Source organism: Doryrhamphus excisus, chromosome 17 (genome assembly GCF_030265055.1).
Source record: "Doryrhamphus excisus isolate RoL2022-K1 chromosome 17, RoL_Dexc_1.0, whole genome shotgun sequence".
Classification (NCBI taxonomy): Eukaryota; Metazoa; Chordata; class Actinopteri; order Syngnathiformes; family Syngnathidae; genus Doryrhamphus; species Doryrhamphus excisus.
The window spans coordinates 18,365,729-18,654,086 of NC_080482.1; the positions used below are offsets into that span (position 1 = coordinate 18,365,729).

The 288,358-nt window shown below is 43.2% G+C and overlaps 1 protein-coding gene, 1 long non-coding RNA gene, 9 other non-coding genes and 1 pseudogene across 15 annotated transcripts; 5 read left to right on the forward strand and 7 right to left on the reverse strand.

Annotated features, from left to right (window-relative positions):
- Window positions 1-10,888: 10,888 nt before the first annotated feature.
- Window positions 10,889-14,439, reverse strand: LOC131105371 (uncharacterized). Its single transcript, XR_009119926.1, has 5 exons — window positions 14,346-14,439; window positions 13,398-13,504; window positions 13,149-13,309; window positions 12,896-13,010; window positions 10,889-11,379 (listed from the first exon to the last, which is right to left on the reverse strand). It is a non-coding gene; the product is annotated as an uncharacterized LOC131105371 (long non-coding RNA).
- Window positions 14,440-39,670: 25,231 nt separating this feature from the next.
- On the forward strand, window positions 39,671-233,588 carry LOC131105363 (uncharacterized). 5 transcript variants are annotated; one of them, XM_058053400.1, is made up of 10 exons: window positions 46,031-46,125; window positions 46,659-47,364; window positions 47,459-47,518; window positions 47,625-47,666; window positions 47,776-47,815; window positions 48,104-48,139; window positions 48,228-48,335; window positions 48,424-48,501; window positions 48,577-49,692; window positions 232,996-233,588. In XM_058053400.1, exons 3-9 carry the CDS (start codon window positions 47,491-47,493, stop codon window positions 48,641-48,643), a joined length of 399 nt encoding a protein of 132 aa, XP_057909383.1. In that variant the 5' UTR covers window positions 46,031-46,125; window positions 46,659-47,364; window positions 47,459-47,490; the 3' UTR covers window positions 48,644-49,692; window positions 232,996-233,588. The 5 variants fall into 5 exon arrangements, with proteins under 5 accessions (XP_057909382.1, XP_057909383.1, XP_057909379.1 ...); XM_058053399.1 differs by lacking the exon at window positions 46,031-46,125 and adding an exon at window positions 39,671-39,754 and having other exon boundaries at window positions 47,625-47,815; XM_058053396.1 differs by having other exon boundaries at window positions 47,625-47,815.
- On the forward strand, window positions 40,143-40,213 carry trnag-gcc (transfer RNA glycine (anticodon GCC)). Its single transcript has one exon. It is a non-coding gene; the product is annotated as a tRNA-Gly (tRNA).
- On the forward strand, window positions 41,513-41,585 carry trnak-cuu (transfer RNA lysine (anticodon CUU)). The gene has a single exon. It is a non-coding gene; the product is annotated as a tRNA-Lys (tRNA).
- trnas-gcu (transfer RNA serine (anticodon GCU)) lies at window positions 41,873-41,954 on the reverse strand. Its single transcript has one exon. It is a non-coding gene; the product is annotated as a tRNA-Ser (tRNA).
- trnak-uuu (transfer RNA lysine (anticodon UUU)) lies at window positions 43,826-43,898 on the reverse strand. Its single transcript has one exon. It is a non-coding gene; the product is annotated as a tRNA-Lys (tRNA).
- trnan-guu (transfer RNA asparagine (anticodon GUU)) lies at window positions 44,392-44,465 on the forward strand. Its single transcript has one exon. It is a non-coding gene; the product is annotated as a tRNA-Asn (tRNA).
- Window positions 45,529-45,647, reverse strand: LOC131105754 (5S ribosomal RNA). Its single transcript, XR_009119987.1, has one exon. It is a non-coding gene; the product is annotated as a 5S ribosomal RNA (ribosomal RNA).
- A 10,182-nt stretch (window positions 233,589-243,770) lies between the features above and the next one.
- Window positions 243,771-243,852, reverse strand: trnas-cga (transfer RNA serine (anticodon CGA)). Its single transcript has one exon. It is a non-coding gene; the product is annotated as a tRNA-Ser (tRNA).
- A 941-nt stretch (window positions 243,853-244,793) lies between these two features.
- On the reverse strand, window positions 244,794-244,867 carry trnan-guu (transfer RNA asparagine (anticodon GUU)). The gene has a single exon. It is a non-coding gene; the product is annotated as a tRNA-Asn (tRNA).
- Window positions 244,868-246,422: 1,555 nt separating this feature from the next.
- On the reverse strand, window positions 246,423-246,496 carry trnat-agu (transfer RNA threonine (anticodon AGU)). The gene has a single exon. It is a non-coding gene; the product is annotated as a tRNA-Thr (tRNA).
- A 13,683-nt stretch (window positions 246,497-260,179) lies between these two features.
- LOC131105758 (5S ribosomal RNA) lies at window positions 260,180-260,287 on the forward strand (annotated as a pseudogene).
- Window positions 260,288-288,358: the final 28,071 nt, after the last annotated feature.

Genomic DNA, 288,358 nt, shown 5'->3' on the forward strand with positions numbered 1-288,358 from the left:
CACTGTCTACCTACCATCTCTCCCTGTCATCCCTCTCAACCCAACCGGTCGAGACAGAAGGCCGCCCCATAGAGCCTGGGTTCTGTCCAAGGTTTCTCAAAGAGTTTTTCCTTGCCTCCGTTGCCAAGTGCTTGCTCGTGTGGGGTTCAGTTGGTTCTCTTTCTAGATAACTTCCATATGATTTGAATTGTCACTATATAAAATAAATTGGCTGGACATAAACCTCTCCTTAAGGGCATTGGTTTTGACTGTATATGTGAGGTACATACTTCTCTTGTGCACACACCAACAATTATGACAATATATATAGATAAAAAAATTTAATGTCCAATTTAATATCTACATATTGTATCCAGACCTTTGAGGCAAATGTGTGCTGTTATTAAAGTAATTATCCAAAAACAAAATTTGTGTGTATTTATACTTGCAAAGTAAAATTGATGTTGATGAAAAATTGACTGTAAATGGTTGTCTATATGTGCCCTGCCATGGGCTGGGATCAGTCCAGGATGTACCCCACCTCTCCGCGAAATATAGCTGGGATTGGTTCCAGCACACCTATGACCCATGTGGAGGATGAACAGCATAGAAGGATGGTATAATGATGAATGTCAGCATAATTGTGTCCATACTTGCCTGTGTGGAAGGGTGTTATGACAGATATTGACTACTCTTTCAAAGGTGGGTATGTGGTCATGTCCTGTTTGATGTCACAGCTCCCTAAAAGTCTCGGGCCAGACAGACCATGTAAAATGTAGTTATACTTTTCCAGAGGTTGGTAGCGCTATACAGTCTAAGGTGGGTACATGGTCATGTCCTGTCGGTAACACCATGGAAAAAATCAGACCATATAGAATGGAGTTATACAATTTAAACAGTTGGTGGCGCTATATGTACATAGTCAGACTGATTTGGAAACGATCTGACCATGTGGAGGTTATGGCAGATATACATTTCAAGCAGTTGGTGGCGCTATAGAGTCTATGTACACACAGTATAACAAACTAGAGATTGACCCCCCAAAAAATTTCAAGACAATCTGACCATGAATCAGGAAGTTACAGCAGATGTACATCTCTGCCTGTTGGTGGCGCTATACAGTCTATGTACACACACAGTCATAGACCAGAGGGTACCCCAAACCACCAGAAAAAATGTGGGGCCGATCCGACCATGTGGAAGGAAGTTACAGCTGATATACATTTCCACCAGTTGGTGGCGCTATAGGTGTATGTACACACAGTATAACAGACCAGAGAATGACCCAACACATCAAAAAAAATGTCAAGACAATCTGACCATGAATCAGGAAGTTACGGCAGATATACATTTCCACCAGTTGGTGGCGCTGTGTTTTGAACATGGGTTCTGGAGCGTTAGGTGCGTCCTGTCATGATAGACGTCTCCACCGAAAATCATAGTGATACGTGCCACGGGTGGCGAGGGATAATGAATTGAAACTTCTAGGTGGCGCTAGTGTGTCAATTTAGATTGGTGTCACATGGGAGCACCACCAGGGCGCTCAGGCCTGGATTCTGACCTTACGTGTAAGATTTTAGCAGCCTGTGACCTTCTGCGGGCAAAATATGAGCCTTCGATGGTCAATGGCGAAGGCTGACCATTTGCCGTGGCCACGCCCACCACATGTGCTTTACACACATCATAGTCCATCAACTGACATCATCAGTCTGTCAGTCAAACTGTGTATTGACTTTGATGTACATTGCTTCAAGGCAAGGCCAGACACCAGGCAGGGCCAGATAAGGTAAAAGTTAAGGTTAAAGTAAAAGTTTGGTGGCGTGCCACGCCCACATCCTAAGTAGCAGCCCAAAATCCTTCGCAATTTAACGTGGGCCATCCGTCTAGTGTCCGTTGATGCTACAACGGACTCATTCGGTCAAACCCCCTAGGAGGAGTTCGTCGAAATACGACCCCTACATCCTCCCCCAAATGGCCGCCGCCACTTAAAATGGCGGACTTCCTGTTGGTTTTTGAACATGGGTTCTTGTGACTTTTTTGTGCGTCCTGTCACGAGTGATGTCTCCTCCGAAAATCATGCCCATACGTGCAACGGGAGGCGAGGGATAATTATTTTAAAACTTGTAGGTGGCGCTAGTGAGTCAATTTGGCTTGGTTTCAAATGGGGGCCCCACCAGGGCCCTCAGGCCTGGAATCCGACCCCCCTTATGAGTTTTCAAGCAGATGCGACCTTTTGCGGGCGAATGATGACCCTTTCTTTGTAAACGGCGAGGCCTGAGCATTCGCCGCCAGGCCACGCCCACCACGTGCGCTTTTCCTGCATCATGGTCCATCAACAGGCTTCACCAGGCTGTCAGGCAGTGACCTTGTGACCTCGGTGTTCATCTGATGAATCTCCTGCCAGAAAAGGCCTCATGTAGATGACACGCCTTTAGCCTGTCGCCAATAGGTGGCGCTGCGACGAAATCAGGAAGTGACCTACGGGGACCTTCGGGGCGGGAACATGATCACATGTACCAAGTATGATGAAGATCTGACCACGTGGAGCCAAGTTATTCACGTCTACAGTTACGCTCAGCGTGCAAGGCCCGGACAGATGAAAAAGGGCAAAATTTGGGGGCGTGCCACGCCCACATCGTATGGAATATCCCAAAATCCTTCGCAATTTAACGTCGGCCATCCGTCTAGTGTCCGTTGATGCAACAACGGACTCATTCGGTCAAACCCCCTAGGAGGAGTTCGTCGAGATACGACCCCAACTTCTGGCCCGAAAAAGGTCGGCGCCATCCAAAATGGCCGACTTCCTGTTCGTTTTCCAATATGGGTTCTTGAGACTTTTTGGTCCGTCCTGTCACGATAGACGTCTCCACCAAGTTTCGTGACGATCGGTGAAACTGGTGGCGGGGGCTAATTTTTTTTTAAATTCAAGGTGGCGCTAGAGAGCCAATTTTGGAACATTATATTTGAAACCCATAAAATATCAAATTTTTCGCCAGACCTGATGCGCTCGCCAAATTTGGTGAGTTTTCGGGCATGTTAAGGCCCTCAAAATGGCCCTCAAAGAGGGAGAAGAATAATAATAAAAAGAAACGGAACGATTACAATAGGGCTTTCGCACTGGTCAGTGCTCGAGCCCTAATAATAAACATTACGATTACAATAGGGCTTTCGCACTGGTCAGTGCTCGAGCCCTAATTAAAACTGCAAGCAGTGATGAGCGGGCTCGAGCACCCCGACGCGGTCGGGGGTACGCGCGGGTCGGGGGTACGCGCGGGTTGGGGGCGGGCGCGTGTCCGGACCGGCGCGCAGATGCGCCGTACGAAAAACCGCGGCGATGGGATAAGCGGTAAGGGAGTTACGGCACTTGCAATTTTCCACCAGGAGGGGGCGACGCCGGCGGCGAGGCGGGTGCGCGGTCACGTCCCGTCCGACGCCCCGAACAGCCATAAGAAAATTAGCGACGATCGGACCGTGCGGTAGGTACTTGCGTCGGATATACGTTTCCGTCTGTGGGTGGCGCTATACAGTCTATGCGCCCACACGGTAACGGACTGGAGGGTACCCCGAACCACCAGAAAAAATTAGGTGCCGATCCGACCGTGCGGAAGGAAGTTACGGCAGATATACATTTCCACCAGTTGGTGGCGCTATAGAGTCTATGGACACGCAGATTCAAAGAGTGGAGGGTGACCCAACCCAGCAAAAAAAATTGGGACCGATCCGACCATGTGGAAGGAAGTTACAGCTGATATACATTTCCACCAGTTGGTGGCGCTATAGCGTATGTACACACACTGTCATAGACCAGAGGATACCTTGAACCACCAGAAAAAAATTCGGGCAGATCCGACCATGTGGGAGAAAGTTACGGCAGATATACATTTTCACCAGTTGGTGGCGCTGTGTTTTGAACATGGGTTCTGGAGCGTTAGGTGCGTCCTGTCATGATAGACGTCTCCACCGAAAATCATAGTGATACGTGCAAAAGGTGGCGAGGGATAATGAATTGAAACTTCTAGGTGGCGCTAGTGTGTCAATTTAGATTTGTGTCACATGGGAGCACCACCAGGGCGCTCAGGCCTGGATTATGACCTTACGGGTAAGATTTCAGCAGCCTGTGACCTTCTGCGGGCAAAATATGAGCCTTCGATGGTCAATGGCGAAGGCTGACCATTCGCCGTGGCCACGCCCACCACATGTGCTTTACACACATCATAGTCCATCGACTGACATCATCAGTCTGTCAGTCAAACTGTGTATTGACTTTGATGTACATTGCTTCAAGGCAAGGCCAGACACCAGGCAGGGCCAGATAAGGTAAAAGTTAAGGTTAAAGTAAAAGTTTGGTGGCGTGCCACGCCCACATCCTAAGTAGCAGCCCAAAATCCTTCACAATTTAACGTGGGCCATCCGTCTAGTGTCCGTTGATGCTACAACGGACTCATTCGGTCAAACCCCCTAGGAGGAGTTCGTCAAGATACGACCCCTACATCCTCCCCCAAATGGCCGCCGCCACCAAAAATGGCCGACTTCCTGTTGGTTTTTGAACATGGGTTCTTGAGACGTTTTTGTGCGTCCTGTCACGAGTGATGTCTCCTCCGAAAATCATGCCCATACGTGCAACGGGAGGCGAGGGATAATTATTTTAAAACTTGTAGGTGGCGCTAGTGAGTCAATTTGGCTTGGTTTCAAATGGGGGCCCCACCAGGGCCCTCAGGCCTGGAATCTGCCCCCCCCTTATGAGTTTTCAAGCACATGCGACCTTCTGCGGGCGAATGATGACCCTTTCTTTGTAAACGGCGAGGCCTGAGAATTCGCCGCCAGGCCACGCCCACCACGTGCGCTTTTCCTGCATCATGGTCCATCAACAGGCTTCACCAGGCTGTCAGGCAGTGACTTTGTGACCTCGGTGTTCATCTGATGAATCTCCTGGCAGAAAAGGCCTCATGTAGATCACACGCCTTTAGCCTGTCGCCAATAGGTGGCGCTGCGACGAAATCAGGAAGTGACCTACGGGGACCTTCGGGGCGGGGCCATGATCACATGTACCAAGTATGATGAAGATATGACCACGTGGAGCCAAGTTATTCACGTCTACAGTTACGCTCAGCGTGCAAGGCCCGGGCAGATGAAAACGGGCAAATTTTGGGGGCGTGCCACGCCCACATCGTACGGAATATCCCAAAATCCTTCGCAATTTAACGTCGGCCATCCGTCTAGTGTCCGTTGATCCAACAACGGACTCATTCGGTCAAACCCCCTAGGAGGAGTTCGTCGAGATACGACCCCTACTCCTGGCCCGAAAAAGGCCGCCGCCATCCAAAATGGCCGACTTCCTGTTCATTTTGCAATATGGGTTCTTGAGACTTTTTGGTCCGTCCTGTCATGATAGACGTCTCCACCAAGTTTCGTGACGATCGATGAAACTGGTGGCGGGGGCCAATTTTTTTTAAATTTCAAGGTGGCACTAGAGAGCCAATTTTGGAACATTATATTTGTAACCCATAAAATATCAAATTTTTCGCCAGACCTGATGTGCTCGGCAAATTTGGTGAGTTTTCGGGCATGTTAAGGCCCTCAAAATGGCGCTCAAAGGCGCGGAAGAATAATAATAATAAGAAAAAGAAACGGAACGATTACAATAGGGCTTTCGCACTGGTCAGTGCTCGAGCCCTAATAATAATAATAATAATAATAATAATAAACATTACGATTACAATAGGGCTTTCGCACTGGTCAGTGCTCGAGCCCTAATAATAATAATTAAAACTGCGAGCAGTGATGAGCGGGCTCGAGCACCCCGACGCGGTCGGGGGTACGCGCGGGTCGGGGGTACGTGCAGGTCGGGGGCGCGCGCGTGTCTGGACGGTCGCGCGGACGCGGCGTACGAAAAACCGCGGTTTTGGGATAAGCGGTAAGGGAGTTACGGCACTTGCAATTTTCCGCCAGGAGGGGGCGACGCCGGCGGCGAGGCGGGTGCGCGGTCACGTCCCGTCCGACGCCACGAACAGCCATAGAAAAATTCGCGACGATCGGACCGTGCGGTAGGTACTTGCGGCGGATATACGTTTCTGCCTGTGGGTGGCGCTATACAGTCTATGCGCCCACACGGTAACGGACCGGAGGGTACCCCGAACCACCAGAAAAAATTAGGTGCTGATACGACCGTGCAGAAGGAAGTTACGGCAGATATACATTTCCACCAGTTGGTGGCGCTGTGTTTTGAACATGGGTTCTGGAGCGTTAGGTGCGTCCTGTCATGATAGACGTCTCCACCGAAAATCATAGTGATACGTGCAACGGGTGGCGAGGGATAATGAATTGAAACTTCTAGGTGGCGCTAGTGTGTCAATTTAGATTGGTGTCACATGGGAGCACCACCAGGGCGCTCAGGCCTGGATTCTGACCTTACGTGTAAGATTTCAGCAGCCTGTGACCTTCTGCGGGCAAAATATGAGCCTTTGATGGTCAATGGCGAAGGCTGACCATTTGCCGTGGCCACGCCCACCACATGTGCTTTACACACATCATATTCCATCGACTGACATCATCAGTCTGTCAGTCAAACTGTGTATTGACTTTGATGTACATTGCTTCAAGGCAAGGACAGAATCCAAGTATCGTAGTTTGAAGGCGTGCCACGCCCACATCCTAAAGAGCAGCCCAAAATCCATCGGATTTTAACATTGGCCATTTGTGTAGTGTGCATTGATGGAACCCCTTTGGAAGAGTTTGGTGAGATATGACCCCTCGCCCCCAAATGGACGCCGCCAAGCAAAATGGCCGACTTCCTGTCGGTTTTTGAACATGGGTTCTTGAGAGTTTTTTGTGCGTACTAGCATGAGTGATGTCTCCTCCGAAAATCATGCCCATACGTGCAACGGGAGGTGAGGGATAATTATTTTAAAACTTGTAGGTGGCGCTAGTGAGTCAATTTGGCTTGGTTTTATATGGGGGCCACACCAGGGCGCCTAGGCTTGGATTGTGACCCCCCTATAAGTTTTCAACCACATGCTACATTCTGCAGGCTAATTATGACCCTTTGAGGGTCAATGGCGAGGTTTGAGCATTCACTGCCAGGCCACGCCCACCACGTGTGCTTTATTCAGATCACGGTCCATCAACAGTCTTCACCAGACTGCCAGTCAGGGACCTTGTGACCTTTATGTCCATCTGATCAATCTCCTGCCAGAAGAAGACTAATCGTTAGGCTAGTTGTTGCCAATAGGGGGGGCTGCGCCGAAATCAGGAAGTGACCTATGTGGATCGTTGAGGTGTGGTCATGATCACATGTACCAAGTACGATGAAGATAAGACCACGTGAAGCCAACTCATTAACGTTTACAGTCTGCTCAGCATGCAAGGCGACCCGCCACGCCCACATTTCATGGCGCAACCAAAAATTCCTATCATTTGAACATATCGCACCCCATGCCACTGGGGGTGCGCGAGAGTTGACGGGCACGCGAATCGACGGGCGCTAGGACCCAGCACCAGGCATCGGCGTGTCCGGTAGAAAAAAACAGAGGCGCTCGGAGCGGAATTCACCATGCACCATATTTATCCGGAAGGGGGCGATGTGGAGCGCTCCAGCCGCTTCCTGAGACTTTGTTGTGGGTCCTATAATAATAATGTCTTTACTGGAAACATCCCTTTCCAGCAAATGGGCATATTCAGGTTCTCCCCGTGTTTTCTAACACCCACGAGTACTTCATGGGTGAAGTTCATATGCAAAGTGAAATGATTGAGCAATGTATTTGTTGCTGTGTTTTGTAAAGTCTACTTAAACCTTATTACATGTGTCAAAATGAATAAAGACTGGCTTTGTAAAAATAACTAACATGTTGTGGAATACCAGATGATGGATGAAAGCTAAAGAGATTTAAACAAAGTCGCGTACGAACAAAACAAAACACGTTTAATTATGTAACATACAAAAATTCAACAATCCAAAGCACAACATAACAACAACAATTTATTAATAATACAGATAAAAAACGTTCACACTCATATTCATACCTATGGACAATTTGGAGTCGCCAATTAACCTAACATGTTTGTGGAAGGGGGGATGTTTATTTGTTTTTTTTTGTCTCTTTTCCGGACGTGTTTTTTCTGGATGTTTATCCTGTCTTTCTGTGTTTTTTTCGTCGTCTGTTTGTGTCGCACAGTCACGGGTGTCTGTTTAGAAGAAATAACACGTGAGTGACATCTAGCGGTGAAACACTATAACATTTACCGCATTAACAACTACAATATATCATCAGAATCATACATAATGTTACGCATAAACATGGCAATATTGCAACATCAACACAATATATAACTTGTCATCAATGAAATATGAAGTATCTCACCATTTGGGTTCAAACGCTGTTGCCCCTCTGCTGCGTCAATTCGCTGTTTCGCCTCTGCCAAGGCTTCCTCAAGCTGGCTGATGGTGGCTTGATTTTTTTCCACCTGTTCCGCCATTAGTTGTTTGCCCCTGACACGTCTGGCAGCGAAGCCTATGAAGGTCTCGGCCAGCACGTAACTTTGTGAATATAAGTCTTCCTGGGACACGCAAGGGTCCTGGCACGAGTACTGTCAAAACAGACAGATAACAACACATTATTCACAGTAATTGATGGTAACCCATGGCATCATGTTTTTTACGACAAAATGAAGTGTACACGGACATCGAATTGACAATAACAAATATTATTCTGTTGAAATGTAGAACTATAGAAAGAATGCAATATTTTCTAGAATCAGAATAATAATGATATGAACGAATAAAATCATCCAAATACTTACACACAACAATTGGCATTTGGTGCGCAAAGCTTGCACCTCCGGGTTGGTGGATGTGGGCGATTTCGCCGGAGAAGAAGAGCTGGCCATTCTAGACACAAAAAGAGATGATAAAATGTGCAGATGTTCACATTGACTTAAACATGAATTGCATTCAATGGTCAAAATAAGGGCAAATAATAAGAAAGCACTTACCTTTCAGCTGTGTTAATTGGGAGGCGACTGAGGTGGAAATAAGAAATGACCAAATGGCTTCTTATTTATAATACTGTGTCATGTGACCATGTCATGGGCGTGACATTGTTGGACACCAGACAGTTAGGCGACATTCTTCGACGCTCCAGATGTGTTGACGTTATTTTAATAAATTGTATATTACACCATTTCTGTTGTTTTTATAATTAATGTGATATTTTTTGCTCATGAACTGCACATCAATTCCACCTTGAAAGAGCGACAGTTCCGTAGAAAAAAACAAATATATATATATATATATATATATATATATATATATATATATATATATATATATATATATATATATATATATATATCGCACAGTAACCATGTGTAATGATGTTCTTGTCACGCCCTGTGTGGGGTCCTAAGTGACAGTTTGGGTTTGAGTTTACGGTCTGGGCTTTGGTTTCCTTTTGGCACGCTCTTATTTTGGTTTGACTTCCTGTTTTTCCCTGTCTGCCTCCGTTGTCTTAGTTACGCACACCTGTCCCTAATTTGAGTGTCTATTTAGTTCTGGTGTGTGCGTCTCCCTTGGTGGGATTATTGTCGTTTGTCCGTTTGCTACCTGAGTTGCTTTTCCTGCTGCTGCAATTATTGCAAGCAATAAATATTATTTACCTGCTATTGGTCCTGCTCTCTGCATCCTGGGGTCGAACTTTAAAGCTCTCGAGCCGAACCGTGACAGTTCTAACATCACAATCTCAGCAAGTTGTAAATGAAAATGAGATGATTTTTTATTATAGAAGAAAACAAATCTGCTCCATTTACTCTGTCTTTAACAGAATGTAATAATGGACTATCAAATAGAGAAAAAATATGAACTTGATGATGTATAATGCATATTTCTTTAATCTTTTTCAGTACTTCAAGTCAATATTTGAAACAAACAAAAACCATGAAAAAATACGCTAAACATGTATTAGTCTCCTTTGACAAAGATAAAATATCTATTTCATCTTTGAACAGTAGTGACTTTACAAGAGGTGCCGGGGCCTCAAAGCGTGTGTCGAGTTATTGAGTGGGCACTTCCCGGAAGCGTGGACCGAGGGGTGATTCATTGAGGGGAGGGGCCTGAATCGATGACGTCCGAAGCCTCGCTGCCCGGCTGTACCACGTGACGGATTCCGGAAAACGTTTAGAATTTGCCGCGATGTTTTCCTATCAGTCGGCGATATAAACCCCTCAGGCTTAAACATTAAAATGTGGGGTTTTGTGGTGAGAGTCAGTCTGTTGAGCGTGTGGATAGTTTGTCGATTCATTGTCGACATGTATCAAAAAAGAGGAATCGCCTGAAACCAAAAATTGTTAATAAAAAAATATTATTGAATAAAAAAATAATTATATCTTTCATATTCTATCCAGGTTACACAAGCATACATCTTTTAGTTACACAAGCACTTTCCCTGAAACCATGGCAGCCAGGTGACATAAAACCATGATGAAGATAGCCATATCACGATACATGGCATTGATGGACAATAAAACATTCAGTATGTTATATATACTGTATATTTAATCTTACGCTTTTTAGGTTAATTAAGTGGTTCTACAATGTTTTGTAGTACATAATCATATCCTAGAGCCAAAACAGATCAGCATTTAATGCATCACACATGAAGATACAGCCGCATGTAATTCTATCCAAGGCCAGCAGGTGGTTTCGTGTGCACATGAAGCTTGAAGAAATGAATCATTTGTCAAACCAGTTGATTGAAATGGTTCAAAGCCTCACGGGGTGACATCTTGCCATCACTATTGGACATAGTCTGAGAAATCTCCATTTGAATTATATAACCTCAGGGTACATCAACATCAAAATGAGCATATGAGCATCTGGTAGAAATTGTTGCAACACATGGCTGAAATGCATGAATGACATTTTCATGACCTTAAGACACTTGAATAAACATTAACACATGAAACTTCTATACTTAGGACAGGTAAACTTCACCAACCAAAAATCACTCAGAAAGCCGCCAACAACATCCATTCATTTTCTCCTGCTTTGTCCTTACGGGTGCTGGAGCCTATCCCAGCTGTCTACGGGCGAGCGGCGGGGTACACCCTGGAATGGTGGCCAGCCAATCACAGGGCACATATAGACAACCATTCACTTTACGGGAGCCAGGCAACAACATTTCGTTGGCAAAGTCTTTGAAAGGTTTCCATAAATCCAGATCCAGCAGTACTAACTGGAACACCATAAAACTGGATGACAGGGTCTCGGGGAATCGCAGGTCTTGGCATACGTCAGTCCCATCAGATAGTAGCGGGCTTGGCTAAGATCCCCAAGATTGCTGTGGACGGTGCTGCCCTCAATCACTATGCCATCTTTTCTTGAATGCTGGTTGATCCATCCCCGGCATCCTGCAGACATTGTAAAGACAGCTGTTAGGAGTTCACGTTCAACTTGCACCTCACAAGAGAAATAGCACGTACTCTGTTCTGTTGTCCACAGCTGCTTTATGGCAGGGGTGTCAAAGTCAAGTGGACGGAGGGCTAAATAAAACATTTGGCCATAAGCCGAGGGCCGGACTGTCCAATCTTCATTAAAACCAAGATTTAACTTACTGAAAACATAACAAATATATTACCATATGATTGGATAAATAAAGCAATATTTTCTTATGACTCTGTCAGTCATTTTTAATTTCAGCCATGTCATATTATATTCTTTCATCACCGCCACACTTTGTCCACATAGAAGACACACAGGTTTTCCAGCTACCTCTGTGACATGTACTCTAACTCCCACCTTGTTTGAAAGCCCTTGTTTTCACTGTCCACCTTCCATTTAGCCATTGTTGATGGGTATCTGTAAATTAACTTTTGCTGTTGTGCTAATGACTGATGCTGAATGACTGCTGAATAAATTAAGATGCCTCCCGCTATGCTCTTGCACACGCGTCCCTGTTGCATTGTGGGAAATGTAGTACAGTTTATCTGCGGGCTGAATTTAATATTAGATTAATATCATCAAGCGGGCCAGGTAAAACCCTCTCGCGGGCCTGATGTGGCCTGTGGGACTTAACTTTGACATATGTGCTTTATGGCATACAAAAAGCAGCTCCATCTTTGTGTGCAATTGTTGTGGAAAAATTTCTATCATCCTAAGTAGGATAGAGAATGCCTGAAATAAATACATAGCTCTGGTGGTTTTATTACCTTTGCAAAACAAAGGGGTCAGACAACACACAGTATGCATGGCGGTCTGTAGGTGTCTGGCCAAGAGTGGCCTCTTGGCGGGAACTTTGCTACTCCATAGCATGCAAATGAATTACATTACAATAGAAAAGAGACATTCAAAAACTGTTCAAGGGGCTGTATGTAAGATTGTGGCTATTGTGGCTGTTGCTGGAGTGAAATAAAAAAATCTGTATTGCAACTAGCAGCAGGAATGAAGCGGCAGTATCTGTTGTCACAGTGATATCTATTCAGGCTTCGGTGGCTTAAGCGGGTAGGATGGACGAGTATTTAGCTTCTTACTCTCAGTCACAGTAACTAAAAGCAGAGGTCATGTCAGTCAGGTGCTGTGCGGGTTATTGTTTCACTTTCACCGCCCTGACATTGTGTCTGTGCGCTGTGCACCTGCAGAAGGCTTGTTGTCACATCTTTATTTCAAATTAACATGTTTTCTTAGTCTCTGATGACAGACATATTGTGCGATATTTTGTTTACTTGATGTGAATTTCGTACATACGTACAGCTCCTTTGAGAAAGACGGGAGGAAAGGATGAGTAATAAATAGGAGGGAGAGTCAGACAAGATAAATGTCAGCTGTATGATGTGAACAGAGAATGGAGAGAAATGTGAATGAGACAGGTGGAATGATGACTATTGCAAGTAAAGTACAAATTGAATAGGTGGAGGATGGTTTTAATACCTGAAATAGATTGTTCGTCTGTGCTTGAATTCTTGCTCTGACAACATTTTTCTTCGCTGCAAACAAGGATAACAGTTTTGGTGTCCTTTCGCCTCCATTCTGGCACCTTCCTCTCCTGAAAGAGAGATATGAAAGAAGATACAAAAAATCAGTGACAACAAAAAGTGAAGTGCATACTTAAGTATAACTGTGAAACATACAGTAGTTGTTTACAGTCCATAATGTGTTTAACACAAAAGATCCAAATACTCACCTGTGAGACATTAAACAAGGTAGGCCACCTGTGCTTCATGTCACTGATGCTCATGTGTATGTTGTATGTTCCTCTATGTGCAAAAGTTCTCCACATCAAGTCCTTAATGACTGGGCTGTCGCTCTTCTTTAATTGGTGATTAGTTGGTTTTGGTTCAGCTCCTGGAGGATAGCGAGGAAGAATACCACTTCACCACTGTTCCATGTTTTAAGGGAGCAAGGACATCTTAAATGAAGACAGGGTACTTACAGCCACATCCATAAATACTGTGCTTGACTTGGTAATGCTTGAGAAGCTCCCCTTTTGAAGTATCCTCCAATGTGCAGCGCCTACATTGCCAGGCCACGGGCCGCCACCTTAAAAAGGAGCATAAACAGTGTTAGGATGGTTTGTTTTTAAAAGTGCTGTCTAATTTCATGTACATCGTTTTTGGATTGCGTTTTAAATCCACAGTTGTAAAGAATGAATTAAAATGCACATTCATTCATGCATTCATTTTCGATTGCTCATCGATTGCTGTGAGGTCTGCACGCTAATCACTTGCCTGCCAAAAATGCACATTGACATGAATTATATCTGCAAATATAATTACAAAATACATGCATTAATTCATAATTTGAATTAATATTTTGTATATGAAACCATGAATAAATAATTTTAATGAATACTGTTGCCCATCTCTGTGTGGAGTTTGCATGTTCTCCCCGTGCATGCGTGGGTTTTCTCCGGGTACTCCGGTTTCCTCCCACATTCCAAAAACATGCAAATTTAATTCTAAGTAGACTCCAGCACCCCCCCGCAACCTTCGTGTGGGTGAGGGGTAGAAAACGAATGCTGAAAACTCTTGTATTACATTTGTAATGAGCTCCAGAAGTACCTCGGCTGTTCCTACAAGAGATTCCGGAGCATATCGACATGTTATAAAAACACAAAGTAAAACTAAGCAAAACACGGCGTACACACATAGAGAAAGAGAGCGCCGTTAAAAGCTAAACTTTTCCGGTTCGATGGTCCGTTACCTGTTAAAGTATGTTCGCCCAACGAACCATGTTAGCTGAGCTCTTTGGTGGCTAGCAAACATAGCTAAAGTTAGCTTACGCACAACAGAATAGCGGTGACATTAAAAAAACAACACCCAGCGTATTTGAAGGAAGACGGGGTCGCTATTAGTTTAAAAATTGCAAGTGCTGTACTTACCGATGTATTGTCGTCCATATAACTTGCCGTGTTTCCATACCTTCGTTGGAGTTGTGTTGCCGGAAACTGCCAAGAGACCTATCATAACTCCACCCCTTTGGCCGCGAAGGGGGCACGTCATGACGGTCTACGTCACCAAGCTTAAGCTCTGGACTTAAGCATTTATTTATGTAAGCGATTAAATGATTTTCAGAGGTTTTACTAAGTTAGTAAACTTTATTATTGTTATATTTAATAAGGCTCTGGGTCATTTTCTGAGTGTAGTATTTTGTACATCATTCTAATCGGTCAGATCCTTTCGACAACCATTTGTTTACGTTTTATTCTGAAGCAGTGCGTTGCGGTGTGTGGAATGCATTGGAACATTTTGCTCTTTATGGAAAAGTGGATGGCTCTTAAATGAGCCGTTGTGGTGAATCTACCCACTTTTTGTGTGCCACAGAATTGCCCAAACAGGAGGTGATTGCTGGACACAAATTTGAGTTTTGTGTTAAGGATGATTATGCTTTAGGTGATGTCAATGTAGTTTCTGGCTATTATATTGAAAACGGGATTCATGTCACTCTGCATGATGCTTTACAAACAATGTTTGGCAAGTACAGCACATGCATTTTTACGGTCTGTCAAAGTAGTTGTGCCATCATTTGTGATGCTGGTCAGTATTGTCTGGTGGATTCGCACTCGCGCAGCTGTAATGGCATGGTGTGCAGTGATGGAACCAGTGTTGTTCTGTGTTTTGGTAGTCTCGATGATCTTGCTAATCACATTAGCAATTTGGCTGCAGGGTTTGGTGGAACAGAAAAACTTTTTGAGATAGCTGGTGTTGTTGTGACTGTTGTGGCTGATAGAAAACGTCACTTGGAGGTGACTGATGTTTCCAAAAAGTTAAAAATGGCTGACATTTCTAGTACATGTGCATCTGATGTCGAAGTAGTCAGTGTTGTTACCACACAGCATGCCTTTTGTCCAATGCTTCAAAATGACTCCAAAGATGTGTGCCAACTTTTGAATATAGATTGTGAAGTCAAAACTGTGCCTGTCAATTTGCGTGTTGGACCCTTGGGAGCTCCCTGTAAAAAGGAGAGCATTGTTGCTGACGGCAACTGTTTTTTCCGTGCCATATCACAAGCGGTGAGTGGCACACAGAAAAATCACAGGAAAATTAGACTCCATGTGGTTAAACATATGGAAAAGCACTGTGAAGATTATGAGAAGCTTCTCAGGAGTGAGTACAATTGTTTGACAGAGTATATTAGTGTTTCCAAAATGAAATATGTCAATAGCTGGGCAACAGAGGTGGAAATTCAGGCTGCAGCGGATAGTTTAGGAATAAATATCTTTACTTTTTACGGTGGTCATTGGTTGAGATATATACTTCTCTCATGCACACACCAACAATTATGAAAAATGTCATGTCCAATTTATTAACTACATATAGTATCCAGACCTCTTTGATGCAAATGTGCGCTGTTAAAGTAAATATTAAAAAAAATTACATTTGTGTGTATTTATATTTGCAATGTAAAATTGATGTTGATGAAAAATTGACTGTAAATGGTTGTCTATATGTGCCCTGCCATGGGCTGGGACCAGTCCAGGATGTACCCCACCTCTCATCGAAATATAGCTGGGATATAGATGTGTCCATAATTGACTGTGTCGCAGGGTGTTATGACATATATTGACAACTCTGCTTCACCGTCGCCGCGTCAGGGCCGGACGCCGCCTGCTTCTAGACTTTCTGCCGGAGCCCAGGTTCCACACCCAGGGCGCCCCTCTGAGGATGCCTACCTCGCGCTTGGTCAAGGGGGCCCCCCGGAGGGTGTTTACCACCACTGCCGACCCAACCATTCCCTCCATTACTTGGAGGGGGCCTGCCACCCCGGCCGACTCCCTGAGGGGTCCGTCGGCGACCCACCTCCGGTCCCCCACCACCCATCGCTCTGACTTTGAACTGTTTCGGACGTCTGAGATCCGTCTTTGAGGGGGTGTACTGTCACGCTCTGTGTGGGTTTGCACGTGACATGTTGAGTTTGGGTTACCTTCTTGGGCTTTGGTTTCCGTTTTGGACACTTATTTTGTATTGGACTTCCTGTTTTGCCTCGTCTGCCTTCGTTGCCATGGCCACCCACACCTGTCCCTAATTTGTCCTCTATTTAGTTCAGGTGTGCGCTTCTGCCTTTGTGGGATCATTGTTAGTTTGTCCGTCAGCTAGTTGAGTTGTGTTTTCTTCTGCTGCTATTATAGCTAAAAGATATTGAGATAAGAGACTGCTTTGAATGCTTTCTTGATGTTTGTGTAAACCAAGTCCAAAGTATTCTCCCCTCTGGTAGCAAAATCCACATGCTGGTAAAGCACAAAGCATTTGGAAGCACGGTCATCATGTTGGCCTGGTTGAAATCTCCAGCAACAATAAACATGCTGTCCGGGTGTGTGGCTTGCATGTCACTGATGGCAGGGTAGAGTACATTCAGGGCTTGCTTACAGTTAGCATCAGGTGGAATGTAGATAGCAACAATGGTGACGATGGTGAATTCTCGAGGTAGGTAGAAAGGTCTGCATCTCACAATCATACACTCAATGTCCACACAGCAGTGACTGGAGACCTGGGTAGTGTTGGTACACCAGCTGTTATTAGTGTAGATGCAAACACCGTCCCCGCGGGTTTTACCAGTGAGCGCATGGCTCCTGTCTGATCTGAATGTTGCGAGGCCGTCCAGGCTAATGGCAGAATCAGGGACTGATTGCTTACAAAGTTTTAGTTTGTAACCGGTGGTGTTTGACGCATGCGTTGTGATGAAAGAGCACCGGGTTGCTGCAGTTGCTGCACTTTATTCTCGGCTGAAGGAAGAGAATAAACACGTTGTAGTCACAATGTGGTTGAGTAACGCACCTCTCTCACATGGAGATCATGAATAAAAAGGAAGTAGGAAGGAGTGGCCAAAACTTATATACACCGGAGGTGTTACACTAATTAGGAGCAGTAAGGGGTACACGGTGACGTTCTCAGCGTTCCACATAAACATGACACCACAAACACATCAGGTATCACTTAAATTTAACAGACATTTGTGTCATTATAACATGAACATATATACAATATTTTATGAATGTGCTTGATTTCAAAGGCATACGTAGCCAGTTTGGAGACTCAACGTTGTTCACAGGCATCCAGTTTTGGCTTAGTCAAGATGTGAGTGAGGGGATTGTTGTCCGACCAGACAGTAAATTTGTGACCTTTGAGCCAATGGCTAAATTTATCGCAAACCGCCCATTTAAGAGCCAAAAACTCCAGTCTGTGGGCAGGATAGTTCGCTTGACTGCTACTGAGAGTTTTGCTTGCGTACTTGGAACAGGACAGCACCCAGACCATCAAGGGAAGCATCGGTACAGAGGATGTCAAAGTCCGGGTGTGCCAGCACCACACTTTTGAGGAGGGCACTCTTGAGGTCTTGGAACGCCTTGTCACAAGCAGGAGTCCAATCCTGAGGAGATAATTTTCTAAAAGTGCCTGCTCGTCTCCGCCCAAAGCAACCCTTGGCACTCCTCTTCTGTCCCACTGTCAAAGTGTAGAGCGGTTTTGCTATGGACGAACAGCCAGGAATGAAATGCTGATAGTATAAAGCACCATGCCAAGGAAGGAATGACTTGACCTTCTGCTGCGATGGGGTGCAGCCATCGTCTTCCATAAGGTCTGTCTTCTCGAAAGCTGAGATGACTTTCACTTTCTCCTGGTCAACTGAGACACCACTACTGTCCACCACATGACCAAGAAACCTCACAGACCTGCGCAAAAAGTAGCACTTCTTCTGTGCCAGCTTCAGGTTGTTCGTTAAACACATGGCATGATGTTGGGAGATTATAGGACAACCTTGGCACTTTCTAAACTTGAGGCTCTCTGTTAGGTGCTAGCATGATGACTATTAGCATGTTAGCATTTTAGCTAATTTGTAACTATGCACATGCAACTATGCATATGCATATTTAACTATGTCACAGTGTGTCTCTGTGTGGAGTTTGCATGTTCTTCCCATGCACGTGTGGGGTTTTTTTTCCTCCCACATACCAAAAACATGCTAGGTCAATTGGCGACTCTAAATCCATAGGTATGAATGTGAGTGTGAATGGTTGTTTGTCTATATGCCCTGTGACTGGCTGGCCACCAGTCCAGGGTGTACCCCGCCTCTCGCCCCAAGACAGCTGGGATAGGCTCCAGCACCTCCACGATCCTCATGAGGATAAGCGGTAGAACAGTGTTTTTCAACCTTTTTTGAGTCACGGCACGTTTTTTACATTGGAAAAATCTTGTGGCACACCCCTAACCAAAAATGTTCCAAAATGTCACCATGACCTCACACGTGCATCAAAAAGTCTATGGGAGGAACAAGGTAGGTGTTGCCACACGGACCAAGATTACATTGCTCTGCCAGTCTTTACACCACAGACACTCCACAGTAGCCACGTTTTTACATGACGAGTTTTCTCTTTCCAAATGACCTTTCGGGAAACAATGGTATCCATGGAAAGGAATATTCCAATCTCTTGTCTACATGCACCATTAAATTCAACCAGAATAGTCAATGGGTCATGTGCAGTAAAACGTAAACATCAACATCACGTGATACCGGCTTCCCAGAATTTTTCTTTCACTTGTTGGAATAACTCTGTATTGTCAGTTTTTCATCTGTCCAGTCTTGAAATTTAGTTTGAATCAAAAACAAACTTTGCTTAGTCCAATGCCGATTGCTGGCCTCCATTTTTAAAAGTGAAGAACGTCTGGATCTGCGTGTTACGTCATATCTGAGCATGCGCTGAAAGAACGCACCCGGGATAAATTTTAACAGGAAAAGATCACATTCAATCTTGCTAATATTTTATTATTAAACTCGGGACATGTTTTCTAATGATATATATTCTTTTTTAATAAAACTGGACTTGTGAATAAAGTATAGAAGTGTTTAGATTCTGTTCCACAGATGGCGCTAATGCACACGAAAGCTGCTTGCCAACCGCCAATAAACAACAGAAGAAGAAAAAAACCACGGAGAAGAACGTACCCTGACAAATTTCCGTTTGAGCGGGTACAAGACACCTGAATTGGATTGGTTAAAGGAATATTCCATCCCTGTTCAATTCTTTCCGTTTGAGCAAATACACCAAATGCAATTGGAATATTTGGGTCCATATATTCATGGCTATTGACATAATATTTGCAAATGATGATTAATCAATGTTAACTATAAAAAGTGATATTGGATAATTCCTCACGGCACACCTGGCAGTTTCTCAAGGTACACTAGTGTGCCGCGGCACAGTGGTTGAAAATCACTGCGGTAGAAAACGAATGAATGAACAAAATGTCATAGGAGAAAAACAAAATGTTGTTCTGGTTGTAAAAGCGTGTGTGTGCATTGGTAGTAAAGTGGTGTGTGTACATTTTTAGATGCCGTCAACACCATCACCGCCTTGCAGTCCAGAGACAGTGCTTTAGAGAGACATCTGCACAAGTCCTCAATGCCACTACTGCACATTGTCCTGGATGAAACCAGCCCGGTAATTTTAACACAGGAAATGTATACACCTACTAGATCTACTGTAAAGTTGCATTGATAAAACAAGGCTAATGTAAGCTTTTCTATGGTAAAAACTAACATGATTACACAAATGTATGTTAACACAACAAATACATTTCAGGATTGTGGCACAGAAGCTGGTCGACACATTTGTACTGTCCTGGCCACTCACTCCCAGATGGATTTGACGATTGCACTCGCAATATTCAGTGCACGTTTATGGCACTGACGTTCTTGGCCTACCATGCTGAGGGGTTTCATTTTGATGCAGACGTTCTTGACAGAGTTCTTGAAAATGGAGACGCACTCTACGGGTGGACAGTATGTGGGCTAGAACTACGTTTAATCAGCAATCATTTAACCAAAGAGGAAATGCCAAAGATAGTTCACACCGACAACAATGCATACACAGTTACACAGTTGGAGCCGAAATTTGGTTTGGTGAGGGATCGCAGCAATTCCCTAATAGATCCTTATTTGTTGCCACTTGCCAGACAACTTGAGTGCCTCTCACAAGATGTCACTCATGCTTTTCTGATTGTGGCTCCAGAGTGCTTTGCGGTTTTTCGTGATAGGTCAGGATGCTACGTTTTTTTTGATTCGCACAGTCGATCTTCAGTAGGTTTGCCAGACCCAAACAGAACTGTGATTATGATGATATGATGATGATAGTCGACCATGTGCATGAGCTCCTTTCAGATCGCAGACCCGATGCAAACTACGAGTTGGTACCGGTTTCCTTTGGATTAGAACAGATAGCAAGTGACAGACAGGTACAGTTGGATGTCGTAATAATTTCAGAGCCCACCAAAGTAACAGACACAGCAATAAGAGAATGTGTTGAGACAGATCACGAGGAGCTGATAGTACCACCATGCGTCCATGTACAAACAGATTTTCCCAAAGTGAGTAAAACGAGGTGACGGACCGCTATGAAAGAGGCACTCAAGTGCCAACAATGTAGACCGTATGAAGCTTCAAAAGAACCCGATCCCCGTGAAAAAAAACATCTACAAATGAAGGTCAAGTATGTAACAGACACTAATTACCATCAACAAAAATTAAACAGCTTTACATAAAATAGAAACTTTAGCTTTAATTAAACAGCTAAACATAATATGCACGTAGCTGAAAAATATCACAGAAGTCTGACAACCAAAAATACTTTAATGTCAGCATATGTTGGGAAAAAGTATCAATCTGATCTGGCTTTTGTTGAACGACAGAAGCTGACCTCAGGGAAGGGTATCACCTGGATCCAGATATTCAGGTGAGATGAACGTTATATCAGAGGGAGCGGTACCACCGGGATCCAGCTTTCCAGGCAAGATATAGGGTGTATCTAAGAGATAAATATCGCAACCATCCAGGTTTTAAGCAAAGGTGGGCGGTTTTCATGAAAACGTGGATGCAGAAGCATAGAAATGATCCTTATTTTCAAAATAAGAAATATGAAATAAGAAACGGACATTCTAATGTAAGGCTACATCATGTTCAGCGTTGCGAAAAGAACAGTCTTACCGGGCAGCGTATTCGGCACAAATTACAATGCGCGCTTCAAGTAAAGACTAAATACATGACTATAACTCGGCATTCAGCCAACAATGTGCAGGATCCAGCAAGCGCTGTAATGAAAGCAGCAATATCGTCTTTCCGCGAAAGAGTCGCACATGTGTTTGTACTGTATGCCACCGTGCTGAAATGGAAGCAGCAGTGAACTCACTACCTAGGCCACGTAGCGAAGCTCAACTGCTGCAGGTAAAGCTAAAGAGACACATTCGGTATAAAGGACATCAGCATTTTTATACGGTAAATATGGCGAATGTTATACTAGTAGGGCTCAGGACGCTGATACACACTCATCCACAGTACAGGGATGTGTGCATCAATGAGAGTGCAGCAGCTGAAAGTGTCCTTGAAGGGGAAGAGGAGCCATCCGCCCCGCCATCATGCAGCAAGAGGCCAGCAATGCCCAAGTTATGCAGGCACAGCATGTTGAATGTGATCAGGAGGAACTTCGGCCGGGCCTCATGCTCGATACATGCATGCAGCCGCTTGACATTTCACAGGAAAGTCTTTCATTTGGGGATGGGATATTCAGCATTGCTCCTGCCCAACAAAACAAGCCTGTTGGATTTTTTGCTGTGCCGCAGCTGGAGGCCATGGCCTTTCCTGTTCTGTTCCCAACGGGAAAGAACACGATGGATGAGGAGAGGATCATTAAAGTATCACCAAGTTCTTACTTCAACACCAGATTGTTTTCCGTGGATCCACACTTTGCTGAAGATCAGGGCTACCTTTTCTTTGCCCAATTTGTCATTGAAACATACATGGCCAATAACAGCATGTCTATTCAGACGCGGAAGGGAAAACCTCATACTGCGGATGGGAGGAAAATTCTGAACCGGATGATCCAGGACAAGGAGGCGTTGGAGCGGCTCATACAGAGCAGGGAAGCGACCAGATTTATGCAGCCACTCCGAGGAACACCAGCATACTGGGAGAAAGCTCACCGGGAGCTCCATGCGATGGCCAGGCAGTTGAGGGAGTCCAAGGAAAAGCTGAAACAGGTAAGAGAGAGGCTTATGGACACACGGGTTCCGGAGGATTTGACGGACCTGCTCAACGTGTGCCAGCTGACCCTGGGTCAGTATAAGCACTACGTTGAGAACCTCAGTACTGGGATGGCTGTGCACTTTAAGCGTACACTGCAAGAAAGTTGGACTAATGCCTACAACCCCCATCTGCTGCGGGCGTGGAACGCCAACATGGACATCCAGTATATTTTGGATGATATCAGCTGCATCATGTACATGATGTCGTACATTTCCAAGCCGGAGCATGAGATGACGAGTTCCTCAAATCTGTCATCAAGGACGTGCAAAAGTCTGACGTCAACCAGAAGGAGGAGATGCCAAAGATCATGCAGGTGTATTCAAAGCACAGAGAGGTAAGTGCTCAGGAAGCAGTGGCACGAACTTGCAGTTTGTCCCTGAAGAAGTCCTCACGCAATGTGGTGTTCCTCCAAACCGACGAGGACGGTTTGCGAATGAGATTCAGCTGAAGTCTGGATGTCAAGTTTGCCAGAAAAGTACGCCAACAGACCACCTATGCAGGGGTTTGAGTATATGTGTCTGGCAAAGTTTGCGTCTGATTACAGGGTGGTCTACGGTTACGAGAGAGAAGGGCCAAATGTCATTTCCCTTTTGAACGACATGGGTTGCATTCAGAAGAGGACCAGGGGAAAACCTGCCATCATAAGATACACACGGTTTTCCATCACAAAGTTTCCTGAAAAATATTACAGGGCCCTTCTCAAACTCGCCCCACAGGATGGACCACGAGTTGACCAGCGACTCCCACCCAACGTATGAGTCTTTCTCCCTGGACGGACGGTCAAGACTAGGTCCGGCGAAGGCCATCATTTATGACAAAATGAAGCGGTTTGAGGGCCAAGCGAAGAAACTGGACAAGGCTTTGGAGCGACTCCAACAGGAGGGTCCAGCTGTTAATGCGTGGAACTCTTTTGCGCCAGAGGTGGAAGCAGAGGGCCGAATGTCTTGCTCCGCTGAAGGCCATGATGCCAAACGCAGCGGACGAGCAGGATGAGCAGGATGACGTTCCTGCCTATCAGGCTGACCTTTCCGGCGCCCCAATGCTGACGGTCTTTGAATCACCCTAGTTGAGTCCGGACTTTGTGAGGAGGATGTACCGCAGTCTTAACATCATCAATCTATGCCGTACGCGACTGGTATTTGCAGCGTGTTTCTGATCGCGACCTTGAGCCCTTTCATTATTTCATCTCAGGGAGAGATGTCATCAAGCGCATTTACCAGGAGGCCACCAAGATTTTTTCGGCAGCTTCCCGGCATTCGTGCCGATGCGGATTTGTCTCAGCCTACGGTTCTGCTGACGTCATTTAGCGGCACAGCTGCATTCAACATTTCTGGGAAAACCCTTCACTCTGTCTTGAAGCTCCCAAGAAGTTTGAGGCCTCCATATCAAGGACTCGACAACGCGCTGGACACCTTGCAGGTGAGTCTTTCCAACGTGGATATTTTAATCATTGATGAAATGTCAAGGATCTTTTTGCATATGTCCACTGACGGTTCCAGCAAATCAAGGGCAACCGGAAGCCCTTTGGAGGGATATCTGTGCTTGCAGTTGGGGACTTTTACCAGCTGCCACCTACTGGAAGGGCCAAACTCCTCTGTGTGTATGAGGATAATGTCCTTGACCTCTGGACCAACTTTCAGTTGGTTCGACTTACAGAGATCATGCGGCAGAAGGAGGACCTGACCTTTGCCCAGCTTTTGAATAGGGTAAGGGAAAAGCGGAAGGAGGAGCCCTTGTATGAAAGTGACCGGGCTTTACTGCAGCAGGCTACCGTTGAAACACCGCAGTGTCACACCAGTACGCTCCACATTATTGCAACCAATAAGGAGGTTGACAAACACAACAGTGCAAATGTGGCAGCTTTGAAATTGAATGTGGTCGGCATTCCGGCAGAAAACTACAGAAAAGACCCCCCAACCGGACAATTGGTCATCGTGTCCAACATGATAACCGGGAGGAAAAGAGATCTGCCCGACAAACTGCAAGCCGCTGTAGGAGCGCGAGTCATGATCATCCGGAACTTGGACATTGAGGATGGTCTCGTGAACGGCACCTTCGGGACCATCATGAACATTGTCCGTGGACCACAGGCCGCTGTTACTTTTCTTGGCATTTCTTTGGACAATCCTGGAGCAGGCCTGAAATTTCGGAAGAAACTTCAGGGATCCGGGGATGATTTGGCCTACATAGAAAAGTCAGAGGAAAGTTTAAGCATCAAAGGACTGGTGAGGCGGAAATTCCCGGCAAAACTGGCCTTTGGATGCACGGCGCACAAAGTGCAAGGCATGACGCTATCTTCTGCGGTCGTATCTCTGAAGCGCGTGTTTGAACCTGGAATGGCCTACGTCGCTCTAAGTTGCACGACCTCGCTCCAGGGACTGAAGATCATGGACTTGGATGAGAAGAAAATATATGCTGATCCCAACATTGCTTTGGCAATGGACAGCATGTTGCTTCTTTCTTGTCTGTCAGACCGCTGTTGCACTTTGCACAAGGGCCTTCTCCGACTTTGAAGATTGTCCACCATAACACAGAGGGCCTCGCGTGTCACATAGAGGACATCAAATCTCATCATGAGCTGAGACTGGCTGATGTGCTTTGTTTGACGGAAACGCATTTGTCTGGTTCCATCTCGCGGCACTTGCAGCTGGAGGGCTACGCTGTTTTTGTACGGAACAGACGTGTTTCCTGTTTAAACAGGCCAGACACGGCTGCGAAAGAGGGAGGCGGAGTTGCAGCCGTCGGAGGGAACTCCAAGGCCAGCCCCTCCGGTTTGTTCAGAATGTGCCAGACCTTGAATTTTTGGTTGTTAAAGTCATGGTGCCGATCACGGCTGTGGTGGCTACTGTTTATCGACCACCGAACTTGAGTCTGGGCACATTTCTACCTAATTTGACAAGCCTCTTGGACACCTTGGCAGTGATGGAAAGCCACCCCATTGTTGTTTGTGGCGACTTCAACGAGGACCTGCTTTCAAAAGGTAAGAAGTCTATACTGGAGTTGTTTGAGTCCAGAGGCTATACACAGCTCATCGGCAAGGCAACAACTGGCAAAAGCAGACACTGATTGATCACATTTACATTTCTCAACCGCAGTCTTGCATTCAGTCAGGTGTTCTGCATTCTTACTACAGTTACCACAGTCCGGTGTACTGTATCTTAACATCATTTTTTAGGTCCTGGTCTGGTCTTCACATGCTGTCTTGTCCCCAATGAACATTTGCTTGCAATGACCATGTGGCCATTTCCTCTCCTCCATCCATCCACGCCGTCTCACATACGTAAGTACTCAATAAAATCCATCTGGTCTACCACTCGTCGTCCTCTCAGAAACTCCGACAGGGTAGCGGATAGCAGTGCATTAGCTCGCCTGGTTAGGACGGCTAATGCTAACGCTACCGCTAAGCATGACAACGCCACTGTTCGCTTCAGTCTGCTCAACATCCGCTCTCTCACGAGCAAGGGTCATCTCCTCCAGGATCTCCTCACTGACCGTAAGCTTGATTTTCTGTGTTTAACGGAAACATGGCAACAGCCAAATGACATTTCCACCCTCAACGAATCCACACCGGCTGGCTTTGTTTACATCTGTCATCCCCGTGGCAACGGTCGCGGCGGAGGTCTCGCGTTAATTCACCGCGAGAAGTGGAAAGTCCTGCCGGTGACGGCCTCTGCATTCAGTTCATTTGAATGCACTGTTTTTATGCTCCCTGGACCCTCCCCCACTGTCGTCGCCACCATTTAGCGTCCCCCTAAGCCCCACACTGACTTTTTAACTGACTTTGCCACCCTCCTTACACAACTCTCCACTCTGTCACATAACTTAATACTGCTGGGAGATTTCAACATACACAAAGACAATAAAACTCTTCCCCTCACCAGAGACTTTCTATTATGCCTTAACAGTTTTGGACTCCATCAATACATTGACTTCCCGACACATACCAAAGGACATACATTGGATCTACTCTGCTGCTCTGGCCTCACCCCCTCCAACTGCACCGCCGACGAACTTCCAATAACGGACCACTTCCTCCTCTCATTCAGCATTACACTCTCCCTCTCTTCAATCAAACCTCCATGTCTCATCTCCTTCAGGAACCTAAAGGACATTAATGTTGACACTCTCTGCTCCGAAATTTCCTGTATCCCAATCCCGGATTTTCCTTCCAACCCTGATGTTCTCACAGCTCTTTACAACACTGGTCTAAACAATATCCTCAACTCTATTGCCCCACTGAAAACTCTGACTGTTTCTGCACCTTGGTACACCCCTGAACTCCGGACAATGAAAAAAAAAAAAAAAAAAAAACGACACCTGGAACGGCTCGACAAAAAAACTGGACTCACAATACACAAAAACAGTTACAATACCCACATTCTCCAGTACAAAGACGCCATTGCACACCGTATATCCGCTTATTACTCTGGACTCATCACATCCAACAAAGGAAATAACAAATCACTTTTCTCATTACTCAACACGATCCTCCAGCCTCCCCACTCCTTACCCCCCCCCACTTTTACTCAATTGACACCTGTAACTCACTGATGGCATTCTTCAATGACAAAATTAACTCCATTCACCAGCACCTCTGTTCACAACCGCCTCCTCTCCCCACACCCGGACCCTTTTTCTACAGTCAGCCTTTTCCCTCCTTTCAACTCCCCAATGCGTCTGAAATATCTGACCTCATCCACAAATCCAAGCCCTCCACTTGCCAGCTGGACCCCATCCCAACAATCCTGGTCAAATCCTGCCTCTCCTCTCTGCTTCCTCTCATCTCTGCCATTATCCACTCTTCACTGTCTACCGGTACTGTCCCCCCAGCCTTCAAAACTGCTGCTGTCACTCCAATCCTGAAAAAACCTGGTTCAGATCCCAACAACTTCAATAACCTCCGCCCTATCTCCAACTTACCTTTCATTTCCAAAATTCTTGAATAAATAGTCTCCTCTCAACTTCACGCACATCTCACTCTTAACAGTCTGTATGAACCCTTCCAGTCCGGCTCCCGTCCCCGTCACAGCACCGAAACAGCACCCATCAAAATCACCAACGATCTCCTCACTGCAGCTGACACTGGTTCACTTTCAATTCTCATCCTCCTCGACACCATCTCACACCCCATCCTCCTCAGTAGACTCTCCTCAATTGGCATCACCCACACCCCCCTCCATGGTTCCATTCCTATCTCACAGACCGCACTCAGTTCATACAGCTTAAGTCTTTCTCCTCCGACCCCTCCCCAGTCACCACAGGTGTGCCCCAGGGCTCTGTCCTGGGGCCCCTTCTTTTCATAACCTACCTTCTCCCCCTCGGCCATATCTTCCGTAAATTTAACATTCACTTCCGCTGCTTCACGGATGACACCCAGCTCTACCTTTCTTCCAAACCTAACTCCACACTCCCACCCCCCTCCCTCACCTCCTGTCTCTCTGAAATAAAATCATGGTTCACCTCCAACTTTCTGAAACTTAATAGCAATAAAACTGAATTCTTACTCATTGGCACCAAATCCACCTGATCTAAAGTTGACTCCTTCTCTCTCTCCATCAACAGCTCCTTAGTCTCCCCCTCCCCTCAGGTCAAGAGTCTGGGTGTCATCCTCGACAGCACACTATCTTTTCAATCCCACATCAATAACGTCACCAGGTCAGCTTACTTCCATCTGCGCTCCATTAATCGTCTTCGATTTTATATTGGTGTTTTTTATCTTCTGTACAAGCGACCTTGGGTGTCCCGAAAGGCACTTTTAAATAAAATGTATTATTATTATTATAATGCATAATCATGCTGTACCAAACATTTTTCTGTAGTAACCCAAACGGTCGAGACAGACAGCTGCCCCACTGAGCCTGGGTTCTGTCCAAGGTTTCTTCCCAAGAGGGAGTTTTTCCTTGCCTCCGTTGCCAGGTGCAGGTGTGGGTTTCTGTTGTTCATTTATGATGAACTTGATGATAGACCAAACTAATGATAATAATAATGTGAACCAAAGTGCTTCGAGATCACTTGTTTTGTTGTGAGTTGGTGCGATATAATGTCATTGAACGCTTGTAAAATTACTGCTGTTTTTTTTTTCTGAAATAATGATGTGCCTTGGGCCGCTGACCTAAACTGTTACATACGGGACATGTTGCCTTGCTACATGAAGTGTTTGTCATTGGTTTTATCTTTCTATATTGCAGAATATTATACATCACAATACTGTTCATAACTGGTGTAATTGTTGACATTTTGACTTCAAGAATTTAAGGCTTTGTTGCATCTTGTTGTGGTTCCTTTTTAAATAAACTGTCAAACGATTTATTCAGAAATTGTCTGGTTTTATATATGAACTTAAGTACAGGTTTTGCTTCCACTGTCTTTTTAAACCGAAATATTCCGCTGCATTCCACCCATCTTCTACTGCTTTTCCGAGGTTGGGTCAAGGGCGGCAACCTCAGCAGGAAATCCCCGACTTCAGTCTCCTGGCTCCTTCATCCAGCTGCACATGCCTTGAAATCTACTGTTTGGTTCTATTTTGGCTTATGAGGTGACAGTAAGTTGAGAAACCCCAACTTTGGAAATAACTGCTGATGTTAGGTCACATGAATGAACACATTTAAGCTTTCGCTTTCAATGTGATGCCACTAGATGCCTTTTACAAAGAGTTTGTAAAAAATTATTCCTGCAATATGCAATGCTTAATGCTCGGCAGCGTGGCACGGCAGACACCGGGCCCGAGGTTCACAGCATCAAAATTTCCGCTGGAATTTTCTAGTTATGGGCTTGCCCAGCCATACAAGCTTTGCAGCTGTCTATGGAGCTTGCATGCTGACTTGAGGCTCTCTTGCTAGGTGCTAGCATGATGACTGTTATCATGTTAGCATTTAAGCTAATTTCCTCATATCTAAAGGCAACTACACACATGGCATGATGTGGGGACACTGTGGGACTGCTTTAATACTTTTGGGACTTGAAGCTATCTTGCTAGGTGCTAGCATGGTAGCCGTTAACATGTTATCATTTAAGCTAATTTACTCATGTCTAAAGGCAAATACATACATGGCATGATGCAGGGAGGTTATAGGACAACCTTGGCAGTTTCTAAACTTGAGGCTCTCTTGCTAGGTGATAGCATGATGACTGTTCGCATATTAGCATTTTAGCTAATTTGCTGATGTCTCAAGGCAAATACACACATTGTATGATGTGGGGACACTATGGGACTGCATCAAACTGTTCGGGACCTGAGGCCCTCTTGCTAGGTGCTAGCGTGGTATCCGTTAGCATGTTAGCATTGTCAGGTTCAAACTCCTGTGACTTTACTTAAATACAGTAAAGTCTCGTTATATCGATATTGTCGGGAGTTGGAAAAAATATCGATATAACCGGTATTCTGCGCCGAACTGCATTAAAAGTGGGCAATAATACACTCAACATTGTTCTATAGTATAGAACAATGTCGAGCAGCTTAAATCAATCTTTGCTTAAGGATTTCAATACCAAAAAAGAACACGGCGAACGGCTGCTTCCAGTCAACTTTATTGTTCACACTTCCACCACCAGAGCACAGCACACACACCGATTCCCGCACTTCCTGGTTCATAGGTCATGCTCAACCCGCCCCACATAGCTGGCCAAACACATGCCTGCAACAGAAGAACCAACTGCGTTCGTGGTTTCTCTCGTGTGTATAGAATAAAAAGATATCTGAATACAACACAATTAAATACATGTATTTGTACGCTTGTGTCTTCGTTGGAATAGGTGTGTATGCTATGTCAGTTGGTTCTTCTGTTGCAGGCATGTGTTTGGCCAGCTATGTGGGGCGGGTTGAGCATGACCTGTGAACCAGGAAGTGCGGGAATCGGTGTGTGTGCTGCGCTGTGGTGGTGGAAGTGTGAAAAATAAAGTTGACTGGAAGCAGCCGTTTGCCGTGTTTTTTTTTGGTATTGAAATCCTTAAGCAAAGATTGATGTAAGCTGCTTTTGTATCGATATAAGCAGACCAAATTGGCTGGCGGGAGATGAAAAGGGCATCGTAGTAACCGGATTATCATAATAACCGGGTATCGTACTAACGGAACTAATTATATCATAAAAGACTAGAAATTTGCCGGGAAATGAAAATAGTATCGTAATAAGCAGTAATTCGTTATAACCGATATCGATATAACGAGAATTTACTGTATAGGAATACAGAAGAGACAGACAACAATATTCAAAGTTGCTCGCAGCGAGGAGAGTGAAACCACATACCCAGTGACATGCCGCTCCACTCTGAATATGCAGTTCACACTCCTCTCCTTTTACTCTCTTTCGGGGGTCCCTACTACATGGTCGTGCAACTCTAAGGGGGGTGGAGAAGGCAGTTGCACGAGCTGTATTTGTTTGTCTATGTGAGTGTGTGTATGTGAGAGCAACTACTTTTAATGTTTTATGAGTTCTTATCTTGACACATTCTTGCAGGGTTAACATGAGCATCTGCAGAGTTGCTGTTGGCGCATCCAGGCACCTCCAGGACCTGGGGGTCACTGGGGGGTCTCTGATCAGGGTCACGGGAAAATTCCTTCTTCAGCACATTCAAACAATTTTTATTGTCTAAGCAAATGGATATAAGGGTGATAACTAACAAAATAATACTTGTATCTACATTTTATTCTAACATTTCCCTCCTGTTTATCACACTTTTATCTGTTTGCTGTCGCTCCTTGGGTCTCCTCTCGGTTTTTTCCTCGCAGGTCATCTTTGTCAGAAAATGTGCTTACATTTAAACGGAAGTGTTCTCGTCATCTGAGTCAAAGTACAAGTCAGAAACAAGTCAGGAGCATATCTATCATGGTTGTCCTAGTCATCATCACTGTCATCGCTGCCACCTGCCACCAGTAGGGGGTACATTTCATTTACCTTGTTGTCATTGGTGCCATGGCTAAATTCACAGTCCATGTGATTCTAACCTTCAAGATAGGGATACAACATCCACATAAGGCACACAAAAGAAGGGCAACAGCGAGTGCAATAAGCACAGACATCACATAAGGAGACCATTGTCCCCAAAATGCTCTCCACCAGTCACCGAACATCTCAGTGTCAACACCAGTGTTCCTTCATCTTGGTGTTTAGCGCCTTTAAACCAGAAATCGCACGCATCAGCATTCCTGTGGAATCTGTATTGTTGGGGATGGACATGCCACATTGGTCGCCAAGCATGGCGCACACTCCTTGCTGATGTGCCAGCAGTCCATCCAAGGCGATGCGATTCTGGAAGGCCATGAGTGACGTGGCATGGAGTTGTTCTCCAATTGCTGTGAGTCCGGCCTCGGTGTAGTTCCCAAGCTTCTGTATGTCATAGTGGAGGTAGTTAATCCTATCCACATTTTTGTTAACTGTTATCCATGGGATAATACTTTCCCTCCAAACCCGCTGCAATCTGATTTACTAGTTTGTATTCTGGTGGTACCCCTCGTGGCACGCTGATGGCATCGATGTAAGTGGGATTGTCTTTTGTTATCCAGTCGGTGTCTGGAACCTCCCTTTTTGTTTGGAAGTAGTTTGGGAGGTGATGTTCATCTGCTTCAAAGATTTAGCATTTAGTAACATGTCAACATTCATAGGGTAAATGGATACTGAAATCTGTAATGTCACTACTGCACGTTCCGCTCATGTTATATACAATTTCATAGTGGTATTTGTCTCTACATCAACACCACACGTCTGTTCTCGAGTACTGTTTGTGTGTGTGCGTGTTCGTGTGTGTGTGTGTGCGTGTTCGTGTGTGTGTGTGTGTGCGTTACTGTCTACTTCAGTGTCAACCTTGGCATCAGATGAGTCAGAGTAGGCATGATCCCATCACACCCCACCTCCTTGCTTCCTTCCACCTTGCTTGTTAAGAAAGTCCTCCATCAAGTCTTTGGTCCAAAGTCTCCTTTTCTGCACATGCCAGGGTCATATTGCTGTTCTAGTCTCTCCTCTGGATGTCCTCCTTGCTGGTGGCCATTTGTTGCCACTTCTAGATTCTGGTGCTTGGCTTGTCCTTGCATCAAAGGTGTGATCCTGTCCAGTTCTGAGTCGGCCACATTCCACTTTAGTGGCTGGTGATGTGATTGTCGTTGTCACCATAAACACCATGTCAGCAAACATCTTCTGAACTTTCAGTCTGGAAGGGATCGTTTGCTGTCAGAGCACAGTTCATGTGATGGATCTTCTTCAGGTCTTGGTGAAGATAAAACTGGACACAATGCATGTCTGGAGGTGATGAGAGGACTCATTATGCATATTGTTGTATCAGTATGTTGTTTTCAGGTTGTTGGCAGAGCAAAGGTGGAGGTGTGAGATCAAGATCATGGACCACTCTGAGACACTGAGGTACTGTATGGGAACGAGGACACTGCAACATCAGGAACACCAATCCTCCTGTTACAATAGTGATCTTAGAACTAGGATGCATTGTTCGGTTTTCTGGACCAGGGTATGTGCTATAATCTTCACTGCTCAACACAATGCCTCAGAGTCTAGGACTCTGAAGTCCCCTGCATCACAGACTGGTCTTTACCTTCCTCGTCAGACTCCCGAACAATGACTACTTTACAATGCGTTTGACGTATCCAAGTGTTTCTTTCTACAATTCTTAATGCTGTTGGTGTCGTTAACAGTACTTGATAAGGCCCTTCCCACTTGGGAGAGTGCCAGTGTTTTCTTGTTCCACTTTTACTCAACACTCAGTCTCCTGGTGTCAGTCTCATGTCTTCTATCAAAGTAGAATCGTCATCAGTTTCCTACACATTTTCGAATTGTGTCAACCTATAAGGTTTGACAAACAACGTTTCATATGGACTCAAACCATTTGTGCCGTTATGTTTATGTGTAATTTAACTGGATCTAAACATTATGTCCTTGGACACTTTGTTTCTTCCATGCATTTTCTGTTCTACCAGTCCTCCACTTTGGGGATGGTACGCGCTATGGTTCTTTAAGTCCATGCGGAACATTGTTCCTGTTTTCTTTCCTTTTTTTCTTTTCTTTTACAAGTTAATTTACAAAGTGACTGCTGTAGTCTAATTCTGTTTCATTCTCAATATATTCCATGCAGATCAGATGAGTACCATGTTAAACTGCGATCAGTACTTGTCAACCACTAGTAAAGTTAGTAGAAGGTCAGGACACAGCATCCTGTGCTGCGTCTCGTGTTATCTTTGCAGAGATCATTGTGGGAGAACCAAAAAGCCAGGATGGTCTCAGGCATTTATGGTCATTCACTCATTGGAAAACTAAACTCAGGAGGCAATAAAGATAATGGGGTGAAGGAGCAAGTGTCTGGTCCAGGAACAGGATCCTGGTCCATCTCATACACATACCCCTACTCCATCCCATATGAGGCCAATCTACAACAGCTCTGGGATGCAAGAATCAGGGCTGACCTTCCTTCACTTTTAATTAGCTCAATAAGTCCATATGTATTACTTGAAATTAATATTGTCGTTTTGGAAATTGGCCACGCCTCGGTCACAAGTTGTCCTGGACGTTGTGTTTTGCACACGTTAAAAACGCTCAACAAAAATTTTTTGAATAAGAATTTTTAAACACGAATTAAAGTGGGTGTTAATAGTGTGACACATCCCTCCTGTTGAGACATGTGTAACACCATGGCTCAAAATGTCAGCCCACTTTTACAATTTTTTGGCAAGATTGGTTTCTTTTCTGTCGACATATAAACATTTTTGTCCAGGGTTGCTTTATTCCTAAGCCAGTGGTCAATTTCCTATTTTGGACTTTGTTGTTGCATATCAGCCAATATCTCAAAGTCTACTTGTAATCTTTCAGTTTCAAGATGGTCCAGTTCCTTTAGTGCCGCTTGTTTTGCCATTTTATCAGCGAACGCATTTCCTAAGGATATCGGATCAGTATTATTTGTAAGTCCCATTTACATGCAATGCAATTTGTTTTGGTAATTGCACTGCTTCTAGTAATGCTGTTAACAATCCTGCATGAGTTACTGGTTTTCCTGTTGATGTTATCATACCTCTGTTCTGCAAAGGTATGTACTGTTCAATGTACATATTGGCTATCGGTATAATTTGTCACCTTTTGACCTTTCATTAATTTGCATGCTTCTGTAAGCGCTATGACTGCATAGCCAGTTATGATTCTTTCCACAAATCATTTTTCTTTGAGGAAACATCTACAAAAATCTCCTCTTTTTGTTAGTGCCTGAGCTAATAAGTCTGGTCTACACTTTGTAGTTTGTGTTGTTAGTTCATCACAATCATGTGTTTCGCTTTCCTCAGGGAGTGGTAGAAGGGTAGCTGGGTTGAGCGTGGTGCATCGCTCAAGTGTTACATGTGGTTGAGACAAAAGACAGATGTCTAGCAGGAGACAAAAATGTCATGCTCGTCTGCAATAGCAGGGTGGAAACCGCATGAGGTACTTTCAGTTACTAGTAAATGGAACAATATAATGGTTGCACTTGTTTCCACGGCCATAGATGCTGCTATTAGCCCGCACACAATGTAAGATGGCGCATGCTACTGCATCTAGCTTACAAGAGTAGTACGCTATTGGTTGTTTCTTTGCACCATACTCTTGGTAAGACTGAGTTGAGTACATGACCTCGGCCTCACTTCACATCTTTATAATCTACTGTTTGTTTAAATGTTTTGCTGTAATCATGCAGTGCTACAATCAAACTTCCTACCAGTACTCTTTTTCACAGAATGCTTTTTCTGCCTCCTCATTCCACTGTAAGAGTGACATCATTTTTATACATTAAGTTTGTTAATGGTGACACTATTTGTGCATAGTTTGGAATCCAACATCTACATCTAATTAGTGAGTCCTAAGAAGGACATAATTTGCTTTTTTGTTTGTGGTTTAGGTGCATTTAAAATTGCTTGTTTCCTGTCAGCTAGAATAGTTTGTCCTTGTCCTGTCAACTGATGCCCTAAATACTTCACTGATTGCTTACAAAATTGTACTTTGTCTTTATTGACTTTAAGGCCTTCTTTCGCTAAATGGTGCAATAAGGCTATTGTGTCTTCCTCACATGACTTCCTATCTGGTGACGCTAGTAGGATGTCATCTACATATAGTAATATATGGCTTTCATTTGGGGATTAAACATAGACATAATGGCTATCATTGCTTGTGAATACATTTTCGGGCTTTCACAATATCCTTGCGGTAGGCGTGTGTATGTATATTTTTCCTGCAAACGTAAATGCGAACCTAAACCTTCTTTCTCTATGTATTGGAATGGAGAAGAATGCATTACTGATGTCTACTATGGTGAACTATGTGACATCTGTTGGTAAAGAATTTAACAATGTGTGTGGGTCAGGCACACAAGGTGCTCTTGCCACCACAGCTTGATTTACAGCTTGTCCTGTATCATTCTCCATCCCACAGAGAGTGGCACTTTTTCCCACTGGAAAATTAAGGATGTTCCATTTTGAGCTGTTACATTCTACTAAGGCTTTAGCTTTTAACAATTCTTCTATCACTGGTTTTATTCCTTCATATGCATCTGGTTTTATTGGGTATTGCCTAACACATGTCCTGTAATCATTTTTAGCTTTAATTTGTACAGGTTGGGCACTTTTAATTAGTCCTACATCTGATGGACCACAACGTTATTGGTAGGGACTTGACCATTATTGTCAAATTTTCCTCCTGCTGTCCTGAGCCATGTATTGCCTGCAGATCTTGAATGTGGAAATTCATATCTGCAAGTTGTTCTACATGCTCCCGAGTCACAAAGAAATCTGATTGGATTACCATTCACTTCCAATGTGACTTCTGCGATGTTCAAAGGCAAATACCTCTTGTAAATTTAATTCTACTACTGGTTCATCATTTGGTTCTGGTTCTATTTGTTTAGACAAGCCTAGTCATGCCTAATATGGCTTTTGGTTCCTTTTGAACTGGCCTTTGTCACAATCACGGGAGAAGTGACCTTCTTCACCGCAATTCCAACATCCAGTATTGTTGGGATAGCTTCGTACATTCTGTCTACCTGTTCCGCTACCTTTTCCTCTGAATCGTCCTTGACTTTGAAAGAGGATTTCTCCGTTATCTGTAACAAAGGTGTGTATTTTTTGCATCTTATTTTTGTTACTTAACACCTGCATTTTGCATGCTGCATGCTGCACGTGTGTGATATAGTCTGCCATAGTTGCTGTGGGCATTCCGATGAAATGTTTATCAACCCACCCTTTTATGCCAGGATTTGAATTAGCATGTATCGCATTCTTTAACTGTTGTTGGTATGGGCCTGTGGGTTCATCATCTTCAGCAAGGCCGCTATTTAGTTTGAATACCGTAATCATACGCACTCTATACTCATCAAATGATTCGTCATTCTTTTGTTTGCATTGTCCTATTGTTGAGTAATTAGCTCTTTTCCTGAACTTTGCTAGGACTCTCTCTTCCAACTGATTGATTCTTTGCTCCAATGTGGGGTCATCATGGGCCACAGGTTGGCCATTGCCATATGTGGGGCTCCAATTTCCTTTACACAGACACCACTCTGGCCCTAAGGCTCTCATCCACACTTGTTGTACTTCTATTCCGTTCAGGTGGTATGACATTCTCAAGTTGTTCATGTCTGTAATAAATCTTACGGCGTCCTCTTTTACAGGTGTGACACCATCTAAGGCCTTCTTTACATCTTCCTGTGTCCATGTACGATACACTAGGATTGTGGGACGTTCATCATTGGCTACATTAGGGTTCGGTACTTCTATCATTGGAAACGCATCGGTTTCCCGTGAAACCCTAGATGGTGATTTAGGAGAAAATACTTCTCCCATCTGTTTTGACCACTCAACAGAAAAAGGTTTAGCTCTTGTTTGTGGTGGGTATGGCACTGATGGTCTGACACCGTGGTTGTCATATTGTGGGGGTTCAGCGAACTGTGGATACAATTGTGATTGTCCACCTACTACACCATCATTTTGACTACTATTGCTCACTCCTTTAGTTGGCATAACCCTACTTTCATTACCTTCCTTTCGTGTAAAAAATGTGTCTGCGTCTTTCTCCTCATTTACTTTTCCTTCATCTTTCTGATACTCCTGAAGTAAAACTTCCCTTACTATCTTATATAACTCTTCCTTTTTACAACCTTTTTTTTCTGCTCTATCTCTCGCCTTCCTTTCTTCCATCTTCGCCTCGCCTTTTTGCCTTCTCTCTGCCAACTCCTTCCAATATGACAGGTCATCATACCCTTGCTTTTGCATTTTTTTGGTTTGATTCTTGTTCCTTTTTGCTATATCCTGTTGCAATTTTATTAATTTAGGGATCGATAATTGTCCGTCAAAACCATACTTGTTAATCCATATTTCTAGATGTTTTATTTTGGTTGGTTGGTGCTGAAACACGTAACACCAATCCTTGCAATTTAGTTCCTCCCTTTTGACTTGTGTTTTTCCACTTTTATTTCCCATCTTGGGAATAATTTGGTCCCTGTTGTGATGAGCTTCCTAGGGAAAACTAACAACAGGGTTGTTTGTCAGTGAGAGAGTAATGAACTTTTCTTTGAGGTACTTCTCAAGCTTCTACCCCGGTGAGGGTGGAGAATTCTTGCCTCTGCTTCCTCAAAGACTTACTCTATTTCTCACCCTTTAATATGAAGACCTGTCTAGTGACAAAATCTCCCATTCACACACTCATTTGTACGTTTTCACATTCAAACCCCGAAAAGGCCTTTCACCGTGGAGGCACTCCTTTTCTAGCCTAACATGACCGACAACTCTGTCTTTGTTCAAAAAACTGCCAACTCTGTCTTATTGTGAAAGACCGCCAACTCCGTAACACTGTGGGTCCATCTTATTACACAAGACTGCCAGCTCGTCTTCCTACAGAAGACTGTCGAGTCCGTCTCTTTGCTTGCCAGCGACTAGTATACACAAGGCTTTTAGCACCGGGTGACAAACCTTATTGACTCGCGGGCCGCACTCAGCTCTAGGGGTCAAAAACCCTTAGCGGGCTGCATGTGGACCCCAGGTCTCAGTTTGCCCACCCCTGCTTTAACACAAAGGGATGCCACCCTTTCACTCACAACACAAAGGGACGGCGCCCTTTCACTCACACTCTGATCAAAAGTGTCTTACTGATTGTTGTCGTCTCTTCCGTAGGTATCCCGTCAACCTTCAGCTTCCAGTTGTTGAGCTGAGAAGACAGCCCGTCAAAGGGTTTTGTCTGCCGTGGCCACGGTCTTTCTGTCTTGTCCGCTCCACAACTGGACTCCTCAGGTATCTTGGGATCTGGCTCGAAGAACCAAGTAAATGTCAGGTTCAAACTCCTGTGACACTTGTAAAATCACTTCAATACAGAAATACAGAAGAGACAGACAACAATATTCCAAGTTGATCGCAGCGAGGAGAGTGAAACCACATACCCAGTGACATGCCGCTCCACTCTGAATATGCAGTTCACACTCCTCTCCTTTTATTCTCTTTCGGGGGTCCCTACTACATGGTCGTGCAACTCTAAGGGGGGGTGGAGAAGGCAGTTGCACGAGCTGTATTTGTTTGTCTATGTGTGTGTGTGTATGTGAGAGCTATTACTTTTAATGTTTTACGAGTTCTTATCTTGACACATTCTTGCAGGATTAACATGAGCATCTGCAGAGTCGCTGTTGGTGCATCCAAGCACCTCCAGGACCTGGGGGTCGCTGAGGGTCTCTGATTAGGGTCACGGGAACATTCCTTCTTCAGCACATTCAAACACTTTCTATTGTCTAAGCAAGTGGATATAAGGGTGATAACTAACAAAATAATCTACATTTTATTCTAACACTCGCCCGATATGCGCTCCACAGCGCCTTGTCATTCCAGCCGCTCTCTGTCGCTATCCATTTGACTCGACAACCGGCTGCGGGAGCGCAGCGCACAGCGGAGCCTCTCCGACCCACATGTCGGCTCCAAATCCCACCTCCTGGGGCTCTTCCGGCACCACTCCTCCCTCCCTGCTCCAGCAGCGGAGCGCCGTCTGATGACGTCGGGAGTGTCGTCCCCATGCAACTGGGAGCCAGTCGCCTTTCGTCAGCGGAGAGGAGTCACCGTCCACGCCTGTGGCTGTGCCTGTACTGTGGGAGTCCTACACACAATTTCCCGCTGTCCAGTTCGCCCAGCACGCCAACACTCTTCCTCCACCAGGGATATTCCCCAGCTGCTGGCACTGCCCGCTCCAACCACACCGGCTGCATCATCCGCTTTGGTGGGCCGACTTCAGGTGGAAGGTACGATATCCTGGGCGGGGGAAGCTTCTCCTACCACAGCATTAATTGACTCTGGGGCAGACGAGAACTTCATTGATAGCGGACTGGTCAGTTCTCTCAACATTCCTACTGTTGAGCTTGTCCCCCACAAGAATGTCCGCTCGCTAGATGAACATCACCTGGCATGCATTACGCATCAGACGTGCACCATATCCTTGGTGCTGTCGGGTAACCACCACAAGGTCACTATTTTTTTTTTATGCCCTCTCGCTCAGCTCTGTTAGTACTCGGCCTCCCCTGGCATCATGTGCGTGTGTTGTGATTGTGATGTTTTGTCATTCAGCGCCACTTTGCAGAGGCACATCCACTCGACAATTTAATTTGTTCTCCGATGGTGTTTCCCAATGTGGCATTGGTGGTTCAGTGGTAGAATTCTCGCTTGCCAAGCGGGGGGCCCGGGTCCGATTCCCGGCCAATGCAGTATATCTCAGCTTGTACCTTTCTTTAGAGCTCATGTTGAAAAAGTACAAAGGCTCTTTTCCTGCGAAAGGGCAGTATTCAGAATGACACCTGAAACGTAACAGACCGGACCACCCGAGAGTTAAGGTGGACAGCACTTAGTGAAACCTGACTGCAGTCATGCTGTTGTAGTCTCTGTCGCGCAATTGGTCAGCACATTTGGCTGTAAACTGAGAGGTTGGTGGTTCGAGCCCACCCAGGGACTCTCAATTCACACATTTGTTGGACTTTGGACTCCCTCCCTTGTATGAACATTTTTCCCCATTGGCGAACTGTTTTTGTGTTGGTGCCAGATGCACTGCTGGCACTGTGGCTAAGCTGGTCAAAGTGCCTGTCTAGTAAACAGGAGATCCTGGGTTCAAATGCCAGCAGTGCCTGGGTGCTTGGTCAGTGAAACTTTGGCAGCTGATTTGTGAACCATGTACTTCTTTTTGTCACTTGCCCTTCAAGAACGAATTGACGTTGCATCCACAGCTGACGTGATTCTTGTGGATCCCATTACGCCAGAAGGTGCTTGAATCCAAAGAGTATGACATTGTGATGTGTTGTCATTCAGCGCCACTTTGCAGAGGCTCATCCACTTGACAGTTGAATTTTTTTTCTCTTACAGTGTGTCCCCACGTGGCATTGGTGGTTCAGTGGTAGAATTCTCACTTGCCAAGCGGGGGCCGCGCGGGGCCGCGCGCGTGTTGTTGACATTTGCTGCCAGCCAATCAGGATGCGACACAGACGTCAGACAAGCAAAGAGACTCGCCTGCCACGCGGGCATGATTACCATTACCATCTATCAGGGATGGCAACTGAATTAAGAATCAATGCCAGAAACCTGCCACAGGATTTCAGATAATGTTTTGATGCAGACTGGTCATGATGCATCTGATTAATTCAATTCATTAATTAATTAAAATTAATTAAACCACTACCTGTGAGAGGTAAGGTACACCATTGCACTAAAGATTGATAGAATAGTTAGTAATGGAGTTAGTAGTGAATAACTAACAATGCTTGTGGGGATTTGTTTGGTTTTGGACATCTTTCAGATAAATAAACATGCAAACTGACCCGGGAACATCATGGCTGTTCCTGACAAATGAACATAACAGGAGGGTTAAGATGACTACACTTCCAAAGTTCTCAGCTATGACTGAACCTCTCGCTCCTTTGTTCCCCGAGAAACTAGGTTGGGTGTGGAATTGATCAAACATCAAGAAGACCACATCAATTTAAAAAAAATAAAAAGTGATATCTTGGCAGAAAAAGGCCCGGTTAGCTCAGTTGGGAGAGCATGAGACTCTTAATCTCAGGGTAGTGGGTTCGAGCCCCACATTGGGCGGTTCAGCTCTTTTGGTGATACATCTTAAAGATTTCTTTCCTGTGGAAAATTCTGCAACATGCGGAAAACATTTCATTCTTGTAGGACCACAAATGGTAGAGCGCTCACTTCGCATGTGAGATGAAGTGGAATCGATGCCTGCATTCTCCAAATGGTATATTATGCCTTTTTCTTGCCAAAAAAGCATTCTCAATCTCCCACATCGTACCGGATGCTTGGATTAATTGCATTCTAATGATGTTTCCTAAAAAGACAGGTGGTGTCAAAACTGGCGCATTAGTATAGTCCGATGAGGATGGGATTCGAACCCATGCGTGCAGAACACAATGGCTTAGCAGTCCATCACCTTAACCTCTCGGTCACCTCATCTCCTTTGTGGACATGGTCTTGTTGACTCAAAATGACACATCTTAATTAGTGTTTTGGTGTTGCAGAAATTGTGGCAGCCTTCCTGTGCAGCGGGGGGATTTAACTCAAAGGCTAGAGTTCTTGCTCTACATGCAAGAAATAGCGGGTTTGATACCCTTATTGTCGAAATGATATATTATGGCTGTTTTGCCAACAAAAGCGTTCTCGATCTCCGACATCGTACCTTATACTTTGATTCATTGCATGCTAATAATGTTTACTAAAAATACAGGTGTGGTCAAAACTAGTGTATTTTTACATCACCACACTTCAAGTGGACAGACAATCTTGTCTTTTCAGACAATACAATTACAAAAGCAACACACACCTGCCATGACCCTGAATCGGCCGGGGTTGTTGCGGCCACAACACAGAGTAGGAACCACTATACAATTACGGCTGTGAGCTATGCTTTTCTGGGCAAGAACCATAAACTCAGACTTGGAGGTGCAGATTGCTCATTCCAGCTGGTTCTTTTTCGTCTGCGAGCAAAGCTTGAATTTCATGTGGGTGTTGTCCTGGCGGGAGAAACATTTTAGCTCGTGTCGGCATGGCTACCGTGACAAAAGCCCATTTTCCTTTCCAGTAAATGTGTATCAGCTGAACACTTTGCAGACCTAATGCTGTGAACATTTGCGCGAACTCAAGGTCGGGTTTGTGTCTGATTGTAACATGATATGCATCAGGATTCTGTATGTCACCTCCCAACTGCACTTGTCTGGTCTTAATATGTCATTGGCTGTGTTGTCGTGATCGATTTTGATGAAATCAAGAGAACAAAGTCACCCCTTTACAAACTATTTGCCAACTCACGATGTAAACAGCAATTGTGCTGAAAACTGGGATTGAACCAGGGACCTTTAGAGATTCAATCCAACGCTCTCCCAACTGCGCAATTTCAGCTGCAAAGGGGTTTCTCTGCTTTTTCAGTCTGGGCTAAAAGTGGGGGTAGGGTGAAGCTGTGTCTGTGCCACGTACTATGTTGCTGTGTACCTGGTCCAGTGTGTTCTCATCTTGGGTTGGAATGTCCCCATGCTGGTAAAGGGTGGGGAATACAGTCCGTCGATGAGGATAAGCGGTACAGTGGAGTTCACTGGTTGAAGTCGCCAGGTACCATAAAAATGGCAATGGGCCACGAGGGTGTTCTGAATTCCCCTTTGGCCAAATTGGCTAAATGGCCGTACAAAAAGCACCATACTTGGAGCCTGTGGTCAATGTCAACAGTTGGGCTAATTCAGTTCTGTTGAGACGGTGATTATGTACCAAGTCAGTTATGTCAGTCAGGATTTGGTCAAGGTTGTTGTGTGGTTTTGGCATGGATAAGGCTATGTATCTAAATTTAGGAGGAGTCCATGGTCTGTAAACATACTGAGGTACTCCCACAGCTGTTGCGGAACTTGTGGGACCTTGCAAATTTCCCCACTGAGGGACGAATAAAGGCATATCTTATCTTCTACCATAGGGTAGGCTTTTGGCAAGAAGTAGGATTCTTAATCCTACTTCTTGCCATTCTTACTGCTTTCCCAAGTTCCAAAATTTCCTTGGGAGCGAGTTTGATAACCGAGCCCACCCAGGGACTCTCAATTCACACGTGTTGGACTTTGGACTCCCTCCCTTGTATGAACATTTTTCCCCATTGGCGAACTGTTTTTGTGTTGGTGCCAGATGCACAGCTGGCGCTGTGGCTTAGCTGGTCAAAGTGCCTGTCTCGCACTGTATCTTCAATTTAATTATTGAGAATGGCGTTTACCCACAGTCCTGGAAGATCGCAAAGGTGCTTGGTCGAAAAGGTTTACTTAAACAAGTTATTCAGGGAAGGGGCCTACCTTCACCGCCTGAACAGGGACTTGAACCCTGGACCCTCAGATTAAAAGTCTGATGCTCTACCAACTGAGCTATTCAGGCCTTTATGGAATGAGGACAACTCACAAGGTAAAATCTTGGCATACTGTACTTGACCTTGCAGAGATGAGAGCTTCTTCTCTGGCTCTCAACAAAGGCGGTCGCATCTTTCCCCTCTCCTCCCTATCCCTTATCTTCCCTGCTTTGTTGTTCCCTGTCCATCCTGTCGATGGAGTTTGACTTGATTCTTTGTCACGCAGTCTGAAATTGGCAAACTGAGAAATTCTGATTGAGTGATCAATGCAGTCTGTCTATTTTAATACATTTCGTCTCAACTCATGTTGAAAAAGGACAGAGCCATTTCCGTGAGAGCACAAGACCCCTGGATTGTACCCAAAAATACTTTGCGTTCATCAAAGAGTAAAGCTGGTGTCCTGGTTTGCAATGCCTCGATTGTTACACCAGAAGGTGCGAGTCACATCCAAAACAAAGGGCATGCTGGACGCATAGCATGCGTTAGTATGGCTTCAACTGAACAGAAGTTGGCAGTGTGTGCGTCTCTGTGGCGCAATCGGTCAGCGCGTTCGGCTGTTAACCAGGAGGCTGGTGGTTCGAGCCCACCCAGGGACGTTCTCTGGATGTCACTAGTGTCACTGTTCATTCATGTTTGCGCTCCACTCTTGCACAGCACTTGTGTGGTTCCCAATTGGCAAACTGCGTGTCAATGACTTTTCAAAAGCACATTCCAGCTTCCATGGTCTAACACATTTGATCAGAAGTTAGGTTGATCAAGTCACAGATTTCAGTTTGTTTCTGCACAGGTCTGGTGAAACACAGAAGCTCTGCTTGAAAATATTATCTTTTGCAAAAGCGCCATCCAGGATTATAGATTAAGAGACGACGGAATGCTTTTATGTTAAAAGGAATCAAGTCAAACCCCATCAACTGGTAAGCAGGGGCCCTTAAGAGAAGACACTGTATACTGTTGTGATTTTTTGACAGACATGTCTAGTAAACAGGAGATCCTGGGTTCAAATCCCAGCAGTGCCTTCTCTGTGTTTCAGCAGCTCCTATGCTGTTATTTAAAAGAAATGTTGTTCTTGTTCTGTTGAATAAAGACCCATCATTTCTGATGTCATATGTAGTATACATGTCACATGTACTACAATGCTCCCTACAAAGACAATACCCTTGTGTATTTGGACATTTGCAGGTTTAAGAAAACAGACCACATTAGCCAAATATCTTCTGGACAAAAGAGTGGTCAGACAAGACAACGTTTGAGCCAGTCACCTGAACATTAGACTTTTGATCTGAGTGTCCGGGATTCAAGTCCCTGTTCAGGTGACCAGTGATAGGGTCTGAGGTCCACTTGCAAACGCCTCCTTTTTGCCCACAAAATACAAGGGCAACAGGACAATCCCTTGGTACTTTATGGAAACATTGTGAGGTGCCTGGCTTTTAACTAGAAGTGGAAAGACTTGTGTAGCCCCTCACACAAACCATGTGACTTCCTCCCATGCATATGTTGCCAGCTGATCCTTGACATCAGCAAAATTTTGGTTCTAGGACAATGGGGTCACCTGCCCCCATTGGTCTTTTCCAAGGAGTCACGGTGGCCGAGAGGTTAAGGCGTTGGACTCGAAATCCAATGGGGTTTCCCCGCACAGGTTGGAATCCTGAAACCATAAAAGGCTTACAGCACCTGGTATTCCCAGTCGGTCTCCAATCCAAGTACTAACCAGGCCCGCCCCTGCTTAGCTTCCGAGATCGGACGAGATCGGGCGTTTTCAGGGTAGTATGGCCGTAAGCTGCCAGGTCAACTGAAAAGATCCTATTTGAAGGCGACGCAGGCCAAACTAGACTCCAGCAAAAAGTGTCAAACAGCGCCCTCTGCTGTCAGGCAAGAGCAGAAACCATAAAAGCTTACAGCACCTGGTATTCCAAGGCGGTCTCCCATCCAAGTACTAACCAGGCCCGCCCCTTCTTAGCTTCCGAGATCGGACGAGATCAGGCGTTTTCCGCGCGGCCGGCGGGGATAGTTCAGCTGAAACGAGCTAAACTTTCCCCATTCATTTCCAATGAGAGCGAAAGACCACTATGAATGTAATATACGTTTGTCCAGGGGTGGCGCTGTGGCGTTCATCCCCACGATGGATGTAATATACATTTGTCCATGAGTGGCGCTGTGGCCGCTTCTGCTCCACCCACCACATCCATCCTGAACTTCAGGTAACACAGCACAATTGCTTTTTCCGAGCGAGCGACGAGACGACGCGACAAAAACACGGTAAAACTACAGTAAAAAATATATTGTCTTTTGCATTTCAGGCTACAGAAAAATATTTTGTCTTTGAACTGTTCTGTATAGTGTTTAAATTGCTTTCATGTTTCTCCACGTGGGTTTGTGGCGCTATTGTTCGCTATTTTCCGACCCCGTATACCTATTATATGCATTAGCGACAATTATTTGGACAAATATAACGATAGCTCATAAGACTTGTGTTTTTTTTTTGTAAGTACAATGTTATAGTTGTTCATGGATAAGTACAAATCATCTGTTAAATTAAACTCTTATGAGCTATTGTAAAGTGAACAAAGAAATTCAACAAACAAACATGACTGTAGTTGTTGCGATACCATTTAAGTATGGATGATAGTTTATAGACATTGCTTTAGTCTGTAAATGTTCTTGGAAAAGCTCATATATGACAACAATACATATATTTCATACATGTTGCTATCACATACTGTAACCTGTACTTGTATTCATGGTTTTGGATAATAATACATTATATTATTTCATTATTTCTGTCACTGTAGAGAAAAAATGAAGAGATTGTTTTTCCCCGGGCGAATCAGTGTGGTCTTCCGCAAGGGCCCACTGGGATTCCTGCTGCAGGATCCCACCGAGGAGGCCAGGCAAATTAAGGACAACCCGTCGAGGAGGGACAAGTCTCCTGTTGCACAGCAGGAGGTTGTAAGGCAATACGCCCTTGCAGTGGTCCGTCAGAGAGGGGGAGATGCTTCAGACCAAACTGAAGTACTGGGCGAGTACATCCTGCAGTTTGGGAAGTACAAAGATATGTCCTTCCGCTGGCTCCTGGAGAATGACATGGGATACACTGTGTATCTTATCCAAAGCCACCAGAGAGAGGAGGCTGCAGGAGTGCTGGTGGTTGAGGGGCATAGCAAGGACAGCCTTCTGTCATTCCTTCGCTATGCCCTCAGCTTCAAGGAAATTAATACTCTTCTTGAGTATGAGTCCCTAAAAACATCTGTGCCCGCCCCAGCAGCAGAGGATGACCAGCTGGTTGGATTTGATGCACGCGCCAGTAACACCTGGAGGGAGATTTGGGAGAGCAGGGATGATGGCTATGCAGCCTTCATCTTAAGAAGAAAGTGCGCGACGGGTACAAAAATGCACAAACTGCAACAGTACCTGCAGAAGCAGCAGCAGCAGCAACAGCAGCAACAGCAGCCCTCCACCTCTTTTACCATCGCCTCCACAACCTTTGATGAGAGCACGGTTGAGTCTTTTTAAAGTTATACTGCATTGCATATGTATGCATTGGACCATTTTAGTACTGTTGAATAACTATATTACCGCTCTTTCTTAATAGCTAAGGACGAAGACGAAGAGCTGGAGAAAGCCATGCTCAGCATCTCTCCAGATATACTCAGTATGTGCAGTTTATGGATATGTCCATGTTAGGCTCTTTTACTTTCCTAGCCTTGTCTATGTGTTTTGTATAAAGTAAATCACTCAAGTTTCTATGTGTTTTGTAGGTGGATCTGCTCCACCAACATTAGAGCTGCTACGGTTTTCAGGTCCAGGGCGAAGTTCTTAAATAACGACCGACCTCAAAGGGCATTTTGTGATTGCATGTGTTCTCGTCACGTTCTACTTTTGTTCCTTTCATGTGTGTTCTACCTACAGTCCAAGTGACTGACTATGAATTGATACAGCCTACGAGAGGGTAAGTATAATTTGAATACATTCTTTTGAATGGATGAAATGGTGAATGATGTTTGCTCACTAACGCCGGAAGCATGTGTTTGCAGTGAGCCATTCTACTTCTCCTGCTCTAGTTAAAGTTAGACTAGACCATCACAAAAAAGGTCTATTTAATTCTTTAAAAAGCCAAACCAAGTAGTTGAAGTAGCAAATGGCAGTTTGTTGTGAGTGACTCTACTAATACCCCTGAAACGCCAATATTTCATTCAATCAATCTTTCATCACGTTTTCTCCTTTTTTTTATACACAGAACATGCACCGACTGGCCCAGATGCACCAGACGATGGTAAAGGCTTTAAGTGATGTTTGACCATTTCAATCCAAACTGATTTACACTCACGGTAAAATGCACCACCGCCTCTTTCCTTGTGTAGCACCAGCTGTGCTGCCTCCAAAGATTCCAGTGCCTTTCCCACGGGAGTTGATGTTTCTGCTACCAGAGAAAACAAAGACCAAAGAAGAGACCGCACAGCCTGCCCCAGGTGGGTGATTCATCTTTCTATGTGACTGACTGCACCTGATATTAATATAATATTAACACAGTGTACATGTAATTTGGTTTCATTTTAGAAACTGCATGTGCTCCTGGGAGCCCTGTAGCCTCCACTCTATCTGCAGCAGAGCCACAGTCTGCACAGCGACCCCACAGTAAGTAACACAGCAGTATAGTGTCACATTAAAAAGGGTGTCAAAATTGACATGTGCATGTCTGTTTCCAACTAGACCAACCACCAGTCCCACCTACGGCAGTCCCACCTACGCCTCCACCTCAACAATTTCTGTCATTTGACCAGGAGGTCAATAAGTGGAACTGCACACACCAGCAGAAAATATGGATGAAGTTGGAACTGGAGTCCATGGGTCTGTGGCCAGGCTCCCGCCCTGTCAACAACCCTATGAAAACCTTCTCCCTGTGGCGCTTACCTCCCCAGCCTGAGCTGATTGACAGTATTTATGATCTGCCGTCCCCAAAGTATTTTCATCTTCATCCCTTTTTCGTCTGGAAGCCGGAAAATGACTACTTGATGGGGCGGCTAAAAAACAACTACACCCTGCCGTGCTCTGGTGACTGTTCTCAGCCACGTGTTGTCTCTGCTGGAGTCGGGAGACCGCGAGTGATTGTGGGCCTCACTGGACAATACTACCTGCTCTCCTCCAGGCTGTGCTGTAAGAGCTGCAATAACAGGTGGTATTCCGACAACCCGCTCTGGCTGGAAAAGCTTCCCAAGAGGTTTACCAATCTGTTGCCAGCGTTACTGACTTACAAGAAGGCCATCTGTAAGTCAGTACTGGATGAGTTGAGACGGACTGGAAAATCACCCACAGACATGGCAAATCAGGTCAACAAGATGTTGCATCTCAAGTATGAGCGTGCCAACTCCGTGCCAAGCCATCTCCTGTGCTGCCAGAATGTCATGGATGGAGAGGCAGGAACTTATGGCGGCCAAAAGACCATCACTCAGTTCCTTCGGCAGGAGCGAAAACCGTAGCCTTTTGGGGGCTACAGTGATGGCTGGAACGGGGTCTCTGTGTCTGCCCACTACCTCACCGACTGCTTGCTGCATGAGTTCCGGAACCAGAAGGACACCATTCAGCGGATGCTGCAGGGTACCTTTGGACAGGCTTTCCGCTCAGACCACACCCGGAAAGTGGCCAAGAAAGTCACCTTTTCATCTGGTGTCATGTCGTCATACGCTGTGATGAATGAGAACTGGATGATCCTGTCCTGGGTCATGGTGCAGTCTGAGATGGACAAAACCCTGCGGCCGATGTATGAGGGTCTCTCAAACCCTCAAACAGGGCTGGCATTGAGAAAGCCCAGTTTCAGTGGGTTGACAGGTGAGACTTCATCACTATAACCAGAAATGTTTAATCAGAAATTAACTCTATTAAGTGTCATTATTATGGACTGGCTCAGTAGCCAGCCCATAGACTGCTACTGCAAGTAGCAGTCTATGGGCTGGCTACTGAGCCAGCCCATATTGTTATTCCTTGTGCGTTTAGTTATGGACTGGCCCAGTAGCCAGCCCATAGACTGCTACTTGCAGTAGCAGTCTATGGGCTGGCTACTGAGCCAGCCCATATTGTTATTCCTTGTGCGTTTAGTTATGGACTGGCCCAGTAGCCAGCCCATAGACTGCTACTTGCAGTAGCAGTCTATGGGCTGGCTACTGAGCCAGCCCATATTGTTATTGCTGTTTAGTTATTATTATGGACTGGGCTCAGTAGCCAGCCCATAGACTGCTACTTGCAGTAGCAGTCTATGGGCTGGCTACTGAGCCAGCCCATATTGTTATTGCTGTTTAGTTATTATTCCGTATATCTTAATCTTCCACTTTTTGCGCGCGTAATGCGGCCAAAACCGCAAGAAGGACCCCCACACATGTTACACCGCCGGAAACGTGGCGCTCGGGACTACAGCGGTATTTAGTTTTTGGAAAGTTTTGTGTAACCATGGCGACGCTATTAACGAAAACGTTAAAAAATGGGCCACTTGATTAGGGAATCGCTGTTCTATTTTTAGAACAGCACATAGAAAACGAGAATTTACAGACTTTTCACAGCCTTTTAGCTCAGCCATACGGCCACGTAGAAACGTGATTGATGGCTCATTTTTGAGATAAACGTCTGAACTCTCTCTGTGGCTAAATGCTAATTGCTAGCATGTTAGCATGTTAGCATTTAAGCTAATTTACTCATGTCTAAAGGCAAATACACACATGGCATGATGTAGGGAGGTCATAGGACAACCTTGGCAGTTTCTAAACTTGAGGCTCTCTTGCTAGGTGCTAGCATGTTAGCCGTTAGCATGTTAGCATTTAAGCTAATTTACTCATGTCTAAAGGAAAATACACACATGGCATGATGTAGGGAGGTTATAGGACAACCTTGGCACTTTCTAAACTTGAGGCTCTCTTGCTAGGTGCTAGCATGATAACTGTTAGCATGTTAGCCTTTAAGCTAATTTACTCACGTTTAAAGGCAAATACACACATGGCATGATATAGGGAGGTTATAGGACAACCTTGGCACTTTCTAAACTTGAAACCCTCTTGCTAGGTGCTAACATGGTAGCCGTTAGCATGTTAGCATTTAAGCTAATTTACTCATGTCTTCAGGCAAATACACATATGGCATGGTGTAGGGAGGTTATAGGACAACCTTGGCACTTTCTAAACTTGAGGCTGTCTTGCTAGGTGCTAGCATAATGATTGTTAGCATGTTAGCATTTAAGCTCATTTACTCACGTTTAAAGGTAAATATACACATGACATGATGTGGGGAGGTTATAGTACAACCTTGGTAGTTTCTAAACTTGAGGCTGTCTTGCTAGGTGCTAGCATGTTAGCCGTTAGCATGTTAGCATTTAAGCTAATTTACTCATGTCTAAAGGCAAATACACACATGGCATGATGTAGGGAGGTTATAGGACAACCTTGGCACTTTCTAAACTTGGGACTCTCTTGCTAGGTGCTAGCATGATGACTGTTAGCATGTTAGCATTTAAGCTAATTTGCTCATGTTTAAAGGCAAATACACATATGCATGATGCAGGGACATTATAGGACATCCTTGGCAGTTTCTAAACTTGAGGCTGTCTTGCTAGGTGCTAGCATGTTAGCCGTTAGCATGTTAGCATTTAAGCTAATTTACTCATGTCTAAAGGCAAATACACACATGGCATGATGTAGGGAGGTTATAGGACAACCTTGGCACTTTCTAAACTTGAGGCCCTCTTGCTAGGTGCTAGCATGATAACTGTTAGCATGTTAGCATTTAAGCTAATTTACTCACGTTTAAAGGCATATACACACATGGCATGATGTAGGGAGGTTATAGGACAACCTTGGCACTTTCTAAACTTGAGGCTCTCTTGCTAGGTGCTAGCATAATGATTGTTAGCATGTTAGCATTTAAGCTAATTTATTCACGTTTAAAGGCAAATACACACATGCATGATGCAGGGACGTCATAGGACATCCTTGGCAGTTTCTAAACTTGAGGCTCTCTTGCTAGGTGCTAGCATGATAACTGTTAGCATGTTAGCATTTAAGCTAATTTACTCATGTTTAAAGGCAAATACACACATGGCATGATGTAGGGAGGTTATAGGACAACCTTGGCACTTTCTCAACTTGATGCTGTCTTGCTAGGTGCTAGCATGGTAGCCGTTAGCATGTTAGCATTTTAGCTAATTTACTTATATCTTCAGGCAAAAACACATATGGCATGGTGTAGGGAGGTTATAGGACAACCTTGGCACTTTCTAAACTTGAGGCTCTCTTGCTAGGTGCTAGCATAATGATTGTTAGCATGTTAGCATTTAAGCTAATTTACTCACGTTTAAAGGTAAATACACACATGGCAAGATATAGGGAGGTTATAGGACAACCTTGACACTTTCTAAACTTGAAACCCTCTTGCTAGGTGCTAGCATATTAGCCGTTAGCATGTTAGCATTTAACCTAATTTACTCATGTCTAAAGGCAAATACACACATGGCATGATGTAGGGAGGTTATAGGACAACCTTGGCACTTTCTAAACTTGGGACTCTCTTGCTAGGTGCTAGCATGATGACTGTTAGCATGTTAGCATTTAAGCTAATTTGCTCATGTTTAAAGGCAAATTAACACATGCATGATGCAGGGACGTTATAGGACATCCTTGGCAGTTTCTAAACTTGAGGCTGTCTTGCTAGGTGCTAGTATGTTAGCCGTTAGCATGTTAGCATTTAAGCTAATTTACTCATGTCTAAAGGCAAATACACACATGGCATGATGTAGGGAGGTTATAGGACAACCTTGGCACTTTCTAAACTTGAGGGTCTCTTGCTAGGTGCTAGCATGATAACTTTTAGCATGTTAGCATTTAAGCTAATTTACTCACGTTTAAAGGCAAATACACACATGGCATGATGTAGGGAGGTTATAGGACAACCTTGGCACTTTCTAAATTTGAAACCCTCTTGCTAGGTGCTAACATGGTAGCCGTTAGCGTGTTAGCATTTAAGCTAATTTACTCATGTCTAAAGGCAAATACACACATGGCATGATGTAGGGAGGTTATAGGACAACCTTGGCACTTTCTCAACTTGATGCTCTCTTGCTAGGTGCTAAAATGTTAGCCGTTAGCATGTTAGCATTTAAGCTAATTTACTCATGTCTTCAGGCAAATACACATATGGCATGGTGTAGGGAAGTTATAGGACAACCTTGGTACTTTCTAAACTTGAGGCTGTCTTGCTAGGTGCTAGCATAATGATTGTTAGCATGTTAGCATTTAAGCTAATTTACTCACGTTTAAAGGCAAATATACACATGACATGATGTGGGGAGGTTATAGGACAACCTTGGTAGTTTCTAAACTTGAGGCTGTCTTGCTAGGTGCTAGCATTTTAGCCGTTAGCATGTTAGTATTTAAGCTAATTTACTCATGTCTAAAGGCAAATACACACATGGCATGATGTAGGGATGTTATAGGACAACCTTGGCACTTTCTAAACTTGGGACTCTCTTGCTAGGTGCTAGCATGATGACTGTTAGCATGTTAGCATTTAAGCTAATTTGCTCATGTTTAAAGGCAAATACACATATGCATGATGCAGGGACGTTATAGGACATCCTTGGCAGTTTCTAAACTTGAGGCTGTCTTGCTAGGTGCTAGCATGTTAGCCGTTAGCATGTTAGCATTTAAGCTAATTTACTCATGTCTAAAGGCAAATACACACATGGCATGATGTAGGGAGGTTATAGGACAACCTTGGCACTTTCTAAACTTGAGGGTCTCTTGCTAGGTGCTAGCATGATAACTGTTAGCATGTTAGCATTTAAGCTAATTTACTCACGTTTAAAGGCATATACACACATGGCATGATATAGGGAGGTTGAAGGACAACCTTGGCACTTTGTAAACTTGAAACTCTCTTGCTAGGTGATAGCATGTTAGCCGTTAGCATGTTAGCATTTAAGCTAATTTACTCATGTCTTCAGACAAATACACACATGGCATGGTGTAGGGAGGTTATAGGACAACCTTGGCGCTTTCTAAACTTGAGGCTCTCTTGCTAGGTGCTAGCATGATAACTGTTAGCATGTTAGCATCTAAGCTAATTTACTCACGTTTAAAGGCAAATACACACATGGCATGATATAGGGAGGTTATAGGACAACCTTGGCACTTTGTAAACTTGAAACCCTCTTGCTAGGTGCTAGCATGGTAGCCGTTAGCATGTTAGCATTTAAGCTAATTTACTCATGTCTAAAGGCAAATACACACATGGCATGATGTAGGGAGGCTATAGGACAACCTTGGCACTTTCTCAACTTGATGCTCTCTTGCTAGGTGCTAGCGTGGTAGCCGTTAGCATGTTAACATTTAAGCTAATTTACTCATGTCTAAAGGCAAATACACACATGGCATGATGTAGGTAGGTTATAGGACAACCTTGGCACTTTCTAAACTTGAGGCCCTCTTGCTAGGTGCTAGCATGGTAGCCGTTAGCACGTTAGCATTTAAGCTAATTTACTCATGTCTAAAGGCAAATACACACATGGCATGATATAGGGAGGTTATAGGACAACCTTGGCACTTTGTAAACTTGAAACCCTCTTGCTAGGTGCTAGCATGGTAGCCGTTAGCATGTTAGCATTTAAGCTAATTTACTCATGTATACAGGCAAATACACACATGGCATGGTGTAGGGATGTTACAGGACAACCTTGGCACTTTCTAAAGTTGAGGTTCTCTTGCTAGGTGCTAGCATGATAACTGTTAGCATGTTAGCATTTAAGCTAATTTACTCATGATTAAAGTCTACTAAGCACATGTCATGATGTGGGGAGGTTATAGGACAACCTTGGTACTTTCTAAACTTGAGGCCCTCTTGCTAGGTGCTAGCATGATGACTGTTAGCATGTTAGCATTTTAGCTAATTTACTCATATCTAAAGGAAAATACACACATGGCATGGTGTAGGGATGTTACAGGACAACCTTGGCACTTTCTAAAGTTGAGGTTCTCTTGCTAGGTGCTAGCATGATAACTGTTAGCATGTTAGCATTCAAGCTAATTTACTCACGTTTAAAGGCAAATACACACATGGCATGATATAGGGAGGTTATAGGACAACCTTGGCACTTTCTAAACTTGGGACTCTCTTGCTAGGTGCTAGCATGTTAGCCGTTCGCATGTTAGCATTTAAGGTAATTTGCTCACGTTTAAAGGCAAATACACACATGGCATGATGTGGGGAGGTTATAGGACAACCTTGGTAGTTTCTAAACTTAAGGCTGTCTTGCTAGGTGCCAGCATGTTAGCCGTTAGCATGTTAGCATTTAAGGTAATTTACTCATGTCTAAAGGCAAATACACACATGGCATGATGTAGGGATGTTATAGGACAACCTTGGCACTTTCTAAACTTGGGACTCTCTTGCTAGGTGCTAGCATGATAACTGTTAGCATGTTAGCATTTAAGCTAATTTACCCAAGTTTAAAGGCAAATACACACATGGCATGATATAGGGAGGTTGAAGGACAACCTTGGCACTTTGTAAACTTGAAACTCTCTTGCTAGGTGCTAGCATGTTAGCCGTTAGCATGTTAGCATTTAAGCTAATTTACTCATGTCTAAAGGCAAATACACACATGACATGATGTAGGGAGGTTATAGGACAACCTTGGCACTTTCTAAACTTGAGGGTCTCTTGCTAGGTGCTAGCATGATGACTGTTAGCATGTTAGCATTTAAGCTAATTTGCTCATGTTTAAAGGCAAATACACACATGCATGATGCAGGGACGTTATAGGACATCCTTGGCACTTTCTAAACTTGAGGCTCTCTTGCTAGGTGCTAGCATAATGACTGTTAGCGTGTTAGCATATAAGCTAATTTACTCACGTTAAAAGGCAAATACATACATGGCATGATGTGGGGAGGTTATAGGACAACCTTGGCAGTTTCTAAACTTCAGGCCCTCTTGCTAGGTGCTAGCATGGTAGCCGTTAGCATGTTAGCATTTAAGCTAATTTACTCACGTTTAAAGGCAAATACACACATGGCATGATATAGGGAAGTTATAGGACGACCTTGGCACTTTCTAAACTTGATGCTCTCTTGCTAGATTCTAGCATGGTAGCCGTTAGCATGTTAGCATTTAAGCTAATTTACTCATGTCTTCAGGCAAATACACATATGGCATGGTGTAGGGAGGTTATAGGACAACCTTGGCACTTTCTAAACTTGAGGCTCTCTTGCTAGGTGCTAGCATAATGATTGTTAGCATGTTAGCATTTAAGCTAATTTACTCACGTTTAAAGGCAAATACACACATGACATGATGTGGGGAGGCTATAGGACAACCTTGGTAGTTTCTAAACTTGAGGCTGTCTTGCTAGGTGCTAGCATGTTAGCCGTTAGCATGTTAGCATTTAAGCTAATTTACTCATGTCTAAAGGCAAATACACACATGGCATGATGTAGGGAGGTTACAGGACAACCTTGTCACTTTCTAAACTTGGGACTCTCTAGCTAGGTGCTAGCATGATGACTGTTAGCATGTTAGCATTTAAGCTAATTTGCTCATGTTTAAAGGCAAATTTACACATGCATGATGCAGGGACGTTATAGGACATCCTTGGCAGTTTCTAAACTTGAGGCTGTCTTGCTAGGTGCTAGTATGTTAGCCGTTAGCATGTTAGCATTTAAGCTAATTTACTCATGTCTAAAGGCAAATACACACATGGCATGATGTAGGGAGGTTATAGGACAACCTTGGCACTTTCTAAACTTGAGGGTCTCTTGCTAGGTGCTAGCATGATAACTGTTAGCATGTTAGCATTGAAGCTAATTTACTCACGTTTAAAGGCAAATACACACATGGCATGATAAAGGGAGGTTGAAGGACAACCTTGGCACTTTGTAAACTTGAAACTCTCTTGCTAGGTGCTAGCATGGTAGCCGTTAGCATGTTAGCATTTAAGCTAATTTACTCATGTCTTCAGGCAAATACACATATGGCATGGTGTAGGGAGGTTATAGGACAACCTTGGCACTTTCTAAACTTGGGACTCTCTTGCTAGGTGCTAAAATGATGACTGTTAGCATGTTAGCATTTAAGCTAATTTGCTCATGTTTAAAGGCAAATACACATATGCATGATGCAGGGACGTTATAGGACATCCTTGGCAGTTTCTAAACTTGAGGCTGTCTTGCTAGGTGCTAGCATGTTAGCCGTTAGCATGTTAGCATTTAAGCTAATTTACTCATGTCTAAAGGCAAATACACACATGGCATGATGTAGGGAGGTTATAGGACAACCTTGGCACTTTCTAAACTTGAGGGTCTCTTGCTAGGTGCTAGCATGATAACTGTTAGCATGTTAGCATTTAAGCTAATTTACTCACGTTTAAAGGCATATACACACATGCATGATGCAGGGACGTTATAGGACATCCTTGGCACTTTCTAAACTTGAGGCTCTCTTGCTAGGTGCTAGCATGATAACTGTTAGCATGTTAGCATTTAAGCTAATTTACTCATGTTTAAAGGCAAATACACACATGGCATGATGTAGGGAGGTTATAGGACAACCTTGGCACTTTCTAAACTTGAGGCTCTCTTGCTAGGTGCTAGCATAATGATTGTTAGCATGTTAGCATTTAAGCTAATTTACTCAAGTTTAAAGGCAATTACACACTTGGCATGATGTGGGGACACTATGGGACTGCATCAACTTTTTCCGTACTTGAGGCTTTCTTGCTAGGTGCTACCGCGGTAGCCGTTGGCGCACCGGGCCCGAGGTTCACAGCACAGGTGGCCAGTCCATCAAAATTTCCGCGGGAATTTTCTAGTTATTATTATATCTTAATCTTCCCTTTTTTGCGCGCGTAATGCGGCCAAAACCGCAAGAAGGACCCCCACACATGTTACACCGTCGGAATCGTGACGCTCGGGACTACAGCGGTATTTATTTTTTGGAACGTTTTGTGTAACCATGGCGACGCTATTAACCGAAACGTTCAAAAATGGGCCAGTTGATTAGGTACAGAATTCTATTTTTAGAACAGCCGCATTCCAGAGAAAACGAGAATTTACAGACATTTCACAGCCTTGTAGCTCAGCCATACGGCCACGTAGAAACGTGGTTGATGGCTCATTTTTTAGATAAACTTCTGAACTCTCTCTGTGGCTAAATGCTAATTGTTAGCATGTTAGCATGTTAGCATTTAAGCTAATTTACTCATGTTTAAAGGCAAATACACCCATGGCATGATGCAGGGAGGTTCTAGGACAACCTTGGCAGTTTCTAAACTTGAGGCTCTCTTGCTAGGTGCTAGCATGGACCCGTTAGCATGTTAGCATTTAAGCTAATTTTCTCACGTTTAAAGGCAATTGCACACATGGCATGATGTAGGGAGGTTATAGGACAACCTTAGCAGTTTCTAAACTTGAGGCTCTCTTGGTAGGTGCTGGCATGGTAGCCGTTAGCATGTTACCATTTAAGCTAATTTACTCATGTCTAAAGGCAAATACACATATGAAATGGTGTAGGGAGGTTATAGGACAACCTTGGCACTTTCTAAACTTGAGGCTCTCTTGCTAGGTGCTAGCATAATGATTGTTAGCATGTTAGCATTTAAGCTAATTTACTCACGTTTAAAGGCAAATACACACATGACATGATGTGGGGAGGTTATAGGACAACCTTGGTAGTTTCTAAACTTGAGGCTGTCTTGCTAGGTGCTAGCATGTTAGCCGTTAGCATGTTAGCATTTAAGCTAATTTACTCATGTCTAAAGGCAAATACACACATGGCATGATGTAGGGAGGTTATAGGACAACCTTGGCACTTTCTAAACTTGAGGGTCTCTTGCTAGGTGCTAGCATGATAACTGTTAGCATGTTAGCATTTAAGCTAATTTACTCACGTTTAAAGGCAAATACACACATGGCATGATATAGGGAGGTTGAAGGACAACCTTGGCACTTTGTAAACTTGAAACTCTCTTGCTAGGTGCTAGCATGTTAGCCGTTAGCGTGTTAGCATTTAAGCTAATTTACTCATGTCTAAATGCAAATACACACATGACATGATGTAGGGAGGTTATAGGACAACCTTGGCACTTTCTAAACTTGAGGGTCTCTTGCTAGGTGCTAGCATGATGACTTTTAGCATGTTAGCATTTAAGCTAATTTGCTCATGTTTAAAGGCAAATACACACATGCATGATGCAGGGACGTTATAGGACATCCTTGGCACTTTCTAAACTTGAGGCTCTCTTGCTAGGTGCTAGCATAATGACTGTTAGCATGTTAGCATATAAGCTAATTTACTCACGTTTAAAGGCAAATACACAAATGGCATGATGTGGGGAGGTTATAGGACAACCTTGGCAGTTTCTAAACTTAAGGCCCTCTTGCTAGGTGCTAGCATGGTAGCCGTTAGCATGTTAGCATTTAAGCTAATTTACTCATGTCTACAGGCAAATGCACACATGACATGATGTAGGGAGGTTATAGGACAACCTTGGCACTTTCTAAACTTGAGGCTCTCTTGCTAGGTGCTAGCATAATGACTGTTAGCGTGTTAGCATTTAAGCTAATTTACTCATGTCTAAAGGCAAATACACACATGGCATGATGTAGGGAGGTTATAGGACAAACTTGGCACTTTCTAAACTTGAGGCTCTCTTGCTAGGTGCTAGCATGACGACTGTTAGCATGTTAGCATTTAAGCTAATTTACTCACATTTGAAGGCAAATACACACATGGCATGATATAGGGAGGTTATAGGACAACCTTGGCACTTTCTAAACTTGAGGCTCTCTTGCTAGGTGCTAGCATGATGACTGTTAGCATGTTAGCATTTAAGCTAATTTACTCACATTTAAAGGCAAATACACACATGGCATGATGTCGGGAGGTTATAGGACAACCTTGGCACTTTCTAAACTTGAGGCTCTCTTGCTAGGTGCTAGCATGATAACTGTTAGCATGTTAACATTTAAGCTAATTTACTCACGTTTAAAGGCAAATACACACATGGCATGATATAGAGAGGTTATAGGACAACCTTTGTAGTTTCTAAACTTGAGGCCATCTTGCTAGGTGCTAGCAGGGTAGCCGTTAGCATGTTAGCATTTAAGCTAATTTACTCAAGTTTAAAGGCAAATACACATATGGCATGATGTAGGGAGGTTATAGGACAACCTTGGCACTTTCTAAATTTGAGGCCCTCTTGCTAGGTGCTAGCATGACGACTGTTAGCATGTTAGCATTTAAGCTAATTTACTCACATTTAAAGGCAAATACACACATGGCATGATGTAGGGAGGTTATAGGACAACCTTGGCACTTTCTAAACTTGAGGCTCTCTTGCTAGGTGCTAGCATGATAACTGTTAGCATGTTAGCATTTAAGCTAAATTACTCAAGTTTAAAGGCAAATACACATATGGCATGATATAGGGAGGTTATAGGACAACCTTGGCACTTCTCGAAATTGAAACCCTCTTGCTAGGTGCTAGCATGGTAGCCGTTAGCATGTTAGCATTTAAGCTAATTTACTCATGTGTAAAGGCAAATACACACATGGCATGATATAGGGAGGTTATAGGACAACCTTGGCGCTTTCTAAACTTGAGGCTCTGTTGCTAGGTGCTAGCATGATAACTGTTAGCATGTTAGCATCCAAGCTAATTTTCTCACATTTAAAGGCAAATACACACATGGCATGATATAGGGAGGTTGTAGGACAACCTTGGCACTTTGTAAACTTGAAACCCTATTGCTAGGTGCTAGCATGGTAGCCGTTAGCATGTTAGCATTTAAGCTAATTTACTCATGTCTTCAGGCAAATACACACATGGCATGATGTGGGGAGGTTATAGGACAACCTTGGCAGTATCTAAACTTGTGGCTCTCTTGCTAGGTGCTAGCATGATGACTGTTAGCATGTTAGCATTTAAGCTAATTTGCTCATGTTTAAAGGCAAATACACACATGGCATGATATAGGGAGGTTGAAGGACAACCTTGGCACTTTGTAAACTTGAAACTCTCTTGCTAGGTGCTAGCATTTTAGCCGTTCGCATGTTAGCATTTAAGCTAATTTGCTCACGTTTAAAGGCAAATACAAACATGGCATGATGTGGGGAGGTTATAGGACAACCCTGGCAGTTTCTAAACTTGATGCTCTCTTGCTAGGTGCTAGCATGGTAGCCGTTAGCATGTTAGCATTTAGGCTAATTTACTCATGTCTACAGGCAAATACACACATGGCATGGTGTAGTGATGTTACAGGACAACCTTGGCACTTCCTAAAGTTGAGGTTCTCTTGCTAGGTGCTAGCATGATAACTGTTAGCATGTTAGCATTTAAGCTAATTTACTCATGCCTAAAGGCTACTAAGCACATGTCATGATGTGGGGAGGGTTTAGGACAACCTTGGTACTTTCTAAACTTGAGGCCCTCTTGCTAGGTGCTAGCATGATGACTGTTAGCATGTTAGCATTTTAGCTAATTTACTCATGTCTAGAGGAAAATACACACATGGCATGATGTGGGGACACGATGGGACTGCATCAACCTTTTCCGCACTTGAGGCTTTCTTGCTAGGTGCTACCGCGGTAGCCGTTGGCGCACCGGGCCCGAGGTTCACAGCACAGGTGGCCAGTCCATCAAAATTTCCGCGGGAATTTTCTAGTTATGGACTGGCTCAGTAGCCAGCCCATAGACTGCTACTTGCAGTAGCAGTCTATGGGCTGGCTACTGAGCCAGCCCATATTGTTATTGCTGTTTAGTTATTATTATTCCGTATATCTTAATCTTCCACTTTTTGCGCGCGTAATGCGGCCAAAACCGCAAGAAGGACCCCCACACATGTTACACCGCCGGAAACGTGGCGCTCGGGACTACAGCGGTATTTAATTTTTGGAAAGTTTTGTGTAACCATGAGGACGCTATTAACGAAAACGTTAAAAAATGGGCCACTTGATTAGGGAATCGCTGTTCTATTTTTAGAACAGCACATAGAAAACGAGAATTTACAGACTTTTCACAGCCTTTTAGCTCAGCCATACGGCCACGTAGAAACGTGATTGATGGCTCATTTTTGAGATAAACGTCTGAACTCTCTCTGTGGCTAAATGCTAATTGCTAGCATGTTAGCATGTTAGCATTTAAGCTAATTTACTCATGTCTAAAGGCAAATACACACATGGCATGATGTAGGGAGGTCATAGGACAACCTTGGCAGTTTCTAAACTTGAGGCTCTCTTGCTAGGTGCTAGCATGTTAGCCGTTAGCATGTTAGCATTTAAGCTAATTTACTCATGTCTAAAGGCAAATACACACATGGCATGATGTAGGGAGGTTATAGGACAACCTTGGCACCTTGTAAACTTGAAACCCTCTTGCTAGGTGCTAACATGGTAGCCGTTAGCATGTTAGCATTTAAGCTAATTTACTCATGTCTAAAGGTATATACACACATGGCATGATGTAGGGATGTTATAGAACAACCTTGGCACTTTCTCAACTTGATGCTCTCTTGCTAGGTGCTAGCGTGGTAGCTGTTAGCATGTTAGCATTTAAGCTAATTTACTCATGTCTAAAGGCAAATACACACAACGCATGATGTAGGGAGGTGATAGGACAACCTTGGCACTTTCGAAACTTGGGACTCTCTTGCTAGGTGCTAGCATGATGACTGTTGGCATGTTAGCATTTAAGCTAATTTGCTCACGTTTAAAGGCAAATACACACATGCATGATGCAGGGACGTCATAGGACAACCTTGGCACTTTCTAAATTTGAGGCCCTCTTGCTAGGTGCTAGCATGACGACTGTTAGCATGTTAGCATTTAAGCTAATTTACTCACATTTAAAGGCAAATACACACATGGCATGATGTAGGGAGGTTATAGGACAACCTTGGCACTTTCTAAACTTGAGGCTCTCTTGCTAGGTGCTAGCATGATAACTGTTAGCATGTTAGCATGTTAGCATTTAAGCTAAATTACTCAAGTTTAAAGGCAAATACACATATGGCATGATATAGGGAGGTTATAGGACAACCTTGGCACTTCTCGAAATTGAAACCCTCTTGCTAGGTGCTAGCATGGTAGCCGTTAGCATGTTAGCATTTAAGCTAATTTACTCATGTGTAAAGGCAAATACACACATGGCATGATATAGGGAGGTTATAGGACAACCTTGGCGCTTTCTAAACTTGAGGCTCTCTTGCTAGGTGCTAGCATGATAACTGTTAGCATGTTAGCATCCAAGCTAATTTACTCACATTTAAAGGCAAATACACACATGGCATGATATAGGGAGGTTATAGGACAACCTTGGCACTTTGTAAACTTGAAACCCTCTTGCTAGGTGCTAGCATGGTAGCCGTTAGCATGTTAGCATTTAAGCTAATTTACTCATGTCTAAAGGCAAATACACACATGGCATGATGTAGGGAGGTTATAGGACAACCTTGGCACTTTCTAAACTTGATGCTCTCTTGCTAGGTGCTAGCATGGTAGCCGTTAGCATTTTAGCATTTAAGCTAATTTACTCATGTCTTCAGGCAATTACACACATGGCATGATGTGGGGAGGTTATAGGACAACCTTGGCAGTATCTAAACTTGAGGCTCTCTTGCTAGGTGCTAGCATGATGACTGTTAGCATGTTAGCATTTAAGCTAATTTGCTCATGTTTAAAGGCAAATACACACATGGCATGATATAGGGAGGTTGAAGGACAACCTTGGCACTTTGTAAACTTGAAACTCTCTTGCTAGGTGCTAGCATGTTAGCCGTTCGCATGTTAGCATTTAAGCTAATTTGCTCACGTTTAAAGGCAAATACAAACATGGCATGATGTGGGGAGGTTATAGGACAACCCTGGCAGTTTCTAAACTTGATGCCCTCTTGCTAGGTGCTAGCATGGTAGCCGTTAGCATGTTAGCATTTAGGCTAATTTACTCATGTCTACAGGCAAATACACACATGGCATGGTGTAGTGATGTTACAGGACAACCTTGGCACTTCCTAAAGTTGAGGTTCTCTTGCTAGGTGCTAGCATGATAACTGTTAGCATGTTAGCATTTAAGCTAATTTACTCATGCCTAAAGGCCACTAAGCACATGTCATGATGTGGGGAGGGTTTAGGACAACCTTGGTACTTTCTAAACTTGAGGCCCTCTTGCTAGGTGCTAGCATGATGACTGTTAGCATGTTAGCATTTTAGCTAATTTGCTCATGTCTAGAGGAAAATACACACATGGCATGATGTGGGGACACGATGGGACTGCATCAACCTTTTCCGCACTTGAGGCTTTCTTGCTAGGTGCTACCGCGGTAGCCGTTGGCGCACCGGGCCCGAGGTTCACAGCACAGGTGGCCAGTCCATCAAAATTTCCGCGGGAATTTTCTAGTTATTCTTATATCTTAATCTTCCCACTTTTGTGCGCGTAATGCGGCCAAAACCGCAGGAAGGATCCCCACACATGTTACACCGCCGGAAATGTGGCACTCGGGACTACAGCGGTATTTATTTTTTGGAACGTTTTGTGTAACCATGGCGACGCTATTCGCGTTTGAAAAACGCAAAAATCAATGGTTCAAAAAATTAGGGACATTTGGGCTATTTTTAGAACAGCTCATGCCAGTGAAAAGAATGAGAATTAACAGACTTTTCACAGCCTTGTAGCTCAGCCATACGGCCACGTAGAAACGTGATTGATGGCTAATTTTTGAGATAAACTTCTGAAGTCTCTCTGTGGCTAAATGCTAATTGCTAGCATGTTAGCATGTTAGCATTTAAGCTAATTTGCTCATGTTTAAAGGCAAATACACAGATGCATGATGCAGGGACGTTATAGGACATCCTTGGCAGTTTCTAAACTTGAGGCTCTCTTGCTAGGTGCTAGCATGTTAGCCGTTAGCATGTTAACATTTAAGCTAATTTACTCATGTCTATAGGCAAATACACACATGGCATGATGTAGTGAGGTTATAGGACAACCTTGGCACTTTCTAAACTTCAGCCTCTCTTGCTAGGTGCTAGCATGATAACTGTTAGCATGTTAGCATTTAAGCTAAATTACTCACATTTAAAGGCAAATACACACATGGCATGATATAGGGAGGTTATAGGACAACCTTGGCACTTTCTGAACTTGAAACCCTCTTGCTAGGTGCTAGCATGGTAGCCGTTAGCATGTTAGCATTTAAGCTAATTTACTCATGTCTCAAGGCAAATACACACATGGCATGATGTCTGGAGGTTATAGGACAACCTTGGCGCTTTCTAAACTTGAGGCTCTCTTGCTAGGTGCTAGCATGATAACTGTTAGCATGTTAGCATCTAAGCTAATTTACTCACGTTTAAAGGCAAATACACACATGGCATGATATATGGAGGTTATAGGACAACCTTGGCACATTGTAAACTTGAAACCCTCTTGCTATGTGCTAGCATGGTAGCCGTTAGCATGTTAGCGTTTAAGCTAATTTACTCATGTCTAAAGGCAAATACACACATGGCATGATTAGGGAGGTTATAGGACAACCTTGGCACTTTCTCAACTTGATGCTCTCTTGCTAGGTGCTAGCATGGTAGCCGTTAGCATGTTAGCATTTAAGCTAATTTACTCATGTCTTCAGGCAAATACAAATGTGGCATGGTGTAGGGAGGTTATAGGACAACCTTGGCACTTTCTAAACTTGAGTCTCTCTTGCTAGGTGCTAGCATAATGATTGTTAGCATGTTAGCATTTAAGCTAATTTACTCACGTTTAAAGGCAAATACACACATGACATGATGTGGGGAGGTTATAGGACAACCTTGGCACTTTCTCAACTTGATGCTCTCTTGCTAGGTGCTAGCATGGTAGCCGTTAGCATGTTAGCATTTAAGCTAATTTACTCATGTCTAAAGGCAAATACACACATGGCATGATGTAGGGAGGTTATAGGACAACCTTGGCACTTTCTAAACTTGAGGCTCTCTTGCTAGGTGCTAGCATAATGATTGTTAGCATGTTAGCATTTAAGCTAATTTACTCACGTTTAAAGGCAAATACACACATGGCATGATATAGGGAGGTTATAGGACAACCTTGGCACTTTCTAAACTTGAGGCTCTCTTGCTAGGAGCTAGCATGATGACTGTTAGCATGTTAGCATTTAAGCTAATTTACTCACATTTAAAGGCAAATACACACATGGCATGATGTAGGGAGGTTATAGGACAACCTTGGGAGTTTCTAAACTTGAGGCCCTCTTGCTAGGTGCTAGCATGGTAGCCATTAGCATGTTAGCAATTAAGCTAATTTACTCATGTCTAAAGGCAAATATACACAGGGCATGATGTAGGGAGGTTATAGGACAACCTTGGCACTTTGTAAACTTGAGTCTCTCTTGCTAGGTGCTAGCATGGTAGCCGTTAGCATGTTAGCATTTAAGCTAATTTACTCATGTCTAAAGGCAAATACACACATGGCATGATGTGGGGACACTGTAGGACTGCCCCAAGCTTTTCAGGACCTGAGGCTGTTTTGCTACGTGTTAGCACGGTACCCGTTATCATGTTAGCATGTTTGCATTTTAGCTAATTTACTCAAGTTTAAAGGCAAATACACACTTGGCATGATGTGGGGACACTATGGGACTGCATCAACCTTTTCCGTACTTGAGGCTTTCTTGCTAGGTGCTACCGCGGTAGCCGTTGGCGCACCGGGCCCGAGGTTCACAGCACAGGTGGCCAGTCCATCAAAATTTCCGCGGGAATTTTCTAGTTATTATTCTTATATCTTAATCTTCCCACTTTTGTGCGCGTAATGCGGCCAAAACCGCAGGAAGGATCCCCACACATGTTACACCGCCGGAAACGTGGCACTCAGGACTACAGCGGTATTTATTTTTTGGAACGTTTTGTGTAACCATGGCGACGCTATTCGCGTTTGAAAAACGCAAAAATCAATGGTTCAAAAAATTAGGGACATTTGGGCTATTTTTAGAACAGCTCATGCCAGTGAAAAGAATGAGAATTTACAGACTTTTCACAGCCTTGTAGCTCAGCCATACGGCCACGTAGAAACGTGATTGATGGCTAATTTTTGAGATAAACTTCTGAAGTCTCTCTGTGGCTAAATGCTAATTGCTAGCATGTTAGCATGTTAGCATTTAAGCTAATTTACTCACATCTAAAGGCAAATACACACATGGCATGATGTAGGGAGGTTATAGGACAACCTTGGCACTTTCTAAACTTGATGCTCTCTTGCTAGGTGCTAGCATGGTAGCCGTTAGCATGTTAGCATTTAAGCTAATTTACTCACGTCTTCAGGCAAATACACACATGGCATGGTGTAGGGAGGTTATAGGACAACCTTGGCGCTTTCTAAACTTGAGGCTCTCTTGCTAGGTGCTAGCATGATAACTGTTAGCATGTTAGCATCTAAGCTAATTTACTCACGTTTAAAGGCAAATACACACATGGCATGATATAGGGAGGTTATAGGACAACCTTGGCACTTTGTAAACTTGAAACCCTCTTGCTAGGTGCTAGCATGGTAGCCGTTAGCATGTTAGCATTTAAGCTAATTTACTCATGTCTAAAGGCAAATACACACATGGCATGATGTAGGGAGGTTATAGGACAACCTTGGCACTTTCTCAACTTGATGCTCTCTTGCTAGGTGCTAGCATGGTAGCCGTTAGCATGTTAGCATTTAAGCTAATTTACTCATGTCTTCAGGCAAATACACATATGGCATGGTGTAGGGAGGTTATAGGACAACCTTGGCACTTTCTAAACTTGAGGCTCTCTTGCTAGGTGCTAGCATAATGATTGTTAGCATGTTAGCATTTAAGCTAATTTACTCATGTTTAAAGGCAAATACACACATGACATGATGTGGGGAGGTTGTAGGACAACCTTGGCACTTTCTCAACTTGATGCTCTCTTGCTAGGTGCTAGCATGGTAGCTGTTAGCATGTTAGCATTTAAGCTAATTTACTCATGTCTAAAGGCAAATACACACATGGCATGATGTAGGGAGGTTATAGGACAACCTTGGCACTTTCTCAACTTGATGCTCTCTTGCTAGGTGCTAGCATGGTAGCCGTTAGCATGTTAGCATTTAAGCTAATTTACTCATGTCTTCAGGCAAATACACATATGGCATGGTGTAGGGAGGTTATAGGACAACCTTGGCACTTTCTAAACTTTATGCTGTCTTGCTAGGTGCTAGCATAATGATTGTTAGCATGTTAGCATTTAAGCTAATTTACTCACATTTGAAGGCAAATACACACATGCATGATGCAGGGACGTTATAGGACATCCTTGGCAGTTTCTAAACTTGAGGCTGTCTTGCTAGGTGCTAGCATGTTAGCCGTTAGCATGTTAGCATTTAAGCTAATTTACTCATGTCTAAAGGCAAAAACACACATGGCATGATGTAGGGAGGTTATAGGACAACCTTGGCACTTTCTAAACTTGAGGCTCTCTTGGTAGGTGCTAGCATGATGACTGTTAGCATGTTAGCATTTAAGCTAATTTACTCACATTTGAAGGCAAATACACACATGGCATGATATAGGGAGGTTATAGGACAACCTTGGCACTTTCTAAACTTGAGGCTCTCTTGCTAGGTGCTAGCATGATGACTGTTAGCATGTTAGCATTTAAGCTAATTTACTCACATTGAAAGGCAAATACACACATGGCATGATGTCGGGAGGTTATAGGACAACATTGGCACTTTCTAAACTTGAGGCTCTCTTGCTAGGTGCTAGCATGATAACTGTTAGCATGTTAACATTTAAGCTAAATTACTCACGTTGAAAGGCAAATACACACATGGCATGATATAGAGAGGTTATAGGACAACCTTTGTAGTTTCTAAACTTGAGGCCATCTTGCTAGGTGGTAGCAGGGTAGCTGTTAGCATGTTAGCATTTAAGCTAATTTACTCAAGTTTAAAGGCAAATACACACTTGGCATGATGTGGGGACACTATGGGACTGCATCAACCTTTTCTGTACTTGGGGCTTTCTTGCTAGGTGCTACTGCGGTAGCCGTTGGCGCACCGGGCCCGAGGTTCACAGCGCAGGTGGCCAGTCCATTAAAATTTCCACGGGAATTTTCTAGTTATTATGGACTGGGCTCAGTAGCCAGCCCATAGACTGCTACTTGCAGTAGCAGTCTATGGGCTGGCTACTGAGCCAGCCCATATTGTTATTGCTGTTTAGTTATTATTCCGTATATCTTAATCTTCCACTTTTTGCGCGCGTAATGCGGCCAAAACCGCAAGAAGGACCCCCACACATGTTACACCGCCGGAAACGTGGCGCTCGGGACTACAGCGGTATTTAATTTTTGGAAAGTTTTGTGTAACCATGGCGACGCTATTAACGAAAACGTTAAAAAATGGGCCACTTGATTAGGGAATCGCTGTTCTATTTTTAGAACAGCACATAGAAAACGAGAATTTACAGACTTTTCACAGCCTTTTAGCTCAGCCATACGGCCACGTAGAAACGTGATTGATGGCTCATTTTTGAGATAAACGTCTGAACTCTCTCTGTGGCTAAATGCTAATTGCTAGCATGTTAGCATGTTAGCATTTAAGCTAATTTACTCATGTCTAAAGGCAAATACACACATGGCATGATGTAGGGAGGTCATAGGACAACCTTGGCAGTTTCTAAACTTGAGGCTCTCTTGCTAGGTGCTAGCATGTTAGCCGTTAGCATGTTAGCATTTAAGCTAATTTACTCATGTCTAAAGGAAAATACACACATGGCATGATGTAGGGAGGTTATAGGACAACCTTGGCACTTTCTAAACTTGAGGCTCTCTTGCTAGGTGCTAGCATGATAACTGTTAGCATGTTAGCATTTAAGCTAATTTACCCAAGTTTAAAGGCAAATACACACATGGCATGATATAGGGAGGTTGAAGGACAACCTTGGCACTTTGTAAACTTGAAACTCTCTTGCTAGGTGCTAGCATGTTAGCCGTTAGCATGTTAGCATTTAAGCTAATTTACTCATGTCTAAAGGCAAATACACACATGACATGATGTAGGGAGGTTATAGGACAACCTTGGCACTTTCTAAACTTGAGGGTCTCTTGCTAGGTGCTAGCATGATGACTGTTAGCATGTTAGCATTTACGCTAATTTGCTCATGTTTAAAGGCAAATACACACATGCATGATGCAGGGACGTTATAGGACATCCTTGGCACTTTCTAAACTTGAGGCTCTCTTGCTAGGTGCTAGCATAATGACTGTTAGCGTGTTAGCATATAAGCTAATTTACTCACGTTAAAAGGCAAATACATACATGGCATGATGTGGGGAGGTTATAGGACAACCTTGGCAGTTTCTAAACTTCAGGCCCTCTTGCTAGGTGCTAGCATGGTAGCCGTTAGCATGTTAGCATTTAAGCTAATTTACTCACGTTTAAAGGCAAATACACACATGGCATGATATAGGGAGGTTATAGGACGACCTTGGCACTTTCTAAACTTGAGGCTCTCTTGCTAGGTGCTAGCATGATAACTGTTAGCATGTTAGCATTTAAGCTAATTTACTCACGTTTAAAGGCAAATACACACATGCATGATATAGGGAGGTTATAGGACAACCTTGGAACTTTCTAAACTTGAAACCCTCTTGCTAGGTGCTAGCATGGTAGCCGTTAGCATGTTAGCATTGAAGCTAATTTACTCATGTCTAAAGGCAAATACACACATGGCATGATGTAGGGAGGTTATAGGACAACCTTGGCACTTTCTCAACTTGATGTTTTGTTGCTAGGTGCTAGCATGATGACTGTTAGCATGTGAGCATTTAAGCTAATTTACTCATGTCTAAAGGCAAATACACATATGGCATGGTGTAGGGAGGTTATAGGACAACCTTGGCACTTTCTAAACTTGAGGCTGTCTTGCTAGGTGCTAGCATGTTAGTCGTTAGCATGTTAACATTTAAGCTAATTTACTCATGTCTAAAGGCAAATACACACATGGCATGATGTAGGGATGTTATAGGACAACCTTGGCACTTTCTAAACTTGAGGCTCTCTTGCTAGGTGCTAGCATGACGACTGTTAGCATGTTAGCATTTAAGCTAATTTACTCACATTGAAGGCAAATACACACATGGCATGATAAAGGGAGGTTATAGGACAACCTTGGCACTTTCTAAACTTGGGACTCTCTTGCTAGGTGCTAGCATGATGGCTGTTAGCATGTTAGCATTTAAGCTAATTTGCTAATGTTTAAAGGCAAATACACACATATATGATGCAGGGACGTTATAGGACATCCTTGGCAGTCTCTAAACTTGAGGCTGTCTTGCTAGGTGCTAGCATGGTAGCCGTTAGCATGTTAGCATTTAAGCCAATTTACTTATGTCTACAGGCAAATTCACACATGGCATGATGTAGGGAGGTTATAGGACAACCTTGGCACTTTCTAAACTTGAGGCCCTCTTGCTAGTTGCTAGCATGTTAGCCGTTAGCATGTTAGCATTTAAGCTACTTTGCTCATGCCTAAAGGCTACTAAGCACATGTCATGATGTGGGGAGGTTATAGGACAACCTTGGTACTTTCTAAACTTGAGGCCCTCTTGCTAGGTGCTAGCATGATGACTGTTAGCATGTTAGCATTTTAGCTAATTTACTCATGTCTACAGGAAAATACACACATGGCATGATGTGGGGACACTGTAGGACTGCCCCAAACTTTTCAGGACCTGAGGCTGTTTTGCTATGTGTTAGCACGGTAGCCGTTAGCATGTTAGCATTTTAGCTAATTTACTCAAGTTTAAAGGCAAATACACACTTGGCATGATGTGGGGACACTATGGGACTGCATCAACCTTTTCCGCACTTGAGGCTTTCTTGCTAGGTGCTACCGCGGTAGCCGTTGGCACACCGGGCCCGAGGTTCACAGCACAGGTGGCCAGTCCATCAAAATTTCCGCGGGAATTTTCTAGTTATTCTTATATCTTAATCTTCCCACTTTTGTGCGCGTAATGCGGCCAAAACCGCAGGAAGGATCCCCACACATGTTACACCGCCGGAAACGTGGCACTCGGGACTACAGCGGTATTTATTTTTTGGAACGTTTTGTGTAACCATGGCGACGCTATTCGCGTTTGAAAAACGCAAAAATCAATGGTTCAAAAAATTAGGGACATTTGGGCTATTTTTAGAACAGCTCATGCCAGTGAAAAGAATGAGAATTTACAGACTTTTCACAGCCTTGTAGCTCAGCCATACGGCCACGTAGAAACGTGATTGATGGCTAATTTTTGAGATAAACTTCTGAAGTCTCTCTGTGGCTAAATGCTAATTGCTAGCATGTTAGCATGTTAGCATTTAAGCTAATTTACTCACATCTAAAGGCAAATACACACATGGCATGATGTGGGGAGGTTATAGGACAACCTTGGCAGTTTCTAAACTTGAGGCTGTCTTGCTAGGTGCTAGCATGTTATCCGTTAGCATGTTAGCATTTAAGCTAATTTACTCATGTCTAAAGGCAAATACACACATGGCATGATGTCTGGAGGTTATAGGACAACGTTGGCGCTTTCTAAACTTGAGGCTCTCTTGCTAGGTGCTAGCATGATAACTGTTAGCATGTTAGCATCTAAGCTAATTTACTCACGTTTAAAGGCAAATACACACACAGCATGATATAGGGAGGTTATAGGACAACCTTGGCACTTTGTAAACTTGAAACCCTCTTGCTAGGTGCTAGCATGGTAGCCGTTAGCATGTTAGCATTTAAGCTAATTTACTCATGTCTAAAGGCAAATACACACATGGCATGATGTAGGGAGGTTATAGGACAACCTTGGCACTTTCTAAACTTGATGCTCTCTTGCTAGGTGCTAGCATGGTAGCCGTTAGCATGTTAGCATTTAAGCTAATTTACTCATGTCTTCAGGCAAATACACACATGGCATGGTGTAGGGAGGTTATAGGACAACCTTGGCGCTTTCTAAACTTGAGGCTCTCTTGCTAGGTGCTAGCATGATAATTGTTAGCATGTTAACATCTAAGCTAATTTACTCACGTTTAAAGGCAAATACACACATGGCATGATGTAGGGAGGTTATAGGACAACCTTGGCACTTTGTAAACTTGAAACCCTCTTGCTCGGTGCTAGCATGGTAGCCGTTAGCATGTTAGCATTTAAGCTAATTTACTCATGTTTAAAGGCAAATACACACATGGCATGATGTAGGGAGGTTATAGGACAACCTTGGCACTTTCTCAACTTGATGCTCTCTTGCTAGGTGCTAGCATGGTAGCCGTTAGCATGTTAGCATTTAAGCTAATTTACTCATGTCTTCAGGCAAATACACATATGGCATGGTGTAGGGAGGTTATAGGACAACCTTGGCACTTTCTAAACTTGAGGCTCTCTTGCTAGGTGCTAGCATAATGATTGTTAGCATGTTAGCATTTAAGCTAATTTACTCATGTTTAAATGCAAATACACACATGACATGATGTGGGGAGGTTATAGGACCACCTTGGCACTTTCTCAACTTGATGCTCTCTTGCTAGGTGCTAGCATGGTAGCCGTTAGCATGTTAGCATTTAAGCTAATTTACTCATGTCTAAAGGCAAATACACACATGGCATGATGTAGGGAGGTTATAGGACAACCTTGGCACTTTCTAAACTTGAGGCTCTCTTGCTAGGTGCTAGCATAATGATTGTTAGCATGTTAGCATTTAAGCTAATTTACTCACGTTTAAAGGCAAATACACACATGGTATGATGTAGGGAGGTGATAGGACAACCTTGACACTTTCTAAACTTGGGACTCTCTTGCTAGGTGCTAGCATGATGACTGTTAGCATGTTACCATTTAAGCTAATTTGCTCACGTTTAAGGCAAATACACACATGCATGATGCAGGGACGTCATAGGACATCCTTGGCAGTTTCTAAACTTAAGGCTGTCTTGCTAGGTGCTAGCATGTTAGCATTTAAGCTAATTTACTCATGTCTAAAGGCAAATACACACATGGCATGATGTAGGGAGGTTATAGGACAACCTTGGCACTTTCTAAACTTGAGGCTCTCTTGCTAGGTGCTAGCATAATGATTGTTAGCATGTTAGCATTTAAGCTAATTTACTCAAGTTTAAAGGCAATTACACACTTGGCATGATGTGGGGACACTATGGGACTGCATCAACTTTTTCCGTACTTGAGGCGTTCTTGCTAGGTGCTACCGCGGTAGCCGTTGGCCCACCGGGCCCGAGGTTCACAGCACAGGTGGCCAGTCCATCAAAATTTCCGCGGGAATTTTCTAGTTATTTTTCTTCTTATTATATCTTAATCTTCCAATTTTTGCGCGCGTAATGCGGCCAAAACCGCAAGAAGGACCCCCACACATGTTACACCGTCGGAATCGTGACGCTCGGGACTACAGCGGTATTTATTTTTTGGAACGTTTCGTGTAACCATGGCGACGCTATTCGCGATAGAAAAAAAAATCGGCCACTAGATTAGGTACACCATTCTATTTTTAGAACAGCCGCATTCCAGAGAAAACGAGAATTTACAGACATTTCACAGCCTTGTAGCTCAGCCATACGGCCACGTAGAAACGTGGTTGATGGCTCATTTTTTAGCTAAACTTCTGAACTCTCTCTGTGGCTAAATGCTAATTGCTAGCATGTTAGCATGTTAGCATTTAAGCGAATTTACTCATGTTTAAAGGCAAATACACCCATGGCATGATGCAGGGAGGTTCTAGGACAACCTTGGCAGTTTCTAAACTTGAGGCTCTCTTGCTAGGTGCTAGCATGGAGCCGTTAGCATGTTAGCATTTAAGCTAATTTACTCACGTTTAAAGGCAATTGCACACATGGCATGATGTAGGGAGGTTATAGGACAACCTTAGCAGTTTCTAAACTTGAGTCTCTCTTGCTAGGTGCTGGCATAATGATTGTTAGCATGTTAGCATTTAAGCTAATTTACTCACGTTTAAAGGCAAATACACACATGAAATGATGCAGGGACGTTATAGGACATCCTTGGCAGTTTCTAAACTTGAGGCTGTCTTGCTATGTGCTAGCATGTTAGCCGTTAGCATGTTAGCATTTAAGCTAATTTACTAATGTCTAAAGGCAAATACACACATGGTATGATGTAGGGAGGTTATAGGACAACCTTGGCACTTTCTAAACTTGGGACTCTCTTGCTAGGTGCTAGCATGATGACTGTTAGCATGTTAGTATTTAAGCTAATTTGCTCATGTTTAAAGGCAAATACACACATGCATGATGCAGGGGCGTTATTGGACATCCTTGGCAGTTTCTAAACTTGAGGCTGTCTTGCTATGTGCTAGCATGATAACTGTTAGCATGTCAGCATTTAAGCTAATTTACTCACGTTTAAAGGCAAATACACACATGGCATGATATAGGGAGGTTATAGGACAACCTTGGCACTTTCTAAACTTGAAACGCTCTTGCTAGGTGCTAACATGGTAGCCGTTAGCATGTTAGCATTTAAGCTAATTTACTCATGTCTAAAGGTATATACACACATGGCATGATGTAGGGAGGTTATAGGACAACCTTGACACTTTCTAAACTTGATGCTCTCTTGCTAGGTGCTACCATGGTAGCCGTTAGCATGTTAGCATTTAAGCTAATTTACTCATGTCTACAGGCAAATAGGCACATGGCATGATGTAGGGAGGTTATAGGACAACCTTGGCAGTTTCTAAACTTGAGGCCCTCTTGCTAGGTGCTAACATGGTAGCCGTTAGCATGTTAGCATTTAAGCTAATTTACTCATGTCTACAGGCAAATTCACACATGGCATGATGTAGGGAGGTTATAGGACAACCTTGGCACTTTCTAAACTTGAGGCTCTCTTGCTAGGTGCTAGCCTGATGACTGTTAGCATGTAAGCTACTTTGCTCATGTTTAAAGGCAAATACACACATGCATGATGCGGGGACGTTATAGGACATCCTTGGCACTTTCTAAACTTGAGGCTCTCTTGCTAGGTGGTAGCATAATGACTGTTAGCATGTTAGCATTTAAGCTAATTTACTCACGTTTAAAGGCAAATACACACATGGCATGATGTAGGGAGGTTATAGGACAACCTTGGCAGTTTCTAAACTTGAAACTAGCTAACATGGTAGCCGTTAGCATGTTAGCATTTAAGCTAATTTACTCATGTCTTCAGGCAAATACACACATGGCATGATGTAGGGAGGTTATAGGACAACCTTGGCACTTTCTAAACTTGAGGCTCTCTTGCTAGGTGCTAGCATAATGATTGTTAGTATGTTAGCATTTAAGCTAATTTACTCACGTTTTAAGGCAAATACACACATGACATGATGTGGGGAGGTTATAGGACAACCTTGGTAGTTTCTAAACTTCAGGCTGTCTTGCTAGGTGCTAGCATGTTAGCCGTTAGCATGTTAGCATTTAAGCTAATTTACTCATGTCTAAAGGCAAATACACACATGGCATGATGTAGGGAGTTTATAGGACAACCTTGGCACTTTCTAAACTTGGGACTCTCTTGCTAGGTGCTAGCATGATGACTGTTAGCATGTTAGCATTTAAGCTAATTTGCTCATGTTTAAAGGCAAATACACACATGCATGATGCAGGGACGTTATAGGACATCCTTGGCAGTTTCTAAACTTGAGGCTGTCTTGCTAGGTGCTAGCATGTTAGCCGTTAGCATGTTAGCATTTAAGCTAATTTACTCATGTCTAAAGGCAAATACACACATGGCATGATGTAGGGAGGTTATAGGACATCCTTGGCACTTTCTAAACTTGGGACTCTCTTGCTAGGTGCTAGCATCATGACTGTTAGCATGTTAGCATTTAAGCTAATTTGCTTATGTTTAAAGGCAAATACACACATGCATGATGCAGGGACGTTATAGGACAACCTTGGCAGTTTCTAAACTTGAGGCTGTCTTGCTAGGTGCTAGCATAATGATTGTTAGCATGTTAGCATTTAAGCTAATTTACTCACGTTTAAAGGCAAATACACACATGACATGATGTGGGGAGGTTATAGGACAACCTTGGTAGTTTCTAAACTTGAGGCTGTCTTGCTAGGTGCTAGCATGTTAGCCGTTAGCATGTTAGCATTTAAGTTAATTTACTCATGTCTAAAGGCAAATACACACATGGCATGATGTAGGGATGTTATAGGACAACCTTGGCACTTTCTAAACTTGGGACTCTCTTGCTAGGTGCTAGCATGATGACTGTTAGCATGTTAGCATTTAAGCTACTTTGCTCATGTTTAAAGGCAAATACACACATGCATTATGCTGGGACGTTATAGGGCATCCTTGGCAGTTTCTAAACTTGAGGCTGTCTTGCTAGGTGCTATTATGTTAGCCGTTAGCATGTTAGCATTTAGGCTAATTTACTCATGTCTAAAGGCAAATACACACATGGCATGATGTAGGGAGGTTATAGGACAACCTTGGCACGTTCTAAACTTGAGGCTCTCTTGCTAGGTGCTAGCATGACGACTGTTAGCATGTTAGCATTTAAGCTAATTTACTCACATTGAAGGCAAATACACACATGGCATGATATAGGGAGGTTATAGGACAACCTTGGCACTTTCTAAACTTGAGGCTCTCTTGCTAGGTGCTAGCATGATGACTGTTAGCATGTTAGCATTTAAGCTAATTTACTCACATTTAAAGGCAAATACACACATGGCATGATGTAGGGAGGTTATAGGACAACCTTGGCACTTTCTAAACTTGAGGCTCTCTTGCTAGGTGCTAGCATGGTAGCCGTTAGCATATTATCATTTAAGCTAATTTACTCATGTCTAAAGGCAAATACACACATGGCATGATGTCGGGGGGTTATAGGACAACCTTGGCACTTTCTAAACTTGAGGCTCTCTTGCTCGGTGCTAGCATGACGACTGTTAGCATGTTAACATTTAAGCTAATTTACTCACATTTATAGGCAAATACACACATGGCATGATGTTGGGAGGTTATAGGACAACCTTGGCACTTTCTAAACTTGAGGCTCTCTTGCTAGGTGCTAGCATGATAACTGTTAGCATGTTAGCATTTAAGCTAAATTACTCACATTTAAAGGCAAATACACACATGGCATGATATAGGGAGGTTATAGGACAACCTTGGCACTTTCTAAACTTGAGGCTCTCTTGCTAGGTGCTAGCATAATGATTGTTAGCATGTTAGCATTTAAGCTAATTACTCACGTTTAAAGGCAAATACACACATGACATGATGTAAGGAGGTTATAGGACAACCTTGGCACTTTCTCAACTTGATGCTCTCTTGCTAGGTGCTAGCATGGTAGCCGTTAGCATGTTAGCATTTGAGCTAATTTACTCATGTCTTCAGGCAAATACACATATGGCATGGTGTAGGGAGGTTATAGGACAACCTTGCTAGGTGCTAGCATGTTAGCCGTTAGCATGTTAGCATTTAAGCTAATTTACTCATGTCTAAAGGCAAATACACACATGGCATGATGTAGGGATGTTATAGGACAACCTTGGCACTTTCTAAACTTGACGCTCTCTTGCTAGGTGCTAGCATGTAGCCATTAGCATGTTAGCATTTAAGCTAATTTACTCAAGTTTAAAGGCAATTACACACTTGGCATGATGTGGGGACACTATGGGACTGCATCAACTTTTTCCGTACTTGAGGCTTTCTTGCTAGGTGCTACCGCGGTAGCCGTTGGCGCACCGGGCCCGAGGTTCACAGCACAGGTGGCCAGTCCATCAAAATTTCCGCGGGAATTTTCTAGTTATTTTTTTTATTCTTATATCTTAATCTTCCACTTTTTGCGCGCGTAATGCGGCCAAAACCGCAAGAAGGACCCCCACACATGTTACACCGCCGGAAACGTGGCGCTCGGGACTACAGCGGTATTTAGTTTTTGGAAAGTTTTGTGTAACCATGGCGACGCTATTAACGAAAACGTTAAAAAATGGGCCACTTGATTAGGGAATCGCTGTTCTATTTTTAGAACAGCACATAGAAAACGAGAATTTACAGACTTTTCACAGCCTTTTAGCTCAGCCATACGGCCACGTAGAAACGTGATTGATGGCTCATTTTTGAGATAAACGTCTGAACTCTCTCTGTGGCTAAATGCTAATTGCTAGCATGTTAGCATGTTAGCATTTAAGCTAATTTACTCATGTCTAAAGGCAAATACACACATGGCATGATGTAGGGAGGTCATAGGACAACCTTGGCAGTTTCTAAACTTGAGGCTCTCTTGCTAGGTGCTAGCATGTTAGCCGTTAGCATGTTAGCATTTTAGCTAATTTACTCATGACTAAAGGCAAATACACACATGGCATGATGTAGGGAGGTTATAGGACAACCTTGGCACTTTCTAAACTTGAGGCTCTCTTGCTAGGTGCTAGCATGATAACTGTTAGCATGTCAGCATTTAAGCTAATTTACTCACGTTTAAAGGCAAATACACACATGGCATGATATAGAGAGGTTATAGGACAACCTTGGCACTTTCTAAACTTGAAACGCTCTTGCTAGGTGCTAACATGGTAGCCGTTGGCATGTTAGCATTTAAGCTAATTTACTCATGTCTAAAGGTATATACACACATGGCATGATGTAGGGAGGTTATAGGACAACCTTGGCAGTTTCTAAACTTGAGGCCCTCTTGCTAGGTGCTAACATGGTAGCCGTTAGCATGTTAGCATTTAAGCTAATTTACTTATGTCTACAGGCAAATAGACTCATGGCATGATGTAGGGAGGTTATAGGACAACCTTGGCACTTTCTAAACTTGAGGGCCTCTTGCTAGTTGCTAGCATGGTAGCCGTTAGCATGTTAGCATTTAAGCTAATTTACTTATGTCTACAGGCAAATTCACACATGGCATGATGTAGGGAGGTTATAGGACAACCTTGGCAGTTTCTAAACTTGAAACTAGCTAGCATGGTAGCCGTTAGCATGTTAGCATTTAAGCTAATTTACTCATGTCTTCAGGCAAATACACATATGGCATGGTGTAGGGAGGTTATAGGACAACCTTGACACTTTCTAAACTTGAGGCTCTCTTGCTAGGTGCTAGCATAATGATTGTTAGCATGTTAGCATTTAAGCTAATTTACTCATGTTTAAATGCAAATACACACATGACATGATGTGGGGAGGTTATAGGACCACCTTGGCACTTTCTCAACTTGAGGCTGTCTTGCTATGTGCTAGCATGTTAGCCGTTAGCATGTTAGCATTTAAGCTAATTTACTCATGTCTAAAGGCAAATACACACATGGCATGATGTAGGGAGGTTATAGGACAACCTTGGCACTTTTTAAATTTGAGGCTCTCTTGCTAGGTGCTAGCATGAAAACTGTTAGCATGTTAAGATTTAAGCTAATTTACTCATGCCTAAAGGCTACTAAGCACATGTCATGATGTGGGGAGGTTATAGGACAACCTTGGCACTTTCTAAACTTGGGACTCTCTTGCTAGGTGATAGCATCATGACTGTTAGCGTGTTAGTATTTAAGCTAATTTGCTCATGTCTAAAGGCAAATACACACATGGCATTATGTGGGGAGGTTATAGGACAACCTCGGCACTTTCTAAACTTGAGGCTCTCTTGCTAGGTGCTAACATGATGACTGTTAGCATGTTAGCATTTAAGCTAATTTACTCATGTCTAAAGGATAATACACACATGACATGACTTAGGAAGGTTATAGGACAACCTTGGCACTTTTTAAACTTGAGGCTCTCTTGCTAGGTGCTAGCACGACAACTGTTAGCATGTTAGCATTTAAGCTAATTTACTCACGTTTAAAGGCAAATGCACACATGACATGATGTCGGGAGGTTATAGGACAACCTTGGCAGTTTCTAAACTTGAGGCTGTCTTGCTAGGTGCTAGCATGTTATCCGTTAGCATGTTAGCATTTAAGCTAATTTACTCATGTCTAAAGGCAAATACACACATGGTATGATGTCGGGAGGTTATAGGACAACCTTGGCACTTTCTAAACTTGAGGCTCTCTTAATAGGTGCTAGCATAATGATTGTTAGCATGTTAGCATTTAAGCTAATTTGCTCATGTTTAAAGGCAAATACACACATGGCATGATGCAGGGACGTTATAGGACATCCTTGGCAGTTTCTAAACTTGAGGCTGTCTTGCTAGGTGCTAGCATGTTAGCCGTTCGCATGTTAGCATTTAAGCTAATTTACTCATTTCTAAAGGCAAATACACACATGGCATGATATAGGGAGGTTATAGGACAACCTTGGCACTTTTTAAACTTGAGAGTCTCTTGCTAGGTGCTAGCATGATAACTGTTAGCATGTTAGCATTTAAGCTAATTTACCCACGTTTAAAGGCAAATACACACATGGCATGATATAGGGAGGTAGAAGGACAACCTTGGCACGTTGTAAACTTGAAACTCTCTTGCTAGGTGCTAGCATGTTAGCCGTTAGCATGTTAGCATTTAAGCTAATTTACTCATGTCTAAAGGCAAATACACACATGACATGATGTAGGGAGGTTATAGGACAACCTTGGCACTTTCTAAACTTGAGGGTCTCTTGCTAGGTGCTAGCATGATGACTGTTAGCATGTTAGCATTTAAGCTAATTTGCTCATGTTTAAAGGCAAATACACACATGCATGATGCAGGGACGTTATAGGACATCCTTGGCACTTTCTAAACTTGAGGCTCTCTTGCTAGGTGCTAGCATAATGACTGTTAGCGTGTTAGCATATAAGCTAATTTACTCACGTTTAAAGGCAAATACACACATGGCATGATGTGGGGAGGTTATAGGACAACCTTGGCAGTTTCTAAACTTCAGGCCCTCTTGCTAGGTGCTAGCATGGTAGCCGTTAGCATGTTAGCATTTAAGCTAATTTACTCATGTCTACAGGCAAATGCACACATGACATGATGTAGGGAGGTTATAGGACAACCTTGGCACTTTTTAAACTTGAGGCCCTCTTGCTAGGTGCTAGCATGATAACTGTTAGCATATTAACATTTAAGCTAATTTACTCACATTTAAAGGCAAATACACACATGGCATGATATAGGGAGGTTATAGGACAACCTTGGCACTTTCTAAACTTGAAACCCTCTTGCTATGTGCTAGCATGGTAGCCGTTAGCATGTTAGCATTTAAGCTAATTTACTCATGTATTCAGGCAAATACACATATGGCATGGTGTAGGGAGGTTATAGGACAACCTTGGCACTTTCTAAACTTGAGGCTCTCTTGCTAGGTGCTAGCAAAATGATTGTTAGCATGTTAGCATTAAAGCTAATTTACTCATGTCTAAAGGCAAATACACACATTGCATGATGTAGGGAGGTTATAGGACAACCTTGGCACTTTCTAAACTTGAGGCTCTCTTGCTAGGTGCTAGCATGATAACTGTTAGCATGTTAGCATTTAAGCCAATTTACTCACGTTTAAAGGCAAATACACACATGGCATGATGTAGGGAGGTTATAGGACAACCTTGGCACTTTCTAAACTTGAGGCTCTCTTGCTAGGTGCTAGCATAATGATTGTTAGCATGTTAGCATTTAAGCTAATTTACTCAAGTTTAAAGGCAATTACACACTTGGCATGATGTGGGGACACTATGGGACTGCATCAACTTTTTCCGTACTTGAGGCTTTCTTGCTAGGTGCTACCGCGGTAGCCGTTGGCCCACCGGGCCCGAGGTTCACAGCACAGGTGGCCAGTCCATCAAAATTTCCGCGGGAATTTTCTAGTTATTTTTTTTATTCTTATATCTTAATCTTCCACTTTTTGCGCGCGTAATGCGGCCAAAACCGCAAGAAGGACCCCCACACATGTTACACCGCCGGAAACGTGGCGCTCGGGACTACAGCGGTATTTAGTTTTTGGAAAGTTTTGTGTAACCATGGCGACGCTATTAACGAAAACGTTAAAAAATGGGCCACTTGATTAGGGAATCGCTGTTCTATTTTTAGAACAGCACATAGAAAACGAGAATTTACAGACTTTTCACAGCCTTTTAGCTCAGCCATACGGCCACGTAGAAACGTGATTGATGGCTCATTTTTGAGATAAACGTCTGAACTCTCTCTGTGGCTAAATGCTAATTGCTAGCATGTTAGCATGTTAGCATTTAAGCTAATTTACTCATGTCTAAAGGCAAATACACACATGGCATGATGTAGGGAGGTCATAGGACAACCTTGGCAGTTTCTAAACTTGAGGCTCTCTTGCTAGGTGCTAGCATGTTAGCCGTTAGCATGTTAGCATTTTAGCTAATTTACTCATGACTAAAGGCAAATACACACATGGCATGATGTAGGGAGGTTATAGGACAACCTTGGCACTTTCTAAACTTGAGGCTCTCTTGCTAGGTGCTAGCATGATAACTGTTAGCATGTCAGCATTTAAGCTAATTTACTCACGTTTAAAGGCAAATACACACATGGCATGATATAGAGAGGTTATAGGACAACCTTGGCACTTTCTAAACTTGAAACGCTCTTGCTAGGTGCTAACATGGTAGCCGTTGGCATGTTAGCATTTAAGCTAATTTACTCATGTCTAAAGGTATATACACACATGGCATGATGTAGGGAGGTTATAGGACAACCTTGGCAGTTTCTAAACTTGAGGCCCTCTTGCTAGGTGCTAACATGGTAGCCGTTAGCATGTTAGCATTTAAGCTAATTTACTCATGTCTTCAGGCAAATACACATATGGCATGGTGTAGGGAGGTTATAGGACAACCTTGACACTTTCTAAACTTGAGGCTCTCTTGCTAGGTGCTAGCATAATGATTGTTAGCATGTTAGCATTTAAGCTAATTTACTCACGTTTAAAGGCAAATACACACATGACATGATGTGGGGAGGCTATACGACAACCTTGGCACTTTCTAAACTTGAGGGCCTCTTGCTAGTTGCTAGCATGGTAGCCGTTAGCATGTTAGCATTTAAGCTAATTTACTTATGTCTACAGGCAAATTCACACATGGCATGATGTAGGGAGGTTATAGGACAACCTTGGCAGTTTCTAAACTTGAAACTAGCTAGCATGGTAGCCGTTAGCATGTTAGCATTTAAGCTAATTTACTCATGTCTTCAGGCAAATACACATATGGCATGGTGTAGGGAGGTTATAGGACAACCTTGACACTTTCTAAACTTGAGGCTCTCTTGCTAGGTGCTAGCATAATGACTGTTAGCGTGTTAGCATATAAGCCAATTTACTCACGTTTAAAGGCAAATACACACATGGCATGATGTGGGGAGGTTATAGGACAACCTTGGCAGTTTCTAAACTTGAGGCTGTCTTGCTAGGTGCTAGCATGTTATCCGTTAGCATGTTAGCATTTAAGCTAATTTACTCATGTCTAAAGGCAAATACACACATGGCATGATGTCGGGAGGTTATAGGACAACCTTGGCACTTTCTAAACTTGGGACTCTCTTGCTAGGTGCTAGCATGATGACTGTTAGCATGTTAGCATTTAAGCTAATTTACTCATGTCTAAAGGCAAATACACACATGGCATGATGTAGGGAGGTTATAGGACAACCTTGGCACTTTCTAAACTTGAGGCTCTCTTGCTAGGTGCTAGCATGATAACTGTTAGCATGTTAGCATTTAAGCTAATTTACTCAGGTCTAAAGGCAAATACACACATGGCATGATGTAGGGAGGTTATAGGACAACCTTGGCAGTTTCTAAACTTGAGGCCGTCTTGCTAGGTGCTAGCATGTTAGCCGTTAGCATGTTAGCATTTAAGCTAATTTACTCATGTCTAAAGGCAAATACACACATGGCATGATGTAGGGAGGTTATAGGACAACCTTGGCACTTTCTAAACTTGAGGCTCTCTTGCTAGGTGCTAGCATAATGATTGTTAGCATGTTAGCATTTAAGCTAATTTATTCACGTTTAAAGGCAAATACACACATGCATGATGCAGGGACGTCATAGGACATCCTTGGCAGTTTCTAAACTTAAGGCTGTCTTGCTAGGTGCTTGCATGTTAGCAATTAAGCTAATTTACTCATGTCTAAAGGCAAATACACAAATGGCATGATGTAGGGAGGTTATAGGACACCCTTGGCACTTTCTAAACTTGAGGCTCTCTTGCTAGGTGCTAGCATAATGATTGTTAGCATGTTAGCATTAAAGCTAATTTACTCACGTTTAAAGGCAAATACACACATGGCATGATATAGGGAGGTTGTAGGACAACCTTGGCACTTTCTAAACTTGAAACCCTCTTGCTAGGTGCTAACATGGTAGCCGTTAGCATGTTAGCATTTAAGGTAATTTACTCATGTCTAAAGGCAAATACACACATGGCATGATGTAGGGAGGTTATAGGACAACCTTGGCACTTTCTCAACTTGATGCTCTCTTGCTAGGTGTTAGCATGGTAGCCGTTAGCATGTTAGCATTTAAGCTAATTTACTCATGTCTTCAGGCAAATACACATATGGCATGGTGTAGGGAGGTTATAGGACAACCTTGGCACTTTCTAAACTTGAGGCTCTCTTGCTAGGTGCTAGCATAATGATTGTTAGCATGTTAGCATTTAAGCTAAATTACTCACGTTTAAAGGCAAATACACACATGGCATGATGTAGGGAGGTTATAGGACAACCTTGGCACTTTCTAATTTTGAGGCTCTCTTGCTAGGTGCTAGCATGTTAGCCGTTAGCATGTTAACATTTAAGCTAATTTACTCATGTCTAAAGGCAAATACACACATGGCATGATGTAGGGAGGTTATAGGACAACCTTGGCACTTTCGAAACTTGAGGGTCTCTTGCTAGGTGCTAGCATGATAACTGTTAGCATGTTAGCATTTAAGCTAATTTACTCACGTTTAAAGGCATATACAGACATGGCATGATATAGGGAGGTTGAAGGACAACCTTGGCACTTTGTAAACTTGAAGCTCTCTTGCTAGGTGCTAGCATGTTAGCCGTTAGCATGTTAGCATTTAAGCTAATTTGCTCATGTTTAAAGGCAAATACACATATGCATGATGCAGGGACGTTATAGGACATCCTTGGCACTTTCTAAACTTGGGACTCTCTTGCTAGGTGCTAGCATGATGACTGTTAGCATGTTAGCATTTAAGCTAATTTGCTCATGTTTAAAGGCAAATACACACATGCATGATGCAGGGACGTTATAGGACATCCTTGGCACTTTCTAAACTTGAGGCTCTCTTGCTAGGTGCTAGCGTAATGACTGTTAGCGTGTTAGCATATAAGCTAATTTACTCACGTTTAAAGGCAAATACACACATGGCATGATGTGGGGAGGTTATAGGACAACCTTGGCAGTTTCTAAACTTAAGGCCCTCTTGCTAGGTGCTAGCATGGTAGCCGGTAGCATGTTAGCATTTAAGCTACTTTACTCATGTCTACAGGCAAATGCACACATGACATGATGTAGGGAGGTTATAGGACAACCTTGGCACTTTCTAAACTTGAGGCCCTCTTGCTAGGTGCTAGCATGGTAGCCGTTAGCACATTAGCATTTAAGCTAATTTACTCATGTCTAAAGGCAAATACACACATGGCATGATGTAGGGAGGTTATAGGACAACCTTGGCACTTTCTAAACTTGAGGCTCTCTTGCTAGGTGCTAGCATAATGATTGTTAGCATGTTAGCATTTAAGCTAATTTATTCACGTTTAAAGGCAAATACACACATGCATGATGCAGGGACGTCATAGGACATCCTTGGCAGTTTCTAAACTTAAGGCTGTCTTGCTAGGTGCTAGCATGTCAGCAATTAAGCTAATTTACTCATGTCTAAAGGCAAATACACAAATGGCATAATGTAGGGAGGTTATAGGACAACCTTGGCACTTTCTAAACTTGAGGCTCTCTTGCTAGGTGCTAGCATGATAACTGTTAGCATGTTAGCATTTAAGCTAATTTACTCACATTTAAAGGCAAATACACACATGGCATGATATAGGGACGTTATAGGACAACCTTGGCACTTTCTGAACTTGAAACCCTCTTGCTAGGTGCTAGCATGGTAGCCGTTAGCATGTTAGCATTTAAGCTAATTTACTCATGTCTAAAGGCAAATACACACATGGCATGATGTCGGGAGGTTATAGGACAACCTTGGCGCTTTCTAAACTTGAGGCTCTCTTGCTAGGTGCTAGCATGATAACTGTTAGCATGTTAGCATTTAAGCTAATTTGCTCATGTTTAAAGGCAAATACACACATGCATGATGCAGGGACGTTATAGGACATCCTTGGCAGTTTCTAAACTTGAGGCTGTCTTGCTAGGTGCTAGCATAATGACTGTTAGCGTGTTAGCATTTAAGCTAATTTACTCACGTTTAAAGGCAAATACACACATCGCATGATATAGGGAGGTTATAGGACAACCTTGGCACTTTTTAAACTTGAGGGTCTCTTGCTAGGTGCTAGCATGATAACTGTTAGCATGTTAGCATTTAAGCTACTTTACCCACGTTTAAAGGCAAATACACACATGGCATGATATAGGGAGGTTGAAGGACAACCTTGGCACTTTGTAAACTTGAAACTCTCTTGCTAGGTGCTAGCATGTTAGCCGTTAGCATGTTAGCATTTAAGCTAATTTACTCATGTCTACAGGCAAATGCACACATGACATGATGTAGGGAGGTTATAGGACAACCTTGGCACTTTCTAAACTTGAGGCCCTCTTGCTAGGTGCTAGCATGATAACTGTTAGCATATTAACATTTAAGCTAATTTACTCACATTTAAAGGCAAATACACACATGGCATGATATAGGGAGGTTATAGGACAACCTTGGCACTTTCTAAACTTGAAACCCTCTTGCTAGGTGCTAGCATGGTAGCCGTTAGCATGTTAGCATTTAAGCTAATTTACTCATGTCTTCAGGCAAATACACATATGGCATGGTGTAGGGAGGTTATAGGACAACCTTGGCACTTTCTAAACTTGAGGCTCTCTTGCTAGGTGCTAGCATAATGATTGTTAGCATGTTAGCATAAAAGCTAATTTACTCATGTCTAAAGGCAAATACACACATGGCATGATGTAGGGAGGTTATAGGACAACTTTGGCACTTTCTAAACTTGAGGCTCTCTTGCTAGGTGCTAGCATGATAACTGTTAGCATGTTAGCATTTAAGCCAATTTACTAACGTTTAAAGGCAAATACACACATGGCATGATGTAGGGAGGTTATAGGACAACCTTAGCAATTTCTAAACTTGAGGCTCTCTTGCTAGGTGCTAGCATGGTAGCCGTAAGCATGTTAGCATTTAAGCTAATTTGCTCATGTCTAAAGGCAAATACACATATGGCATGGTGTAGGGAGGTTATAGGACAACCTTGGCACTTTCTAAACTTGAGGCTCTCTTGCTAGGTGCTAGCATAATGATTGTTAGCATGTTAGCATTTAAGCTAATTTACTCACGTTTAAAGGCAAATACACACATGACATGATGTGGGGAGGTTATAGGACAACCTTGGTAGTTTCTAAACTTGAGGCTGTCTTGCTAGGTGCTAGCATGTTATCCGTTAGCATGTTAGCATTTAAGCTAATTTACTCATGTCTAAAGGCAAATACACACATGGCATGATGTAGGGAGGTTATAGGACAACCTTGGCACTTTCTAAACTTGGGACTCTCTTGCTAGGTGCTAGCATGATGACTGTTAGCATGTTAGCATTTAAGCTAATTTGCTCATGTTTAAAGGCAAATACACATATGCATGATGCAGGGACATTATAGGACATCCTTGGCAGTTTCTAAACTTGAGGCTGTCTTGCTAGGTGCTAGCATGTTAGCCGTTAGCATGTTAGCATTTAAGCTAATTTACTCATGTCTAAAGGCAAATACACACATGGCATGATGTAGGGAGGTTATAGGACAACCTTGGCACTTTCTAAACTTGAGGCCCTCTTGCTAGGTGCTAGCATGATAACTGTTAGCATGTTAGCATTTAAGCTAATTTACTCACGTTTAAAGGCATATACACACATGGCATGATGTAGGGAGGTTATAGGACAACCTTGGCACTTTCTAAACTTGAGGCTCTCTTGCTAGGTGCTAGCATAATGATTGTTAGCATGTTAGCATTTAAGCTAATTTATTCACGTTTAAAGGCAAATACACACATGCATGATGCAGGGACGTCATAGGACATCCTTGGCAGTTTCTAAACTTAAGGCTGTCTTGCTAGGTGCTAGCATGTTAGCAATTAAGCTAATTTACTCATGTCTAAAGGCAAATACACAAATGGCATGATGTAGGGAGGTTATAGGACAACCTTGGCACTTTCTAAACTTGAGGCTCTCTTGCTAGGTGCTAGCATGATAACTGTTAGCATGTTAGCATTTAAGCTAATTTACTCATGTTTAAAGGCAAATACACACATGGCATGATGTAGGGAGGTTATAGGACAACCTTGGCACTTTCTCAACTTGATGCTGTCTTGCTAGGTGCTAGCATGGTAGCCGTTAGCATGTTAGCATTTTAGCTAATTTACTTATATCTTCAGGCAAAAACACATATGGCATGGTGTAGGGAGGTTATAGGACAACCTTGGCACTTTCTCAACTTGATGCTCTCTTGCTAGGTGCTAAAATGTTAGCCGTTAGCATGTTAGCATTTAAGCTAATTTACTCATGTCTTCAGGCAAATACACATATGGCATGGTGTAGGGAGGTTATAGGACAACCTTGGTACTTTCTAAACTTGAGGCTGTCTTGCTAGGTGCTAGCATAATGATTGTGAGCATGTTAGCATTTAAGCTAATTTACTCACGTTTAAAGGCAAATACACACTTGGCATGATGTGGGGACACTATGGGACTGCATCAACCTTTTCCGTACTTGAGGCTTTCTTGCTAGGTGCTACCGCGGTAGCCGTTGGCGCACCGGGCCCGAGGTTCACAGCACAGGTGGCCAGTCCATCAAAATTTCCGCGGGAATTTTCTAGTTATAATTATTTTTATTCTTATATCTTAATCTTCCACTTTTTGCACGCGTAATGCGGCCGAAACCACATGAAGGACCCCCACACATGGTACACCGCCGGAATCGTGACGCTCGGGACTACAGCGGTATTTATTTTTTGGAACGTTTCGTGTAACCATGGCGACGGTATTCGCGATAGAAAAAAAAATCGGCCACTATATTAGGGACACCCCAGTTCTATTTTTAGAACAGCTCATGCCAGTGAAAGAAACGAAAATTTACAGACTTTTCACAGCCTTGTAGCTCAGCCATACGGCCACGTAGAAACGTGATTGATGGCTCATTTTTTAGATAAACTTCTGAACTCTCTCTGTGGCTAAATGCTAATTGCTAGCATGTTAGCATGTTAGCATTGAAGCTAATTTACTCATGTCTAAAGGCAAATACACACATGGCATGATGCAGGGAGGTCATAGGACAACCTTGGCAGTTTCTAAACTTGAGGCTCTCTTGCTAGGTGCTAGCATGTTAGCCGTTAGCATGTTAGCATTTAAGCTAATTTAGTCATGTCTAAAGGCAAATACACACATGGCATGATGTAGGGAGGTTATAGGACAACCTTGGCACTTTCTAAACTTGAGGCTCTCTTGCTAGGTGCTAGCATGATAACTGTTAGCATGTTAGCCTTTAAACTAATTTACTCACGTTTAAAGGCAAATACACACATGGCATGATGTAGGGAGGTTATAGGACAACCTTGGCACTTTCTAAACTTGAAACCCTCTTGCTAGGTGCTAACATGGTAGCCGTTAGCATGTTAGCATTTAAGCTAATTTACTCATGTCTTCAGGCAAATACACATATGGCATGGTGTAGGGAGGTTATAGGACAACCTTGGCACTTTCTAAACTTGAGGCTGTCTTGCTAGGTGCTAGCATAATGATTGTTAGCATGTTAGCATTTAAGCTAATTTACTCACGTTTAAAGGCAAATATACACATGACATGATGTGGGGAGGTTATAGGACAACCTTGGTAGTTTCTAAACTTGAGGCTGTCTTGCTCGGTGCTAGCATGTTAGCCGTTAGCATGTTAGCATTTAAGCTAATTTACTCATGTCTAAAGGCAAATACACACATGGCATGATGTAGGGATGTTATAGGACAAACTTGGCACTTTCTAAACTCTGGACTCTCTTGCTAGGTGCTAGCATGATGATTGTTAGCATGTTAGCATTTAAGCTAATTTGCTCATGTTTAAAGGCAAATACACATATGCATGATGCAGGGACGTTATAGGACATCCTTGGCAGTTTCTAAACTTCAGGCTGTCTTGCTAGGTGCTAGCATGTTAGCCGTTAGCATGTTAGCATTTAAGCTAATTTACTCATGTCTAAAGGCAAATACACACATGGCATGATGTAGGGAGGTTATAGGACAACCTTGGCACTTTCTAAACTTGAGGGTCTCTTGCTAGGTGCTACCATGATAACTCTTAGCATGTTAGCATTTAAGCTAATTTACTCACGTTTAAAGGCATATACACACATGGCATGATATAGGGAGGTTGAAGGACAACCTTGGCACTTTGTAAACTTGAAACTCTCTTGCTAGGTGATAGCATGTTAGCCGTTAGCATGTTAGCATTTAAGCTAATTTACTCATGTCTAAAGGCAAATACACACATGGCATGATGTAGGGAGGTTATAGGACACCCTTGGCACTTTCTAAACTTGGGACTCTCTTGCTAGGTGCTAGCATGATGACTGTTAGCATGTTAGCATTTAAGCTAATTTGCTCATGTTTAAAGGCAAATACACACATGCATGATGCAGGGACGTTATAGGACATCCTTGGCACTTTCTAAACTTGAGGCTCTCTTGCTAGGTGCTAGCATAATGACTGTTAGCGTGTTAGCATATAAGCTAATTTACTCACGTTTAAAGGCAAATACACACATGGCATGATGCGGGGAGGTTATAGGACAACCTTGGCAGTTTCTAAACTTGAGGCCGTCTTGCTCGGTGCTAGCATGGTAGCCGTTAGCACGTTAGCATTTAAGCTAATTTACTCATGTCTAAAGGCAAATGCACACATGACATGATGTAGGGAGGTTATAGGACAACCTTGGCACTTTCTAAACTTGAGGTTCTCTTGCTAGGTGCTAGCATGACGACTGTTAGCATGTTAGCACTTAAGCTAATTTACTCACATTTGAAGGCAAATACACACATGGCATGATGTAGCGAGGTTATAGGACAACCTTGGCACTTTGTAAACTTGAAACTCTCTTGCTAGGTGCTAGCATATTAGCCGATAGCATGTTAGCATTTAAGCTAATTTACTCATGTCTAAAGGCAAATACACACATGGCATGATGTAGGGAGGTTATAGGACAACCTTGGCACTTTCTAAACTTGGGACTCTCTTGCTAGGTGCTAGCATGATGACTGTTAGCATGTTAGAATTTAAGCTAATTTACTCACATTTAAAGGCAAATACACACATGGCATGATGCAGGAAGGTTATAGGACAACCTTGGCACTTTCTAAACTTGAGACCCTCTTGCTAGGTAGCATGGTAGCCGTTAGCATGTTAGCATTTAAGCAAATTTACTCATGTCAAAAGGCAAATACACACATGGCATGATGCAGGGAGGTTATAGGACAACATTGGCAGTTTCTAAACTTGAGACCCTCATGCTAGGCATGATGACTGTTAGCATGTTAGCATTTTACCTAATTTACTCATGTCTAAAGGAAAATACACACATGGCATGATGTGGGGACACTGTAGGACTGCCCCAAACTTTTCAGGACCTGAGGCTGTTTTGCTACATGTTTGCACGGTAGCCGTTAGCATGTTAGCATTTTAGCTAATTTACTCATGTTTAAAGGCAAATACACACTTGGCATGATGTGGGGACACTATGGGACTGCATCAACCTTTTCCGGACTTGAGGCTTTCTTGCTAGGTACTACCGCGGTAGCCGTTGGCGCACCGGGCCCGAGGTTCACAGCACAGGTGGCCAGTCCATCAAAATTTCCGCGGGAATTTTCTAGTTATGGACTGGCCCAGTAGCCAGCCCATAGACTGCTACTTGCAGTAGCAGTCTATGGGCTGGCTACTGAGCCAGCCCATATTGTTATTGCTGTTTAGTTATTATTATTTTTTTTATTCTTATATCTTAATCTTCCACTTTTTGCGCGCGTAATGCGGCCAAAACCGCAAGAAGGACCCCCACACATGTTACACCGCCGGAAACGTGGCGCTCGGGACTACAGCGGTATTTAATTTTTGGAATGTTTTGTGTAACCATGGCGACGCTATTAACGAAAACGTTAAAAAATGGGCCACTTGATTAGGGAAAAGCTTGTTCTATTTTTAGAACAGCACATAGGAAACGAGAATTTACAGACTTTTCACAGCCTTGTAGCTCAGCCATACGGCCACGTAGAAACGTGATTGATGGCTCATTTTTGAGATAAACGTCTGAACTCCCTCTGTGGCTAAATGCTAATTGCTAGTATGTTAGCATGTTAGCATTTAAGCTAATTTACTCATGTCTAAAGGCAAATACACACATGGCATGATGTAGGGAGGTCATAGGACAACCTTGGCAGTTTCTAAACTTGAGGCTCTCTTGCCAGGTGCTAGCATGGTAGCCGTTAGCATGTTAGCATTTAAGCTAATTTACTCATGTCTAAAGGCAAATACACACATGGCATGATGTAGGGAGGTTATAGGACAACCTTGGCACTTTCTAAACTTCAGGTCCTCTTGCTAGGTGCTAGCATGGTAGCCGTTAGCATGTTAGCATTTAAGCTAATTTATTCATGTCTAAAGGAAAATATTCACATGACATGATGTAGGGAGGTTATAGGACAACCTTGGCACTTTGTAAACTTGAAACCCTCTTGCTAGGTGCTAGCATGATGACTGTTAGCATGTTAGCATTTAAGCTAATTTGCTCACGTTTAAAGGCAAATACACACATGCATGATGCAGGGACGTCATAGGACATCCTTGGCAGTTTCTAAACTTAAGGCTGTCTCGCTAGGTGCTAGCATGTTAGCATTTAAGCTAATTTACTCATGTCTAAAGGCAAATACACACATGGCATGATGTAGGGAGGTTACAGGACAACCTTGGCACTTTCTAAACTTGAGGCTCTCTTGCTAGGTGCTAGCATGATGACTGTTAGCATGTTAGCATTTTAGCTAATTTACTCATGTCTAAGGGCAAACACACACATGGCATGATGTGGGGACACTGTAGGACTGCCCCAAACTTTACAGGACCTGAGGCTGTTTTGCTAGGTGTTAGCATGGTAGCCGTTAGCATGTTAGCATTTTCGCTAATTTTCTAAAGTTTAAAGGCAAATACACACTTGGCATGATGTGGGGACACTGTAGGACTGCCCCAAACTTTTCAGGACCTGAGGCTGTTTTGCTAGATGTTAGCATGGTAGCCGTTGGCATGTTAGCTAATTTAATCACATTTAAAGGCAAATACACACTTGGCATGATGTGGGGACACTGTAGGATTGCCCCAAACTTTTCAGGACCTGAGGTTGTTTTGCTAGGTGTTAGCATGGTAGCCGTTAGCATGTTAGCATTTAAGCTAATTTACTCATGTCTTCAGTCAAATACACATATGGCATGGTGTAGGGAGGTTATAGGACAACCTTGGCACTTTCTAAACTTGAGGCTCTCTTGCTAGGTGCTAGCATAATGATTGTAAGCATGTTAGCATTTAAGCTAATTTACTCACGTTTAAAGGCAAATACACACATGACATGATGTGGGGAGGTTATAGGACAACCTTGGCACTTTCTCAACTTGATGCTCTCTTGCTAGGTGCTAGCGTGGTAGCCGTTAGCATGTTAGCATTTAAGCTAATTTACTCATGTCTAAAGGCAAATACACACAACGCATGATGTAGGGAGGTTATAGGACAACCTTGGCACTTTCTAAACTTGGGACTCTCTTGCTAGGTGCTGGCATGATGACTGTTAGCATGTTAGCATTTAAGCTAATTTGCTCACGTTTAAAGGCAAATACACACATGCATGATGCAGGGACGTCATAGGACATCCTTGGCAGTTTCTAAACTTAAGGCTGTCTTGCTAGGTGCTAGCATGTTAGCATGTTAGCATTTAAGCTAATTTACTCATGTCTAAAGGCAAATACACACATGGCATGATGTAGGGAGGTTATAGGACAACCTTGGCACTTTCTAAACTTGAGGCTCTCTTGCTAGGTGCCAGCATAATGATTGTTAGCATGTTAGCATTTAAGCTAATTTACTCAAGTTTAAAGGCAATTACACACTTGGCATGATGTGGGGACACTACTGCATCAACTTTTTCCGTACTTGAGGCTTTCTTGCTAGGTACTACCGCGGTAGCCGTTGGCCCACCGGGCCCGAGGTTCACAGCACAGGTGGCCAGTCCATCAAAATTTCCGCGGGAATTTTCTAGTTATTTTTTTTATTCTTATATCTTAATCTTCCACTTTTTGCGCGCGTAATGCGGCCAAAACCGCAAGAAGGACCCCCACACATGTTACACCGCCGGAAACGTGGCGCTCGGGACTACAGCGGTATTTAATTTTTGGAAAGTTTTGTGTAACCATGGCGACGCTATTAACGAAAACGTTAAAAAATGGGCCACTTGATTAGGGAATCGCTGTTCTATTTTTAGAACAGCACATAGAAAACGAGAATTTACAGACTTTTCACAGCCTTTTAGCTCAGCCATACGGCCACGTAGAAACGTGATTGATGGCTCATTTTTGAGATAAATGTCTGAACTCTCTCTGTGGCTAAATGCTAATTGCTAGCATGTTAGCATGTTAGCATTTAAGATAATTTACTCATGTCTAAAGGCAAATACACACATGGCATGATGTAGGGAGGTCATAGGACAACCTTGGCAGTTTCTAAACTTGAGGCTCTCTTGCTAGGTGCTAGCATGTTAGCCGTTAGCATGTTAGCATTTAAGCTAATTTACTCATGTCTAAAGGCAAATACACACATGGCATGATGTAGGGAGGTTATAAGACAACCTTGGCACTTTCTAAACTTGAGGCTCTCTTGCTAGGTGCTAGCATGATAACTGTTAGCATGTTAGCCTTTAAGCTAATTTACTCACGTTTAAAGGCAAATACACACATGGCATGATATAGGGAGGTTATAGGACAACCTTGGCACTTTTTAAACTTGAAACCCTCTTGCTAGGTGCTAACATGGTAGCCGTTAGCATGTTAGCATTTAAGCTAATTTACTCACGTTTAAAGGCAAATATACACATGACATGATGTGGGGAGGTTATAGGACAACCTTGGTAGTTTCTAAACTTGAGGCTGTCTTGCTAGGTGCTAGCATGTTAGCCGTTAGCATGTTAGCATTTAAGCTAATTTACTCATGTCTAAAGGCAAATACACACATGGCATGATGTAGGGATGTTATAGGACAACCTTGGCACTTTCTAAACTTGGGACTCTCTTGCTAGGTGCTAGCATGATGACTGTTAGCATGTTAGCATTTAAGCTAATTTGCTCATGTTTAAAGGCAAATACACATATGCATGATGCAGGGACGTTATAGGACATCCTTGGCAGTTTCTAAACTTGAGGCTGTCTTGCTAGGTGCTAGCATGTTAGCCGTTAGCATGTTAGCATTTAAGCTAATTTACTCATGTCTAAAGGCAAATACACACATGGCATGATGTAGGGAGGTTATAGGACAACCTTGGCACTTTCTAAACTTGAGGGTCTCTTGCTAGGTGCTAGCATGATAACTGTTAGCATGTTAGCATTTAAGCTAATTTACTCACGTTTAAAGGCATATACACACATGGCATGATATAGGGAGGTTGAAGGACAACCTTGGCACTTTGTAAACTTGAAACTCTCTTGCTAGGTGATAGCATGTTAGCCGTTAGCATGTTAGCATTTAAGCTAATTTACTCATGTCTAAAGGCAAATACACACATGGCATGATGTAGGGAGGTTATAGGACACCCTTGGCACTTTCTAAACTTGGGACTCTCTTGCTAGGTGCTAGCATGATGACTGTTAGCGTGTTAGCATTTAAGCTAATTTGCTCATGTTCAAAGGCAAATACACACATGAGTGATGCAGGGACGTTATAGGACATCCTTGGCACTTTCTAAACTTGAGGCTCTCTTGCTAGGTTCTAGCATAATGACTGTTAGCGTGTTAGCATATAAGCTAATTTACTCACGTTTAAAGGCAAATACACACATGGTATGATGTGGGGAGGTTATAGGACAACCTTGGCAGTTTCTAAACTTAAGGCCCTCTTGCTAGGTGCTAGCATGGTAGCCGTTAGCATGTTAGCATTTAAGCTAATTTACTCATGTCTACAGGCAAATACACACATGACATGATGTAGGGAGGTTATAGGACAACCTTGGCACTTTCTCAACTTGAGGCCCTCTTGCTAGGTGCTAGCATGTTAGCCGTTAGCACGTTAGCATTTAAGCTAATTTACTTATGTCTAAAGGCAAATACACACATGGCATGATGTAGGGAGGTTATAGGACAACCTTGGCACTTTCTCAACTTGAGGCTTTCTTGCTAGGTGCTAGCATGACGATTGTTAGCATGTTAGCATTTAAGCTAATTTACTCACGTTTAAAGGCAAATACACACATGACATGATGTGGGGAGGTTATAGGACAACCTTGGTAGTTTCTAAACTTGAGGCTGTCTTGCTAGGTGCTAGCATGATAACTGTTAGCATGTTAGCCTTTAAGCTAATTTACTCACGTTTAAAGGCAAATACACACATGGCATGATATGGGGAGGTTATAGGACAACCTTGGCACTTTCTAAACTTGAAACCCTCTTGCTAGGTGCTAACATGGTAGCCGTTAGCATGTTAGCATTTAAGCTAATTTACTCATGTCTAAAGGCAAATACACACATGGCATGATGTAGGGAGGTTATAGGACAACCTTGGCACTTTCTCAACTTGATGCTCTCTTGCTAGGTGCTAGCATGGTAGCCGTTAGCATGTTAGCATTTTAGCTAATTTACTTATGTCTTCAGGCAAAAACACATATGGCATGGTGTAGGGAGGTTATAGGACAACCTTGGCACTTTCTAAACTTGATGCTCTCTTGCTAGGTGCTAGCATGGTAGCCATTAGCATGTTAGCAATTAAGCTAATTTACTCATGTCTAAAGGCAAATACACACATGGCATGATATCGGGAGGTTATAGGACAACCTTGGCGCTTTCTAAACTTGAGGCTCTCTTGCTAGGTGCTAGCATGATAACTGTTAGCATGTTAGCATCTAAGCTAATTTACTCACGTTTAAAGGCAAATACACACATGGCATGATGTAGGGAGGTTATAGGACAACCTTGGCACTTTCTAAACTTGATGCTCTCTTGCTAGGTGCTAGCATGGTAGCCGTTAGCATGTTAGCATTTAAGCTAATTTACTCATGTCTAAAGGCAAATACACACATGGCATGATGTAGGGAGGTTATAGGACAACCTTGGCACTTTCTAAACTTGATGCTCTCTTGCTAGGTGCTAGCATGGTAGCCGTTAGCATGTTAGCATTTAAGCTAATTTACTCATGTCTAAAGGCAAATACACACATGGCATGATGTAGGGAGGTTATAGGACAACCTTGGCACTTTCTCAACTTGATGCTCTCTTGCTAGGTGCTAGCATGGTAGCCGTTAGCATGTTAGCATTTAAACTAATTTACTCATGTCTTCAGGCAAAATACACATATGGCATGGTGTAGGGAGGTTATAGGACAACCTTGGCACTTTCTCAACTTGATGCTCTCTTGCTAGGTGCTAGCTTGGTAGCCGTTAGCATGTTAGCATTTAAGCTAATTTACTCATGTCTTCAGGCAAAATACACATATGGCATGGTGTAGGGAGGTTATAGGACAACCTTGGCACTTTCTAAACTTGAGGCTCTCTTGCTAGGTGCTAGCATAATGATTGTTAGCATGTTAGCATTTAGGCTAATTTACTCACGTTTAAAGGCAAATACACACATGGCATGACGTAGGGAGGTGATAGGACAACCTTGGCACTTTCTAAACTTGGGACTCTCTTGCTAGGTGCTAGCATGATGACTGTTAGCATGTTAACATTTAAGCTAATTTGCTCACGTTTAAAGGCAAATACACACATGCATGATGCAGGGACGTCATGGGACATCCTTGGCAGTTTCTAAACTTAAGGCTGTCTTGCTAGGTGCTAGCATGTTAGCATTTAAGCTAATTTACTCATGTCTAAAGGCAAATACACACATGGCATGATGTAGGGAGGTTATAGGACAACCTTGGCACTTTCTAAACTTGAGGCTCTCTTGCTAGGTGCTAGCATGATAACTGTTAGCATGTTAGCATTTAAGCTAATTTACTCACGTTTAAAGGCAAATACACACATGGCATGAGGTAGGGAGGTTATAGGACAACCTTGGCACTTTCTAAACTTGAGGCTCTCTTGCTAGGTGCTAGCATAATGATTGTTAGCATGTTAGCAATTAAGCTAATTTACTCAAGTTTAAAGGCAATTACACACTTGGCATGATGTGGGGACACTATGGGACTTTTTCAGTACTTGAGGCTTTCTTGCTAGGTGCTACCGCGGTAGCCGAGGTTCACAGCACAGGTGGCCAGTCCATCAAAATTTCCGCGGGAATTTTCTAGTTATGGACTGGCCCAGTAGCCAGCCCATAGACTGCTACTTGCAGTAGCAGTCTATGGGCTGGCTACTGAGCCAGCCCATATTGTTATTCCTTGTGCGTTTAGTTATGGACTGGCCCAGTAGCCAGCCCATAGACTGCTACTTGCAGTAGCAGTCTATGGGCTGGCTACTGAGCCAGCCCATATTGTTATTGTTGTTTAGCTATTATTATTATTCTTATATCTTAATCTTCCCACTTTTGTGCGCGTAATGCGGCCAAAACCGCAGGAAGGATCCCCACACATGTTACACCGCCGGAAACGTGGCACTCGGGACTACAGCGGTATTTATTTTTTGGAACGTTTTGTGTAACCATGGCGACGCTATTCGCGTTTGAAAAACGCAAAAATCAATGGTTCAAAAAATTAGGGACATTTGGGCTATTTTTAGAACAGCTCATGCCAGTGAAAAGAATGAGAATTTACAGACTTTTCACAGCCTTGTAGCTCAGCCATACGGCCACGTAGAAACGTGATTGATGGCTAATTTTTGAGATAAACTTCTGAAGTCTCTCTGTGGCTAAATGCTAATTGCTAGCATGTTAGCATGTTAGCATTTAAGCTAATTTACTCACATCTAAAGGCAAATACACACATGGCATGATGTAGGGAGGTTATAGGACAACCTTGGCACTTTCTAAACTTGAGGCTCTCTTGCTAGGTGCTAGCATAATGATTGTTAGCATGTTAGCATTCAAGCTAATTTACTCACGTTTAAAGGCAAATACACACATGGCATGATGTAGGGAGGTTATAGGACAACCTTGGCACTTTGTAAACTTGAAACCCTCTTGCTCGGTGCTAGCATGGTAGCCGTTAGCATGTTAGCATTTAAGCTAATTTACTCATGTCTAAAGGCAAATACACACATGGCATGATGTAGGGAGGTTATAGGACAACCTTGGCACTTTCTCAACTTGATGCTCTCTTGCTAGGTGCTAGTATGGTAGCCGTTAGCATGTTAGCATTTAAGCTAATTTACTCATGTCTTCAGGCAAATACACATATGGCATGGTGTAGGGAGGTTATAGGACAACCTTGGCACTTTCTAAACTTGAGGCTCTCTTGCTAGGTGCTAGCATAATGATTGTTAGCATGTTAGCTTTTAAGCTAATTTACTCATGTTTAAATGCAAATACACACATGACATGATGTGGGGAGGTTATAGGACAACCTTGGCACTTTCTCAACTTGATGCTCTCTTGCTAGGTGCTAGCATGGTAGCCGTTAGCATGTTAGCATTTAAGCTAATTTACTCACGTTTAAAGGCAAATACACACATGGTATGATGTAGGGAGGTGATAGGACAACCTTGACACTTTCTAAACTTGGGACTCTCTTGCTAGGTGCTAGCATGATGACTGTTAGCATGTTAGCATTTAAGCTAATTTGCTCACGTTTAAAGGCAAATACACACATGCATGATGCAGGGACGTCATAGGACATCCTTTGCAGTTTCTAAACTTAAGGCTGTCTTGCTAGGTGCTAGCATGTTAGCATTTAAGCTAATTTACTCATGTCTAAAGGCAAATACACACATGGCATGATGTAGGGAGGTTATAGGACAACCTTGGCACTTTCTAAACTTGAGGCTCTCTTGCTAGGTGCTAGCATAATGATTGTTAGCATGTTAGCATTTAAGCTAATTTACTCAAGTTTAAAGGCAATTACACACTTGGCATGATGTGGGGACACTATGGGACTGCATCAACTTTTTCCGTACTTGAGGCGTTCTTGCTAGGTGCTACCGCAGTAGCCGTTGGCCCACCGGGCCCGAGGTTCACAGCACAGGTGGCCAGTCCATCAAAATTTCCGCGGGAATTTTCTAGTTATTATTATATCTTAATCTTCCCTTTTTTGCGCGCGTAATGCGGCCAAAACCGCAAGAAGGACCCCCACACATGTTACACCGTCGGAATCGTGACGCTCGGGACTACAGCGGTATTTATTTTTTGGAACGTTTTGTGTTACCATGGCGACGCTATTAACCGAAACGTTCAAAAATGGGCCAGTTGATTAGGTACAGAATTCTATTTTTAGAACAGCCGCATTCCAGAGAAAACGAGAATTTACAAACATTTCACAGCCTTGTAGCTCAGCCATACGGCCACGTAGAAACGTGGTTGATGGTTCATTTTTTAGATAAACTTCTGAACTCTCTCTGTGGCTAAATGCTAATTGTTAGCATGTTAGCATGTTAGCATTTAAGCTAATTTACTCATGTTTAAAGGCAAATACACCCATGGCATGATGCAGGGAGGTTCTAGGACAACCTTGGCAGTTTCTAAACTTGAGGCTCTCTTGCTAGGTGCTAGCATGGACCCGTTAGCATGTTAGCATTTAAGCTAATTTACTCACGTTTAAAGGCAAATACACACATGACATGATATGGGGAGGTTATAGGACAACCTTGGTAGTTTCTAAACTTGAGGCTGTCTTGCTAGGTGCTAGCATGTTAGCCGTTAGCATGTTAGCATTTAAGCTAATTTACTCATGTCTAAAGGCAAATACACACATGGCATGATGTAGGGAGGTTATAGGACAACCTTGGCACTTTCTAAACTTGAGGGTCTCTTGCTAGGTGCTAGCATGATAACTGTTAGCATGTTAGCATTTAAGCTAATTTACTCACGTTTAAAGGCAAATACACACATGGCATGATATAGGGAGGTTGAAGGACAACCTTGGCACTTTGTAAACCTGAAACTCTCTTGCTAGGTGCTAGCATGTTAGCCGTTAGCGTGTTAGCATTTAAGCTAATTTACTCATGTCTAAATGCAAATACACACATGACATGATGTAGGGAGGTTATAGGACAACCTTGGCACTTTCTAAACTTGAGGGTCTCTTGCTAGGTGCTAGCATGATGACTTTTAGCATGTTAGCATTTAAGCTAATTTGCTCATGTTTAAAGGCAAATACACACATGCATGATGCAGGGACGTTATAGGACATCCTTGGCACTTTCTAAACTTGAGGCTCTCTTGCTAGGTGCTAGCATAATGACTGTTAGCGTTTTAGCATATAAGCTAATTTACTCACGTTTAAAGGCAAATACACAAATGGCATGATGTGGGGAGGTTATAGGACAACCTTGGTAGTTTCTAAACTTAAGGCCCTCTTGCTAGGTGCTAGCATGGTAGCCGTTAGCATGTTAGCATTTAAGCTAATTTACTCATTTCTACAGGCAAATGCACACATGACATGATGTAGGGAGGTTATAGGACAACCTTGGCAGTTTCTAAACTTGAGGCTCTCTTGCTAGGTGCTAGCATAATGACTGTTAGCGTGTTAGCATTTAAGCTAATTTACTCATGTCTAAAGGCAAATACACACATGGCATGATGTAGGGAGGTTATAGGACAACCTTGGCACTTTCTAAACTTGAGGCTCTCTTGCTAGGTGCTAGCATGACGACTGTTAGCATGTTAGCATTTAAGCTAGTTTACTCACATTTGAAGGCAAATACACACATGGCATGATATAGGGAGGTTATAGGACAACCTTGGCACTTTCTAAACTTGAGGCTCTCTTGCTAGGTGCTAGCATGATGACTGTTAGCATGTTAGCATTTAAGCTAATTTACTCACATTTAAAGGCAAATACACACATGGCATGATGTCGGGAGGTTATAGGACAACCTTGGCACTTTCTAAACTTGAGGCTCTCTTGCTAGGTGCTAGCATGATAACTGTTAGCATGTTAACATTTAAGCTAATTTACTCACGTTTAAAGGCAAATACACACATGGCATGATATAGAGAGGTTATAGGACAACCTTTGTAGTTTCTAAACTTGAGGCCATCTTGCTAGGTGCTAGCAGGGTAGCCGTTAGCATGTTAGCATTTAAGCTAATTTACTCAAGTTTAAAGGCAAATACACATATGGCATGATGTAGGGAGGTTATAGGACAACCTTGGCACTTTCTAAAGTTGAGGCCCTCTTGCTAGGTGCTAGCATGACGACTGTTAGCATGTTAGCATTTAAGCTAATTTACTCACATTTAAAGGCAAATACAAACATGGCATGATGTGGGGAGGTTATAGGACAACCTTGGCAGTTTCTAAACTTGAGGCCCTCTTGCTAGGTGCTAGCATGGTAGCCGTTAGCATGTTAGCATTTAGGCTAATTTACTCATATCTACAGGCAAATACACACATGGCATGATAAAGGGAGGTTGAAGGACAACCTTGGCACTTTGTAAACTTGAAACTCTCTTGCTAGGTGCTAGCATGGTAGCCGTTAGCATGTTAGCATTTAAGCTAATTTACTCATGTCTAAAGGCAAATACACATATGGCATGGTGTAGGGAGGTTATAGGACAACCTTGGCACTTTCTAAACTTGGGACTCTCTTGCTAGGTGCTAAAATGATGACTGTTAGCATGTTAGCATTTAAGCTAATTTGCTCATGTTTAAAGGCAAATACACATATGCATGATGCAGGGACGTTATAGGACATCCTTGGCAGTTTCTAAACTTGAGGCTGTCTTGCTAGGTGCTAGCATGTTAGCCGTTAGCATGTTAGCATTTAAGCTAATTTACTCATGTCTAAAGGCAAATACACACATGGCATGATGTAGGGAGGTTATAGGACAACCTTGGCACTTTCTAAACTTGAGGGTCTCTTGCTAGGTGCTAGCATGATAACTGTTAGCATGTTAGCATTTAAGCTAATTTACTCATGTCTAAAGGCAAATACACACATGGCATGATGTAGGGAGGTTATAGGATAACCTTGGCACTTTCTAAACTTGAGGCTCTCTTGTTAGGTGCTAGCATGATGACTGTTAGCATGTTAGCATTTAAGCTAATTTACTCACGTTTAAAGGCAAATACACACATGGCATGATGTAGGGAGGTTATAGGACAACCTTGGCACTTTCTAAACTTGAGGCTGTCTTGCTAGGTGCTAGCATAATGATTGTTAGCATGTTAGCATTTAAGCTAATTTACTCACGTTTAAAGGCAAATATACACATGACATGATGTAGGGAGGTTATAGGACAACCTTGGTAGTTTCTAAACTTGAGGCTGTCTTGCTAGGTGCTAGCATGTTAGCCGTTAGCATGTTAGCATTTAAGCTAATTTACTCACGTCTAAAGGCAAATACACACTTGGCATGATGTAGGGAGGTTATAGGACAACCTTGGCACTTTCTAAACTTGAGGGTCTCTTGCTAGGTGCTAGCATGATAACTGTTAGCATGTTAGCATTTAAGCTAATTAACTCACGTTTAAAGGCAAATACACACATGGCATGATATAGGGAGGTTGAAGGACAACCTTGGCACTTTGTAAACTTGAAACTCTCTTGCTAGGTGCTAGCATGTTAGCCGTTAGCGTGTTAGCATTTAAGCTAATTTACTCATGTCTAAATGCAAATACACACATGACATGATGTAGGGAGGTTATAGGACAACCTTGGCACTTTCTAAACTTGAGGGTCTCTTGCTAGGTGCTAGCATGATGACTGTTAGCATGTTAGCATTTAAGCTAATTTGCTCATGTTTAAAGGCAAATACACACATGCATGATGCAGGGACGTTATAGGACATCCTTGGCACTTTCTAAACTTGAGGCTCTCTTGCTAGGTGCTAGCATAATGACTGTTAGCGTGTTAGCATATAAGCTAATTTACTCACGTTTAAAGGCAAATACACACATGGCATGATGTGGGGAGGTTATAGGACAACCTTGGCAGTTTCTAAACTTCAGGCCCTCTTGCTAGGTGCTAGCAAGGTAGCCGTTAGCATGTTAGCATTTAAGCCAATTTACTCACGTTTAAAGGCAAATACACACATGGCATGATGTAGGGAGGTTATAGGACAACCTTGGCACTTTCTAAACTTGAGGCTCTCTTGCTAGGTGCTAGCATAATGATTGTTAGCATGTTAGCATTTAAGCTAATTTACTCAAGTTTAAAGGCAATTACACACTTGGCATGATGTGGGGACACTATGGGACTGCATCAACTTTTTCCGTACTTGAGGCTTTCTTGCTAGGTGCTACCGCGGTAGCCGTTGGCCCACCGGGCCCGAGGTTCACAGCACAGGTGGCCAGTCCATCAAAATTTCCGCGGGAATTTTCTAGTTATTCTTATATCTTAATCTTCCACTTTTTGTGCGCGTAATGCGGCCAAAACCGCAAGAAGGACCCCCACACATGTTACACCGTCGGAATCGTGACGCTCGGGACTACAGCGGTATTTATTTTTTGGAACGTTTCGTGTAACCATGGCGACGCTATTCGCGATAGAAAAAAAAATCGGCCACTAGATTAGGTACACCATTCTATTTTTAGAACAGCCGCATTCCAGAGAAAACGAGAATTTACAGACTTTTCACAGCCTTGTAGCTCAGCCATACGACCACGTAGAAACGTGGTTGATGGCTCATTTTTTAGATAAACTTCTGAACTCTCTCTGTGGCTAAATGCTAATTGCTAGCATGTTAGCATGTTAGCATTTAAGCTAATTTACTCATGTGTAAAGGCAAATACACCCATGGCATGATGCAGGGAGGTTCTAGGACAACCTTGGCAGTTTCTAAACTTGAGGCTCTCTTGCTAGGTGCTAGCATGGACCCGTTAGCATGTTAGCATTTAAGCTAATTTACTCATGTCTAAAGGCAAATACACACATGGCATGATGTAGGGAGGTTATAGGACAACCTTGGCACTTTCTAAACTTGAGGCTCTCTTGCTAGGTGCTAGCATGATAACTGTTAGCATGTTAGCATTTAAGCTAATTTACTCACGTTTAAAGGCAAATACACACATGGCATGATGTAGGGAGGTTATAGGACAACCTTGGCACTTTCTAAACTTGAGGGTCTCTTGCTAGGTGCTAGCATGATAACTGTTAGCATGTTAGCATTTAAGCTAATTTACTCACGTTTAAAGGCAAATACACACATGGCATGATATAGGGAGGTTGAAGGACAACCTTGGCACTTTGTAAACTTGAAACTCTCTTGCTAGGTGCTAGCATGTTAGCCGTTAGCGTGTTAGCATTTAAGCTAATTTACTCATGTCTAAATGCAAATACACACATGACATGATGTAGGGAGGTTATAGGACAACCTTGGCACTTTCTAAACTTGAGGGTCTCTTGCTAGGTGCTAGCATGATGACTGTTAGCATGTTAGCATTTAAGCTAATTTGCTCATGTTTAAAGGCAAATACACACATGCATGATGCAGGGACGTTATAGGACATCCTTGGCACTTTCTAAACTTGAGGCTCTCTTGCTAGGTGCTAGCATAATGACTGTTAGCGTGTTAGCATATAAGCTAATTTACTCACGTTTAAAGGCAAATACACACATGGCATGATGTGGGGAGGTTATAGGACAACCTTGGCAGTTTCTAAACTTAAGGCCCTCTTGCTAGGTGCTAGCATGGTAGCCGTTAGCATGTTAGCATTTAAGCTAATTTACTCATGTCTACAGGCAAATGCACACATGACATGATGTAGGGAGGTTATAGGAAACCTTGGCACTTTATAAACTTGGGACTCTCTTGCTAGGTGCTAGCATGATGACTGTTAGCATGTTAGCATTTAAGCTAATTTGCTCATGTTTAAAGGCAAATATACACATGACATGATGTGGGGAGGTTATAGGACAACCTTGGTAGTTTCTAAACTTGAGGCTGTCTTGCTAGGTGCTAGCATGTTAGCCGTTAGCATGTTAGCATTTAAGCTAATTTACTCATGTCTAAAGGCAAATACACACATGGCATGATGTAGGGAGGTTATAGGACAACCTTGGCACTTTCTCAACTTGATGCTCTCTTGCTAGGTGCTAGCGTGGTAGCCGTTAGCATGTTAGCATTTAAGCTAATTTACTCATGTCTTCAGGCAAATACACATATGGCATGGTGTAGGGAGGTTATAGGACAACCTTGGCACTTTCTAAACTTGAGGCTCTCTTGCTAGGTGCTAGCATAATGATTGTTAGCATGTTAACATTTAAGCTAATTTACTCACGTTTAAAGGCAAATACACACATGACATGATGTGGGGAGGTTATAGGACAACCTTGGCACTTTCTCATCTTGATGCTATCTTGCTAGGTGCTAGCATGGTAGCCGTTAGCATGTTAGCATTTAAGCTAATTTACTCATGTCTTCAGGCAAATACACATATGGCATGGTGTAGGGAGGTTATAGGACAACCTTGGCACTTTCTAGACTTGAGGCTCTCTTGCTAGGTGCTAGCTTAATGGTTGTTAGCATGTTAGCATTTAAGCTAATTTACTCACGTTTAAAGGCAAATACACACATGACATGATGTGGGGAGGTTATAGGACAACCTTGGCACTTTCTCAATTTGATGCTCTCTTGCTAGGTGCTAGCATGGTAGCCGTTAGCATGTTAGCATTTAAGCTAATTTACTCATGTCTTCAGGCAAATACACATATGGCATGGTGTAGGGAGGTTATAGGACAACCTTGGCACTTTCTAAACTTGAGGCTCTCTTGCTAGGTGCTAGCATGACGACTGTTAGCATTTTAACATTTAAGCTAATTTACTCATATTTAAAGGCAAATACACACATGGCATGATGTAGGGAGGTTATAGGACAACCTTGGCACTTTCTAAACTTGAGGCTCTCTTGCTAGGTGCTAGCATAATGATTGTTAGCATGTTAGCATTTAAGCTAATTTACTCATGTCTAAAGGCAAATACACACATGGCATTATGTAGGGAGGTTATAGGACAACCTTGGCACTTTCTAAACTTGAGGCTCTCTTGCTAGGTGCTAGCATGATAACTGTTAGCATGTTAGCATTTAAGCTAATTTACTCACGTTTAAAGGCAAATACACACATGGGGTTATCGGACAACCTTGGCACTTTCTAAACTTGAGGCTCTCTTGCTAGGTGCTAGCATAATGATTGTTAGCATGTTAGCATTTAAGCTAATTTACCCAAGTTTAAAGGCAATTACACACTTGGCATGATGTGGGGACACTATGGGACTGCATCAACTTTTTCCGTACTTGAGGCTTTCTTGCTAGGTGCTACCGCGGTAGCCGTTGGCCCACCGGGCCCGAGGTTCACGGCACAGGTGGCCAGTCCATCAAAATTTCCGCGGGAATTTTCTAGTTATTATTATATCTTAATCTTCCCTTTTTTGCGCGCGTAATGCGGCCAAAACCGCAAGAAGGACCCCCACACATGTTATACCGTCGGAATCGTGACGCTCGGGACTACAGCGGTATTTATTTTTTGGAACGTTTTGTGTAACCATGGCGACGCTATTAACCGAAACGTTCAAAAATGGGCCAGTTGATTAGGTACAGAATTCTATTTTTAGAACAGCCGCATTCCAGAGAAAACGAGAATTTACAGACATTTCACAGCCTTGTAGCTCAGCCATACGGCCACGTAGAAACGTGATTGATGGCTAATTTTTGAGATAAACTTCTGAACTCTCTCTGTGGCTAAATGCTAATGGCTAGCATGTTAGCATAGTAGCATTTAAGCTAATTTACTCACATCTAAAGGCAAATACACACATGGCATGATGTAGGGAGGTTATAGGACAACCTTGGCACTTTCTAAACTTGAGGCTCTCTTGCTAGGTGCTAGCATAATGATTGTTAGCATGTTAGCATTCAAGCTAATTTACTCACGTTAAAAGGCAAATACACACATGACATGATGTGGGGAGGTTATAGGACAACCTTGGCAGTTTCTAAACTTGAGGCTGTCTTGCTAGGTGCTAGCATGTTATCCGTTAGCATGTTAGCATTTAAGCTAATTTACTCATGTCTAAAGGCAAATACACACATGGCATGATGTCGGGAGGTTATAGGACAACCTTGGCACTTTCTAAACTTGGGACTCTCTTGCTAGGTGCTAGCATGATGACTGGTAGCATGTTAGCATTTAAGCTAATTTACTCATGTCTAAAGGCAAATACACACATGGCATGATGTAGGGAGGTTATAGGACAACCTTGGCAGTTTCTAAACTTGAGGCTCTCTTGCTAGGTGCTAGCATAATGATTGTTAGCATGTTAGCATTTAAGCTAATTTATTCACGTTTAAAGGCAAATACACACATGCATGATGCAGGGACGTCATAGGACATCCTTGGCAGTTTCTAAACTTAAGGCTGTCTTGCTAGGTGCTAGCATGTTAGCAATTAAGCTAATTTACTCATGTCTAAAGGCAAATACACAAATGGCATAATGTAGGGAGGTTATAGGACAACCTTGGCACTTTCTAAACTTGAGGCTCTCTTGCTAGGTGCTAGCATGATAACTGTTAGCATGTTAGCATTTAAGCTAATTTACTCACATTTAAAGGCAAATATACACATGACATGATGTAGGGAGGTTATAGGACAACCTTGGTAGTTTCTAAACTTGAGGCTGTCTTGCTAGGTGCTAGCATCTTAGCCGTTAGCATGTTAGCATTTAAGCTAATTTACTCACGTCTAAAGGCAAATACACACTTGGCATGATGTAGGGAGGTTATAGGACAACCTTGGCACTTTCTAAACTTGAGGGTCTCTTGCTAGGTGCTAGCATGATAACTGTTAGCATGTTAGCATTTAAGCTAATTAACTCACGTTTAAAGGCAAATACACACATGGCATGATATAGGGAGGTTGAAGGACAACCTTGGCACTTTGTAAACTTGAAACTCTCTTGCTAGGTGCTAGCATGTTAGCCGTTAGCGTGTTAGCATTTAAGCTAATTTACTCATGTCTAAATGCAAATACACACATGACATGATGTAGGGAGGTTATAGGACAACCTTGGCACTTTCTAAACTTGAGGGTCTCTTGCTAGGTGCTAGCATGATGACTGTTAGCATGTTAGCATTTAAGCTAATTTGCTCATGTTTAAAGGCAAATACACACATGCATGATGCAGGGACGTTATAGGACATCCTTGGCACTTTCTAAACTTGAGGCTCTCTTGCTAGGTGCTAGCATAATGACTGTTAGCGTGTTAGCATATAAGCTAATTTACTCACGTTTAAAGGCAAATACACACATGGCATGATGTGGGGAGGTTATAGGACAACCTTGGCAGTTTCTAAACTTCAGGCCCTCTTGCTAGGTGCTAGCAAGGTAGCCGTTAGCATGTTAGCATTTAAGCCAATTTACTCACGTTTAAAGGCAAATACACACATGGCATGATGTAGGGAGGTTATAGGACAACCTTGGCACTTTCTAAACTTGAGGCTCTCTTGCTAGGTGCTAGCATAATGATTGTTAGCATGTTAGCATTTAAGCTAATTTACTCAAGTTTAAAGGCAATTACACACTTGGCATGATGTGGGGACACTATGGGACTGCATCAACTTTTTCCGTACTTGAGGCTTTCTTGCTAGGTGCTACCGCGGTAGCCGTTGGCCCACCGGGCCCGAGGTTCACAGCACAGGTGGCCAGTCCATCAAAATTTCCGCGGGAATTTTCTAGTTATTCTTATATCTTAATCTTCCACTTTTTGTGCGCGTAATGCGGCCAAAACCGCAAGAAGGACCCCCACACATGTTACACCGTCGGAATCGTGACGCTCGGGACTACAGCGGTATTTATTTTTTGGAACGTTTCGTGTAACCATGGCGACGCTATTCGCGATAGAAAAAAAAATCGGCCACTAGATTAGGTACACCATTCTATTTTTAGAACAGCCGCATTCCAGAGAAAACGAGAATTTACAGACTTTTCACAGCCTTGTAGCTCAGCCATACGACCACGTAGAAACGTGGTTGATGGCTCATTTTTTAGATAAACTTCTGAACTCTCTCTGTGGCTAAATGCTAATTGCTAGCATGTTAGCATGTTAGCATTTAAGCTAATTTACTCATGTGTAAAGGCAAATACACCCATGGCATGATGCAGGGAGGTTCTAGGACAACCTTGGCAGTTTCTAAACTTGAGGCTCTCTTGCTAGGTGCTAGCATGGACCCGTTAGCATGTTAGCATTTAAGCTAATTTACTCATGTCTAAAGGCAAATACACACATGGCATGATGTAGGGAGGTTATAGGACAACCTTGGCACTTTCTAAACTTGAGGCTCTCTTGCTAGGTGCTAGCATGATAACTGTTAGCATGTTAGCATTTAAGCTAATTTACTCACGTTTAAAGGCAAATACACACATGGCATGATGTAGGGAGGTTATAGGACAACCTTGGCACTTTCTAAACTTGAGGGTCTCTTGCTAGGTGCTAGCATGATAACTGTTAGCATGTTAGCATTTAAGCTAATTTACTCACGTTTAAAGGCAAATACACACATGGCATGATATAGGGAGGTTGAAGGACAACCTTGGCACTTTGTAAACTTGAAACTCTCTTGCTAGGTGCTAGCATGTTAGCCGTTAGCGTGTTAGCATTTAAGCTAATTTACTCATGTCTAAATGCAAATACACACATGACATGATGTAGGGAGGTTATAGGACAACCTTGGCACTTTCTAAACTTGAGGGTCTCTTGCTAGGTGCTAGCATGATGACTGTTAGCATGTTAGCATTTAAGCTAATTTGCTCATGTTTAAAGGCAAATACACACATGCATGATGCAGGGACGTTATAGGACATCCTTGGCACTTTCTAAACTTGAGGCTCTCTTGCTAGGTGCTAGCATAATGACTGTTAGCGTGTTAGCATATAAGCTAATTTACTCACGTTTAAAGGCAAATACACACATGGCATGATGTGGGGAGGTTATAGGACAACCTTGGCAGTTTCTAAACTTAAGGCCCTCTTGCTAGGTGCTAGCATGGTAGCCGTTAGCATGTTAGCATTTAAGCTAATTTACTCATGTCTACAGGCAAATGCACACATGACATGATGTAGGGAGGTTATAGGAAACCTTGGCACTTTATAAACTTGGGACTCTCTTGCTAGGTGCTAGCATGATGACTGTTAGCATGTTAGCATTTAAGCTAATTTGCTCATGTTTAAAGGCAAATATACACATGACATGATGTGGGGAGGTTATAGGACAACCTTGGTAGTTTCTAAACTTGAGGCTGTCTTGCTAGGTGCTAGCATGTTAGCCGTTAGCATGTTAGCATTTAAGCTAATTTACTCATGTCTAAAGGCAAATACACACATGGCATGATGTAGGGAGGTTATAGGACAACCTTGGCACTTTCTCAACTTGATGCTCTCTTGCTAGGTGCTAGCGTGGTAGCCGTTAGCATGTTAGCATTTAAGCTAATTTACTCATGTCTTCAGGCAAATACACATATGGCATGGTGTAGGGAGGTTATAGGACAACCTTGGCACTTTCTAAACTTGAGGCTCTCTTGCTAGGTGCTAGCATAATGATTGTTAGCATGTTAACATTTAAGCTAATTTACTCACGTTTAAAGGCAAATACACACATGACATGATGTGGGGAGGTTATAGGACAACCTTGGCACTTTCTCATCTTGATGCTATCTTGCTAGGTGCTAGCATGGTAGCCGTTAGCATGTTAGCATTTAAGCTAATTTACTCATGTCTTCAGGCAAATACACATATGGCATGGTGTAGGGAGGTTATAGGACAACCTTGGCACTTTCTAGACTTGAGGCTCTCTTGCTAGGTGCTAGCTTAATGGTTGTTAGCATGTTAGCATTTAAGCTAATTTACTCACGTTTAAAGGCAAATACACACATGACATGATGTGGGGAGGTTATAGGACAACCTTGGCACTTTCTCAATTTGATGCTCTCTTGCTAGGTGCTAGCATGGTAGCCGTTAGCATGTTAGCATTTAAGCTAATTTACTCATGTCTTCAGGCAAATACACATATGGCATGGTGTAGGGAGGTTATAGGACAACCTTGGCACTTTCTAAACTTGAGGCTCTCTTGCTAGGTGCTAGCATGACGACTGTTAGCATTTTAACATTTAAGCTAATTTACTCATATTTAAAGGCAAATACACACATGGCATGATGTAGGGAGGTTATAGGACAACCTTGGCACTTTCTAAACTTGAGGCTCTCTTGCTAGGTGCTAGCATAATGATTGTTAGCATGTTAGCATTTAAGCTAATTTACTCATGTCTAAAGGCAAATACACACATGGCATTATGTAGGGAGGTTATAGGACAACCTTGGCACTTTCTAAACTTGAGGCTCTCTTGCTAGGTGCTAGCATGATAACTGTTAGCATGTTAGCATTTAAGCTAATTTACTCACGTTTAAAGGCAAATACACACATGGGGTTATCGGACAACCTTGGCACTTTCTAAACTTGAGGCTCTCTTGCTAGGTGCTAGCATAATGATTGTTAGCATGTTAGCATTTAAGCTAATTTACCCAAGTTTAAAGGCAATTACACACTTGGCATGATGTGGGGACACTATGGGACTGCATCAACTTTTTCCGTACTTGAGGCTTTCTTGCTAGGTGCTACCGCGGTAGCCGTTGGCCCACCGGGCCCGAGGTTCACGGCACAGGTGGCCAGTCCATCAAAATTTCCGCGGGAATTTTCTAGTTATTATTATATCTTAATCTTCCCTTTTTTGCGCGCGTAATGCGGCCAAAACCGCAAGAAGGACCCCCACACATGTTATACCGTCGGAATCGTGACGCTCGGGACTACAGCGGTATTTATTTTTTGGAACGTTTTGTGTAACCATGGCGACGCTATTAACCGAAACGTTCAAAAATGGGCCAGTTGATTAGGTACAGAATTCTATTTTTAGAACAGCCGCATTCCAGAGAAAACGAGAATTTACAGACATTTCACAGCCTTGTAGCTCAGCCATACGGCCACGTAGAAACGTGATTGATGGCTAATTTTTGAGATAAACTTCTGAACTCTCTCTGTGGCTAAATGCTAATGGCTAGCATGTTAGCATAGTAGCATTTAAGCTAATTTACTCACATCTAAAGGCAAATACACACATGGCATGATGTAGGGAGGTTATAGGACAACCTTGGCACTTTCTAAACTTGAGGCTCTCTTGCTAGGTGCTAGCATAATGATTGTTAGCATGTTAGCATTCAAGCTAATTTACTCACGTTAAAAGGCAAATACACACATGACATGATGTGGGGAGGTTATAGGACAACCTTGGCAGTTTCTAAACTTGAGGCTGTCTTGCTAGGTGCTAGCATGTTATCCGTTAGCATGTTAGCATTTAAGCTAATTTACTCATGTCTAAAGGCAAATACACACATGGCATGATGTCGGGAGGTTATAGGACAACCTTGGCACTTTCTAAACTTGGGACTCTCTTGCTAGGTGCTAGCATGATGACTGGTAGCATGTTAGCATTTAAGCTAATTTACTCATGTCTAAAGGCAAATACACACATGGCATGATGTAGGGAGGTTATAGGACAACCTTGGCAGTTTCTAAACTTGAGGCTCTCTTGCTAGGTGCTAGCATAATGATTGTTAGCATGTTAGCATTTAAGCTAATTTATTCACGTTTAAAGGCAAATACACACATGCATGATGCAGGGACGTCATAGGACATCCTTGGCAGTTTCTAAACTTAAGGCTGTCTTGCTAGGTGCTAGCATGTTAGCAATTAAGCTAATTTACTCATGTCTAAAGGCAAATACACAAATGGCATAATGTAGGGAGGTTATAGGACAACCTTGGCACTTTCTAAACTTGAGGCTCTCTTGCTAGGTGCTAGCATGATAACTGTTAGCATGTTAGCATTTAAGCTAATTTACTCACATTTAAAGGCAAATACACACATGGCATGATATAGGGACGTTATAGGACAACCTTGGCACTTTCTGAACTTGAAACCCTCTTGCTAGGTGCTAGCATGGTAGCCGTTAGCATGTTAGCATTTAAGCTAATTTACTCATGTCTAAAGGCAAATACACACATGGCATGATGTCGGGAGGTTATAGGACAACCTTGGCGCTTTCTAAACTTGAGGCTCTCTTGCTAGGTGCTAGCATGATAACTTTTAGCATGTTAGCATTTAAGCTAATTTACTCACGTTTAAAGGCAAATACACACATGGCATCATATAGGGAGGTTATAGGACAACCTTGGCACTTTGTAAACTTGAAACCCTCTTGCTAGGTGCTAGCATGGTAGCCGTTAGCATGTTAGCATTTAAGCTAATTTACTCATGTCTAAAGGCAAATACACACATGGCATGATGTAGGGATGTTATAGGACAACCTTGGCACTTTCTAAACTTGGGACTCTCTTGCTAGGTGCTAGCATGATGACTGTTAGCATTTAAGCTAATTTGCTCACGTTTAAAGGCAAATACACACATGCATGATGCAGGGACGTCATAGGACATCCTTGGCAGTTTCTAAACTTAAGGCTGTCTTGCTAGGTGCTAGCATGTCAGCATTTAAGCTAATTTACTCATGTCTAAAGGCAAATACACACATGGCATGATGTAGGGAGGTTATAGGACAACCTTGGCACTTTCTAAACTTGAGGCTCTCTTGCTAGGTGCTAGCATGATAACTGTTAGCATGTTAGCATTTTAGCTAATTTACTCACGTTTAAAGGCAAATACACACATGGCATGATGTAGGGAGGTTATAGGACAACCTTGGCACTTTCTAAACTTGAGGCTCTCTTGCTAGGTGCTAGCATAATGATTGTTAGCATGTTAGCATTTAAGCTAATTTACTCAAGTTTAAAGGCAATTACACACTTGGCATGATGTGGGGACACTATGGGACTGCATCAACTTTTTCCGTAATTGAGGCTTTCTTGCTAGGTGCTACCGCGGTAGCCGTTGGCCCACCGTGCCCGAGGTTCACAGCACAGGTGGCCAGTCCATCAAAATTTCCGCGGGAATTTTCTAGTTATAATTATTTTTATTCTTATATCTTAATCTTCCACTTTTTGCGCGCGTAATGCGGCCGAAACCACATGAAGGACCCCCACACATGGTACACCGCCGGAATCGTGACGCTCGGGACTACAGCGGTATTTATTTTTTGGAACGTTTTGTGTAACCATGGCGACGGTATTTGCGATAGAAAAAAAAATCGGCCACTATATTAGGGACACCCCAGTTCTATTTTTAGAACAGCTCATGCCAGTGAAAGAAACGAAAATTTACAGACTTTTCACAGCCTTGTAGCTCAGCCATACGGCCACGTAGAAACGTGATTGATGGCTCATTTTTTAGATAAACTTCTGAACTCTCTCTGTGGCTAAATGCTAATTGCTAGCATGTTAGCATGTTAGCATTGAAGCTAATTTACTCATGTCTAAAGGCAAATACACACATGGCATGATGCAGGGAGGTCATAGGACAACCTTGGCAGTTTCTAAACTTGAGGCTCTCTTGCTAGGTGCTAGCATGTTAGCCGTTAGCATGTTAGCATTTAAGCTAATTTACTCATGTCTAAAGGCAAATACACACATGGCATGATGTAGGGAGGTTATAGGACAACCTTGGCACTTTCTAAACTTGAGGCTCTCTTGCTAGGTGCTAGCATGATAACTGTTAGCATGTTAGCATTTAAGCTAATTTACTCACGTTTAAAGGCAAATACACACATGGCATGATATAGGGAGGTTATAGGACAACCTTGGCACTTTCTAAACGTGAGGCTCTCTTGCTAGGTGCTAGCATAATGATTGATAGCATGTTAGCATTTAAGCTAATTTACTCACGTTTAAAGGCAAATACACACATAGCATGATATTGGGAGGTTGAAGGACAACCTTGGCACTTTGTAAACTTGAAACCCTCTTGCTAGGTGCTAGCATGGTAGCCGTTAGCATGTTAGCATTTAAGCTAATTTACTCATGTCTAAAGGCAAATACACACATGGCATGATGTAGGGAGGTTATAGGACAACCTTGGCACTTTCTAAACTTGAGGCTCTCTTGCTAGGTGCTAGCATGATGACTGTTAGCATGTTAGCATTTAAGCTACTTTGCTCATGTTTAAAGGCAAATACACACATGCATGATGCGGGGACGTTATAGGACATCCTTGGCACTTTCTGACCTTGAGGCTCTCTTGCTAGGTGCTAGCATAATGACTGTTAGCATGTTAGCATTTAAGCTAATTTGCTCACGTTTAAAGGCAAATACAAACATGGCATGATGTGGGGAGGTTATAGGACAACCTTGGCAGTTTCTAAACTTGAGGCCCTCTTGCTAGGTGCTAGCATGGTAGCCGTTAGCATGTTAGCATTTAGGCTAATTTACTCATGTCTACAGGCAAATACACACATGGCATGGTGTAGGGATGTTACAGGACAACCTTGGCACTTTCTAAACTTGAGGCCCTCTTGCTAGGTGCTAGCATGGTAGCCGTTAGCACGTTAGCATTTAAGCTAATTTACTCATGTCTAAAGGCAAATACACACATGGCATGATGTAGGGAGGTTATAGGACAACCTTGGCACTTTCTAAACTTGAGGCTCTCTTGCTAGGTGCTAGCATAATGATTGTTAGCATGTTAGCATTTGAGCTAATTTACTCACGTTTAAAGGCAAATACACACATGACATGATGTGGGGAGGTTATAGGACAACCTTGGTAGTTTCTAAACTTGAGGCTGTCTTGTTAAGTGCTAGCATGTTAGCCGTTAGCATGTTAGCATTTAAGCTAATTTACTCATGTCTAAAGGCAAATACACATATGGCATGGTGTAGGGAGGTTATAGGACAACCTTGGCACTTTCTAAACTTGAGGCTCTCTTGCTAGGTGCTAGCATAATGATTGTTAGCATGTTAGCATTTAAGCTAATTTACTCACGTTTAAAGGCAAATACACACATGGCATGATGTAGGGAGGTGATAGGACAACCTTGGCACTTTCTAAACTTGGGACTTTCTTGCTAGGTGCTAGCATGATGACTGTTAGCATGTTAGCATTTAAGCTACTTTGCTCATGTTTAAAGGCAAATACACACATGCATGATGCCGGGACGTTATAGGACATCCTTGGCACTTTCTGACCTTGAGGCTCTCTTGCTAGGTGCAAGCATAATGACTGTTAGCATGTTAGCATTTAAGCTAATTTGCTCACGTTTAAAGGCAAATACAAACATGGCATGATGTGGGGAGGTTATAGGACAACCTTGGCAGTTTCTAAACTTGAGGCCCTCTTGCTAGGTGCTAGCATGGTAGCCGTTAGCATGTTAGCATTTAGGCTAATTTACTCATGTCTACAGGCAAATACACACATGGCATGGTGTAGGGATGTTACAGGACAACCTTGGCACTTTCTAAACTTGAGGCCCTCTTGCTAGGTGCTAGCATGGTAGCCGTTAGCACGTTAGCATTTAAGCTAATTTACTCATGTCTAAAGGCAAATACACACATGGCATGATGTAGGGAGGTTATAGGACAACCTTGGCACTTTCTAAACTTGAGGCTCTCTTGCTAGGTGCTAGCATATTGATTGTTAGCATGTTAGCATTTGAGCTAATTTACTCACGTTTAAAGGCAAATACACACATGACATGATGTGGGGAGGTTATAGGACAACCTTGGTAGTTTCTAAACTTGAGGCTGTCTTGCTAAGTGCTAGCATGTTAGCCGTTAGCATGTTAGCATTTAAGCTAATTTACTCACGTCTAAAGGCAAATACACACATGGCATGATGTAGGGAGGTTATAGGACAACCTTGGCACTTTCTAAACTTGAGGCTCTCTTGCTAGGTGCTAGCATGATGACTGTTTGCATGTTAGCATTTAAGCTAATTTGCTCATGTTTAAAGGCAAATACACACATGCATGATGCAGGGACGTCATAGGACATCCATGGCAGTTTCTAAACTTGAGGCTGTCATGCTAGGTGCTAGCATGTTAGCCGTTAGCATGTTAGCATTTAAGCTAATTTACTCATGTCTAAAGGCAAATACACATATGGCATGGTGTAGGGAGGTTATAGGACAACCTTGGCACTTTCTAAACTTGAGGCTCTCTTGCTAGGTGCTAGCTTAATGATTGTTAGCATGTTAGCATTTAAGCTAATTTACTCACGTTTAAAGGCAAATACACACATGGCATGATGTAGGGAGGTGATAGGACAACCTTGGCACTTTCTAAACTTGGGACTTTCTTGCTAGGTGCTAGCATGATGACTGTTAGCATGTTAGCATTTAAGCTAATTTGCTCACGTTTAAAGGCAAATACACACATGCATGATGCAGGGACGTCATAGGACATCCTTGGCAGTTTCTAAACTTAAGGCTGTGTTGCTAGGTGCTAGCATGTTAGCATTTAAGCTAATTTACTCATGTCTAAAGGCAAATACACACATGGCATGATGTAGGGAGGTTATAGGACAACATTGGCACTTTCTATACTTGAGGCTCTCTTGCTAGGTGCTAGCATAATGATTGTTAGCATGTTAGCATTTAAGCTAATTTACTCACGTTTAAAGGCAAATACACACATGGCATGATGTAGGGAGGTTATAGGACAACCTTGGCACTTTCTAAACTTGAGGCTCTCTTGCTAGGTGCTAGCATGGACCCGTTAGCATGTTAGCATTTAAGCTAATTTTCTCACGTTTAAAGGCAATTGCACACATGGCATGATGTAGGGAGGTTATAGGACAACCTTAGCAGTTTCTAAACTTGAGGCTCTCTTGGTAGGTGCTAGCATGGTAGCCGTTAGCATGTTAGCATTTAAGCTAATTTACTCATGTCTAAACGCAAATACACATATGAAATGGTGTAGGGAGGTTATAGGACAACCTTGGCACTTTCTAAACTTGAGGCTCTCTTGCTAGGTGCTAGCATAATGATTGTTAGCATGTTAGCATTTAAGCTAATTTACTCACGTTTAAAGGCAAATACACACATGGCATGATGTAGGGAGGTTATAGGACAACCTTGGCACTTTCTAAACTTGGGACTCTCTTGCTAGGTGCTAGCATGATGACTGTTAGCATGTTAGCATTTAAGCTAATTTGCTTATGTTTAAAGGCAAATACACATGCATGATGCAGGGACGTTATAGGACAACCTTGGCAGTTTCTAAACTTGAGGCTGTCTTGCTAGGTGCTAGCATGTTAGCTGTTAGCATGTTAGCATTTAAGCTAATTTGCTCATGTCTAAAGGCAAATACACAGATGGCATGATGTAGGGAGGTTATAGGACAACCTTGGCACTTTCTAAATTTGGGACTCTCTTGCTAGGTGCTAGCATGATGACTGTTAGCATGTTAGCATTTAAGCTATTTTGCTCATGTTTAAAGGCAAATACACACATGCATGATGCAGGGACGTTATTGTACATCCTTTGCAGTTTCTAAACTTGAGGCTGTCTTGCTAGGTGCTAGCATGTTAGCCGTTAGCATGTTAGCATTTAAGCTAATTTACTCATGTCTAAAGGCAAATACACACATGGCATGATGTAGGGAGTTTATAGGACAACCTTGGCACTTTCTAAACTTGAGGGCCTCTTGCTAGTTGCTAGCATGGTAGCCGTTAGCATGTTAGCAATTATGTTAATTCACTTATGTCCACGGGCAAATTCACACATGGCATGATGTAGGGAGGTTATAGGACAACCTTGGCACTTTCTAAACTTGAGCCTCTCTTGCTAGGTGCTAGCATGATGACTGTTAGCATGTTAGCATTTAAGCTACTTTGCTCATGTTTCAAGGCAAATACACACATGCATGATGCGGGGACGTTATAGGACATCCTTGGCACTTTCTAAACTTGAGGCTCTCTTGCTAGGTGCTAGCATAATGACTGTTAGCATGTTAGCATTTAAGGTAATTTACTCACATTTAAAGGCAAATACACACATGGCATGATGTAGGGAGGTTATAGGACAACCTTGGCACTTTCTAAACTTGAGGCTCTCTTGCTAGGTGCTAGCATAATGATGATGTTAGCATGTTAAGATTTAAGCTAATTTACTCATGCCTAAAGGCTACTAAGCACATCTCATGATGTGGGGAGGTTATAGGACAACCTTGGTACTTTCTAAACTTGAGGCCCTCTTGCTAGGTGCTAGCAAGATGACTGTTAGCATGTTAGCATTTTACCTAACTTACTCATGTCTAAAGGAAAATACACACATGGCATGATGTGGGGACACTGTAGGACTGCCCCAAACTTTTCAGGACCTGAGGCTGTTTTGGTACGTGTTAGCACGGTAGCTGTTATCATGTTAGCATTTTAGCATTTTAGCTAATTTACTCAAGTTTAAAGGCAAATACACACTTGGCATGATGTGGGGACACTATGGGACTGCATCAACCTTTTCCGTACTTGAGGCTTTCTTGCTAGGTGCTACCGCGGTAGCCGTTGGCGCACCGGGCCTGAGGTTCACAGCGCAGGTGGCCAGTCCATCAAAATTTCCGCGGGAATTTTCTAGTTATGGACTGGCCCAGTAGCCAGCCCATAGACTGCTACTTGCAGTAGCAGTCTATGGGCTGGCTACTGAGCCAGCCCATATTGTTATTGCTGTTTAGTTATTATTATTTTTTTTATTCTTATATCTTAATCTTCCACTTTTTGCGCGCGTAATGCGGCCAAAACCGCAAGAAGGACCCCCACACATGTTACACCGCCGGAAACGTGGCGCTCGGGACTACAGCGGTATTTAATTTTTGGAAAGTTTTGTGTAACCATGGTGACGCTATTAACGAAAACGTTAAAAAATGGGCCACTTGATTAGGGAATTTCTTGTTCTATTTTTAGAACAGCACATAGGAAACGAGAATTTACAGACTTTTCACAGCCTTGTAGCTCAGCCATACGGCCACGTTGAAACGTGATTGATGGCTCATTTTTGAGATAAACGTCTGAACTCTCTCTGTGGCTAAATGCTAATTGCTAGCATGTTAGCATGTTAGCATTTAAGCTAATTTACTCATGTCTAAAGGCAAATACACACATGGCATGATGTAGGGAGGTCATAGGACAACCTTGGCAGTTTCTAAACTTGAGGCTCTCTTGCTAGGTGCTAGAATGTTAGCCGTTAGCATGTTAGCATTTAAGCTAATTTACTCATGACTAAAGGCAAATACACACATGGCATGATGTAGGGAGATTATAGGACAACGTTGGCACTTTCTAAACTTGAGGCTCTCTTACTAGGTGCTAGCATGATAACTGTTAACATGTTAGCATCTAAGCTAATTTACTCACGTTTAAAGGCAAATACACACATGGCATGATATAGGGAGGTTATAGGACAACCTTGGCACTTTGTAAACTTGAAACCCTCTTGCTAGGTGCTAACATGGTAGCCGTTAGCATGTTAGCATTTAAGCTAATTTACTCATGTCTAAAGGTATATACACACATGGCCTGACGTAGGGAGGTTATAGGACAACCTTGGCACTTTCTCAACTTGATGCTCTCTTGCTAGGTGCTAGCATGGTAGCCGTTAGCATGTTAGCATTTAAGCTAATTTACTCATGTCTTCAGGCAAATACACATATGGCATGGTGTAGGGAGGTTATAGGACAACCTTGGCACTTTCTAAACTTGAGGCTCTCTTGCTAGGTGCTAGCATAATGATTGTTAGCATGTTAGCATTTAAGCTAATTTACTCACGTTTAAAGGCAAATACACACATGACATGATGTGGGGAGGTTATAGGACAACCTTGGCACTTTCTCAACTTGATGCTCCCTTGCTAGGTGCTAGCGTGGTAGCCGTTAGCATGTTAACATTTAAGCTAATTTACTCATTTCTAAAGGCAAATACACACAACGCATGATGTAGGGAGGTTATAGGACAACCTTGGCACTTTCTAAACTTGAGGCTCTCTTGCTAGGTGCTAGCATAATGATTGTTAGCATGTTTGCATTTAAGCTAATTTACTCACGTTTAAAGGCAAATACACACATGGCATGATGTAAGGAGGTGATAGGACAACCTTGGCACTTTCTAAACTTGGGACTCTCTTGCTAGGTGCTAGCATGATGACTGTTAGCATGTTAGCATTTAAGCTAATTTGCTCACGTTTAAAGGCAAATACACACATGCATGATGCAGGGACGTCATAGGACATCCTTGGCAGTTTCTAAACTTGAGGCTGTCTTGCTAGGTGCTAGCATGATAACTGTTAGCATGTTAGCATTTAAGCTAAATTACTCACATTTAAAGGCAAATACACACATGGCATAATATAGGGAGGTTATAGGACAACCTTGGCACTTTCTGAACTTGAAACCCTCTTGCTAGGTGCTAGCATGGCAGCCGTTAGCATGTTAGCATTTTAGCATTTAAGCTAATTTACTCATGTCTAAAGGCAAATACACACATGGCATGATGTCGGGAGGTTATAGGACAACATTGGCGCTTTCTAAACTTGAGGCTCTCTTGCTAGGTGCTAGCATGATAACTGTTAGCATGTTAGCATCTAAGCTAATTTACTCACGTTTAAAGGCAAATACACACATGGCATGATATAGGGAGGTTATAGGACAACCTTGGCACTTTGTAAACTTGAAACCCTCTTGCTAGGTGCTAGCATGGTAGCCGTTAGCATGTTAGCATTTAAGCTAATTTACTCATGTCTAAAGGCAAATACACACATGGCATGATGTAGGGAGGTTATAGGACAACCTTGGCACTTTCTAAACTTGATGCTCTCTTGCTAGGTGCTAGCATGGTAGCCGTTAGCATGTTAGCATTTAAGCTAATTTACTCATGTCTAAAGGCAAATACACACATGGCATGATGTCGGGAGGTTATAGGACAACATTGGCGCTTTCTAAACTTGAGGCTCTCTTGCTAGGTGCTAGCATGATAACTGTTAGCATGTTAGCATCTAAGCTAATTTACTCACGTTTAAAGGCAAATACACACATGGCATGATATAGGGAGGTTATAGGACAACCTTGGCACTTTGTAAACTTGAAACCCTCTTGCTAGGTGCTAGCATGGTAGCCGTTAGCATGTTAGCATTTAAGCTAATTTACTTATGTCTTCAGGCAAATACACACATGGCATGGTGTAGGGAGGTTATAGGACAACCTTGGCGCTTTCTAAACTTGAGGCTCTCTTGCTAGGTTCTAGCATGATAACTGTTAGCATGTTAGCATCTAAGCTAATTTACTCACGTTTAAAGGCAAATACACACATGGCTTGATATAGGGAGGTTATAGGACAACCTTGGCACTTTGTAAACTTGAAACCCTCTTGCTAGGTGCTAGCATGGTAGCCGTTAGCATGTTAGCATTTAAGCTAATTTACTCATGTATACAGGCAAATACACACATGGCATGGTGTAGGGATGTTACAGGACAACCTTGGCACTTTCTAAAGTTGAGGTTCTCTTGCTAGGTGCTAGCATGATAACTGTTAGCATGTTAGCATTTAAGCTAATTTACTCATGATTAAAGGCTACTAAGCATATGTCATGATGTGGGGAGGTTATAGGACAACCTTGGTACTTTCTAAACTTGAGGCCCTCTTGCTAGGTGCTAGCATGAATACTGTTAGCATGTTAGCATTTTAGCTAATTTACTCATATCTAAAGGAAAATACACACATGGCATGATGTGGGGACCCTGTAGGACTGCCCCAAACTTTTCAGGACCTGAGGCTGTTTTGCTACGTGTTAGCACGGTAGCCGTTATCATGTTAGCATTTTAGCATTTTAGCATTTTAGCTAATTTACTCAAGTTTAAAGGCAAATACACTCTTGGCATGATGTGGGGACACTATGGGACTGCATCAACCTTTTCCGTACTTGAGGCTTTCTTGCTAGGTGCTACCGCGGTAGCCGTTGGTGCACCGGGCCCGAGGTTCACAGCACAGGTGGCCAGTCCATCAAAATTTCCGCGGGAATTTTCTAGTTATTCCGTATATCTTAATCTTCCACTTTTTGCGCGCGTAATGCGGCCAAAACCGCAAGAAGGACCCCCACACATGTTACACCGCCGGAAACGTGGCGCTCGGGACTACAGCGGTATTTAATTTTTGGAAAGTTTTGTGTAACCATGGCGACGCTATTAACGAAAACGTTAAAAAATGGGCCACTTGATTAGGGAATCGCTGTTCTATTTTTAGAACAGCACATAGAAAACGAGAATTTACAGACTTTTCACAGCCTTTTAGCTCAGCCATACGGCCACGTAGAAACGTGATTGATGGCTCATTTTTGAGATAAACGTCTGAACTCTCTCTGTGGCTAAATGCTAATTGCTAGCATGTTAGCATGTTAGCATTTAAGCTAATTTACTCATGTCTAAAGGCAAATACACACATGGCATGATGTAGGGAGGTCATAGGACAACCTTGGCAGTTTCTAAACTTGAGGCTCTCTTGCTAGGTGCTAGCATAATGATTGTTAGCATGTTAGCACTTAAGCTAATTTACTCATGTCTAAAGGCAAATACACACATGGCATGATGTAGGGAGGTTATAGGACAACCTTGGCACTTTCTAAACTTGAGGCTCTCTTGCTAGGTGCTAGCATGATAACTGTTAGCATGTTAGCCTTTAAGCTAATTTACTCACGTTTAAAGGCAAATACACACATGGCATGATATAGGGAGGTTATAGGACAACCTTGGCACTTTCTAAACTTGAAACCCTCTTGCTAGGTGCTAACATGGTAGCCGTTAGCATGTTAGCATTTAAGCTAATTTACTCATGTCTTCAGGCAAATACACATATGGCATGGTGTAGGGAGGTTATAGGACAACCTTGGCACTTTCTAAACTTGAGGCTGTCTTGCTAGGTGCTAGCATAATGATTGTTAGCATGTTAGCATTTAAGCTAATTTACTCACGTTTAAAGGTAAATATACACATGACATGATGTGGGGAGGTTATAGTACAACCTTGGTAGTTTCTAAACTTGAGGCTGTCTTGCTAGGTGCTAGCATGTTAGCCGTTAGCATGTTAGCATTTAAGCTAATTTACTCATGTCTAAAGTCAAATACACACATGGCATGATGTAGGGAGGTTATAGGACAACCTTGGCACTTTCTAAACTTGGGACTCTCTTGCTAGGTGCTAGCATGATGACTGTTAGCATGTTAGCATTTAAGCTAATTTGCTCATGTTTAAAGGCAAATACACATATGCATGATGCAGGGACATTATAGGACATCCTTGGCAGTTTCTAAACTTGAGGCTGTCTTGCTAGGTGCTAGCATGTTAGCCGTTAGCATGTTAACATTTAAGCTAATTTACTCATGTCTAAAGGCAAATACACACATGACATGATGTAGGGAGGTTATAGGACAACCTTGGCACTTTCTAAACTTGAGGCCCTCTTGCTAGGTGCTAGCATGATAACTGTTAGCATGTTAGCATTTAAGCTAATTTACTCACGTTTAAAGGCATATACACACATGGCATGATGTAGGGAGGTTATAGGACAACCTTGGCACTTTCTAAACTTGAGGCTCTCTTGCTAGGTGCTAGCATAATGATTGTTAGCATGTTAGCATTTAAGCTAATTTATTCACGTTTAAAGGCAAATACACACATGCATGATGCAGGGACGTCATAGGACATCCTTGGCAGTTTCTAAACTTAAGGCTGTCTTGCTAGGTGCTAGCATGTTAGCAATTAAGCTAATTTACTCATGTCTAAAGGCAAATACACAAATGGCATGATGTAGGGAGGTTATAGGACAACCTTGGCACTTTGTAAACTTGAGGCTCTCTTGCTAGGTGCTAGCATGATAACTGTTAGCATGTTAGCATTTAAGCTAATTTACTCATGTTTAAAGGCAAATACACACATGGCATGATGTAGGGAGGTTATAGGACAACCTTGGCACTTTCTCAACTTGATGCTGTCTTGCTAGGTGCTAGCATGGTAGCCGTTAGCATGTTAGCATTTTTGCTAATTTACTTATATCTTCAGGCAAAAACACATATGGCATGGTGTAGGGAGGTTATAGGACAACCTTGGCACTTTCTAAACTTGAGGCTCTCTTGCTAGGTGCTAGCATAATGATTGTTAGCATGTTAGCATTTAAGCTAATTTACTCACGTTTAAAGGTAAATACACACATGGCAAGATATAGGGAGGTTATAGGACAACCTTGACACTTTCTAAACTTGAAACCCTCTTGCTAGGTGCTAGCATATTAGCCGTTAGCATGTTAGCATTTAACCTAATTTACTCATGTCTAAAGGCAAATACACACATGGCATGATGTAGGGAGGTTATAGGACAACCTTGGCACTTTCTAAACTTGGGACTCTCTTGCTAGGTGCTAGCATGATGACTGTTAGCATGTTAGCATTTAAGCTAATTTGCTCATGTTTAAAGGCAAATTAACACATGCATGATGCAGGGACGTTATAGGACATCCTTGGCAGTTTCTAAACTTGAGGCTGTCTTGCTAGGTGCTAGTATGTTAGCCGTTAGCATGTTAGCATTTAAGCTAATTTACTCATGTCTAAAGGCAAATACACACATGGCATGATGTAGGGAGGTTATAGGACAACCTTGGCACTTTCTAAACTTGAGGGTCTCTTGCTAGGTGCTAGCATGATAACTTTTAGCATGTTAGCATTTAAGCTAATTTACTCACGTTTAAAGGCAAATACACACATGGCATGATGTAGGGAGGTTATAGGACAACCTTGGCACTTTCTAAATTTGAAACCCTCTTGCTAGGTGCTAACATGGTAGCCGTTAGCGTGTTAGCATTTAAGCTAATTTACTCATGTCTAAAGGCAAATACACACATGGCATGATGTAGGGAGGTTATAGGACAACCTTGGCACTTTCTCAACTTGATGCTCTCTTGCTAGGTGCTAAAATGTTAGCCGTTAGCATGTTAGCATTTAAGCTAATTTACTCATGTCTTCAGGCAAATACACATATGGCATGGTGTAGGGAGGTTATAGGACAACCTTGGTACTTTCTAAACTTGAGGCTGTCTTGCTAGGTGCTAGCATAATGATTGTTAGCATGTTAGCATTTAAGCTAATTTACTCACGTTTAAAGGCAAATATACACATGACATGATGTGGGGAGGTTATAGGACAACCTTGGTAGTTTCTAAACTTGAGGCTGTCTTGCTAGGTGCTAGCATTTTAGCCGTTAGCATGTTAGTATTTAAGCTAATTTACTCATGTCTAAAGGCAAATACACACATGGCATGATGTAGGGATGTTATAGGACAACCTTGGCACTTTCTAAACTTGGGACTCTCTTGCTAGGTGCTAGCATGATGACTGTTAGCATGTTAGCATTTAAGCTAATTTGCTCATGTTTAAAGGCAAATACACATATGCATGATGCAGGGACGTTATAGGACATCCTTGGCAGTTTCTAAACTTGAGGCTGTCTTGCTAGGTGCTAGCATGTTAGCCGTTAGCATGTTAGCATTTAAGCTAATTTACTCATGTCTAAAGGCAAATACACGCATGGCATGATGTAGGGAGGTTATAGGACAACCTTGGCACTTTCTAAACTTGAGGGTCTCTTGCTAGGTGCTAGCATGATAACTGTTAGCATGTTAGCATTTAAGCTAATTTACTCACGTTTAAAGGCATATACACACATGGCATGATATAGGGAGGTTGAAGGACAACCTTGGCACTTTGTAAACTTGAAACTCTCTTGCTAGGTGATAGCATGTTAGCCGTTAGCATGTTAGCATTTAAGCTAATTTACTCATGATTAAAGGCTACTAAGCACATGTCATGATGTGGGGAGGTTATAGGACAACCTTGGTACTTTCTAAACTTGAGGCCCTCTTGCTAGGTGCTAGCATGATGACTGTTAGCATGTTAGCATTTTAGCTAATTTACTCATATCTAAAGGAAAATACACACATGGCATGGTGTAGGGATGTTACAGGACAACCTTGGCACTTTCTAAAGTTGAGGTTCTCTTGCTAGGTGCTAGCATGTTAGCCGTTCGCATGTTAGCATTTAAGGTAATTTGCTCACGTTTAAAGGCAAATACACACATGGCATGATATAGGGAGGTTATAGGACAACCTTGGTAGTTTCTAAACTTAAGGCTGTCTTGCTAGGTGCTAGCATGTTAGCCGTTAGCATGTTAGCATTTAAGGTAATTTACTCATGTCTAAAGGCAAATACACACATGGCATGATGTAGGGATGTTATAGGACAACCTTGGCACTTTCTAAACTTGGGACTCTCTTGCTAGGTGCTAGCATGATAACTGTTAGCATGTTAGCATTTAAGCTAATTTACCCAAGTTTAAAGGCAAATACACACATGGCATGATATAGGGAGGTTGAAGGACAACCTTGGCACTTTGTAAACTTGAAACTCTCTTGCTAGGTGCTAGCATGTTAGCCGTTAGCATGTTAGCATTTAAGCTAATTTACTCATGTCTAAAGGCAAATACACACATGGCATGATATAGGGAGGTTGAAGGACAACCTTGGCACTTTGTAAACTTGAAACTCTCTTGCTAGGTGATAGCATGTTAGCCGTTAGCATGTTAGCATTTAAGCTAATTTACTCATTTCTTCAGACAAATACACACATGGCATGGTGTAGGGAGGTTATAGGACAACCTTGGCGCTTTCTAAACTTGAGGCTCTCTTGCTAGGTGCTAGCATGATAACTGTTAGCATGTTAGCATCTAAGCTAATTTACTCACGTTTAAAGGCAAATACACACATGGCATGATATAGGGAGGTTATAGGACAACCTTGGCACTTTGTAAACTTGAAACCCTCTTGCTAGGTGCTAGCATGGTAGCCGTTAGCATGTTAGCATTTAAGCTAATTTACTCATGTCTAAAGGCAAATACACACATGGCATGATGTAGGGAGGCTATAGGACAACCTTGGCACTTTCTCAACTTGATGCTCTCTTGCTAGGTGCTAGCGTGGTAGCCGTTAGCATGTTAACATTTAAACTAATTTACTCATGTCTAAAGGCAAATACACACATGGCATGATGTAGGTAGGTTATAGGACAACCTTGGCACTTTCTAAACTTGAGGCCCTCTTGCTAGGTGCTAGCATGGTAGCCGTTAGCACGTTAGCATTTAAGCTAATTTACTCATGTCTAAAGGCAAATACACACATGGCATGATATAGGGAGGTTATAGGACAACCTTGGCACTTTGTAAACTTGAAACCCTCTTGCTAGGTGCTAGCATGGTAGCCGTTAGCATGTTAGCATTTAAGCTAATTTACTCATGTATACAGGCAAATACACACATGGCATGGTGTAGGGATGTTACAGGACAACCTTGGCACTTTCTAAAGTTGAGGTTCTCTTGCTAGGTGCTAGCATGATAACTGTTAGCATGTTAGCATTTAAGCTAATTTACTCATGATTAAAGGCTACTAAGCACATGTCATGATGTGGGGAGGTTATAGGACAACCTTGGTACTTTCTAAACTTGAGGCCCTCTTGCTAGGTGCTAGCATGATGACTGTTAGCATGTTAGCATTTTAGCTAATTTACTCATATCTAAAGGAAAATACACACATGGCATGGTGTAGGGATGTTACAGGACAACCTTGGCACTTTCTAAAGTTGAGGTTCTCTTGCTAGGTGCTAGCATGTTAGCCGTTCGCATGTTAGCATTTAAGGTAATTTGCTCACGTTTAAAGGCAAATACACACATGGCATGATATAGGGAGGTTATAGGACAACCTTGGTAGTTTCTAAACTTAAGGCTGTCTTGCTAGGTGCTAGCATGTTAGCCGTTAGCATGTTAGCATTTAAGGTAATTTACTCATGTCTAAAGGCAAATACACACATGGCATGATGTAGGGATGTTATAGGACAACCTTGGCACTTTCTAAACTTGGGACTCTCTTGCTAGGTGCTAGCATGATAACTGTTAGCATGTTAGCATTTAAGCTAATTTACCCAAGTTTAAAGGCAAATACACACATGGCATGATATAGGGAGGTTGAAGGACAACCTTGGCACTTTGTAAACTTGAAACTCTCTTGCTAGGTGCTAGCATGTTAGCCGTTAGCATGTTAGCATTTAAGCTAATTTACTCATGTCTAAAGGCAAATACACACATGACATGATGTAGGGAGGTTATAGGACAACCTTGGCACTTTCTAAACTTGAGGGTCTCTTGCTAGGTGCTAGCATGATGACTGTTAGCATGTTAGCATTTAAGCTAATTTGCTCATGTTTAAAGGCAAATACACACATGCATGATGCAGGGACGTTATAGGACATCCTTGGCACTTTCTAAACTTGAGGCTCTCTTGCTAGGTGCTAGCATAATGACTGTTAGCGTGTTAGCATATAAGCTAATTTACTCACGTTAAAAGGCAAATACATACATGGCATGATGTGGGGAGGTTATAGGACAACCTTGGCAGTTTCTAAACTTCAGGCCCTCTTGCTAGGTGCTAGCATGGTAGCCGTTAGCATGTTAGCATTTAAGCTAATTTACTCACGTTTAAAGGCAAATACACACATGGCATGATATAGGGAGGTTATAGGACGACCTTGGCACTTTCTAAACTTGAGGCTCTCTTGCTAGGTGCTAGCATGATAACTGTTAGCATGTTAGCATTTAAGCTAATTTACTCACGTTTAAAGGCAAATACACACATGCATGATATAGGGAGGTTATAGGACAACCTTGGAACTTTCTAAACTTGAAACCCTCTTGCTAGGTGCTAGCATGGTAGCCGTTAGCATGTTAGCATTTAAGCTAATTTACTCACATTGAAGGCAAATACACACATGGCATGATAAAGGGAGGTTATAGGACAACCTTGGCACTTTCTAAACTTGGGACTCTCTTGCTAGGTGCTAGCATGATGGCTGTTAGCATGTTAGCATTTAAGCTAATTTGCTAATGTTTAAAGGCAAATACACACATATATGATGCAGGGACGTTATAGGACATCCTTGGCAGTCTCTAAACTTGAGGCTGTCTTGCTAGGTGCTAGCATGGTAGCCGTTAGCATGTTAGCATTTAAGCCAATTTACTTATGTCTACAGGCAAATTCACACATGGCATGATGTAGGGAGGTTATAGGACAACCTTGGCACTTTCTAAACTTGAGGCCCTCTTGCTAGTTGCTAGCATGTTAGCCGTTAGCATGTTAGCATTTAAGCTACTTTGCTCATGCCTAAAGGCTACTAAGCACATGTCATGATGTGGGGAGGTTATAGGACAACCTTGGTACTTTCTAAACTTGAGGCCCTCTTGCTAGGTGCTAGCATGATGACTGTTAGCATGTTAGCATTTTAGCTAATTTACTCATGTCTACAGGAAAATACACACATGGCATGATGTGGGGACACTGTAGGACTGCCCCAAACTTTTCAGGACCTGAGGCTGTTTTGCTATGTGTTAGCACGGTAGCCGTTAGCATGTTAGCATTTTAGCTAATTTACTCAAGTTTAAAGGCAAATACACACTTGGCATGATGTGGGGACACTATGGGACTGCATCAACCTTTTCCGCACTTGAGGCTTTCTTGCTAGGTGCTACCGCGGTAGCCGTTGGCACACCGGGCCCGAGGTTCACAGCACAGGTGGCCAGTCCATCAAAATTTCCGCGGGAATTTTCTAGTTATGGACTGGCTCAGTAGCCAGCCCATAGACTGCTACTTGCAGTAGCAGTCTATGGGCTGGCTACTGAGCCAGCCCATATTGTTATTGCTGTTTAGTTATTATTCCGTATATCTTAATCTTCCACTTTTTGCGCGCGTAATGCGGCCAAAACCGCAAGAAGGACCCCCACACATGTTACACCGCCGGAAACGTGGCGCTCGGGACTACAGCGGTATTTAATTTTTGGAAAGTTTTGTGTAACCATGGCGACGCTATAAACGAAAACGTTAAAAAATGGGCCACTTGATTAGGGAATCGCTGTTCTATTTTTAGAACAGCACATAGAAAACGAGAATTTACACACTTTTCACAGCCTTTTAGCTCAGCCATACGGCCACGTAGAAACGTGATTGATGGCTCATTTTTGAGATAAACGTCTGAACTCTCTCTGTGGCTAAATGCTAATTGCTAGCATGTTAGCATGTTAGCATTTAAGCTAATTTACTCATGTCTAAAGGCAAATACACACATGGCATGATGTAGGGAGGTCATAGGACAACCTTGGCAGTTTCTAAACTTGAGGCTCTCTTGCTAGGTGCTAGCATGTTAGCCGTTAGCATGTTAGCATTTAAGCTAATTTACTCATGTCTAAAGGCAAATACACACATGGCATGATGTAGGGAGGTTATAGGACAACCTTGGCACTTTCTAAACTTGAGGCTCTCTTGCTAGGTGCTAGCATGATAACTGTTAGCATGTTAGCCTTTAAGCTAATTTACTCACGTTTAAAGGCAAATACACACATGGCATGATATAGGGAGGTTATAGGACAACCTTGGCACTTTCTAAACTTGAAACCCTCTTGCTAGGTGCTAACATGGTAGCCGTTAGCATGTTAGCATTTAAGCTAATTTACTCATGTCTTCAGGCAAATACACATATGGCATGGTGTAGGGAGGTTATAGGACAACCTTGGCACTTTCTAAACTTGAGGCTGTCTTGCTAGGTGCTAGCATAATGATTGTTAGCATGTTAGCATTTAAGCTAATTTACTCACGTTTAAAGGCAAATATACACATGACATGATGTGGGGAGGTTATAGGACAACCTTGGTAGTTTCTAAACTTGAGGCTGTCTTGCTAGGTGCTAGCATGTTAGCCGTTAGCATGTTAGCATTTAAGCTAATTTACTCATGTCTAAAGGCAAATACACACATGGCATGATGTAGGGATGTTATAGGACAACCTTGGCACTTTCTAAACTTGGGACTCTCTTGCTAGGTGCTAGCATGATGACTGTTAGCATGTTAGCATTTAAGCTAATTTGCTCATGTTTAAAGGCAAATACACATATGCATGATGCAGGGACGTTATAGGACATCCTTGGCAGTTTCTAAACTTGAGGCTGTCTTGCTAGGTGCTAGCATGTTAGCCGTTAGCATGTTAGCATTTAAGCTAATTTACTCATTTCTAAAGGCAAATACACACATGGCATGATGTAGGGAGGTTATAGGACAACCTTGGCACTTTCTAAACTTGAGGGTCTCTTGCTAGGTGCTAGCATGATAACTGTTAGCATGTTAGCATTTAAGCTAATTTACTCACGTTTAAAGGCATATACACACATGGCATGATATAGGGAGGTTGAAGGACAACCTTGGCACTTTGTAAACTTGAAACTCTCTTGCTAGGTGATAGCATGTTAGCCGTTAGCATGTTAGCATTTAAGCTAATTTACTCATGTCTAAAGGCAAATACACACATGGCATGATGTAGGGAGGTTATAGGACACCCTTGGCACTCTCTAAACTTGGGACTCTCTTGCTAGGTGCTAGCATGATGACTGTTAGCATGTTAGCATTTAAGCTAATTTGCTCATGTTTAAAGGCAAATACACACATGCATGATGCAGGGACGTTATAGGACATCCTTGGCACTTTCTAAACTTGAGGCTCTCTTGCTAGGTGCTAGCATAATGACTGTTAGCGTGTTAGCATATAAGCTAATTTACTCACGTTTAAAGGCAAATACACACATGGCATGATGTGGGGAGGTTATAGGACAACCTTGGCAGTTTCTAAACTTAAGGCCCTCTTGCTAGGTGCTAGCATGGTAGCCGTTAGCATGTTAGCATTTAAGCTACTTTACTCATGTCTACAGGCAAATGCACACATGACATGATGTAGGGAGGTTATAGGACAACCTTGGCACTTTCTAAACTTGAGGCCCTCTTGCTAGGTGCTAGCATGGTAGCCGTTAGCACGTTAGCATTTAAGCTAATTTACTCATGTCTAAAGGCAAATACACACATGGCATGATGTAGGGAGGTTATAGGACAACCTTGGCACTTTCTAAACTTGAGGCTCTCTTGCTAGGTGCTAGCATAATGATTGTTAGCATGTTAGCATTTAAGCTAATTTATTCACGTTTAAAGGCAAATACACACATGCATGATGCAGGGACGTCATAGGACATCCTTGGCAGTTTCTAAACTTAAGGCTGTCTTGCTAGGTGCTAGCATGTTAGCAATTAAGCTAATTTACTCATGTCTAAAGGCAAATACACAAATGGCATGATGTAGGGAGGTTATAGGACAACCTTGGCACTTTCTAAACTTGAGGCTCTCTTGCTAGGTGCTAGCATGATAACTGTTCGCATGTTAGCATTTAAGCTAATTTGCTCATGTCTAAAGGCAAATACACACATGGCATGATGTAGGGAGGTTATAGGACAACCTTGGCACTTTCTAAACTTGGGACTCTCTTGCTAGGTGCTAGCATGATGACTGTTAGCATGTTAGCATTTAAGCTAATTTACTCATGTCTAAAGGCAAATACACATATGGCATGGTGTAGGGAAGTTATAGGACAACCTTGGCACTTTCTAAACTTGGGACTCTCTTGCTAGGTGCTAGCATGATGACTGTTAGCATTTTAGCATTTAAGCTAATTTGCTTATGTTTAAAGGCAAATACACACATGCATGATGCAGGGAGGTTCTAGGACAACCTTGGCATTTTCTAAACTTGAGGCTCTCTTGCTAGGTGCTAGCATGGACCCGTTAGCATGTTAGCATTTAAGCTAATTTACTCACGTTTAAAGGCAAATACACACATGACATGATGTGGGGAGGTTATAGGACAACCTTGGCACTTTCTCAACTTGATGCTCTCTTGCTAGGTGCTAGCATGGTAGCCGTTAGCATGTTAGCATTTAAGCTAATTTACTCATGTCTAAGGGCAAATACACACATGGCATGATGTAGGGAGGTTATAGGACAACCTTGGCACTTTCTAAACTTGGGACTCTCTTGCTAGGTGCTAGCATGATGACTGTTAGCATGTTAGCATTTAAGCTAATTTGCTCATGTTTAAAGGCAAATACACATATGCATGATGCAGGGACGTTATAGGACATCCTTGGCAGTTTCTAAACTTGAGGCTGTCTTGCTAGGTGCTAGCATGTTAGCCGTTAGCATGTTAGCATTTAAGCTAATTTACTCATGTCTAAAGGCAAATACACACATGGCATGATGTAGGGAGGTTATAGGACAACCTTGGCACTTTCTAAACTTGAGGGTCTCTTGCTAGGTGCTAGCATGATAACTGTTAGCATGTTAGCATTTAAGCTAATTTACTCACGTTTAAAGGCATATACACACATGGCATGATATAGGGAGGTTGAAGGACAACCTTGGCACTTTGTAAACTTGAAACTCTCTTGCTAGGTGATAGCATGTTAGCCGTTAGCATGTTAGCATTTAAGCTAATTTACTCATGTCTAAAGGCAAATACACACATGGCATGATGTAGGGAGGTTATAGGACACCCTTGGCACTTTCTAAACTTGGGACTCTCTTGCTAGGTGCTAGCATGATGACTGTTAGCATGTTAGCATTTAAGCTAATTTGCTCATGTTTAAAGGCAAATACACACATGCATGATGCAGGGACGTTATAGGACATCCTTGGCACTTTCTAAACTTGAGGCTCTCTTGCTAGGTGCTAGCATAATGACTGTTAGCGTGTTAGCATATAAGCTAATTTACTCACGTTTAAAGGCAAATACACACATGGCATGATGCGGGGAGGTTATAGGACAACCTTGGCAGTTTCTAAACTTAAGGCCCTCTTGCTAGGTGCTAGCATGGTAGCCGTTAGCATGTTAGCATTTAAGCTACTTTACTCATGTCTACAGGCAAATGCACACATGACATGATGTAGGGAGGTTATAGGACAACCTTGGCACTTTCTAAAATTGAGGCCCTCTTGCTAGGTGCTAGCATGGTAGCCGTTAGCACGTTAGCATTTAAGCTAATTTACTCATGTCTAAAGGCAAATACACACATGGCATGATGTAGGGAGGTTATAGGACAACCTTGGCACTTTCTAAACTTGAGGCTCTCTTGCTAGGTGCTAGCATAATGATTGTTAGCATTTTAGCATTTAAGCTAATTTATTCACGTTTAAAGGCAAATACACACATGCATGCTGCAGGGACGTCATAGGACATCCTTGGCAGTTTCTAAACTTGAGGCTCTCTTGCTAGGTGCTAGCATAATGATTGTAGCATGTTAGCATTTAAGCTAATTTACTCACGTTTAAAGGCAAATACACACATGACATGATGTGGGGAGGCTATAGGACAACCTTGGTAGTTTCTAAACTTGAGGCTCTCTTGCTAGGTGCTAGCATGATAACTGTTAGCATGTTAGCATTTAAGCTAATTTACTCATATTTAAAGGCAAATACACATATGGCATGATGTAGGGAGGTTATAGGACAACCTTGGCACTTTCTAAACTTGAGGCTCTCTTGCTAGGTGCTAGCATAATGATTGTTAGCATGTTAGCATTTAAGCTAATTTACTCAAGTTTAAAGGCAATTACACACTTGGCATGATGTGGGGACACTATGGGACTGCATCAACTTTTTCCGTACTTGAGGCTCTCTTGCTAGGTGCTAGCATGATAACTGTTAGCATGTTAGCATTTAAGCTAATTTACTCATATTTAAAGGCAAATACACACATGGCATGATGTAGGGAGGTTATAGGACAACCTTGGCACTTTCTAAACTTGAGGCTCTCTTGCTAGGTGCTAGCATAATGATTGTTAGCATGTTAGCGTTTAAGCTAATTTACTCAAGTTTAAAGGCAATTACACACTTGGCATGATGTGGGGACACTATGGAACTGCATCAACTTTTTCCGTACTTGAGGCTTTCTTGCTAGGTGCTACCGCAGTAGCCGTTGGCACACCGGGCCCGAGGTTCACAGCACAGGTGGCCAGTCCATCAAAATTTCCGCGGGAATTTTCTAGTTATGGACTGGCCCAGTAGCCAGCCCATAGACTGCTACTTGCAGTAGCAGTCTATGGGCTGGCTACTGAGCCAGCCCATATTGTTATTGCTGTTTAGTTATGGACTGGCTCAGTAGCCAGCCCATAGACTGCTACTTGCAGTAGCAGTCTATGGGCTGGCTACTGAGCCAGCCCATATTGTTATTCCTTGTGGTGTTTACCAATTTTTATTATGGACTGGCTCAGTAGCCAGCCCATAGACTGCTACTTGCAGTAGCAGTCTATGGGCTGGCTACTGAGCCAGCCCATATTGTTATTGCTTGTGGTGTTTAGTTATTTTTCTTCTTATTATATCTTAATCTTCCCATTTTTGCGCGCGTAATGCGGCCAAAACCGCAAGAAGGACCCCCACACATGTTACACCGTCGGAATCGTGACCCTCGGGACTACAGCGGTATTTATTTTTTGGAACGTTTCGTGTAACCATGGCGACGCTATTCGCGATAGAAAAAAAAATCGGCCACTAGATTAGGTACACCATTCTATTTTTAGAACAGCTGCATTCCAGAGAAAACGAGAATTTACAGACTTTTCACAGCCTTGTAGCTCAGCCATACGGCCACGTAGAAACGTGATTGATGGCTCATTTTTTAGATAAACTTCTGAACTCTCTCTGTGGCTAAATGCTAATTGCTAGCATGTTAGCATGTTAGCATTTAAGCTAATTTACTCACGTTTAAAGGCAAATACACACATGGCATGATATAGGGAGGTTATAGGACAACCTTGGCACTTTCTAAACTTGAGGCTCTCTTGCTAGGTGCTAGCATGATAACTGTTAGCATGTTAGCATTTAAGCTAATTTACTCACGTTTAAAGGCAAATACACACATGCATGATATAGGGAGGTTATAGGACAACCTTGGAACTTTCTAAACTTGAAACCCCCTTGCTAGGTGCTAGCATGGTAGCCGTTAGCATGTTAGCATTTAAGCTAATTTACTCATGTCTAAAGGCAAATACACATATGGCATGGTGTAGGGAGGTTATAGGACAACCTTGGCACTTTCTAAACTTGAGGCTGTCTTGCTAGGTGCTAGCATAATGATTGTTAGCATGTTAGCATTTAAGATAATTTACTCACGTTTAAAGGCAAATATACACATGACATGATGTGGGGAGGTTATAGGACAACCTTGGTAGTTTCTAAACTTGAGGCTGTCTTGCTAGGTGCTAGCATGTTAGTCGTTAGCATGTGAGCATTTAAGCTAATTTACTCATGTCTAAAGGCAAATACACACATGGCATGATGTAGGGATGTTATAGGACAACCTTGGCACTTTCTAAACTTGGGACTCTCTTGCTAGGTGCTAGCATGATGACTGCTAGCATGTTAGCATTTAAGCTACTTTGCTCATGTTTAAAGGCAAATACACACATGCATGATGCTGGGACGTTATAGGGCATCCTTGGCAGTTTCTAAACTTGAGGCTGTCTTGCTAGGTGCTAGCATGTTAGCCGTTAGCATGTTAGCATTTAAGCTAATTTACTCATGTCTAAAGGCAAATACACACATGGCATGATGTAGGGAGGTTATAGGACAACCTTGGCACTTTCTAAACTTGAGGCTCTCTTGCTAGGTGCTAGCATGACGACTGTTAGCATGTTAGCATTTAAGCTAATTTACTCATGTCTAAAGGCAAATACACACATGGCATGATGTCGGGAGGTTATAGGACAACCTTGGCGCTTTCTAAACTTGAGGCTCTCTTGCTAGGTGCTAGCATGATAACTGTTAGCATGTTAGCATCTAAGCTAATTTACTCACGTTTAAAGGCAAATACACACATGGCATGATGTAGGGAGGTTATAGGACAACCTTGGCACTTTGTAAACTTGAAACCCTCTTGCTAGGTGCTAGCATGGTAGCCGTTAGCATGTTTGCATTTAAGCTAATTTACTCATGTCTTCAGGCTAATACACACATGGCATGGTGTAGGGAGGTTATAGGACAACCTTGGCGCTTTCTAAACTTGAGGCTCTCTTGCTAGGTGCTAGCATGATAACTGTTAGCATGTTAGCATCTAAGCTAATTTACTCACGTTTAAAGGCAAATACACACATGGCATGATATAGGGAGGTTTTAGGACAACCTTGGCACTTTGTAAACTTGAAACCCTCTTGCTAGGTGCTAGCATGGTAGCCGTTAGCATGTTAGCATTTAAGCTAATTTATTCATGTCTAAAGGCAAATACACACATGGCATGATGTAGGGAGGTTATAGGACAACCTTGACACTTTCTCAACTTGATGCTCTCTTGCTAGGTGCTAGCATGCTAGCCGTTAGCATGTTAGCATTTAAGCTAATTTACTCATGTCTTCAGGCAAATACACATATGGCATGGTGTAAGGAGGTTATAGGACAACCTTGGCACTTTCTAAACTTGAGGCTCTCTTGCTAGGTGCTAGCATAATGATTGTTAGCATGTTAGCATTTAAGCTAATTTACTCACGTTTAAAGGCAAATACACACATGACATGATGTGGGGAGGTTATAGGACAACCTTGGCACTTTCTCAACTTGATGCTCTCTTGCTAGGTGCTAGCATGGTAGCCGTTAGCATGTTAGCATTTAAGCTAATTTACTCATGTCTAAAGGCAAATACACACATGGCATGATGTAGGGAGGTTATAGGACAACCTTGGCACTTTCTAAACTTGAGGCTCTCTTGCTAGGTGCTAGCATAATGATTGTTAGCATGTTAGCATTTCAGCTAATTTACTCACGTTTAAAGGCAAATACACACATGGCATGATGTAGGGAGGCGATAGGACAACCTTGGCACTTTCTAAACTTGGGACTCTCTTGCTAGGTGCTAGCATGATGACTGTTAGCATGTTAGTATTTAAGGTAATTTGCTCACGTTTAAAGGCAAATACACACATGCATGATGCAGGGACGTCATAGGACATCCTTGGCAGTTTCTAAACTTAAGGCTGTCTTGCTAGGTGCTAGCATGTTAGCATTTAAGCTAATTTACTCATGTCTAAAGGCAAATACACACATGGCATGATGTAGGGAGGTTATAGGACAACCTTGGCACTTTCTAAACTTGAGGCTCTCTTGCTAGGTGCTAGCATGATAACTGTTAGCATGTTAGCATTTAAGCTAATTTACTCACGTTTAAAGGCAAATACACACATGGCATGATGTAGGGAGGGTATAAGACAACCTTGGCACTTTCTAAACTTGAGGCTCTCTTGCTAGGTGCTAGCATAATGATTGTTAGCATGTTACCATTTAAGCTAATTTACTCAAGTTTAAAGGCAATTACACACTTGGCATGATGTGGGGACACTATGGGACTGCATCAACTTTTTCCGTACTTGAGGCTTTCTTGCTAGGTGCTACCGCGGTAGCCGTTGGCGCACCGGGCCCGAGGTTCACTGCACAGGTGGCCAGTCCATCAAAATTTCCGCGGGAATTTTCTAGTTATGGACTGGCTCAGTAGCCAGCCCATAGACTGCTACTTGCAGTAGCAGTCTATGGGCTGGCTACTGAGCCAGCCCATATTGTTATTGCTTGTGGTGTTTAGTTATTTTACTTCTTATTATATCTTAATCTTCCAATTTTTGCGCGCGTAATGCGGCCAAAACCGCAAGAAGGACCCCCACACATGTTACACCGTCCGAATCGTGACGCTCGGGACTACAGCGGTATTTATTTTGTGGAACGTTTCGTGTAACCATGGCAACGCTATTCGCGATAGAAAAAAAAATCGGCCACTAGATTAGGTACACCATTCTATTTTTAGAACAGCCGCATTCCAGAGAAAACGAGAATTTACAGACTTTTCACAGCCTTGTAGCTCAGCCATACGGCCACGTAGAAACGTGATTGATGGCTCATTTTTTAGATAAACTTCTGAACTCTCTCTGTGGCTAAATGCTAATTGCTAGCATGTTAGCATGTTAGCATTTAAGCTAATTTACTCATGTCTAAAGGCAAATACACACATGGCATGATGTAGGGAGGTCATAGGACAACCTTGGCAGTTTCTAAACTTGAGGCTCTCTTGCTAGGTGCTAGCATGGTAGCCGTTAGCATGTTAGCATTTAAGCTAATTTACTCACGTTTAAAGGCAATTGCACACATGGCATGATGTAGGGAGGTTATAGGACAACCTTAGCAGTTTCTAAACTTGAGGCTCTCTTGCTAGGTGCTAGCATGGTAGCCGTTAGCATGTTAGCATTTAAGCTAATTTACTCATGTCTAAAGGAGAATACACATATGGCATGGTGTAGGGAGGTTATAGGACAACCTTGGCACTTTCTAAACTTGAGGCTCTCTTGCTAGGTGCTAGCATAATGATTATTAGCATGTTAGCATTTAAGCTAATTTACTCACGTTTAAAGGCAAATACACACATGACATGATGTGGAAAGGTTATAGGACAACCTTGGTAGTTTCTAAACTTGAGGCTGTCTTGCTAGGTGCTAGCATGTTAGCCGTTAGCATGTTAGCATTTAAGCTAATTTACTCATGTCTAAAGGCAAATACACACATGGCATGATGTAGGGAGGTTATAGGACAACCTTGGCACTTTCTAAACTTGAGGCTCTCTTGGTAGGTGCTAGCATGGTAGCCGTTAGCATGTTAGCATTTAAGCTAATTTACTCATGTTTAAAGGCAAATACACCCATGGCATGATGCAGGGAGGTTATCGGACAACCTTGGCAGTTTCTAAACTTGATGCCCTCTTGCTAGGTGCTAGCATGGTAGCTGTTAGCATGTTAGCATTTAAGCCAATTTACTCATGTCTAAAGGATAATACACACATGGCATGATGTAGGGAGGTTATAGGACAACCTTGGCACTTTCTAAACTTGAGGCTCTCTTGCTAGGTGCTGGCATGATGACTGTTAGCATGTTAACATTTTAGCTAATTTACTCATGTCTAAGGGCAAATACACACATGGCATGATGTGGGGACACTGTAGGACTGCCCCAAACTTTTCAGGACCTGAGGCTGTTTTGCTAGGTGTTAGCATGGTAGCCGATAGCATGTTAGCATTTTCGCTAATTTTCTAAAGTTTAAAGGCAAATACACACTTGGCATGATGTGGGGACACTGTAGGACTGCCCCAAACTTTTCAGGACCTGAGGCTGTTTTGCTAGGTGTTAGCATGTTAGCCGTTAGCATGTTAGCATTTAAGCTAATTTACTCATGTCTAAAGGCAAATACACACATGGCATGATGTAGGGAGGTTATAGGACAACCTTGGCACTTTCTAAACTTGAGAGTCTCTTGCTAGGTGCTAGCATGATAACTGTTAGCATGTTAGCATTTAAGCTAATTTACTCACGTTTAAAGGCAAATACACACATGGCATGATATAGGGAGGTTGAAGGACAACCTTGGCACTTTGTAAACTTGAAACTCTCTTGCTAGGTGCTAGCATGTTAGCCGTTAGCGTGTTAGCATTTAAGCTAATTTACTCATGTCTAAATGCAAATACACACATGACATGATGTAGGAAGGTTATAGGACAACCTTGGCACTTTCTAAACTTAAGGCCCTCTTGCTAGGTGCTAGCATGGTAGCCGTTAGCATGTTAGCATTTAAGCTAATTTACTCATGTCTACAGGCAAATGCACACATGACATGATGTAGGGAGGTTATAGGACAACCTTGGCACTTTCTAAACTTGAGCTCTCTTGCTAGGTGCTAGCATAATGACTGTTAGCGTGTTAGCATTTAAGCTAATTTACTCATGTCTAAAGGCAAATACACACATGGCATGATGTAGGGAGGTTATAGGACAACCTTGGCACTTTCTAAACTTGAGGCTCTCTTGCTAGGTGCTAGCATGACGACTGTTAGCATGTTAGCATTTAAGCTAATTTACTCACATTTGAAGGCAAATACACACATGGCATGATATAGGGAGGTTATAGGACAACCTTGGCACTTTCTAAACTTGAGGCTCTCTTGCTAGGTGCTAGCATGATGACTGTTAGCATGTTAGCATTTAAGCTAATTTACTCACATTTAAAGGCAAATACACACATGGCATGATGTCGGGAGGTTATAGGACAACCTTGGCACTTTCTAAACTTGAGGCTCTCTTGCTAGGTGCTAGCATGATAACTGTTAGCATGTTAACATTTAAGCTAATTTACTCACGTTTAAAGGCAAATACACACATGGCATGATATAGAGAGGTTATAGGACAACCTTTGTAGTTTCTAAACTTGAGGCCATCTTGCTAGGTGCTAGCATGGTAGCCGTTAGCATGTTAGCATTTAAGCTAATTTACTCATGTCTTCAGGCAAATACACATATGGCATGGTGTAGGGAGGTTATAGGACAACCTTGGCACTTTCTAAACTTGAGGCTCTCTTGCTAGGTGCTAGCATAATGATTGTTAGCATGTTAGCATTAAAGCTAATTTACTCATGTCTAAAGGCAAATACACACATGGCATGATGTAGGGAGGTTATAGGACAACCTTGGCACTTTCTAAACTTGAGGCTCTCTTGGTAGGTGCTAGCATGGTAGCCGTTAGCATGTTAGCATTTAAGCTAATTTACTCATGTTTAAAGGCAAATACACCCATGGCATGATGCAGGGAGGTTATCGGACAACCTTGGCAGTTTCTAAACTTGATGCCCTCTTGCTAGGTGCTAGCATGGTAGCTGTTAGCATGTTAGCATTTAAGCCAATTTACTCATGTCTAAAGGATAATACACACATGGCATGATGTAGGGAGGTTATAGGACAACCTTGGCACTTTCTAAACTTGAGGCTCTCTTGCTAGGTGCTGGCATGATGACTGTTAGCATGTTAACATTTTAGCTAATTTACTCATGTCTAAGGGCAAATACACACATGGCATGATGTGGGGACACTGTAGGACTGCCCCAAACTTTTCAGGACCTGAGGCTGTTTTGCTAGGTGTTAGCATGGTAGCCGATAGCATGTTAGCATTTTCGCTAATTTTCTAAAGTTTAAAGGCAAATACACACTTGGCATGATGTGGGGACACTGTAGGACTGCCCCAAACTTTTCAGGACCTGAGGCTGTTTTGCTAGGTGTTAGCATGTTAGCCGTTAGCATGTTAGCATTTAAGCTAATTTACTCATGTCTAAAGGCAAATACACACATGGCATGATGTAGGGAGGTTATAGGACAACCTTGGCACTTTCTAAACTTGAGGGTCTCTTGCTAGGTGCTAGCATGATAACTGTTAGCATGTTAGCATTTAAGCTAATTTACTCACGTTTAAAGGCAAATACACACATGGCATGATATAGGGAGGTTGAAGGACAACCTTGGCACTTTGTAAACTTGAAACTCTCTTGCTAGGTGCTAGCATGTTAGCCGTTAGCGTGTTAGCATTTAAGCTAATTTACTCATGTCTAAATGCAAATACACACATGACATGATGTAGGAAGGTTATAGGACAACCTTGGCACTTTCTAAACTTAAGGCCCTCTTGCTAGGTGCTAGCATGGTAGCCGTTAGCATGTTAGCATTTAAGCTAATTTACTCATGTCTACAGGCAAATGCACACATGACATGATGTAGGGAGGTTATAGGACAACCTTGGCACTTTCTAAACTTGAGCTCTCTTGCTAGGTGCTAGCATAATGACTGTTAGCGTGTTAGCATTTAAGCTAATTTACTCATGTCTAAAGGCAAATACACACATGGCATGATGTAGGGAGGTTATAGGACAACCTTGGCACTTTCTAAACTTGAGGCTCTCTTGCTAGGTGCTAGCATGACGACTGTTAGCATGTTAGCATTTAAGCTAATTTACTCACATTTGAAGGCAAATACACACATGGCATGATATAGGGAGGTTATAGGACAACCTTGGCACTTTCTAAACTTGAGGCTCTCTTGCTAGGTGCTAGCATGATGACTGTTAGCATGTTAGCATTTAAGCTAATTTACTCACATTTAAAGGCAAATACACACATGGCATGATGTCGGGAGGTTATAGGACAACCTTGGCACTTTCTAAACTTGAGGCTCTCTTGCTAGGTGCTAGCATGATAACTGTTAGCATGTTAACATTTAAGCTAATTTACTCACGTTTAAAGGCAAATACACACATGGCATGATATAGAGAGGTTATAGGACAACCTTTGTAGTTTCTAAACTTGAGGCCATCTTGCTAGGTGCTAGCATGGTAGCCGTTAGCATGTTAGCATTTAAGCTAATTTACTCATGTCTTCAGGCAAATACACATATGGCATGGTGTAGGGAGGTTATAGGACAACCTTGGCACTTTCTAAACTTGAGGCTCTCTTGCTAGGTGCTAGCATAATGATTGTTAGCATGTTAGCATTAAAGCTAATTTACTCATGTCTAAAGGCAAATACACACATGGCATGATGTAGGGAGGTTATAGGACAACCTTGGCACTTTCTAAACTTGAGGCTCTCTTGCTAGGTGCTAGCATGATAACTGTTAGCATGTTAGCATTTAAGCCAATTTACTCACGTTTAAAGGCAAATACACACATGGCATGATGTAGGGAGGTTATAGGACAACCTTGGCACTTTCTAAACTTGAGGCTCTCTTGCTAGGTGCTAGCATAATGATTGTTAGCATGTTAGCATTTTAGCTAATTTACTCAAGTTTAAAGGCAAATACACACTTGGCATGATGTGGGGACACTATGGGACTGCATCAACCTTTTCCGTACTTGAGGCTTTCTTGCTAGGTGCTACCGCGGTAGCCGTTGGCGCACCGGGCCCGAGGTTCACAGCACAGGTTGCCAGTCCATCAAAATTTCCGCGGGAATTTTCTAGTTATTCTTATATCTTAATCTTCCACTTTTTGTGCGCGTAATGCGGCCAAAACCGCAAGAAGGACCCCCACACATGTTACACCGTCGGAATCGTGACGCTCGGGACTACAGCGGTATTTATTTTTTGGAACGTTTCGTGTAACCATGGCGACGCTATTTGCGATAGTAAAAAAAATCGGCCACTAGATTAGGTACACCATTCTATTTTTAGAACAGCCGCATTCCAGAGAAAACGAGAATTTACAGACTGTTCACAGCCTTGTAGCTCAGCCATACGGCCACGTAGAAACGTGGTTGATGGCTCATTTTTTAGATAAACTTCTGAACTCTCTCTGTGGCTAAATGCTAATTGCTAGCATGTTAGCATGTTAGCATTTAAGCTAATTTACTCATGTTTAAAGGCAAATACACCCATGGAATGATGCAGGGAGGTTCTAGGACAACCTTGGCACTTTCTAAACTTGAGGCTCTCTTGCTAGGTGCTAGCATAGACCCGTTAGCATGTTAGCATTTAAGCTAATTTACTTACGTTTAAAGGCAATTGCACACATGGCATGATGTAGGGAGGTTATAGGACAACCTTGGCACTTTTTAAACTTGAGGGTCTCTTGCTAGGTGCTAGCATGATAACTGTTAGCATGTTAGCATTTAAGCTAATTTACCCACGTTTAAAGGCAAATACACACATGACATGATGCAGGGACGTTATAGGACATCCTTGGCAGTTTCTAAACTTGAGGCTGTCTTGCTAGGTGCTAGCATGTTAGCCGTTACCATGTTAGCATTTATGCTAATTTACTCATGTCTAAAGGCAAATACACACATGGCATGATGTAGGGAGGTTATAGGACAACCTTGGCAGTTTCTAAACTTGAGGCTGTCTTGCTAGGTGCTAGCATGTTAGCCATTAGCATGTTAGCATTTAAGCTAATTTACTAATGTCTAAAGGCAAATACACACATGGCATGATGTAGGGAGGATATAGGACAACCTTGGCACTCTCTAAACTTGGGACTCTCTTGCTAGGTGCTAGCATGATGACTGTTGGCATGTTAGCATTTAAGCTAATTTGCTTATGTTTAAAGGCAAATACATACATGCATGATGCAGGGACGTTATAGGACAACCTTGGCAGTTTCTAAACTTGAGGCTGTCTTGCTAGGTGCTAGCATGTTAGCCGTTAGCATGTTAGCATTTAAGCTAATTTGCTCATGTCTAAAGGCAAATACACACATGGCATGATGTAGGGAGGTTATAGGACAACCTTGGCACTTTCTAAACTTGAGGCTCTCTTGCTAGGTGCTAGCATAATGACTGTTAGCGTGTTAGCATTTAAGCTAATTTACTCACATTTAAAGGCAAATACAAAGATGGCATGATGTGGGGAGGTTATAGGACAACCTTGGCAGTTTCTAAACTTGAGGCCCTTTTGCTAGGTGCTAGCATGGTAGCCGTTAGCACGTTAGCATTTAAGCTAATTTACTCATGTCTAAAGGCAAATACACACATGGCATGATGTAGGGAGGTTATAGGACAACCTTGGCACTTTCTAAACTTGAGGCTCTCTTGCTAGGTGCTAGCATGACGACTGTTAGCATGTTAGCATTTAAGCTAATTTACTCACATTTAAAGGCAAATACACACATGGCATGATGTAGGGAGGTTATAGGACAACCTTGGCACTTTCTAAACTTGAGGCTCTCTTGCTAGGTGCTAGCATGGTAGCCGTTAGCATATTAGCATTTAAGCTAATTTACTCATGTCTAAAGGCAAATACACATATGGCATGATGTCGGGAGGTTATAGGACAACCTTGGCACTTTCTAAACTTGAAACCCTCTTGCTAGGTGCTAACATGGTAGCCGTTAGCATGTTAGCATTTAAGCTAATTTACTCATGTCTTCAGGCAAATACACATATGGCACGGTGTAGGGAGGTTATAGGACAACCTTGGCAATTTCTAAACTTGAGGCTGTCTTGCTAGGTGCTAGCATAATGATTGTTAGCATATTAGCATTTAAGCTAATTTACTCACATTTAAAGGCAAATATACACATGACATGATGCAGGGACGTTATAGGACATCCTTGGTAGTTTCTAAACTTGAGGCTGTCTTGCTAGGTGCTAGCATGTTAGCCGTTAGCATGTTAGCATTTAAGCTAATTTACTCATGTCTAAAGGCAAATGCACACATGACATGATGTAGGGAGGTTATAGGACAACCTTGGCACTTTCTAAACTTGAGGCCCTCTTGCTAGGTGCTAGCATGGTAGCCGTTTGCACGTTAGCATTTAAGCTAATTTACTCATGTCTAAAGGCAAATACACACATGGCATGATGTAGGGAGGTTATAGGACAACCTTGGCACTTTCTAAACTTGAGGCTCTCTTGCTAGGTGCTAGCATAATGATTGTTAGCATGTTAGCATTTAAGCTAATTTATTCACATTTAAAGGCAAATACACACATGGCATGATGTAGGGAGGTTATAGGACAACCTTGGCACTTTCTAAACTTGAGGTTCTCTTGCTAGGTGCTAGCATAATGATTGTTAGCATGTTAGCATTTAAGCTAATTTACTCAAGTTTAAAGGCAATTACACACTTGGCATGATGTGGGGACACTATGGGACTGCATCAACTTTTTCCGTACTTGAGGCTTTCTTGCTAGGTGCTACCGCGGTAGCCGTTGGCGCACCGGGCCCAAGGTTCACAGCACAGGTGGCCAGTCCATCAAAATTTCCGCGGGAATTTTCTAGTTATTATGGACTGGCCCAGTAGCCAGCCCATAGACTGCTACTGCAAGTAGCAGTCTATGGGCTGGCTACTGAGCCAGCCCATATTGTTATTGCTGTTTAGTTATTATTCCGTATATCTTAATCTTCCACTTTTTGCGCGCGTAATGCGGCCAAAACCGCAAGAAGGACCCCCACATATGTTACACCGCCGGAAACGTGGCGCTCGGGACTACAGCGGTATTTAATTTTTGGAAAGTTTTGTGTAACCATGGCGACGCTATTAACGAAAACGTTAAAAAATGGGCCACTTGATTAGGGAATCGCTGTTCTATTTTTAGAACAGCACATGGAAAACGAGAATTTACAGACTTTTCACAGCCTTTTAGCTCAGCCATACGGCCACGTAGAAACGTGATTGATGGCTCATTTTTGAGATAAATGTCTGAACTCTCTCTGTGGCTAAATGCTAATTGCTAGCATGTTAGCATGTTAGCATTTAAGCTAATTTACTCATGTCTAAAGGCAAATACACACATGGCATGATGTAGGGAGGTTATAGGACAACCTTGGCAGTTTCTAAACTTGAGGCTCTCTTGCTAGGTGCTAGCATGTTAGCCGTTAGCATGTTAGCATTTAAGCTAATTTACTCACGTTTAAAGGCAAATACACACATGGCATGATATAGGGAGGTTATAGGACAACCTTGGCACTTTCTAAACTTGAAACCCTCTTGCTAGGTGCTAACATGGTAGCCGTTAGCATGTTAGCATTTAAGCTAATTTACTCATGTCTTCAGGCAAATACACATATGGCATGGTGTAGGGAGGTTATAGGACAACCTTGGCACTTTCTAAACTTGAGGCTGTCTTGCTAGGTGCTAGCATAATGATTGTTAGCATGTTAGCATTTAAGCTAATTTACTCACGTTTAAAGGCAAATATACACATGACATGATGTGGGGAGGTTATAGGACAACCTTGGTAGTTTCTAAACTTGAGGCTGTCTTGCTAGGTGCTAGCATGTTAGCCGTTAGCATGTTAGCATTTAAGCTAATTTACTCATGTTTAAAGGCAAATACACATATGCATGATGCAGGGACGTTATAGGACATCCTTGGCAGTTTCTAAACTTGAGGCTGTCTTGCTAGATGCTAGCATGTTAGCCGTTAGCATGTTAGCATTTAAGCTAATTTACTCATGTCTAAAGGCAAATACACACATGGCATGATGTAGGGAGGTTATAGGACAACCTTGGCACTTTCTAAACTTGAGGGTCTCTTGCTAGGTGCTAGCATGATAACTGTTAGCATGTTAGCATTTAAGCTAATTTACTCACGTTTAAAGGCATATACACACATGGCATGATATAGGGAGGTTGAAGGACAACCTTGGCACTTTGTAAACTTGAAATTCTCTTGCTAGGTGATAGCATGTTAGCCATTAGCATGTTAGCATTTAAGCTAATTTACTCATGTCTAAAGGCAAATACACACATGGCATGATGTAGGGAGGTTATAGGACACCCTTGGCACTTTCTAAACTTGGGACTCTCTTGCTAGGTGCTAGCATGATGACTCTTAGCATGTTAGCATTTAAGCTAATTTACTCATGTTTAAAGGCAAATACACACATGGCATGATGTAGGGAGGTTATAGGACAACCTTGGCACTTTCTAAACTTGAGGCTCTCTTGCTAGGTGCTAGCATAATGATTGTTAGCATGTTAGCATTTAAGCTAATTTACTCAAGTTTAAAGGCAATTACACACTTGGCATGATGTGGGGACACTATGGGACTGCATCAACTTTTTCCGTACTTGAGGCTTTCTTGCTAGGTGCTACCGCGGTAGCCGTTGGCACACCGGGCCCGAGGTTCACAGCACAGGTGGCCAGTCCATCAAAATTTCCGCGGGAATTTTCTAGTTATTCTTATATCTTAATCTTCCCACTTTTGTGCGCGTAATGCGGCCAAAACCGCAGGAAGGATCCCCACACATGTTACACCGCCGGAAACGTGGCACTCGGGACTACAGCGGTATTTATTTTTTGGAACGTTTTGTGTAACCATGGCGACGCTATTCGCGTTTGAAAAACGCAAAAATCAATGGTTCAAAAAATTAGGGACATTTGGGCTATTTTTAGAACAGCTCATGCCAGTGAAAAGAATGAGAATTTACAGACTTTTCACAGCCTTGTAGCTCAGCCATACGGCCACGTAGAAACGTGATTGATGGCTAATTTTTGAGATAAACTTCTGAAGTCTCTCTGTGGCTAAATGCTAATTGCTAGCATGTTAGCATGTTAGCATTTAAGCTAATTTACTCACATCTAAAGGCAAATACACACATGGCATGATGTAGGGAGGTTATAGGACAACCTTGGCACTTTCTAAACTTGAGGCTCTCTTGCTAGGTGCTAGCATAATGATTGTTAGCATGTTAGCATTCAAGCTAATTTACTCACGTTAAAAGGCAAATACACACATGACATGATGTGGGGAGGTTATAGGACAACCTTGGCAGTTTCTAAACTTGAGGCTGTCTTGCTAGGTGCTAGCATGTTATCCGTTAGCATGTTAGCATTTAAGCTAATTTACTCATGTCTAAAGGCAAATACACACATGGCATGATGTCGGGAGGTTATAGGACAACCTTGGCACTTTCTAAACTTGGGACTCTCTTGCTAGGTGCTAGCATGATGACTGTTAGCATGTTAGCATTTAAGCTAATTTGCTCATGTTTAAAGGCAAATACACACATGACATGATGCAGGGACGTTATAGGACATCCTTGGCAGTTTCTAAACTTGAGGCTGTCTTGCTCGGTGCTAGCATGTTAGCCGTTAGCATGTTAGCATTTAAGCTAATTTACTCATGTCTAAAGGCAAATACACACATGGCATGATGTAGGGATGTTATAGGACAACCTTGGCACTTTCTAAACTTGGGACTCTCTTGCTAGGTGCTAGCATGATGACTGTTAGCATGTTAGCATTTAAGCTAATTTGCTCATGTTTAAAGGCAAATACACACATGCATGATGCAGGGACGTTATAGGACATCCTTGGCAGTTTCTAAACTTGAGGCTGTCTTGCTAGGTGCTAGCATAATGACTGTTAGCGTGTTAGCATTTAAGCTAATTTACTCACGTTTAAAGGCAAATACACACATGGCATGATATAGGGAGGTTATAGGACAACCTTGGCACTTTTTAAACTTGAGGGTCTCTTGCTAGGTGCTAGCATGATAACTGTTAGCATGTTAGCATTTAAGCTAATTTACCCACGTTTAAAGGCAAATACACACATGGCATGATATAGGGAGGTTGAAGGACAACCTTGGCACTTTGTAAACTTGAAACTCTCTTGCTAGGTGCTAGCAAGTTAGCCGTTAGCATGTTAGCATTTAAGCTAATTTACTCATGTCTAAAGGCAAATACACATATGACATGATGTAGGGAGGTTATAGGACAACCTTGGCACTTTCTAAACCTGAGGGTCTCTTGCTAGGTGCTAGCATGATGACTGTTAGCATGTTAGCATTTAAGCTAATTTGCTCATGTTTAAAGGCAAATACACACATGCATGATGCAGGGACGTTATAGGACATCCTTGGCACTTTCTAAACTTGAGGCTCTCTTGCTAGGTGCTAGCATAATGACTGTTAGCGTGTTAGCATATAAGCCAATTTACTCACGTTTAAAGGCAAATACACACATGGCATGATGTGGGGAGGTTATAGGACAACCTTGGCAGTTTCTAAACTTCAGGCCCTCTTGCTAGGTGCTAGCATGGTAGCCGTTAGCATGTTAGCATTTAAGCTAATTTACTCACATTTAAAGGCAAATACACACATGGCATGATATAGGGAGGTTATAGGACAACCTTGGCACTTTTTAAACTTGAGGGTCTCTTGCTAGGTGCTAGCATGATAACTGTTAGCATGTTAGCATTTAAGCTAATTTACCCACGTTTAAAGGCAAATACACACATGGCATGATATAGGGAGGTTGAAGGACAACCTTGGCACTTTGTAAACTTGAAACTCTCTTGCTAGGTGCTAGCATGTTAGCCGTTAGCATGTTAGCATTTAAGCTAATTTACTCATGTCTAAAGGCAAATACACACATGACATGATGTAGGGAGGTTATAGGACAACCTTGGCACTTTCTAAACCTGAGGGTCTCTTGCTAGGTGCTAGCATGATGACTGTTAGCATGTTAGCATTTAAGCTAATTTGCTCATGTTTAAAGGCAAATACACACATGCATGATGCAGGGACGTTATAGGACATCCTTGGCACTTTCTAAACTTGAGGCTCTCTTGCTAGGTGCTAGCATAATGACTGTTAGCGTGTTAGCATATAAGCCAATTTACTCAGGTTTAAAGGCAAATACACACATGGCATGATGTGGGGAGGTTATAGGACAACCTTGGCAGTTTCTAAACTTCAGGCCCTCTTGCTAGGTGCTAGCATGGTAGCCGTTAGCATGTTAGCATTTAAGCTAATTTACTCACATTTAAAGGCAAATACACACATGGCATGATATGGGGAGGTTATAGGACAACCTTGGCACTTTCTAAACTTGAAACCCTCTTGCTAGATGCTAGCATGGTAGCCGTTAGCATGTTAGCATTTAAGCTAATTTACTCATGTCTTCAGGCAAATACACATATGGCATGGTGTAGGGAGGTTATAGGACAACTTTGGCACTTTCTAAACTTGAGGCTCTCTTGCTAGGTGCTAGCATAATGATTGTTAGCATGTTAGCATTAAAGCTAATTTACTCATGTCTAAAGGCAAATACACACATGGCGTGATGTAGGGAGGTTATAGGACAACCTTGGCACTTTCTAAACTTGAGGCTCTCTTGCTAGGTGCTAGCATGATAACTGTTAGCATGTTAGCATTTAAGCCAATTTACTCACGTTTAAAGGCAAATACACACATGGCATGATGTAGGGAGGTTATAGGACAACCTTGGCACTTTCTAAACTTGAGGCTCTCTTGCTAGGTGCTAGCATAATGATTGTTAGCATGTTAGCATTTAAGCTAATTTACTCAAGTTTAAAGGCAATTACACACTTGGCATGATGTGGGGACACTCTGGGACTGCATCAACTTTTTCCGTACTTGAGGCTTTCTTGCTAGGTGCTACCGCGGTAGCCGTTGGCCCACCGGGCCCGAGGTTCACAGCACAGGTGGCCATGCCATCAAAATTTCCGCGGGAATTTTCTAGTTATTATGGACTGGCTCAGTAGCCAGCCCATAGACTGCTACTTGCAGTAGCAGTCTATGGGCTGGCTACTGAGCCAGCCCATATTGTTATTCCTTGTGCGTTTAGTTATGGACTGGCCCAGTAGCCAGCCCATATTGTTATTGTTGTTTAGCTATTATTATGGACTGGCTCAGTAGCCAGCCCATAGACTGCTACTTGCAGTAGCAGTCTATGGGCTGGCTACTGAGCCAGCCCATATTGTTATTCCTTGTGCGTTTAGTTATGGACTGGCTCAGTAGCCAGCCCATAGACTGCTACTTGCAGTAGCAGTCTATGGGCTGGCTACTGAGCCAGCCCATATTGTTATTGCTGTTTAGTTATTATTATTCCGTATATCTTAATCTTCCACTTTTTGCGCGCGTAATGCGGCCAAAACCGCAAGAAGGACCCCCACACATGTTACACCGCCGGAAACGTGGCGCTCGGGACTACAGCGGTATTTAATTTTTGGAAAGTTTTGTGTAACCATGGCGACGCTATTAACGAAAACGTTAAAAAATGGGCCACTTGATTAGGGAATCGCTGTTCTATTTTTAGAACAGCACATAGAAAACGAGAATTTACAGACTTTTCACAGCCTTTTAGCTCAGCCATACGGCCACGTAGAAACGTGATTGATGGCTCATTTTTGAGATAAATGTCTGAACTCTCTCTGTGGCTAAATGCTAATTGCTAGCATGTTAGCATGTTAGCATTTAAGCTAATTTACTCATGTCTAAAGGCAAATACACACATGGCATGATGTAGGGAGGTCATAGGACAACCTTGGCAGTTTCTAAACTTGAGGCTCTCTTGCTAGGTGCTAGCATGTTAGCCGTTAGCATGTTAGCATTTAAGCTAATTTACTCATGTCTAAAGGCAAACACACACATGGCATGATGTAGGGAGGTTATAGGACAACCTTGGCACTTTCTAAACTTAAAACCCTCTTGCTAGGTGCTAACATGGTAGCCGTTAGCATGTTAGCATTTAAGCTAATTTACTCACGTTTAAAGGCAAATATACACATGACATGATGTGGGGAGGTTATAGGACAACCTTGGTAGTTTCTAAACTTGAGGCTGTCTTGCTAGGTGCTAGCATGTTAGCCGTTAGCATGTTAGCATTTAAGCTAATTTACTCATGTCTAAAGGCAAATACACACATGGCATGATGTAGGGATGTTATAGGACAACCTTGGCACTTTCTAAACTTGGGACTCTCTTGCTAGGTGCTAGCATGATGACTGTTAGCATGTTAGCATTTAAGCTAATTTGCTCATGTTTAAAGGCAAATACACATATGCATGATGCAGGGACGTTATAGGACATCCTTGGCAGTTTCTAAACTTGAGGCTGTCTTGCTAGGTGCTAGCATGTTAGCCGTTAGCATGTTAGCATTTAAGCTAATTTACTCATGTCTAAAGGCAAATACACACATGGCATGATGTAGGGAGGTTATAGGACAACCTTGGCACTTTCTAAACTTGAGGGTCTCTTGCTAGGTGCTAGCATGATAACTGTTAGCATGTTGGCATTTAAGCTAATTTACTCACGTTTAAAGGCATATACACACATGGCATGATATAGGGAGGTTGAAGGACAACCTTGGCACTTTGTAAACTTGAAACTCTCTTGCTAGGTGATAGCATGTTAGCCGTTAGCATGTTAGCATTTAAGCTAATTTACTCATGTCTAAAGGCAAATACACACATGGCATGATGTAGGGAGGTTATAGGACACCCTTGGCACTTTCTAAACTTGGGACTCTCTTGCTAGGTGCTAGCATGATGACTGTTAGCATGTTAGCATTTAAGCTAATTTGCTCATGTTTAAAGGCAAATACACACATGAGTGATGCAGGGACGTTATAGGACATCCTTGGCACTTTCTAAACTTGAGGCTCTCTTGCTAGGTTCTAGCATAATGACTGTTAGCGTGTTAGCATATAAGCTAATTTACTCACGTTTAAAGGCAAATACACACATGGCATGATGTGGGGAGGTTATAGGACAACCTTGGCAGTTTCTAAACTTAAGGCCCTCTTGCTAGGTGCTAGCATGGTAGCCGTTAGCATGTTAGCATTTAAGCTAATTTACTCATGTCTACAGGCAAATGCACACATGACATGATGTAGGGAGGTTATAGGACAACCTTGGCACTTTCTCAACTTGACGCCCTCTTGCTAGGTGCTAGCATGGTAGCCGTTAGCACGTTAGCATTTAAGCTAATTTACTTATGTCTAAAGGCAAATACACACATGGCATGATGTAGGGAGGTTATAGGACAACCTTGGCACTTTCTCAACTTGAGGCTCTCTTGCTAGGTGCTAGCATGACGATTGTTAGCATGTTAGCATTTAAGCTAATTTACTCACGTTTAAAGGCAAATACACACATGACATGATGTGGGGAGGTTATAGGACAACCTTGGTAGTTTCTAAACTTGAGGCTGTCTTGCTAGGTGCTAGCATGATAACTGTTAGCATGTTAGCCTTTAAGCTAATTTACTCACGTTTAAAGGCAAATACACACATGGCATGATATGGGGAGGTTATAGGACAACCTTGGCACTTTCTAAACTTGAAACCCTCTTGCTAGGTGCTAACATGGTAGCCGTTAGCATGTTAGCATTTAAGCTAATTTACTCATGTCTAAAGGCAAATACACACATGGCATGATGTAGGGAGGTTATAGGACAACCTTGGCACTTTCTCAACTTGATGCTCTCTTGCTAGGTGCTAGCATGGTAGCCGTTAGCATGTTAGCATTTTAGCTAATTTACTTATGTCTTCAGGCAAAAACACATATGGCATGGTGTAGGGAGGTTATAGGACAACCTTGGCACTTTCTAAACTTGAGGCTCTGTTGCTAGGTGCTAGCATAATGATTGTTAGCATGTTAGCATTTAAGCTAATTTACTCACGTTTAAAGGCAAATACACACATGACATGATGTGGGGAGGCTATAGGACAACCTTGGTAGTTTCTAAACTTGAGGCTGTCTTGCTAGGTGCTAGCATATTAGCCGTTAGCATGTTAGCATTTAACCTAATTTACTCATGTCTAAAGGCAAATACACACATGGCATGATGTAGGGAGGTTATAGGACAACCTTGGCACTTTCTAAACTTGGGACTCTCTTGCTAGGTGCTAGCATGATGACTGTTAGCATGTTAGCATTTAAGCTAATTTGCTCATGTTTAAAGGCAAATTAACACATGCATGATGCAGGGACGTTATAGGACATCCTTGGCAGTTTCTAAACTTGAGGCTGTCTTGCTAGGTGCTAGTATGTTAGCCGTTAGCATGTTAGCATTTAAGCTAATTTACTCATGTCTAAAGGCAAATACACACATGGCATGATGTAGGGAGGTTATAGGACAACCTTGGCACTTTCTAAACTTGAGGGTCTCTTGCTAGGTGCTAGCATGATAACTGTTAGCATGTTAGCATTTAAGCTAATTTACTCACGTTTAAAGGCAAATACACACATGGCATGATGTAGGGAGGTTATAGGACAACCTTGGCACTTTCTAAACTTGAAACCCTCTTGCTAGGTGCTAACATGGTAGCTGTTAGCGTGTTAGCATTTAAGCTAATTTACTCATGTCTAAAGGCAAATACACACATGGCATGATGTAGGGAGGTTATAGGACAACCTTGGCACTTTCTCAACTTGATGCTCTCTTGCTAGGTGCTAAAATGTTAGCCGTTAGCATGTTAGCATTTAAGCTAATTTACTCATGTCTTCAGGCAAATACACATATGGCATGGTGTAGGGAGGTTATAGGACAACCTTGGCACTTTCTAAACTTGAGGCTGTCTTGCTAGGTGCTAGCATAATGATTGTTAGCATGTTAGCATTTAAGCTAATTTACTCACGTTTAAAGGCAAATACACACATGGCATGATGTAGGGAGGTTATAGGACAACCTTGGCACTTTCTAAACTTGAAACCCTCTTGCTAGGTGCTAACATGGTAGCTGTTAGCGTGTTAGCATTTAAGCTAATTTACTCATGTCTTCAGGCAAATACACACATGACATGATGCAGGGACGTTATAGGACATCCTTGGCTGTTTCTAAACTTGAGGCTGTCTTGCTCGGTGCTAGCATGTTAGCCGTTAGCATGTTAGCATTTAAGCTAATTTACTCATGTCTAAAGGCAAATACACACATGGCATGATGTAGGGAGGTTATAGGACAACCTTGGCAGTTTCTAAACTTGAGGCTGTCTTGCTAGGTGCTAGCATGTTAGCCGTTAGCATGTTAGCATTTAAGCTAATTTACTAATGTCTAAAGGCAAATACACACATGGCATGATGTAGGGAGGTTATAGGACAACCTTGGCACTCTCTAAACTTGGGACTCTCTTGCTAGGTGGTAGCATGATGACTGTTAGCATGTTAGCATTTAAGCTAATTTGCTTATGTTTAAAGGCAAATACACACATGCATGATGCAGGGACGTTATAGGACAACCTTGGCAGTTTCTAAACTTGAGGCTGTCTTGCTAGGTGCTAGCATGTTAGCCGTTAGCATGTTAGCATTTAAGCTAATTTGCTCATGTCTAACATGGCATGATGTAGGGAGGTTATAGGACAACCTTGGCACTTTCTAAACTTGGGACTCTCTTGCTAGGTGCTAGCATGATGGCTGTTAGCATGTTAGCATTTAAGCTAATTTGCTAATGTTTAAAGGGAAATACACACATATATGATGCAGGGACGTTATAGGACATCCTTGGCAGTCTCTAAACTTGAGGCTGTCTTGCTAGGTGCTAGCATGTTAGCCGTTAGCATGTTAGCATTTAAGCTAATTTACTCATGTCTAAAGGCAAATACACACATGGCATGATGTAGGGAGTTTATAGGACAACCTTGGCACTTTCTAAACTTGAGGCCCTCTTGCTAGTTGCTAGCATGGTAGCCGTTAGCATGTTAGCATTTAAGCTAATTTACTTATGTCTACAGGCAAATTCACACATGGCATGATGTAGGGAGGTTATAGGACAACCTTGGCACTTTCTAAACTTGAGGCTCTCTTGCTAGGTGCTAGCATAATGCCTGTTAGCATGTTAGCATTTAAGCTAATTTACTCATGTCTACAGGCAAATACACACATGGCATGATGTGGGGACACTGTAGGACTGCCACAAACTTTTCAGGACCTGAGGCTGTTTTGCTATGTGTTAGCACGGTAGCCGTTAGCATGTTAGCATTTTAGCTAATTTACTCAAGTTTAAAGGCAAATACACACTTGGCATGATGTGGGGACACTATGGGACTGCATCAACCTTTTCCGCACTTGAGGCTTTCTTGCTAGGTGCTACAGTGGTAGCCGTTGGCACACCGGGCCCGAGGTTCACAGCACAGGTGGCCAGTCCATCAAAATTTCCGCGGGAATTTTCTAGTTATGGACTGGCTCAGTAGCCAGCCCATAGACTGCTACTTGCAGTAGCAGTCTATGGGCTGGCTACTGAGCCAGCCCATATTGTTATTGCTGTTTAGTTATTATTATTCCGTATATCTTAATCTTCCACTTTTTGCGCGCGTAATGCGGCCAAAACCGCAAGAAGGACCCCCACACATGTTACACCGCCGGAAACGTGGCGCTCGGGACTACAGCGGTATTTAATTTTTGGAAAGTTTTGTGTAACCATGGCGACGCTATTAACGAAAACGTTAAAAAATGGGCCACTTGATTAGGGAATCGCTGTTCTATTTTTAGAACAGCACATAGAAAACGAGAATTTACAGACTTTTCACAGCCTTTTAGCTCAGCCATACGGCCACGTAGAAACGTGATTGATGGCTCATTTTTGAGATAAATGTCTGAACTCTCTCTGTGGCTAAATGCTAATTGCTAGCATGTTAGCATGTTAGCATTTAAGCTAATTTACTCATGTCTAAAGGCAAATACACACATGGCATGATGTAGGGAGGTCATAGGACAACCTTGGCAGTTTCTAAACTTGAGGCTCTCTTGCTAGGTGCTAGCATGTTAGCCGTTAGCATGTTAGCATTTAAGCTAATTTACTCATGTCTAAAGGCAAATACACACATGGCATGATGTAGGGAGGTTATAGGACAACCTTGGCACTTTCTAAACTTGAGGCTCTCTTGCTAGGTGCTAGCATGATAACTGTTAGCATGTTAGCCTTTAAGCTAATTTACTCACGTTTAAAGGCAAATACACACATGGCATGATATAGGGAGGTTATAGGACAACCTTGGCACTTTCTAAACTTGAAACCCTCTTGCTAGGTGCTAACATGGTAGCCGTTAGCATGTTAGCATTTAAGCTAATTTACTCACGTTTAAAGGCAAATATACACATGACATGATGTGGGGAGGTTATAGGACAACCTTGGTAGTTTCTAAACTTGAGGCTGTCTTGCTAGGTGCTAGCATGTTAGCCGTTAGCATGTTAACATTTAAGCTAATTTACTCATGTCTAAAGGCAAATACACACATGGCATGATGTAGGGATGTTATAGGACAACCTTGGCACTTTCTAAACTTGGGACTCTCTTGCTAGGTGCTAGCATGATGACTGTTAGCATGTTAGCATTTAAGCTAATTTGCTCATGTTTAAAGGCAAATACACATATGCATGATGCAGGGACGTTATAGGACATCCTTGGCAGTTTCTAAACTTGAGGCTGTCTTGCTAGGTGCTAGCATGTTAGCCGTTAGCATGTTAGCATTTAAGCTAATTTACTCATGTCTAAAGGCAAATACACACATGGCATGATGTAGGGAGGTTATAGGACAACCTTGGCACTTTCTAAACTTGAGGGTCTCTTGCTAGGTGCTAGCATGATAACTGTTAGCATTTTAGCATTTAAGCTAATTGACTCACGTTTAAAGGCATATACACACATGGCATGATATAGGGAGGTTGAAGGACAACCTTGGCACTTTGTAAACTTGAAACTCTCTTGCTAGGTGATAGCATGTTAGCCGTTAGCATGTTAGCATTTAAGCTAATTTACTCATGTCTAAAGGCAAATACACACATGGCATGATGTAGGGAGGTTATAGGACACCCTTGGCACTTTCTAAACTTGGGACTCTCTTGCTAGGTGCTAGCATGATGACTGTTAGCATGTTAGCATTTAAGCTAATTTGCTCATGTTTAAAGGCAAATACACACATGAGTGATGCAGGGACGTTATAGGACATCCTTGGCACTTTCTAAACTTGAGGCTCTCTTGCTAGGTTCTAGCATAATGACTGTTAGCGTGTTAGCATATAAGCTAATTTACTCACGTTTAAAGGCAAATACACACATGGCATGATGTGGGGAGGTTATAGGACAACCTTGGCAGTTTCTAAACTTAAGGCCCTCTTGCTAGGTGCTAGCATGGTAGCCGTTAGCATGTTAGCATTTAAGCTAATTTACTCATGTCTACAGGCAAATGCACACATGACATGATGTAGGGAGGTTATAGGACAACCTTGGCACTTTCTCAACTTGAGGCCCTCTTGCTAGGTGCTAGCATGGTAGCCGTTAGCACGTTAGCATTTAAGCTAATTTACTTATGTCTAAAGGCAAATACACACATGGCATGATGTAGGGAGGTTATAGGACAACCTTGGCACTTTCTCAACTTGAGGCTCTCTTGCTAGGTGCTAGCATGACGATTGTTAGCATGTTAGCATTTAAGCTAATTTACTCACGTTTAAAGGCAAATACACACATGACATGATGTGGGGAGGTTATAGGACAACCTTGGTAGTTTCTAAACTTGAGGCTGTCTTGCTAGGTGCTAGCATGATAACTGTTAGCATGTTAGCCTTTAAGCTAATTTACTCACGTTTAAAGGCAAATACACACATGGCATGATATGGGGAGGTTATAGGACAACCTTGGCACTTTCTAAACTTGAAACCCTCTTGCTAGGTGCTAACATGTTAGCCGTTAGCATGTTAGCATTTAAGCTAATTTACTCATGTCTAAAGGCAAATACACACATGGCATGATGTAGGGAGGTTATAGGACAACCTTGGCACTTTCTCAACTTGATGCTCTCTTGCTAGGTGCTAGCATGGTAGCCGTTAGCATGTTAGCATTTTAGCTAATTTACTTATGTCTTCAGGCAAAAACACATATGGCATGGTGTAGGGAGGTTATAGGACAACCTTGGCACTTTCTAAACTTGAGGCTCTGTTGCTAGGTGCTAGCATAATGATTGTTAGCATGTTAGCATTTAAGCTAATTTACTCACGTTTAAAGGCAAATACACACATGACATGATGTGGGGAGGCTATAGGACAACCTTGGTAGTTTCTAAACTTGAGGCTGTCTTGCTAGGTGCTAGCATATTAGCCGTTAGCATGTTAGCATTTAACCTAATTTACTCATGTCTAAAGGCAAATACACACATGGCATGATGTAGGGAGGTTATAGGACAACCTTGGCACTTTCTAAACTTGGGACTCTCTTGCTAGGTGCTAGCATGATGACTGTTAGCATGTTAGCATTTAAGCTAATTTGCTCATGTTTAAAGGCAAATTAACACATGCATGATGCAGGGACGTTATAGGACATCCTTGGCAGTTTCTAAACTTGAGGCTGTCTTGCTAGGTGCTAGTATGTTAGCCGTTAGCATGTTAGCATTTAAGCTAATTTACTCATGTCTAAAGGCAAATACACACATGGCATGATGTAGGGAGGTTATAGGACAACCTTGGCACTTTCTAAACTTGAGGGTCTCTTGCTAGGTGCTAGCATGATAACTGTTAGCATGTTAGCATTTAAGCTAATTTACTCATGTTTAAAGGCAAATACACACATGGCATGATGTAGGGAGGTTATAGGACAACCTTGGCACTTTCTAAACTTGAAACCCTCTTGCTAGGTGCTAACATGGTAGCCGTTAGCGTGTTAGCATTTAAGCTAATTTACTTATGTCTAAAGGCAAATACACACATGGCATGATGTAGGGAGGTTATAGGACAACCTTGGCACTTTCTCAACTTGATGCTCTCTTGCTAGGTGCTAAAATGTTAGCCGTTAGCATGTTAGCATTTAAGCTAATTTACTCATGTCTTCAGGCAAATACACATATGGCATGGTGTAGGGAGGTTATAGGACAACCTTGGCACTTTCTAAACTTGAGGCTGTCTTGCTAGGTGCTAGCATAATGATTGTTAGCATGTTAGCATTTAAGCTAATTTACTCACGTTTAAAGGCAAATACACACTTGGCATGATGTGGGGACACTATGGGACTGCATCACCCTTTTCCGTACTTGAGGCTTTCTTGCTAGGTGCTACCGCGGTAGCCGTTGGCGCACCGGGCCCGAGGTTCACAGCACAGGTGGCCAGTCCATCAAAATTTCCGCGGGAATTTTCTAGTTATTCTTATATCTTAATCTTCCACTTTTTGTGCGCGTAATGCGGCCAAAACCGCAAGAAGGACCCCCACACATGTTACACCGTCGGAATCGTGACGCTCGGGACTACAGCGGTATTTATTTTTTGGAACGTTTCGTGTAACCATGGCGACGCTATTCGCGATAGAAAAAAAAATCGGCCACTAGATTAGGTACACCATTCTATTTTTAGAACAGCCGCATTCCAGAGAAAACGAGAATTTACAGACTTTTCACAGCATTGTAGCTCAGCCATACGACCACGTAGAAACGTGGTTGATGGCTCATTTTTTAGATAAACTTCTGAACTCTCTCTGTGGCTAAATGCTAATTGCTAGCATGTTAGCATGTTAGCATTTAAGCTAATTTACTCATGTTTAAAGGCAAATACACCCATGGCATGATGCAGGGAGGTTCTAGGACAACCTTGGCAGTTTCTAAACTTGAGGCTCTCTTGCTAGGTGCTAGCATGATAACTGTAAGCATGTTAGCATTTAAGCTAATTTACTCATGTCTAAAGGCAAATACACACATGGCATGATGTAGGGAGGTTATAGGACAACCTTGGCACTTTCTAAACTTGAGGCTCTCTTGCTAGGTGCTAGCATGATAACTGTAAGCATGTTAGCATTTAAGCTAATTTACTCACGTTTAAAGGCAAATACACACATGGCATGATGTAGGGAGGTTATAGGACAACCTTGGCACTTTCTAAACTTGAGGCTGTCTTGCTAGGTGCTAGCATAATGATTGTTAGCATGTTAGCATTTAAGCTAATTTACTCACGTTTAAAGGCAAATATACACATGACATGATGTGGGGAGGTTATAGGACAACCTTGGTAGTTTCTAAACTTGAGGCTGTCTTGCTAGGTGCTAACATGTTAGCCGTTAGCATGTTAGCATTTAAGCTAATTTACTCACGTCTAAAGGCAAATACACACTTGGCATGACGTAGGGAGGTTATAGGACAACCTTGGCACTTTCTAAACTTGAGGGTCTCTTGCTAGGTGCTAGCATGATAACTGTTAGCATGTTAGCATTTAAGCTAATTTACTCACGTTTAAAGGCAAATACACACATGGCATGATATAGGGAAGTTGAAGGACAACCTTGGCACTTTGTAAACTTGAAACTCTCTTGCTAGGTGCTAGCATGTTAGCCGTTAGCGTGTTAGCATTTAAGCTAATTTACTCATGTCTAAATGCAAATACACACATGACATGATGTAGGGAGGTTATAGGACAACCTTGGCACTTTTTAAACTTGAGGGTCTCTTGCTAGGTGCTAGCATGATGACTGTTAGCATGTTAACATTTAAGCTAATTTGCTCATGTTTAAAGGCAAATACACACATGCATGATGCAGGGACGTTATAGGACATCCTTGGCACTTTCTAAACTTGAGGCTCTCTTGCTAGGTGCTAGCATAATGACTGTTAGCGTGTTAGCATATAAGCTAAGTTACTCACGTTTAAAGGCAAATACACACATGGCATGATGTGGGGAGGTTATAGGACAACCTTGGCAGTTTCTAAACTTAAGGCCCTCTTGCTAGGTGCTAGCATGGTAGCCATTAGCATGTTAGCATTTAAGCTAATTTACTCATGTCTACAGGCAAATGCACACATGACATGATGTAGGGAGGTTATAGGAAACCTTGGCACTTTCTAAACTTGGGACTCTCTTGCTAGGTGCTAGCATGATGACTGTTAGCATGTTAGCATTTAAGCTAATTTGCTCATGTTTAAAGGCAAATACACACATGCATGATGCTGGGACGTCATAGGACATCCTTGGCAGTTTCTAAACTTGAGGCTGTCTTGCTAGGTGCTAGCATGTTAGCCGTTAGCATGTTAGCATTTAAGCTAATTTACTTATGTCTAAAGGCAAATACACACATGGCATGATGTAGGGAGGTTATAGGACAACCTTGGCACTTTCTCAACTTGATGCTCTCTTGCTAGGTGCTAGCATGGTAGCCGTTAGCATGTTAGCATTTATGCTAATTTACTCATGTCTAAAGGCAAATACACACATGGCATGATGTAGGGAGGTTATAGGACAACCTTGGCACTTTCTCAACTTGATGCTCTCTTGCTAGGTGCTAGCATGGTAGCCGTTAGCATGTTAGCATTTAAGCTAATTTACTCATGTCTTCAGGCAAATACACATATGGCATGGTGTAGGGAGGTTATAGGACAACCTTGGCACTTTATAAACTTGAGGCTCTCTTGCTAGGTGCTAGCATAATGATTGTTGGCATGTTAGCATTTGAGCTAATTTACTCACGTTTAAAGGCAAATACACACATGACATGATGTGGGGAGGTTATAGGACAACCTTGGTAGTTTATAAACTTGAGGCTGTCTTGCTAGGTGCTAGCATGTTAGCCGTTAGCATGTTATCATTTAAGCTAATTTACTCATGTCTAAAGGCAAATACACACATGGCATGATGTAGGGAGGTTATAGGACAACCTTGGCACTTTCTCAACTTGATGCTCTCTTGCTAGGTGCTAGCATGGTAGCCGTTAGCATGTTAGCATTTAAGCTAATTTACTCATGTCTTCAGGCAAATACACATATGGCATGGTGTAGGGAGGTTATAGGACAACCTTGGCACTTTCTAAACTTGAGGCTCTCTTGCTAGGTGCTAGCATAATGATTGTTAGCATGTTAACATTTAAGCTAATTTACTCACGTTTAAAGGCAAATACACACATGACATGATGTCGGGAGGTTATAGGACAACCTTGGCACTTTCTCATCTTGATGCTATCTTGCTAGGTGCTAGCATGGTAGCCGTTAGCATGTTAGCATTTAAGCTAATTTACTCATGTCTTCAGGCAAATACACATATGGCATGGTGTAGGGAGGTTATAGGACAACCTTGGCACTTTCTAGACTTGAGGCTCTCTTGCTAGGTGCTAGCTTAATGGTTGTTAGCATGTTAGCATTTAAGCTAATTTACTCAAGTTTAAAGGCAATTACACACTTGGCATGATGTGGGGACACTATGGGACTGCATCAACTTTTTCCGTACTTGAGGCTTTCTTGCTAGGTGCTATCGCGGTAGCCGTTGGCCCACCGGGCCCGAGGTTCACAGCACAGGTGGCCAGTCCATCAAAATTTCCGCGGGAATTTTCTAGTTATTATTATATCTTAATCTTCCATTTTTTGCGCGCGTAATGCGGCCAAAACCGCAAGAAGGACCCCCACACATGTTACACCGTCGGAATCGTGACGCTCGGGACTACAGCGGTATTTAATTTTTGGAACGTTTTGTGTAACCATGGCGACGCTATTAACCGAAACGTTCAAAAATGGGCCAGTAGATTAGGTACAGAATTCTATTTTTAGAACAGCCGCATTCCTGAGAAAACGAGAATTTACAGAAATTTCACAGCCTTGTAGCTCAGCCATACGGCCACGTAGAAACGTGATTGATGGCTCATTTTTTAGATAAACTTCTGAACTCTCTCTGTGGCTAAATGCTAATTGCTAGCATGTTAGCATGTTAGCATTTACGCTAATTTACTGATGTCTATAGGCAAATACACACATGGCATGATGTAGGGAGGTTATAGGACAACCTTGGCACTTTCTAAACTTGAGGCTCTCTTGCTAGGTGCTAGCATGATAACTGTTAGCATGTTAGCATTTAAGCTAAATTACTCACATTTAAAGGCAAATACACACATGGCATGATATAGGGAGGTTATAGGACAACCTTGGCACTTTCTGAACTTGAAACCCTCTTGCTAGGTGCTAGCATGGCAGCCGTTAGCATGTTAGCATTTTAGCATTTAAGCTAATTTACTCATGTCTAAAGGCAAATACACACATGGCATGATGTCGGGAGGTTATAGGACAACCTTGGCGCTTTCTAAACTTGAGGCTCTCTTGCTAGGTGCTAGCATGATAACTGTTAGCATGTTAGCATCTAAGCTAATTTACTCACGTTTAAAGGCAAATACACACATGGCATGATGTAGGGAGGTTATAGGACAACCTTGGCACTTTGTAAACTTGAAACCCTCTTGCTAGGTGCTAGCATGGTAGCCGTTAGCATGTTTGCATTTAAGCTAATTCACTCATGTCTTCAGGCTAATACACACATGGCATGGTGTAGGGAGGTTATAGGACAACCTTGGCGCTTTCTAAACTTGAGGCTCTCTTGCTAGGTGCTAGCATGATAACTGTTAGCATGTTAGCATCTAAGCTAATTTACTCACGTTTAAAGGCAAATACACACATGGCATGATATAGGGAGGTTTTAGGACAACCTTGGCACTTTGTAAACTTGAAACCCTCTTGCTAGGTGCTAGCATGGTAGCCGTTAGCATTTAAGCTAATTTATTCATGTCTAAAGGCAAATACACACATGGCATGATGTAGGGAGGTTATAGGACAACCTTGACACTTTCTCAACTTGATGCTCTCTTGCTAGGTGCTAGCATGGTAGCCGTTAGCATGTTAGCATTTAAGCTAATTTACTCATGTCTTCAGGCAAATACACATATGGCATGGTGTAAGGAGGTTATAGGACAACCTTGGCACTTTCTAAACTTGAGGCTCTCTTGCTAGGTGCTAGCATAATGATTGTTAGCATGTTAGCATTTAAGCTAATTTACTCACGTTTAAAGGCAAATACACACATGACATGATGTGGGGAGGTTATAGGACAACCTTGGCACTTTCTCAACTTGATGCTCTCTTGCTAGGTGCTAGCATGGTAGCCGTTAGCATGTTAGCATTTAAGCTAATTTACTCATGTCTAAAGGCAAATACACACATGGCATGATGTAGGGAGGTTATAGGACAACCTTGGCACTTCCTAAACTTGAGGCTCTCTTGCTAGGTGCTAGCATAATGATTGTTAGCATGTTAGCATTTAAGCTAATTTACTCACGTTTAAAGGCAAATACACACATGGCATGATGTAGGGAGGCGATAGGACAACCTTGGCACTTTCTAAACTTGGGACTCTCTTGCTAGGTGCTAGCATGATGACTGTTAGCATGTTAGCATTTAAGCTAATTTGCTCATGTTTAAAGGCAAATACACCCATGGCATGATGCAGGGAGGTTCTAGGACAACCTTGGCGGTTTCTAAACTTGAGGCTCTCTTGCTAGGTGCTAGCATGGACCCGTTAGCATGTTAGCATTTAAGCTAATTTACTCATGACTAAAGGCAAATACACACATGGCATCATGTAGGGAGATTATAGGACAACCTTGGCACTTTCTAAACTTGAGGCTCTCTTGCTAGGTGCTAGCATGATAACTGTTAGCATGTTAGCATCTAAGCTAATTTACTCACGTTTAAAGGCAAATACACACATGGCATGATATAGGGAGGTTATAAGACAACCTTGGCACTTTGTAAACTTGAAACCCTCTTGCTAGGTGCTAACATGGTAGCCGTTAGCATGTTAGCATTTAAGCTAATTTACTCATGTCTAAAGGTATATACACACATGGCATGATGTAGGGAGGTTATAGGACAACCTTGGCACTTTCTCAACTTGATGCTCTCTTGCTAGGTGCTAGCATGGTAGCCGTTAGCATGTTAGCATTTAAGCTAATTTACTCATGTCTTCAGGCAAATACACATATGGCATGGTGTAGGGAGGTTATAGGACAACCTTGGCACTTTCTAAACTTGAAGCTCTCTTGCTAGGTGCTAGTATAATGATTGTTAGCATGTTAGCATTTAAGCTAATTTACTCACGTTTAAAGGCAAATACACACATGACATGATGTGGGGAGGTTATAGGACAACCTTGGCATTTTCTCAACTTGATGCTCTCTTGCTAGGTGCTAGCGTGGTAGCCGTTAGCATGTTAGCATTTAAGCTAATTTACTCATGTCTAAAGGCAAATACACACAACGCATGATGTAGGGAGGTTATAGGACAACCTTGGCACTTTCTAAACTTGAGGCTCTCTTGCTAGGTGCTAGCATAATGATTGTTAGCATGTTTACATTTAAGCTAATTTACTCACGTTTAAAGGCAAATACACACATGGCATGATGTAGGGAGGTGATAGGACAACCTTGGCACTTTCTAAACTTGGGACTCTCTTGCTAGGTGCTAGCATGATGACTGTTAGCATGGTAGCATTTAAGCTAATTTGCTCACGTTTAAAGGCAAATACACACATGCATGATGCAGGGACGTCATAGGACATCCTTGGCAGTTTCTAAACTTAAGGCTGTCTTGCTAGGTGCTAGCATGTTAGCATTTAAGCTAATTTACTCATGTCTAAAGGCAAATACACACATGGCATGATGTAGGGAGGTTATAGGACAACCTTGGCACTTTCTATACTTGAGGCTCTCTTCCTAGGTGCTAGCATGATAACTGTTAGCATGTTAGCATTTAAGCTAATTTACTCACGTTTAAAGGCAAATACACACATGGCATGATGTAGGGAGGTTATAGGACAACCTTGGCACTTTCTAAACTTGAGGCTCTCTTGCTAGGTGCTAGCATAATGATTGTTAGCATGTTAGCACTTAAGCTAATTTACTCAAGTTTAAAGGCAATTACACACTTGGCATGATGTGGGGACACTATGGGACTGCATCAACTTTTTCCGTACTTGAGGCTTTCTTGCTAGGTGCTACCGCGGTAGCCGTTGGCCCACCGGGCCCGAGGTTCACAGCACAGGTGGCCAGTCCATCAAAATTTCCGCGGGAATTTTCTAGTTATGGACTGGCCCAGTAGCCAGCCCATAGACTGCTACTGCAAGTAGCAGTCTATGGGCTGGCTACTGAGCCAGCCCATATTGTTATTGCTGTTTAGTTATAATTATTTTTATTCTTATATCTTAATCTTCCACTTTTTGCGCGCGTAATGCGGCCGAAACCACAAGAAGGACCCCCACACATGTTACACCGCCGGAAACGTGGCGCTCGGGACTACAGCGGTATTTATTTTTTGGAACGGTTTGTGTAACCATGGCGACGGTATTCGCGATAGAAAAAACAATCCGCCACTATATTAGGGACACCCTATTCTATTTTTAGAACAGCTCATGCCAGTGAAAAAGCGAGAATTTACAGACTTTTTCACAGCCTTGTAGCTCAGCCATACGGCCACGTAGAAACGTGGTTGACGGCTCATTTTTGAGATAAACTTCTCTACTCTCTCTGTGGCTAATTAGTTTTGTCGTAGGATGTTTAGTTTTCCCTCTATCTTCGTCAGAAGGAGGTGTGCGCAGTTGCAGCGTCTCCCACTCTGACTCCACTGTGGCAGGGGAGACGAAGAGAAAACTTTTTGGCTTTGCAAACAACTGCTCTTCCTGGCCACACCGTTTTAGCCAGCTCGATTTAATTTGGTGAAAACGTAGGAAATCTTGTCCCCTTTCCAAAAATGTCACTCTTATGTCTGAGAGATGTACGGATTGCCTTCTGGGCCCTCAGAAGCGAGAAGAGCGCCGACATGTCTCCCATTCACTCCCATGTTAAAGACGCCGTCTTTTCTTTCTCCAAACCTTTAATTTTCTGTGTTTTCAACTCGTCATCTTGCGGTCGTTTCTCAACCGATATGCAAAACGAGCAGATCTATGCGAAGCCCCGACCCTCGGGCCGGTCACGGTCGTCTCGTGGTGTCGATATCTCGAATCGTTTGGCCGTAAGAAGCTTCTGTTCGACATGAGCGATTCAGCCCTCTGAGCTCATTCACTGCCATGGCCACCACCTCCTCCTCCTCACAGCCCCTCCCTTCAAAAACCCCCTTTTCTTGACATGTGCGATTCCAATGATTCCCTTCCCAGCTGATACCATACAGCTCATTTATTGTGTAGATTTTAAAAGTTAGATTTTTCTAATTAAGCACAGTGACTCCAGGCACCTGAAAGACCAAAGTATCAAAATATCAACATTTTTATAGAATCCATGATACAGCAATAAGCTGTGTTATCATCATGTCAGGAATCGATAGTTCAGTATCGACCCGCATGCCATAAACTCTCTGCTCTTTAGTCCTCCATGGCAATGCAAGTGCTGCTGTCAATTGGAAAACAACACATGACATGTACAGACACCACAGCAGTGCCTGGCAACTTTCAAGACTTGATGCTATGTTGCTAGGCCCTCTTGCTAGGTGCTAGCATGGTAGCCATTAGCATGTTAGCATTTTAGCTAATTTTTACTTATGTTTAAAGGCAAATACACACACGGCATGATGTCGGGAGGTTATAGGACAACCTTGGCACTTTCTAAACTTCAGGCTCTCTTGCTAGGTGCTAGCATGACGACTGTTAGCATGTTAACATTTTAGCTAATTTACTCACATTTAAAGGCAAATACACACATGGCATGATGTAGGGAGGTTATAGGACAACCTTGGCACTTTGTAAACTTGAAACTCTCTTGCTAGGTGCTAGCATGTTAGCCGTTAGCGTGTTAGCATTTAAGCTAATTTACTCATGTCTAAATGCAAATACACACATGACATGATGTAGGGAGGTTATAGGACAACCTTGGCACTTTCTAAACTTGAGGGTCTCTTGCTAGGTGCTAGCATGATGACTGTTAGCATGTTAGCATTTAAGCTAATTTGCTCATGTTTAAAGGCAAATACACACATGCATGATGCAGGGACGTTATAGGACATCCTTGGCACTTTCTAAACTTGAGGCTCTCTTGCTAGGTGCTAGCATAATGACTGTTAGCGTGTTAGCATATAAGCTAATTTACTCACGTTTAAAGGCAAATACACACATGGCATGATGTGGGGAGGTTATAGGACAACCTTGGCAGTTTCTAAACTTAAGGCCCTCTTGCTAGGTGCTAGCATGACGACTGTTAGCATGTTAGCATTTTAGCTAATTTACTCCTGTCTAAAGGCAAATACACACATGGCATGATGTAGGGAGGTTATAGGACAACCTTGGCACTTTCTCAACTTGATGCTCTCTTGCTAGGTGCTAGCATGTTAGCCGTTAGCATGTTAGCATTTAAGCTAATTTACTCATGTCTACAGGCAAATGCACACATGACATGATGTAGGGAGGTTATAGGACAACCTTGGCACTTTCTAAACTTGAGGCCCTCTTGCTAGGTGCTAGCATGGTAGCCGTTAGCACGTTAGCATTTAAGCTAATTTACTCATGTCTAAAGGCAAATACACACATGGCATGATGTAGGGAGGTTATAGGACAACCTTGGCACTTTCTAAACTTGAGGCTCTCTTGCTAGGTGCTAGCATAATGATTGTTAGCATGTTAGCATTTAAGCTAATTTACTCACGTTTAAAGGCAAATACACACATGGCATGATGTAGGGAGGTGATAGGACAACCTTGGCACTTTCTAAACTCGGGACTCTCTTGCTACGTGCTAGCATGATGACTGTTAGCATGTTAGCATTTAAGCTAATTTGCTCATGTTTAAAGGCAAATACACACATGCATGATGCAGGGACGTCATAGGACATCCTTGGCAGTTTCTAAACTTAAGGCTGTCTTGCTAGGTGCTAGCATTTTAGCAATTAAGCTAATTTACTCATGTCTAAAGGCAAATACACACATGGCATGATGTAGGGAGGTTATAGGACAACCTTGGCACTTTCTAAACTTGAGGCTCTCTTGCTAGGTGCTAGCATAATGATTGTTAGCATGTTAGCATTTGAGCTAATTTACTCACGTTTAAAGGCAAATACACACATGACATGATGTGGGGAGGTTATAGGACAACCTTGGTAGTTTCTAAACTTGAGGCTGTCTTGCTAAGTGCTAGCATGTTAGCCGTTAGCATGTTAGCATTTAAGCTAATTTACTCACGTCTAAAGGCAAATACACACATGGCATGATGTAGGGAGGTTATAGGACAACCTTGGCACTTTCTAAACTTGAGGCTCTCTTGCTAGGTGCTAGCATGATGACTGTTTGCATGTTAGCATTTAAGCTAATTTGCTCATGTTTAAAGGCAAATACACACATGCATGATGCAGGGACGTCATAGGACATCCATGGCAGTTTCTAAACTTGAGGCTGTCATGCTAGGTGCTAGCATGTTAGCCGTTAGCATGTTAGCATTTAAGCTAATTTACTCATGTCTAAAGGCAAATACACATATGGCATGGTGTAGGGAGGTTATAGGACAACCTTGGCACTTTCTAAACTTGAGGCTGTCTTGCTAGGTGCTAGCATGTTAGTCGTTAGCATGTTAACATTTAAGCTAATTTACTCATGTCTAAAGGCAAATACACACATGGCATGATGTAGGGATGTTATAGGACAACCTTGGCACTTTCTAAACTTGGGACTCTCTTGCTAGGTGCTAGCATGATGACTGTTAGCATGTTAGCATTTAAGCTACTTTGCTCATGTTTAAAGGCAAATACACACATGCATGATGCTGGGACGTTATAGGGCATCCTTGGCAGTTTCTAAACTTGAGGCTGTCTTGCTAGGTGCTAGCATGTTAGCCGTTAGCATGTTAGCATTTAAGCTAATTTACTCATGTCTAAAGGCAAATACACACATGGCATGATGTAGGGATGTTATAGGACAACCTTGGCACTTTCTAAACTTGAGGCTCTCTTGCTAGGTGCTAGCATAATGATTGTTAGCATGTTAGCATTTAAGCTAATTTACTCACGTTTAAAGGCAAATACACACATGACATGATGTGGGGAGGTTATAGGACAACCTTGGCACTTTCTCAACTTGATGCTCTCTTGCTAGGTGCTAGCATGGTAGCCGTTAGCATGTTAGCATTTAAGCTAATTTGCTCATGTCTAAAGGCAAATACACACATGGCATGATGTAGGGAGGTTATAGGACAACCTTGGCACTTTCTAAACTTGAGGCTCTCTAGCTAGGAGCTAGCATAATGATTGTTAGCATGTTAGCATTTCAGCTAATTTACTCACGTTTAAAGGCAAATACACACATGGCATGATGTAGGGAGGCAATAGGACAACCTTGGCACTTTCTAAACTTGGGACTCTCTTGCTAGGTGCTAGCATGATGACTGTTAGCATGTTAGCATTTAAGGTAATTTGCTCACGTTTAAAGGCAAATACACACATGCATGATGCAGGGACGTCATAGGACATCCTTGGCAGTTTCTAAACTTAAGGCTGTCTTGCTAGGTGCTAGCATGTTAGCATTTAAGCTAATTTACTCATGTCTAAAGGCAAATACACACATGGCATGATGTAGGGAGGTTATAGGACAACCTTGGCACTTTCTAAACTTGAGGCTCTCTTGCTAGGTGCTAGCATGATAACTGTTAGCATGTTAGCATTTAAGCTAATTTACTCACGTTTAAAGGCAAATACACACATGGCATGATGTAGGGAGGGTATAAGACAACCTTGGCACTTTCTAAACTTGAGGCTCTCTTTCTAGGTGCTAGCATAATGATTGTTAGCATGTTACCATTTAAGCTAATTTACTCAAGTTTAAAGGCAATTACACACTTGGCATGATGTGGGGACACTATGGGACTGCATCAACTTTTTCCGTACTTGAGGCTTTCTTGCTAGGTGCTACCGCGGTAACCGTTGGCGCACCGGGCCCGAGGTTCACAGCACAGGTGGCCAGTCCATCAAAATTTCCGCGGGAATTTTCTAGTTATGGACTGGCTCAGTAGCCAGCCCATAGACTGCTACTTGCAGTAGCAGTCTATGGGCTGGCTACTGAGCCAGCCCATATTGTTATTCCTTGTGCGTTTAGTTATGGACTGGCCCAGTAGCCAGCCCATAGACTGCTACTTGCAGTAGCAGTCTATGGGCTGGCTACTGAGCCAGCCCATATTGTTATTCCTTGTGCGTTTAGTTATGGACTGGCCCAGTAGCCAGCCCATAGACTGCTACTTGCAGTAGCAGTCTATGGGCTGGCTACTGAGCCAGCCCATATTGTTATTGTTGTTTAGCTATTATTATTATGGACTGGCTCAGTAGCCAGCCCATAGACTGCTACTTGCAGTAGCAGTCTATGGGCTGGCTACTGAGCCAGCCCATATTGTTATTGCTGTTTAGTTATTATTCCGTATATCTTAATCTTCCACTTTTTGCGCGCGTAATGCGGCCAAAACCGCAAGAAGGACCCACACACATGTTACACCGCCGGAAACGTGGCGCTCGGGACTACAGCGGTATTTAATTTTTGGAAAGTTTTGTGTAACCATGGCGACGCTATTAACGAAAACGTTAAAAAATGGGCCACTTGATTAGGGAATCGCTGTTCTATTTTTAGAACAGCACATAGAAAACGAGAATTTACAGACTTTTCACAGCCTTTTAGCTCAGCCATACGGCCACGTAGAAACGTGATTGATGGCTCATTTTTGAGATAAACGTCTGAACTCTCTCTGTGGCTAAATGCTAATTGCTCGCATGATAGCATGTTAGCATTTAAGCTAATTTACTCATGTCTAAAGGCAAATACACACATGGCATGATGTAGGGAGGTCATAGGACAACCTTGGCAGTTTCTAAACTTGAGGCTCTCTTGCTAGGTGCTAGCATGTTAGCCGTTAGCATGTTAGCATTTTAGCTAATTTACTCATGACTAAAGGCAAATAAACACATGGCATGATGTAGGGAGGTTATAGGACAACCTTGGCACTTTCTAAACTTGAGGCTCTCTTGCTAGGTGCTAGCATGATAACTGTTAGCATGTCAGCATTTAAGCTAATTTACTCACGTTTAAAGGCAAATACACACATGGCATGATATAGGGAGGTTATAGGACAACCTTGGCACTTTCTAAACTTGAAACGCTCTTGCTAGGTGCTAACATGGTAGCCGTTAGCATGTTAGCATTTAAGCTAATTTACTCATGTCTAAAGGTATATACACACATGGCATGATGTAGGGAGGTTATAGGACAACCTTGACACTTTCTAAACTTGATGCTCTCTTGCTAGGTGCTACCATGGTAGCCGTTAGCATGTTAGCATTTAAGCTAATTTACTCATGTCTACAGGCAAATAGGCACATGGCATGATGTAGGGAGGTTATAGGACAACCTTGGCAGTTTCTAAACTTGAGGCCCTCTTGCTAGGTGCTAACATGGTAGCCGTTAGCATGTTAGCATTTAAGCTAATTTACTCATGTCTACAGGCAAATTCACACATGGCATGATGTAGGGAGGTTATAGGACAACCTTGGCACTTTCTAAACTTGAGGCTCTCTTGCTAGGTGCTAGCCTGATGACTGTTAGCATGTAAGCTACTTTGCTCATGTTTAAAGGCAAATACACACATGCATGATGCGGGGACGTTATAGGACATCCTTGGCACTTTCTAAACTTGAGGCTCTCTTGCTAGGTGGTAGCATAATGACTGTTAGCATGTTAGCATTTAAGCTAATTTACTCACGTTTAAAGGCAAATACACACATGGCATGATGTAGGGAGGTTATAGGACAACCTTGGCAGTTTCTAAACTTGAAACTAGCTAACATGGTAGCCGTTAGCATGTTAGCATTTAAGCTAATTTACTCATGTCTTCAGGCAAATACACACATGGCATGATGTAGGGAGGTTATAGGACAACCTTGGCACTTTCTAAACTTGAGGCTCTCTTGCTAGGTGCTAGCATAATGATTGTTAGTATGTTAGCATTTAAGCTAATTTACTCACGTTTTAAGGCAAATACACACATGACATGATGTGGGGAGGTTATAGGACAACCTTGGTAGTTTCTAAACTTCAGGCTGTCTTGCTAGGTGCTAGCATGTTAGCCGTTAGCATGTTAGCATTTAAGCTAATTTACTCATGTCTAAAGGCAAATACACACATGGCATGATGTAGGGAGTTTATAGGACAACCTTGGCACTTTCTAAACTTGGGACTCTCTTGCTAGGTGCTAGCATGATGACTGTTAGCATGTTAGCATTTAAGCTAATTTGCTCATGTTTAAAGGCAAATACACACATGCATGATGCAGGGACGTTATAGGACATCCTTGGCAGTTTCTAAACTTGAGGCTGTCTTGCTAGGTGCTAGCATGTTAGCCGTTAGCATGTTAGCATTTAAGCTAATTTACTCATGTCTAAAGGCAAATACACACATGGCATGATGTAGGGAGGTTATAGGACATCCTTGGCACTTTCTAAACTTGGGACTCTCTTGCTAGGTGCTAGCATCATGACTGTTAGCATGTTAGCATTTAAGCTAATTTGCTTATGTTTAAAGGCAAATACACACATGCATGATGCAGGGACGTTATAGGACAACCTTGGCAGTTTCTAAACTTGAGGCTGTCTTGCTAGGTGCTAGCATAATGATTGTTAGCATGTTAGCATTTAAGCTAATTTACTCACGTTTAAAGGCAAATACACACATGACATGATGTGGGGAGGTTATAGGACAACCTTGGTAGTTTCTAAACTTGAGGCTGTCTTGCTAGGTGCTAGCATGTTAGCCGTTAGCATGTTAGCATTTAAGTTAATTTACTCATGTCTAAAGGCAAATACACACATGGCATGATGTAGGGATGTTATAGGACAACCTTGGCACTTTCTAAACTTGGGACTCTCTTGCTAGGTGCTAGCATGATGACTGTTAGCATGTTAGCATTTAAGCTACTTTGCTCATGTTTAAAGGCAAATACACACATGCATTATGCTGGGACGTTATAGGGCATCCTTGGCAGTTTCTAAACTTGAGGCTGTCTTGCTAGGTGCTATTATGTTAGCCGTTAGCATGTTAGCATTTAGGCTAATTTACTCATGTCTAAAGGCAAATACACACATGGCATGATGTAGGGAGGTTATAGGACAACCTTGGCACGTTCTAAACTTGAGGCTCTCTTGCTAGGTGCTAGCATGACGACTGTTAGCATGTTAGCATTTAAGCTAATTTACTCACATTGAAGGCAAATACACACATGGCATGATATAGGGAGGTTATAGGACAACCTTGGCACTTTCTAAACTTGAGGCTCTCTTGCTAGGTGCTAGCATGATGACTGTTAGCATGTTAGCATTTAAGCTAATTTACTCACATTTAAAGGCAAATACACACATGGCATGATGTAGGGAGGTTATAGGACAACCTTGGCACTTTCTAAACTTGAGGCTCTCTTGCTAGGTGCTAGCATGGTAGCCGTTAGCATATTATCATTTAAGCTAATTTACTCATGTCTAAAGGCAAATACACACATGGCATGATGTCGGGGGGTTATAGGACAACCTTGGCACTTTCTAAACTTGAGGCTCTCTTGCTCGGTGCTAGCATGACGACTGTTAGCATGTTAACATTTAAGCTAATTTACTCACATTTATAGGCAAATACACACATGGCATGATGTTGGGAGGTTATAGGACAACCTTGGCACTTTCTAAACTTGAGGCTCTCTTGCTAGGTGCTAGCATGATAACTGTTAGCATGTTAGCATTTAAGCTAAATTACTCACATTTAAAGGCAAATACACACATGGCATGATATAGGGAGGTTATAGGACAACCTTGGCACTTTCTAAACTTGAGGCTCTCTTGCTAGGTGCTAGCATAATGATTGTTAGCATGTTAGCATTTAAGCTAATTACTCACGTTTAAAGGCAAATACACACATGACATGATGTAAGGAGGTTATAGGACAACCTTGGCACTTTCTCAACTTGATGCTCTCTTGCTATGTGCTAGCATGGTAGCCGTTAGCATGTTAGCATTTGAGCTAATTTACTCATGTCTTCAGGCAAATACACATATGGCATGGTGTAGGGAGGTTATAGGACAACCTTGCTAGGTGCTAGCATGTTAGCCGTTAGCATGTTAGCATTTAAGCTAATTTACTCATGTCTAAAGGCAAATACACACATGGCATGATGTAGGGATGTTATAGGACAACCTTGGCACTTTCTAAACTTGACGCTCTCTTGCTAGGTGCTAGCATGTAGCCATTAGCATGTTAGCATTTAAGCTAATTTACTCAAGTTTAAAGGCAATTACACACTTGGCATGATGTGGGGACACTATGGGACTGCATCAACTTTTTCCGTACTTGAGGCTTTCTTGCTAGGTGCTACCGCGGTAGCCGTTGGCGCACCGGGCCCGAGGTTCACAGCACAGGTGGCCAGTCCATCAAAATTTCCGCGGGAATTTTCTAGTTATTCTTATATCTTAATCTTCCCACTTTTGTGCGCGTAATGCGGCCAAAACCGCAGGAAGGATCCCCACACATGTTACACCGCCGGAAACGTGGCACTCGGGACTACAGCGGTATTTATTTTTTGGAACGTTTTGTGTAACCATGGCGACGCTATTCGCGTTTGAAAAACGCAAAAATCAATGGTTCAAAAAATTAGGGACATTTGGGCTATTTTTAGAACAGCTCATGCCAGTGAAAAGAATGAGAATTTACAGACTTTTCACAGCCTTGTAGCTCAGCCATACGGCCACGTAGAAATGTGATTGATGGCTAATTTTTGAGATAAACTTCTGAAGTCTCTCTGTGGCTAAATGCTAATTGCTAGCATGTTAGCATGTTAGCATTTAAGCTAATTTACTCACATCTAAAGGCAAATACACACATGGCATGATGTAGGGAGGTTATAGGACAACCTTGGCACTTTCTAAACTTGATGCTCTCTTGCTAGGTGCTAGCATGGTAGCCGTTAGCATGTTAGCATTTAAGCTAATTTACTCATGTCTTCAGGCAAATACACACATGGCATGGTGTAGGGAGGTTATAGGACAACCTTGGCGCTTTCTAAACTTGAGGCTCTCTTGCTAGGTGCTAGCATGATAACTGTTAGCATGTTAGCATCTAAGCTAATTTACTCACATTTAAAGGCAAATACACACATGGCATGATATAGGGAGGTTATTGGACAACCTTGGCACTTTGTAAACTTGAAACCCTCTTGCTAGGTGCTAGCATGGTAGCCGTTAGCATGTTAGCATTTAAGCTAATTTACTCATGTCTAAAGGCAAATACACACATGGCATGATGTAGGGAGGTTATAGGACAACCTTGGCACTTTCTCAACTTGATGCTCTCTTGCTAGGTGCTAGCATGGTAGCCGTTAGCATGTTAGCATTTAAGCTAATTTACTCATGTCTTCAGGCAAATACACATATGGCATGGTGTAGGGAGGTTATAGGACAACCTTGGCACTTTCTAAACTTGAGGCTCTCTTGCTAGGTGCTAGCATAATGATTGTTAGCATGTTAGCATTTAAGCTAATTTACTCATGTTTAAAGGCAAATACACACATGACATGATGTGGGGAGGTTGTAGGACAACCTTGGCACTTTCTCAACTTGATGCTCTCTTGCTAGGTGCTAGCATGGTAGCTGTTAGCATGTTAGCATTTAAGCTAATTTACTCATGTCTAAAGGCAAATACACACATGGCATGATGTAGGGAGGTTATAGGACAACCTTGGCACTTTCTAAACTTGAGGCTCTCTTGCTAGGTGCTAGCATAATGATTGTTAGCATGTTAGCATTTAAGTTATTTTACTCATGTTTAAAGGCAAATACACACATGGCATGATGTTGGGAGGTGATAGGACAACCTTGGCAGTTTCTAAACTTAAGGCTGTCTTGCTAGGTGCTAGCATGATGACTGTTAGCATGTTAGCATTTAAGCTAATTTGCTCACGTTTAAAGGCAAATACACACAAGCATGATGCAGGGACGTCATAGGACATCCTTGGCAGTTTCTAAACTTAAGGCTGTCTTGCTAGGTGCTAGCATGTTAACATTTAAGCTAATTTACTCATGTCTACAGGCAAATACACAAATGGCATGATATAGGGAGGTTATAGGACAACCTTGGCACTTTCTAAACTTGAGGCTCTCTTGCTAGGTGCTAGCATGATAACTGTTAGCATGTTAGCATTTAAGCTAATTTACTCACATTTAAAGGCAAATACACACATGGCATGATGTAGGGAGGTTATAGGACAACCTTGGCACTTTCTAAACTTGAGGCTCTCTTGCTAGGTGCTAGCATAATGATTGTTAGCATGTTAGCATTTAAGCTAATTTACTCAAGTTTAAAGGCAATTACACACTTGGCATGATTTTGGGACACTATGGGACTGCATCAACTTTTTCCATACTTGAGGCTTTCTTGCTAGGTGCTACCGCGGTAGCCGTTGGCCCACCGGGCCCGAGGTTCACAGCACAGGTGGCCAGTCCATCAAAATTTCTGCGGGAATTTTCGAGTTATGGACTGGCTCAGTAGCCAGCCCATAGACTGCTACTTGCAGTAGCAGTCTATGGGCTGGCCACTGAGCCAGCCCATATTGTTATTGCTGTTTAGTTATTATTCCGTATATCTTAATCTTCCACTTTTTGCGCGCGTAATGCGGCCAAAACCGCAAGAAGGACCCCCACACATGTTACACCGCCGGAAACGTGGCGCTCGGGACTACAGCGGTATTTAATTTTTGGAAAGTTTTGTGTAACCATGGCGACGCTATTAACGAAAACGTTAAAAAATGGGCCACTTGATTAGGGAATCGCTGTTCTATTTTTAGAACAGCACATAGAAAACGAGAATTTACAGACTTTTCACAGCCTTTTAGCTCAGCCATACGGCCACGTAGAAACGTGATTGATGGCTCATTTTTGAGATAAACGTCTGAACTCTCTCTGTGGCTAAATGCTAATTGCTAGCATGTTAGCATGTTAGCATTTAAGCTAATTTACTCATGTCTAAAGACAAATACACACATGGCATGATGCAGGGAGGTCATAGGACAACCTTGGCAGTTTCTAAACTTGAGGCTCTCTTGCTAGGTGCTAGCATGTTAGCCGTTAGCATGTTAGCATTTAAGCTAATTTACTCATGTCTAATGGCAAATACACACATGGCATGTAGTAGGGAGGTTATAGGACAACCTTGGCACTTTCTAAACTTGAGGCTCTCTTGCTAGGTGCTAGCATGATAACTGTTAGCATGTTAGCCTTTAAGCTAATTTACTCACGTTTAAAGGCAAATACACACATGGCATGATATAGGGAGGTTATAGGACAACCTTGGCACTTTCTAAACTTGAAACCCTCTTGCTAGGTGCTAACATGGTAGCCGTTAGCATGTTAGCATTTAAGCTAATTTACTCATGTCTTCAGGCAAATACACATATGGCATGGTGTAGGGAGGTTATAGGACAACCTTGGCACTTTCTAAACTTGAGGCTGTCTTGCTAGGTGCTAGCATAATGATTGTTAGCATGTTAGCATTTAAGCTAATTTACTCATGTTTAAAGGCAAATATACACATGACATGATGTGGGGAGGTTATAGGACAACCTTGGTTGTTTCTAAACTTGAGGCTGTCTTGCTAGGTGCTAGCATGTTAGCCGTTAGCATGTTAGCATTTAAGCTAATTTACACATGTCTAAAGGCAAATACACACATGGCATGATGTAGGGATGTTATAGGACAACCTTGGCACTTTCTAAACTTGGGACTCTCTTGCTAGGTGCTAGCATGATGACTGTTAGCATGTTAGCATTTAAGCTAATTTGCTCATGTTTAAAGGCAAATACACATATGCATGATGCAGGGACGTTATAGGACATCCTTGGCAGTTTCTAAACTTGAGGCTGTCTTGCTAGGTGCTAGCATGTTAGCCGTTAGCATGTTAGCATTTAAGCTAATTTACTCATGTCTAAAGGCAAATACACACATGGCATGATGTAGGGAGGTTATAGGACAACCTTGGCACTTTCTAAACTTGAGGGTCTCTTGCTAGGTGCTAGCATGATAACTGTTAGCATGTTAGCATTTAAGCTAATTTACTCACGTTTAAAGGTACACACATGGCATGATATAGGGAGGTTGAAGGACAACCTTGGCACTTTGTAAACTTGAAACTCTCTTGCTAGGTGATAGCATGTTAGCCGTTAGCATGTTAGCATTTAAGCTAATTTACTCATGTCTTCAGACAAATACACACATGGCATGGTGTAGGGAGGTTATAGGACAACCTTGGCGCTTTCTAAACTTGAGGCTCTCTTGCTAGGTGCTAGCATGATAACTGTTAGCATGTTAGCATCTTAGCTAATTTACTCACGTTTAAAGGCAAATACACACATGGCATGATATAGGGAGGTTATAGGACAACCTTGGCACTTTGTAAACATGAAACCCTCTTGCTATGTGCTAGCATGGTAGCCGTTAGCATGTTAGCATTTAAGCTAATTTACTCATGTCTAAAGGCAAATACACACATGGCATGATGTAGGGAGGCTATAGGACAACCTTGGCACTTTCTCAACTTGATGCTCTCTTGCTAGGTGCTAGCGTGGTAGCCGTTAGCATGTTAACATTTAAGCTAATTTACTCATGTCTAAAGGCAAATACACACATGGCATGATGTAGGTAGGTTATAGGACAACCTTGGCACTTTCTAAACTTGAGGCTTTCTTGCTAGGTGCTAGCATAATGATTGTTAGCATGTTAGCATTTAAGCTAATTTACTCACGTTTAAAGGCAAATACACACATGGCATGATGTAGGGAGGTGATAGGACAACCTTGGCACTTTCTAAACTTGGGACTCTCTTGCTAGGTGCTAGCATGATGACTGTTAGCATGTTAGAATTTAAGCTAATTTGCTCACGTATAAAGGCAAATACACACATGCATGATGCAGGGACGTCATAGGACATCCTTGGCAGTTTCTAAACTTAAGGCTGTCTTGCTAGGTGCTAGCATGTTAGCATTTAAGCTAATTTACTCATGTCTAAAGGCAAATACACACATGGCATGATGTTGGGAGGTTATAGGACAACCTTGGATCTTTCTAAACTTGAAGCTCACTTGCTAGGTGCTAGCATGATAACTGTTAGCATGTTAGCATTTAAGCTAATTTACTCACATTTAAAGGCAAATACACACATGGCATGATGTAGGGAAGTTATAGGACAACCTTGGCAGTTTCTAAACTTGAGGCTCTCTTGCTAGGTGCTAGCATGGTAGCCGTTAGCATGTTAGCATTTAAGCTAATTTACTCATGTCTAAAGGTAAATACACACATGGCATGATGTATGGATGTTATAGGACAACCTTGACACTTTCTATACTTGAGGCTCTCTTGCTAAGTGCTAGCATGACGACTGTTAGCATGTTAACATTTAAGCTAATTTACTCACATTTAAAGGCAAATATACACATGGCATGATGTAGGTAGGTTATAGGACAACCTTGGCACTTTCTAAACTTGAGGCTCTCTTGCTAGGTGCTAGCATGATGACTGTTAGCATGTTAGCATTTTAGCTAATTTACTCATGTCTAAGGGCAAATACACACATGGCATGATGTGGGGACACTGTAGGACTGCCCCAAACTTTTCAGGACCTGAGGCTGTTTTGCTAGGTGTTAGCATGGTAGCCGTTAGCATGTTAGCACTTTCGCTAATTTTCTAAAGTTTAAAGGCAAATACACACTTGGCATGATGTGGGGACACTGTAGGACTGCCCCAAACTTTTCAGGACCTGAGGCTGTTTTGCTAGGTGTTAGCATGGTAGCCGTTAGCATGTTAGCATTTAAGCTAATTTACTCATGTCTAAAGGTAAATACACACATGGCATGATGTAGGGAGGTTATAGGACAACCTTGGCACTTTCTAAACTTGAGGCTCTCTTGCTAGGTGCTAGCATGATAACTTAGCATGTTAGCATTTAAGCTAATTTACCCATGTTTAAAGGCAAATACACTAATGGCATGATGCAGGGAGGTTATAAGACAACCTTGGAAGTTTCTAAACTTTAGGCCCTCTTGCTAGGTGCTAGTAGGGTAGCCGTTAGCATGTTAGGATTTAAGCTATTTTACTCATGTCTAAAGGATAATACACACATGGCATGATTTAGGGAGGTTACAGGACAACCCAGGCACTTTCTTAACTTGAGGCTCTCTTGCTAGGTGCTAGCATGATGACTGTTAGCATGTTAGCATTTTAGCTAATTTACTAACGTTTAAAGGCAAATACACACATGGCATGATATAGGGAGGTTATAGGACAACCTTGGCACTTTCTAAACTTGAAACCCTCTTGCTAGGTGCTAGCATGGTAGCCGTTACCATGTTAGCATTTAAGCTAATTTACTCATGTCTAAAGGCAAATACACACATGGCATGATGTAGGGAGGTAATAGGACAACCTTGGCACTTTCTAAACTTCAGGCTCTCTTGCTAGGTGCTAGCATCGTAGCCGTTAGCATGTTAGCATTTAAGCAAATTTACTCATGTCTAAAGGCAAATACACACATGGCATGATGTCGGGAGGTTATAGGACAACCTTGGCACTTTTTACACTTGAGGCTCTCTTGCTAGGTGCTAGCATGATAACTGTCAGCATGTTAAGATTTAAGCTAATTTACTCATTACTAAAGGCTACTAAGCACATGTCATGATGTGGGGAGGTTATAGGAATACCTTGGTACTTTCTAAACTTGAGGCCCTTTTGCTAGGTGCTAGCATGATAACTGTTAGCATGTTAGCATCTTAGCTAATTTACTCATGTCTAAAGGAACATACACACATGGCATGATGTCGGGACACTGTAGGACTGCCACAAACTTTTCAGGACCTGAGGCTGTTTTGCTACATGTTAGCACGGTAGCCATTAGCATGTTAGCATTTTAGCTAATTCACTCATGTTTAAAGGCAAATACACACTTGGCATGATGTGGGGACACTATGGGACTGCATCAAACTTTTCCGTACTTGAGGCTTTCTAGCTAGGTGCTACCGCGGTAGCCGTTGGCGCACCGGGCCCGAGGTTAACAGCACAGGTGGCCAGTCCATCAAAATTTCCGCGGGAATTTTCTAGTTATTATTATATCTTAATCTTCCCTTTTTTGCGCGCGTAATGCGGCCAAAACCGCAAGAAGGACCCCCACACATGTTATACCGTCGGAATCGTGACGCTCGGGACTACAGCGGTATTTATTTTTTGGAACGTTTTGTGTAACCATGGCGACGCTATTAACCGAAACGTTCAAAAATGGGCCAGTTGATTAGGTACAGAATTCTATTTTTAGAACAGCCGCATTCCAGAGAAAACGAGAATTTACAGACATTTCACAGCCTTGTAGCTCAGCCATACGGCCACGTAGAAACGTGGTTGATGGCTCATTTTTTAGATAAACTTCTGAACTCTCTCTGTCGCTAAATGCTAATTGTTAGCATGTTAGCATGTTAGCATTTAAGCTAATTTACTCATGTTTAAAGGCAAATACACCCATGGCATGATGCAGGGAGGTTCTAGGACATCCTTTGCAGTTTCTAAACTTGAGGCTGTCTTGCTATGTGGTAGCATGTTAGCCGTTAGCATGTTAGCATTTAAGCTAATTTGCTCATGTCTAAAGGCAAATACACACATGGCATGATGTAGGGAGGTTATAGGACAACCTTGGCACTTTGTAAACTTGAAACCCTCTTGCTAGGTGCTAGCATGATAACTGTTAGCATGTTAGCATCTAAGCTAATTTACTCACGTTTAAAGGCAAATACACACATGGCATGATATAGGGAGGTTATAGGACAACCTTGGCACTTTGTAAACTTGAAACCCTCTTGCTAGGTGCTAGCATGGTAGCCGTTAGCATGTTAGCATTTAAGCTAATTTACTCATGTCTAAAGGCAAATACACACATGGCATGATGTAGGGAGGTTCTAGGACAACCTTGGCACTTTCTCAACTTGATGCTCTCTTGCTAGGTGCTAGCATGGTAGCCGTTAGCATGTTAGCATTTAAGCTAATTTACTCATGTCTAAAGGCAAATACACACATGGCATGATGTAGGGAGGTTATAGGACAACCTTGGCACTTTCTCAACTTGATGCTCTCTTGCTAGGTGCTAGCATGGTAGCCGTTAGCATGTTAGCATTGAAGCTAATTTACTCATGTCTTCAGGCAAACACACATATGGCATGGTGTAGGGAGGTTATAGGACAACCTTGGCACTTTCTAAACTTGGGACTCTCTTGCTAGGTGCTAGCATGATGACTGTTAGCATGTTAGCATTTAAGCTAATTTGCTTATGTTTAAAGGCAAATACACACATGCATGATGCAGGGACGTCATAGGACAACCTTGGCAGTTTCTAAACTTGAGGCTGTCTTGCTAGGTGCTAGCATGTTAGCCGTTAGCATGTTAGCATTTAAGCTAATTTGCTCATGTCTAAAGGCAAATACACAGATGGCATGATGTAGGGAGGTTATAGGACAACCTTGGCACTTTCTAAAAATGGAACTCTCTTGCTAGGTGCTAGCATGATGACTGTTAGCATGTTAGCATTTAAGCTAATTTGCTCATGTTTAAAGGCAAAAACACACATGCATGATGCAGGGACGTTATTGGACATCCTTTGCAGTTTCTAAACTTGAGGCTGTCTTGCTATGTGGTAGCATGTTAGCCGTTAGCATGTTAGCATTTAAGCTAATTTGCTCATGTCTAAAGGCAAATACACACACGGCATGATATAGGGAGGTTATAGGACAACCTTGGCACTTTGTAAACTTGAAACCCTCTTGCTAGGTGCTAGCATGATAACTGTTAGCATGTTAGCATCTAAGCTAATTTACTCACGTTTAAAGGCAAATACACACATGGCATGATATAGGGAGGTTATAGGACAACCTTGGCACTTTGTAAACTTGAAACCCTCTTGCTAGGTGCTAGCATGGTAGCCGTTAGCATGTTAGCATTTAAGCTAATTTACTCATGTCTAAAGGCAAATACACACATGGCATGATGTAGGGAGGTTCTAGGACAACCTTGGCACTTTCTCAACTTGATGCTCTCTTGCTAGGTGCTAGCATGGTAGCCGTTAGCATGTTAGCATTTAAGCTAATTTACTCATGTCTAAAGGCAAATACACACATGGCATGATGTAGGGAGGTTATAGGACAACCTTGGCACTTTCTCAACTTGATGCTCTCTTGCTAGGTGCTAGCATGGTAGCCGTTAGCATGTTAGCATTGAAGCTAATTTACTCATGTCTTCAGGCAAACACACATATGGCATGGTGTAGGGAGGTTATAGGACAACCTTGGCACTTTCTAAACTTGGGACTCTCTTGCTAGGTGCTAGCATGATGACTGTTAGCATGTTAGCATTTAAGCTGATTTGCTTATGTTTAAAGGCAAATACACACATGCATGATGCAGGGACGTTATAGGACAACCTTGGCAGTTTCTAAACTTGAGGCTGTCTTGCTAGGTGCTAGCATGTTAGCCGTTAGCATGTTAGCATTTAAGCTAATTTGCTCATGTCTAAAGGCAAATACACAGATGGCATGATGTAGGGAGGTTATAGGACAACCTTGGCACTTTCTAAAAATGGAACTCTCTTGCTAGGTGCTAGCATGATGACTGTTAGCATGTTAGCATTTAAGCTAATTTGCTCATGTTTAAAGGCAAAAACACACATGCATGATGCAGGGACGTTATTGGACATCCTTTGCAGTTTCTAAACTTGAGGCTGTCTTGCTATGTGGTAGCATGTTAGCCGTTAGCATGTTAGCATTTAAGCTAATTTGCTCATGTCTAAAGGCAAATACACACACGGCATGATATAGGGAGGTTATAGGACAACCTTGGCACTTTGTAAACTTGAAACCCTCTTGCTAGGTGCTAGCATGATAACTGTTAGCATGTTAGCATCTAAGCTAATTTACTCACGTTTAAAGGCAAATACACACATGGCATGATATAGGGAGGTTATAGGACAACCTTGGCACTTTGTAAACTTGAAACCCTCTTGCTAGGTGCTAGCATGGTAGCCGTTAGCATGTTAGCATTTAAGCTAATTTACTCATGTCTAAAGGCAAATACACACATGGCATGATGTAGGGAGGTTCTAGGACAACCTTGGCACTTTCTCAACTTGATGCTCTCTTGCTAGGTGCTAGCATGGTAGCCGTTAGCATGTTAGCATTTAAGCTAATTTACTCATGTCTAAAGGCAAATACACACATGGCATGATGTAGGGAGGTTATAGGACAACCTTGGCACTTTCTCAACTTGATGCTCTCTTGCTAGGTGCTAGCATGGTAGCCGTTAGCATGTTAGCATTGAAGCTAATTTACTCATGTCTTCAGGCAAACACACATATGGCATGGTGTAGGGAGGTTATAGGACAACCTTGGCACTTTCTAAACTTGGGACTCTCTTGCTAGGTGCTAGCATGATGACTGTTAGCATGTTAGCATTTAAGCTAATTTGCTTATGTTTAAAGGCAAATACACACATGCATGATGCAGGGACGTTATAGGACAACCTTGGCAGTTTCTAAACTTGAGGCTGTCTTGCTAGGTGCTAGCATGTTAGCCGTTAGCATGTTAGCATTTAAGCTAATTTGCTCATGTCTAAAGGCAAATACACAGATGGCATGATGTAGGGAGGTTATAGGACAACCTTGGCACTTTCTAAAAATGGAACTCTCTTGCTAGGTGCTAGCATGATGACTGTTAGCATGTTAGCATTTAAGCTAATTTGCTCATGTTTAAAGGCAAATACACACATGCATGATGCAGGGACGTTATTGGACATCCTTTGCAGTTTCTAAACTTGAGGCTGTCTTGCTATGTGGTAGCATGTTAGCCGTTAGCATGTTAGCATTTAAGCTAATTTGCTCATGTCTAAAGGCAAATACACACATGGCATGATGTAGGGAGGTTCTAGGACAACCTTGGCACTTTCTCAACTTGATGCTCTCTTGCTAGGTGCTAGCATGGTAGCCGTTAGCATGTTAGCATTTAAGCTAATTTACTCATGTCTAAAGGCAAATACACACATGGCATGATGTAGGGAGGTTATAGGACAACCTTGGCACTTTCTCAACTTGATGCTCTCTTGCTAGGTGCTAGCATGGTAGCCGTTAGCATGTTAGCATTGAAGCTAATTTACTCATGTCTTCAGGCAAACACACATATGGCATGGTGTAGGGAGGTTATAGGACAACCTTGGCACTTTCTAAACTTGGGACTCTCTTGCTAGGTGCTAGCATGATGACTGTTAGCATGTTAGCATTTAAGCTAATTTGCTTTTGTTTAAAGGCAAATACACACATGCATGATGCAGGGACGTTATAGGACAACCTTGGCAGTTTCTAAACTTGAGGCTGTCTTGCTAGGTGCTAGCATGTTAGCCGTTAGCATGTTAGCATTTAAGCTAATTTGCTCATGTCTAAAGGCAAATACACAGATGGCATGATGTAGGGAGGTTATAGGACAACCTTGGCACTTTCTAAAAATGGAACTCTCTTGCTATGTGGTAGCATGTTAGCCGTTAGCATGTTAGCATTTGAGCTAATTTGCTCATGTCTAAAGGCAAATACACACATGGCATGATGTAGGGAGGGTATACGACAACCTTGGCACTTTCTGAACTTGAAACCCTCTTGCTAGGTGCTAGCATGGTAGCCGTTAGCATGTTAGCATTTAAGCTAATTTACTCATGTCTAAAGGCAAATACACACATGGCATGATGTCTGGAGGTTATAGGACAACCTTGGCGCTTTCTAAACTTGAGGCTCTCTTGCTAGGTGCTAGCATGATAACTGTTAGCATGTTAGCATCTAAGCTAATTTACTCACGTTTAAAGGCAAATACACACACGGCATGATATAGGGAGGTTATAGGACAACCTTGGCACTTTGTAAACTTGAAACCCTCTTGCTAGGTGCTAGCATGATAACTGTTAGCATGTTAGCATCTAAGCTAATTTACTCACGTTTAAAGGCAAATACACACATGGCATGATATAGGGAGGTTATAGGACAACCTTGGCACTTTGTAAACTTGAAACCCTCTTGCTAGGTGCTAGCATGGTAGCCGTTAGCATGTTAGCATTTAAGCTAATTTACTCATGTCTAAAGGCAAATACACACATGGCATGATGTAGGGAGGTTCTAGGACAACCTTGGCACTTTCTCAACTTGATGCTCTCTTGCTAGGTGCTAGCATAATGATTGTTAGCATGTTAGCATTTAAGCTAATTTACTCATGTTTAAAGGCAAATACACACATGACATGATGTGGGGAGGTTGTAGGACAACCTTGGCACTTTCTCAACTTGATGCTCTCTTGCTAGGTGCTAGCATGGTAGCCGTTAGCATGTTAGCATTTAAGCTAATGTAATCATGTCTAAAGGCAAATACACACATGGCATGATGTAGGGAGGTTATAGGACAACCTTGGCACTTTCTAAACTTGAGGCTCTCTTGCTAGGTGCTAGCATAATGATTGTTAGCATGTTAGCATTTAAGCTAATTTACTCATGTTTAAAGGCAAATACACACATGGCATGATGTAGGGAGGTGATAGGACAACCTTGGCACTTTCTAAACTTGGGACTCTCTTGCTAGGTGCTAGCATGATGACTGTTAGCATGTTAGCATTTAAGCTAATTTGCTCACGTTTAAAGGCAAATACACACATGCATGATGCAGGGACGTCATAGGACATCCTTGGCAGTTTCTAAACTTAAGGCTGTCTTGCTAGGTGCTAGCATGTTAGCATTTAAACTAATTTACTCATGTCTAAAGGCAAATACACACATGGCATGATATAGGGAGGTTATAGGACAACCTTGGCACTTTCTAAACTTGAGGCTCTCTTGCTAGGTGCTAGCATGATAACTGTTAGCATGTTAGCATTTAAGCTAATTTACTCACATTTAAAGGCAAATACACACATGGCATGATGCAGGGAGGTTATAGGACAACCTTGGCACTTTCTAAACTTGAGGCTCTCTTGCTAGGTGCTAGCATAATGATTGTTAGCATGTTAGCATTTAAGCTAATTTACTCAAGTTTAAAGGCAATTACACACTTGGCATGATGTGGGGACACTATGGGACTGCATCAACTTTTTCCGTACTTGAGGCTTTCTTGCTAGGTGCTACCGCGGTAGCCGTTGGCCCACCGGGCCCGAGGTTCACAGCACAGGTGGCCAGTCCATCAAAATTTCCGCGGGAATTTTCTAGTTATTATTATTTTTTTTATTCTTATATCTTAATCTTCCACTTTTTGCGCGCGTAATGCGGCCAAAACCGCAAGAAGGACCCCCACACATGTTACACCGTCGGAAACGTGGCGCTCGGGACTACAGCGGTATTTAATTTTTGGAAAGTTTTGTGTAACCATGGCGACGCTATTAACGAAAACGTTAAAAAATGGGCCACTTGATTAGGGAAATTCTTGTTCTATTTTTAGAACAGCACATAGGAAACGAGAATTTACAGACTTTTCACAGCCTTTTAGCTCAGCCATACGGCCACGTAGAAACGTGATTGATGGCTCATTTTTGAGATAAACGTCTGAACTCTCTCTGTGGCTAAATGCTAATTGCTAGCATGTTAGCATGTTAGCATTTAAGCTAATTTACTCACGTTTAAAGGCAAATACACACATGGCATGACATAGGGAGGTTATAGGACAACCTTGGCACTTTGTAAACTTGAAACCCTCTTGCTAGGTGCTAACATGGTAGCCGTTAGCATGTTAGCATTTAAGCTAATTTACTCATGTCTAAAGGTATATACACACATGGCATGATGTAGGGAGGTTATAGGACAACCTTGGCACTTTCTCAACTTGATGCTCTCTTGCTAGGTGCTAGCATGGTAGCCGTTAGCATGTTAGCATTTAAGCTAATTTACTCATGTCTTCAGGCAAATACACATATGGCATGGTGTAGGGAGGTTATAGGACAACCTTGGCACTTTCTAAACTTGAGGCTCTCTTGCTAGGTGCTAGCATAATGATTGTTAGCATGTTAGCATTTAAGCTAATTTACTCACGTTTAAAGGCAAATACACACATGACATGATGTGGGGAGGTTATAGGACAACCTTGGCACTTTCTCAACTTGATGCTCTCTTGCTAGGTGCTAGCGTGGTAGCCGTTAGCATGTTAGCATTTAAGCTAATTTACTCATGTCTAAAGGCAAATACACACAACGCATGATGTAGGGAGGTTATAGGACAACCTTGGCACTTTCTAAACTTGAGGCTCTCTTGCTAGGTGCTAGCATAATGATTGTTAACATGTTAGCATTTAAGCTAATTTACTCACGTTTAAAGGCAAATACACACATGGCATGATGTAGGGAGGTGATAGGACAACCTTGGCACTTTCTAAACTTGGGACTCTCTTGCTAGGTGCTAGCATGATGACTGTTAGCATGTTAGCATTTAAGCTAATTTGCTCACGTTTAAAGGCAAATACACACATGCATGATGCAGGGACGTCATAGGACATCCTTGGCAGTTTCTAAACTTAAGGCTGTCTTGCTAGGTGCTAGCATGTTAGCATTTAAGCTAATTTACTCATGTCTAAAGGCAAATACACACATGGCATGATGTAGGGAGGTCAAAGGACAACCTTGGCAGTTTCTAAACTTGAGGCTCTCTTGCTAGGTGCTAGCATGGTAGCCGTTAGCATGTTAGCATTTAAGCTAATTTACTCAAGTTTAAAGGCAAATACACACATGACATGATCTGGGGCGGTTATAGGACAACCTTGGTAGTTTCTAAACTTGAGGCTGTCTTGCTAGGTGCTAGCATGATAACTGTTAGCATGTTAGCATTTAAGCTAATTTACTCACGTTTAAAGGCAAATACACACATGCATGATATAGGGAGGTTATAGGACAACCTTGGAACTTTCTAAACTTGAAACCCTCTTGCTAGGTGCTAGCATGGTAGCCGTTAGCATGTTAGCATTGAAGCTAATTTACTCATGTCTAAAGGCAAATACACACATGGCATGATGTAGGGAGGTTATAGGACAACCTTGGCACTTTCTCAACTTGATGCTCTCTTGCTAGGTGCTAGCATGATGACTGTTAGCATGTGAGCATTTAAGCTAATTCACTCATGTCTAAAGGCAAATACACATATGGCATGGTGTAGGGAGGTTATAGGACAACCTTGGCACTTTCTAAAATTGAGGCTGTCTTGCTAGGTGCTAGCATGTTAGTCGTTAGCATGTTAACATTTAAGCTAATTTACTCATGTCTAAAGGCAAATACACACATGGCATGATGTAGGGATGTTATAGGACAACCTTGGCACTTTCTAAACTTGGGACTCTCTTGCTAGGTGCTAGCATGATGACTGTTAGCATGTTAGCATTTAAGCTACTTTGCTCATGTTTAAAGGCAAATACACACATGCATGATGCTGGGACGTTATAGGGCATCCTTGGCAGTTTCTAAACTTGAGGCTGTCTTGCTAGGTGCTAGCATGTTAGCCGTTAGCATGTTAGCATTTAAGCTAATTTACTCATGTCTAAAGGCAAATACACACATGGCATGATGTAGGGAGGTTATAGGACAACCTTGGCACTTTCTAAACTTGAGGCTCTCTTGCTAGGTGCTAGCATGACGACTGTTAGCATGTTAGCATTTAAGCTAATTTACTCACATTGAAGGCAAATACACACATGGCATGATATAGGGAGGTTATAGGACAACCTTGGCACTTTCTAAACTTGAGGCTCTCTTGCTAGGTGCTAGCATGATAACTGTTAGCATGTTAGCATTTAAGCTAATTTACTCATGTTTAAAGGCAAATACACACATGGCATGATGTAGGGAGGTTATAGGACAACCTTGGCACTTTCTAAACTTGAGGCTCTCTTGCTAGGTGCTAGCATAATGATTGTTAGCATGTTAGCATTTAAGCTAATTTACTCAAGTTTAAAGGCAATTACACACTTGGCATGATGTGGGGACACTATGGGACTGCATCAACTTTTTCGGTTCTTGAGGCTCTCTTGCTAGGTGCTAGCATGGACCCGTTAGCATGTTAGCATTTAAGCTAATTTACTCACGTTTAAAGGCAATTGCACACATGACATGATGTAGGGAGGTTATAGGACAACCTTAGCAGTTTCTAAACTTGAGGCTCTCTTGCTAGGTGCTAGCATGGTAGCCGTTAGCATGTTAGCATTTAAGCTAATTTACTCATGTCTAAAGGCAAATACACATATGGCATGGTGTAGGGAGGTTATAGGACAACCTTGGCACTTTCTAAACTTGAGGCTCTCTTGCTAGGTGCTAGCATAATGATTGTTAGCATATTAGCATTTAAGCTAATTTACTCACGTTTAAAGGCAAATACACACATGACATGATGCAGGGACGTTATAGGACATCCTTGGCAGTTTCTAAACTTGAGGCTGTCTTGCTCGGTGCTAGCATGTTAGCCGTTAGCATGTTAGCATTTAAGCTAATTTACTCATGTCTAAAGGCAAACACACATGGCATGATGTAGGGAGGTTATAGGACAACCTTGGCAGTTTCTAAACTTGAGGCTGTCTTGCTAGGTGCTAGCATGATGACTGTTAGCATGTTAGCATTTAATCCAATTTGCTCATGTTTAAAGGCAAATACACACATGCATGATGCAGGGACGTTATAGGACATCCTTGGCACTTTCTAAACTTGAGGCTCTCTTGCTAGATGCTAGCATAATGACTGTTAGCGTGTTAGCATATAAGCTAATTTACTCACGTTTAAAGGCAAATACACACATGGCATGATGTGGGGATGTTATAGGACAACCTTGGCACTTTCTAAACTTGGGACTCTCTTGCTAGGTGCTAGCATGATGACTGTTAGCATCTTAGCATTTAAGCTAATTTACCCACGTTTAAAGGCAAATACACACATGGCATGATATAGGGAGGTTGAAGGACAACCTTGGCACTTTGTAAACTTGAAACTCTCTTGCTAGGTGCTAGCATGTTAGCCGTTAGCATGTTAGCATTTAAACTAATTTGCTCATGTTTAAAGGCAAATACACACATGCATGATGCAGGGACGTTATAGGACATCCTTGGCAGTTTCTAAACTTGAGGCTGTCTTGCTAGGTGCTAGCATGTTAGCCGTTAGCATGTTCGCATTTAAGCTAATTTGCTCATGTCTAAAGGCAAATACACACATGGCATGATGTAGGGAGGTTATAGGACAACCTTGGCACTTTCTAAACTTGAGGCTCTCTTGCTAGGTGCTAGCATGATGACTGTTAGCATGTTAGCATTTAAGCTACTTTGCTCTTGTTTAAAGGCAAATACACACATGCATGATGCGGGGACGTTATAGGACATCCTTGGCACTTTCTAAACTTGAGGCTCTCTTGCTAGGTGATAGCATAATGACTGTTAGCATGTTAGCATTTAAGCTAATTTACTCACGTTTAAAGGCAAATACACACATGGCATGATGTGGGGAGGTTATAGGACAACCTTGGCACTTTCTAAACTTGAGGCTCTCTTGCTAGGTGCTAGCATGGTAGCCTTTAGCATGTTAGCATTTAGGCTAATTTACTCATGTCTAAAGGAAAATACACACATGGCATGGTGTAGGGACGTCATAGGACATCCTTGGCACTTTCTAAACTTGAGGCTCTCTTGCTAGGTGCTAGCATAATGATTGTTAGCTTGTTAGCATTTAAGCTAATTTACTCACGTTTAAAGGCAAATTCACACATGACATGATGTAGGGAGGTTATAGGACAACCTTGGTAGTTTTTAAACTTGAGGCTGTCTTGCTAGGTGCTAGCATGTTAGCCGTTAGCATTTAAGCTAATTTACTCATGTCTAAAGGCAAATACACACATGACATGATGTGGGGAGGTTATAGGACAACCTTGGCACTTTCTAAACTTGGGACTCTCTTGCTAGGTGCTAGCATGATGACTGTTAGCATGTTAGCATTTAAGCTAATTTACTCATGTCTAAAGGCAAATACACACATGGCATGATGTAGGGAGGTTATAGGACAACCTTGGCACTTTCTAAACTTGAGGCTCTCTTGCTAGGTGCTAGCATAATGATTGTTAGCATGTTAGCATTTAAGCTAATTTACTCACGTTTAAAGGCAAATACACACATGGTATGATGTAGGGAGGTGATAGGACAACCTTGACACTTTCTAAACTTGGGACTCTCTTGCTAGGTGCTAGCATGATGACTGTTAGCATGTTAGCATTTAAGCTAATTTGCTCACGTTTAAAGGCAAATACACACATGCATGATGCAGGGACGTCATAGGACATCCTTGGCAGTTTCTAAACTTAAGGCTGTCTTGCTAGGTGCTAGCATGTTAGCATTTAAGCTAATTTACTCATGTCTAAAGGCAAATACACACATGGCATGATGTAGGGAGGTTATAGGACAACCTTGGCACTTTCTAAACTTGAGGCTCTCTTGCTAGGTGCTAGCATAATGATTGTTAGCATGTTAGCATTTAAGCTAATTTACTCAAGTTTAAAGGCAATTACACACTTGGCATGATGTGGGGACACTATGGGACTGCGTCAACTTTTTCCGTACTTGAGGCGTTCTTGCTAGGTGCTACCGCAGTAGCCGTTGGCCCACCGGGCCCGAGGTTCACAGCACAGGTGGCCAGTCCATCAAAATTTCCGCGGGAATTTTCTAGTTATTATTATATCTTAATCTTCCGTTTTTTGCGCGCGTAATGCGGCCAAAACCGCAAGAAGGACCCCCACACATGTTACACCGTCGGAATCGTGGCGCTTGGGACTACAGCGGTATTTATTTTTTGGAACTTTTTGTGTAACCATGGCGACGCTATTAACCGAAACGTTCAAAAATGGGCCAGTAGATTAGGTACAGAATTCTATTTTTAGAACAGCCGCATTCCAGAGAAAACGAGAATTTACAGACATTTCACAGCCTTGTAGCTCAGCCATACGGCCACGTAGAAACGTGATTGATGGCTCATTTTTTAGATAAACTTCTGAACTCTCTTTGTGGCTAAATGCTAATTGCTAGCATGTTAGCATGTTAGCATTTACGCTAATTTACTCATGTCTAAAGGCAAATACACACATGGCATGATGTAGGGAGGTTATAGGACAACCTTGGCACTTTCTAAACTTGAGGCTCTCTTGCTAGGTGCTAGCATGATAACTGTTAGCATGTTAGCATCTAAGCTAATTTAGTCAAGTTTAAAGGCAAATACACACATGGCATGATATAGGGAGGTTATAGGACAACCTTGGCACTTTGTAAACTTGAAACCTTCTTGCTAGGTGCTAGCATGGTAGCCGTTAGCATGTTAGCATTTAAGCTAATTTAGTCATGTCTAAAGGCAAATACACACATGGCATGATGTAGGGAGGTTATAGGACAACCTTGGCACTTTCTAAACTTGAGGCTCTCTTGCTAGGTGCTAGCATGATAACTGGTAGCATGTTAGCATTTAAGCTAAATTACTCACATTTAAAGGCAAATACACACGTGGCATGATATAGGGAGATTATAGGACAACCTTGGCACTTTCTGAACTTGAAACCCTCTTGCTAGGTGCTAGCATGGTAGCCGTTAGCATGTTAGCATTTAAGCTAATTTACTCATGTCTAAAGGCAAATACACACATGGCATGATGTCTGGAAGTTATAGGACAACCTTGGCGCTTTCTAAACTTGAGGCTCTCTTGCTAGGTGCTAGCATGATAACTGTTAGCATGTTAGCATCTAAGCTAATTTACTCACGTTTAAAGGCAAATACACACATGGCATGATGTAGGGAGGTTATAGGACAACCTTGGCACTTTGTAAACTTGAAACCCTCTTGCTCGGTGCTAGCATGGTAGCCGTTAGCATGTTAAAATTTAAGCTAATTTACTCATGTCTAAAGGCAAATACACACATGGCATGATGTAGGGAGGTTATAGGACAACCTTGGCACTTTCTCAACTTGATGCTCTCTTGCTAGGTGCTAGCATGGTAGCCGTTAGCATGTTAGCATTTAAGCTAATTTACTCATGTCTTCAGGCAAATACACATATGGCATGGTGTAGGGAGGTTATAGGACAACCATGGCACTTTCTAAACTTGAGGCGCTCTTGCTAGGTGCTAGCATAATGATTGTTAGCATGTTAGCATTTAAGCTAATTTACTCACGTTTAAAGGCAAATACACACATGGCATGGTATAGGGAGGTTATAGGACAACCCTGGCACTTTCTAAACTTGAAACCCTCTTGCTAGGTGCGAGCATGGTAGCCGTTAGCATGTTAGCATTTAAGCTAATTTACTCACGTTTAAAGGCAATTGCACACATGGCATGATGTAGGGAGGTTATAGGACAACCTTGGCACTTTTTAAACTTGAGGGTCTCTTGCTAGGTGCTAGCATGGTAGCCGTTAGCATGTTAGCATTTAAGCTAATTTACTCATGTCTACAGGCAAATGCACACATGACATGATGTAGGGAGGTTATAGGACAACCTTGGCACTTTCTAAACTTGAGGCCCTCTTGCTAGGTGCTAGCATGATAACTGTTAGCATATTAACATTTAAGCTAATTTACTCACATTTAAAGGCAAATACACACATGGCATGGTATAGGGAGGTTATAGGACAACCCTGGCACTTTCTAAACTTGAAACCCTCTTGCTAGGTGCTAGCATGGTAGCCGTTAGCATGTTAGCATTTAAGCTAATTTACTCATGTCTTCAGGCAAATACACATATGGCATGGTGTAGGGAGGTTATAGGACAACCTTGGCACTTTCTAAACTTGAGGCTCTCTTGCTAGGTGCTAGCATGATAACTGTTAGCATGTTAGCATTTAAGCCAATTTACTCACGTTTAAAGGCAAATACACATATGGCATGATGTAGGGAGGTTATAGGACAACCTTGGCACTTTCTAAACTTGAGGCTCGCTTGCTAGGTGCTAGCATAATGATTGTTAGCATGTTAGCATTTAAGCTAATTTACTCAAGTTTAAAGGCAATTACACACTTGGCATGATGTGGGGACACTATGGGACTGCATCAACTTTTTCCGTACTTGAGGCTTTCTTGCTAGGTGCTACCGCGGTAGCCGTTGGCCCACCGGGCCCGAGGTTCACAGCACAGGTGGCCAGTCCATCAAAATTTCCGCGGGAATTTTCTAGTTATGGACTGGCCCAGTAGCCAGCCCATAGACTGCTACTTGCAGTAGCAGTCTATGGGCTGGCCACTGAGCCAGCCCATATTGTTATTGTTGTTTAGCTATTATTATTATTCTTATATCTTAATCTTCCCACTTTTGTGCGCGTAATGCGGCCAAAACCGCAGGAAGGATCCCCACACATGTTACACCGCCGGAAACGTGGCACTCGGGACTACAGCGGTATTTATGTTTTGGAACGTTTTGTGTAACCATGGCGACGCTATTCGCGTTTGAAAAACGCAAAAATCAATGGTACAAAAAATTAGGGACATTTGGGCTATTTTTAGAACAGCTCATGCCAGTGAAAAGAATGAGAATTTACAGACTTTTCACAGCCTTGTAGCTCAGCCATACGGCCACGTAGAAACGTGATTGATGGCTAATTTTTGAGATAAACTTCTGAAGTCTCTCTGTGGCTAAATGCTAATTGCTAGCATGCTAGCATGTTAGCATTTAAGCTAATTTACTCACATCTAAAGGCAAATACACACATGGCATGATGTAGGGAGGTTATAGGACAACCTTGGCACTTTCTAAACTTGAGGCTCTCTTGCTAGGTGCTAGCATAATGATTGTTAGCATGTTAGCATTCAAGCTAATTTACTCACGTTAAAAGGCAAATACACACATGACATGATGTGGGGAGGTTATAGGACAACCTTGGCAGTTTCTAAACTTGAGGCTGTCTTGCTAGGTGCTAGCATGTTATCCGTTAGCATGTTAGCATTTAAGCTAATTTACGCATGTCTAAAGGCAAATACACACATGGCATGATGTCGGGAGGTTATAGGACAACCTTGGCACTTTCTAAACTTGGGACTCTCTTGCTAGGTGCTAGCATGATGACTGTTAGCATGTTAGCATTTAAGCTAATTTACTCATGTCTAAAGGCAAATACACACATGGCATGATGTAGGGAGGTTATAGGACAACCTTGGCACTTTCTAAACTTGAGGCTCTCTTGCTAGGTGCTAGCATGATAACTGTTAGCATGTTAGCATTTAAGCTAATTTACTCAGGTCTAAAGGCAAATACACACATGGCATGATGTAGGGAGGTTATAGGACAACCTTGGCAGTTTCTAAACTTGAGGCCGTCTTGCTAGGTGCTAGCATGTTAGCCGTTAGCATGTTAGCATTTAAGCTAATTTACTCATGTCTAAAGGCAAATAAACACATGGCATGATGTCGGGAGGTTATAGGACAACCTTGGCACTTTCTAAACTTGAGGCCCTCTTGCTAGGCGCTAGCATGGTAGCCGTTAGCATGTTAGAATTTAAGGTAATTTACTCATGTCTAAAGGCAAATACACACATGGCATGATGTAGGGAGGTTATAGGACAACCTTGGCACTTTCTAAACTTGATGCTCTCTTGCTAGGTGCTAGCATGGTAGCCGTTAGCATGTTAGCATTTAAGCTAATTTACTCATGTCTTCAGGCAAATACACACATGGCATGGTGTAGGGAGGTTATAGGACAACCTTGGCGCTTTCTAAACTTGAGGCTCTCTTGCTAGGTGCTAGCATGATAACTGTTAGCATGTTAGCATCTAAGCTAATTTACTCACGTTTAAAGGCAAATGCACACATGGCATGATATAGGGAGGTTATAGGACAACCTTGGCACTTTGTAAACTTGAAACCCTCTTGCTAGGTGCTAGCATGGTAGCCGTTAGCATGTTAGCATTTAAACTAATTTACTCATGTCTAAAGGCAAATACACACATGGCATGATGTAGGGAGGTTATAGGACAACCTTGGCACTTTCTCAACTTGATGCTCTCTTGCTAGGTGCTAGCATGGTAGCCGTTAGCATGTTAGCATTGAAGCTAATTTACTCATGTCTTCAGGCAAATACACATATGGCATGGTGTAGGGAGGTTATAGGACAACCTTGGCACTTTCTAAACTTGAGGCTCTCTTGCTAGGTGCTAGCATAATGATGGTTAGCATGTTAGCATTTAAGCTAATTTACTCATGTTTAAAGGCAAATACACACATGACATGATGTGGGGAGGTTGTAGGACAACCTTGGCACTTTCTCAACTTGATGCTCTCTTGCTAGGTGCTAGCATGGTAGCCGTTAGCATGTTAGCATTTAAGATAATTTAATCATGTCTAAAGGCAAATACACACATGGCATGATGTAGGGAGGTTATAGGACAACCTTGGCACTTTCTAAACTTGAGGCTCTCTTGCTAGGTGCTAGCATAATGATTGTTAGCATGTTAGCATTTAAGCTAATTTACTCATGTTTAAAGGCAAATACACACATGGCATGATGTAGGGAGGTTATAGGACAACCTTGGCACTTTCTAAACTTGGGACTCTCTTGCTAGGTGCTAGCATGATGACTGTTAGCATGTTAGCATTTAAGCTAATTTGCTCACGTTTAAAGGCAAATACACACATGCATGATGCAGGGACGTCATAGGACATCCTTGGCAGTTTCTAAACTTAAGGCTGTCTTGCTAGGTGCTAGCATGTTAGCATTTAAGCTAATTTACTCATGTCTAAAGGCAAATACACACATGGCATGATATAGGGAGGTTATAGGACAACCTTGGCACTTTCTAAACTTGAGGCTCTCTTGCTAGGTGCTAGCATGATAACTGTTAGCATGTTAGCATTTAAGCTAATTTACTCACATTTAAAGGCAAATACACACATGGCATGATGTAGGGAGGTTATAGGACAACCTTGGCACTTTCTAAACTTGAGGCTCTCTTGCTAGGTGCTAGCATAACGATTGTTAGCATGTTAGCATTTAAGCTAATTTACTCAAGTTTAAAGGCAATTACACACTTGGCATGATGTGGGGACACTATGGGACTGCATCAACTTTTTCCGTACTTGAGGCTTTCTTGCTAGGTGCTACCGCGGTAGCCGTTGGCCCACCGGGCCCGAGGTTCACAGCACAGGTGGCCAGTCCATCAAAATTTCCGCGGGAATTTTCTAGTTATGGACTGGCCCAGTAGCCAGCCCATAGACTGCTACTGCAAGTAACTGCTACTGCTACTGCAAGTAGCAGTCTATGGGCTGGCTACTGAGCCAGCCCATATTGTTATTGCTGTTTAGTTATGGACTGGCCCAGTAGCCAGCCCATAGACTGCTACTTGCAGTAGCAGTCTATGGGCTGGCTACTGAGCCAGCCCATATTGTTATTGTTGTTTAGCTATTATTATTATGGACTGGCTCAGTAGCCAGCCCATAGACTGCTACTTGCAGTAGCAGTCTATGGGCTGGCTACTGAGCCAGCCCATATTGTTATTGCTTGTGGTGTTTAGTTATTTTTCTTCTTATTATATCTTAATCTTCCCATTTTTGCGCGCGTAATGCGGCCAAAACCGCAAGAAGGACCCCCACACATGTTACACCGTCGGAATCGTGACGCTCGGGACTACAGCGGTATTTATTTTTTGGAACGTTTCGTGTAACCATGGTGATGCTATTCGCGATAGAAAAAAAAATCGGCCACTAGATTAGGTACACCATTCTATTTTTAGAACAGCCGCATTCCAGAGAAAACGAGAATTTACAGACTTTTCACAGCCTTGTAGCTCAGCCATACGGCCACGTAGAAACGTGATTGATGGCTCATTTTTTAGATAAACTTCTGAACTCTCTCTGTGGCTAAATGCTAATTGCTAGCATGTTAGTATGTTAGCATTTAAGCTAATTTACTCACGTTTAAAGGCAAATACACACATGGCATGATATAGGGAGGTTATAGGACGACCTTGGCACTTTCTAAACTTGAGGCTCTCTTGCTAGGTGCTAGCATGATAACTGTTAGCATGTTAGCATTTAAGCTAATTTACTCACGTTTAAAGGCAAATACACACATGCATGATATAGGGAGGTTATAGGACAACCTTGGAACTTTCTAAACTTGAAACCCTCTTGCTAGGTGCTAGCATGGTAGCCGTTAGCATGTTAGCATTTAAGCTAATTTACTCATGTCTAAAGGCAAATACACATATGGCATGGTGTAGGAAGGTTATAGGACAACCTTGGCACTTTCTAAACTTGAGGCTGTCTTGCTAGGTGCTAGCATAATGATTGTTAGCATGTTAGCATTTAAGCTAATTTACTCACATTTAAAGGCAAATATACACATGACATGATGTGGGGAGGTTATAGGACAACCTTGGTAGTTTCTAAACTTGAGGCTGTCTTGCTAGGTGCTAGCATGTTAGTCGTTAGCATGTTAGCATTTAAGCTAATTTACTCATGTCTAAAGGCAAATACACACATGGCATGATGTAGGGATGTTATAGGACAACCTTGGCACTTTCTAAACTTGGGACTCTCTTGCTAGGTGCTAGCATGATGACTGTTAGCATGTTAGCATTTAAGCTACTTTGCTCATGTTTAAAGGCAAATACACACATGCATGATGCTGGGACGTTATAGGGCATCCTTGGCAGTTTCTAAACTTGAGGCTGTCTTGCTAGGTGCTAGCATGTTAGCCGTTAGCATGTTAGCATTTAAGCTAATTTACTCATGTCTAAAGGCAAATACACACATGGCATGATGTAGGGAGGTTATAGGACAACCTTGGCACTTTCTAAACTTGAGGCTCTCTTGCTAGGTGCTAGCATGACGACTGTTAGCATGTTAGCATTTAAGCTAATTTACTCACATTGAAGGCAAATACACACATGGCATGATATAGGGAGGTTATAGGACAACCTTGGCACTTTCTAAACTTGAGGCTCTCTTGCTAGGTGCTAGCATGATGACTGTTAGCATGTTAGCATTTAAGCTAATTTACTCACATTTAAAGGCAAATACACACATGGCATGATGTAGGGAGGTTATAGGACAACCTTGGCACTTTCTAAACTTGAGGCTCTCTTGCTAGGTGCTAGCATGGTAGCCGTTAGCATATTATCATTTAAGCTAATTTACTCATGTCTAAAGGCAAATACACACATGGCATGATGTAGGGATGTTATAGGACAACCTTGGCACTTTCTATACTTGGGACTCTCTTGCTAGGTGCTAGCATGATGACTGTTAGCATGTTAGCATTTAAGCTACTTTGCTCATGTTTAAAGGCAAATACACACATGCATGATGCTGGGACGTTATAGGGCATCCTTGGCAGTTTCTAAACTTGAGGCTGTCTTGCTAGGTGCTAGCATGTTAGCCGTTAGCATGTTAGCATTTAAGCTAATTTACTCATGTCTAAAGGCAAATACACACATGGCATGATGTAGGGAGGTTATAGGACAACCTTGGCACTTTCTAAACTTGAGGCTCTCTTGCTAGGTGCTAGCATGACGACTGTTAGCATGTTAGCATTTAAGCTAATTTACTCACATTGAAGGCAAATACACACATGGCATGATATAGGGAGGTTATAGGACAACCTTGGCACTTTCTAAACTTGAGGCTCTCTTGCTAGGTGCTAGCATGATGACTGTTAGCATGTTAGCATTTAAGCTAATTTACTCACATTTAAAGGCAAATACACACATGGCATGATGTAGGGAGGTTATAGGACAACCTTGGCACTTTCTAAACTTGAGGCTCTCTTGCTAGGTGCTAGCATGGTAGCCGTTAGCATATTATCATTTAAGCTAATTTACTCATGTCTAAAGGCAAATACACACATGGCATGATGTAGGGATGTTATAGGACAACCTTGGCACTTTCTAAACTTGGGACTCTCTTGCTAGGTGCTAGCATGATGACTGTTAGCATGTTAGCATTTAAGCTACTTTGCTCATGTTTAAAGGCAAATACACACATGCATGATGCTGGGACGTTATAGGGCATCCTTGGCAGTTTCTAAACTTGAGGCTGTCTTGCTAGGTGCTAGCATGTTAGCCGTTAGCATGTTAGCATTTAAGCTAATTTACTCATGTCTAAAGGCAAATACACACATGGCATGATGTAGGGAGGTTATAGGACAACCTTGGCACTTTCTAAACTTGAGGCTCTCTTGCTAGGTGCTAGCATGACGACTGTTAGCATGTTAGCATTTAAGCTAATTTACTGACATTGAAGGCAAATACACACATGGCATGATATAGGGAGGTTATAGGACAACCTTGGCACTTTCTAAACTTGAGGCTCTCTTGCTAGGTGCTAGCATGATGACTGTTAGCATGTTAGCATTTAAGCTAATTTACTCACATTTAAAGGCAAATACACACATGGCATGATGTAGGGAGGTTATAGGACAACCTTGGCACTTTCTAAACTTGAGGCTCTCTTGCTAGGTGCTAGCATGGTAGCCGTTAGCATATTATCATTTAAGCTAATTTACTCATGTCTAAAGGCAAATACACACATGGCATGTGTCGGGGGGTTATAGGACAACCTTGGCACTTTCTAAACTTGAGGCGCTCTTGCTAGGTGCTAGCATGATAACTGTTAGCATGTTAACATTTAAGCTAATTTACTCATGTTTAAAGGCAAATACACACATGGCATGATATAGACAGTTTATAGGACAACCTTTGTAGTTTCTAAACTTGAGGCTCTCTTGCTAGGTGCTAGCATGATAACTGTTAGCATGTTAGCATTTAAGCTAATTTACTCAAGTTTAAAGGCAAATACACACTTGGCATGATGTGGGGACACTATGGGACTGCATCAACCTTTTCCGTACTTGAGGCTTTCTTGCTAGATGCTACCGCGGTAGCCGTTGGCGCACCGGGCCCGAGGTTCACAGCACAGGTGGCCAGTCCATCAAAATTTCCGCGGGAATTTTCTAGTTATGGACTGGCTCAGTAGCCAGCCCATAGACTGCTACTTGCAGTAGCAGTCTATGGGCTGGCTACTGAGCCAGCCCATATTGTTATTGCTGTTTAGTTATTATTCCGTATATCTTAATCTTCCACTTTTTGCGCGCGTAATGCGGCCAAAACCGCAAGAAGGACCCCCACACATGTTACACCGCCGGAAACGTGGCGCTCGGGACTACAGCGGTATTTAATTTTTGGAAAGTTTTGTGTAACCATGGCGACGCTATTAACGAAAACGTTAAAAAATGGGCCACTTGATTAGGGAATCGCTGTTCTATTTTTAGAACAGCACATAGAAAACGAGAATTTACAGACTTTTCACAGCCTTGTAGCTCAGCCATACGGCCACGTAGAAACGTGATTGATGGCTCATTTTTGAGATAAACGTCTGAACTCTCTCTGTGGCTAAATGCTAATTGCTAGCATGTTAGCATGTTAGCATTTAAGCTAATTTACTCATGTCTAAAGGCAAATACACACATGGCATGATGTAGGGAGGTCATAGGACAACCTTGGCAGTTTCTAAACTTGAGGCTCTCTTGCTAGGTGCTAGCATGTTAGCCGTTAGCATGTTAGCATTTAAGCTAATTTACTCATGTCTAAAGGCAAATACACACATGGCATGATGTAGGGAGGTTATAGGACAACCTTGGCACTTTCTAAACTTGAGGCTCTCTTGCTAGGTGCTAGCATGATAACTGTTAGCATGTTAGCCTTTAAGCTAATTTACTCACGTTTAAAGGCAAATACACACATGACATGATGTGGGGAGGTTATAGGACAACCTTGGTAGTTTCTAAACTTGAGGCTGTCTTGCTAGGTGCTAGCATGTTAGCCGTTAGCATGTTAGCATTTAAGCTAATTTACTCATGTCTGAAGGCAAATACACACATGGCATGATGTAGGGATGTTATAGGACAACCTTGGCACTTTCTAAACTTGGGACTCTCTTGCTAGGTGCTAGCATGATGACTGTTAGCATGTTAGCATTTAAGCTAATTTGCTCATGTTTAAAGGCAAATACACACATGCATGATGCAGGGACGTTATAGGACATCCTTGGCAGTTTCTAAACTTGAGGCTCTCTTGCTAGGTGCTAGCATGTTAGCCGTTAGCATGTTAACATTTTAGCTAATTTACTCATGTCTAAAGGCATATACACACATGGCATGATATAGGGAGGTTGAAGGACAACCTTGGCACTTTGTAAACTTGAAACTCTCTTGCTAGGTGCTAGCATGTTAGCCGTTAGCATGTTAGCATTTAAGCTAATTTACTCATGTCTAAAGGCAAATACACACATGGCATGATGTAGGGAGGTTATAGGACACCCTTGGCACTTTATAAACTTGGGACTCTCTTGTTAGGTGCTAGCATGATGACTGTTAGCATGTTAGCATTTAAGCTAATTTGCTCATGTTTAAAGGCAAATACACACATGCATGATGCAGGGACGTTATAGGACATCCTTGGCACTTTCTAAACTTGAGGCTCTCTTGCTAGGTGCTAGCATAATGGCTGTTAGCATGTTAGCATTTAAGCTAATTTACTCACGTTTAAAGGCAAATACACACATGACATGATGTGGGGAGGTTTTAGGACAACCTTGGCAGTTTCTAAACTTAAGGCCCTCTTGCTAGGTGCTAGCATGGTAGCCGTTAGCATGTTAGCATTTAAGCTAATTTACTCATGTCGACAGGCAAATGCACACATGACATGATGTAGGGAGGTTATAGGACAACCTTGGCACTTTCTAAACTTGAGGCCCTCATGCTAGGTGCTAGCATGTAGCCGTTAGCACGTTAGCATTTAAGCTAATTTACTCATGTCTAAAGGCAAATACACATATGGCATGATGTAGGGAGGTTATAGGACAACCTTGGCACTTTCTAAACTTGAGGCTCTCTTGCTAGGTGCTAGCATGACGACTGTTAGCATGTTAGCATTTAAGCTAATTTACTCACATTTGAAGGCAAACACACACATGGCATGATATAGGGAGGTTATAGGACAACCTTGGCACTTTCTAAACTTGAGGCTCTCTTGCTAGGTGCTAGCATGGTAGCCGTTAGCATGTTAGCATTTAAGCTAATTTACTCACGTTTAAAGGCAAATACACACATGGCATGATATAGAGAGGTTATAGGACAACCTTGGCACTTTCTAAACTTGAAACCCTCTTGCTAGGTGCTAACATGGTAGCCGTTAGCATGTTAGCATTTAAGCTAATTTACTCATGTCTAAAGGCAAATACACACATGGCATGATGTAGGGAGTTTATAGGACAACCTTGGCACTTTCTAAACTTGAGGGCCTCTTGCTAGTTGCTAGCATGGTAGCCGTTAGCATGTTAGCATTTAAGTTAATTTACTTATGTCCACAGGCAAATTCACACATGGCATGATGTAGGGAGGTTATAGGACAACCTTGGCACTTTCTAAACTTGAGGCTCTCTTGCTAGGTGCTAGCATGATGACTGTTAGCATGTTAGCATTTAAGCTAATTTGCTCATGTTTAAAGGCAAATACACACATGCATGATGCAGGGATGTTATTGGACATCCTTGGCAGTTTCTAAACTTGAGGCTGTCTTGCTATGTGCTAGCATGTTAGCCGTTAGCATGTTAGCATTTAAGCTAATTTACTCATGTCTAAAGGCAAATACACACATGGCATGATGTAGGGAGGTTATAGGACAACCTTGGCACTTTCTAAACTTGGGACTCTCTTGCTAGGTGCTAGCATGATGGCTGTTAGCATGTTAGCATTTAAGCTAATTTGCTAATGTTTAAAGGCAAATACACACATGCATGATGCAGGGACGTTATAGGACATCCTTGGCAGTTTTTAAACTTGAGGCTGTCTTGCTAGGTGCTAGCATGTTAGCCGTTAGCATGTTAGCATTTAAGCTAATTTACTCATGTCTAAAGGCAAATACACACATGGCATGATGTCTGGAGGTTATAGGACAACCTTGGCGCTTTCTAAACTTGAGGCTCTCTTGCTAGGTGCTAGCATGATAACTGTTAGCATGTTAGCATCTAAGCTAATTTACTCACGTTTAAAGGCAAATACACACACGGCATGATATAGGGAGGTTATAGGACAACCTTGGCACTTTGTAAACTTGAAACCCTCTTGCTAGGTGCTAGCATGGTAGCCGTTAGCATGTTAGCATTTACGCTAATTTACTCATGTCTAAAGGCAAATACACACATGGCATGATGTAGGGAGGTTATAGGACAACCTTGGCACTTTCTAAACTTGAGGCTCTCTTGCTAGGTGCTAGCATAATGACTGTTAGCGTGTTAGCATATAAGCTAATTTACTCACGTTTAAAGGCAAATACACACATGGCATGATGTGGGGAGGTTATAGGACAACCTTGGTACTTTCTAAACTTGAGGCCCTCTTGCTAAGTGCTAGCATAATAACTGTTAGCATGTTAGCATTTTAGCTAATTTACTCAAGTTTAAAGGCAAATACACACTTGGCATGATGTGGGGACACTATGGGACTGCATCAACCTTTTCCGCACTTGAGGCTTTCTTGCTAGGTGCTACCGCGGTAGCCGTTGGCACACCGGGCCCGAGGTTCACAGCACAGGTGGCCAGTCCATCAAAATTTCCGCGGGAATTTTCTAGTTATTCTTATATCTTAATCTTCCCACTTTTGTGCGCGTAATGCGGCCAAAACCGCAGGAAGGATCCCCACACATGTTACACCGCCGGAAACGTGGCACTCGGGACTACAGCGGTATTTATTTTTTGGAACGTTTTGTGTAACCATGGCGACGCTATTCGCGTTTGAAAAACGCAAAAATCAATGGTTCAAAAAATTAGGGACATTTGGGCTATTTTTAGAACAGCTCATGCCAGTGAAAAGAATGAGAATTTACAGACTTTTCACAGCCTTGTCGCTCATCCATACGGCCACGTAGAAACGTGATTGATGGCTAATTTTTGAGATAAACTTCTGAAGTCTCTCTGTGGCTAAATGCTAATTGCTAGCATGTTAGCATGTTAGCATTTAAGCTAATTTACTCACATCTAAAGGCAAATACACACATGGCATGATGTAGGGAGGTTATAGGACAACCTTGGCACTTTCTAAACTTGAGGCTCTCTTGCTAGGTGCTAGCATAATGATTGTTAGCATGTTAGCATTCAAGCTAATTTACTCACGTTAAAAGGCAAATACACACATGACATGATGTGGGGAGGTTATAGGACAACCTTGGCAGTTTCTAAACTTGAGGCTGTCTTGGTAGGTGCTAGCATGTTATCCGTTAGCATGTTAGCATTTAAGCTAATTTACTCATGTCTAAAGGCAAATACACACATGGCATGATGTCGGGAGGTTATAGGACAACCTTGGCACTTTCTAAACTTGGGACTCTCTTGCTAGGTGCTAGCATGATGACTGTTAGCATGTTAGCATTTAAGCTAATTTACTCATGTCTAAAGGCAAATACACACATGGCATGATATAGGGAGGTTATAGGACAACCTTGGCACTTTCTAAACTTGAGGCTCTCTTGCTAGGTGCTAGCATGATAACTGTTAGCATGTTAGCATTTAAGCTAATTTACTCAGGTCTAAAGGCAAATACACACATGGCATGATGTAGGGAGGTTATAGGACAACCTTGGCAGTTTCTAAACTTGAGGCCGTCTTGCTAGGTGCTAGCATGTTAGCCGTTAGCATGTTAGCATTTAAGCTAATTTACTCATGTCTAAAGGCAAATACACACATGGCATGATGTCGGGAGGTTATAGGACAACCTTGGCACTTTCTAAACTTGAGGCCCTCTTGCTAGGTGCTAGCATGGTAGCCGTTAGCATGTTAGCATTTAAGCTAATTTAGTCATGTCTAATGGCAAATACACACATGGCATGATGTCGGGAGGTTATAGGACAACCTTGGCACTTTCTAATCTTGAGGCTCTCTTGCTAGGTGCTAGCATGATAACTGTTAGCATGTTAGCATTTAAGCTAATTTACTCACGTTTAAAGGCAAATACACACATGGCATGATATAGGGAGGTTATAGGTCAACCTTGGCACTTTCTTAACTTGAAACCCTCTTGCTAGGTGCTAGCATGGTAGCCGTTAGCATGTTAGCATTTAAGCTAATTTAGTCATGTCTAAAGGCAAATACACACATGGCATGATGTAGGGAGGTTATAGGACAACCTTGGCACTTTCTAAACTTGAGGCTCTCTTGCTAGGTGCTAGCATAATGACTGTTAGCATGTTAACATTTAAGCTAATTTGCTCATGTTTAAAGGCAAATACACACATGCATGATGCAGCGACGTTATAGGACATCCTTGGCAGTTTCTAAACTTGAGTCTGTCTTTCTAGGTGCTAGCATGTTAGCCGTTAGCATGTTAGCATTTAAGCTAATTTACTCATGTCTTAAGGCAATACACACTTGGCATGATGCAGGGAGGTTATAGGACAACCTTGGCACTTTCTAAACTTGAGGCTCTCTTGCTAGGTGCTAGCCGTTAGCATGTTAGCATTTAAGGTAATTTACTCATGTCTAAAGGCAAATACACACAACGCATGATGTAGGGAGGTTATAGGACAACCTTGGCACTTTCTAAACTTGAGGCTCTCTTGCTAGGTGCTAGCATAATGATTGTTAGCATGTTAGCATTTAAGCTAATTTACTCACGTTTAAAGGCAAATACACACATGGCATGATGTAGGGAGGTGATAGGACAACCTTGGCACTTTCTAAACTTGGGACTCTCTTGCTAGGTGCTAGCATGATGACTGTTAGCATGTTAGCATTTAAGCTAATTTGCTCACATTTAAAGGCAAATACACACATGCATGATGCAGGGACGTCATAGGACATCCTTGGCAGTTTCTAAACTTAAGGCTGTCTTGCTAGGTGCTAGCATGTTAGCATTTAAGCTAATTTACTCATGTCTAAAGGCAAATACACACATGGCATGATGTAGGGAGGTTATAGGACAACCTTGGCACTTTCTAAACTTGAGGCTCTCTTGCTAGGTGCTAGCATAATGATTGTTAGCATGTTAGCATTTAAGCTAATTTACTCAAGTTTAAAGGCAATTACACACTTGGCATGATGTGGGGACACTATGGGACTGCATCAACTTTTTCCGTACTTGAGGCTTTCTTGCTAGGTGCTACCGCGGTAGCCGTTGGCGCACCGGGCCCGAGGTTCACAGCACAGGTGGCCAGTCCATCAAAATTTCCGCGGGAATTTTCTAGTTATAATTATTATGGACTGGCCCAGTAGCCAGCCCATAGACTGCTACTTGCAGTAGCAGTCTATGGGCTGGCTACTGAGCCAGCCCATATTGTTATTCCTTGTGCGTTTAGTTATTATTATATCTTAATCTTCCCTTTTTTGCGCGCGTAATGCGGCCAAAACCGCAAGAAGGACCCCCACACATGTTACACCGTCGGAATCGTGACGCTCGGGACTACAGCGGTATTTATTTTTTGGAACGTTTTGTGTAACCATGGCGACGCTATTAACGGAAACGTTCAAAAATGGGCCAGTTGATTAGGTACAGAATTCTATTTTTAGAACAGCCGCATTCCAGAGAAAACGAGAATTTACAGACATTTCACAGCCTTGTAGCTCAGCCATACGGCCACGTAGAAACGTGGTTGATGGCTCATTTTTTAGATAAACTTCTGAACTCTCTCTGTGGCTAAATGCTAATTGTTAGCATGTTAGCATGTTAGCATTTAAGCTAATTTACTCATGTTTAAAGGCAAATACACCCATGGCATGATGCAGGGAGGTTCTAGGACAACCTTGGCAGTTTCTAAACTTGAGGCTCTCTTGGTAGGTGCTAGCATGGTAGCCGTTAGCATGTTAGCATTTAAGCTAATTTACTCATGTCTAAAGGCAAATACACATATGAAATGGTGTAAGGAGGTTATAGGACAACCTTGGCACTTTCTAAACTTGAGGCTCTCTTGCTAGGTGCTAGCATAATGATTGTTAGCATGTTAGCATTTAAGCTAATTTACTCACGTTTAAAGGCAAATACACACATGACATGATGTGGGGAGGTTATAGGACAACCTTGGTAGTTTCTAAACTTGAGGCTGTCTTGCTAGGTGCTAGCATGTTAGCCGTTAGCATGTTAGCATTTAAGCTAATTTACTCATGTCTAAAGGCAAATACACATATGAAATGGTGTAGGGAGGTTATAGGACAACCTTGGCACTTTCTAAACTTGAGGCTCTCTTGCTAGGTGCTAGCATAATGATTGTTAGCATGTTAGCATTTAAGCTAATTTACTCACGTTTAAAGGCAAATACACACATGACATGATGTGGGGAGGTTATAGGACAACCTTGGTAGTTTCTAAACTTGAGGCTGTCTTGCTAGGTGCTAGCATGTTAGCCGTTAGCATGTTAGCATTTAAGCTAATTTACTCATGTCTAAAGGCAAATACACACATGGCATGATGTAGGGAGGTTATAGGACAACCTTGGCACTTTCTAAACTTGAGGCTCTCTTGCTAGGTGCTAGCATGATAACTGTTAGCATGTTAGCATTTAAGCTAATTTACTCACGTTTAAAGGCAAATACACACATGGCATGATATAGGGAGGTTGAAGGACAACCTTGGCACTTTGTAAACTTGAAACTCTCTTGCTAGGTGCTAGCATGTTAGCCGTTAGCGTGTTAGCATTTAAGCTAATTTACTCATGTCTAAATGCAAATACACACATGACATGATGTAGGGAGGTTATAGGACAACCTTGGCACTTTCTAAACTTGAGGGTCTCTTGCTAGGTGCTAGCATGATGACTTTTAGCATGTTAGCATTTAAGCTAATTTGCTCATGTTTAAAGGCAAATACACACATGCATGATGCAGGGACGTTATAGGACATCCTTGGCACTTTCTAAACTTGAGGCTCTCTTGCTAGGTGCTAGCATAATGACTGTTAGCATGTTATCATATAAGCTAATTTACTCACGTTTAAAGGCAAATAAACAAACGGCATGATGTGGGGAGGTTATAGGACAACCTTGGCAGTTTCTAAACTTAAGGCCCTCTTGCTAGGTGCTAGCATGGTAGCCGTTAGCATGTTAGCATTTAAGCTAATTTACTCATGTTTAAAGGCAAATACACACATGGCATGATGTAGGGAGGTTATAGGACAACCTTGGCACTTTTTAAACTTGAGGCTCTGTTGCTAGGTGCTAGCATGATGACTGTTAGCATGTTAGCATTTAAGCTAATTAACTCACATTTAAAGGCAAATACACACATGGCATGATGTAGGGATGTTATAGGACAAACTTTGTAGTTTCTAAACTTGAGACCATCTTGCTAGGTGCTAGCAGGGTAGCCGTTAGCATGTTAGCATTTAAGCTAATTTAGTCATGTCTAAAGGAAAATACACACATGGCATGATGTGGGGACACTGTAGGACTGCCCCAAACTTTTCAGGACCTGAGGCTGTTTTGCTACGTGTTAGCACGGTAGCCATTAGCATGTTAGCATTTTAGCTAATTTACTCAACTTTAAAGGCAAATACACACTTGGCATGATGTGGGGACACTATGGGACTGCATCAACCTTTTCCGTACTTGAGGCTTTCTTGCTAGGTGCTACCGCGGTAGCCGTTGGCGCACCGGGCCCGAGGTTCACAGCGCAGGTGGCCAGTCCATCAAAATTTCCGCGGGAATTTTCTAGTTTTCATTCTTATATCTTAATCTTCCACTTTTTGCGCGCGTAATGCGGCCGAAACCACATGAAGGACCCCCACACATGGTACACCGCCGGAATTGTGACGCTCGGGACTACAGCGGTATTTATTTTTTGGAACGTTTCGTGTAACCATGGCGACGGTATTCGCAATAGAAAAAAAAATCGGCCACTATATTAGGGACACCCCAGTTTTATTTTTAGAACAGCTCATGCCAGTGAAAGAAACGAAAATTTACAGACTTTTCACAGCCTTGTAGCTCAGCCAAACGGCCACGTAGAAACGTGATTGATGGCTCATTTTTTACATAAACTTCTGAACTCTCTCTGTGGCTAAATGCTAATTGCTAGCATGTTAGCATGTTAGCATTGAAGCTAATTTACTCATGTCTAAAGGCAAATACACACATGGCATGATGCAGGGAGGTCATAGGACAACCTTGGCAGTTTCTAAACTTGAGGCTCTCTTGCTAGGTGCTAGCATGTTAGCCGTTAGCATGTTAGCATTTAAGCTAATTTACTCATGTCTAAAGGCAAATACACACATGGCATGATGTAGGGAGGTTATAGGACAACCTTGGCACTTTCTAAACTTGAGGCTCTCTTGCTAGGTGCTAGCATGATAACTGTAAGCATGTTAGCATTTAAGCTAATTTACTCACGTTTAAAGGCAAATACACACATGGCATGATATAGGGAGGTTATAGGACAACCTTGGCACTTTCTAAACTTGAAACCCTCTTGCTAGGTGCTAACATGGTAGCCGTTAGCATGTTAGCATCTAAGCTAATTTACTCATGTCTAAAGGCAAATACACACATGGCATGATGTAGGGAGGTTATAGGACAACCTTGGCACTTTCTCAACTTGATGCTCTCTTGCTAGGTGCTAGCATGGTAGCCGTTAGCATGTTAGCATTTAAGCTAATTTACTCATGTCTTCAGGCAAATACACATATGGCATGATGTAGGGAGGTTATAGGACAACCTTGGCACTTTCTTAACTTGATGCTTTCTTGCTAGGTGCGAGCATGTTAGCCGTTAGCATGTTATCATTTAAGCTAATTTACTCATGTCTTCAGGCAACTACACATATGGCATGATGTAGGGAGGTTATAGGACAACCTTGGGCACTTTCTAAACGTGAGGCTCTCTTGCTAGGTGCTAGCATAATGATTGATAGCATGTTAGCATTTAAGCTAATTTACTCACGTTTAAAGGCAAATACACACATGGCATGATATTGGGAGGTTGAAGGACAACCTTGGCACTTTGTAAACTTGAAACCCTCTTGCTAGGTGCTAGCAAGGTAGCCGTTAGCATGTTAGCATTTAAGCTAATTTACTCATGTCTAAAGGCAAATACACACATGGCATGATGTAGGGAGGTTATAGGACAACCTTGGCACTTTCTAAACTTGAGGCTCTCTTGCTAGGTGCTAGCATGACGACTGTTAGCATGTTAGCATTTAAGCTACTTTGCTCATGTTTAAAGGCAAATACACACATGCATTATGCGGGGACGTTATAGGACATCCTTGGCACTTTCTGACCTTGAGGCTCTCTTGCTAGGTGCTAGCATAATGACTGTTAGCATGTTAGCATTTAAGCTAATTTGCTCACGTTTAAAGGCAAATACAAACATGGCATGATGTGGGGAGGTTATAGGACAACCTTGGCACTTTCTAAACTTGAGGCCCTCTTGCTAGGTGCTAGCATGGTAGCCGTTAGCACGTTAGCATTTAAGCTAATTTACTCATGTCTAAAGGCAAATACACACATGGCATGATGTAGGGAGGTTATAGGACAACCTTGGCACTTTCTAAACTTGAGGCTCTCTTGCTAGGTGCTAGCATAATGATTGTTAGCATGTTAGCATTTAAGCTAATTTACTCACGTTTAAAGGCAAAAACACACATGGCATGATGTAGGGAGGTGATAGGACAACCTTGGCACTTTCTAAACTTGAGGCTCTCTTGCTAGGTGCTAGCATGATAACTGTTAGCATGTTAGCATTTAAGCTAATTTACTCATGTCTAAAGGGAAATACACACATGGCATGATGTAGGGAGGTTATAGGACAACCTTGGCACTTTTTAAACTTGAGGCTCTCTTGCTAGGTGCTAGCATGATTACTGTTAGCATGTTAGCATTTAAGCTAATTTGCTCACGTTTAAAGGCAAATACACACATGCATGATGCAGGGACGTCATAGGACATCCTTGGCAGTTTCTAAACTTAAGGCTGTCTTGCTAGGTGCTAGCATGTTAGCATTTAAGCTAATTTACTCATGTCTAAAGGCAAATACACACATGGCATGATGTAGGGAGGTTATAGGACAACCTTGGCACTTTCTAAACTTGAGGCTCTCTTGCTAGGTGCTAGCATGATAACTGTTAGCATGTTAGCATTTAAGCTAATTTACTCACGTTTAAAGGCAAATACACACATGGCATGATGTAGGGAGGTTATAGGACAACCTTGGCACTTTCTAAACTTGAGGCTGTCTTGCTAGGTGCTAGCATAATGATTGTTAGCATGTTAGCTTTTAAGCTAATTTACTCACGTTTAAAGGCAAATATACACATGACATGATGTGGGGAGGTTATAGGACAACCTTGGTAGTTTCTAAACTTGAGGCTGTCTTGCTAGGTGGTAGCATGTTAGCCGTTAGCATGTTAGCATTTAAGCTAATTTACTCATGTCTAAATGCAAATACACACATGGCATGATATAGGGAGGTTGAAGGACAACCTTGGCACTTTGTAAACTTGAAACCCTCTTGCTAGGTTCTAGCATGTTAGCCGTTAGCGTGTTAACATTTAAGCTAATTTACTCATGTCTAAATGCAAATACACACATGACATGATGTAGGGAGGTTATAGGACAACCTTGGCACTTTCTAAACTTGAGGGTCTCTTGCTAGGTGCTAGCATGATGACTGTTAGCATGTTAGCATTTAAGCTAATTTGCTCATGTTTAAAGGCAAATACACACATGCATGATGCAGGGACGTTATAGGACATCCTTGGCACTTTCTAAACTTGAGGCTCTCTTGCTAGGTGCGAGCATAATGACTGTTAGCGTGTTAGCATATAAGCTAATTTACTCACGTTTAAAGGCAAATACACACATGGCATGATGTGGGGAGGTTATAGGACAACCTTGGCAGTTTCTAAACTTAAGGCCCTCTTGCTAGGTGTTAGCATGGTAGCCGTTAGCATGTTAACATTTAAGCTAATTTACTCATGTCTACAGGCAAATGCACACATGACATGATGTAGGGAGGTTATAGGACAACCTTGGCACTTTCTAAACTTGAGGCTCTCTTGCTAGGTGCTAGCATAATGACTGTTAGCGTGTTAGCATTTAAGCTAATTTACTCATGTCTAAAGGCAAATACACACATGGCATGATGTAGGGAGGTTATAGGACAACCTTGGCACTTTCTAAACTTGAGGCTCTCTTGCTATGTGCTAGCATGATAACTGTTAGCATGTTAGCATTTAAGCTAATTTACTCATGTCTAAAGGCAAATACACACATGGCATGATGTAGGGAGGTTATAGGACAACCTTGGCACTTTCTCAACTTGATGCTCTCTTGCTAAGTGCTAGCATGATGACTGTTAGCATGTGAGCATTTAAGCTAATTTACTCATGTCTAAAGGCAAATACACACATGGCATGATGTAGGGAGGTTATAGGACAACCTTGGTACTTTCTAAACTTGAGGGCTTCTTGCTAGGTGCTAGCATGATGACAGTTAGCATGTTAGCATTTTACCTAATTTACTCATGTCTAAAGGAAAATACATACAGCATGATGTGGGGACACTGTAGGACTGCCCCAAACTTTTCAGGACCTGAGGCTGTTTTGCTACGTGTTAGCACGGTAGTCGTTATTATGTTAGCATGTTAGCATTTTAGCTAATTTACTCAAGTTTAAAGGCAAAGACACACTTGGCATGATGTGGGGACACTATGGGACTGCATCAACCTTTTCCGTACTTGAGGCTTTCTTGCTAGGTGCTACCGCGGTAGCCCTTGGCACACCGGGCCCGAGGTTCACAGCACAGGTGGCCAGTCCATCAAAATTTCCGCGGGAATTTTCTAGTTATTCTTATATCTTAATCTTCCACTTTTTGCGCGCGTAATGCGGCCAAAACCGCAAGAAGGACCCCCACACATGTTACACCGCCGGAAACGTGGCGCTCGGGACTACAGCGGTATTTTATTTTTGGAAAGTTTTGTGTAACCATGGCGACGCTATTAACGAAAACGTTAAAAAATGGGCCACTTGATTAGGGAATTTCTTGTTCTATTTTTAGAACAGCACATAGGAAACGAGAATTTACAGACTTTTCACAGCCTTGTAGCTCAGCCATACGGCCACGTAGAAACGTGATTGATGGCTCATTTTTGAGATAAACGTCTGAACTCTCTCAGTGGCTAAATGCTAATTGCTAGCATGTTAGCATGTTAGCATTTAAGCTAATTTACTCATGTCTAAAGGCAAATACACACATGGCATGATGTAGGGAGGTCATAGGACAACCTTGGCAGTTTCTAAACTTGAGGCTCTCTTGCTAGGTGCTAGCATGTTAGCCGTTAGCATGTTAGCATTTAAGCTAATTTACTCATGTCTAAAGGCAAATACACACATGGCATGATATAGGGAGGTTATAGGACAACCTTGGCACTTTCTAAACTTGAGGCTCTCTTGCTAGGTGCTAGCATGATGACTGTTAGCATGTTAGCATTTAGGCTAATTTACTCATGTCTAAAGGATAATACACACATGGCATGATTTAGGGAGGTTACAGGACAACCCAGGCACTTTCTTAACTTGAGGCTCTCTTGCTAGGTGCTAGCATGATGACTGTTAGCATGTTAGCATTTAAGCTAATTTACTCATGTCTAAAGGATAATACACACATGGCATGATTTAGGAAGGTTATAGGACAACCTTGGCACTTTCTAAACTTGAGGCTCTCTTGCTAGGTGCTAGCATGATAACTGTTAGCATGTTAGCATTTAAGCTAATTTGCTCACGTTTAAAGGCAAATACACACATGCATGATGCAGGGACGTCATAGGACATCCTTGGCAGTTTCTAAACTTAAGGCTGTCTTGCTAGGTGCTAGCATGTTAGCATTTAAGCTAATTTACTCATGTCTAAAGGCAAATACACACATGGCATGATGTAGGGAGGTTATAGGACAACCTTGGCACTTTCTATACTTGAGGCTCTCTTCCTAGGTGATAGCATGATAACTGTTAGCATGTTTGCATTTAAGCTAATTTTCTCACGTTTAAAGGCAAATACACACATGGCATGATGTAGGGAGGTTATAGGACAACCTTGGCACTTTCTAAACTTGAGGCTCTCTTGCTAGGTTCTAGCATAATGATTGTTAGCATGTTAGCATTTAAGCTAATTTACTCACGTTTAAAGGCAAATACACACATGACATGATGTGGGGAGGCTATAGGACAACCTTGGTAGTTTCTAAACTTGAGGCTGTCTTGCTAGGTGCTAGCATGATGACTGTTAGCATGTTAGCATTTAAGCTAATTTGCTCATGTTTAAAGGCAAATACACACATGGCATGATATAGGGAGGTTGAAGGACAACCTTGGCACTTTAAAAACTTGAAACTCTCTTGCTAGGTGCTAGCATGTTAGCCGTTAGCATGTTAGCATTTAAGCTAATTTGCTCACGTTTAAAGGCAAATACAAACATGGCATGATGTGGGGAGGTTATAGGACAACCTTGGCAGTTTCTAAACTTGAGGCCCTCTTGCTAGGTGCTAGCATGGTAGCCGTTAGCATGTTAGCATTTAGGCTAATTTACTCATGCCTAAAGGCTACTAAGCACATGTCATGATGTGGGGAGGATTTAGGACAACCTTGGTACTTTCTAAACTTGAGGCCCTCTTGCTAGGTGCTAGCATGATGACTGTTAGCATGTTAGCATATAAGCTAATTTACTCACGTTTAAAGGCAATTGCACACATGACATGATGTAGGGAGGTTATAGGACAACCTTAGCAGTTTCTAAACTTGAGGCTCTCTCGCTAGGTGCTAGCATGTTAGCCGTTAGCATGTTAGCATTTAAGCTAATTTACTCATGTCTAATGGCAAATACACACATGGCATGATGTAGGGAGGTTATAGGACAGCCTTGGCAGTTTCTAAACTTGAGGCTGTCTTGCTAGGTGCTAGCATGTTAGCCGTTAGCATGTTAGCATTTAAGCTAATTTGCTCATGTCTAAAGGCAAATACACACATGGCATGATGTAGGGAGGTTATAGGACAACCTTGGCACTTTCTAAACTTGGGACTCTCTTGCTAGGTGCTAGCATGATGGCTGTTAGCATGTTAGCATTTAAGCTAATTTGCTAATGTTTAAAGGCAAATACACACATGCATGATGCAGGGACGTTATAGGACATCCTTGGCAGTTTCTAAACTTGAGGCTGTCTTGCTAGGTGCTAGCATGTTAGCCGTTAGCATGTTAACATTTAAGCTAATTTACTCATGTCTAAAGGCAAATACACACATGGCATGATGTAGGGAGTTTATAGGACAACCTTGGCACTTTCTAAACTTGAGGCCCTCTTGCTAGTTGCTAGCATCGTAGCCGTTAGCATGTTAGCATTTAAGCTAATTTACTTATGTCTACAGGCAAATTCACACATGGCATGATGTAGGGAGGTTATAGGACAACCTTGGCACTTTATAAACTTGAGGCCCTCTTGCTAGTTGCTAGCATGTTAGCCGTTAGCATGTTAGCATTTAAGCTAATTTACTCATGTCTAAAGGCAAATACACACATGGCATGATGTAGGGAGGTTATAGGACAACCTTGGCACTTTCTAAACTTGAGGCTCTATTGCTAGGTGCTAGCATGATGACTGTTAGCATGTTAGCATTTAAGCTACTTTGCTCAGGTTTAAAGGCAAATTAACACATGCATGATGCAGGGACGTTATAGGACATCCTTGGCACTTTCTAAACTTGAGGCTCTCTTGCAAGGTGCTAGCATAATGCCTGTTAGCATGTTAGCATTTAAGCTAATTTACTCATGTCTACAGGCAAATACACACATGGCATGGTGTAGGGATGTTACAGGACAACCTTGGCACTTTCTAAAGTTGAGGTTCTCTTGCTAGGTGCTAGCATGATAACTGTTAGCATGTTAGCATTTAAGCTAATTTACTCATGCCTAAAGGCTACTAAGCACATGTCATTATGTGGGGAGGTTATAGGACAACCTTGGTACTTTCTAAACTTGAGGCCCTCTTGCTAGGTGCTAGCATGATGACTGTTAGCATGTTAGCATTTTAGCTAATTTACTCATGTCTAGAGGAAAATACACACATGGCATGATGTGGGGACACTGTAGGACTGCCCCAAACTTTTCAGGACCTGAGGCTGTTTTGCTATGTGTTAGCACGGTAGCCGTTAGCATGTTAGCATTTTAGCTAATTTACTCATGTCTAAAGGCAAATACACACATGGCATGATGTAGGGAGGTTATAGGACAACCTTGGCAGTTTCTAAACTTGAGGCCCTCTTGCTAGGTGCTAGCATAGTCGCTGTTAGCATGTTAGCATTTAAGCTAATTTACTCATGTCTAAAGGATAATACACATATGGCATGATGTAGGGAGGTTATAGGACAACCTTGGCACTTTCTAAACTTGAGGCTCTCTTGCTAGGTGCTAGCATGATGACTGTTAGCATGTTAGCATTTTAGCTAATTTACTCATGTCTAAGGGCAAATACACACATGGCATGATGTGGGGACACTGTAGGACTGCCCCAAACTTTTCAGGACCTGAGGCTGTTTTGCTAGGTGTTAGCATGGTAGCCGTTAGCATGTTAGCATTTTCGGTAATTTTCTAAAGTTTAAAGGCAATTACACACTTGGCATGATGTGGGGACACTGTAGGACTGCCCCAAACTTTTCAGGATCTGAGGCATTTAAGCTAATTTACTCATGTCTAAAGGCATATACACACATGGCATGATGTAGGGAGGTTATAGGACAACCTTGGCACTTTCTAAACTTCAGGCTCTCTTGCTAGGTGCTAGCATGGTAGCCGTTAGCATGTTAGCATTTAAGCTAATTCACTCATGTCTAAAGGCAAATACACACATGGCATGATGTGGGGAGGTTATAGGACAACCTTGGCACTTTCTAAACTTGAGGCTCTCTTGCTAGGTGCTAGCATGATAACTGTTAGCATGTTAACATTTAAGCTAATTTACTCACGTTTAAAGGCTAATACACTTATGGCATGATATAGGGAGGTTATAGGACAACCTTTGTAGTTTCTAAACTTGAGGCCATCTTGCTAGGTGCTAGCAGGGTAGCCGTTAGCATGTTAGCATTTTAGCTAATTTACTCAAGTTTAAAGGCAAATACACACTTGGCATGATGTGGGGACACTATGGGACTGCATCAACCTTTTCCGTACTTGAGGCTTTCTTGCTAGGTGCTACCGCGGTAGCCGTTGGTACACCGGGCCCGAGGTTCACAGCACAGGTGGCCAGTCCATCAAAATTTCTGCGGGAATTTTCTAGTTTTTCTTCTTCTTATATCTTAATCTTCCACTTTTTGCGGGCGTAATGCGGCCGAAACCACAAGAAGGACCCCCACACATGTTACACCGCCGGAAACGTGGCGCTCGGGACTACAGCGGTATTTATTTTTTGGAACGGTTTGTGTAACCATGGCGACGGTATTCGCGATAGAAAAAAAAATCTGCCACTATATTAGGGACACCCTATTCTATTTTTAGAGCAGCTCATGCCAGTGAAAAAAACGAAAATTTACAGACTTTTCACAGCCTTGTAGCTCAGCCTTACGGCCACGTAGAAACGTGATTGACGGCTCATTTTTGAGATAAACTTCTCTACTCTCTCTGTGGCTAATTAGTTTTGTCGTAGGATGTTTAGTTTTCCCTCTATCTTCGTCAGAAGGAGGTGTGCGCAGTTCCAGCGTCTCCCACTCTGACTCCACTGTGGCAGGGGAGACGAAGAGAAAACTTTTTGGCTTTGCAAACAACTCCTCTTCCTGGCCACACCGTTTTAGCCAGCTCGATTTAATTCGGTGAAAACGTAGGAAATCTTGTCCCCTTTCCAAAAATGTCACTCTTATGTCTGAGAGATGTACGGATTGCCTTCTGGGCCCTCAGAAGCGAGAAGAGCGCCGGCATGTCTCCCATTCACTCCCATGTTAAAGACGCCGTCTTTTCTTTCTCCAAATCTTTAATTTTCTGTGTTTTCAACTCGTCATCTTGCGGTCGTTTCTCAACCGATATGCAAAACGAGCAGATCTATGCGAAGCCCCGACCCTCGGGCCGCTCACGGTCGTCTCCTGGTGTCGATATCTCGAATCGTTTGGCCGTAAGAAGCTTCTGTTCGACATGAGCGATTCAGCCCTCTGAGCTCATTCACTGCCATGGCCACCACCTCCTCCTCCTCACAGCCCCTCCCTTCAAAACCCCCCCTTCTCCTGACATGTGCGATTCCAATGATTCCCTTCCCAGCTGATACCATACAGCTCATTTATTATGTTGATTTTAAAAGTTAGATTTTTCTAATTAAGCACAGTGACTCCAGGCACCTCAAAGACCAAAGTATCAAAATATCAACATTTTTATAGAATCCATGATACAGCAATAAGCTGTGTTATCATCATGTCAGGAATCGATAGTTCAGTATCGACCCGCATGTCATACACTCTCTGCTCTTTAGTCCTCCATGGCAATGCAAGTGCTGCTTTCAATTGGAAAACAACACATGACATGTACAGACACCACAGCAGTGCCTGGCAACTTTCAAGACTTGATGCTATGTTGCTAGGCCCTCTTGCTAGGTGCTAGCATGGTAGCCATTAGCATGTTAGCATTTAAGCTAATTTACTCATGTCTAAAGACAAATACACACATGGCATGATGTAGGGAGGTTATAGGACAACCTTGGCACTTTCTCAACTTGATGCTCTCTTGCTAGGTGCTAGCATGATGACTGTTAGCATGTGAGCATTTAAGCTAATTTACTCATGTCTAAAGGCAAATACACACATGGCATGATGTAGGGAGGTTATAGGACAACCTTGGCACTTTCTAAACTTGGGACTCTCTTGCTAGGTGCTAGCATGATGACTGTTAGCATGTTAGCATTTAAGCTAATTTGCTCATGTTTAAAGGCAAATAAACACATGACATGATGTAGGGAGGTTATAGGACAACCTTGGCACTTTCTCAACTTGATGCTCTCTTGCTAGGTGCTAGCATGGTAGCCGTTAGCATGTTAGCATTTAAGCTAATTTACTCATGTCTTCAGGCAAATACACATATGGCATGGTGTAGGGAGGTTATAGGACAACCTTGGCACTTTCTAAACTTGGGACTCTCTTGCTAGGTGCTAGCATGATGACTGTTAGCATGTTAGCATTTAAGCTAATTTGCTCATGTTTAAAGGCAAATACACACATGGCATGATATAGGGAGGTTGAAGGACAACCTTGGCACTTTAAAAACTTGAAACTCTCTTGCTAGGTGCTAGCATGTTAGCCGTTAGCATGTTAGCATTTAAGCTAATTTGCTCACGTTTAAAGGCAAATACAAACATGGCATGATGTGGGGAGGTTATAGGACAACCTTGGCAGTTTCTAAACTTGAGGCCCTCTTGCTAGGTGCTAGCATGGTAGCCGTTAGCATGTTAGCATTTAGGCTAATTTACTCATGCCTAAAGGCTACTAAGCACATGTCATGATGTGGGGAGGATTTAGGACAACCTTGGTACTTTCTAAACTTGAGGCCCTCTTGCTAGGTGCTAGCATGATGACTGTTAGCATGTTAGCATATAAGCTAATTTACTCACGTTTAAAGGCAATTGCACACATGACATGATGTAGGGAGGTTATAGGACAACCTTAGCAGTTTCTAAACTTGAGGCTCTCTCGCTAGGTGCTAGCATGTTAGCCGTTAGCATGTTAGCATTTAAGCTAATTTACTCATGTCTAATGGCAAATACACACATGGCATGATGTAGGGAGGTTATAGGACAGCCTTGGCAGTTTCTAAACTTGAGGCTGTCTTGCTAGGTGCTAGCATGTTAGCCGTTAGCATGTTAGCATTTAAGCTAATTTGCTCATGTCTAAAGGCAAATACACACATGGCATGATGTAGGGAGGTTATAGGACAACCTTGGCACTTTCTAAACTTGGGACTCTCTTGCTAGGTGCTAGCATGATGGCTGTTAGCATGTTAGCATTTAAGCTAATTTGCTAATGTTTAAAGGCAAATACACACATGCATGATGCAGGGACGTTATAGGACATCCTTGGCAGTTTCTAAACTTGAGGCTGTCTTGCTAGGTGCTAGCATGTTAGCCGTTAGCATGTTAACATTTAAGCTAATTTACTCATGTCTAAAGGCAAATACACACATGGCATGATGTAGGGAGTTTATAGGACAACCTTGGCACTTTCTAAACTTGAGGCCCTCTTGCTAGTTGCTAGCATCGTAGCCGTTAGCATGTTAGCATTTAAGCTAATTTACTTATGTCTACAGGCAAATTCACACATGGCATGATGTAGGGAGGTTATAGGACAACCTTGGCACTTTATAAACTTGAGGCCCTCTTGCTAGTTGCTAGCATGTTAGCCGTTAGCATGTTAGCATTTAAGCTAATTTACTCATGTCTAAAGGCAAATACACACATGGCATGATGTAGGGAGGTTATAGGACAACCTTGGCACTTTCTAAACTTGAGGCTCTATTGCTAGGTGCTAGCATGATGACTGTTAGCATGTTAGCATTTAAGCTACTTTGCTCAGGTTTAAAGGCAAATTAACACATGCATGATGCAGGGACGTTATAGGACATCCTTGGCACTTTCTAAACTTGAGGCTCTCTTGCAAGGTGCTAGCATAATGCCTGTTAGCATGTTAGCATTTAAGCTAATTTACTCATGTCTACAGGCAAATACACACATGGTATGGTGTAGGGATGTTACAGGACAACCTTGGCACTTTCTAAAGTTGAGGTTCTCTTGCTAGGTGCTAGCATGATAACTGTTAGCATGTTAGCATTTAAGCTAATTTACTCATGCCTAAAGGCTACTAAGCACATGTCATTATGTGGGGAGGTTATAGGACAACCTTGGTACTTTCTAAACTTGAGGCCCTCTTGCTAGGTGCTAGCATGATGACTGTTAGCATGTTAGCATTTTAGCTAATTTACTCATGTCTAGAGGAAAATACACACATGGCATGATGTGGGGACACTGTAGGACTGCCCCAAACTTTTCAGGACCTGAGGCTGTTTTGCTATGTGTTAGCACGGTAGCCGTTAGCATGTTAGCATTTTAGCTAATTTACTCATGTCTAAAGGCAAATACACACATGGCATGATGTAGGGAGGTTATAGGACAACCTTGGCAGTTTCTAAACTTGAGGCCCTCTTGCTAGGTGCTAGCATAGTCGCTGTTAGCATGTTAGCATTTAAGCTAATTTACTCATGTCTAAAGGATAATACACATATGGCATGATGTAGGGAGGTTATAGGACAACCTTGGCACTTTCTAAACTTGAGGCTCTCTTGCTAGGTGCTAGCATGATGACTGTTAGCATGTTAGCATTTTAGCTAATTTACTCATGTCTAAGGGCAAATACACACATGGCATGATGTGGGGACACTGTAGGACTGCCCCAAACTTTTCAGGACCTGAGGCTGTTTTGCTAGGTGTTAGCATGGTAGCCGTTAGCATGTTAGCATTTTCGGTAATTTTCTAAAGTTTAAAGGCAATTACACACTTGGCATGATGTGGGGACACTGTAGGACTGCCCCAAACTTTTCAGGATCTGAGGCATTTAAGCTAATTTACTCATGTCTAAAGGCATATACACACATGGCATGATGTAGGGAGGTTATAGGACAACCTTGGCACTTTCTAAACTTCAGGCTCTCTTGCTAGGTGCTAGCATGGTAGCCGTTAGCATGTTAGCATTTAAGCTAATTCACTCATGTCTAAAGGCAAATACACACATGGCATGATGTGGGGAGGTTATAGGACAACCTTGGCACTTTCTAAACTTGAGGCTCTCTTGCTAGGTGCTAGCATGATAACTGTTAGCATGTTAACATTTAAGCTAATTTACTCACGTTTAAAGGCTAATACACTTATGGCATGATATAGGGAGGTTATAGGACAACCTTTGTAGTTTCTAAACTTGAGGCCATCTTGCTAGGTGCTAGCAGGGTAGCCGTTAGCATGTTAGCATTTTAGCTAATTTACTCAAGTTTAAAGGCAAATACACACTTGGCATGATGTGGGGACACTATGGGACTGCATCAACCTTTTCCGTACTTGAGGCTTTCTTGCTAGGTGCTACCGCGGTAGCCGTTGGTACACCGGGCCCGAGGTTCACAGCACAGGTGGCCAGTCCATCAAAATTTCTGCGGGAATTTTCTAGTTTTTCTTCTTCTTATATCTTAATCTTCCACTTTTTGCGGGCGTAATGCGGCCGAAACCACAAGAAGGACCCCCACACATGTTACACCGCCGGAAACGTGGCGCTCGGGACTACAGCGGTATTTATTTTTTGGAACGGTTTGTGTAACCATGGCGACGGTATTCGCGATAGAAAAAAAAATCTGCCACTATATTAGGGACACCCTATTCTATTTTTAGAGCAGCTCATGCCAGTGAAAAAAACGAAAATTTACAGACTTTTCACAGCCTTGTAGCTCAGCCTTACGGCCACGTAGAAACGTGATTGACGGCTCATTTTTGAGATAAACTTCTCTACTCTCTCTGTGGCTAATTAGTTTTGTCGTAGGATGTTTAGTTTTCCCTCTATCTTCGTCAGAAGGAGGTGTGCGCAGTTCCAGCGTCTCCCACTCTGACTCCACTGTGGCAGGGGAGACGAAGAGAAAACTTTTTGGCTTTGCAAACAACTCCTCTTCCTGGCCACACCGTTTTAGCCAGCTCGATTTAATTCGGTGAAAACGTAGGAAATCTTGTCCCCTTTCCAAAAATGTCACTCTTATGTCTGAGAGATGTACGGATTGCCTTCTGGGCCCTCAGAAGCGAGAAGAGCGCCGGCATGTCTCCCATTCACTCCCATGTTAAAGACGCCGTCTTTTCTTTCTCCAAATCTTTAATTTTCTGTGTTTTCAACTCGTCATCTTGCGGTCGTTTCTCAACCGATATGCAAAACGAGCAGATCTATGCGAAGCCCCGACCCTCGGGCCGCTCACGGTCGTCTCCTGGTGTCGATATCTCGAATCGTTTGGCCGTAAGAAGCTTCTGTTCGACATGAGCGATTCAGCCCTCTGAGCTCATTCACTGCCATGGCCACCACCTCCTCCTCCTCACAGCCCCTCCCTTCAAAACCCCCCCTTCTCCTGACATGTGCGATTCCAATGATTCCCTTCCCAGCTGATACCATACAGCTCATTTATTATGTTGATTTTAAAAGTTAGATTTTTCTAATTAAGCACAGTGACTCCAGGCACCTCAAAGACCAAAGTATCAAAATATCAACATTTTTATAGAATCCATGATACAGCAATAAGCTGTGTTATCATCATGTCAGGAATCGATAGTTCAGTATCGACCCGCATGTCATACACTCTCTGCTCTTTAGTCCTCCATGGCAATGCAAGTGCTGCTTTCAATTGGAAAACAACACATGACATGTACAGACACCACAGCAGTGCCTGGCAACTTTCAAGACTTGATGCTATGTTGCTAGGCCCTCTTGCTAGGTGCTAGCATGGTAGCCATTAGCATGTTAGCATTTAAGCTAATTTACTCATGTCTAAAGACAAATACACACATGGCATGATGTAGGGAGGTTATAGGACAACCTTGGCACTTTCTCAACTTGATGCTCTCTTGCTAGGTGCTAGCATGATGACTGTTAGCATGTGAGCATTTAAGCTAATTTACTCATGTCTAAAGGCAAATACACACATGGCATGATGTAGGGAGGTTATAGGACAACCTTGGGACTTTCTAAACTTGAGGCTCTCTTGCTAGGTGCTAGCATGATGACTGTTAGCATGTTAGCATTTAAGCTAATTTGCTCATGTTTAAAGGCAAATACACACATGCATGATGCAGGGACGTAATAGGACATCCTTGGGAGTTTCTAAACTTGAGGCTTTCTTGCTAGGTGCTAGCATGTTAGCATGTTAGCATGTTAGCATGTTAGCATTTAAGCTAAATTACTCATGTCTAAAGGCAAATACACACATGGCATGATGTAGGGAGTTTATAGGACAACCTTGGCACTTTCTAAACTTGGGACTCTTTTGCTAGGTGCTAGCATGATGGCTGTTAGCATGTTAGCATTTAAGCTAATTTGCTCATGTTTAAAGGCAAATACACACATGCATGATGCAGGGATGTTATAGGACATCCTTGGCACTTTCTAAACTTGAGGCTCTCTTGCTAGGTGCCAGCATAATGATTGTTAGCATGTTAGCATTTTAGCTAATTTACTCATGTTTAAAGGCAAATACACACATGGCATGATGTGGGGAGGTTATAGGACAACCTTGGCAGTTTCTAAACTTGAGGCCCTCTTGCTAGCTGCTAGCATGGTAGCCGTTAGCATGTTAGCATTTAAGCTAATTTACTCATGTCTAAAGGAAAATACACACATGGCATGATGTAGGGATGTTATAGGATAACCTTGGCACTTTCTAAACTTGAGACTCTCTTGCTAGGTGTTAGCATGATGACTGTTAGCATGCTAGCATTTTTACTAATTTACTCATGTCTAAAGGCAAATACACACGTGGCATGATGTGGGGACACTATGGGACTTCCCCAAACTTTTCGGGACCTGAGGCTGTTTTGCCACGTGTTAGCACGATAGCCGTTAGCATGTTAGCATTTTAGCTAATTTACTCAAGTTTAAAGGCAAATACACACTTGGCATGATGTGGGGACACTATGGGACTGCATCAACCTTTTCCGTACTTGAGGCTTTCTTGCTAGGTGCTACCGCGGTAGCCGTTGGCGCACCGGGCCCGAGGTTCACAGCACAGGTGGCCAGTCCATCAAAATTTCCGCGGGAATTTTCTAGTTTCATATGTTATTTGTGTTTCTCAGAGATTGCTGCGCACCGTTCAGGGTTGCAGAGTCTTCTGCGGAGGAACACCTCAACTGGGATGCCTGGCAAACAACTGACGCAATTGTTACTGAGGCCACATCTGGGAGCCTGTTGAATACATGTGCATCAAGAACCTCTTACAACAACAGTATCGTCATCAAGATGGACTTGTTCCACTGTATGCGACGGCTTCTTCGTGAGTGTGCCTCAGAACATCACCCGTTATACGGCACCTTCGCACAGTTCCTGTTGGCTGCCTTCTCTGTGGTGGACCAGGAAGACCTGCAGAGGCTCCAGGATGCATACGTCTTCTGTGGCATCCAGCCTGCAAATCCCACCAAGCAGCATATTCGTGAGCACTGCAGGATAAAGATTCCTCCGCCCGGGACGCTTATTCAGAGAGTGGAAGGGGTGTTGAAGCACTTTCACCTGACCACAGATCCGAATGGCATCCCTCTTTATAAGCCCTCCATGCTAAAGTGATGGAGGATCCAACGAGTCCACATTCTGCGCGGTTGCCTCAGTGATCCTGAGGTGGAAGGGGGCATACTGTACCGCCGTGGAGGAATGATACAGTTAAACCACGTGCCATATGAGCGTGCAGCAGTCACCGTCTGGATCCCCATCAGAGGCACGTCGCAGCAGGAGGGCTACCACTTTCACCAGGCCAAATGGGTGACCGGCACGCAGGTCTCCCCAGAGCTGTTCCAGGCCCAGGCCATGACAGGAGTGTGTCGCTGGAACTATCAGCATCTGCTGGACCTGAAACTGCCAGGCGTTTCTCTCCCGCCTGTTTTCGACCCTGCACTGATATGCTCCCTGAATGCTGTTTCCAGACGGGTCTTTGGCGAAGAAAAGTACCCTGCTCTTCATCTGGCAGCTGAAGACACCAGGGAGAGGTTTGGCCTGGAGTACAGGGAGCCAGAATGTTGTCCGGTCCCTTTAGACTGGGACAAACATAAAACCAAGAAGGACCCCGGCCACGCCACAAGTGCTCCTTCTCCAGGCACTGTCTGATCAGGGAGCAGACCCAGTGCAGCCTTCCTCCACACCTCCCACCAGGCTTTTCAGCTTCGTTCCCCACTCTGTTCACCCTCTTCAAACTGCTACTGCGACTACGTCTAGTCATGTGGCCCCTATCCCAGCATCTGACTTGGACAATGAAGCTTCTGTTACTGAGCTTCAGCCACAGCCAGGTAAAAACTTATCTAAACTAATCATGTGTCCCCTTGTTCTAATAGTGTTGCATCTTGTTTGAACCAAATAACAAATGTGTATCTCTTGGTTTTCTTTGCCTAGAGCCCACAAGAAGATTGCCCATCCAATGTTCTCCGACTGCTGCCCGCACTGGACCAGTGAAGACTGGAGGGAGAGTATTTGTGTTGGACCACAAGCGCTGGCCGTCTCCAATGAAGTCGGCAATTGACGAGCTCCTTAATAAACACCGCGGGCACGAGGACATGATCAAGCTTGTGGTTCGGGAGTATGGCATTCTTGTCCACAAGTCCAGCAAAGACCCCAACAGCATGCTGCATCCAACATCAAAATTGCATATTCCCAAATACATAAAACACAACAGTAAATTTCTCAATACATCATCTTCACTAAATACCAGCCCAGAGAAGCTGCAACATACACAGCAGCTTTGTCAGTTGCTAAGCACTACCTCTGCTGTGCCTGTTGTGACACTGCCTGCAGCTATGGTCATTCCACCACCACCACCACCACCACCTGCTCATAGCCCATTGAAGCAGGAGCAACCACCTCCCGTGTCAAAAAAAAATCAAACAAAAACATGTCTGTGCTGTTGTCAACCAAAATCAAAATATCAAGGGGATGGGACATCAATACATGACTTTTATCAGCGGGGCCCTGTCAGATACTTTTATTGCTCCACAAAAGTGTTCCAAAAATATGGTGCAGAAGGTCTGACAAACCCCAAGATGCCATTTCAAGAGTTCAGTCAAACAGATTTCTTCCAGCGAGAGCTCGATGATACAAGAAAGAGGGTGGAGGGAAAAACAGCAGAAGAAGAGGAAGAGGGAGGAATCTCCTCCACCCCCTGTCCGAAAGTGCCGGTTCTGCAGGATACAGCTAAAGCAGGGTCCGAACAGCCCCCACATCCACACTGGCTTTCCAGGGCAAGCAGGGAAGTATCTACTGCCCTGCCAAAGTCTTCTCTATCTATAGAGAGCACGGGATGGAAAGAGAGATGAGCTGGAGGGAGTTCCAGGCCTCTCCTTTTTATGAAAAGGAGAAACAACGACACCAAAATAAATGAACATTTTTTTATTATTATTCAGAGCTTGTTATTAGTATTCTTTTTTTTTTTTATCTCTGAGAGTGTTTTTAAGTGTGGCATGGCAACCTGATAAATAAATATTCTTTGTTACATTGCATTGATTTTGTGTTTTATTTCAAACACTGGTATCAATATAAGCCTGATATGAATAGTTTGTAATCATATAGGGATTAATTGGAAAAAAAATGATATTGTGGAGAAGAAAATGGTGACTTGACTGATGCTTAGACGGGATTCGAACCCATGACTTCATTTCTCCGAAGTCTCTCTGTTTGTATGACGTCTATCTCGCATCCTGATTGGCTCGCAGCAAATGTCAACAACACCCGCGCGGCCTCCGCGTGACAGGCCGAGATACTGTCCACTATACTAACGAGGACTGCTGCTGCGATGATGTGGTGTCGATTGGCCAAAGGGGAATTCAGAACAGACTCGTGGCCCATGACCGTTTTTATGGTAGCTGGAGACTTTAACCACTGAAATCCATCCCGCTTATCCTCATCAACGGACTGTATTCCCCACCCGTTACCAGCATGGGGACATTCCAACCCAAGATGAGAACACATTGGACCAGGGACACAGCAACATAGTAGGTGGCACAGACACAGCTTCACATTGCCCCCACTTTTAGACCCAACTGAAAAAAGACTCTCTTGCTTGGTGCTAACATGATGACCATTAGCATGTTAGCATTTAAGCTAATTTACTCATGTCTCAAGGCAAATAGACACATGGCATGATGTGGGGACACTATGGGACTGCCTTAACACTTTTGGATCTTGAGGCTGTCTTGCTAGTTTGTTTTTTTTTTTTACCCCGGACACAGTCTCTTTGAGAGGAGGCTGCGGTCCATCAGGACCAAAACCTCACGCCACAAGAACAGTTTCTTCCCGTCTGCTGTCAGCCTCATCAACAAGTCCCGGAACCCCCCCGACACTGTTCACACCCCACCTCTGCCTCATCCTGCCACTTTGACACTCTATATGCGTTAAATTAACGCTCAGTTTGGACTCTTAGGAAAAACAATCAGACTGCAGTTCCGGAACAACAAACAAAAAACAGACTGTGTACATATATTTATACTGTATACTGTATATTTTGTATTTTCATTTTTTAATAGATGTGTCTGCACCTACTTCACAAAAACAAATCCCCAGTCGAGGTCAGCAGGCCCCGTCTCCACAGTAAACAGTGTGGACTGGGCAATGCTTCCCTTTTCGGAGGGTCCGGACGGTTTGCCAGAACCCCTTCGAGGCCGACCAAAAGTCGTGCTCCATGGCCTCACCGAATTCCTCCCACACCCGAGTTTTTGCCTCGACAACTGCCGAAGCCGCGAACCGTTTGGCCTTACAGTACCTGTCAGCTGCTTCCGGAGTCCCACAAGCCATCAATGCTCGATAGGACTCCTTCTTCAGCTTGATGGCGGCCCTGACCTCTGGTGTCCACCATCGGGTTCGGGGCCTGCCGCCACGACTGGCACCGACCGCCTTGCGGCCGCAGCTCCGGTCAGCCGCCTCAGCAATGGAGGCACGAAATATGGCCCATTCGGACTCAATATCCCGGTCCTCCCCCGGGATGCAGGCGAAGCTCTGCCAGAGGTGAGAGTTGAAGACTCGACGAACGGGAGACTCTGCCAGACGTTCCCAGCACACCCTCACTACTCGTTTGGGTCTACCAGGTCTGTCCAGCATCCTCCCCCGCCATCTAATCCAACTCATCACCAGGTGGTGATCAGTTGACAGCTCAGCCCCTCTCTTCACCCGCCTGTCCAGAACATGCGGACGCAGGTCTGATGACACGACTGCAAAGTCGATCATAGACCTGCAGCCAAGGGTGTCCTGGTGCCAAGTGCACTTATGGACATCCCAGAATTTCTAGGCGCAGCCAAGGTGTTGAGGGAATCTGTTTCAGGGACCTTAGAATCTCATCTCTGCTATCTGCAGATGATGTGGTTCTTATGGCCTCTACGGGCTGTGACCTTCAGCGCTTACTGGGACGGTTTGCATCTGAGTGCGAAGCGTCTGGGATGAGACTCAGTACCTCCAAATCAGAGGCCGTGGTTCTCAGTCGTAAAAGGGTGGAGTGCTCCCTCCGGGTTGGGAATGAGGTCCTACCCCAGGTGGAGGAGTTTAGGTATCTTAGGTATGGTCACGAGTGAGGGACAGTGGGAGCGTGAGGTCGACAGACGGATCGGCGCAGCCTCGGCAGTAATGCGGTCGCTGTAACGGACCGTCGTGGTTAAAAAAGCTTTCAATTTACCGGTCGATCTATGTTCCCACCCTCACCTATGGTCATGAGCTTTGGGTCATGACCGAAAGAATGACATCTGGGATACAGGCGGCTGAAATGAGTTTCCTCCGTAGGGTAGCTGGACTCACCCTAAGAGATAGGGTGAGGAGCTCAGTCATCCGGGAGGGCTCAGAGTAGAGCCGCTTCTCCTTCACATCGAGAGGAGTCAGTTGAGGTGGCTCGGGCATCTAGTCCGGATGCCTCCCGGACGCCTCCCTGGTGAGGTGTTCCGGGCATACCCAGCCGGGAAAAGGCCCCGGGGCAGACCTAGGACACGCTGGAGGGATTATGTCTCACAGCTGGCCTGGGAACACCTTGGTGTCCTCCCGGTGGAGATGGAGGAGGTGGCCGGGGACCGGGAAATCTGGGCTTCCCTACTAAGACTGCTGCCCCCCGCGACCTGGACCTGGATAAGCGGAGGAAAATGGATGGATGGATGGATGGATGGACTTGTATACTAAAATGAGATGGAGATAATTGCAATATTTGTCGGAATAGTTCTGGAACAAATGGTGGAAGGAGTATCTGACCAACACTGCTCTGAGACAAAGATGGCATACGCCAAGAAGGAACATGCAAGTTGGAGATGTGGTGATCGTCAAAGAGGAGGAGGTTCCCCGAAACGAATGGAAACTGGCTGGGATTTTTCAAGTCCATAAGAGTGACAATGGACTAGTGAGGACAGTTACGGTGTTTCACGATGCTTCAATGTCCCGCAATGGCGTGTGAATGCACTCAAGAGCAATAAATGCATCGAGAACAGCAGTAAAGCAAGCATGAACTCTTTACTGGACCAGGTCAGCTAAGTAACAAAGACCATACATCTGCAAGATCTTCATAGGACACGTAAAGAGTACAGCCATAGCAGAGGATGGTTTTGATCCATCGACCTCTGGGTTATGGGCCCATCACGCTACCGCTGCGCCACTCTGCTGCTGACATCTGTACAAGTACCCAGCTTTGTGCGGCTCCTTTTGAGTGTCCTCTGTTGTCAGTGAACCTCACAAGGTCACAGTTTTTTTTTCCTGATCAGGGCACCGTTTTAGGTTGGGTGGATGAGTGATCGAAAGCGCCAGATTAAGGTTCCTTACGCTCAGGAGGCACTGGTTGAAATCCCACAGCTGGCAGCTGGTCAGCTCCATTATCCACGACTGGAATGATTTGGCAGTAAAAGACTGTCAGATTGTACAAGACACCTGAACACCTTAAGAAGAAGATTAAGAGAGGTTTTGTTCTAATGAGAAGGGTTTGTTTGTTGACATTGTGACATACAAAAGAGGTACTCCCCGTCGGGGAATCGAACCCCGGTCTCCCGCGCGGCTGGCGGGGATAGTTCAGCTGAAACGAGCTAAACTTTCCCCATTCATTTCCAATGAGAGCGAAAGGCCACTATGAATGTAATATACTTTTGTCCATGAGTGGCGCTGTGGCCGCTTCTGCTCCACCCACCACATCCATCCTGAACTTCAGGTAGAAATTAACTCTATTAAGTGTCATTATTTCATATGTTATTTGTGTTTCTCAGAGATTGCTGCGCACCGTTCAGGGTTGCAGAGTCTTCTGCGGAGAAACACCTCAACTGGGATGCATGGCAAACAACTGACACAATTGTTACTGAGGCCACATCTGTGTGCCTCAGAATATCACCCGTTATACGGCACCTTCGCACAGTTCCTGTCGGCTGCCTTCTCTGTGGTGGACCAGGAAGACCTGCAGAGGCTCCAGGATGCATACGTCTTCTGTGGCATCCAGCCTGCAAATCCCACCAAGCAGCATATTCGTGAGCACTGCAGGATAAAGATTCCTCCGCCCGGGACGCTTATTCAGAGAGTGGAAGGGGTGTTGAAGCACTTTCACCTGACCACAGATCCGAATGGCATCCCTCTTTATAAGCCCTCCATGCTAAAGTGATGGAGGATCCAACGAGTCCACATTCTGCGCGGTTGCCTCAGTGATCCTGAGGTGGAAGGGGGCATACTGTACCGCCGTGGAGGAACGATACAGTTAAACCATGTGCCAGGTGAGCGTGCAGCAGTCCCCGTCTGGATCCCCATCAGAGGCACGTCGCAGCAGGAGGGCTACCACTTTCACCAGGCCAAATGGGTGACCGGCACGCAGGTCTCTCCAGAGCTGTTCCAGGCCCAGGCCATGACAGGAGTGTGTCGCTGGAACTATCAGCGTCTGCTGGACCTGAAACTGCCAGGCGTTTCTCTCCCGCCTGTTTTCGACCTTGCACTGATATGCTCCCTGAATGCTGTTTCCAGACGGGTCTTTGGCGAAGAAAAGTACCCTGCTCTTCGTCTGGCAGCTGAAGACACCGGGGAGAGGTTTGGCCTGGAGTACAGGGAGCCAGAATGTTGTCCGGTCCCTTTAGACTGGGACAAACATAAAACCAAGAAGGACCCCGGCCACGCCACAAGTGCTCCTTCTCCAGGCACTGTCTGATCAGGGAGCAGACCCAGTGCAGCCTTCCTCCACACCTCCCACCAGGCTTTTCAGCTTTGTTCCCCACTCTGTTCACCCTCTTCAAACTTCTACTGTGACTACGTCTAGTCGTGTGGCCCCTATCCCAGCATCTGACTTGGACAACAAAGCTTCTGTTACTGAGCTTCAGCCACAGCCACAGCCACATCTAATCATGTGTCCCCTTATTCTAATAGTGTTGCATCTTGTTTGAACCAAATAACAAATGTATATCTCTTGGTTTTCTTTGCCTAGAGCCCACAAGAAGATTACCCATCCAATGTTCTACGACTGCTGCCCGCACTGGACCAGTGAAGACTGGAGGGAGAGTATTTGTGTTGGACCACAAGCGCTGGCCGTCTCCAAAGAAGTCGGCAATTGACGAGCTCCTTAATAAACACAGCGGGCACGAGGACATGATCAAGCTTGTGGTTTGGGAGTATGGCACTCTTGTCCACAAGTCCAGCAAAGACCCCAACAGCATGCTGCATCCAACATCAAAATTGCATATTTCCAAATACATAAAACACAACAGTAAATTTCTCAATACATCATCTTCACTAAATACCAGCCCAGAGAAGTTGCAACATACACAGCAGCTTTGTCAGTTGCTAAGCACTACCTCTGCTGTGCCTGTCGTGACACTGCCTGCAGCTATGGTCATTCCACCATCACCACCACCACCACCACCTGCTCATACCCCATTGGAGCAGGAGCAACCACCTCCCGTGTCAAAAAAACTCAAACAAAAACATGTCTGTGCTGTTGTCAACCAAAATCAAAATATCAAGGGGATGGGACATCAATACATGACTTTTATCAGCGGGGCCCTGTCAGATACTTTTATTGCCCCACAAAAGTTTTCCAAAATTATGGTGCAGAAGGTCTGACAAAACCCAAGATGCCATTTCAAGAGTTCAGTCAAACAGACTTCTTCCAGCGAGAGCTCGATGATACAAGAAAGAGGGTGGAGGGAAAAACAGCAGAAGAAGAGGAAGAGGGAGGAATCTCCTCCACCCCCTGTCCGAAAGTGCCGGTTCTGCAGGATGCAGTTAAAGCAGGGTCCGAACAGCCCCCACATCCACACTGGCTTTCCAGGGCAAGCAGGGAAGTACATCTACTGCCCTGCCAAAGTCTTCTCTATCTATAGAGAGAACGGGATGGAAAGAGAGATGAGCTGGAGGGAGTTCCAGGCCTCTCCTTTTTATGAAAAAGAGAAACAACGGCAGCAAAATAAATGAACATTTTTTTTATTATTCATAGCTTGTGATTAGTATTCATTTTTTATTTCTGAGAGTGTTTTTGAGTGTGGCATGGCAACCTGATAAATAAATATTCTTTATTACATTGCATTGATTTTGTGTTTTATTTCAAGCACTGGTATCAATATAAGCCTGATATGAATAGTTTGGAATCATATAGGGATTAATTGGAATAAAAATATATTGTGGAGAAGAAAATGGTGACTTGACTGATGCTTAGACGGGATTCGGACACCTGACTTCATTTCTCCAAAGTCTCTCTGCTTGTCTGACATCTGTCTCGCATCCTGATTGGCTGGCAGCAAATGTCAACAACACAAGCGCGGCCCGCGCTTGGCAAGTGAGAATTCTACCACTGAACCACCAATGTCACGTGGGGACACACTGTAAGAGAACAAAATTCAACTGTCAAGTGGATGAGCCTCTGCAAAGTGGCGCTGAATGACAAAACATCACAATGTCATACTCTTTGGATTCAAGCACCTTCTGGCGTAATGGGATCCACAACAATCACGTCAGCTGTGGATGCAACGTCAATTCGTTCTTGAAGGGCAAGTGACAAAAAGAAGTACATGGTTCACAAATCAGCTGCCAAAGTTTCACTGACCAAGCACCCAGGCACTGCTGGGATTTGAACCCGCGATCTCCTGTTTACTAGACAGGCACTTTGACCAGCTTAGCCACAGTGCCAGCAGTTCATCTGGTACCAACACAAAAACAGTTCGCCAATGGGGAAAAATGTTCATACAAGGGAGGGAGTCCAAAGTCCAACACATGTGTGAATTGAGAGTCCCTGGGTGGGCTCGAACCACCAACCTCTCAGTTAACAGCCAAACGTGCTGACCAATTGCGCGACAGGGAGTACAACAGCATGACTGCAGTAAGGTTTCACTAAGTGCTGTCCACCTTAACTCTCGGGTGGTCCGGTCTGTTACGTTTCAGGTGTCATTCTGAATACTGCCCTTTCGCAGGAAAAGAGCCTTTGTACTTTTTCAACATGAGCTCTAAAGAAAGGTATAAGCTGAGATATACTGCATTGGCCGGGTACCGGACCCGGGCCTCCCGCTTGACAAGTGAGAATTCTACCACTGAACCACCAATGCCATGTTAGGAAACACTGTCGGAGAACAAATTAAATTGTCGAGTGGATGTGCCCCTGCAAAGTGGCGCTGAATGACAAAACATCACAACACACGCACGGGATGCCAGGGGAGGCCGAGTACTAACAGAGCTGAGCGAGAGGGCATAAGAAAAAAAATTGTGACCTTGTGGTGGTTACCCGGCAGCACCAAGGATATGGCGCACGTCTGATGCGTAATGCATGCCAGGTGATGTTCATCTAGCGAGCGGACATTCTTGTGGGGGACAAGCTCAACAGTAGGAATGTTGAGAGAACTGACCAGTCCGCTATCAATGAAGTTCTCGTCCGCCCCAGAGTCAATTAATGCTGTGGTAGGAGAAGCTTCCCCCGCCCAGGATATCGTACCTTCCACCTGAAGTCGGCCCACCAAAGCGGATGACGCAGCTGGTGTGGTCGGAGCGGGCAGTGCCAGCAGCTGGGGAATATCCCTGGTGGAGGAAGAGCGTTGGCGTGCTGGGCGAACTGGACAGCGGGAAATTGTGTGTAGGACTCCCACAGTACAGGCACAGCCACAGGCGTGGACGGTGACTCCTCTCCGCTGACGAAAGGCGACTGGCTCCCAGTTGCATGGGGACGACACTCCCGACGTCAACAGACAGCGCACCGATGCTGGAGCAGGGAGGGAGGAGTGGTGCCGGAAGAGCCCCAGGAGGTGGGATTTGGAGCCGACGTGTGGGTCGGAGAGGCTCCGCCCTCTGCTGTGCACTGCGCTCCCGCAGCCGGTTGTCGAGTCGAATGGATAGCGACAGAGAGCGGCTGGAATGACAAGGCGCTGCGGAGCGCATATCGGGCGAGCCTCAGCCAACAAGTGCAAGATGAGCTGGCCGCTTGGGATGAGACCCAGACGCTGAGGCTCGCCCGATACGCGTTTCGTAGCGCCTTGTCATTCCAGCAGCTCTCTGCCGCTATCCCGGTCAGCGTGTGGTGCTCATAACGCCAAGGTCATGGGTTCTACCCCCCGTACTGGCCACTCTTCTTTATGTGCTCCAGGAACAACAAAAGGGCGACAACCCACTGGCCCCCATATCCAACATCACACCACCCACCCACCTGTGAAACACCCTCGACAAGGCCGCTGAAAGACCGGGGAGAGGTAAAGAAAACAGCATGTCAAAGCAGAGTGGCAACAAACCTCTCGGCCACCGAGACTGCAAGAAGCAGATCAATGGGGACAGTGGACTCCATTATCCTCTACCCAAAATTTAGACCTCCAGTGTAGAGAATGCGGACCGTGAAAGGACAACACCCCGGCCCTCATAACCAACAGTACTCCACCACAAGGTAAACAGCATGGCGGCAACAAATGCCCAGCCAAAGCGTCACAGACAGGATTCCAACCTGTGCGGGGAAACCCCATTGGATTTCGAGTCCAACGCCTTAACCTCTCGGCCACCGTGACTCCTTGGAAAAGACCAATGGGGGCAGGTGACCCCATTGTTCTAGAACCAAAATTTTGCTGAAGGATCAGCTGGCAACATGTGCATGGGAGGAAGACACATGGTTTGTGTGAGGGGCTACACAAGTCTTTCCACTTCTAGTTAAAAGCCAGGCACCTCACATTGTTTCCATAAAGTACCAAGGGATTGTCCTGTTGCCCTTGTATTTTGTGGGCAAAAAGGAGGCGTTTGCAAGTGGACCTCAGACCCTATCACTGGTCACCTGAACAGGGACTTGAATCCCGGACACTCAGATCAAAAGTCTAATGTTCAGGTGACTGGCTCAAACTTTGTCTGACCACTCTTTTGTCCAGAAGATATTTGGCTAATGTGGTCTGTTTTCTTAAACCTGCAAATGTCCAAATACACAAGGGTATTGTCTTTGTAGGGAGCATTGTAGTACATGTGACATGTATACTACATATGACATCAGAAATGATGGGTCTTTATTCAACAGAACAAGAACAACATTTCTTTTAAATAACGGCATAGGAGCTGCTGAAACACAGAGAAGGCACTGCTGGGATTTGAACCCAGGATCTCCTGTTTACTAGACATGTCTGTCAAAAAATCACAACAGTATACAGTGTCTTCTCTTAAGGGCCCCTGCTTACCAGTTGATGGGGTTTGACTTGATTCCTTTTAACATAAAAGCATTCCGTCGTCTCTTAATCTATAATCCTGGCTGGCGCTTTTGCAAAAGCTAATATTTTCAAGCAGAGCTTCAAACTGAAATCTGTGACTTGATCAACCTAACTTCTGATCAAATGTGTTAGACCATGGAAGCTGGAATGTGCTTTTGAAAAGTCATTGACACGCAGTTTGCCAATTGGGAACCACACAAGTGCTGTGCAAGAGTGGAGCGCAAACATGAAGGAACAGCGACACTGATGCATCCAGAGAACGTCCCTGGGTGGGCTCAAACCACCAGCCTCCCGGTTAACAGCCGAGCGCGCTGACCGATTGCGCCACAGAGACTCACACTCTGCCAACTTCTGTTCAGTTGAAGCCATACTAACGCATGCTATGCGTCCAGCATGCCCTTTGTTTTGGATGTGACTCGCACCTTCTGGTGTAACAATCGAGGCATTGCAAACCAGGACACCAGCTTTACTCTTTGATGAACGCAAAGTATTTTTGGGTACAATCCAGGGGTCTTGTGCTCTCACGGAAATGGCTCTGTCCTTTTTCAACATGAGTTGAGACGAAATGTATTAAAATAGACAGACTGCATTGGTCACTCAAGCAGAATTTCTCAGTTTGCCAATTTCAGACTGCGTGACAAAGAATCAAGTCAAACTCCATCGACAGGATGGACAGGGGACAACAAAGCAGGGAAGATAAGGGATAGGGAGGAGAGGGGAAAGATGAGACCGCCTTTGTTAAGAGCCAGAGAAGAAGCTCTCATCTCTGCAAGGTCAAGTACAGTATGCCAGAAGATTTTACCTTGAGAGTTGTCCTCATTCAACAACGGCCTGGATAGCTCAGTTGGTAGAGCATCAGACTTTTAATCTGAGGGTCCAGGGATCAAGTCCCTGTTCAAGCGGTGAAGGTAGGCAGGCCCCTTCCCTGAATAACTTGTTTCAGTAAACCTTTGCGATCTTCCAGGACTGTGGGTAAACGCCATTCTCAATAATTAAATTGAAGATACAGTGCGAGACAGGCACTTTGACCAGCTTAGCCACAGCGCCAGCTGTGCATCTGGCACCAACACAAAAACAGTTCGCCAATGGGGAAAAATGTTCATACAAGGGAGGGAGTCCAAAGTCCAACACGTGTGAATTGACAGTCCCTGGGTGGGCTCATACCACCAACCTCTCAGTTAACAGCCAAACTCGCTGACCAATTGCGTGACAGAGACTACAACAGCACACAAGGAATAACTTGTTTAAGTAAACCTTTTCGACCTAGCACCTTTGCGATCTTCCAGGACTGTGGGTAACAAAATTCTCAATAATTAAATTGAAGATATGAGTTTCTCAGGGAACACAAGGAGCGAGAGGTTCAGTCATCACTGGGAACTTTGGAAGTGTAGTCACCTTAAGTCAGGTCTGCTTTGGTGAACTTCAGAGGTATCATGACCAGTCTGCATCAAAACATTATCTGAAATCCTGTGGCAGGTTTCTGGCATTGATTCTTAATTCAGTTGTCATCCCTGATAGATGGTAATGGTAATGGTAATCATGCCCGCATGGCAGGCGAGTCTCTTTGCTTGTCTGACGTCTGTGTCGCATCCTGATTGGCTGGCAGCAAATGTCTGAGAATTCTACCACTGAACCACCAATGCCACGTGGGGACACACTGTAAGAGAAAAAAATTCAACTGTCAAGTGGGTGAGCCTCTGCAAAGTGGCGCTGAATGACAAAACATCACAATGTCATACTCTTTGGATTCAAGCACCTTCTGGCGTAGTGGGATCCACAACAATCATGTCAGCTGTGGATGCAACGTCAATTCGTTCTTGAAGGGCAAGTGACAAAAAGAAGTACATGGTTCAGAAATCAGCTGCCAAAGTTTCACTGACCAAGCACCCAGGCACTGCTGGGATTTGAACCCAGGATCACCTGTTTACTAGACAGGCACTTTGACCAGCTTAGCCACAGTGCCAGCAGTGCATCTGGCACCAACACAAAAACAGTTCGTCAATGGGGAAAAATGGTCATACAAGGGACAGAGTCCAAAGTCCAACACATGTGTGAATTGAGAGTCCCTGTCAGGTTCAAACTCCTCCAGGTCTCTGGTGGTGAAGAAGGGGAAAATCACAGACCAGTTTCGCTTCTCAGTCAGAGGCATCCAGATTCCATCGGTGGGGGAGAAGCCAGTTAAGAGCCTGGGCAAGATCTATGACTGTACCTCGAAGGACACCGGAGCACTCCAAGCAACATCAGAGGAGTTGGGAACCTGGCTGACCGCAGTGGATAAGTCAGGATTACCAAGTTTACCAAGTTTAAAGCCTGGATCTACCAACACGGCATCCTGCCACGCCTACTCTGGCCGCTGCTGGTCTACAATGTGCCACTGACCACCGTCAAGGGCTTCGAGAGGAAGGTCAGCTGTTTCCTGCGGAGGTGGTTGGGCTTACCGCGAAGCCTCAGCACCATCGCCTTGTACGGGAGGAGCAACAAGCTGAAACTGCCCTTAACTTAACACTATAATCATTGTATTTACATTTTATTCTAACATTTCCCTCCTGTTTATCACACATTTTCTGTTTGCAGTCCCTCCTAGGCTCTCCTCTCGGTTTTCACCTATTAGGTCATCTATGTCAGAAATTGTGCTTACACCTGAACGGAAGTGTTCTCGTCGTCTGAGTCAAAGTACTTGTCTTGGTCAGGAAACAAGTCAGGGGCATGTCCATGATGGCTATCTGAGTCGTCACTGTCATCGCTGCCACCTGCCACCAGTAGGGGGTACATTTCATTTACCTTGTTGTAATTGGTGCCATGGCTAAATCCACAGTCCATGTGATTGTAACCTTCAGGATAGGGATACAACAACATCCACATAAGGCACACAAAAGAAGGGCAACAGCGAGTGCAATAAGCACGGACATCACATAAGGAGACCATTGTCCCCCAAGTTTTCTCCAGTCACCGAACATCTCAGTGTCAACACCAGTGCTCCTTCATCTTGGTGTTTAGCGCCTTTAAACCAGAAATCGCACGCAACAGCATTCCTGTGGAATCTGTATTGTTGGGGATGGACATGCAACATTGGTCGCCAAGCATGGCGCACACTCCTTGCTGATGTGCCAGCAGTCCATCCAAGGCGATGCGATTCTGGAAGGCCATGAGTGACGTGGCATGGAGTTGTTCTCCAATTGCTGTGAGTCCGGCCTCGGTGTAGTTCCCAAGCTTTTGTATGTTATAGTGGAGGTAGTTAATCCTATCCACATTTTTGTTAACTGTTATCCATGGGATAATACTTTCCAAACCTGATGCAACCTGATTTACTAGTTTGTATTCGTCTGGTACCCCTCGTGGCACGCTGATGGCATCGATGTCGGTGGGATTGTCTTGCATCATCCAGTCGGGGGCTGGAACTTCTCTCTTCCTTTGGAAGTAGTTTGGGATGTGGTGTTTATCTGCTTCAATGATAGCACTTAGTAACATGTCAACATTCATAGGGTAAATAGATACTGGAATCAGTAATGTCACTACTGCACATGTTCCGGTCATGTTATAAACGATGTCATCGAGGTATTCGTCCTCGCACCACTACCACACGTCTGCTCTAAAGTACTAAGTTGATGGGGGTGTGTTTCCTCCTTCTGTGTTGTAGGTATCTTGATTTTTTTTACATGTCTACAATATTTGAACTCAACGTGACCTACATTTTTTTGCGGTTCCTTTTAGCTGTACACTGGTGAAATTTGCTCGGGCTACTTTAGTAGAGAATGGTGGGGGCCTTTTTGTCTCATTGACTACTGGGAATATAGTGTTTATATCATATAAACATTCTCGACAAAAACATTCTAATATTCTGAACATGATGGTGACAGTGTGGACATTTTTGTCATTACTTCAGGGACTCAAGTAGCATTGATCAGTGCTGGTACAATCTGGAGAAGTGGGGTCATGGTCATACATGCAACACAACTAATATTTTTAACATAGTTTGCTGCACTTTTTGCTGCTTGTTCAATGTTTAAAACCCAGTTGTTAAAAGTTCCTGAAATGGTTCCATGGTGATGCCTTCCATTTTTACTATTGGATTCATTACAATAATCATATAGACATAAACATTTATTAATTATTATATTATTTATAGCTTAACCCGACTACAATAGTTATTGGTAAGCCGGGGGACATTTTGGTTACTGTTTCATTTTTGTGCCATTCTGCTACAGTGCCCTCAAAACCAGGATGCATTGTTGGGTTTTCTGGCCAAGGGTATGTGCTATAATCTTCACTGCTCAGCACGATGCCCCAGAGTCTAGGACTCTGAAGTCCCCTGCGTCACAGACGGGTCTTTACCTTCCTCGTCAGACTCCCGAACAATGACTAGTTTACAATGCGATTGATGTACCTCTTTTTGCAATTTCAATGTCGTCAATGTCGTTAACAATACTTGATAAGGTCCTTCCCACTTGGAAGAGTGTCAGTGTTTTCTTTTTACACTTATAAAACAATAAAGTCCATGTGTATTACTTGAAATAAATATTGTGGTTTTTGAAATTGGCCACACCGAGGTCGCAAGCTGCCCTGGGCATTGTGTTTTGCACACATTAAACACGCTCTACAAATTTTTTGGAAAAAGAATTAAATTCATACATAGTAAAGTGGGTGTTAATAGTGTGGCACATCCCTCCTGTTGAGACATGTGCAAAACCATGGCTCAAAATAGCGTCCCACTTATGCAAATTTTTTGGCAAGATTGTTTTATTATCTGTCGACATATTAACATTTTTGTCCAGGGTTGCTTTATTCCTAAGACAGTGGTCAATTTCTTGCTTTGGACTCTGCTGTTGCATGTCTGCCAGAATCTCAAAGTCTACTTGTAATTTTTTAGTGTTAAGATGGTTCAGTTCCTTTAGTGCTGCTTGTTTTATCATTTTATCAGCGAACGCATTTCCTAAGGATATCGGATCAGTATTATTTGTAATATGTGTCATGCATTTACATACAACAATTTGTTTTGGCAATTGCACTGCTTCTAGTAATGCTGTTAGTAATCCGTCATGAGTTACTGGTTTTCCCGTTGATGTTATCATACCTCTGTTTTGCCAATATTGTGCAAAGGTATGTACTGTTGAATATACATATTGGCTATCAGTATAAATTGTCACCTTTTGACCTTTCATTAATTTGCATGCTTCTGTAAGCGCTACTAATTCTGCTGCTTGCACAGAATAAGAGGATGGTAAATGTTCTGCTTTCAACACCATATCTTGTGTAACAACTGCATAGCCTGTTATTGTTTGTCCAAAATTATTTTTCTTCAAGGAACCATCTACAAAATCTCCTCTTTTTGTTAGTGCCTGATCTAATATGTCTGGTCTACACTTTGCAGTTTGTGTTGTTAGTTCATAACAATCATGTGGTTGGCCTTCCTCAGGGAGTGGTAGAAGGGTAGCTAGGTTGAGCGTGGTGCATCGCTCAAGTGTTAAATGTGGTTGGGACAAAAGTGTTGCCATGCAAGACAGATGTCCAGCAGGAGACAAAAATGTCACGTTAGTCTGTAATAGCAGGGTGGAAACCGCATGAGGTACTTTCAGTACGAGTAGATGGAATAATACAATGGTTGCACTTGTTTCCACGGCTATAGATGCTGCTATTACAGCCCGCACACAAGGTTATGTAAAGACCTTTACAATCTACTGTTTGTATAAATGTTTTGCTGTAATCAGGTAGTGCTAGAATCGTAATTCCTACCAGTATATATATATATTTTTTATTTTTTTTTTTAACACATAATGCTTTTTCTGCCTCATTCCACTATAAGGGTGCTGTCATTTTTAAGTCTGTTTTATATGTTATGTTTGTTAATGGTGACACTATTTGTGCATAGTTTGGAATCCAACATCTACATCTAATTAGTGAGTCCTAAAAAGGACATCATTTGTTTTTTCGTTTGTAGTTTAGCTGCATTTAAGATTGCTTGTTTTCTGTCTGTTAGAATGGTTCGCCCTTGTCCAGTCAACTGATGCCCTAAATACTTCACTGATTGCTTACAAAATTGTCTTTACTCACTTTATGGCCTTCTTTTGCTAAATGGTGTAATAAGGCTATTGTGTCTTCTTCACATGACTTCCTATCTGGTGACGCTAGTAGGATGTCATCTACATATAATAATATCTGGCTTCCATTTGGGGGTTCAAACGTGGACATACTGGCCATCATTGCTTGTGAATAAATTGTCGGGCTTTCACAATATCCTTGTGGTAAGCGTGTGTACGTATATATATATATATATATATATATATATATATATATATATATATATATATATATATATATATATATATATATATATATATATATATATATATATATATATATATATATATGTATATATATGTATATATATATATATATTTTTTTTTTTGCAAACGTAAATGCGAACCTGAACTTTCTTTCTCTATTTGAATGGAGAAGAATGCATTACTGATGTCTACTATGGTGAACCATGTGACATCTGTTGGTAAAGAATTTAACAATGTGTGTGGGTCAGGCACACAAGGTGCTCTTGCCACCACAGCTTGATTTACAACTTGCCCTGTATCATTCTCCATCCCACAGAGAGTGACACTTTTTCTCACTGGGAAAATAGGGATGTTACATGGTGGGTTATCGCATTCTACTAAGACTTGCTGGTTTTATTCCTTCATATGCATTTAGTTTTATTAGGTGTACTTGTAATTATACTACTGGTTCATCATTTGGTTCTGGTTGTATTTGTTAAGACAAGCCTAGTCATGCTGAATATAGCTTTTGGTTCCTTTTTGACTTGTGGTTTTCCACTTTTATTTCCCATCTTGGGAATAATTTAGTCCCTGTTGTGATGATCTTCCTAGGGAAAACTAACAACAGGGTTGTTTGTCAGTGAGAGAGTAATGAACTTTTCTTTGAGGTAATTCTCAAGCTTCTACCCCGGTGAGGGTGGAGAATTCTTGCCTCTGCTTCCTCAAAGACTTACTCTTTTTCTCACCCTTTAATATGAAGACCTGTCTAGTGACAAAATCTCCCATTCACACACTCATTTGTACTTTGAAAACGTTTTCACATTCAAACCCCGAAAAGGCCTTTAACCGCGGAGGCTCTCCTTTCCTAGCCTAGCATGACCGTCAACTCCGTCTTTGCACAAAGAACTGCTAACTCGGTCTTTTTTTTTGTTTGTTTTTTTTTGTTTTTTTTTGTCCCGTCCAGCCATTGGGGCAGATAGTATTGTTGATCTAAATGCCCTTACATGCTAAACAGATTTGCTCTGTGTCAGGAAAGGTGTTGGCTACAACTTCCCTGTACCATGAAATTTTATTTGCCGTTATTTGATGTTTTTGTTTTGCCATTTGGAGCGACCGGACCGGAGCAAGAAGAAGAACAGAAAAGAAGAAGAGAAAGGGGGGGTGGGGGGGGCAGTAGAGGGAGAGACAAAAACAGCAGCAACAAGAATTCCCATAACAACAACAGTGACAAACAGAACAGTTAAATGTCAATGATGGCTAAGGGTCACAATAGAGATGATATCAGTGAAATGAAACAGTCCAACTTACCAGTAGCAATAGTAACAATGAAGACATGAACCATGATAGTGAACACAATTACAGCCATACAGTTACAGTAATTAAAATCTCACTGCTTGACATCATTTTTACTGTAATAATAGCATACCAATAGCATATAGACATCAGGGATAAAATGGTAGATTGTATAGAGAAGCACCCATGTGCTGTGAGTGTCCATATGGAGGTGTGTACTTCTGTGTATATATTCATATATGTGTGCGTAAGCGTGCTTGTGTATGTGAATGCGAGTGTGTGAATGTGTAATTGTCACTGAGAATGACAAAAGGAGAGAGACTGCCTTCTACCACCCAGCAAACCCCGCCCCGCGCAGCCAGGTCAAGCCCCCACCGCCAGAGATCCTCCGGCCCCATGGGTGTGGGCAAAGCCAGGGCCGACTCCCCAAGCAACTCCCCGAAGAGACCAGCAATAGGCCATGGAGGAGCAATCCCAACCGGCAAGAGGGCGCCAGCAGGCCGGAGGAGAGCCGCACCCCCGAGACCAGCGGGAGACCATACCCCACTAGGGCAGAAGGGCATCAAAGGCCACACACCTGTGGGCACAGGGGCGCCCCCGCCAACCGGAAGGGAGCCCGTCCACGCCCGCCCCCCCGCCCCCCACACACCCCCAGGAAGCAGAACCCGGCCCGCCCCAGGTAACCCCAGGCCTGACTACCAACACAGGACCGCCCCAGCCAGGACAGAAGAGGCCCGGGCACACTGCCCCATGGAGGACCGGGCGGTAGAGATGGAACGCCTTTGCGCCAGACCCCCGCAAGGCCCCCCGTATATCTATATAGCCATATACACACACGCACACCCACACATATATATATAGAATTATAATAAAACTAATCATTATTTATCTAAGTATTTAAAACAACAAATACATAAAATAATCTCAGACACACGCAAGCACACACTGTGGACGTCCCCGGGTTGGGCGTCCGGGGCATCACAGGGCGGGGGACCCAGGGGTCCCAGACCCACAACCAGGCCCCGAGCCCAGGGAGGTACGGACCGCCAAGGGATAGCACCCCCAGACTCCCCTCGACCACGGCATCGGGGCTACGGCAGTGTGGCAGACAAAGGAGCGGGCGAGGGGAGGAGGCCCGCACATGAGCAAGCGGAGGGGGCGTGCAGGCGAGTGGTAAGGCGAGTGGTAAGGCGCTCCACCGCGCCGGCCGACACCCGCCGGGCAGCTCACCCCCGTGAGGGAGAGCCATAGCTCCAAGTCATGGGGAGGCCAAGCACCAGAGCCGAGGAGTTAAGACCAGCGCAAGGTCACCGACGGACCCCACAATCCACCGGGAGGGCCGACCTCCCCCCCGCCCCCAGAACCAGCAGCGCTCCACCCACGTACCGGAGAACCATCCCTGACGAGCCCTAAGGCAAGACTGGGGATGGGCAAAGACAGGGACAGCGATGCAGCAGAGCATAGGACCAGTGGCAGCAGACACCCAAACGCCCAGAAGAGCACCATCCCCCCAGCAGGCCCCACTCCAAGGAGCATGTCCCCCATCCCCACACGTCACCCAGGCCCCCGTCCCCATGAGCAGGATCAGGCCACCACAGCACAGCAACCCCAAGCCACCACCGTAGACTTCAGGCCACCACCAGCGCGGACCCCACTGCCTGGAGGCCGGTGAACGCCCCCCCAAGGGCACGTTGGTGCCCGCGACCCAGGACAGACCCAGGGAGGTAGCGCCAACCATGACCCTAGGGGCAAGCCCCGGCGTCAGCTGGTTTGAAATTGACTTTTAATTACTGAAGTGTGTGTGAGGGTTGCCTTGCTTTTATGCTTTTAAGGATGTTCTTTTTCGTTGGCAGGTGCTGAGGGCCCAGAGCGGCAGCCTGTTGGTCCCCTTTTTTCCCACTTTTGGTTTACTGAGTCACGGATGCAGTGTGGTTTGGATCCCTCCCATTATGTTACCGCTGTCGTGCTAAGCCCCAGCCCAGGCCTCTTTTCTTTTTGACTCCTCCCATCACCACTTTCTTTGTATTATTCATGGTTTGTCACTCATTTTAAGATAATCGTTTAATAAAATAACTACTTTTATCATTGTAAATCACAATCTTGTTCTGTGGGATTTTGGGGATTAATGTAGAGTTTGTGATTGATCAACCTGTTACATCCTGGGGTGAAAGTCCCCAGGTGGCGTTGTCAGCAAACTACCTACCCCGCTCGCTTTGCCACACACGCAATGACACCACAGCCCCTCCATGCAGGCCAGTGATGCACCCAATCAGTCATCTGGGAAATATGGATTGTGTGTCCAAACTGGGGACAGATGCTTGTGTATACACCTTCAGAGATCAAGCACATGTCCTTGTTCCCATGTTTTTGTAAAAGTAGGAATTGAACGGCATTGTTTCCACCCAGTTTCGAACCGGGGATCTTTTACATGTGAATGGGGATCAATGGGGAATGGGCTGTGAAGAGGACTGGCGAGGTCACAAAGCAGTTGCCAAACAATGAATCACGACGATGTGTCCAAAGTGGGGGCAGAATGACAATTGTCCAAATTGACAAATATTTCTCCTTTGTAGGGAAAATTGTAGTTCATATAACATGTTCCAGAAATAATGTTTTTTTTCTCAACAAAACAAGAAATCACAATTGGAAATGAGGCTTGAAAGGTTTAAAAGCCAGCTGTGAAGAAAGCACCTGAGCCAACCTCAGGCTCACCTTAATGTCTCAGTGAACTCAAGGTTGGCTGGATGGGCGGGATTTTGAAGTTAAGGTCCTTTTTCCAAACTATTTGCCAAGTCACAATGCAAATCAGGATTATGCTGAAAACCGTGCTTGAACCAGGGACCTTCAGATCTTCAGTATAACGCCCTCCCACCTGAGATATTTCAGCTGCTAAAGTGGCTCTCAGTCTGGGCTAAAAGAAGGGCAGTGTGACACTGGGTCTGTGCCACATAAGTTGCTGTGTCCCTGGTCCAGTATGTTGTCATCTTGGGTTGGAATGTCCCCATGCTGGTAACAGGTGGGGAATACAGTCCGTTGATGAGAATAAGCGGTGCAGAAAATGGATGGATTTCATTGGTTGAAGTCTCCAGCTACCATAAAATTGTTCATGGTCCACTTTGGCCAATTGACACCAAAGATCAATCAAAGATGGCGGCGCGCACAGACGCAGCGGTTCACGGCTCTCCCTTTCAGTGCTTTTTTTGCTTATTTTATGTGTGTTTGTCTATGGACTCTATCCACGTATACATCGGCATTACACCACTACACCCGACAGGACCTTGTGGACATCGGCTACCGACACAAACTGGCAGTTTGCAGAGACTTTCATCGTCGACACAACATCCCAGACGAACTAGCGAGACCACCGGGCGCTCCGTGGATTGTTGTCGGGTCTGGAAAGAGGCGCAGGCGGCGTCGGGAGCGCAAGCAGAGGCGGGGTCGCAGGTCCGGCCTACTGCTACGGCTACGAAACAACCCACATAAGCCACCCCTGCCCAGCCTGTACCTCACCAACGCCAGATCCATTACCCACAAAAAGGACGACCTGGAGTTACAGCTCGAGGGAAACCGCTACATTCGTGACTGTTGTGTTCTAATCATCACGGAGACCTGGCTCAAACCGACGATCCCCGATGCTAGCGTGCAGCTAGCCGGCCGCTCTCTACACCGCTGGGATCGAACAGAGGACTCCGGTAAGAGCAGAGGTGGGGGGGTCTGTATTTACGTGCATGAGGATTGGTGCAACAACAGCAAGATCATAGAGACTCACTGCTCCCCTGACATTGAGTACATGTCCGTAAGATGCCGGCCGTATTTTCTCCCGAGGGAGCTAACTGTTGTGATTGTCACCGCTGTTTACATCCCACCGGATGCTAACGCTACTCTCTCTCCTGTTGAACGTCATCAATGAACATCAGCGGGCCCACCCTGATGGCGTTCATATTATAGCCGGGGACTTTAATAAGGCCAATTTAAAGACTGTACTCCCGAAGTTTCATCAGCATGTCAAGTGTCCAACGCGAGGACCAAAAACTCTTGATCATGTATGCTCAAACATAAAGCACGGCTACAGAGCAACACCACTCCCCCACCTCGGACAGTCAGACCATCTCTCCCTGCTGCTCACTCCTGCATACACCCCCCTCAGACGCAGATCCAGACCCACCAAAAAGATCATCACCACATTGCCGGAAAATGCACTCAGTGAACTTCAGGACTGCCTCCAACACACAGACTGGGACCTATTTCAACATCAGGACCTGGAAACATACACAGTGACAGTACTAGACTATATCAAGTTTTGTATGGGAACTGTGTCTGTGGACAAAGTCATCCGGATTTTTCCAAACCAGAAACCCTGGATGACCAGCCAGGTCCGCTCCCTCCCCAAAGCCCGCGACTCTGCCTTCAGGTCAGGCGACAGAGCTCTGTACAGTACGGCTCGAGCTGACCTGAGAAGAGGAATAAAAACAGCCAAAGCGGACTACAACAGGAGGATAGAGTCCCACCTCTCCAGCACGAGAGGTGTGGCAGGGACTGCAGAGCATCACTAACTTCAGAGGACGTGATGTGATGTCAGGAGACCTGAGCGTGTCTCTGGCAGAGGAACTCAACAGTTTCTTTGCCCGCTTTGAAACACCACAGCCACACTCATCTTCTCCAGCCCTGCCCCCAGCCCCTCCCGACCCCCCCCCCCCCCCCCCCCATTAACTGTAGGAGAGCATGACGTGAGGCGTGTGCTCCAAGCAGTGGACCCCAGGAAGGCCCCGGGCCCTGACAGCGTACCTGGAAAGGTTCTCCGAGCATGTGCACACCAGTCCGGAGTCTTCTGCAGGATTTTCAACCTCTCCCTGGCCCAAGCAGTCATCCCCACCTGCCTGAAATCCGCCACAATCATCCCCATCCCGAAAAAGTCACCCGCATCCAGCCTCAGTGACTATCGCCCTGTTGCCCTCACACCCATAATCATGAAGTGCTTTGAGAGACTGGTCCTCCAGCACATAAAAGGCTGTCTCCCCCCCCCCCCCCCCCCCACTCGACCCCCACCAGTTTGCATACCGGGCGAACAGATCCACAGAGGACGCCATCGCCATAGCCCTGCACGCGGTGCTGAACCACCTGGAACAACAGCACAGCTATGCCAGGATGCTCTTTGTGGATTACAGCTCGGCCTTCAACACCATCATCCCGGACATCCTAACTACAAAACTGGACACCCTAGGCCTCCCTCCCCTCACATGCAGATGGATCAAGGACTTCCTAACAAACAGACCCCAGACTGTGAGACTCGGCCCCCACCTTTCCTCCACCCGCAGTCTGAGCACCGGATCACCACAGGGCTGCGTGCTGAACCCCCTCCTGTACTGCCTCTACACACACGACTGCAGTCCGGCCCATGAGAGCAACATCATCGTCAAGTTTGCTGACGACACCACAGTGGTCGGACTGATCTCACAGGGAGACGAGGCAGCTTACAGGGAGGAGGTCCAGAGGCTGACGACCTGGTGCTCCGACAACAACCTAGCCCTGAACACGCACAAAACAAATGGAGATCATCGTGGACTTCAGAAGGAACAGAAGTGACCCGCCCCCCCCTCTACATCAATGGCGAGTGTGTGGAAAGGGTCCACACATTCAGGTTCCTGGGAGTCCAGATCTCCGGCGACCTCTCCTGGACAGACAACATCACAGCTGTCATAAAGAAGGCCCAGCAGTGTCTACACTTCCTGAGAGTCCTCAGGAGGAACAACCCGAACAGTGAGCTGCTACTGGCCTTCTACCACTCGTCCATCCAGAGCCTGCTGACCTACTGCGTTTCCACCTGGTACGGAAGCTGACTGAGTCGGACAGAGGGAGGCTTCAGAGGACAGTCGCGGCAGCGCAGCGCATCATCGGCTGCCCTCTCCCCTCCCTGACGGACATCTACTCCACCCGGTGCCTCAGCAGAGCTCGCAACATCATCAAGGACAATTTACATCCCGGTGCTCAGCTGTTTGACCTGCTGCCCTCCGGCAGACGCTACAGGTGCATCAAGGCAAAAACAAGCAGACTGAGAAACAGCTTCTTCCCAAGAGCCATCACGACCCTGAACTCAGACATACAACGTACAAATGTGCAATATTTTCCATCACTGCCTCTGTTACTATCTCAATCATATTTATTTATTTAACAACCTTTACAATACACTCATATGTAACTTTGCTCATCTGTATACACCAGACATTATTTGCACTATGACCCATTGATCATTGCACTAAAATTAATATATCTGCTCCTGCATATGCTCCTGTGCAATACTATGTGTATATTTTGGATATCTTGTATATATCTTGTTAAATAGTCTTTTTTTCTCTACTTTATATACTTTTTTGTTTCTTTAAACTTGACTACTTCACTGGAAGGAGAAGCTCTCCAATTTCGTTGTACATCTTGTATAATGACAATAAAGGCCATTCCATTCCTATGGAACTTTATGCTGAGCCATGTGAGGTACGCCATATGGCTGAGACGGAACCTCACAAAGTTTGAAAAAAAGAAGATACCCGTATGGACATACTTTGAGGCTAATGTAAAGAAGGCCATGTTGATATGCCGGGCCGCCAACCAAGAAAGCTTCGAGAACTCTTTTACAGAAGGGAGCAGCCTAATCTCAGTAGCAGACAATGGCAAAATAATGTTCAACTTATAGGCTAGAGAGAGGACAGGGAAAAAAACATTATAATAGTAATCGAAAATAATAGTCATAATAATAATGACAACGATTACAAATATATATATATATATATATATATATATATATATATATATATATATATATATATATATATATATATATATATATATATATATATATATATATATATATATATATGTTTTTTAAAAAATAATAATTAAAAAAAACGCAGATCTGTGATGTACTGTTGTAAGTTCTATAATAAAAAAATGAAAAAACGTCCGATCTCAGACGCTAAGCAGGGGCCGGCCTGGTTAGTACTTGGATGGGAGACCGCCTGGGAATACCAGGTGCTGTAAGCTTTTTATGGTTTCTGCTCTTGCCTGACAGCAGAGGGCGCTGTTTGACACTTTTTGCTGGAGTCTAGTTTGGCCTGCGTCGCCTTCAAATAGGATCTTTTCAGTTGACCTGGTAGCTTATGGCCATGCTACCCTGAAAACGCCCGATCTCGTCAGATCTCGGAAGCTAAGCAGGGGTGTGGTTAGTACTTGTATGGGAGACCACCTGGGAATACCCTAACCCTATCTTGAAGGTTATAATCACATGGACTGTGGATGTAGCCATGGCACCAATGACAACAAGGTAAATGAAATGTACCCCCTACTGGTGGCAGGTGGCAGCGATGACAGTGATGATGACTCGGACAACCATTATGGATATGCCTGACTTGTTTCTGACTTGTCCTTTGACTCAGATGACGAGAACACTTCCGTTTAGGTGTAAGCACATTTTCTGACAAAGATGACCTGCGAGTAAAAACCGAGAGGACAGCCTAGGAGCGACTGCAAGCAGATAAAAGCGTGATAAACAGGAGGGAAATGTTAGAATAAAATGTAGATACAAGTATTATTTTGTTAGTTATCACCCTTATATCAATTTGCTAAGACAATAGAAAGTGTTTGAATGTGCTGAAGAAGGAATGTTCCCGTGACCCTGATCAGAGACCCCCAGTGACCCCCAGGTCCTGGAGGTGCCTGGATGCGCCAACAGCAACTCTGCAGATGCTCATGTTAACCCTGCAAGAATGTGTCAAGATAAGAACTCATAAAACATTAAAAGTAATTGCTCTCACATACGCACACTCACATAGACAAACAAATACAGCTCGTGCAACTGCCTTCTACCCCCCCCCCCCCCCACCCTTACAGTTGCATGACCATGTAGTAGAGACCCCCAAAAGAGAATAAAAAGAGGGGAGTGTGAATTGCATATTCAGAGTGGAGCGGCATGTCACTGGGTATGTGGTTTCACTCTCCTCGCTGCGAGCAACTTTGAATATTGTTGTCTGTCTCTTCTGTATTTCTGTATTTAAGTGTTTTTACAAGTGTCACAGGAGTTAGAACCTGACATTGACCTGGCAGCTTACGGCCATACTACCCTGAAACTCCCCAATCTCGGAAACTAAACAGGGCGGGCCTGGTTAGTACTTGGATGGGAGACCGCCTGGGAATACCAGGTGCTGTAAGCTTTTTATGGTTTCTGCTCTTGCCTGACAGCTGAGGGCGCTGTTTGACACTTTTTTTCTGGAGTCTAGCCTGCATCACCTTCAAATAGGATCTTTTCAGTTGACCTGGCACCTTACGGCCATACTACCCTGAAAAAAAACGGTGAGAGCAGTTGCAGAGTAGATCACAGAGAGATATTTTTTGAGATATATTCAGTTTTTTCTTTTCTATTGAAAGTGTTTTTTTTTTCTTAAAAATTCTCTTTTGTGAATGTTCAGGGAGTGGGCCCGCTCCCCCCTCCCTGTCCTCCCCCACCCCCCAAATTTGTGGCTGGTGGGGGGAGGGGCACTTTTTGTTTTAAACAAGCACAAGTCAAGCTGGTAGCCAGGGAGCCATCAGACAAGGCTGCTGCCTATCCTAGGCAATTAGCTGTGGCAGTGGAAGTCGTGGGTGAGGGGGCCATTGCACCACTGGACAAGGGAATTGTTCTAAACTGTGGAACCATGACAGGATGCAGATTTAAAGGAAGAAATAGATACGAAGTCACAATGAAGGATATGGAGGGTAAAAAGAAGCTCTTGGATGGTCTAGGAATCCAGAATTGCAGGTTAATTGCCTCTGAACCGTGCAGAGATGAACTGACTGTTTCTTTTTTAAGTCACCCGGTATGTGACTGCAGCTGTCTTTCTGTGCTCTGATTGATCGTAAAAACTTTCCAACTCGAGAAAAACTGTTCTTTCTTCACAAGTATGTTGGAGGAACTGCTAAGAGAGCTATTGAAGGCCATTTCCTTGCAGGAACAGAAACGGCTTATCATGCTGCCTGGGGCATACTTGAAGACAGATTTGGTAATCCATTCATTGTTGCCAAAGCATACCGTGAGAAGATATATGCATGGCACAAAATTAGCCCCAAAGACAGCGACAATCTTCGCGAGTTTGTTGATTTTCTAAACAGTGTGGAATCAGCTATGCCATATGTTCAAGGCCTACAAACACTAAACGACTGTGTAGAAAACCAAAGGATTATTGCCAAACTACCAGATTGGTTGAGCTCGCGTTGGAACAGAGAAGTTACAATTTATCAAGACGAACACAAAATGTTTCAGATATTTTGTGCAATTTCTCAACATGGAGGCTCGAATCGCATGCAATCCTATTACATCACTAAATGTAATGAAGCCAACTGACCAAGAAAGAACAAAGCCAACAGAACGAGAACAGTCCAAGTTTCAAAGAAATCAAAACTTAAGTGCTAAGACTTTCACAACTAGCGCAAGTGAGAGAACAAACATCACATGCCTTTTCTGTAAGAAGCGGGGACATACTGTCCACAAGTGCCGCCAAATGATGGAAAAAACAGTTGAAGAAAGACTCAAGTTTGTACAACAGGAGAAGTTATGTTTTGGTTGTCTCAAGAATGATCATAACTCCAAAGCCTGTACATCCAGGAGTGTGTGTGACTTATGTGGAAAACGTCACCCCACATGCCTTCATCAAGACCGTGAGAAGAGAGCTCAAGAACAAGGCAGCCACTACAGACGAAAACAAAGGAGAGAAAAACCAGCAGTCTGAATCCATAGAAATGCAGCAAGTTACATCCAACAGAGTTGTTCAAGAGGAAAAGGGAACTCATACTTCATCTATTGTTCCAGTCTATGTTTCCACGTCAACTGAACCAGGCAAGGAAGTTCTAGTGTATGCTTTACTGGACAGTCAAAGTGACACAACTTTCATTTTGCAAAATGTAGCTGAAATGTTGTGCATCAAGAAAGAGCCAGTAAAACTTAAAGTATCCACAATAACATCAAAAACAAAGGTGGTGAAGAGCGAAAGGGTGCAAGGACTACAAGTAAGAGGCATCGGCTCGGACACAAAAATAAAACTCCCAACAACCTACACCAGCAGTTACATACCAGCTAATAGATCTCATATACCTACATGTACAACTGCAAAGCTAGTTCCAGCTATCAAGCCATCTTTGGAGATCAAGTCTGAGGTTCAGTTTGTCTGTAGAACCCAGGTTAAAGAAATTATCACTCCAGCGGAAATACTTAAAGTATTTGAGTCAGACTTTACTGAAAGGTTCAGTGAAATGTTCTAATATCACAAGAAGATATTAAGTTTTTGACGACAATGAGAGAAGGCATCAAGCATAAGCCAAATGGACATTACGAAATGACCTTTCAAGGAAGAGAGGCCCAAGCTGCCAAACAACAAAGTATGTGCAGAACATCGACTCAGGTGTCTGGAAAAACGTTTTAGGAAAGATGACGTATACCACAAGCATTATGTGGCCTTTATTCAAGTTCAAAGTTCAAAAACACTTTATTTATCCCCGAGGGGCAATTTAAAGGACACAGAGAGCAGCATATCGAATAAAAATGTAGAAAGCAGACAAGGACAAGTAAAAGAGCAGACACAACTGAACATACATGTACCTAAGAGAATAAATAGTAATTAAATAATTTAAAAAGTATAACAAGCTAAAGGGAGGTTGTGCGAAATCTGGATAGGGAGGGGTCCAAGTTCAGAAGCCGGACTGCTGTAGAGACAAAGGTAGCCCTCCTCCTTTGTGTTCTACATCGTGGGCATCTTAGTCTACGACCCGATGGAAGCCACTCAAACACGGGGTGTAGCGCGTGGGAAGGGTCCTGTAGAATCCTGTATGCAGTCCGGGTTATTTGTTGATCGCAGTATGTAGGAAGAGGTCTCACAGGATGGCCAATGATTTTGGAACAAACATTTGAAATACTGGTTAAACGAGTCCGATCCTGTAGATGCAGTGAATAAAACCATGAAATGAATGAAAAGGCCAAAAAGTTCTCAATGAAAGCATAATAGAAGGTCAGCATTTTTTTTTTCCTTTTTTCCTCAACATGTACAGTCTCTGATTGCACTTCTTGAGGATCTCCTCTGTATTTGATGAAAACCTCAGAAGGCCATCAAATATCGTGCCTAGGTGCCTATACTCCTCAACCACCTCCACCGGTTCCCCCCCAATGGTGGTAGTGATGGCCTCTGCAAGTTGTCTCTGCTTGTTGCTGTATGTCACAATCACCTCTTTGGTTTTGGTTGGGTTGAGTTGCAGGCAAACGTCGTCACACCAGGTGACAAAGTCCTGAAGAACAGAGCTATGGTGTAGATTTGGTGCAGAAAGCAGAGAAAGTAGAACTGTGTCGTCAGCAAACTTCACGAGGTGGCAATGCGGCTAGACCTGCAGTCGTCCGTATAGAGGATGAAGAGGAGTGGTGATAAAACACAGCCCTGGGGGGAGCCGGTGGAGGTACGGAGGGTGTCGGAGTAAAAACCGTTAACAAGCACCCTTTGTGAACGGTCAGTTAGAAAATCCATAATCCACAAAGTGAGCTGATGATCCAGTTTAAAGCGGGTAACTAACTTTTGAGCAAGGAGGTGTGGCTGCATGGTGTTGAATGCTGATGAGAAGTCCGCGAACAGGAGCCGAGCAATGGAATTAGGGGTCTCCAGATGAGCATGGATGGCCTCCATTATGAACAGTTTGGCATCGTCCACTCCCCTGCCGGCCCTGTATGCAAACTGCAGTGGGTCCATAAGACCTTGAACTTTGAACTTGAACTTGAATACATCGCTGAATGAGCATCTACTTACTGGACCAGATCTTACCAATACCCTTGTAGGGGTCTTGTCTCGCTTCCGCAAAGGACAAGTAGCCCTCATGTGTGATGTGGAGCGGATGTTCCATCAATTTCATGTTGCACCAAGAGACCAAGACTACCTCCGATTCCTGTGGTGGGAACAGGGAAATATAAAAGCTCCAGTGTCAGTGTTCCGCATGAAAGTTCACTTGTTTGGAGCTGCATTATCACCCGGATGCGCAAACTTTGGGCTCAAGCACCTGGCTGCAGAAGGAGCAGGAAACTTTAGTGAAGCCACAGTGCGGTTTATAAAACACGACTTTTATGTCGTCAAGTTTGGACAGTGAAGCAGAAGCCATCCAGCTTGTCAAAGAGGCAAGAGAACTGTGCAGTGTTGGTAAGCTCCACTTGCACAAATTCATCACCAACAATCGGAATTTGCTTGACACAATCCCAAAGCAAGAACAGGCAGAAGGTGCAGCTGATCTGGACCTGGCCCTGGGAGAACAAAGAATGGAACGGGTTCTTGGGGTCCAGTGGTGCATTTGCTCCGATATGTTCCAGTTTAGAGTGAGGATAAAGGATCATGCCTTTACTAGAAGAGGAGTATTGTCGACAGTTGCCTCAATTTTTGATCCTCTTGGATTTGTGGCACCGGTCATCTTGAAAGGTAAGCAGATTTTACAACGGATGTGTCAAGACAAGGTAGGATGGGATGAGCCACTTCCTGATCACCTCAGACCGCACTGGGAAGCATGGCTCCAAGACCTCCTTAATCTGTCTGAGGTTGAGATTTCACGACACTATATACCACTAACAACCAAGGAAGTTCAGTGCTATGAACTACTTCCTTAAGTTAAGGACCGTTACGGCCGTTAGGTGGCGCTCGTGCATTTTGAGAGAGGTATAAGAAGGACAACTGCTCAAGAGATGTAAATGTCACTATAAAATGTCTAGACACTGTTAAGAGCAGAGTTTTGTAGAGTCGTGACTCCGCCATTGATTGAGAAGCAGGCTAAAGTGGTGAGTGCTATTTATATTTGGTATTAACTTTGGTGCGACAGTGCCGCTGATGTTTAACTGCCATATGAATTTCATGTATGAATTTTCATGTTATTTTCTGTACATTAGTTCTACGATGTTCCATGACGAAGGGAAATAACCAATTTAAATACCATTACCAATAGCTTCCAGGTCATGTGACCTTTGACCTCCAAACCACTTTGTATCAGTAGGACTTGTCTGCTAGTATCATACACGCCTTATTGCTTTGCTACTCAACTTTGCTGGGATTTTATATAATTTTTTGAAATAAAATATTATGAATAGCTTCCAGGTCATGTGACCTTTGACCTCCAAACTACTTTGTATCAGTGGGACTTGTCTGCCAGTACTATACGCGCCTTTTTGCTTTGCTACTCAACTTTGCTAGGATTATATATGAATTTTTTACACAAATCATTACCAATAGCTTCCAGGTCATGTGACCTTTGACCTCCAAACCATCTTGTATCAGTAGGAATTGTCTGCTAGTACCATACATGCCTTTTTACTTTTCTACTTAGCTTTGCTAGGATTTTATATGAATTTTTTACACAAATCATTACCAATAGCTTCCAGGTCATGTGATCTTTGACCTCCAAACCACTTTGTATCAGTAGGACTTGTCTGCTAGTATCATACACGCCTTATTGCTTTGCTACTCAACTTTGCTGGGATTTTATATAATTTTTTGAAATAAAATATTATGAATAGCTTCCAGGTCATGTGACCTTTGACCTCCAAACCACTTTGTATCAGTAGGACTTGTCTGCTAGTATCATACACGCCTTATTGCTTTGCTACTCAACTTTGCTGGGATTTTATATAATTTTTTGAAATAAAATATTATGAATAGCTTCCAGGTCATGTGACCTTTGACCTCCAAACTACTTTGTATCAGTGGGACTTGTCTGCCAGTACTATACACGCCTTTTGCTTTGCTACTCAACTTTGCTAGAATTAAATATGAATTTTTTACAAATCATTACCAGTAGATTCCAGGTCATGTGACCTTTGACCTCCAAACTGCCTTGTATCAATAGGAATTGTCTGCTACTACCATACTCATCTTTTAGCTTTTCTACTTGACTTTCATAAGATTGCATGTGATATTTTTTTTATGAACTATTATAAATAGCGCCAGGTCATATGACCCTTGACCTCCAAATCACTTTGAATCTTTCATACTCCCATGCTGGTACCATACACTGCCTTTTTATGGTCCTCCTGAAATCTGCAACTATCTTTTTAGTTTTCTTCAAGTTGATACTGAGGCAGGCGTGTAATTGGAGGATCATAACCCATGCAATGTCCAAGTCAATCCATTTTGTTTATGTAGCAGAATTAAACAAACACAAGGTTTCCAAAGTGCTGCACAAGCACAATAAGGACAATGAAAATGTCAGTCTGGTAAATTAGAGTAATATAAGATCAAATAAAATCTAAAAAAAATAAAGCATAAAAATATAAATGTCACGCTGCACAGTGACATATGTTACCTTGTGTGTCGGTTTGGGGGTACGCCCAGTTCATGTGGTTATTAGGACTCTTACTGCTCTCTGTGTGCATCTACAGATGTGGACCTCCTTGGAGTTGGGCGGAGCTACCTGACGGGCGCAGCTGCTGACAATCAAGCTAATTTCCGGTTCCCTTCTTTAGGCACTGAGCTGCGGCAGGAGGGTGCAGGATTATTCCTTTGTGGACGTGACAGACTAACTCCTGTACCTCCTCCAGCGTTACACACGCCTCGGCCATGCACCCTCCTACCCGTCCGGTAGCCCGCTGGCCTCTAAGACTGCTCTGCTCTTCCTTGTATTTTGTGTTGTGCCTGCGTGCACCCTTCCACGGAGCTCCCTTTTTTTGTGCTCCGGCGCCTTTTGTTTATTGGGTCTCCTCACCTGAACTATTAAAGCAGCTTGACCTTACCTGAGCTTGCTGTGTCCTGCATCTTGGGATCCACCCTCTCCGCCACACGGTCAGAACGTGATAGAATAATCCAGCCAATGCCATGGATCCCGCGGAACATCAGCAACTCGAGTTTGCCCTCAAGGCCCAGGGGCAGATGATCAGCGACCACGAGCGGACATTACAGGACCTATCCACTTTGGTCCGCGACATGCACGCCCGCTTGACTGACACGTCTGTGGTCACCCCCTCGGACACCGTTCCACCACCGGCCACAACATCGCCGGCGCTCCAACTAGTCCCACGGGAGCCCAATATCCCTCACCCTTCCAGGTACGAGGGTAATTTTGGCGAGTGCAGACTATTCCTCCACCAGTGCTGCCTCGTGTTTCGTCAGCAAGCGCAAACCTACGCCACCGACTCCGCCAAGGTGGCGTATATAATTGGTCTATTGACCGGACGCACCGCCAAATGGGCCATGGTGGTGAGCGAAAACAAGCCGGAACTCCTCTCCAGCTTACCCCTGTTCGTTGAAGAGCTCAAGAATGTGTTCGACCACCCGGTCAGAGAAGGAGAGGCTGGACTGCGCCTCCTGGCCCTGCGCCAAGGCACGAACTCGGTGGCGGATCACTCAATCTCCTTCCGCAGTCTCGCAGTGGAGAGCGGCTGGGATGAGAAAGCCCTACGGTGCGTCTTCCTGGCCAGCCTTAGTCCCCGTCTGCTGGACGAATTGGCAGCCCGAGATGAGACCCGTTCCTTCGAAGAGCTCATCTCCCTCGCCATCAGAATGGATAACCGTCTGCGGGAGCGCAGCCGTCAGCGTGGTGGGGAACGCCCCCAGCCACTCTCTCACCCCCACGAAACTCTGGCGCTTCCGCCTCCACCGTCGATGGTTTCACCCATCGAGAGCATCGGGGAGGCTGTTCCTATGCAGCTGGGAGCCAACCGGATATCCGCCGCGGAAAGACTTCGCCGTCTGCGTCTTCGTCTCTGCCGCTACTGCGGCGCTGCGGACCATCCAGTTTCCCGCTGCTCCAGCCGACCAGCTGCTCGACGTTCGTCCCCCTCCCAGAGCTCATCGGTGGACGGACGTTCCCCCCCTCCCTCCTCCACTGCTTCCGTGGGCCGTCTGCAAGTGGAAGGTACGTTGTCTTGGGGAGGGGAGGGGCACCTCGCTATCTCCGCCCTTGTCGACTCGGGCGCTGACGAGAACTTTATAGACAGTGGCTTGGTAAAGGAACTTAATATCCCCACCATGCCGGTGGAGAGATGCAAAAATGTGCGTTCTTTGGATGGATGCCACTTAGCTAGCATTACGCATCAGACACGCCAGGTCTCACTCCTGCTGTCTGGCAACCACCGGGAATCCATTTGTTTTTTTGTTATCCCCTCACGCTCCGCTCCTGTAGTTTTGGGTCTCCCTTGGTTGCACCGTCACAGTCCTTATATTGATTGGTCCACTTTTAAAATGGTCAACTGGAGTTCATTCTGCCATGCTAACTGTCTCCGCTCCGCCTCTCCTCCGGTCTGTCCTTCAAACCCTTCTCCTGTCTCGCCTGACCTATCTCTGGTTCCGGAGGAATATCACACCTTTAGGAAAGTCTTTTGTGAAGATCATGCTATGTCTCTTCCCCCCCACCACCCCTATGATTGTGCCATAGACTTATTGCCGGGGGCGCCGCTTCCTTCATCCCGACTATACAATATTTCCAAACCTGAACAGAAGGCTCTCGAGGAGCACATCTCCACTTCCCTCACTGCAGGGCATATCCGGCCATCCTCCTCCCCCTTGGCAGCAGGGTTCTTTTTTGTTCAAAAGAAGGACGGTTCCTTGCGCCCATGTATCGACTTCAGGGCACTCAATGCCATCACGGTAAAAAATAAATACCCTCTTCCTCTCCTTGATTCCGCCTTCACTCCACTTCACACTGCCACCATCTTCACTAAGTTGGACCTACGTAGTGCCTACCACCTCATCCGTATTCGGAAAGGGGATGAGTGGAAGACGGCCTTTAACACGCCATTAGGGCATTTTGAATACTGCGTCATGCCTTTTGGTCTTACTAACGCCCCTGCAGTTTTCCAATGCCTCATTAACGATGTCTTACGTGACATGATTGGCCGCTTTGTGTTTGTGTATCTGGACGACATTCTTATTTACTCCTCTTCCACCAAACAACACCGGCAGCACGTTCACCTTGTCCTCCAGAGGCTCTTGGCGAACCGTCTGTTTGTCAAGCCTCAAAAGTGCACTTTTCATTCACCATCTGTTCCTTTTCTGGGGTTTATTGTGGAGAAGGGGCAACTGAAACCGGACCCTGCCAAGATCCAGGCTGTGGTTGACTGGCCCACTCCTACATCTAGGAAGCTGTTACAGAGGTTTCTGGGTTTCGCCAACTTCTACTATTGTAAAATGACTACTTTCTTGCACATTGCATATGACTTTTCTTTTTGTTAAACTCTAGTTGAACTTAAGACGGCTACGTGACTTGGGGAGGCCAACATGACCTGATTGTTATACAAGATGTGTTCGGATGGGAGGGGAGTCCAGGATGTTTTGCCAAAACACTTAGGTCCAGTCACGACACATGACCAGATAAGGACTGAATTCTGGAAATCCACGTCATTGCTGGTGTTCATGAGGTCTATATAAGCGCTGTGTTGAATAAACAAAGGGACCCCCTTTTCCTACAACTGCAGAGATGGTTCGTGTTGCATTATTTGCCAACATTTGGCGTCACGAACAGGATTGGAACGAAAGACGTTGATGCCTGTGGCTCCAGAACTGCACAGCACTGCAAGCCAACGGCCGTAAAAATAGGTAAGATTTCTTACCATTTGGCTTGACAGTGTGGTGCAGTTGTGGAGGTACTCAATGAGCATTAATGTTTAAATTTCTCCAAATAAAAGAGCCTGTTATTATTGCATGAGTAATACAAATGCAGATGGTTGGTGGGGGACACTCACACAAAGTGTAGCCCTCACTTGAGAGTGGGAAAAACCTTTGTGTGTTTTAACTAAAAATGACTCGAGTCCGGCTGTATTACAGCATGATTGGCTTGTTGTAGTGTTAGGTGTAAGAAAAGTGTAGAAAAAGTGCAAAAGTGTAAGAAAAAGAGCAAGAGGCTCTTGCCGGCTGTGTGTGTGTGTGTGTTTTAAGACTTATGCTGCAGCAGCTCTGAGTCCCGGAGTGTGTTCAAGAGGAACTGTCAGGCTAAAGATGAAGCCGACTGCAAATGGTACAGAGGGATACCTTCATTAACGCAGAGTTCGTGAGTTGCGCGCCAAGTCTGGGTAGTTACGACCTCCAAACGCGCAAAGGAGGTGACGAACTATAGAGCAAAAAGGTTGCGCCTAATAAAATACACGTGAATCATTTCACGTCTAGTGAGAAGAGAAGCATACTCAAACTACACATGGTAGATTTGCAATAAAGCAAGTCTTCTTGTGTACTTTGTGATGTAACTCGAATACAGTTTTGCAGTCCTATGAGGTGGACCGAATAATTTATGAGTATATTAATGTATACCTAATCTAGAAAACTGGAGGAAAGTAAGGCGTGAAGCAATCAATCGAATTGCTCAAATTGTGTGATTGTTTTCGTGCATGTAAATAAAACTCCGGAGTTCGATTGGCTTATTCAAGACTTCTAGTGTGTGTTTGGCTGACTGTCTCGTCTTATCTGTAAATCTTCCAGCTGTTTTCTATTCAGTGTCTTGAGTGTGTGTGTGTGTTTATATGAATGAGGGTCAGCTGAGGGTAAAAGTGTGTCTTGGCATTGTGACCGGCCAAGAGAATAGCTGTAAACGTATTCACGCTAATCACAGTACAGCAACATAAGCCAGTATAAATAGCTAAATAGTGCCAAACAACCAAGTGAGAAGTGTGGTTAAAAGTGTATTGTCACCATAGTTCCTATATTAAACTGTGTTTGAATGATCTCTTCTGGAACAACAAAAAAAGGTCAACTCGAAACATAGCTTAAGTGCAAGCAGTTTGTGTGTTATCTCTGTGTTTGTTGCAGGAGTTGCTAAGTTAGGACACTGTGTTTAACTGTGTTAGTCAGCCTCATGTGTTGTGTGTTGTGAAGGAGAAATTTGAACTGCGTCATAACTTTGCTTGCTCTGTGGTAAAGGTGGTAGGCTTGTTGAAAGGACATGATTGTTACAGTTGAATGGACAATAGAACGTGTCTCTTCCGCATAGTGACTAAACTCTGTTGCACATTATTTTAAAAGTGTTTTAAATTTAGTCAAGCTGTGTGGTTGTGCCATTGACCGGATGTGAACTGATTCATTGGAGGAGGTGTTGAGCGAGGTGATACAAGGGGAGTGGCTACAACCCTCCCTCAGAGTGTTGAAGTGGAAGTGCACCAGTGCAAGAGTTTTATTTTACAGTGGTTTTTGTGTTCAGAGTTAGTGTGTCTAGAATATTCTAATGCGTCACGTTAGTGTACATCATGTGGAAAATATTTAATTTTGGACCTGGATAAACACAATTGTCATTAAATTAAAGTATAGTTACTGTCCAAGTTCAAGGTATTTTTGTTAAAATATTTCATTTTGTTATAAACAAATAGTAACAGTTTTATTTTGTTTGAACGAAAAACACTAAAAATGGCTATTCTGTCAACAATGATTTTAGGGCTAAAATACCCAAAAAGGAAGGATGACATAGAGAAGATCTCCAAAAAATGGACAAAACGTACTAAAAGCTTAAATCCAAGTTGGCCCACAGGTGGAACATTCGATGTGAGTTTGTGTAATGACATGGAAGTCAGAATTAAAGACTATAAACCTAAAGACAAAAGTAAGAAGAGGCAGCAGAAAAGGGAAAAGGAGTTGGAAATCATACAATTGTTTAAGAAGGAAGGTGAATTGTTCAGGAAAACAATTAAAAAGAATCGCGAAATGCTGAAAGCTAAAGGCGATGATGGATTTAAACCAAAAAACAAAAACATGGAGGCTAATACTCAGTTCTCTGCAGTGGCTTCATCTGGCATTTATCCTTTTATCTCAGGAAATGTCCAACTTGCAGGAGAGATTGACATTGACGACAACAAGCAAGAAGTTATCTCACCAGTTGAAAGGTTGAAAAATCCACCCCAATACTGCAGCATGGAAAGAAAGGGTGCAAAACTAAAGAAGCCAAAAGTTTTGGATTGTTATGCTGACAAAGATCATGCTCTTAAAGAGATGACAAGAAAGGATGGACACTCATATTGGTTAAACCTGGAGCACTTGGACTCGGATAGAGAAAAGGAAAGAACTATGATTCAAGAACTTGAGGATGAGATAGATGAGGTTAATGAAAAATATGTTCAGAGTAATGTTGCAAAAGAAAAACAAGAAGGGAGCAATAGAGGAGCAGGAGGAGGAGTACGTAGTGCTCTAGCAGGAAAAAGAAGGGTAAGTTATCCAGTGAAAATACACGCGGCAGAAGAAAGAGAAATGTTAGGGGGAAGTCTTACCTTTGCTGCAACTGGTAAAGACAATGGAAAGTATGATCTCAGATACAGGCCTGGCATACACCCTCCAGAGAGGTATACCGACCCAGCTAATCAATTACCAATATTAATAAAAGGAACACAGGGACAGTACATTCCTTGGCAGACACTTGATCTTGAGGGGTTGATCGCTAGGCTGCCTGGTATCCATGAGGGGGCCAGCAAATGGATAAGGGCGTTTGAAGAAGAAACGGTGGGCAAAATACTGGCACTTGGAGATATCAAGGCTGTGTGGGCACGAGTGTTGGGGATACCAACAATGGAAAATGTGCTATATCTAAGTGGCCATCAGTGGATGCGAACTCCAGAAGCGGATGGAATTGAGTTCAATCCCTATCGCAGAGACTTATGGGGGACACTGCGAAGGGAGTATCCAATCAAGATTGATCCCAAGGCCCTGAAGGGACAGCCACTCACTGAAATAGAGAACCCTGCTGAATATATCAGCCGCCAGCTGAAGAGGTGGAAGCAAGAGACTGAGGAGGAAGTTGACAACAGTCCTCTGATGACCACGCTATTCAGAACGGCAGTAGTTGAAGCCATGCCAATTCCAGTAAGAAGTAGACTGGAAGATGTTGTGGGACTGGCATCAAAGTCACACAGAGAATTCTGTGAGCATGTGGTACATGCTATTGAGAAGCACCGACGAGATAAACAAAGGGTGCAAGAGCAAGACAGACAAGTTCAAAGAAAGGTTGCCCAATTGCAACTTGGGGAACTGTCAAACAAAAAGAAAGCTCAAGCCTCAGCTGGGGATGCAAGGCCAAGTGTGGAGGCACCCGTAATACCAGCTGCAGCCCCACCTCCAGTACCATCAGTCCAAGCGTCACCTGTCATCAATGTATATGCTTAACCAAGAGCAAATCGAACGCCACAAAGGACCAACCCATGGCCGGCACCCAATTGGGTCGAAGGAGGCTATGGAGATCGACAACCTCAAGGCCAAGGACCAAATTCACAACGGCAATTTTCAGGTCCAGTTGACCTATGGCGAGGTCCAAATTATGGTTATTAGGGGGCCCAGAGAATCTTGCAAGGAAAGGTCAGCTGCCAATAGTAACACTAATAACTAAAAAGAACCAGTAGTACAAATTTGTCAAAACAGTAGGATTTTCAGAAAGCGTCAAACAATACCAATGACAGCTCCAGTTCGGCTAACCTATATTTGCTAGGAAGAGATGCCTTATGTAAACTGAATGTAAATATTTCATGTATGTCTGAGGAAGTGTAATTAGATAGAGCTTAGGAAAATTTCCAAATGACTGCTCAGACAGCACGAGCAAAAGTGTACTGGTTAGGAGATATATCAAAACCAGTGCTCCTGGCTTTCCAAAAGTGGGAAAAGTACATCCTTGCACAAATTCCAAAAGCAACAAAACCACAGTCTGAGTACCACTGCACAGTCTACTATGATCCAGCATGTAGCAACACCAAAAGAAGTGATCATTACTCCATTTGATGTTCCACAGACGTCACAAATCAGTGAAGGTGAGAGTGACTTAAAACAGGACATGCTGAAACATGTCCCAGAAAATTTGTGGTCAAAACACGAAACAGACATAGGGTTAGTGAAATCTGCGAACCCGGTTAGAGTAGAGCTCAAACCCAACCTGAAACTTCAGAGACGAGCTCAGAACCCTCTGAAATTAGAGGCAGAGAAAGGTATAAATCAAACAATTGAAGGGCTTGTGAGAAAGATGAAAAAGGTTTGCTTGTTCCACCAGTCTTGTTACTTACATTGCTTATATCAGATGTGCACAGTCCAGATTACTGTGCAAAGGGGGAAGTTGTAAGGGGGATAAAACAACAAGGATATTGGTCACCATATTTACAGTCAATGGTTGATGAAGTCTTGGGACAATGTGAAGCAGAACAATGTCAGAAAATGTATAACCACACCCATTGGACACATACCAGTTCCGGAGGGACCATTCAAACATCCTGTGCTAGATTATGTAGATATGATTAGATCCGTGTATGGAAAGCGGTACAGGTTAGTAGTGATTGACCAATTTAGTCGTTGGGGTGAAGCGACGCCGTCAAAATATCAAAGTTCGGAAACTGTTGTTAAATTCTTGTTAAGTGAAGTAATCCAAGGTTTGGAATACCATCAGAAATAAGGTCAGACAATGGTCTGACGTTCGTGAAAAGGGTAGCCAAAGGAATTCTACAATGACTGCGAATAAAACAAAGGTTAGGGTGTGTCTATCATCCCCAGTCCCAGGGAATGGGAGAACGAGTAAATGGGACACTTAAAGCCAAGCTCAATAAAATCTGTGCTAGTACAAAGTTAAATTGGGTGGATGCACTACCACTTGCATTAATGAGCTATTGCATGCAAACTAACAGAATTACACATCTAATACCGCATGAGATGCTTACGGGTCGACCCATGCCAGCACCGCATTTGAGAGGGCCTTATAAAGGGCCCCCACTTGAGCAGTTGCAAAGTGAATTGAAAGAGTATATAAAATATGTTAACTGCCATACATGGAGCTATCTATGTGCAGGAGAAAAACGGGATTCCTGAGTCGACAAAGGTGACAGACGGTTTGGTGTGCCAGGCGACCAGGTGTACATCAAAGTGTACAGGCGAAAGTGGCACGAGCCAAGACGAGAGGAATCCTATAAGGTGGTTGAGCAGCCTCACCTATTTCCCAATCCGGACGATCGTGAGGATGATGGCACTGACTCAGAGGACTCAATGAGCCATGAGGTATGATTGTTGCCACAATTGGGAAGGGAGCCGGATCGTGAGCTGAACACCACCATCTGTATGTCACTATGCACCAAGTCCTCTCCACGAACTGTGCAAATATTGCTTGGGAAACCGCCATCCCATGGACAGGACTGATATAGAAGGGCAAGGGACTTGACGGAACTGAACAACAATGCACTCACTTACAGTTAAATCAGTGTTGATAATACCAGTCAGTCAGTAGTAACACATGTACTAGGTACACGTACTATATTAGGAGTATATCAGTCGCTCACTATTCTAGTTGCCTTATAGCGTTATAGTGTGAGTGAATGTACACGCACGCAGTTGCTCAACGAGGTATCTACACAGTACTTTAGAGCATTAAGGATTTTACACAGTTACCATAGACTACAGGTAGTCAACGATGTCAATACTCACTACATTACAGCGGTTAGATTACATTTATATATTGAAGGGTGTAGTGGATATGTTAGTTAGGTAACTCATAAATTGAAATAGTCATCAGACACTCAAATAATAAGCATAGGGTTAGAGTTAGGAAGGGAATGTTCCAGTGGAGGTGGCGCCAACCAAGGGAACCCGCCAACTGAGACGAGCCATTCCGGAGGACCGCATCAACCGGGACAAGCCATTCCTGAGGGCCACAGTCGAGGAAAAAGCCAGACCGAGCAGAAGGACATCCATCCAGGAGGCTGGCATTGAGGAAGGGGTGAAATGAGCGCCCTCCTCCTACATGTGACGTGCCAAGTCACCACCTCATCTCGACAAAAGAAGCCAAAGGGTCCCTCCAGATGACATCGTGCTGACCATCGGCGGGTGGTCAAAGAAAGGGACTGAAGATGGCCAACACCGAGGCACAATAATCCTCTGGGCGACGATAACGGGAGCAGAAACATTGCTCTGAACCAATTCTGCCCTCGCCCTGGGCCCCAAATCCCCTCCCACAACACTTCCCTTTCCCCATGGTCTAGGACAAGAAGGCGGCGAGATTCCTTTGAACGCCATATGTGAATTCTTTTCGGAAAAGGGTACTGTGCCAAGGGGCCAAGACTGGACCAAGCGACATTGTTTGTTGTTTTGGGGGTTTAGTACCCCCAAAAGGGGGGAATATATTGTAAAATGACTACTTTCTTGCACATTGCATATGACTTTTCTTTTTGTTAAACTCTAGTTGAACTTAAGACGGCTACGTGACTTGGGGAGGCCAACATGACCTGATTGTTATACAAGATGTGTTCGGATGGGAGGGGAGTCCAGGATGTTTTGCCAAAACACTTAGGTCCAGTCACGACACATGACCAGATAAGGACTGAATTCTGGAAATCCACGTCATTGCTGGTGTTCATGAGGTCTATATAAGCGCTGTGTTGAATAAACAAAGGGACCCCCTTTTCCTACAACTGCAGAGATGGTTCGTGTTGCATTATTTGCCAACACTACCGGCGCTTTATTCGCGACTTTAGTAAAGTCGCCGACCCTCTGAACAAGCTGACATCTACCAAGGTTCCATTTTCTTGGTCACCGGGGGCCGATTCAGCCTTTCGGCGCCTCAAGGCCTTCTTCACTTCTGCACCTGTTCTTATTCACCCTAACCCTAATCTCCCGTTATTCGTTGAGGTGGATGTGTCCGATACTGGTGTAGGGGCCGTGCTCTCCCAGCGCTCCAGCTCTGACCAGAGGCTGCACCCCTGCGCCTTTTTCTCCAGGCGCCTATCGCCTGCTGAACGCAACTATGATGTTGGCAATCGGGAGCTGTTGGCGGTGGTCCTCGCCTTGCAGGAATGGAGGCACTGGTTGGAGGGCGCTGCACACCCGTTTGTCATCTACACGGATCACAGAAACCTTTCATACATCCGCTCTGCCCAGCGCCTCAACTCCCGCCAGGCCCGGTGGGCCCTCTTCCTCACCCGCTTCGACTTCACTCTGACTTATCGCCCAGGTTCTCTAAATGGCAAACCAGACGCACTCTCCCGTATATATGCACCACAAGCTGAGGACCAAACACCTGACTCCATCCTTCCCCTGTCCTGCATCGTGGGCGGACTCCAGTGGGAGATCGAGAAGAGGGTGGCTGAAGCCAGCGGAGACACCCCTCTTCCAGCGGGCTGCCCTCCAGACAGACTGTTTGTTCCACGGTCCCTGCGGTCGGAGGTCCTGACCTGGGGCCACTGTTCTAAGATCGCCTGTCATCCCGGAGCCAGACGCACAGCCTTCCTCCTGTCCCAGCGCTTCTGGTGGCCCTCCCTCCACGCCGACACTAAGAGCTTCGTGGCTGCCTGCTCAGTCTGTGCCAGAAACAAATCATCCAACCAACCACCGGCTGGCCTGCTTCACCCTCTCCCCATCCCCTCTCGCCCTTGGTCGCACATTGCCTTGGACTTTGTGACGGGTCTGCCCGCTTCGAGGGGTTTTCACGGCGGTTCTTACCATCATAGATAGGTTCTCGAAGTCTGCTCATTTTGTACCCCTCCGCAGAATCCCCTACGCCCTGGAGACAGCCAAGCTCCTGATACAACATGTGGTCCGCCCCCATGGCATTCCTGTCGATGTGGTGTCCGACAGGGGGCCCCAGTTTGCCTCAGCGGTCTGGAGGGCCTTTTGCAAGTCGTTGGGAGCCTCGGTCAGCCTCTCCTCTGGATATCACCCCCAGTCCAACGGGCAGACGGAACGGGTAAACCAGGACCTGGAGTCAGCCTTGAGGTGTGTGTGCCACCAACATCCCACGTCCTGGTCTCGGGATCTCCCGTGGGTGGAATATGCCCACAACACCCTGGTCTGCTCCTCCACGGGCCTCTCTCCTTTTCATGTGGTCCACGGCTTCCAGCCTCCACTGTTCCCCCCTCAGGAGTCCGGATCATCGGTTACCTCGGTAGCCTCGTTGCTCCGCCGGGTCCATCGGGTGTGGCGAGACACACGAGCGGCGCTGTCCCGGACCGCCAAACGTAATCAAAGACTGGCGGATCGCCATCGGAGGCCTGCACCCAATTACCAGCCAGGGCAGAGTGTCTGGCTGTCTTCGCGGGACCTGCCCCTGGCCGTGGAGTCAAAGAAGTTGGCCCCCAGGTTCGTCGGACCATACAAGGTGGTTCGTATGGTCAACCCTGCTTCCGCCAGACTCAAGCTCCCCCCTTCTCTCAGGACCTACCCGGTGTTTCACGTGTCCCGCCTGAAGCCGGTTACAATAAGCGAGCTTAACCCACCGCCAGTGCCTCCTCCCCCTCCTCGCCTGGTGGACGGACACCCAGCCTTTACAGCCAGGTCTATCTTGGATGCCAGGAGACGGGGCAGGGGTGTGCAATACCTCGTGGACTGGGAGGGTTACGGTCCCGAGGATCGCTCATGGGTCTCCCGGTCACTTATCCTCGACCCTACCCTCTTATCTGATTTTTACCGCAAGTTCCCAGACAAGCCAGGTTGTCCGCCTAGGACCACCCGTTGAATTGGGAGGGGGGGATACTGTCACGCTGCACAGTGACATATGTTACCTTGTGTGTCGGTTTGGGGGTACGCCCAGTTCATGTGGTTATTAGGACTCTTACTGCTCTCTGTGTGCATCTACAGATGTGGACCTCCTTGGAGTTGGGCGGAGCTACCTGACGGGCGCAGCTGCTGACAATCAAGCTAATTTCCGGTTCCCTTCTTTAGGCACTGAGCTGCGGCAGGAGGGTGCTGGATTATTCCTTTGTGGACGTGACAGACTAACTCCTGTACCTCCTCCAGCGTTACACACGCCTCGGCCACGCACCCTCCTACCCGTCCGGTAGCCCGCTGGCCTCTAAGACTGCTCTGCTCTTCCTTGTATTTTGTGTTGTGCCTGCGTGCACCCTTCCACGGAGCTCCCTTTTTTTGTGCTCCGGCGCCTTTTGTTTATTGGGTCTCCTCACCTGAACTATTAAAGCAGCTTGACCTTACCTGAGCTTGCTGTGTCCTGCATCTTGGGATCCACCCTCTCCGCCACACGGTCAGAACGTGATAATAAAATCCATAAAATAAAATAAGATAATACAGTACGATCAAAGTCATAAAAAATAACCCCCACCCCCAAAACAGTCAAAAGTCAGCCTCCGACTAAGTGTTAAAACCCATGGAGAAGAGGTGGGTCTTAAGATTGAAAAACAGACGGAGAGGAGGCCTGTTTGATACACTGTGGCAGATTAGTCCAAAGTTTTAGGGTTGCAACAGCAAAGGCACGATCCCCCCCTGAGCTTCCGCTTTGTTTTAGGCTTCCTCAGGAGCAACTGATCAGCTGACCTGACCAGACTGTAGAGTGCAAAAGTAAAAAAGCTCAGAGCGGTACGGCAGTTAGGTGATGATTTGTGACTGGAGTTGGTAAGCTAGTTGTTAGATTGCCAGTGGCCTGTGCGGTGAAGCAGAGGGATCAGGGATGTACTGTGTAGGACCAATGTTAGTGTTTCTTACTTTGCTCCAATACAGTCTGGGCTAGCAGCGTTAATAGCTCAACTACCTTTCTCACCTGAGTGATGGTAACATGGCTGTTTTCCACATCAAATAATCTTGTTAGTAGTAGAGGTATTTTATTGATAAATTAACTCCAATTTCTCCAGGCATTTCTACACTGTATATGCAGCAGAGTCTGGTGCGGGCAGCGTGGTAACCATGGTGATGACAGATGCTCCTTCACATGACATACCAGTCCTGCTGCAGGAGGGCGACTGACAAAGAGAAGTGTTGAGTGAGTTCATTTGGTTAATCTTGACAACCTTTGTGAAACCTGAATGTATTTCCTCCATTCATTTTAATAAGGCTGTTACCATTTCAACATTAAGCTTTTTTATGCATCAATCCTCCAGGTGTTTCTCCTTTTATGAGAGTCGTCACATTGAGCGGTTTCTGTTCTCAGACACTGCTCCAGCCACAAACTAATAGACTGTCGCTGGCCTGTAGGATGCTCACATACCTCCTGGGTGCTGGTGGCTGTAACCGAAGCCAAGAAGCAGCAGCAGCAGAGTTCTGCAAACAACAACAACAACAAGACTTGTGATAACACTTTAAAGGGGGGCAGCACTTTGGGGGGAATTTGGCCCATTCACAATCCTGATGTGAACCATGAACACATTTCTTTCCTTTTTCTATGTATTACTCCATGAGATAAGTTGATATAAAAAAAGGATGTCATGTTTGAACTAGTGAGCTGTTTTAAAACCCAAAATGGAGATGTAAAATGTGGGCCAAAATGCTTACTAAAGAGAAGGTGCCCTTACAGGGGAAGGGCAAACAAACACCAAAAGGGTAAGCAAAAAGTACAGCTGAGAACACTGTCCAATGCTAAATACAAAAAAAACTAAAACACTTCAGCAAAAGGGCTCACAGGCAAAAAGCAGGACACAAGGCACAAGAACAAAAAACAGAGCTGACAGAAAGTCTGCGGGTAAAAACTGGGTAAGGGTAACGTAAAATACCACGGCATAAAACAGTTGGCGAGTACTCACGACACTAAGATTAAAAGCCCGAAAACAAGGGGCCTGCGAGTCCACACACGAGGCCAAGTGGACAGGAGGTGTGCAACAGGTTGTCATAAAAGAAGCTTGAGGAACAATCTGGTGGTGTGCTGGTCTCTGAGTGCAGCTTAAGTAGTCCAGGGGATAAGTGGCCTCAGGTGTGTGCAGAAAAGACCAGCCTGCTGCCCATCAGGATGCACTGTAAGAAAAAGGCAGCAGGTGGCAGCAGAGTGACGACACAGCTCATGACACGTCATTGGGATACACCTATTTGGCCTGTGAAGCCCTCTTAAGAAACCTCTAACAAAGTTGCATGGTTTGATATCCATGCTGTGATCATACAATAACACGTACACTAATGATGACATATAATAGTTGCTGTATCTTTCCATATTTTGATGATTTAAAACACAACCCAAACTTTGTTTCTAAGCGCATTAGATATGAGGCGGCATACATACAGCGACAAAACTTCCAATGTCTACTCTCTGTGGGATGGCTGTGTCTTCCAGCACAAGACGTGTGCTCCAGTCCTCAGGCAAATGCTGCTGGAAAACGAGCATCTTGTTGAGTCTTTGTAGTGGAACTTAGAGCCAAGTATCCACTCTTTTGTCTGTGAATTATGCTGAGACCAGCGATTAGTGACACGCCGTGTTCGTCCCCAAGATAAATATTGTTTTACATTTTAACTGCCATAACAACAATATGGCTGTGGCTTGGTTAATACACTAGGCAGTTCTGTAAATGGACATTGTTGGCGTTTTTTGTGGTCAAAATAGATATTTCCCATGATGTATGTTGTGAGCTAACTCATTTTCTCATGTTAGAATGCACAGAAAAGGGAAAGAAATATGTGTTCATGTTTCACATTGTGAATGATGTGAAGGATCGTGAATGATGGGTAAAATAAAAAAAAAAAGCAGTTCCCCTTTAAAGGGGACCGTTTATACTAATTTTGCAACCCTTTATATTGAGTTGTGGTCTCAATAATCCAATAACCCGCACAGAAAACTTTTTAGATTTAGCAGAATCTGCACCTATTCCATCTGTATTACCTTTCATTTGTGCTTCCTGCCCAAATGGGGTGTTGTCATTTATTCCACCTACGGCCTGCCTCCAGGCATGCCCACTACGCTGCGATTGGTCACACGGCCAAAGTGCGGCTGAACTATGAACCATATAAGGAAGTTCGCCCCTCTGTGACATCACTAAGGGGCAGTTTTACCATGACTTTTACAACTGAGCATTTTGAGCCATCCTAAACTTCTTTCAGGATTCACTTCGAAGTACACAAAGCTCATTATCTGAAACTTTGGGATCATTTAAGACGAGAATATAACATTCTAAATAGGTCAGAAAAGTGGAAAAAGCATAATGGGTCACCTTTCAGGCCTGAGAGGATTCATTCTATAGATATAGGCCTATAGATACATATTGTACATAACATACGTATAACACTAGTATACATAGTGGCGGTTTAAGTACTTTGTCTTGTAAGTAGTTACTTTAATTATATACTATATAGTATATTAGTTACTGATTTGGTTACTTTTCAGAAGTAACATGTCACTACTAATTACTTACTTAAAAATAGAATTCCCACAACCCCAGGCATTAACCTTGCTGATTTAACTTGGATTCAGGCTATTCAGTGTGTTTTTGGTTGCCTTCATACAGCTCAGTTGCATGTTTCTTGAAATGTTTTTCTACACGTACCAAAAACCTGTAGGGGGCGATTTTATTAGCAAACTTATAGCGACCTACAGGCAGACAAACAGGTGTGGAAAACAAAGATTTCATTTTGTGCATCTCGTTAAACATTTAAAATGGGGCGCTATAGAAAAGGACAAAAAAGAAAAAAAGACCTTTGGGCAAGGGCCGGAGGCAAAGCTTCTGTGACACATTCATTTGTGGCGAATGGATTCGCAGGGCCCAACGCCCCTTGCTCGGAGAAGTGGGCCACAGTTTCAGAAATGGGTAAAAACTATTTGGTTTGAAACCGAAGAGGAATTCGAAGTGACGTTCAAAATCAAGAAGATAATGCTTTAGATGTTTTTTTCTTAACATAAAGGAACTTTTTATGTTAATTGGGTTCAACGAGGGTGCAAGTCTTGGGGTATACCGATATGTTATTGCGCCCATCCGCAGAGGTTTTTTTTTATGTTTACGTTTACATGTATACTTGTTTCTAACTTGTTAACTTATCAGGTAAATGTTAGCCGGCAGCTAGTAAAGACAAGCAATGTAAGGCCAAAAGTATTTTTTCCCCTTCTGCCCCAAAACACACTTAAGTTATAGTGGCGTCGCTGGGAGCAATTTCTGGTTCACTGTCTATATGTAAATAGCTCTTCAGTTGATTGTTCAAAGTCACTCTGTTGTTAGTTATTGTTCTATATAACCTGAAAGAGTGTCTCGTTGGTTTCTATTCATTTGTTGCGTTGCTGTGTGATGTTTTGTTTTCATTTTTGTCACACCATGACTGAGACTGTTGTGCTGAGTGATCACCTATGGGGATCTCTTAACAGGCTGTTGTTGTTGAATATGAGCTTTTTATGAGCTTGTAGTGTGAAGTCGTCTTCATACACCAAACATGTATCAATTTAGATGTAGGTAAGGGTGTAATATTATAAAGACAATTTCATATTAAAAAAAAAAGCCCAAACATTAACCACGCCAAACACATATTTGAGTTGGCCGTGCAAAAAAGATGACCCTTTTTTTTTTATTTACTAGGGAGTTTATGGCGATATACATCATCCATTTGCATAACTACACTTGCAAGCATCACTGATATGTGTCACACCGGGAATGTGGCTTTCATGGGACACAGTGTTAGTGGGGACATTTTGTATTAAATATAATTCAAATATCTAGAAAATACATTGATTATAGCTATATGCTGTGCAATTACTGTCATTATGACTGCACAATTTTAGTAGTGCTTCATAATGTGTATATATGATACAAATACAAATACAGATACAAATATGATTTGCTACTGTAACTGGGGATGTTTGAGGGGAAAGCCAAATACAAAAATGTAATGTAATTTATTATTTTAGGAATACAAGAGGGAAATGGCACAGATGAAGAAAGGCAGACAAAGAGACAAAGAAAACATCCCTCTCAGCCACAGCTGCCATCTACACCGGAATGGCCTCAACCATCCTCACCAGTGTCACATAATGTCTCCTCACATCAGTCACCACAGCCACAAATTACAAATGTGCAGAAGGCAAATATGCGACGATGTAATTCTGGGCCGCTGTCTTTTACAATTTTTATCACGAAAGAGCAGTGGACCAAAATAAAACCAGGATCCGGGTCAAACAAGTTAAGCGCCCCATGGACAGACATGTTTTATAACCAGTTTGTTCAAACAAACCCCTGCTGTCCTTTGTCCTTCAAATACCAACATGTCCAGAAAATATCAAGCAGAAAAAAAAACAGCAATTACTTTCATGCAACAGCAATCTGTGCTTTTGATAGCTGCAATGCTGTTTACCACTTTAAAAGAAAATTTGAACCATCATCTTCCTTCACCATAAAAAAGGAAGAAAATTCCGTCCAGCAAAATACAGCAGAAGAGGAGCTATTGTCAAAGCCGTGAGAAAAGGAATAAGTAACTAATAATTAAAAACTAATAACTAATGATACTATTCTGAACTCCAAAAAACCAAAGAAGAGCTTCTTGCCGGGAACATCACAAAGAGTCTGACCAAGGATGTTCTAAAAACCATCAATGCAGAGGTCAAACAAGCAAATAGGTTGCATAACGATACGCTGCTTGAGCTCATGCTCACTCAAAAAATCGTAAAGGAGAATGGTAGTCACCCGACGTCAAAAGGATATTTAACAAATTTACAGGTCGATCCATTGGCAATACACCTGCAAACAGATACTGGACTTCAGATTCTGGCTGAGCATTTAAAAAAAAAAGCGTAACCCTGCATTTGGATGCAACAGGAGGCGTTATCCAAAAAATACCTAAAGGGAAGCGCATTCTATATTATGCTCTGGTATTACCAGGAATGGGAAACCCCCCCTTGCCAGTTTCGGAGGTAATAACAAATGACCATGCCGTCCCTTCAATAACACACTGGCTCATGAACTTTCATCGACAGCTGTCACACATCACCAAAAGGAAAATAAGTCAGGTGGAGACAGACTTCAGTTGGGCACTTATAAACAGTGTTTTACTGGCCTTCAATAGAGAAGACGTCTCAGCATATATCCGAAAAGTGTACGCCATTGTCCACCATCAAGGTGACTTCAACCGACCCTTCACTATCCTTCATCTCTGTGCAGCCCATATTTTAAAAGCTGTTAGCCAGGCAATCGGCAGCAAAACCAAATGCAAAAAATCTAAGGAATTTGCTACCTACTGTTTTGCTGCTGTCCAAAACTGCACAGATGTTGAAACAGCGCTACAAATTTTTCATCATATGTGCGTTGTTTTCTTCAGCGAAGAAGAAAACAACTTGCTTCGGGGGAGTCTACAGCATCTGCAGAAGGTCATGAAGATCCACAAAGCTGAGCCTCTGACCGAGGTCTGTGAGAAGGGAGACCCTGGATCAGCAAATTAGTTTGTGGATCAGTCACCCTTTACCAAAGCCTTCTGGCAAAAAAGGGACCAAGCTTAGTCTGACATTTCTCATCAAGAAAAAAATGGACAGGCCAATGCATACTTCTGCCCAGGTGTTGTGGACATTCTTTTGAGGAAATACATGGGCCTCTTTCCTCTCTGGAGTGGAATTGCACTGGGCGATCTTAAAAGATACGATAAGCCTGTCAAAAAAACTAATCAAACCAAAAAAAGCAGAGAAACCAACTGTTATGTGGAGATGTGGTTTGGGCTGGTAAAAAACTCTGTTTTACAGAGAAGAAGGCATTTAAGACCAGCGGAATTTGTGAACATCATGTACAGTGCACTGCAGGGACGGTATGTGGAACATCTAAACGAGCACAACTTACCAATAGAAATACTGTACAGAGGAAAAGACTCTCATTTAATGCCAGAGGATGACCATCAGGAGGCCTGGAATAAACGCAGCAGTACTGCTAAGTCTGCCAGGTCAAAGTATTTCAAAAACACAACCGAGGAAAGAAACCGAGGCACAGGTAAGCTTTTTTCAATGCAAGCCAATGTGAATCTATGTAATTGCAGTATTATATTGTATAGAAATGTAATTCTAACAGTGTGCACATTATCAAAAATGCACAACTTGAATATGGTATTCATCAATCCAAAAAGTTTTGTTTATGTTTTACAGTTAACTTTATTGTGGCAAAAAAAGGAAACAGAGATTGTTGTGGCCGCCATCCCTTCTCAAAATGTAGCATCTAGTATCCTTATTCGCCAGAGTGAGCTCCAGACCCTCAGACCTCATGAATGGCTGGTTGGAGAGGTATACATGTGTGTGTTTGTATGTATCTCTGCATATACATATATGGATAGACATTAATTGCATATTTCTCAGGTAATTGAGGCTATGCTCCACCTTGCTGCCCACAAGAAAGGGGTACTGGACCACATTTATATGATGGACCACTTGAACCACTGATGATAATAATAATGCATTTTCTTTTGTAAGATTTTAAGGATCCCAAGGACATACCTACAATCATAGGAAAAACTCATAAGTAAATCAAATAAGTAAAAATTTTAACTGTCATGATAATTTGTGGCTGCACGGGGTTTTCAGTGCATTTTCAGTGCTGTGCTGGGGGTGCAATTACACATTGTCGCACAAAAGATTATCTTTTGTCCTAAAGAGGACACTACAGAAGCCAGACTGCAATTCTTAAAAGAGGACATTATGGGTTAAATTATTATGGGTCACTTGACATTTAACAAATCCTTGATGATATTTTTTGCTGGGTGTCATTGGCTAAGGAAGTAGAGCTAGTCAGTCATCCAGAAACTGGAATATTGGCGGTTCGATCCTTGCTCCCTCCACCCAGTAGTCGCTCTTGTGTCCCCTGACAAAGATACTTCACCCACCTTGTCTCCAGAGCGGCCCACACTGGTGTATGAATGTGAATGAATGTTTCTTGGTGGTCGAAGAGGCCATAGGCGTAAATTGGAAACCATTTTTCCAGCAGTGTACTACAGGGCAGCTGTGGCTACGGATGTTGATTCCACCACTTGTGTGTAACTGAGGAGTGAATGGATAATGGCTTCACTTCATTGTGAAGCACTTTGAGTATCTTGTAAAAAGGTATGGTTCTAATTAATATTAACCCTTCCTTCACCTTGTTTATTAAAACATTTTTGAAATAAGGAAGCTTGGCCACGTCAAGGGGTTTTCATGAGACCGTTACTGCATGTTGTGGGGGGTTTGGCAGTTTAACTGTCACTTGCGGCCCTGACTTGTGTGTTTGCTGTCTGTTCATCCATCTTGTAATGTATTGGCATGGTGGTGTTGTGGCGCAACCCCGGGATGCGAGGAATGACACTCGATTGCAGGCAAGAACAGAACAGGGCAACACAAAAACATGGCATTGACACAGGAGCGCAGGTGGATAACGTGCAACTAAGAGACAAACTGGAGATTGCCTTGGTCTGGACGGAAACAGGATGACATGGAGCAGAAGCGGGATGCGTCTTTTCCACCAGACACTGACGAAGCAGCAGAAGAGGCAAATTGTGCCTTCTGGCTTGCTGCAGTGAGCCCTGCGTCTTGACCAACAAGAAAGGGAGCAGATTGTGCTTCCTCTAACGCACAGCAGATGGCACCATCTGGTGAAGGGGTGTCACACAGTATGTTGATACAATATGTTACCTATTCTCCCTAGTCCTCTCCCTAGTCCTCTCCCTAGTCCTCTCCCTAGTGCTCAGTGTAGTTGCATGTAGGTGTACACAGATATTTTTTGAAGTCGTTGCTCAGTTATTTGTGTAATGATTTCAGTTTGTTCATGTGGAACAAAAAACAGTGTACCTGTTAGATCCGAGTGGATATGCTGCAGAAAAGAAGGCGTCAAAAATGGCTGCAAACAAAACTAAAGTAAATATTTATGCTTACAACTCACATTATGTAAAATAATACATGTTTTTCCAGGGAATACCTGCACATGAGAAGGGTGCGCCACAAAGCAAAAGACTGGATTGATATTGATTGGGAAGGGGCGGTGATGAAACATCCACTGCAAAAGGATGGAAGCAGTTGTGGTGTCATCGTAGCCAAGGTAATTTACGGGATACAATTGAGCATAATTGGACTTGAAACCTACTCTATTAACAAAATTATGTCTAGATGGCAAAGGAAATTATTCAGACGTTTCTAAGGATCCCCAATATAATGTTTTCTACAACGACAGACAGCATGAGAACTGAAAGAAAAACAATGGCCCTTGAACTTCTGCAGGGATCAGGTAGCTAATAGGTCATCAATTTATAAGGTACATTTGTAATGCACTCATTGAAAATATAATGATTTTGTAGTTTTCCAAATGGATTCCTGGTGTGTGATCTGTGCCTCCAAAGACCCACCTACATCTACTGCTGCCACAGCTACATAGACTGTGAAGAGTGATACTGGTTGGGTAAGATTGATAATGCAGAATGACATTACATTTACAGGACATTAATTGTTGATTTTGACAGTTTCATTTTTTCCCATTATGACAGATTTAATGTGACATATGTGACCGGTGGTTTCACGGGGAATGCGTTGGAATAAAAATTGACGATCTCAAGAAAGCGGAAGATAATCACTGGCTTTGTCCTCTGTGCCAATAAAAGTTGATGTTGGCAGAACATTGTGTTTTAAGTGTTTTAGTGTCTTGTCCAGCCTTTACGGCAGATCTAGATACCCCTCCATGCTAAACAGATTTACTATGCCAG

Excerpts from the sequence above, each read along its gene's own strand:
- LOC131105363 (XM_058053399.1), top strand. The coding sequence starts at position 48,278 with ATGTTTCTGCTACCAGAGAAAACAAAGACCAAAGAAGAGACCGCACAG. Across the intron at positions 48,336-48,423 it reads GACCGCACAGCCTGCCCCAG|AAACTGCATGTGCTCCTGGG; the intron begins GTGGGTGATTCA and ends GTTTCATTTTAG. Across the intron at positions 48,502-48,576 it reads GTCTGCACAGCGACCCCACA|ACCAACCACCAGTCCCACCT; the intron begins GTAAGTAACACA and ends GTTTCCAACTAG.